The sequence below is a fragment of the Vipera berus genome (genome assembly GCF_964194415.1).
Source record: "Vipera berus genome assembly, chromosome: 7".
Classification (NCBI taxonomy): Eukaryota; Metazoa; Chordata; class Lepidosauria; order Squamata; family Viperidae; genus Vipera; species Vipera berus.
In genome coordinates this window covers 69,666,855-69,955,212 of record NC_138209.1, presented here as the reverse complement: position 1 = coordinate 69,955,212, position 288,358 = coordinate 69,666,855, and the positions used below count along the sequence as shown (strand labels likewise).

The window sequence follows — 288,358 nt, the reverse complement described above, 5'->3', positions numbered from 1 at the left end:
GACAGTTGTAAGTCATAAGTCATTCATGGTGCAAAATAATAATTTTGAAGTGCTCACAGTCTGATTCAGAAAACAATCTATACTGGGAAATGTCCACCGTAGGAAGATAGTGCCACTTTATTTATTAAGCAGGTTAAGAAATCAGCAAATAAAATGAAAGGAGTTTTCTTTCTCTAGCAGATTTTATTTTTGAAAACTATTTCCCCCCCCCCCCCAAGAAGATTCCTGTTCATAAAGGAACAGCAAGCATGATAACTTAATTCTGTACAGGTTGTCCTCGACTTACAACAGTTCATTTAGTGACTGTTCAAAGTTACAACAGCCCTGGGAAAAGTGACTTCTAGCCATTTTTCACAGTTTCGGCCTTTGCAGCATCCCCACAGTCAGGGGATCAAAATTCAGATGCTTGGCAACTGGTTCATGCTTATGACCATTGCTGAGTCCCAAGGTCATGTGGTCGACCTTTTGCAACCTTTTGATGAGGAAAGTCAATGGGGAAGCCAGATTCACTTAACAACCGGGTTAGTAATTAACTGCAGTGCTTCACTTAATGACTGGGGCAAGATTGGTCATAAAACAGGGCCAAAACTCACTTACCAACAGAAAGTTTGAGCTCAGTTGTGCTCATGACTACCTGTAATTTCTGGAATAACACATTCTAATTCTCTGTGTACCGTATTTTCCCACCAGCAACGGCAAGATCCAGCGAAAAGCAGGCTCTTATGTCTGAATTAAAGATAATGACCCATCTTGGCCCCCACTTGAACATAGTCAACCTCTTAGGTGCCTGCACAAAATCAGGTAAATTTCTCTAGCAGTCCTCTTTGTCCCTTTCTGTTGAAAAAAAAAGAAAGAGATCAGCAGGGCTGGCTGCTCTCATTGAGCTAGTATTTAGAAGAGTAGGTTGTAATTTAAGAAATCAAACACTGGCCATTTTATTCGATCATTGTTGCGGTTTGCTACACAAGTCTTCCCAGCATAATGTTCTTCAGATGTGTTGGTACTACAACTCCAGATCTGCTCAAATGACAACTCCTATGAATTACCAGCCAGCATGGCAAGCACATCGGGAAGGCGCCCAGTTCAGGAGGTAGCATAATTATTCTATAATTATTGTCAATCCTGTATTATCAGGACTGCATAATTTAAGTCCTCACCAAGCCAAGCGCAGCCTCTTTAGCCATAGAAAGAAGCGACAAGAGACTTCCAAGCAGTGGCGGGATTCAAATAGGTGAACAACTGGTTCTCTGTGTGGATGCCGCTTCCAGAAGTCCATTCTGGGCCTTGGCAACAAACAAAATTAGCTACTGGTTCTGCCGAACTGGTACGAACTGGTTGAATGCCACCACTGCTTCCAAGTACAGAAAGGTTGCTACGAACATGGTAGGTTATCATTCGTAGTTCTTGACATTCGGATTTCAGAACTTTTCCGACAGCCTTTAAGGACATGGTGTTTATGTGTATAGTTCAGTCTAGAAAAGTCTCTGATGACCACTAAATATGTCTCAAAAGGCAGGTTTGGGGAGACCGCCTAGGATTCTCAGCGGTTTGATTTTGGGACAAGAATGGGAGATGAATTCAAAGACTTTCTTCATGCTTCTTGGAGTTCGTACACCGAGAAAGAATCATTGCTATTGGGACATAATCCCTATCATTGGGACAGTGTTCTCCGATTAGTTTCCAAACATGACTTCCAGGAGGCATTTAGTATTCTGCTTTATTCCTCCTCGTTAGGTCCAATATACATCATAACAGAGTACTGTTTTTACGGAGACTTGGTGAACTACCTCCATAAAAATAGGGATAATTTTCTGAGTCGGCACCCCGAAAAGGCAAAGAAGGATCTGGACATTTTTGGCATGAATTCTGCAGATGAAAGCACGAGAAGGTAAGCATGAGCTCTAAAGTAATCAAAGAGACAATATTAATCTGTCCCCTCTGCATTTAGCGTATAGCCATGCTGGCCAATGACCACAGGAATTGTCTTTGGACAATTCAAATGTGTTAAGATCATCGCAATGTTTCTTCCTAGCATCAGCCAACCCCACAATGTAAAAAAAGATGTTGAGACTCTGGAAAGAGTGCAGAGAAGAGCAACAAAGAGGATCATGGGACTAGAGGCTAAAACTTACAAGAAACGGTTGCTGGAGTTGGGTATCTCTAGTCTAAGGAAGAGAAGACAAGTTTGCCCTATCCAACAAAATGAGTTTCAATGTGGAGAAAAGCAAAGTTTTACATTTAGGCAGAAAAAAAAAATAATCAAAGGTGCAAGTACAGATTGGGCGAGACCTGGCTTCAAAACAGTAACTGCGAGATGGACCTTGGAGTCCTAGTGGACGATCACTTAACCATGAACCAGCAGTGTGCAGCAGTAGCCAAAAAAGCTAATACAATCCTGGGTTGTATAAACAGAGGCATAGAATCAAGATCACGCGAGGTATTAGTACCGCTGTATAAAACCCTAGTAAGACCACACCTGGAATACTGCAGCCAATTCTGGTCATCGTATCACAAAAAAGATGTTGAAAATTTGGAAAAAAATTCAGAGAAGAGCAACTAAGATGATCCAAGGCCTGTAGACTAAAACATACAGAGAACGGCTGTGGGACTTGGGTTTGGCTAGTCCAGGGGTCAGCAACCTGAAACAGTGAAAGAGCCACTCGGAACCAGTTCCCTCACAAAAGGAAAAACTGGGAGCCGCAAAAAATGCGTGCACATGTGCGTACATGCGCAGAACAGGGTTTGACTGAAGAGTGGAGCCAAGGTGAGATATGCACCTACCCTGCATATTTAAATTGATTGGTTGAACTTTTTTAGTCCCACTTTTTTTTTTTTGACTGCGCATGGCAGAGGACTGGGAGCCGCAGGAGCCGGCTGAAAGAACCGCATGCGGCTCCGGAGCCGCGGGTTGCAGACCTGTGGGCTAGTCTAAACAAAAGAAGAAATAGGGAAGACATGATAGCAATATTCCGGTATTTGAGGGGCTGCCACAGAGAAGAGGGAGTCATGTTATTCTTCAAAGCACCAGGGGGCAGGACAAGAAAACAATGGCTGGAAACTGATCAAAGAGAGAAGCAACCTGGAATTAAGGATAAACTTAACAGTGAGGACAATTAACCAGTGGAACAGCTTTGCCATCAGAAATCATGGGCGCTCCATCACTGCAGACAGTCAAGCGACTGTCTAATCTCTTCTTAAAAATCTCCAGTGATGCTCTGAGATGGTATAGGTCCTCCTGCTTGAGTGGGGGGCTGGACTAGAAGACCTCCAAGGTCCCTTCCAGCTCTATTCTGTTCTAAATATTCTAAATAATCAACACATAACAGATCAGTATAATAAATACACTAAATATTCAAACTCCAATGTCTTTATATTGCTACTGTGCTTTTAATTCTAGCTATGTCATCCTGTCCTTTGAAAATAATGGGGAATATATGGATATGAAACAAGCAGAGACAACTCAGTATGTGCCCATGTTAGAAAGAAAAGACAAGTCGAGATACTCTGACATCCAAAGATCTTTGTATGATCGCCCAGCTTCATATAAGAAAAAATCTATATTGGGTAAGTCCACTTATATGTCTTAGCATACAGTACATAGCTAAGTAACTTTATTCTGCAAAGAATCAGACTGGATTAAGGTTAAGTGTTCTCCTTGAACTGTTTTTTCTTTCTTTCCCCTGAACAAAGTAATTTGAAGTTGTTGCTAATCTTGCAGGAGCAAAAGTTAGAAGGTTTTGTGGATGGCTTTTGTCATTTCACCTCATTGGCTGTAGTGTGCAACATTTGGTTTTGTATTGTCCCTAACAGCTGCACCATTTAGTTCTTTTATGCTGGCGCTCATGGCAGAAATGATTGCCATTAGATTTTATTTTACTTTTTGTCTTTCAGGCTTGATTGCAATGATCTCTTTCTGTGTTCATCTCTCTGTATGTGCACAAGGGTAGCTAAGGGTCAGGTCTTATGGCCATTTCAGCATTCAATTTTCCTAAAAATTGAATTATTTCAGCTTGGTTTTAGAGGTCGTATAAAGTCTGAAAGATTACAGCAGCCTCTCATTGATTATAATCTGAATTATAACTGTTTCACGGAAAACGTAATGTATTTATTCTTCCTGTAGAACAGGGGTCTTCAAACTTGGCCCTTTTATGACTTGTGGACTTCAACTCCCAGAATTCCTCAGCCAGGCATGCATGCCTGGCTGAGGAATTCTGGGAGTTGAAGTCCACAAGTCATAAAAGGGCCAAGTTTGAAGATCCCTGCTGTAGAATCATCTGTGTTGCTGTGTTTACTGTAAGCAACTTAAAACGAGTCTCCAAAAATAAGCAGGGCTGGATATGTTTAGTTGTCGGATGGGAGACCATCAGAAATTGCAGAGTATAGATTAGTCTGGGAAGTCAAAAAGACATCATGGAAGAAAGCAATTGCAAATTAATTTCCATACTGCCACCAGAAAAGCAGCAGAGATGCCTCCATAGAGTCACCCATAATGAAGCTCAATTCAAGGGTGCCTTTACTTAAAGCCACATTTTGGCCTAATAAGAAATTCAAATAACATTAACATACTTGAAACAAATGTCACAGTATTATTGCACACTAGTAGATATTGTGTGCACTAGGAAAAATTGAAAGTGAAGTATTAAGGCAATTGGAATGCCTTATGCACATAGCGATTGGTTCGTAAGATTCCCAAATATTGAGTCTCGGAAAGTTCCTGTATCTTGAAGACTGCTACAAAAGGCAGAGTCACATTAGGTGTTAACATTTCCTACTTCGGGGGACAGGGAAGGCAAAAATATACTTAGCTTTAGCTCTTTTTTTTCTGCAAATGACAATTATATTGTTTCTTACAATTCGGTTGGTTATTTAAGTTTGTTGTGAGCAGCATCAGTTGTTATTTATAATTCAAAATGAGATAGGTGTTCAGGAAGACCTGTGGAGTCAAAGATTTCCCATCTTTTCTTTATCCTCTTACCCAGCGCATAACGCTAACATGTGCCTCTATCCATAAAACTGATCAATGATGTTTCTTAGGCTTAATGAGAGCCGGTGTCATTGGTGGCACAAATGATTTCCTTTTTTGGGGGGGTATTTGGCTGATTTTGAGCCACTGCTTTTGTGCTTTGCCTTAGATTAGGATTCATTCCTAAGAGTTAACCGACTTGAAAGAGAAGTAATTTGTAGAATGCCAAATTGATGGTTAGTCAAGGGCCGTATGACCAACTCATCCCTTTTACTGTCCTATTACACTGAAATCTGATCCATGGCTTACAAAACAGATTTGCTCTCTCTCCTGATTCTCGAACTGGATTCTCTTCCCATCCCAGCTCCACTGGCAGAGGCTGGTCCACTAGAGCCTTACTGAGTCCACAAGTAACCAAATGATTATAATTCAGGCCTGTTGCAGCTGTCATTTTCCCGAGCATAATAAGAGCGATGCTGTAGAGTCATTGATCCTTTGAGAGCCTTGGGTGACCTCAATTACCAAAAAGCACGAGCCAGCCTAGCAAAACTAAACAGGACGAAAATGGATATGTGTAGAAAACAAGTGGACGACTCCAGGCCATTTCTAAATGATGCCTTTGGATTTAAACCACAAGGGAATAAAGTAACAACAAGCTCTGTAATGTGTAGGTGGTACTCCTTTAATCCTGCAATTTCTAGGAAAAATGTCTATAATTAAATAAAACTATATTTAGTATTTGGATATTTTTTTTTAAAAGAAATACTCTTCTCTATTACCGATGGATAAAAATGTAGCTTGTTATGTTGAAATGTTTTGGAGATAGTACCGATGTGATGGAACGACAGAGGAAAAGTTGCTGGATTTGGTAAAGGGAAATGACAATCTAAGGAAATAGCAATAATAAGTACTTAATCCTTGGAATTTTATGCAGGAAAACCGGGGGGGGGCGGGTTGTGGTTAAATCAGTCTGCTGGAGACACCGTGATGTCTGTCAATGCTGCAAACATTGACATATTTGCACTGACAATATGAGAGACAGCCTGTTACTTTAATTGCTTCGCTTTGGGGGGAAACCATCGGCTGGATGTTTTGAGAAGATAAGAAAAGCCTGCGTACAGAATGGGAAGTGAAACTTCATATGTAAAACTAATTGGATAATGTGATTTACGATGTGTAGATAAGGGCGGGGATATTATGTGTGTTACAATGGGTTTGGGGGGAGGAGATTTCAGATTCTGGCATCCCCTCCATGAGTGCTGATGTTTCGTTTCATTATTAAGACTTTTTAGATAAACAATGCCTGCATTTTGTTTGAACGGTCTCATTTATCGGAACCATGACATTGTCTCCTTCACGTCTCAGAAAGACGCAACCTGTTCAAAAGCCTTTCACTATGAGGCTGCCTGAAAGAGATTGAAGGATTGTTGGATTCCTCTGGAGTCGAAATTTAACAAAAGAATTTTCTTCTCATTTTTTCCTCCTCTCCATGAAACCAGATGGGAAGAATCTGCTTTCTGATGATAGTTCAGAAGGCCTCAGTTTGTTGGATCTTCTGAGCTTCACCTACCAAGTAGCTCGGGGAATGGAGTTCCTGGCTTCAAAAAATGTAAGTGGAAGAGCTTCACAGGGTGACTTCATGTAAACAAAGTTTGCATCCAAGCTTTGCAAAGAGCTCTTATAAAAGGAACAGTCAACGGAACATGTGTGAGAAAATGATTATTTTACATTGTATAAATAATTTGAGACAATTGACATTTTCCCCACACAGTTGTCCAATCCAAGGCAAAAAACTCAAACAGCCAATTTTGTCATAAATCCAGTATAACGTATTTAGAGCTAAAGTTTCCTATTAAATTCTGGAAAACAAAACAAAACAAAATACACTAATGCCATTCCCTAGCAAGATTAATAAGAGGGAAGTTATCTAAATCAGGCAATGAGGAAGAAACACAATTCAAACACAACTGATAGGCTCCACACATATCATTACCGAACATAGGCTCTGGGTTATTGACAGGATGAATGCAGAAACACCAAATCTGGAAGGAGTCCATTTGTACATTTACTGTACATCAGGGGTCTTCAAACCTGGCCCTTTCATGACTTGTGGACTTCAGCTCCCAGAATTCCTCAGCCAGGAATTCTGGGAGTTGAAGTCCACAAGTCATAAAAGGGCCAAGTTTGAAGACCCCCGATTTACATATTATTTTCTGAAAAATGAATATTATTGTGAGGGGGAGATAAGAAGAAACCACTTCACTCCTAGCTTCAAACACCAATTTTTCACCTCTTTTAATCAGTCACTTCAGCTATTTTAAGAATGGGGATGGGAAAGGGACCCTGTCTGAATTTAACAACCAACCAGAATTTTTAAACGTTGTACCCCAAGAAGGACACTTTTACCAGAGGGATCTTCCTGAATGTACAATGGTTGGGTCAGAGTTAGGAGTTTATCCTTGTCAGCAATTTTTACCCCAACTTATTCCATAGATCTGCTGTCCATTACATATCTTATGTGTAAGTCACAGTTTCTATGTTAGGATCTAGGCAGCTTGAAATGCTCATGTGGTCAAGAGGGAGACAGTGCCAAACAAATTCAGAAACAAATTCAGCCTGGTTTGCTTAGTCTTCTAGATGTGGTTTTTTCTGCACTCATCCTTCCTCTTACTTTCGCTTAAGTAAGCTACACTGCAATGATCTTAATGCCAACATTTAACATTTGAAATGTTAAAGATGGAAAAGAGAGGGTTCGCCTTTAAAGAACCCACCTTTAACATTTCAAATGTGTTAAGATCATCGCAATGTTTCTTCCTAGCATCAGCCAACCCCACAATGTAAAAAAAAAGATGTTGAGACTCTGGAAAGAGTGCAGAGAAGAGCCACAAAGAGGATCATGGGACTGGAGGCTAAAACTTACAAGAAACGGTTGCTGGAATTGGGCATGTCTAGTTTAATGAAGAGAAGGACGAGGGGTGACCTGATAGCTGTGGTCCAATATCTCAGGGCTGCTCCAAAGAAGAGGGAGTCAAGCTATTCTCCAAAGCACCCGAAGGCAAGACAAGAAGCAATGGATGGAAACTAACCAAAGAGAGAAGCAACCTGGAACTAAGGAGAAATTTCCTGACAGTTAGAACAATTAATCAGTGGAACAACCTGCCTCCAGAAGTTGTGGATGCTCCAACACTGGAAGTCTTTAAGAAGAGACTGGACAGCTATTTGTCTGTAGTAGTATAGGGTTTCCTGCCTGAGCAGGGAGTTGGACTAGATGACCTCTAAGGTCCCTTCCAACATCATCATCATCATCATCATCATCGTCATTATTATTATTGTTGTTGTTGTTGTTGTTGTCATGTACTCTATACAGTGGTACCTTGATACTCATTGTTAACTTAATTAACTCATTGTTAATTAAGAGCCTTGGTGGAGCAGTGGGCTAATGCCTCCTTAAGTAACACCAGCTGCCTGCAATTAGTGCAGGTTCGAGTCCCACCAGGCTCAAGGTTGACTCAGCCTTCCATCCTTCCGAGGTAGGTAAAATGAGGACCCAGATTGTTGGGGGCAATTAAGCTGACTTTGTAATAATGCCGCTTGGCGGGGGCCGAAAGCCCTAATAAGCAGGCATATACATAGAATGAAGGCTATTGCTAAGCACATTGGTTTGTGCTTAAATTGTAAGCCGCCCTGAGTCTTCGGAGAAGGGCGGGATATAAATGGGATTAAAATAAAAAAATAAAATACAAATAATTGATATCGGGAGGCACGATGAGTATCAAAAATGATGAACACCAAACACTTTTTTCTCATAAGGAATAATGTAGTGAGTCACAAGGCAGCTGATAGCGACAAGTTCTAGCTTGTGCATTGAGTACCAAATGGTTAGGATGCTGAGCTTGTCGATCAGATGGTTGGCAGTTTGGCGGGTCGAATCCCGAGTGCCGCGTAACAGAGTGAGCGCCTGTTACTCGTCCCAGCTTCTGCCAGCCTAGCAGTTCGAAAGCACGTAAAAATGCAAGTAGAAAAATAGGGACCACTACGGTGGGAAGGTAACAGCGTTCCGTGCGCCTTTGGCATCTAGTCATGCCGGCCACATGACCACAGAGACGTCCTCGGACAAGCGCTGGCTCTTTGGCTTTGAAATGGAGATGAGCACCGGCCCCTAGAGTTGGAAACGACTAGCACGCATGTGCGGGGGAACCTTTACCTTTACCTTTACCTTTAAACAATGAGTACCAGGACAAAAATTTTGCAGTACCAAATTTGATGAGTTTCAAAGCAATTGAGTACCAAGGTACCACTGAATACCAAAGGCAGGTTATTATTCTAAAGATGACTAATGTATCTTTTTTATTTATTTTTATTTTTTACAGTGCGTGCACCGTGATCTGGCAGCACGAAATGTCCTCTTGGCTGAAGGAAAAATTGTGAAGATCTGTGACTTTGGGCTAGCAAGAGATATCATGCACGATTCAAACTATGTCTCCAAAGGCAGTGTACGTATTGCTGTCGTTTTTATGTGGGGTGGCTGCCCTAGCGACCATTTTAAGTATATAAAAGAACGATATACCGAAAGGTGGTTTATTATTTCATGCATTTAATGCTTAAATAAGAACAACAAAAGAGGTACACAAAACTAGCTTGTGTTGCAAGAAAGAGTTTTAAAATGTTAACAAAAAATATATTAAATAACACCTGACCAAAAAACAATAAAACTCTTAGGATATTTCCATATTGCTTCTTGATCGGCGTCCTCACTTCAACGTTCTTTGCCTTTGTCCGAGCGTTGTGTATAGCTAGACAAGAAAACGTCTAAAAACCACAACCCCAGCTACTTGAATAAAAACCTGTTCTGTACCAGCCTGCTACCGGCCCTGCAGAAAAGGCAACCCCTTTACAAACGGCAAGAGGCTGGAATACCTCTGCCAAATTTATTACTACAAAAAACAAACAAGACACGAACCAAGATACAGGAGCTTTGAAACACTATCTGAGCGGTTGCTTTCAGCAAACCAGCCCTCCCCACACATTCCCTTTATAAAGAGTTCAGGGCGTAGCCTCTCTCTGCCTCCTTCCGAGAAGCCCCACAGCCTTCCTCTGTTTACTCCTACCTGACTGCCTCCTGCGTCGGGCGTCCTTGAACAGGGCCAGCTGTGGGTCATCTTCATCCACACTGTCAGGCTCACACAGCTGGGTCTCCATGGTGACCAAGTGGGAGGGGCCTGCCTGAGGGCTATCATCAGCAAGATCTTCAACCCCCTCAGCAAGGTCTTCAACACCCCCCTCCTCCTCTGAGTTGTCCGACCCAACTGCCGAACCCACAGGCTGACCCTGAATCACAACAAAACCAGACAAGTTCTGGAAAACACAGATTTATCATAATTGGCAACAAAAAAAATAGGTATTGGTTCTGCCGAACCAGTGTGAACCGGCTGAATCCCAGCACTGGGTGGGTGAAGAGCAAGCTACAGCATTTAAAAAATGGCCAACTTTAAGTGTCTTTGCTACCGACATACCCACATACGTATGGCTACAAATCAACTTTAAAGACAGCCTGATAGTGAATATTTCATTTACAGCAACTCTTGCATGTTTTCTAATTAACGTTTGCCTTTTTCAGACCTTCCTTCCAGTCAAATGGATGGCACCTGAAAGCATTTTTGACAACCTGTATACCACATTAAGTGATGTCTGGTCCTATGGCATTCTGTTATGGGAAATATTTTCTCTTGGTAGGCAAATTAATTGCTTTGGTGTACGAAAGAATTGAACCTGATAAATAAATAGCCTTCTGCAATATATTATGGTTGCAACTTTAGTTTAGAGGCATGTTAACCAAAATGGTATCAGTATTACTTTTTTTTTTTAAAATTTGCTATGAACCTCCGGTACTAACCGACAACAATAAAAATAACAACATAATATCAGCAAGTATACATTGATGAAAGCGTGGCATCCTGTAATTTTTCATTTGCAAATTTTATAGCAAATTATGTGAATTAGAATTTAGAATTCTAAGAAGTTAATTTTGTAAACGATATTAATTTCAAAGTTCTCCAATGTTTTTGATATATGTTGGCAATCTGTAATAGTCTGTTTGTTATGGTTAAATTAAAATAAATTGTGCACCCACATATTCTTTTAAATAATACATAAACACAGTTTCAGGATGTCAGTCAGACACCAGCAGAATATCTTTTGCACATGGTTTGATGTACATATTTGATCAGAAAATATGAAGAGATTCTGTTGTAGGGGCTGCTTTTTTTTGCAACTCAGACTATAATTTTGATCTTTATTATGACATATTAACCCAATATCTAAGATGTCAAAGATAGATTTTCTACTGGTTTTTTTTGTTCTTTCTTTTCTTTAATTAAAGCTAAACAATTCATTTTCAAAATGCTTTTCCCGAAACATAGTCCCGCCTGCAAGATTGTGCCTCCACCAACATTATTGCTCTTAGTCTTCCACCCTATCACCCCTGCCTCAATGCTGAGTCCAGTGATGGCCACAAAAATATGGCCCACCCATAAAATAAGTAGATGGCTTCATATGTCATGCTAAACCAATAACTCCAATTTTGCTTCATGCCATAGAATTAAGCGGGTTTATTGTTGGGTTGCAAGACATTAAAAAATAATGTATGTTCCTATCTATTTGGATATCTGTAAAACATCCTCCATTTTTTGCAATTGTCTATCCTTGACCAGTGATTTATATATACTATTATAGATTGCAAAATATTTAAGAGTCTACTGAATCTCAACCTAGACTGATTAGGTGGCGCAGTAGTTAGAATCCAGTACTTCAGGCTAACTCACTGCCAGGAGTTCGATCCTGACCATCTCAAGGTTGACTCAGCCTTCCATCCTTCCCAGGTTGATAAAATGAGGACCCAGATTGTTGGGGGCAATAGGCTGATTCTGCAAACCACTTAGAGAGGGTTTTAAAGCCCTATGAAGCGGCATATAAGTCTAAGTGCTATTGCTTTTGCTCTCCCAACCACTGAACGCACATATTTATGAAGGAGATGTTGCTTGTTTAGAAGTTTTGCGGCTGTTGAAATTATGCCTGAAGGATGTGACCAGATTATTATTTTATCTTGATTTACCTGCTTTCTAAAAAAAAATGTGTGGGTGTTAATTCTTGGACTCTTATCCTTGACGTATGTTGAACCAGTCAAATTTTATACAGCCTTTTAAGATTTAAAAGATGGATTGTTTGGATTTGCTTCTTGAGTCAAAAAAAAAAGTGATGTCAACTTCCTGCTTTTGTTTTTCAGGTGGGACCCCATACCCTGGCATGTTGGTTGACTCCACCTTCTATAATAAAATTAAAAGTGGCTATCGTATGACAAAACCAGATCATGCTACCTCTGAGGTGTATGTATTCACTTGCATCTTCTTTCCCTGCTTGCACATAATAGGATTAAACTTTTTCAGCTTGGTGTCCTTGCAGCATTTAGTCCCAAAATGCTTCCAGGCTGAACTTCGAAATTTACACTAGAGCTTTAGCTATGGATGGGCTTGCCTCCTGCAATATTGCTTCTCCTAAACAAAACAAAACAAAACAGTGTTGTGCTTTAAGAAAAAGATGCTGTTTGATAAAACAATTAGGTAACTAATTAACAGATAGTCGTGAATTCCCTGAGATACTTAAGGGTATAAAAGGGTATATAATGGAGCGGAGAATGAAAGTTGATAGCTGATTCAATGTTGGTTTCATTGCGGTGCACATTTGTCATTTGTCATCCCCCTATTTTTCATCAGCCTTATATCTTGTCAACAATTTACTTATGAGGCATTTTCTTCTGTCTGGTTCCCAGGTATGACATCATGGTGAAATGTTGGAATAATGAACCTGAAAAGAGACCATCTTTTTACCACTTAAGTGAAATAGTTGAGAGTCTGTTGCCTGGTGAATACAAGAAGGTTAGTCTTTTTCAGAAAATGGATGTTGCTTTCAGGATTTTAAAAATATGTTTCCTTATGATTGTGGGGCTGAATCATGGGTTTTAAAATTATATTTCAGGGAATGATGGCAATGTGGAGATAAATGGTTGGGATGCCTGGGATAAACCTGGCAAATGTTACGGTTGGATGGGCAACATACATGCTTTTTAGGCCCCTTTCCATAGAGGATTGACTTATCTTGTGCCATTTCTAAAAAGACAGATGATCCGTCGCGTAGCAGATCCTGGAAAAGCTGTTGAAAGTTAACAGGTTGTTTGGTTTCTTATTGTAATTATGGACTATAATTTTAGTTTTAATACTTCATGCTTCCAAATCTGTTGAGCCATCTTTTATCTCTAAAAGACGTTCTCGACAATGTCAGAAAAAGTTGTTGCTGCTACCCTGTAATTTGTGCAGGGCCACCACAGCCGTTTGCGCTGCAGGGCTTGAGTTACTACAACCAGTGTTCTCATTAAAAAAAAAGTTCCACTTATGGAATAATTATTTTTCTTTAAAAACACTTTACATGTGAAGCATGATCCTTGCACGGCAAAAGGAAACCTTATTGCAGCTTACGTTAGATTTTACAGAGAAGAAAGGTTGATAAAGCTGTAAGAGAATAAACATGAATGTCTAAGCAATTTTTTTCCATTTTTTTTCTAGATTTATGATGGAATCCACTTGGACTTCTTAAAGAGTGATCATCCTGCTGTCACACGCATGAGAGTGGACTGTGACAATCCATATATTGGTGTCACTTACAAAAATGAGGACAAGCTGAAAGACAGAGAGAGTGGATTTGATGAACAAAGACTCAGCGCAGACAGTGGCTATATAATCCCACTGCCTGATATTGACCCAGTATCAGAAGATGAAATGGGGAAAAGGAACAGACACAGGTAAGGACAGAAGGGACTTCATCATGCCATCAGTTTTGGTCATGTGAGGTAGTATATTCAGCTTACCTACGCAGTTCCTGTTAACTAACTCATTTTTATTGGCGTTTTCAGTCTAGAAATACCACTTTAACTTATATACCGCTTCATAGTGCTTTACAGCACCCTCTTAAGTGGATTACAACAATCTGGGTCCTCATTTTACTGACCTTAGAAAGATGGAAGGCTGAGTCAACCTTGAGCCGGTTGGGATCGAACTGCTGGCAGTGAGCAGAGTCAGTCTGCAACACCTTATTCAAAATCGCTGTGTCACCACAGCTCTTGTTTGGCATTATCAAATGTAACGATGTTGCCTAGATTTCTGAGCAGTTGCAGAATGGAGCTAGAATTCCCTTATTTGTGTAGAAGGAAATGTTGCAAACCCACTGCACCTTTTGGTAATGGAGCTATTGGGTACATTGTTGGATTAGTGAGTGGCAGTCTTGAAAATCTGTGAATGCACTTACAAATAAAAGATCCAGAATCTTAGATTTCTCCTCTATGTTATAGTCCAGTGATGGCAAACCTTTTAGAGACTGAGTGCCCAAACTGCAACCCAAAACCTGCTTATGAATCGTTGGGTGCCGGGTAGGCATGGCCCATTGGGTGGGCATGGCCCATTGGGTGGGCGTGGCTGTGGTGGTAACAGCAGACTGGGTGGGACTAAAAAGTTCAATCAATCAATTCCAACTTTGCGAGATCTTTTTTTTTCCTGTGAGAAGTTGAAATTGATTGATTGATTGAACCTTTTTTTTTCACATGGAGGCGGAGGCCTAAATAGAAAAGGTTTTTATAAAACACAGCTGAAGGCCTAGGACTGGGGTGACAGCACACATGCCCACAGAGAGGGCTCTGCGTGCCACCTGTGGCATGCGTGCTATCGGTTCGCCACCACTGTTATAGTCTTTCTGCAGCCACTGTATATAACAAGTGATTTAAGGGTGGTACGCTGCCCGGAGTCAATTTCTTGTGAGGTGGGTGGCCATATACATATGACAAACGAACAAATAAGTCAAGTATTTTCTGTGGGGCTTTGTAATCTTTCCTAACTTTTTTTTTCTTCCGCGTTCTTACCCAGTTCTCAGACATCTGAGGAAAGTGCCATTGAAACCGGATCCAGCAGTTCCACGTTCGTGAAGCGAGAAGACGAAACCGTTGATGATATTGACATTATCGACGATATTGGAATGGATTCCTCGGAACTAGTTGAGGACAGCTTCCTGTAACTCTGGAAAGGAGAGCGGGCAACGTTTGAGCAGTGCAAAATGAAAAAAAAGAAAAGAGGAAGATCAAGATATGACTCGTGAACTTTCCGTTTTGTAAGGAAAAGCACTCCAAAACAGACGGTAAAGACCTGCCAATGCTCATGCCTCTCAACAAGTGGTCTCAAAATCTCCCTTGGTTGGCGAAAGACTTTGAGGAGCCAGTTTTCAAGGATCCTTCTTCCTTGAAGTACTCCCGTAGCATCTCAGCATGTGTTGGCTATTTCAGTAGATGGATGAATCAAGAAAAAGGCCACGGATACTTCAATTTGTGTTTCAAGGGCATTCATAACTCGGACGGATAAATTTTCTACTACGGTGAATCATTGTCAGTGTGATTGTGTAAATACCTGTTCCTACCAGGATATATATATATTTTTTTTAAAAAAAGAAGACCACTTAAGACTTTGGCATATTAACTTCCTTAAGTTTATATAAGCTGCTGGTGGATTAGCACCTGAAATGAATTACATATCAAAAAGAAACCACTTTTGAAAAGCATGAAATGGATTAACACTAAGTAATGTTTTATTTTTACAGATAATGCAAACAAAAGGGAACGATAGGTATTTCCAAAATATATTCAATAGCTTATTAAATCAAATGAGATTTTTTTTTCATAACCATAGAGGAATAGTTCTTTATCTACTGTTCTCAGTATTACTAAGTATAGTTTATAACTACTTCTTGTCCTTTGTTAAAACACAGTATTAAAGTCACTACTAACAAACTAAATCATTTTAGGATTTAAATATTTACAAAAAAAGCTCTTCTATTTGACTGTTTTGGTAAATTAAACCTTGTTTAAGAAATAGGAATAGAAAGTTTTTTCTAAGGAATCTAGATATTAATTTTCCATCCTTAGCAGAAGAGCTTTCTTAATACAGCAGGCTGATATGCTAGTGAATCTTCACTAACAGAAATTGATTTTGCAGAATATAGAAATCTAAAATGTATTTTTTAACAAATTTAATACATTTACAATCAAATTATCGTACAATAGAAATAGGTGACCAATTAATAAGGCTGCTTGGAGCATCGAAGAAAGATGCTACAGATTTGAAAGGGTTTTTTTTTGGAGGGTGTTATTATGTATGACTAGTTAGAATGGATACACCAACTGCTCTTTCTGAAAAAGCTTTTTTCTGAGCCTGAAATTTTCAATTGCGTAGCTACTTTGTGCAAAAATGTTTTTGTTCTAAACAAATTTTCCTACAAAAATTAGCAAGGTTTTTTTTTTTTTGGTTTTTCCCAATTACTCCAATGGGCATTGAATCAAACGTAAAGCCTTCCCATTCATACAGCATACTTAAAACACAGGTCTGCCTTATTTCTGTAGATTTAGCGGGGAAAGTATGCCATTGCATTTCTCAAATGTCAATCGGGTAGCATTAATTCTTCTTTTATATATTCTGAAATAGGTTTAATATTACTCTTTTCTTAACCTGCCTTTTTTAAATATGTGTGATAGAGTGTCAAATTATTTTATGAGTTATAGTGGAATCCAGATCAGTGCATATAGGATTGTAGCTTTTAGGCTGTGATTTTTGTCGGAGGGACTGTGGAAATAATAAACTGGAATCAGTCTGTACAAATAAAAGGACTGGGAGCGTATGGTGCACAAGATGAAATCCCATAATTATTACTGAAAATCCAGTCTGGAGTTTTGTAAACAGGAAAATAAGAAAGCAAACTTGCTTAGAAAAAAAAATCTGCCCTTGGTTCTAAAAGCCAAGTTGCGTGCAGATCTAGATGTGCAATTTTCTGAAGTCGCTTCAACGCTGGAAGCAAAAAAAAAACACCTCGGCCTCTTGGGAGAGGCATTTGGCATATAATTAGGCTCACTGCAAGGCTCCAAGTCAATAGATGGAGCAGAGACTTGGCATTAAGAAAATGTTGCCCGTGAGCCAATGGGAGGGCCTGATGGATCTCCCGTGGAATCTGTGTTCCCTAGCTATCCTTAAAGACACTGCAAAGGTCCCAGAGAGATGGCTACTTGGAGCAATATGTGGCTAGAATGTATGACAGTAAAGAGCAGCATATAAAGGAAGGCACTGAGTTGGCGAGGCTGTTTTAGAGACAGTACTGGGTTTACACGGAGCTCTATGCTTGATCGTTGGGCTGAAAAACACCCAATCAGAACTTATCTACACTGTGAATCAGTTCTTTGGGTCATCCCAGCGATGATTCAGCATCGCGGCCGCTCACTTGATCCTGGAGATTACATAAAATGCTGGGTGATGCTTTAGTTGGTGCAGGGGTGTTAAACAGCCCGGCCTGTGGGCTGGTTGCATTATACAGAGGCCACACCCACCCCAGCTCTGGCAATGCAAAAAAAGTTGTGATACGTCGTGACACATCACGTGATGTGGGCGGGTTTGACACCCGTACTTTAGTGGAATAAATGGTCTCTCCAAACAGACAGCACGATTCGGCCAATATTAAGTTCTTGAAAGATGTTGACTTCAACAGATGATAGTTGCATGCATGCTCAATAACAACCTAAGAGATTCCAATGTGCTTTTCTAAGGGCTGATGCAATGATAAATATTTCATTGTATACTGTTCTGGATATGCCCAACATCACCGCACCAAATAAGTAGACCCGAATTTTCTAGTGATCTACTACTACCAGTCTAATTAATTACAAGTGGGCTGAGGTCAGATGCAGACTCCCAATATTTTATTAGCATGTACCTTCAGAAAAGTGAGATAGGAATTTTATAAATAGCAAAAATATATACTTTGCTTTATGTCCCCCAAGCATTCATGTTTCACCGAACATTAAATGGACTTTTGGGCACCAGGGACCGGTTCCGTGGAGAGAGGTTTTTCCACGGACCGGAGAATGCGTGGTTTTGTGTGCTGCCTGCATCCCACAGATGAGGCTTTGCTTGTTTGTGCGGCCCAGTTGCTGGCATGCCGCAGCCCGGTACTGGTCCACGCACCAGGGGTTGGGGACCCCTGGACTACAATATTCTTGTCTTGTTGACAGTAATCGTCTCACCTTTCTTTTGTTATCTCCCAAAGCTTGCCCTACTCCACAAGATGCATAGTTTGCTATTTTTGTGGACAAATCACCTTGCCCTCGCACCATGAAGTAGCATCTGGCCGTCATAGACTCAGAAGCTTCACAGGATCAGATCTGGTTCATACGCAGATAGGGGACTGCTATAAAATGCTGGGGTTGTAGGTTAGACTGACAAGTAGCAAAAAATAATAATAATTGCCTGGTAGAAGCCAACAGTGAACTAGTTAGAAAGCTACATAAATGTGTCCGTGTTGACCTTAATTCCTTTTTGCATTATAGTGCAAATTGGTACATAACTATTATGCTGTTCTCTGCTCTCGCTTGCTCGCCATGCTTCATGCCTTTGGGCAATACTTATGGGACCAAGATTTAGATATGGACCAAAATCTTCCTTATTGTCATAATCTTCTGAAAATTATAGCTCCAGATACAGCAATGGACTGCACATTCAAAAAAAAACAACAACCTTAAGTCAACCTCAATCCCAGAGCTACTTTTTGCAGTTAGATTGCAATCCTATGTGACAGTCAGCTCCACAGAATTAAATGGAGCTATTTTTTTTTGGTGATGTATTTAGGGTTGCACTGGATTTTAGTAATATAGTGGCTGATGAAAATTATGGCTACTAATTTCTACATTATGGCTCAGATTCAGAAAAAAGGAATGCCCAGTTTCTATCTGTTCCATATATACATGACAATCAAATCTGCCTGTGAAACATGACTTTCTTGGTTAGAATGGCTGACCTATGCCTTAAAATGTCTGCAATTACACAAAACAGTCCTATGATATAATGAAGGACATAAGATAAGGTGATGTTATACATCAATATGTATATAGGTATTTTTATATCAATTTTGAGGAGTACTGCCAAAACATTTATGACAAGCTGTATCACTGCCTTTGTTAATATTTTTTTTTACTGTGATATATTCCACAGGCACGCTAACTATTGCACTTTTAAATCTCCAAATTTTATATTTTAGATAAGGAATGATAAGGAAAAGCGCATAAGAGCGTTCCGGGTGGTAGTTTGGGGAAATGTTTGGGAACAAGAAGATGGAAGAGTGACTAAAGGTACAAAATGTAATTACAATTGCCCCTTTTCTTATTTTTTTTTGTCTTTAAGAACATGTAAATTAAGATCTTTATATTTCAATAAATGATATATATAATTTAAAAACGCTTTAGAAGTTTCTGTTCTTACTCAAAGCAATCTGCTGTTTCCTCCAGTTTGGTGCTAGACATGATTCAATTTCACCTTATTTATTCTAAGTAGCAATCATTGATAGGGCGCGCAACTTAGGCATCCTCCTGAATGCACGACTCAGTTTAGAAGATCGCGTTGGAGTTGTGGCCAGGGGGGCATTTGCACAGGTTCGCCTGGTGCGCCAGTCACGACTCTATCTGGACCGAGAGTCTTTACGTACGGTCACTCATGCGCGCGTCATCTCCCGGGTAGATTACTGCAATGCTCTCTACATGGGGCTGCCCTTGAAGACCACCCGGAGGCTTCAGCTGGTGCAGAATGCAGCCGTGCGGGTTGTGATGGGAGCATCCCGATACTCCCATATTACACCCCTCCTGCGTGAGCTGCATTGGCTACCGGTTGCCTTCCGGGTGAGATTCAAGGTGCTGGTTCTTACCTATAAAGCCCTACATGGCTTAGGCCCGGGGTATTTGCAGGACCGTCTGTTGCCAGGAACGTTTTCCCATCGCCCTGTGCGCTCACACAGAGAGGGTCTCCTCAGGGTGCCGTCGGCCAGACAATGTTGGCTGGCGACCCCCAGGGGGAGGGCCTTCTCTGTGGGAGCGCCAGCCCTGTGGAACCAACTCCCCCAGGAGCTCCGGATGGCCCCAGACCTTCCGGTCCTTTCGCCGTGACCTTAAGACATATCTTTTCCAACAGGCCGACCTGGACGGATGATAATGGGGTTTTTAATTATGATTTTAAATGTTTTTATTGGTTTTAGTGGGACTTTGACACAATTTAATTCTTTTTTAATATTTGTATTCATTTGTATTTTATTGTTGTTAGCTGCCCTGAGTCCTTCGGGAGATAGGGCGGCATACAAGTCTCATTATAAATAAATAAATAAATAATACAGCTAGTCCTTGAATTACAACAGTTCATTTAGTGACTATTCAAAGTTACAAGGGCACTGAAAAAAAGGACTTATGACCGTTTTTTCATACTTACGACATTGCAACATCCCCATGGTCACGTGATCAAAATTGCAGATGCTTGGCGACTGGTTCATACAGGTATTTATGACGGCTGCAGTGTCCCAGGTCACGTGATTTCCCCTCGGGAAGCCAGACTCACTTAACCACCATGCTACTAACTTAGCAACAGCAGTGATCCACTTAACAACTGTGGCAAGAAAGGTGGTAAAATGGTGGCAAAGTTCACTTAACGAATGTCTCACTTAGCAACAGAAAGTTTGGAGTCAATTGTGGTCGTAAGTGTGCCGGTAGATCAAATTGCTCCATTCTGAACAACATGTGCACTCAAAGGCAAACCCTTTTGATTGATTTGGCATTCCTCAAGACTGTATAGCAGGGGTGTCAAACTGCCGGCCCGTGGGCCGGAGCGTCACGGAGAAACTGCGCCCATCCCATTTTCGGCAATGGGAAAAAGTTCCGATACGTCACGTGATGTCACGTGACATCACGAGTTTGACATGCCTGTTGTATAGGGTTGATAAGTTTCAAGTTAGGACATACCTAAATTGGGGCTACTTATGACCCAGATTAAAAGTTCCCATGGTCATCTACCCCCACCCCACCCATAGTCACATGACTGAACTCTGGTTGTTCATTATGGCTACTTCTGAAGCCTAAAAACAGTATGAGCTGCATCAGAGCCCAGACAGAGTTTTACAATGTCTGGTAAAATGCAAAAGTCTCATCTCTCCTCATTTTTCAACTATACGAAGCTGCTGGGGTAGTTCATCAATGTACTGTAGGTAGGATTCATTATCAGTAGAATGCTGTGATACAAAGAACCACCAGGGATATACATCAATAAAAAAATATCTTTTTGATGGCATGGGATTCAAGAAAGAAGGGTGTTTTTATTTTTTGTTGGATGCATATATTGAAAGAAATAAATGCTTTTTCTTCTTTTAGACAAAGTTGTCGATTATAAGCTGTTTCTCGATCCTTACCTCTCATTAAATCTTTTGAATAATTTGCAACTCGATAGGTAGCTTTTTTTCCATTACCCACAAGGTGGAGCTATTGTATAAGACTTAATTATTGTATTGTATAAGACTTAATTTATCTTAAAAACACTTTCCCCCCCTACACTCCCCTTCTCTCTCCTCCCCCCCCCATTTCTGGTAGTAATCTGGAAAATAAAAAGTTCACAAGCAAGAAATTAAATCCTGGTTTGCTTGGTCTTCCGAAATTCCTTTTCCCCAGCTTCTAGATAATTGTTCAAGAACTAAAGATACCCATAAAGACATGGGGAAAATGATTTATTCCAACATGTATCCAATTCCCCACTTTCAAATATAAACATGAAGTTGAAAAGGAAAATTATAAATAACTCAAGGCAGTGAACATACCTACTACTCTTTCCTCCTCTTTTACTCATAACAACCTCCTTGGGAGGCGGGCTGGACTGAGAGAGTGGCTGGCCTGCAGTCACCCAGCTGACTTTCCTGGATTAGAACTCTCACTCTCCTAGTCCACATTGTTTTCCATACAGTGATGATTCTACCTCAACTGATCTTAAAGAAGCAGTGCCACACCTGGTTAGTACTGAGATGGGAAGCTATCAAAAAAACCCCAGGCCAAATTAGGAAATTAACATAAATCCTGATTGTGATTTGCAACATTTTGGCCAGCAATCAGCCTTTATTTCCAGTTTCTGGGGGGGGGGGGGGAAACAACCACCACTCCATAGTGAACAATGGGTTCCCTTAATGACCACGGCTTTTGCTTAACAACCACATTGGTCGTACAGTGAACACTGCATTTGCTTAAGTATTGCCACAAAAAAAGATAACAAAATTGGGTCCAGTCAGCTGATGACCATTACAACTTACCATCAGCTGTTGTAGAAATGTCTATTAAAAAATTAGGGGACATTTCTGTGATAGAAATATCCCCGAGATACTTTCCTTTTAATACAAGCGCAGTTTTATGATGCCATGATCCATATCTTGGTTAGGACATGAGCTCGTATAAGCCACCGTTATACGATCAGAGAAACTTTCAAATATTCTTCTTGCACAAAACCCTTTGATCTGGACAGAATAGACTGGACAGGAAGAAGCAGACCACTGAAATTACTTCAAACTGGGTTATCTCCAAACTACGTCTATAGTTTCTGCAAAGGTGAACAAGAAGCAACAACAATTCCAGTTCATCCCGATGCTGGTATTTTCTTCTTTTACCCATTAAATGAAATTGAATGAGTATGTATGAGGTCTGTAGCTTCACAAAATATAAAAAAAGGTAAAGATTCCCTCACACATGCATGCTAGTCGTTTCTGACTCTAGGGGCCGGTGCTCATCTCCGTTTGAAAGCCGAAGAGCCAGCACTTGTCCGAGGACGTCTCCGTGGTCATGTGGCCGGCATGACTAGACGCCAAAGCCGCACGGAACGCTGTTACCTTCCCACCGTAGTGGTCCCTATTATTCTACTTGCATTTTTACGTGCTTTCGAACTGCTAGGTTGGCAGAAGCTGGGACAGGGGCTCACTCTGTTACGCAGCACTCGGGATTCGACCCGCCAAACCGCCGACCTTCTGATCGAGAAGCTCAGCATCCTAACCCACTGAGCCACTGCGTCCCTTCACAAAATATGGAGAAGGGCAAAAAGCGGTCTGCGTTGTTTTTTTTTGCAGTTCTGAGCTGCCCACTCTCCTGCCTGTGGTTAAGAACCCCACCTCCCAAAATAAGTGAAGATTTGCTGTATATTAAGGAGAATTATCCTACTGTAAAACTTTAAAGGATAAGATCTCTTCATATGTTCATATTCCCCTTCTTTGTCCACTGACTAATCTCATATAGCATTCATTCATATGCCCCTTTACTGGAAACAGTGTGATGGGCATTGTAAGCCTACTCATAGGTAATCCGAAACAATTGCCAATAATTAATGGCCCAAATATAAATCAGCTATCCCTTAAAAGAAAGCAAAGTGGTCACTCCGATTTTCAGTCTGAAGGAAAATTAATAATTAGAGGCCGCAAGCCTTTAAAATCACAGAGAGCTTGCCAAAACAGGCATTTTACTACATGCAGATTGTTTCCTACATATTTGGTCAAAGAAATGTTGAATTAAATCCTGTTGCGGAGTCCTTGGCGCTCTCTGAGCTTGGTTGCTTTCTTGTAGACCTTTCATTACTCAAGTAGGTAACATCTTCAGTGCTAGGATTGAAGATGTTATCTAGCTGGGTAATGAGACATCTGCAAGAAAACAAACAAGCTCAGAGAGCGCCAAGCCGCCATGGTTCAACCCTGAGCTACAAATATTCTCTTCTGTTGCTAAATCTTACTTTCTGGTACACCAATGACAAAGAATGTACAACCTTCTGTTTAAGGCTGTATCCAATGGTAGGATTGAAATACCGGTTCTCTTATTGGATGAAGGCCTGGGCCTCCGAGGCCTAGAACGGACTTCCGGAAGTGGCATCCATGAACTTCTGGTGGGCTGTTCTAGTCCTGGAAGGCCTAGACTGGACTTCTGGAAGCAGTGTGCATTCAGCTGGTTCTCTGCTGAACCGGTGTGAACCAGCTGTATCCCACCACTGGCTATATCCCATTTATGGTTCTTTGGAATTAAACTGAGCTGCTCTGGATCACTTCTCTGAAGTTAATGTCTCCAAAGTTGATTAAGTAGCAAAAAGGTATTGCGCTGAGATTTACCGTATTGGGACATAGTATCTGTATGGTCACTGGTCAATTCTTGAACTGTGATTGTCTTTTGGCAACCAACTATTCTTGGCGACCATTTCTTTTAAGTCTTGTTTACAGTAATCTACATAGCTGACTGTTGTGATTCAGGGTCAGCCTGTGGGTTCGGCATTTGGGTCGGACGACTCAGAGGAGGAGGAGGGGGGTGTTGGAGAGGTTGCTGAGGGGGTTGGAGAGCTTGCTGATGAGAGCCCTCAGCCAGGCCCCTCCCACCTGGTCACGACGCAGACCCAGCTGTGTGAGCCTGACAGCGTGGATGAAGATGACCCACAGCTGGCCCTGTTCAAGGATGCCCGACGCAGGAGGCAGTCAATCAGGAGTAAACAGAGGAAGGCAATGGGGCACCTTGGAAGGAGGCAGAGAGAAGCCACGCCCTGAACTGTATAAAAGGGGAATGCGTGGGAGGGCTGGTTTGCTGAAGGCAACCGCTTGAATAGCTCCTGTTTCATGGTTCGTGTCTTGTTCTGTTTGCTTTTGTATCCATAAATTTGGCAGGCTAGTTCCAGCCTCTTGCCTTCTTGTAAAAGGGGTTGTCCCTGCCTTTTCTGCAGGGCCGGTAGCAGGCTGGTACAGAACAGCTGACTTCCTTTCTAGTTAAACAAGAAGATAGCCTGGATGAATCTAGCTTGATATCTGGAAGAAACCAAAGCTAAGCCAGCAATCTTGGGAAATGCATCTAGGTGGAACAAGTTTCCTTTCTATGATTCATTTCACTGCATATCCTAAGAAGTTCCGTAAATATGTGGATAGTTCATTGATCTTAAACAAAATGCTTAAAATCATATCTAAGTAGCAGAGCCTTGAACTCCAGTTCTGAAGCTACGACTTAGAACAAAGAGCTTGTCATATTTAGATGGTGTTCTAAGGACTGCTAAGCAGAGATGCGGCAAAACACCAACTAAAGTCTCAATTTGTCTCATGATTCCTTCTACAGGAGCTAAAAGAAAGGTAAAACTGTCAGTCATTGTATAAGATACCACTTCCAAATCATGCCTTACCTATAAAGGTTTGAAGACTTTATTTCTACCCAAATGTGACCTCTTCAAGAAGGCCAGTGCCCATCGCTTGCCAACATATTACTGTACTTATTCGCACTGTGCTATGGCAATATCAGAACAAAGCTTCAAGTTCTGCGCTTAGGACTGTCTTCCCACCTAGCACGAGTCTCTTTTCTGGATTCACAGGGAAGTTACATTGTTGAAAGAGGCATTAAGTCATTTCTGCCCATAGGTAGTTATGAGGAATGGTCTAACCCAGGGGTAGGCAACCTTGGCTCTTTTATGATTCGCGGACTTCACCTCCCAGAATTCCTGAGCCAGCCATGCTGAGGGGAAAGGGAGAGGTTTCTATGCTTAGCCATGCTGGCTCAGGAATTCTGGGAGTTGAAGTCCACAAGTCATGAAGGGGCCATAGTTCTCTCATGCTGGCTCAGGAATTCTGGGAGTTGAAGTCCACAAGTCATAAAAGAGCTAAGGTTGCCTACCCCTGGTCTAACAATTTAATTTCTGCTCTCGTCACCATGTATACTGCATATCCAAGGGAAAATCTCAAAGACGAAATGTGTACTCTACAAAATTCCATTATTTGTCTCCTGGGTAGTGTTGAAGGAGACCTCTGATCAAATGTCTATAGTACAAGCAGTCCTTGACTTACAATGGTTGAAAGTTACAACGGCACTGGAAAAAGTGACTTATGACCATTTTTCACACTTATGACCGTTGCAGCCTCCCCATAATCATGTGATTTACATTGGGATGCTTGACAACTGATTCATGTTTATGATGGTTGCAGTGTCTCGGAGTCATACGTGTTCCCCTTTTGCAACCTTCTGACAAACAAAGTGAATGGGGGGAAACCAGACTGCCTTAACAGCCATGTAACTAATTTAAGAACTGCAGTGATTTGCTTAACAAACGTGGTGAGAAAAATTGTCAAATGGGGCAAAACCCACTTAGCAACATAAAATTTGGGCTCAGTTGTGGTCGTATGTAGAGGACTACCTACCTACCTGTACTTCACAAGTTTTCTTCATGTGATTCTTTGTAAAGTGTGTGTGTGGGGGGGGAGGGAAGTCTAGTTTTGTTCCCTTTTTCTATTTGGCAGAAACTAATGAGCCCTAGGGACACGGTGGCTCAATGGGTGAGGACGCTGAACTTGTCGAGCAGAAGGTCGGCAGTTTGGCGGGTCAAATCCCGAGTGCCGCGTAACAGAGTGAGCGCCTGTTACTCGTCCCAGCTTCTGCCAACCTAGCAGTTTGAAAGCATGTAAAAAATGCAAGTAGAAAAATAGGGACCACTACGGTGGGAAGGTAACAACGTTCTGTGCGCCTTTGGTGTCTAGTCATGCTGGCCACATGACCACGGAGACATCCTCGGACAAGCGCTGGCTCTTCGGCCTTGAAACAGAGATGAGCACCGGCCCCTAGAGTCGGAAACGACTAGCACGCATGTGCGGGGGAACCTTTACCTTTACCTAATGAGCCCTATTGATGTTTTAGACCTCAAAATCTTGAAATACCCCCCCTCCCCTTGTTCTTAAAACATTACCCAAGAACAAGCCCTGGGCCCACCCACTTTTGTAGTGTAACCCCCTTGGTGTGACACGCAAAGCCTGAAGCTCAAAGAAATTGCACACTTCTATTGGCCCAGGCTCTTCAGCCAGCATCAGTAATAGCTGGAGATAATGGGAGGGCATGACAGGATATGACTTTTTCACGAAAGACAAACCACATCTCTCTGTACCATAAAGGGTGATGAGAAATCCCTCTATCCTTTTGGGCTGGTTTTTTTTTACAAGCCCTTGCATTGTCCTTTGTTCTCCCCTGCTTTTCCCCGTGATGCTCATGAGGCTCTAGGAACCCGTCCTTTCTACTCAGCTAATATATGTCATGGTGGCTCCCTCGCATCTCTAAACAGAAAAGAGGGATAATTTTGCTTAAATGCGGCAGAGGAAACGGAGCCATAATAAGAGAGTGGATGGCATATCAGCTGTGCTGAACCAAACCAGTTTGCCAACACAAATAACAGCCATGAAATGGACATTCAACCATCTGTCAGCTGTTCAGCATATGGAGAATGAGTCATTTGTCTATTTCAGATATTTTTAGAGTCTTCACCACCATAGTTAGTGCGGGCATGAAGAAGTTTCCTTCTGAGAATCCTTTTATTTCTTGAAAGATGATGGCTTGTCTCTTTGGATCCTACTCCACCCCTTTCCCCACATCACTAGATATCCATAAGTTGTCATGGGTCACGGGTTAACTCATAAAAACCTCATGCAGAAGTTTATAGCGAAAGCCAGTTTATTTTGTCTAACTTCCTAGCTAAGATTAGCTATGAGGAAAAATGTTTTTGAATTTTCTCTAGGCAGTTTGCCAACTGAAAGTCTCAATAAATCCATGATCAGCTCTCTTTAATGAGTCTGCCTCTTATATTCAGTAATATTTACCAATGTTGTAGAATCCAAAAGAGGGAATCAAATAATCCAGATATCACATATACTTATGGGAGGAAAGAGCCACTAAATAAAATGGTAGTTATTCTCAAATACATTTAAAAAACAGAACCATGATCTTGGACTTTTAATTTTTTTTTAATCCCAACGACCCGATCAATAATTTAAATTAAACAAAAAAATAAAAGAAAAACAAGGAAGAAAAAGAAAAAGGATACCTTTTTATTATTTTCCCCAATTCATGCTTTTAGAAGCTTTGCATAAAATGACTGTAATAGAAGCCAAATGAGGATATTTGTTCGAAAGCCTCCAGTTTTCAGTGATCTGGAAGCTTAAATAGGAATATTTTCCTGGATCTGCAAAATAGCTGAGATCAGTGGGGATTGAAGGCTGCTTGTATTTTTAAGGCTCCTAGCTTTTCTCCAGAGATGGGGGTGGGGGTGGGGGGTGGGGGGTCAGACAGCTATTAGGATAGCCAAGGACCTCTATATGCCAAACCATTTTCTTTTGATGTAGCCAGTCACACGAAACAGTTGCCCAAGAATACAGATGGTCCTCAACTTACAAGAATTCATTTAGTAACCGTTCAAAGTTACACTGAAAAAGTTGGCGTTTTTCCACACTCGCGCCTGGGGCAGCATTCCCCCGTGGTCACGTGATCAAAATTCAGAGGCTTGGCAACTGATTCCTATTTATGATGGCTGCAGGGTCCTGAGGTCACGTGATCCCCTTTTGCTGACCTTCAGACCAGCAAAATCAACGGGGAAGCCAGATTTACTTAACCACCGTGTTACCAACTTAACAAATGCAGGCATTCACTTAACAACTGTGACAAGAAAGGTCACAAAGTGGGGCAAAACTCGCTGAACGTGTTTTTCACTGAGCAACCTAGATTGCAGGTTTCACCGTGGTCGTAACCCGAGGACTACCTGTACTTGTTCAGGAAATGAAGGTAAAAGTGATGACCTATAAAGCCCTAAATGGCATGGGTCCGGATTATCTTAGGGAACACCTGCTGCCAGCATCCACTTCCCATCGTCCTGTGCGCTCCCACAGGGAGGGCCTCCTCAGGGTCCCATCAGTCAGGGAGTGCCGGCGGGCGATCCCCAGGGGGAGAGCGTTCTCGGTGGGCGCACCTGCCCTATGGAATCAGCTGCCTGTGGAACTCCGGATGGCTCCCGACCTTCGCTCGTTTCGCCGGGACCTAAAAACTTGGCTATTTGACTTAGCCGGCCTGGACTGAGGGGTTTTAAGGTTTTAAATTTTAAATTTTAAACTGTTTTGGGGCTATTAATTTTATTTTATTTTAATTTGTACATTGCACTGTTTTAATTTGCCCTGTAAACCGCCCTGAGTCCTTCGGGAAAAGGGCGGTATATAAATCGAAACAAACAAACAAATAAATAAATAAATAAAGTGATTGCTGCTCTCCTGGGCCAATCAGAAGAACGAACAACACGATTACAAGCACAAGCAGGCAGGCTTACCCCTTGTCAAAAATATCATCAAATTAGAGTAAAATTCAGTCCCTAAAACTAAAGGCAGGGCACAATTGCTCCCAGCTGACGCGTCCCTGGCCTCCCTACATGATGTCAAGATGTCCATCCAGGCAGGAAACAGGTCGAATCATCCACCAGAGATGCTTAATTCTTTGGGCAGGTGTGGGGGGGGAAATGGATGTATTAGTCAGGATTGTGAACATGAATGGAACGTGTGGGTTGTGTTTTTTTTTGTATAAACAGAGGCACAGAATCAAGATCACGCGAAGGAATATTAACGCTTTATGAAGCCCTAGTAAGACCACACCTGGAATACTGCAACCACTTTTGGTCACCATATCACAAAAAAGATGTTGAGAGGTTGGAAAAAAAATCAGAGAAGAGCAACTAAGATGATCAAAGGCCTGGAGACTAAAACATATGAAGAATGGCTGAGGGACTTGGGTTTAGCTAGTCTAAAGAAAAGAAGAAATAGGGGAGACATGATAGCAGTGTTCCAGTATATGAGGGGCTGCACAAGGCAGAGGGGGCCAGCTTGTTCACCAAAGCACCAGAGGGCAGGACAAGAAACAATGGTTGGAAACTGATCAAAGAGAGAAGCAACCTGGAATTGAGGAGAAACTTCCTGACAGCAAGGACAATTAACCAGTGGAACAGCGTGCCTCCAGAAATCGTGGGCGCTCCATCACTGGATATTTTTAAGAAGAGACTGGACATTCACCTGTCTGAGATGGTATAGGTTCTCCTGCTTGAGCAGGGGGCTGGACTAGAAGACCTCCAAGGTCCCTTCCAGCTTCTATTCTATTCTATTCTATTCTATTCTATTCTATTCTATTCTATTCTATTCTATTCTATTCTATTCTATTCTATTCTATTCTATTCTATTCTATTCTATTCTATTCTATTCTATTCTATTCTATTCTATTCACCATTAAAGCAATTCCATCAACAGACACGTTGGCCTACAGTCAGCCTATGAACCCCTCAGAATCCAACTCAACCGCACAGCCAACCAGAGACAGCACCGACCCTCAATCAACCCACGCAAGCCCCCCCACCAGCAGTTCACCTCCCAATGCCCTTGACCTGATGTAACCTCCCAATCACAAGACCCATCACACCCTCTCATTGATGACTCATATCTGACCCATCACAAGACCCTCACTTGACACACCCACACCTGCAGCCCCTAAAAACAGAACGCCGACACTGACATCCCCTAAACCAGGGGTGTCAAACTCAATTTCATTGAGGGCCGCATCAGCATTGCGGTTGCCCTCAAGGGGCCGGGTGGGTATGGCCAGGTTGGGCGTGGCCTACTGGGTGGGCGTGGCTAGAGTGTTTATGGCCTACTGGGTGAGCATGGCCAGCTCTACATTGTTCACATCAAGGGTGCCTATGGGGGCCTGGGCAGGAGTGGGACAGATCTGAGGGTCTCTGGCAGAAGGAGGGTCTCTGGGCCAGGGCCAAGGCAGTGGGGGCCGTTCCCTCACTGTTTCCAGGATGGCTTCGCGGGCCACATGAAACCACTTTGCGGGCCAGATCTGCCCTAAACTCTGTCTGCCCTAAACTCTGCCGAAAATGTTACCTAGTGTTGGAAGAAAGGTCTTTCATTTGTGATTCATCCAAGCTGGGAATAAACATGGCAACAGCTTTGGGAAGAAGGTTGTAGTTTATTGAAGAGGAGAAACAGACAGGAAGATGGTCTGGCAGAAAAGAAGGGCTGAACACATGTAGGGAGTGGGTTTTTATACCCTCTTGAGCCTTTTGTTTGGAGTGATTTCCTGTTCCTGTTTGAGGCTATTTCCTGCGTCATGTATTCTGAGCTGAGTCTGGGTTTGCCCTTCTGGTATTGTGATAGTGATGGGTTATTCCTATTATGCCCAAAGGTCATATCCTGCTTCCCTGGGGCTGGGGTATGTAGATTTTAGGTGTCTTTGTCTTCTTAATCTCCCAGCTGGGGGCCTGCAACCTTCCTGGATTATTTACATCTGCATTTCTACAGAGCTGGTTTCTGCTTGGGGAAGGGAGACCTGGGGCTATTAAGAAAAACGGGGCATGCTTTCCTGCCTCTTTAAGATCCTTTGAAGAAATATATTTTTCTGCCCTTTTAATATTTCCTTCTCTGGGGAGCTGACTTCCCACAGTTGCCTGGTAATGAAACATTCGGAAACCAACCCACAAGCTTGGAGAAGGAACCTCCACTTTCACCCTACAGACATTTGCCACAATTGCAAACTATTAAATCACTTTTGGACACATAGGCGCAGAATCATAGCTAAAGATACCAACCTCACATTCTCTCCTTTTTTTTCTGCAAAAGGGGCCAGAAAGCACCGTGCTCAACCATGCTTTGGGGAGGCCGCCTGCTTGTGTGCATGTTTGTTTATTTCGTTTATTTTTATGGCATGCTGTGGTTAACTGATCAAATGTTTGTTCAGCTTGTAATTTTAATTTTGCAGGCGTTTGCACACTCCTACGGAGGACTGAAACATGCTCCAAGGGAAGAAAGTTGAGAATGTGACTGACGTACGGGCCAACCAATTAGCAAACGGCAGAGCCAGAGAAATGGACTCCGGAGGCATCTGGTTGGCTGAGCAGAGCAGGTTTTGCTGAAAAGGAGGAAAGGAATTCTCTCTGGCAAAAGCGAAAAGGACCGAGTGCCCTGAACAGTATACAGGTAGTCCTCGACTTACAACAGTTTGTTTACTGACCGTTCGAAGTTACAACGGCACGGATAAAAGTATCTGATAACCATTTTTCACACTTGCGGCTGTGGAGGCACGCTCGCCTGATCAAAATTCAGACGCTTGGCAACTGACTCATATTTATGACGGTTGCAGTGTCCCGGGAGGGGGGGGGACGTGATCCCCTTTTGTGACCTTCTGACAAGCAAAGTCAATGGGGAAGCCAGATTCACTTAGCACTAAATTCATCTCTGCAGTGATTCACTGAACAACTGTGGTAAGAAAGGTTGTTCAGCGGGGCAAAACTCACTTAACAAACGTCTCATTTAGCAACAGATATTTGGGGCTCCCTTGTGGTGGTAAGCCGAGGACTGCCTGCAGGCTGGGCCCATTTTCTGACTCCAGGCTTAATAAATCTAAAGCAGGGGCCTTCAAACCTGGCCCTTTTATGACTTGTGGACTTCAACTCCCACAATTCCTCAGCCAGCGTGCCTGGCTGAGGAATTCTGGGAGTTGAAGTCCACAAGCAGGGGCCTTCAAACCTGGCCCTTTTATGACTTGTGGACTTCAACTCCCACAATTCCTCAGCCAGCGTGCCTGGCTGAGGAATTCTGGGAGTTGAAGTCCACAAGCAGGGGCCTTCAAACCTGGCCCTTTTATGACTTGTGGACTTCAACTCCCAGAATTCCTCAGCCAGTGTGCCTGGCTGAGGAATTCTGGAAGTTGTAGTCCACAAGTCATAAAAGGGCCAAGTTTGAAGACCCCTGATCTAAAACATCAGAAGGTGCTATGAACATCCATTTAACGAAACGCCTGCCTTCACGGCTATCAGGAATTTGGGAAAGACATGAAAGCTTTGGCCTCTTCTTTGTCTCCTCTTTCCTTGTGAAAGCCCAGAGTGAAGGCTTCAGGAATTGGCAACCCAGCCTTTCAACAAACGGCTTTGTTTGTTTTCCTTGGGCTCAGCTGCTTCAACGTGGCATTGAGACTTGGCTCTGGATCAGCCCAGTATAGGGAGATGACTTTCAGAAGGGACTTTAGTAAATAATCAGCAGAAACATCACAAGCACGTGCCGGGTGGGCGGCGCTGATGACTCCAGAGATCTGCAAAACAATTTCTCCGCTTGTATGCCAAAAATCTATGAACTGGCCCCATCTATTTTTCAAAAAACACTTAAAGACAGCTTTCTATTTTTATTATTATTAAATAAAACAAAGCATCTCTCTCTCTCTCTCTCTCTCTCTCTCTCTCTCTCTCTCTCACACACACACACACACACACACACACACCAGATTGTTGTGCAGACAAACACAATAAAAAAAGCCCCAACTCTATCAGCAGTTATGATCTTTGGGAAATTTCCATCAGACTCAGAGGAAATATATTAACTTTTGGACTCTGCAAAAACAAAAACATGCAAGCGTACCCCAGGTGAAAAAAAATGATTCACTCCAAAAAGGAAAGTTTCATATTATTCAAAGTCCCACCTGCTAGCTATGCCCATCTGCAGCAGACTCCATTCCCAGTGGTCTGTTTTCTTTTTCCAGTTTATTCAGCCTTCTGTAACTTTTGAAAATGCTCCACCCTTACTAAACAGACCCGTTTTGGAGAGAGACCACTTCCTTTTGTATGCACATACAAGCATATATGTTTATACACCCATACATGAACACCTGCAAATATTAGGCCATAATAAGATTCTCCCCCCTCCCTTTTCTTAGAAGCTTCATTGTATTCCTTATTGTGAGTATTTACTGAATTTCCTCAGCCTGATAAAACCAGGTGACGAGGCCTGAAAAGCAACTTGGTGACTTTGGGCCTAGGACAAAGTTGTTGCAGCAAAAATATGAGACAGCAGCAGTATGTGACTTGTTCAGAATACAGCCCTACTTCTCCTTCTTCCAACCCAACTGTCATCTTATGCCTTTAAACAATATTTGTTGGCTGGAAACGGTGTTGCCAGACTCCTGTTTTGTTTTGTTTTTTTGTTGTTTTTTTTGCTACCATAGACTAACATGGTTTTTCTCTTATACCAGGGGTAGGCAACCTCGGCTCTTTTACGACTCATGGACTTCAACTCCCAGAATTCCTGAGCCAGGAATTCTGGGAGTTGGTGCATGAGCCATAAAAGAGCCGAGGTTGCCTACCCCTGTCTTATACTGTATTATCTGTAAATCAGGGGTGTCCAAAAAAAAACTTGGCAACTTTACAACCTGTGGACATGGCTAGCTGGTGAATTCTGGGAGTTGAAGTCCACGGTTGGACTTCAGTTGCCCAGGTAAGACACCTCTGTTGGTGGGGGGTGTGGGGTGGGGTTGGTTTAATTACTTTCTGATCTCAAACTTTGAAACTGCTGTGCAAGAAAAATGGGTTAGGACCACAACTGAACTCAAAATTGATGATGTTAAGTGAAACATGTGTTAAGTGAGTTTTGCCCCTTTGTACGACTTTCCTTGCCACATTTGTTAAGTGAATCATTGGAGTTACTAAGTTAGTAACACGGTTGTTAAGGGAATGGGGCTTCACTGTGGACTTTGCTTGTCAGAAGTTTGAGAAGGGGGAATCACAGGATCCCGGGACATGGCAAGTGTCATAAATAGGAACCAGTGGCCAAGAATCTGAATTTTGATCACATGACCATGGGGAGGCTGCAACAGTCGCAAGTGTGAAAAACGGTCATAAGTCACATTTTTTCAGCGCTGTTGTAACTTTGAATGGGCGCTAAATGAACTGTTGGAAGTCTAGGACACAGGTCTGCAACCCGTGGCTCTGGAGCCGCATGCGGCTCTTTCAGCCGTCTCCTGCGGCTCCCAGTCCTCTGCCATGTGCAGTCCCAAAAAAAAAGTGGGACTAAAAAAGTTCAACCAATCAATTCAAAATATGCAGGGTACAAACTGATATAGCTATCCTTAGTAAGGTGGGTAACTTGAAATGGCTGAGTAAATACAAATGTACTTTTCAAGTGGACAGTTATTTGAAGTTACAACTCCCAAAACATCTTAGGGAGATATTTATGAGAGCGAGATTCGAACAGCTTGATACAATGGTCAGATATGGGAGATTTCATGCTATACCGTACAATGAGCGTCTCTGCATTTGCGGAGCGGCAGAGGTAGAGGACCTGGCTCACATCCTATTTGACTGTTGTCTGTATAAGAGGGTGAGAGACAGGTATCTTGGTCTGTATACCAAACGAATGACCCATTGGGATCCCCATATCAAAATAACTTTCCTTATGTCTGGCCAGAACTTGAAAATAACATTCAACGTAGCACAGTATTTGAACAAAATGATCCGGTTAAGATCTGCATATGTGGGACTGATTGGGGTAGATTGTAAGGGCGACTCCGAAATATAATGTTACCATATTTTATCTATATCTTAAATTTGTATTTTATTACTATTCTAACTTAAATTGTATTTTAATTCCATTTTAAATTGTATTTTATCAAATTCCATTTCGGATTGCTTTTATCTAGTTTTGGTGACAGTTTGTTGCTGGAACTTTGTACTTTGATATGGCTCAAGGGCTAATCAATAAAGTTGTTGTTATTTATTTCAAATATGCAGGGTAGGTGCATATCTCGCCTTGGCTCCACTCTTCAGTCATACCCTGTTCTGCGCATGCGCGCATGTATGCGCATACGCACACATTTTTTGTGGCTCCCAGTTTTTCCTTTTGTGAGGGAACCGGTTCCGAGTGGCTCTTTCACTGTTTCAGGTTGCTGACCCCTGGTCTAGGACTACCTGTAGAATAGTTTGAATGTTTGGAAAAAAGAGCACGAAGACTAGTGCAAAAAAAGGTGGGGTGAGGGTTAAATTTTGTCTGGCTGGGTTTCTCTGAACGTTTAAGCTAATTTCTCAAGGTTAGATCTATTTCAAGGACTTTGGCTGCATCCAACAAACCAATTGGCTTGTATCCATGTGCTTCCTGGGATGCAACTCCAGAAGCTTCAACGTTTCACATGCCCACACTGGCCAGCACTGCAAAGTATGCTTTTAAATTGTCATAGTTAATGGAAAGATAGAAAAATGTTAAATCCAGGTGGACAATCCCATGAACTATTTTAGTTATTGGACAGAAATTGGCACTCAATTTATTTTTTTATTCTAGCCCAACGCATTTTATGAGCAAGAAAGACTGAATATCTTCTGCTAAAGAGAGTCTAGTAAAGGTAAAGGTTCCCCCGCACATGCGTGCTAGTCGTTTCCGACTCTAGGGGCTGGTGCTCATCTCCGTTTCAAAGCCGAAGAGCCAGTGCTTGTCCGAGGACGTCTCCGTGGTCATGTGGCCGGCATGACGAGACGCCAAAGGCGCACGGAACGCTGTTACCTTCCCACCGTAGTGGTCCCTATTTTTCTACTTGCATTTTTACATGCTTTCAAACTGCTAGGTTGGCAGAAGCTGGGACGAGTAACAGGCGCTCACTCTATTATGCGGCACTCGGGATTCGACCCGCCAAACTGCCGACCTTCTGATTGACAAGCTCAGCATCCTAACCCACTGAGCCACCACGTCCCAAAGAGAGTCTAACCACATTAAATACCACTGATTGGGCCAATCTGGTAAGCGACTGATGGAAATGTAAGAAGACTCACTACATGGTAAGGGGAAAGCACTTTTAAAAATGTTTGGAAGTATATTCCTTTGCATCTCTATTCAGAAACCAGCTACACTAAATTTAATGGAAGTTTCCCCCAAAGATGGCATCAACCCACAGGTACTTATCAGCTCCCTTAGCAACAAACCAACCTTGTAACTCTCCAGATTCAGTGGATTTATATGAACTTTTTATTAAAGGATTCTTTGCCTTCATCTTTGGCTACAATAGTGGAAAATGGTATATTAGTTTTACGTTCCCTAATGCATTCACTCTTTTATTTGAAATGGACTTATTGCCAACGTGCAGACAATGCCGGATAAATCTGCTTTGACTCAACTTTCTAAACCAGTTGATAACTTAACGTTATTCCTCAACCATCCTGTGGTTTCATATCATCTGAGAGGCAGTACCGTCATTTTTTCAAACATAACACTGGCCTTCCTCTATTACCATAGGGGTGCCTGTATTCTGCGTTAATTAAAGTCTCTTTTCAGAAGGAAAGGAGAATGGCTTAGTGAGTTCACTTTCATTGTGAGGTAGTGAGTTTTGGTGCAGAATAGAATAGAATAGAATAGAATAGAATAGAATAGAATAGAATAGAATAGAATAGAATAGAATAGAATAGAATAGAATAGAATAGAATAGAATAGAATAGAATAGAATAAGAGCAGAATGAATAGAATAGAATAGAATAGAATAAGAGCAGAATGAATAGAATAGAATAGAATAGAATAGAATAGAATAGAATAGAATAGAATAGAATAGAATAGAATAGAATAGAATAGAATAGAATAGAATAGAATAGAATATGGAGCGGAGCGGAGTGGAACGGAATGGAAACAACAACAGAACAGAACAGAACAGAATAGAATAGAATAGAATAAGAGCAGAATGAATAGAATAGAATAGAATAGAATAGAATAGAATAGAATAGAATAGAATAGAATAGAATAGAATAGAATAGAATAGAATAGAATAGAATAGAATGGAATGGAATGGAATGGAATGGAATGGAATGGAATGGAATGGAATAATGGAATGAAGAATAGAATAGAAGAATAAAATAGAATAGAATAGAATAGAATAGAATAGAATAGAATAGAATAGAATAGAATAACAGAGTTGGAAGGGACCTTGGAGGTCATCTAGTCCAACCCCTTGCTCAGGCAGGAAACCCTATACCATTTCAGACAAATGGTTGTGCAGTCTCTTCTTAAAAAGCTTCTGGAGGCAGGTTGTTCCACTGGTTAATTGTTCTCATTGTCAGGAAATTTCTCCTTAGTTGTAGCTTGCTTCTCACCTTCGTTAGTTTCTATCTGTTGCTTCTTGTCCTGCCCTCAGGTGCTTTGGAGAATAGCTTGATTCCCTCTTCTTTGGGGCAGCCCCTGAGATACTGGAACACTACTATCATGTCCCCCCTCATCCTTCTCTTCATTAAACTAGACATACCCAATTCCAGCAACTACTTCCAACCAATTCCAGGAGGAATTGTTACATTCCAATGACTCTCCACCTGTCCAAATTGCTCAGATTGAGGATGAGCAGAGAAACAACTCAAATTAACCAAAAGAAGTCCAGTTGGCACAATTCAATTTTCAGACAACTCTATCTGGAATGACTGAGAACCTTCACAAAAGGGGAAAAATGCAGATACAGTTTGCATTTGTACTATTAAGTAGGGCTTATAAAGCAATTAGATAGCAATACGTTTAGTCTGACATCAGCACATCACCTCTCGCTAATGACAATTAACGCAGTATGAAATTATTCTATGGGAGCATGGAAATTAGAGCTGCTTTAAAGAGCCCATTAATGTAACAGTTAAAGCAGCTCCACCTTTTTTTTCTGCACAAGGCTCACACTGAAAAATGACAGGTCACTTCAATCAATGAATATCAGAAATGTTTTGTGCGAATTATTTTTAAGGTATTTATATGTATGAATGTAGCGGTCCAGAGGAAATTATAAAAGAATTAGACAGAGAAATATAATCCCAGTTCAAATAAAAAAATTGGGGCAGTGCAAATAACAACGTTTCCTCCCCGTTTTTATTCTTTTTAAGAATAATCCTACTTTTTTCTAATATATTACAAATTATTATTCTTATAATGGCATTCTTGTAGAACTACTAAGACCGTGGAACATATATCAACCACTGATTTGCTTTTTTTTTTTTTGTAGCTCAGAGAATCGTATGAGCACAAAGCATTATGGCTCACAGACTATGGTTTATGACAAGATATTATATAAAGGTCGCCAATTCTGGCTGATTTAGTCATGGCTAAACCAGCCACGGTTATATAAATAAGATTGGGGTGTTTAAATATTTCATATATTGTAACATCCTCGCTATAATCCTTACAGCGAGGGAGGCAGAATCAGATTTATCTGATCTTCACGGAATGCTACATTCGTGATAGATAACTTGTGAATTAAATGGAGAGGTGGTGTAGTCAGATGCGTTTGACATAACCGCAAAATTGTTAAGGGCTGCTCAACTTCAAAATGAAAATGCTTTAAGTTTTCATACCTTTTTCAAATCTCATAGTACCACTAGTCTGTGGTTTTCTTCACCTAACCCACAGAGGCCTTTACAATGTGCCAAATTGGTTCGAACGAATAGAATAGAATAGAATAGAATAGAATAGAATAGAATAGAATAGAATAGAATAGAATGGAATGGAATGGAATGGAATGGAATGGAATGGAATGGAATGGAATGGAATGGAATGGAATAGAATAGAATAGAATAGAATAGAATAGAATAGAATAGAATAGAATAGAGCTGGAAGGGACCTTGGAGGTCTTCTAGTCCAGCCCCCTGCTCAAGCAGGAGAACCTATACCATCTCAGACAGGTGAATGTCCAGCCTCTTCTTAAAAATATCCAGTGATGGAGTAGAATGCCCAGAACAGAGTTCCAGCATCTTTTTTTGGATGGAACCTTGTAGGGTAGGCAAGGCAGGTTTTATGACTTGTGTGAATTCCGGCACCATTTTTTTTTTCTACAAAAAAGCACTGGGAGAACCTATACCATCTCAGACAAGTGACTGTCTAGTCTCTTCTTAAAAACCTCCAGTTTCTGGAGGCCAGCTGGTTAATTGTCCTCACTGTTAGGAAGTTTCTCCTTAATTCCAAGTTGCTTCTCTCTTTGGACAATTTCCAACCATTGTTTCTTGTCCTGCCCTCTGGTGCTTTGGAGAATAATCTGACCCCCTCTTCTTTGTGGTAGCCCCTCAAATACTGCTATCATGTCACCCCTATCTCTTCTTTTCTTTAGACTAGCCAAACCCAAGCCCTGCAGCCGTTCTTTGTATGTTTTAGTCTCCAGGCCTTTGATCATCTTAGTTGCTCTTCTCTGAATTTTTTCCAAAGTCTCAACATCTTTTTTGCTGTATGGTGACCAAAATTGGCTGCAGTATTCCAGGTGTGGTCTCACTAGGGTTTTATAAAACGGTACTAATACTTCGCGTGATCTTGATTCTATGCCTGTTTATACAACCCAGGATTGTGTTAGCTTTTTTGGCTGCTGCTGCACACTGCTGGCTCATAGTCAAGTGACTGTCCTCTAGGACTCCAAGTTCCCTCTCCCAGTTACTGTTTTTAAGCCAGGTCTTGCCCAATCTATACTTATTATTAGGGCTTTCGCCCCCCCCCCCAAGCGGCATTATTACAAAGTCAGCTTATTGCCCCCAACAATCTGGGTCCTCATTTTACCTACCTCGGAAGGATGGAAGGCTGAGTCAACCTTGAGCCTGGTGGGATGCGAACCTGCACTAATTGCAGGCAGCTGGTGTTACTTAAGGAGGCATTAGCCCACTGCTCCACCAAGGCTTTTAAGCCATAGTGCCTCTACATAGATATGGTTTCCTCTCCTTGATGAAACCTGTAACGGTCTGAGATAGCCCCTCCCCTTTCTCTATCAAAAATCAATGTATTGAACGAAAAAGAACGAGAGAGCACGGCTATCAAAAAAGATTTAATTTCTCTCCCGTCAATCTACGCTTTAAGAATTTCAGTAGATAAAAGAAGTTTAAAGTTAATTATGCCTCTGCCCTCTAACCAATTATATAGTCAAAGAACTAGTAATTTTTTATTTTACCAAATCCTCAGCTGAGCTGTTGAGAGAAGTCTGTGCAAAATAATTGAACAACTCAGTTTTAAAAAGTTAGGAATCTTTGCTTAAAAGGGATATATGTTTTTAACAAAAAAAAATATTGTGTTATGTTGGCTGCCTATAGTTGCTGTCGTTGTTCTTAAATTGGCACCTTGAGCTGCCAGGTCGCCAACCATATTACATGCTAGCAAGCTGTGCAAATTATGCCAAGGGTATCAGTTTTACTGAGCTGTGTGGTCTGTGCAACTAGAAAATTAAGTGAATTATATAATGCATGATTTAAATAATTTAATAAATAAACGGGGGGTGGGGGGTGTTTGAGATTTTTATTGCACAAGTCCAGTGGAATGTGCATGATTTAAATAACCATGTTCCGTTAATCTTTGCAATTTGGGCTTTTTCATGCTTATCAAGCCATAAATCATTTAATAGATTTTAAACCCAAACTACCCAGTCCTGGAAAAATCTCATTTATGTATTTTTTTTTACTTTGTAGGCTTTTTTTTAAATGTAAGAATAGAAAACGTCTCCAAATGACTAGGAAGCACAAATCCCACATTTCCTGTAAATGTGGCTTACAGACTAAAATTGTGACTGGCTTCATACCACACATTGTAAACCATAACAGTTCCAGCATGAGTCCAAAAGCTTGGAAGAGTAAACCTCTGGTCCTGGTGACCCGATCCAAATTCAATTTTGCATCATTATCCTGGGACACGTACATTTGCCTTCCTACAACAGCTCTGTTCTCCTGACATGCCAAAAGTAAAAGCAAGCAAAGCATATTGTGGTTTAGCAAGTTATATGAGAGTATCCAGTAAATATCTCCATCTTAAGAAGGAGCGTGCTGCAGATCCCATTGGTCGAGGCGTTTTTAGCTCAGGGGTCTTCAAACCTGGCCCTTTTACGACTTGTGGACTTCAACTCCCAGAATTCCTCAGCCAGCATGCCTGGCTGAGGGATTCTGGGAGTTGAAGTCCACAAGTCATAAAAGGGCCAGGTTTGAAGACCCCTGTTTTAGCTGGTGGGGTCTAGGCTCCTGCCCCTTGGAACATCTTGTCCCCAGAGGTGAGTTCTCCAGCATTTTAACACCCAGACTTATCCTGTAGTAAGATGGGCGGCCATTAAAATTTATAAATAAATAATTTAAAAAAAACCTTCCAGAAGGGCATTAAAACCTATCTCTGCCTGTTGGCTTGTGGTCTTGGTGGGGGTATTCTGTGCTGGAAGGTGGCTCATGGACAAATGGAGAAAGGTTCGCACCATACCCGTTCTTGGTTTTCTATTTTGTTACCCAAACCTGTTCATTTTAATGTCTTTATATTTATGATTTTATTGTAAGCTGCCCCAGAGTAGCTTTGGAAATAGGTAGAGAAGATGAGATGGTGAAATTTAATAAACAAATGAACAATTTCAGTCTCTATGCTTCAGAGTATATGGCCCCACACATATTCTCAACCTAGAGAATTTTCAAAAAAAACCCACCTACAGTTAGGCTTAAATCATTTTTTTCAGCGAAGGTGTGATTTCTGCAGAGGTCTTAATACTTTTTGAACCAACGCTCCTGCGAAATGCGAAATACTTCCAGAGTGGAAGAAAGACTTGGGAAGTAGGATTAAGGATGAAGCATCTATTTAGGAGAGGGCTAGAAGTCCTTCAGGGGGACGCGGTGGCTCAGTGGGTTAGGATGCTGAGCTTGTCGATCAGAAGGTCGGCAGTTTGGCGGGTCGAATCCCGAGTGCCGCGTAGCTGAGTGAGCGCCTGTTACTCGTCCCAGCTTCTGCCAACCTAGCAGTTCGAAAGCATGTAAAAATGCAAGTAGAAAAATAGGGACCACTACGGTGGGAAGGTAACGGCGTTCCGTGCGCCTTTGGCGTCTAGTCATGCCGGCCACATGACCACGGAGACGTCCTCGGACAAGTGCTGGCTCTTCGGCTTTGAAACAGAGATGAGCACCGGCCCCTAGAGTCGGAAACGACTAGCACACATGTGCGGTGGAATCTTTACCTTTTTTTTTAGAAGTCCTTCAGATGTTGCTGTTATTTCTTGCTGTGAGAGACTTCCCACTTTCTCAGCTCTACAGATTGGAATCCCATCCGAAGTCCCTGATCTTTGCTACCTATTTCTGCATCTGGAAGGAACAGTTTGCAGCTGATGATACATCAGTGGGTCAAATTATGTTTAATTAACAGCAGTGCAATTGGTGTTTTTTCTCTCTCTCCCTTTTTTGCAGAGTTAATGCATGATTAATCCTGTTTGGGATAGAGGAGCCAGACCGTATATTTCATACAATTGATTTTCAACTAGCAAAAAATATAAACAAATCAGGAATATTTCCCTTCATTAAAAAAATATATATCAATCTCTAATTCTTCCTAACTGGAACCTTTCCATATCTGGCCTACATCCCCTACATTTATAGACTTTGGACGTGTATTTTACTTGTATAAAGCAAGATACAGAAAAGCCGAGGAATATATTTTAAACACTAGCCTCTCTGTTTACTTCCCACTTGCTGCTGTGAACTAGGAGTAAATGAAACACACGATTCAGCACGCCGACTTCCTCTCCAGTCCCAAACCCTGTGGTTGGTACAAAAGCTCTTTTCCAGGAGATTAAACAATGAGTAGACCCCAACTGATGTTGTTTTTATTACCTCATGCAACGCAAAGGGCTAATATCCCAACATTTTGGAGCCCTTGGGTTCTAGGACTACATAACCTTGTGTGCTGGGTGGGGCTTTGCCTGCCCCAAATGGACCCTGTGTGCAGTCTGGAAGTCCTGCTTGAGGGGTGGGTGGCAGATACGGCTGAGGGGAGGTGGAAACTTGCCCAATTTTGCATTGTGTGCTAGCTGTGCCCATTCCTGGATCAAGGCACCTTCCTCATGATCACTCATACGCGGGTCACTTCCCAAAGAGCCAACCCCCCCAAAAAAAACAACCCCCTCCCCCAAAATCTGTCTGTTCATCTGGAACAGACATCTGAAATTGGGAACAAAACTCAAATATCCCAGTCCCTTTAAAGGTCAACATCAGCATGTTGAATTGGTCCTGGAAACAAACCGTTAACCAAGGCAGGAGCACAGGTGTGATAGCTCATGCCGCTATACAGGTAGTCCTCGACTTACAACGGTTCATTTAGTGACCATTCAAAGTTGCAACGGCACTGGAAAAAAAGTGACTTACGGCCATTTTCCATACGGCCGTTGCAGCCTCCCCATGGTCATGGGATCCCTTGGCAAGTGACTCGTATTTATGACAGTTGCAGTGTCCCGGGATCACGTGATCCCCTTTTGCGACCTTCTGACTAGCCAAGTCAATGGGGAAACCAGAATCACTTAACAACCGTGTTCCTAACTTAACAACTGCCAGGGATCCACTTAACCACTGTGGCAAAAATGTCGTAAAATGGGGCAACGCTCATGTAAAGTAGCGGGTTCTTTGGCGCAGGAATGAAGACAAGGTAACTGAGTACAGGGTAACTCATAATTTATTTTGTGCAGAAACTGTACTGGGGAAGTGGCTGCAACCAGCCGCAATATATAGTCTAGCCCTTAGGCGGCAGCCAATAGGTTTGAAGCAACCATTGCCACCTGGAGACAGCCAATTGCAGCACAGGAGACTTGTAGTCTGGGTTGCTGGAGAGCCGTTAGCTGCTCCAGCAACCCATGTGGTATTACTAATGAACCCAGTACATCAGGTCTGGCCTGATGGGGTATGGGTTGGGTTTTTATGGTCATTTTTAATATCTGTATTTACTGTTTTTAGTCGGGCATATGTTTAATTTTCTTTTAACTTTTGTATTTTTGTATTTTTTATATATCTGCCCTGTTCACCGCCCTGAGTCCTTCGGGAGAAGGGCGGAATATAAATAAAATTATTATTATTATTAAATTATTATTATAACAGCTCGCTTCCCAAATGTCTCCCTTAGCCACAGAAATTTGGGACTCAATATTGGTCGTAAGTTGAGGACTACCTGTACTGCAATGCACTCTACGTGGAGCTATCCCCAAAGTATATCCAGAAACTTCAACTAGTGCAAAATACAGGAAGTTCTTGACCTGTGACCCAGCCCAAAACTTACGTTGCTAAACGAGACATTTGTTCGGTGAATTTTGCCCCGTTTGATGGTTTTTTTCCTTGCCACCGCCGTTAAGCGAATCACTGCAAGTCGTTAAATTAATAACATGGTTGTTAAGTGAATCTGGCTATCCCATTCACTTGGCTTATCGGAAGGGGATTGTGTGACACCCCCCCCAGGACATGGCAACGGTCACAACGAGGAGTCGGTTGCCAAGCGTCTGAATTTTGATCATGTGAACCTGGGGATGCTACCACGGTTTTAAGTGTGAGAAATTTATTTTATTTTTTTTTATTTATTTTAATTCCATTTATATCCCGCCCTTCTCCGAAGACTCAGGGCGGCTTACAAGCTTAGCAGTAGCCTTCATTCTATGTATATGCCTGCTTGTTAGGGCTTTCACACACACCCCAAGCGGCATTATTACAAAGTCAGCTTATTGCCCCCGACAATCTGGGTCCTCATTTTACCTACCTCGGAAGGATGGAAGGCTGAGTCAACCTTGAGCCTGGTGGGATGCGAACCTGCACTAATTGCAGGCAGCTGGTGTTACTTAAGGAGGCATTAGCCCACTGCTCCACCAAGGCTCTAGCCATAAGTCACTTTTTTCAGTGCCGTTGCAACTTTGAATGGTCACTATTGTAAGTCGAGGACTACCCGTATAGACGCATGAGGCATTAGGCATGGCAAAACACATGTCACACCTGTGCTTCTGCCTTGGTTACCGCTATGTTTCTGGGTCCGATTCAACGTGCTGATGTTGACCTTTAAAGGGATCAGGATATTTGAGTGTTGTTCCCAATTTCCTCTGTCTGTTTCACCATATCCAATGGATTTTTTTCTGGGTTTTTTTTTTTGTTTTTTTGGGGTTTGGCTCTTTGGGAGGTGACCCGCGTATGAGTGATCATGAGGAAAGCACCTTGATCCAGGAATGGGCACAACTAGCACCACAATACTAAATTGGGCAAGAGTTTCCACCTTGCCCCCCAGCCGTATCTGCCACCCACCCCTCAAGCAGGAGCCAGGAATCCACCCGGACCTCCAGACTGCACACAGGGTCCATTTGGGGCAGGCGAAGCCCATCCTGCACGCAAGGTTATGTAGTCCTAGAACCCAAGGGCTCCAAAATGTTGGGATATTAGCCCTTTGCGTTGCATGAGGTAATAAAAACAACATCAGTCCAATTCAACGTGATGATGATGACCTTTAAAGGGACTGGGATATTTGAGATTTGTTCCCAGTTTCAGCTCTTTGTTCCACCAGATCCAGTAGAATTTTTTTGGGTGTTGGATTGTTGTTTGTCACCCGGAGTCACCTCCTGAGGGGTGGGCCCTATTAAATTTGATCATAAACGAACAAATACACGGATGGATTTAGAACTCTTATTTGTACCTGCAGGCGTGAACAGATTGGAAGGGTGCACAGCTGAATGTGTGTCCCAGTTTAGTCAGTGTGAAGCATTCCTGGTCCAGCATGGATCTTCATGTGCAGATGGCTGCTTTGGAGTGCCAGTTCTTTCATTGCCTTTTATTTTTCATCTGCTCTTGCTACGTTCTGCCTGCGTGTAGATCAAACAGCCATTTTCTTCACTACAGCAAAGGAAGAGACGGTGCTTCTCTCTTCATTCTACCTGAAGAGGCTTTCAAGATTATCCACTGTGCCATTACATTTCCCGTGGTTGTGTAGTTTTGGGAGCTCAAGTCAAACTATGTGGTGTGATTGCTACCGTGTTTCTCTGGAAATAAGACTTGGTGTTATATATTATGTATATTTGGCCACCGGGTCTTATTTTCAGGTGATGTCTTACCTGTTTTACCTTAGGACCGCTGCAGCCAGGTCCCCCAGGCCCCGACATCAGTCATGATCAGCTTTTGCGACTGTCCGACCAGCAAAGTCAATGGGGAATCCAGATCCACTTAACAACCGTGATGCTAACGTAACAACTGCAGTGATTCACTTAACAATTGTGGCGAGAAAGGTTGTAAAATGGGGAAAAATTCACTTAACAAATGTTTCATTTAGCAACAGAAATTTTGGGCTCCGTTGCAACACCTGTATTGCAGTTTATCATATGGACAAATATGCTCCACCAATAGGTGAAATTTGGGTGGAAGCTGTGGCCAGGTTCTGTCCTCATGGAAGTAAACGATCAATCAAAGTCTCCTGTCAAGTTTCGAAGCACGGTTTGGCTGGTGCGACAAATATTGCTTCTCAGCTTGCCAACGAACTTGTGGGGAGGAGAGAGACTCAAGGACGTTATGCCAGGTGTTTGGCCAGACCTAGAGATGCTTTCTCATAACGATAGTTTTCTATTTAATTGGGCAACCCAGAGGGAGGAAGGAGAACTCAATGCTTTTACTATATGGGTTTGGGAGGTGCCTTGCCAGAGCTGATTTTCTTTTCATTAGTGCCGAAGTGATGTACTCAATAACGTTTTACATTAAGAGATCGGAATGTCTCAGAGATGTTTGCTTGGTTGGGTTCATCAGTTGGAACCTTGACACCTCTATCTACAGTACGGCAACGCAAACCATTCGAGGGCCACAAAACTCCTAAAGCCCCATTTTAGAATCATTCTGCCAAATGTGCAAGAGCATTTTACTAGGCAGATGTTGGAATTGTTATCAATATTTAAAAGAGGAGCCTGTTTGTAGCAACAAAGGGAGACAAATATTTTGTTTTACTTTCCATTCAGACTCAAGTGCGTGAGTTCAGGGCCAATCATTACAGCTACTAAACAGTCAAGCATGAAATTCTAATGATGGCCGCGGGCTATTTCTACTGCATTGAAGGTTTCCCCCCCCCCCTTGCTTTCATGAATGTGTTGCTGGTGTCTTTTAAAAGAAGAATCTCTCTCAAGAGAAAATAGGCCACTTTTGATTTGTGTCACAAGTTCCAACTGAAAGCCTCTATCTCTTTAAAGGACCTTTCCTGGGGTGTTGCTATCAGTTGTGGCGAAGTCTGCAGAGCATAAATCAACCCAAAGATTAAAGAAGAAAATAAACGCTGTGATGTGACAAATTCAGTGTCTGCAAGGCATACAATTCTCCTCAGACTTCCTGTAAGATTGTTAATAATCAAAATATGATTATTAACTATAATAACCAGTATCAGCAAAGACTGTGCTCAAACGTCTGGCTGTTCCTCTGTTCTTAGAAATATCTGTGAGCAAATGTATGTCAACAGTTCAAGATTACAGAACATGAACAGTAAGGAACCAAAGACCAGAATGTGGACTTGAAGACGTTTTGGAAAAACACACAACATTCCTAGTTGGGAAGGCAAAAAAATAAGGGAAGAAACTTGATTCTCCCTTTAAACTTAGCTCAGCTCTAAGAGCCATAGGATCACCCTTAAAATACAGCAATTAGGTTTTAAATATGTTCACTGAGGAAATATATCTGCTGCTTGTTCCTTTAATTATTAGGTAAAGGTAAAGGTTCCCCTGCACATGCGTGCTAGTCATTTCCAACTCTAGGAGCCAGTGCTCATCTCCGTTTCAAAGCCGAAGAGCCAGCGCTTGTCCAAAGACATCTCCGTGGTCATGTGGCCGGCATGACTAGATGCCAAAGGTGCACGGAACGCTGTTACCTTCCCACCATAGTCGTCCCTATTTTTCTACTTGCATTTTTATGTGCTTTTGAACTGCTAGGTTGGCAGAAGCTGGGACGAGTAACAGGCGCTTACTCTGTTATGCGGCACTCGGGATTTGACCCGCCAAACTGCTGACCTTCTGATCGACAAGCTCAGTGTCTTGAGCCACCACGTCCCTCCCTTTAATTATTACAGCAGGCCAAAATGAAACCTAAATTATTGCTGCCAATTTTATGAAAATATGTGTCCTCTTGTTTTTTTTTCTATCTTATTATTCATTCATTCATTCATTCATTTCCAGCTTTTATTATTTTTATAAATAACTCAAGGCAGCAAACATAGCCAGCTCCTATTTTCCTCACTACAACAGCTCTGTGAGGTAAGCTGGGTGGAGAGAGAATGTGTCCTATATGTATTTTTATTAGAGATATTACAGTATGCTATATTATAGTCCTTATAAATGTTTATCAGCGGTCTATCTTCCATTACCTGTTTGCCAGCTTTACCATCAGCTATAAATTAGCCCTGATAGGTGTGTTGTATCTCAAACATGAAGCTCAGTTATTCAACTCATCTGTCTGATAAATTATAGGAAGTATTGGTTCTGGGTTGCAAAAACCCTATATTAAATCTGTTGCTTTTTTTTAAGGGGTATGTGTGCAGGAAAAAGATTTTAGATCCATTGATTCAAACTGTGTATCTCCCATGATTCCTGGAGACTCTGTCTCCAGGCTGATACGATGCCATTGCTGTGTTCTGCCGTGACCTTTAAGAGCCAGGAAAAGCAGGAGAGATTTGAAACATTTGAAACATGGTTAGCTGTGCCTTTTAGGGACGCAGTGGCTCAGTGGGTTAGGACGCTGAGCTTGTCGATCAGAAGGTCGGCAGTTTGGCGGGTCGAATCCCGAGTGACGCGTAGCAGAGTGAGCACCTGTTACTCGTCCCAGCTTTTGCCAACCTAGCAGTTCGAAAGCACATAAAAAAAATGCAAGTAGAAAAATAGGGACCACTACGGTGGGAAGGTAACAGTGTTCCGTGTGCCTTTGGCGTCTAGTCATGCCGGCCACATGACCACAGAGACGTCCTTGGACAAGCGCAGGCTCTTCGGCTTTGAAACGGAGATGACCACCGGCCCCTAGAGTTGGAAATGACTAGCACGCATGTGTGGGGGAACCTTTACCTTTACCTAGCTGTGCCTTTACTGGCCCCGTATGTAGCTTGCTGAAAAACAAGATGTAACCATGGCTCGAGCTTTCTTTAAACGATCCGTGTATTTCAGGACCTCCTGCCATGAACGGTAATTGTTTCGTTTTTAATATCTGACAATGTTTGAACTAGAAAAAGTAGAAAAATAAAGAGCGGGGGGGAATATATGTAATGAAACAAGGACCATTTCCTCAGCAGTGATTTAAAGAATCTCACGCCATCCTTTATAATAGAAGATTCCTGCATTAGAATAAACTCTGCAATCTGTGATTCAGATTTATTGATTGTGCCCCCGTGCCACTTTTTGACCCTTGGTGACGGCATGGGCAAGGCAGTTTTCTTGGCAAGATTTTGGAACTGGTGTGCCATGGCTTGAGAGGAAGTGACTGAGCCAAGGTCACCAAGCTGGTTTCCCACCTAAGGGAGGACTAGAATTCACAGGCGCCCAGTTTGTAGCCTTAACCACTATACAAAATTGGTTCTCTTGCAAGTCAGATTGAAGTACCTGCAATATTTTTTCCAACCCTTTTGGTTGTACAGTACAATTCCATGGATAGTCCTCACTTAATGATGATAATTGGGATCAGTAACTCCAGCAATTCCAGCAGTCCCCAGTTACCGTTAAAATGAATCGTCATGGGTTGTTAAGCGAGGACATCATGTGGCCACAATTTTTGACTTCCTGTAATTCCCTCCCCCCCCCATTGACTTTGTTTGTGGGAAGCTGGCTGTCATTTGACTGCAACATGCTGGAACATTTGGGTGAAGCCAAAATTTTGAGGATCAGTCAAATACCTGTTCAGTGCCATCATACGTTTGCTAAATGGGCAGTCATCCAGCAAAGATCATCTGTACATTGATGAATGTTCCCTGAACTTATTTATTCATTTGTACAGTATCCCACCTATGTTATTTTTACAAGTAATTCAAGACAGCAAACACACCTTCTTCCTTCTATTCCCCCCCCCGACAACAAATTCATACACAAAGAGAGTCTTGAGCACCTTACAGCTGCACAGGCTTTTGTTATGATATAAATATTATGACTCCAAGGGATTGGGAATTAACCAAACTAGCTCATTACTTGGAGACTTACAACCCCGTTCAGCTAAATGTGGTTACACTTTAGACCAAAAGAAGGCAACATTTTGGGGCTGATACCCAAATGTTGCTCTTTTCAAGCAAATCAGGGGCACTCTTGCACAATGCATTTTGCAAGAAGGCAATTGTGTTGCCAGAATGCTTTTCTGCAGATCATCTAGACCAGGGGTCTTCAAACTTGACAGCTTTAGGACTTGTGGACTTCAACTCCCAGAATTCCTCAGCCAGCCATGCTGTCCTCAAGTCCACAAGTCTTAAAGCTGCCCAGTTTGAAGATCCCTGATCTAGACTTCCATAGTGTGCTTATCTTTATCTATTTGGGGTTTTTTTTCCTACCACCAAATGATGAATAAATGGGCTCTAGGCATTTTTCGGGGCAAATGCTGGGCACAGCTCCAAAGGAGGCATTGAGCAAATCTATACTTTTTGTCCCCTATTGATAAGCATCTAGATTCTAGATTAATCCCAGAAGAGATTTTGGAAATAAGAATAATCCTGGAAATTGGAACTTTGTTTAACGGTATGCCGATTTTTCTCCTTCCCATCTTGCTTAAAACAAATTAAAGTTGGACGGGAGGGATGCCAAAGGGTGTCATGTCGGGGTCATAGATGCTGCCTTTTCCCCTTCAAATATTGCCCCTGATCGGGGGGGGAGGGGGGAGAGCGTGGTGAAAAATAAAATAGTGGAGGTCCAAACATATAACACACACATCAACAGGCTGTGAATTGGGTAAAGGACAACTCAACTTTGGTTTATTTGTCCTTCTGCATGTGTGCGAAAAACCTGGAGACGTGTGATAGCAATAGCAATAGCACTAAGACTTACATACTGCTTCATAGTGCTTTACAGCCCTCTTTAAGCAGTTTACAAAGTCAGCCTATTGCCCCCAACAATCTGGGTCCTCATTTTAGCAACCTCAAAAGGTTGGAAGGCTGAGTCAACCTTGAGCCAGTGAGGATTGAACTCCTGGCAGTGGACAGAGTTAGCCTGAAGTACTGCATTCTAACCAATGCACCACCATGTTTCATAAAAAGGTAAAAGGTAAAGGTTCCCCCGCACATGCGTGCTAGTCGTTTCCGACTCTAGGGGCCGGTGCTCATCTCCGTTTCAAAGCCGAAGAGCCAGCGCTTGTCCGAGGACGTCTCCGTGGTCATGTGGCCGGCATGACTAGACGCCAAAGGCGCACAGAACGCTATTACCTTCCCACCGTAGTGGTCCCTATTTTTCTACTTGCATTTTTACGTGCTTTCGAACTGCTAGGTTGGCAGAAGCTGGGACGAGTAACAGGCGCTCACTCTGTTACACGGCACTCGGGATTCGACCCGCCAAACTGCCGACCTTCTGATCGACAAGCTCAGCATCCTAATCCTGTTCTAACTCGTGACTTAGCCTTAAATGCAAATCTCTGCCTTGCAAGTTAGCTAGAGAACGTATGATGCTTTTTCACGACGTTAGTTAAATATCAGTCATATTTTTGATTGAGCGCATACTAGCACTAACATCTAAAAATACATCAGATACAAACCAGACTGCAAGATCTAAAATACACATCCTTTCCTGTTCCTTCTATAACCTTATGTCATGTAATATAGACAAAAGTCCTCGACTTCTTTCACGAAGCTTAAAAAAAAAATCTAAACCATATTAGTAGAAAAATTAACTCCCCAAAAGATCCCTAAAAAATTGAATGAAACAAGCTGATGCATTGCGTCACAAACCTGAATGAAATACCATGTTTTACTGATACAGTGCAGGTGTCATTTTCCTATAAATATTTAAATTTAGATCCTTGTGTGTTGAATCTTTTTGTGTTAAGACATTGTTTCAAGTGGATTTCTCCTATGAAAGACCACTCTTTTTTAATCCATAGAAAATTAATAGCAAGAGGGACTTCATAAATCTCTTAACACTGAACGGGGATGGCGTCTTTAAAGATGGGATATGTTTGTTAATGATCTTTAAATTTAAACTTCTGTGTGCAAAACAAAGCAGAAAGTATGCAAATGTACATGAATCTGTCCCATTCTGTTCTCCTCCGTTGGATCTCGCATCTAACTTTTTAAGTTTAATTTAATTTAATTTAATTTAATTTTAACTGGGGTTTTATTTTCAGGGATAATTTAATCTTTTAATTCTCTTTTAACTTTGTATTTTATATTGATGTGATTTTAAAATGCCCTGTAAACCGCCCTGAGTCCTTCGGGAAAGGGCGGTATATAAATCTACCGGTAATAAAATCTAAAAAAAAAAAAATCTAACTTGTCTTAACAAAAAGTGGAAGAGGCCAAAATTACTGCCATGCTGACAAACCTGGACATCTGTCTCTTGCACATTTTCTGTCAGGCTATAGTTTGTTGGGGCTCCTGTAGCAAAAATTGAAAGACTGCTACTCTCATGGAACAAATATGGTAACTTCTTTCCTTCTACCTCAGGTGACTGAAAAAAAACAAGGAAGCAGAGCATGGTAAGAGGGAAGGAAGGAAGGAAGGAAGGAAGCAAGCAATAGCAATAACAATAGCACGTAGACTTATATACCGCTTCATAGTGCTTTACAGCCAGTGGTGGGATTCAGCTGGTTCGCACCACTTCAGCAGAACCGGTAGCAAATTTATTGTCGCCCAGGCCCAGAATGGAGTTCCGGAAGAGGCATCCACACAAAGAACCGGTTGTTCATGTATTTGAATCCCACCACTGTTTACAGCCCTCTCTAAGCGGTTTACAAAGTCAGCTTATTGCCCCCAACAATCTGGGTCCTCATTTTACCGACCTCGGAAGGATGGAAGGCTGAGTCAACCTTGAGCCAGTTGAGACTCGAACTGCCAAACTGCTGGCAACTGGGAGTCAGCCGAAATAGCCTGCAGTACTGCATTCTAATCACTACTTCACCAGGAAGGAAGGAAGGAAGGAAGGAAGGAAGGAAGGAAGGAAGGAAGGAAGGAAGGAAGGAAGGAAGGAAGGAAGGAAGGAAGGAAGGAAGGAAGGAAGGAAGGGAAAAAATAGTAACTAAAAAAAATCTGCCAGATTTTTACCCTCTCATGCTTTGCATGTCTGGCAAATGTCTGGCAAAGTGCTAGGCTGCATTAACAGAGGGATAGAATCAAGATCAAGTGAAGTACTAATACCACTTTACAATGCCTTGGTAAGGCCACACCTGGAATACTGCATCCAGTTTTGGTCACAAGAATGTAAAAAAGATGTTGAGACACTAGAAAGAGTACAGAGAAGAGCAACAAAGATGATTGGGGGACTGGAGGCTAAAACATATAGGGAACTGTTGCTGGAATTGGGTATGTGTAGTTTAATGAAGAGAAGGGTGAGGGGTGACATGATAGTAGTGTTCCAATATCCCAGGGGCTGCCACAGATTTGCCATGGCTTTCCTCTCGAGGAGCAAGTGTCTTTTAATTTCTTGGCTACAGTCCCCATCTGCAGTGATCTTGGAGCCCAGGAAAATAAAATCTGTCACTACCTCCATTTCTTCCCCATCTATTTGCCAGGAATTGAGGGGGCCGGATGCCATGATCTTGGTTTTTTTAATGTTAAATTTCAACCCAAGTTTTGCACTCTCCTTCACCCGCAACAAGAGGCTCTTTAGTTCCTCTTCACTTTCTGTTTGTACCACTAGCCCTAATAAAAATTCAAAATTGCACCCTTTTGCAGCATTGGTTTTGTATGGCTCAATTTGGATTTTTACGTTCTTTTTCGTGTAGCGAGAACTCCTGCCCACCTAGCCGTTTGAAAGTAGGCAAATGCGAGGAGATAAATAGGTACCACTTCTGTAGGCAGGCAACAGCAGTCCATATGCTGCCACCGGTCAGAGAATGTCATCTGGTGGCCCCCAGGGGGAGGTCCTTCTCTGTGGGTGCGCCGGATTTGTGGAACCGTTTACCGGTTGAGCTCCGGATGGCGCCTGACCTTCGCTCCTTCCGATGTGATCTAAAGACCTACTTGTTTGAACAAGCCAGCCTGGCCTGATGGGTTTGGGTTTTATTACTGCTTTTAATGTAATTTATTGTTGTATGGCATTGGGCATTATGTTTAATCTTTTCTTAACTTTTGTATCTTTGTATTTTAGTATTTATTGCCCTGTTCACCGCCCTGAGTCCTTCGGAAGAAGGGCGGGATACAAATAAAATTATTATTATTATTATTATTATTATTATTATTATTATTATTATTATTATTATTATTATTATTATTATTATTATTATTATTATTATTATTATATGCCTTTAGTGACTTTTCTTACAACAAATGTGAGGAGATATACAAGAACAAAACAATATGCAATAAAACACAAAAACAAAAATTGAAAAACAAATGCGTTGTTCACGAAAGCACCTTTATACTATTGTAAAAGTTGTAGTGATGTAGTGATGCGGTGGCTCAGTGGGTTAGGACGCTGAGCTTGTCGATCGGAAGGTCGGCAGTTTGGCGGGTCGAACAGAGTGAGCGCCTGTTACTCGTCCCAGCTTCTGCCAACCTAGCAGTTCGAAAGCACGTAAAAATGCAAGTAGAAAAATAGGGACCACTACGGTGGGAAGGTAACAGCGTTCCGTGCGCCTTTGGCGTCTAGTCATGCCGGCCACATGACCACGGAGACGTCCTCGGACAAGCGCTGGCTCTTCGGCTTTGAAACGGAGATGAGCACCGGCCCCTAGAGTCGGAAACGACTAGCACACATGTGCGGGGGAAACTTTACCTTTTTAAAAGTTGTAGAAGGCAGAAATCTTTGTTCTTAGATTTTAGGGCCCATCAATAGAAATGCACTAGAGGAGCAAAGAGAATATTTTTGAACGTGCATCAAAAGTACAGTACTTGACCCTTGGAATTAAAAAATATATATATTAAATAACCAGAGTTTAAGCAAGCAAGCTCTTCTTGTTTCACCCAGGCTTTGCATCTCTTTAATTGGCTTTTCTCCCTAACACGGTTTGAATGTGTATTCGTTTATTTGCTTTTCAACTTGTAAATTTGGTGGTTTAGGAATTTTAAGACCATTGCCCTTTCAAGAAAGGGGAAAGATAAAGTAAAATATAAGTTTAATATAAATAATGCTAAGTCCAATAATTTAATCTGTAGATTAAAAAAAGACAATACGAATCCAGCAACTTCAAAATAATATGATATAATCAATTTCAATAGCATTTCCCCTCTCCTCTTCCGAAGCAGATGCTAGCTATATACAATTGATATAGATTTATGTTCCTCATTATTCTGTTTTTTTTACTTCCTCCTATGAGCAGTGATCTCCAAAAATTATATTTCCAGTGCAATTTACACATGTTCCAATCAAGCAACAGAGGTTTCTTCACCTGTCTGTCCAATGAACTGGATACACAGCTGCAAGAAAGAATCGGATAGAATTAGCGACTGTTAGCAAATAAAATAAATATTTACATTCCCTCTACCTCCAGTTTCTTTTGCAGTTGGCCAGGATGATGGAAATTTCTTCTGAAAGTAGACAATTTGCCAGCAGGATGAACTGGTTGAGGAAAAAGCACATCTAAATATGCCGGACACCACTTCAGCATATCCGTTCTCACCGTCTGGGCTCACAAATGGTTGAGAGGACACCTATCTTCTCCATGTTGTGAATCAGCTAATTTTACAGGCCCTGAAACTGTGACATCTGCCTGTGAAACCAAAGGGAGGAATCTTGGCTGGAGAGAAGATATTCAGTTCTCTTAGGATTAAAATAGAACAATAGAGTTGGGAGGGACCTTCGAGGTCTTCTAGCTCAACCCCCTGCTCAACAAGGAGACCCTATATCATTTCAGACAACTGGTTGTCCAGTCTCTTCTTGAATGCCTTCAGTGATGGAGAACCCACAACATCTGGAGGCAAGCTATTCCATTGCTTGATTGCTCTCTAATTGTTAGTAAATTTCTGCTTAGTTCTAGGTTGCTTCTCTCCTTGGTTAGTTTCTAACCATTGTTTCTTGTCTTGCCTTTTGGTATTTTGGAAAATAGTTTGATCGCCTTGTCTTTATAGGAGCCCCTCAAATATTGGAACAGTGCTACCATGTCCCCCCCCCAGTCCTTCTTTTTATCAGACTAGACATACCCAATTCTTGTAACTGTTCTTCATATATTTTAGCCTCCATCCGCCTAATCATTTTTGTTGCAACTTCTTCTCTGCAACTCTCTAGAATCTCAGCATCATTTTTGTATTGTGGTGTCCAGAACTGGATGCAGTATTCTAAGTGTGGTCTTACCAAGGCATTATAAAGTGATATTAACACTTATGTGATCTTGATTCCATCCCTCTGTTAATGGAGCCTAGGATTGCATTGGCTTTTTTGGCTGCTGCTGGACACTGCAGGCTAGTATTTAAGTGATTGTCCACTAGGACTCCAAGATCCCTCTCACAGTTGCTGGCATTAAGCCAGATTTCACCTAACCTGTACCTATACTGTTGGTTTTTCTTACCTAAGTGTTGTTAGGTAGACGACTATGGCCTAACTGGTTGGGTTGGCAATATATATAAACTATGATTGTGGTGTTGTAATAGAAACTGTATTGTATCACTTTAAAATGTGTGATGATTGGTCAACGCTGTTTTCCCAATGGCCATAAGAGGGAGCTAGAGACATAGCTTCTTTCTCTCTGTGATTCTCTCTGTAACATTTGTTGTTACTTGCTGATTATTGTGGTTTGTGGGTTTGCTACTGTTTCCTGAACCTGAAGAACTGTGTTTTGACTTACGGACTGGTAAGAAGACTGTGTATTGGATACTCCTTGGACTATTGTTATTTGCTATCATCTCTTTACTCGTGTATGACCTGGACTGTTTTTATATTGGACTGTGCTATTGTATTATTCCACAAGTAAAGTTTTTAACACACCTCGTGTATCTGTGTGGTTGCCGCGTAAACCTGACTACTCTCAGTATCCCCTTTTTCTGTGCACGCTCTTGTTAGCTCAAGAGGTACTCTGCACATCCTTATCATTGGTTATGGGCCCAGTGACATACTGAGAGGTAGTGTACGCAGTACCCTATTAAGACAGCTGAGTTTGTATTATCTGTTCAACTGAAAAATGGCACAAGAACAGTCAACAAGTATCTCCTGGATAACCCGGTTAGATGGAACAAACTACGCTTCCTGGTCCACGAAATGTTGCTTTCTCCTGCGCAAGGAAGGACTATGGGCTGTAGTTAATGATCCACCGAATGTGACTGCTTGGGATCCAGCAGATGAGGAAGATGCAAAGAAGATAGCTAAATTTAACCAAGATAACGAAAGAGCTCTTTGGATAATTGGACTAACACTGAATGATCAGCAGCTTGTCCATATTTGTGGTGAGGAGTCTGCTGCTAGGTGTTGGGACACTTTACGACGAATTTATGTTCGTGATAGCGTGGGTGCACACATACACCTTACACGTAAACTGTTTAGGGCTCGTCTTCTGAAAGATGGAGATATGTTAGCTCACTTGGCATTTATGAAGAAAACGCTGCAAGAGCTACATGAAAAGGAGCTGATTTTCTCAGAGTTGCATCAGGTGTACATTATTCTTTCTTCTTTGGATGAAAGCTATGATGCTTATGTTTCTTCTTTGGAAGTCCTGACCAGAGATGAACTAACATTGACAGATATAACTGGGAGATTGCTGGAAGAGTTCAGAAGAAGGCAAGACAGAGACCAACTGAGAGAGACACAACCACAAGAGGAAAAACAGTCTACTACTGCTTATACTGTTAAAAATGTTATTCTTGTGGGGCTAAAGGGCATATTGCTAAATTCTGTAAAAAGGGTAAGAAACAGAATTCAGATAGCAATAGGAGAGTAAGAAAAGATGTCGGTTTAGCTGTTTCTGGTTCACCAACATCCGTAAACCATGATTTGTGGGTGGTTGATAGTGGGGCGTCTCAGTGTATAACCAAGACTAAAGAGAGGTTTGTCCATATGACTAAGAGCAAACAGCATGTGTCGTTAGCCAATGGATGGAGAATGAAAGCCTCTGGAGAAGGTAATGCATACTGTTTGTGTATTAATGAGCATTTACCCATGTTATATGTGCCTAAACAATTGTTTTTTTTGTTGGCTATGAGTCGAACCATAGGTCTTTTAGGTTTTGGGAACAAGGTACCACTAACGTGTACTGTAGTGCTAGTGCTAAGTTTCTAGAACACGTTGGTTGGAGTAAACTAGAGCAGGAAAGTGTTGGTGTTGATCCACTCATTTTTAGTGACACCCCTGATATTGAAAACAGACATGATGATGAACCTTCTGTAAATGTTAAAGAGGAGGACTCGATAGAGGAGGTATTGTATTATTCCACAAGTAAAGTTTTTAACACACCTCAGTGTATCTGTGTGGTTGCTGCGTAAACCTGACTACTCTCAATATCCCCTTTTTCTGTGCACGCTCTTGTTAGCTCAAGAGGTACTCTGCACATCCTTATCAAGTGTAAAACCTTACTTTTATCTATGTTGAATTTCATTTTGTTAGATAACGCCCAGTGTTCAAGCCTCCTATCTTTCTATCTATCCTATCTATGTATCTCCTCTCTATATATCTATCCTCTGTGTGTGTGTGTGTGTGTCATCTATGTCTGCCTGCCTGCCTGCCTGCCTATCATCTATCTATCTATCTATCTATCTATCTATCTATCTATCTATCTATCTATCTATCTATCTATCTATCTATCTATCTATCTATCTATCTATCTAACCATCTATCTATCATGTATCTATCTATCACCTATCATCTATCCATCTATCCACTATCTATCTATCTATCTATCATCTATCTATCTATCTATCTATCTATCTATCTATCTATCTATCTATCTATCTATCTATCTATCTATCTATCTATCTTGTATCTATATACTATCTATCTATCTGTCTATCTATCTATCTATCATCTATCTATCTATCTATCTATCTATCTATCTATCTATCTATCTATCTATCTATCTATCTCCTATCTTGTTTCCTATCTTTCTGATTGCATGTCAAACTGTAAAAGCTGACTGCAGGATGTCAGAGATTAATACAGTGGTTACTTTAATAGCATGTAGAAGGAACAGCATTTATTTACTTATTCACATCTTTTTAAAAAAGATTCAAGACAGTGAACATATGCAACCTATCTTCCTATTCCAATGTTATTCTTAGGTCCACTTTGTAGCATTTTGTAAGCTTAACTGCTACACTAAAGTGGCTCATCATATGTTTTTACTGTCTTAAAATAATAATATACCGATGAAATCCTACATAAGCCCATAATGAATTCTGTTAATAAAATTCTGTTGACATCTAGCAGCCTGAACCACATTTGGCCTTGCAAATGAAGATGTGATCATTGTGCCCACCTGCAGAGCAATCCCGATTTTCATAAAGGTTTCCGTAGGATATTAGTTTAAATAATTAGATTTGACATTTTACTTGATCAACAAAACTGAGGTTTACTTTTTTCCCCTAAAGAAAACTACACGCATCAACCTATCTTTATACTACAGGGTGTATTGACAGCAAAACGATCTAATTTGGGTATTCTGTTTCCATATATTTGCAATATTGTTTGGCTATGAAGTTTCTTTTTTCTTTTTCTTTTTGCTTTTAGCAAAAGCAACCTCAGAATTTGCTTCACCTTTAACCTTTCTTAATGCAAATAATATCAACCTGCTTTTATAGAAAAAATATTGTGTTTTAATATCAGAAATATAGTACCTAAAATACCTTGTCTTGTCTTGTATTTTTTTTTTAGTCCATGGCTTAAATTAAAGCCTAAGAGGCAAAGATTTTTCCTTCTATTTTCCTTCTAATTTGTAGTATTAGCCTGAAACATTTGAAGACTGGGGTGAAGACTGATGATTTGTAGCAGACCACCATTTTTTGGTCCCCCAGTGGCAATTCATTTTCATCTATATCTGTATCTATATCTGTATCTATGTCTATGTCTATGTCAATGTCTCTGTCTATATTGTTGTTATTAGTTTGTGAAGTCGTGTCCGACCCATCGCGACCCCATGGACAATGTTCCTCCAGGCCTTCCTGTCCTCTACCATCTTCTGGAGTCCCTTTAGGCTCACGCCTACTGCTTCAGTGACTCCATCCAGCCACCTCATTCTCTGTCGTCCCCTTCTTCTCTTGCCCTCAACCTTTCCCAGCATTAGGCTCTTCTCCAGTGAGTCCTTCCTTCTCATTAGGTGGCCAAAGTATTTGAGTTTTGACTTCAGGATCTGGCCTTCTAAAGAGCAGTCAGGGTTGATCTCCTCTAGGACTGACCGGTTTGATCGCCTTGCAGTCCAAGGGACTCGCAGGAGTCTTCTCCAGCACCATAGTTCAAAGGCCTCAATTCTTTGGCGATCAGCATTTCTTATGGTCCAGCTTTCACAGCCATACATTGCAACTGGGAAAACCATAGCCTTGACGTTTATGACTATATATTTAACTATTTAAAAGAAAATAAGATCCAGTGAGTAGAAGCTTTTCTATCTGTCTGTCTGTCTATCTATCTATCATCTATCTATCTATCTATCTATCTATCTATCTATCTATCTATCTATCTATCTATCTATCTATCTATCATCTATCTATCTATCATCTCTCTCTCTCTCCCTACCGCTACCTACCTACCTACCTATCTATCTGACCCAAGATTTCTTTGCCTCAAGTTTACTTTCTCTTTGTTTCACATTTTTAATAGGGAGAAGGAAGGGCTGTATCACATGCCTCCATGCTAAACAGTTAGAGGTTTGCACTATTGAAATTATTATGGTTGGTCACACAATCATTCCAGGTTCAGATTGGATTTGGCATTTTTATCCCCCTATGAAGGAAAAGAAAGAATGAAAGAAAGAAAAAAATATATAACACAAATGCATCATTAGATCATTATCCCATGCTGGTCTATGAAAAATAAACAATCATTCAGCAATTCTTCAACATATTAAATCTGGACCACAGAGCAATAATATAGTGTTTGCATTTTAGAATACTTATAAAATGGATTGTTAGTTTCACTTTGAACATAGTGTCTCTTAAAACTCCTAATATTCCAGGTATCTCGGAAGTTCCTAAGACATCCGGCCTAAATTGTTTTGTCAAGATAGATTTTAATTGTGTATATTGCCAAGGGCTTACCGTATTTCATAAGCATAGTTTTCTGGACAATAGTACATAAGTGTCTGGTTTTGGACTTTTAATTTCCAAATCTAACCTAACAGTTAATCAGAACCCAGGCCCAGCCTATCTAGGGCTTGTAATAACACAAGACTGTTTAGCATCTAAACCAGGTCGAATCAGTCAAGAACTGTCACTTTTTAAGGCCACATTTAGTGTATCTTAAACAACAAAATCCTGCCACCACAATTGCCCAAACTCCACAATCCTGAGTTAAATATCAGCTCTGTCTTGTCGGAATAAACAAAGGAAACAGAGACTGTATTTTATCACTCAACAAAATAGGTGGTCTCTAAAATGGAATTTATGACTGGATTAATGTAATATAATAAATCATGCTAAGTCTTCATTTACAAACCAGAAACTAAGTCCACGCTAAATATTAAACCAAACCAAACCATCCCCATTATAATTTAATCTACCAGACAGATATATATATCTGCTTGTTTCCTAGCAAGGTAACCTAGCAAGGTTAGGCTGACACAGGAAATAAAGATTTGTCCCATGTTTGGGGCCTAGCAAGGTAATCTAAAAATAGTTAACAAGCATTTGACACATATCTCCCCTTGCTTCTCAGCTAACAAAGCAAGAGAGAGCCTGTGGCCTAGAGGTGAAAACAACTGCCTAATGTGCAATCAGCCCAGGTTTGAATCTCAGAAGGGTATGGCTGACTGATGAAAACTAATAAGTTTGAAATGCATATCAGTCTCCCTTAATTCTTTGTTAGCAATTTAAAATTTACATATATATGTATGTATATATATATATATATATATATATATATATATATATATATATATATATATATATATATATATATATATATATATATATATATATATATATATATATATATATATATATATATATATATATATTACTTAAATACTACACAAAGTTATCATGAATCTTGAGATTCTGTTTTATTTTGTTTTTGCAGCTAATATGTACTGCAAATTCAGCCTACTGGATTAGTTTTCAGTTCTATAGATTCCCCAGAACCCAGAAAAAAGTTTAATTCATTCACTAGATTAAGCATATTGGATGAATGTGTGAATGCAGCACATTTAATCAATGCTTCTATTTCATGTTGCAAGAGAAACTGCTGAAAATGGAATTAGACATTTTTAAAGCCTTTTGTATAAGTATGCTGAAGGTGCCTTTTTCCCTTTATCAGTAGTTTAGTGTTCTATTTCAATCTTATCTATGCAAAGTTCTACAATAGCCTATTATTAGCAATAATACTAGTATTAGTATCATCATTATCCTTTTCTTAAATTTATTAATAATATACCAGTGCCAAGCAGCTATTAACAAACCAGTCATTAAAACAAAACCAGCATGCGTACTGTTTCTGCCTCATTAAATCTCAGATGAAAATCTTAAACAGATTTGATGGATCTTTGATAGTTTGACATGTTTATATTTTCCAAAGTTTGCATACATATTCTGAGAGCAGAGATCTCTGATATAGCTGGGAGACAGCACAATCAGCAGTTAAGAAAAGCTGTTCTTCCCAGATGCAAAAACTTGTAAATTACCCTTTTCAAAGCCCCATAATCTTATTTACAAGCTCTAATTAGACGACCTTGTTTGTCAAAAGCACCAAAGCCATATTTGGGGAGGGCGTCTGGTTCATCAGCTTCAGAGGGATTAAACGTACTGTTTTATTTATATTAGCTATCAAACCAAATTCAAAAGGACTTTATTAAGTTTGTTTAAATGTCAAAACGAGCATGAAGTCAAAGTGAAACTGTCTCTGTCTCTTTTGGTAAAAAAATTATCACGACAGATTAAACATAGTTAAAAGCACATGTACACACCCAACAGACAAGTGAATAGGCAGGCACAAGAAAGTCCTGTTTATTTCAATGGTTGGGAAATTTAAAAACAGACTGCCAACTATTGTTAGTGTTTGCTTCATAAGTTATTCCCCACGACAGGGAAGTTGGTAGGGTAAGCCAAGCACATTACAAAACAAAACAAAACAGGGACGTGGTGGCTCATTGGGTTAGGACACTGAGCTTGGCGATCAGAAGGTCGGCAGTTTGGCGGGTCGAATCCCGAGTGCCGCGTAGCAGAGTGAGCGCCTGTTACTCGTCCCAGCTTCTGCCAACCTAGCAGTTCGAAAGCATGTAAAAATGCAAGTAGAAAAATAAGGACCACTACGGTGGGAAGGTAACAGCGTTCCGTGCGCCTTTGGAGTCTAGTCATGCCGGCCACATGACCACGGAGACATCCTCAGACAAGCGCTGGCTCTTCGGCTTTGAAACGGAGATGAGCACCGGCCCCTAGAGTCGGAAACGACTAGCACGCATGTGCGGGGGAACCTTTACCTTTACCTTTATTTCTCCTGAACAGAAATAGGCTGGTCATTATTAGCTGTTATTGTGTGAAACCCTAGAAGTGAACATTGAATGAAAATGATCTGACACTAGTGTCCACTGAACTACATTATACAAGTGGCATAGTTTTTAAGATATTAAGAGCTTTCACTTCTATCTAGCTTCCTTTCTTTGCTAGCTGAGAGTCATATGTATAGCACATATATTATCTATGTTGTATAGTAAGCGCAGGGTACTTCATTGTTTCACCCACAATTTGAAATAGTATTTTTTTTTAAAAAAAATGCCTTCAATTAACTAGTGAAATCTAAACCTGGCTTTTTGAGTTAGCTGGCCTGGACTGAGGGGTTTTAAGGTTTTTAAATTCTAATTTTAAATTTTGGGGCTATTGATTTAATTTTATTTTAATTTTTATATTGTATTGTTTTAATTTTGCCCTGTAAACCGCCGTGAGTCCTTCGGGAAAAGGGCGGTATATAAATTGAATTAAATAAATAAATAAATAAATAATGAACTGTATTTTTTAATAGCTTTTAAGTTCAAGAAATCATACTCTTAGTTTTTATGGAAGTTTTTTTAAAAAAAATTAAGTTATGCTCTACTATGTCTCTAAATCTAAGGAGATATATTTTTTAAGTTTTAGTCACCCCAGAATCTTGGTTTATAAAATCTTCCCAGTCTGATATAATACAGGTAGTCCTTGACTTACAACAGTTCATTTAAGTGAGGTAAAGAAAAGGAAAGAATGTCTATCTATCTATCTATCTATCTATCTATCTATCTATCTATCTATCTATCTATCTATCTATCTATCTATCTATCTATCTATCTATCTATCTATCTATCTATCTATCTATCTAATCTATCCTTTTACGAACCCTTTATTCCCTTATTTGGGGTGGAGTCAGGGCAACTGAATGGAGCTGAGCATTTACTGACCGGATGCCCTTCCTGATGCCTATGCAGAGTTCACAGCAGATATTTTCTCTTTGCACCCTGATGGAAAAACATTTGCTGCTTCCTAGGATTGAACTCTCAACTTATACAACTCAAGGCAACAAACATACCTAATACTTCTTCTTTTTCTCAATTTCCCTTCTTATCTTAAGTTGGTCTGAGAGAGTGACTGGCCCAAATTTGCACTGTTTTCCATGCATAATGTGGGATTAGCACTCACGGTCTCCTTGATTTTAGGTAATCACCTTAACCAGAACCCCAAACTGATTCCTGAATTTTTAACCAGTGCTATCTGGCATTGTCGATTATCAGTCAATTGTGCTATTATAGCATTAAACATAAAGAGAAGACCTAGAGTTCATTAGAGTTTTTTAAGAGTTAATTAACACAGAGGGAACTGTTTTCGTTGTGGTTCAAACCGGGCTCTATACTGAATGTTCTGATCATCCCGGAACATTGAGATTTCACCGCATGAAATGGATGAGGACATGTGAATGGGTCTTGTGAGAAAAAAGAGTTAGAGTGCTATAATAGTCACTATTTTCTCCTCCTGTTTCATCTTCACCCTTTAATACAGGGGTGTCAAACTGCTGGCCCGCAGGCCGGATGTGTCACGCTAAAAGCGCGCCCACCCGAATGTTCAGAAGCGAAAATTTTTTGGCAGCAGATTAAAAATTGGTTGGAAGAAATATTACGACAAAAAATTGATTTAAAACCAGAAATTTTTTTATTAGGGATTATTAATGATAATCTCAGTAAAGCATCTCTCTACGTATTAGTACATATCTTAACCGCAGCAAGACTGGCATATGCCCAAAAATGGAAAAGCAAGGAAACACCCACTGAAGAAGAAATAATAGATAAAATGTTATCCTGGGTTGAAATGGACAAGTTAACCCTAGAGATCAAAAATAAGAACGAAACGGAGTATTATGAAATTGGGCAAAATTTGTACAATTGGTTAGAGTTAAGGAGGATCGCTGAGATGAACATTGTTTGATTGGTTGATAATGTAAGGATTTTTTATTAGCATCTATATAATGGACATAACTGAAAGATATGTAAATATAACGCTGAGGACTGAATGACAGTTTACTAAAAAAAAACCCGACAGATCTTATATGTACATTTTTTGATACTCTGTCCTCTTATAGATTGTATTTTAGGTTTTTGTTATTTCTTTCTGTAACATAAGATAATACTAATAGTAGTGTTGTAGCTAGGGAAGTTGAATCATGTCCACTTTTGTTTTTAAATGTATATTTAATAAAATTTTCAAAAATAAAAAAAATAAAAGCGTGCCCACCCCATTGCCAGCAATTTTTTTTAATTTTTTTTATTTTAATCCCATTTATATCCCGCCCTTCTCCAAAGACTCAGGGCGGCTTACAATCTAAGCACAAATCAATGTGCTTAGCAATAGCCTTCATTGTATGTATATGCCTGCTTATTAGGGCTTTCGGGACCCCCCCAAGCGGCATTATTACAAAGTCAGCTTATTGCCCCCAACAATCTGGGTCCTCATTTTACCTACCTCGGAAGGATGGAAGGCTGAGTCAACCTTGAGCCTGGTGGGACTCGAACCTGCACTAATTGCAGGCAGCTGGTGTTACTTAAGGAGGCATTAGCCCACTGCTCCACCAAGGCAATGGGGGAAAAGTCGCAATATGTCACGACATGTCATGTGACGTCACGGGTTTGACCCCCGTGCTTCAATATGTGACATAGCATTGCTAAATTTACATCTGATGGATTTTGTTCTTACTAAGTATCTTTATATTGATTAACTCTCATTAAAGCTGTAATTATTAGCATCAAACCATCAGATGCCTTAGCTAGCATCATTAGGTTGATATCAGATATCTTTTATGTCCTTGCTAGCCTAACTTGGTTCTCAGTATTTGTATTTTCACAAAATAACCATTAACACATCATGTAACTTTTTGCTACTGTTGGCCTCTCTCAGTCACACAATGAGAACATGAATGATTGCTTTTCATGGATTATATTCTCTCTGGAAATTCATTATCCCACCAGTGTCTCATTAATTAATATAATTATTCAGTTCTGGACTGACTCACTTCCCTGTGCAGTTGAGCTCTTTTTTTAAAAAAATTCTTCCTGTGTCTTGGAACAACAGAGAATGCAGTCCCAAGGAAATGCTACAAATACTCTGGCTGATCTTCTGCCTGTTCCACTGATGGGAGGAAACATAAAGGAGAAAGCAAGCACCATCTTTGTTCACTGGCAAGTTCAAGGATGTCGAAAAGAATACGTTAGTGGGGAGTTTCAACTCAGGGCTGTGCTTTGGAACATGCTAGATAGCATGGTTAGTAATTTACCATCAAATTGCTAACTAATAAGAATTGATTGTCCAAGATCACCACAGATTGGGACTGCAGCCAAGAAATTAAAAGTTGCTCCTGGGGAGGAAAGCCATGGAAAATCTAGACACCACGCTAAAAAGCAGAGACGTCACCCTGCCAACAAAAGTGCGTATAGTCAAGGCTATGGTCTTCCCAGTTGCAATGTATGGCAGTGAAAGCTGGACCATAAAAAAGGCTGAGCGCCAAAGAATTGAAGCCTTTGAACTCTGGTGCTGGAGAAGACTCCTGCGAGTCCCTTGGACTGCAAGGCAATCAAACCGGTCAGTCCTAGAGGAGATCAACCCTGACTGCTCTTTAGAAGGCAAGATCCTGAAGCTAAAACTCAAATCCTTTGGCCACCTAATGAGAAGGAAGGACTCACTGGAGAAGAACCTCATGCTGGGAAAGGTTGAGGGCAAGAGAAGAAGGAGATGACAGAGAATGAGGTGGCTGGATGGAGTCACTGCAGCACTAGGTGTGAGCTTAAAGGGACTCCAGAAGATGGTAGAGGACAGGAAGGCCTGGAGGAACATTGTCCATGGGGCCGCGATGGGTCGGACACGACTTCGCAACTAACAACAACAAAAGAAGTGATTGATTATATGCCATCAAGCCGGTGTCAGTTCTTGATTATCACATATTCCCCATAATCACCTGTCTCTAATTTGGTCCTTCAAGTTTTCCAATGGGGCATCCATCACCGCTGAAATTGACTCCACTCAATATGCTGCTCTTTTTTTCCTCCTTTCCTATAGCATTAGGGATTTCTCCAAAGAGTTAGGTCTTCACATAACAGAATAACAGAAAAACAGAATTGGAAGGGACCTTGGAGGTCTTCTAGTCCAACCCCCTCCTCAAGAGGAGACCCTCTATCCTTCCTGACAAGTGGCTGTCAAATCTCTTCTTAAGAACCTCCAGTGATGGAGCACCCACAACCTCTGAAGGCAAGTTAATTGGTTAATTGTTCTAACTGTCAGGAAATTTCTCCTTAATTATAGCATGCTTCTCTCCTTGATTAATTTCCATCCATTTCTTATTGTCCTGCCTTCTGGTGTTTTGGAAAATAGGTTCTTTGTAGCAGCCCCTCAAATATTGGAGCAATGCTATCACCCCCTAGTCTCAATTTCATTTTTGATGAGTGCCGTTGTGCCCACAGTAAAAAAAAAAGACAGTAAAGGTTATCTTATCTTATCTAGTCCTTCCTTTCACTAGACTAGACATTCCTAATTGCTGCAACTGTACTTCATATGTTTTAGCCCCCAGCCTTCTAACAATCTTTGTTGCTCTTTTCTGCACTCTTTCCAGAGTCCCTACATCATTTTTATAATATGGTGACCAAAAATGGCTGCAGTATCCTAAGTGTGGTCTTACTAAGGCTTTATAAAGTGGTACTAATACTTCACCTGATCTTGATTCTATCTCTCTGTTAATGAAGCCTAGGATTGCATTGGCTGTTTTGGCTGCCGCCGCATACTGCTCACCCATATTTCTGTGACTGTCCACTAGGACTCCAAGATCTCCACTCACAATTACGGCTACTGAGCCAGGTTTCACCTAATCTGTACCAGTACATTTGGTTTATCCTACCTAATATAATGTGTCTGAATAATTTCTTGCATAACATGTGCTTGAAGCAGGATTACTTGAGTCTGGCCATTTATGCCTCCAGCGTGAACTCTGGGCTACACGAAATACGAAATAGAGAGAGCAAACAGAAAAAGCTATGGGAGGCATATATTTGATGCACTCAGCAGTTTAATTAATCTCCTGATGAAAATAACAGAGTCTTTTCTTGGAAACAACACAGAAATGTTTTGCCATTGTCTTTTTCTAGATCGTTTGTTGACTTCCCTGTCTGAACAGTTAGGGTGGCTGGTAGTGTCCCATCCAAGATTTTACAACATCTGACACTGCTTAGTTTTTTTAGTTGAACAGCCAAGGTTAGCCAGGTGCTATTGAATCATTAATCACCATTCAGTTTAGTATTGTTGGGCACTGGCTAGAGATTCCTAAAGTGAGTGGCTGGCTGTTGGGTTTTTTTTTTACCTTAAGGGTAATGTTTGGATAGCAGTAGCAATAGCACTTATAGGGACGTGGTGGCTCAGTGGGCTAGGACGCTGAGCTTGTCGATCAGAAGGTCGGCAGTTTGGCGGGTCGAATCCTGAGTGCCGCGTAACAGAGTGAGCGCCTGTTACTCGTCCCAGCTTCTGCCAACCTAGCAGTTCGAAAGCACGTAAAAATGCAAGTAGAAAAATAGGGACCACTATGGTGGGAAGGTAACAGCGTTCCGTGCGCCTTTGGCGTCTAGTCATGCCGGCCACATGACCACGGAGACGTCCTCGGACAAGCGCTGGCTCTTCGGCTTTCAAACGGAGATGAGCACCGGCCCCTAGAGTCGGAAACGACTAGCACACATGTGTGGGGGAACCTTTACCTTTACCTTTAGCAATAGCACTTAGACTTATATAGCACTTCACAGTGTTTTACAGTCCTCTCTAAGCGGTTTACAGAGTCAGCATATTACTACTAGTAGTAATGACCATTGGTTCAACCACTTTTTGAAATTACAGCAGCACTGAAAAAGGAGACTTGACATTCTGGCCATCACAGGCACCTCTGTGGTCACGTGATTGTGACTGAGCCCTCGGAAACCTACTTGTAGCAATAGCAATAGCACTTAGACTTATATAGCGCTTCACAGTGTTTTACAGCCCTCTCTAAGCGGTTTACAGAGTCAGCCTATTGTCCCCAAGAGTCTGGGTCCTCATTTTGATGACTTTGGAAGGGTGGAAGGCTGAATCAACCCTTGAGCTGGTCAGGATCAAACTCCTGGCAGTGAGCAGAGTTGGCCTGCAATACTGCATTCTAACCACTGCGCCACCACAGCTCTGGATGAATGAAGAGTGTTATCACTTGCCAGGATGATTATTCACCAATTCCAAATCCTCTCCAGTGGTGGTGTGCAAAGGCAACAAATAAGGCTTTTTTCTGAGTTGTAATTCAAGAATGGCTGAGGTGTGCTGTAGCTGAGAAATCATGACGTTAGGTTGATCTGTGAACCCTTGTCATCTCCGGACTCTTTTTGAGTTGACTCTATGAGCACATAGGGGCTTCATACCGAAGGGGAGAAGAAGGCAGCAAAGCCAAACTCCTTGGCAACAAAACATTTGGCAACCACAGTAACATAAACAAGCTTATTTGCTCAGGGAACAAGAAGGAAGCTTGGACTGGAGTTAAGACTTGCAATGATGTCATCTCTTCAAACTCAAGGTTAAGAGTGAGGTTTGAGTGCTTTCCTGGAATGCAATTAGGCTGAAGTGCCTTGAAACTGGCTCTTAGCCTCTGTGTGATTTGCCTGATCTCTTGATCTCCTTGAGGGACTTGGAAAGGACCATCCTTTTCCTCCTGCTAGTTCTAGGGTTTCTGAGGTTCAGGAAAAGCCAGCCAATTTTGCAATTCTCTGTTGCAACTGCTTCCTGAAGGAGAGCTCACAGCTTATCCTTTTCATCTGTTCCGCTGTTTTCCTTTTTTGGTATCATCATTATTGTGATCATTATTACTTTGTGGTTTTGCATGTACGCTGAGAACTTATACACCGGAGACAAATTACTTGTGTGTCTATCACACTTGGCCAATAAAGCCTATTCTATTCTATTCTATTCTATTCTATTCTATTCTATTCTATTCTATTCTATTCTGTTCTGTTCTGTTCTGTTCTGTTCTGTTCTGTTCTGTTCCGTTCCGTTCCGTTCCGTTCCGTTCTATTATCCATTCCGTTCCGTTCCGTTCTGTTCCGTTCCGTTCCGTTCTATTCTATTATCCATTCCATTCCATTCCATTCCATTCCATTCCATTCCATTCCATTCCATTCCATTCCATTCTATTCTATTCTATTCTATTCTACTCTACTCTATTCTACTCTACTCTACTCTACTCTACTCTACTCTACTCTACTCTACTCTACTCTACTCTACTCTACTCTACTCTACTCTACTCTACTCTACTCTACCCAACCCTATCCTATCCTATCCTACCCTACCCTACCCTACCCCACCCTATCCTTTATATTTATTGCCTTGGGACCAGCAGAGAACCCCTTGGATGATTGTCAAGGTGTCCACTTAGACAATGGAAGGCAAGCACCTAAGCAGAAAGGGTGGCTCTAAGTGGGCTCTGTGGTGATTGGAAATGTCATTTGAACAGCAGATCAAACTGAATAATAAGTAGTAGCTTAACCTTACAATTTTTTTCTTACATAGAGAAGATTGAAAAAGCGAATTTGAGGACTTGGAAATGGTGGGAGTACAACTTCTGTGCCTGTTGATAGAACTACAAAAGTGTTCCACGCTGGCACGGAGATCTCTCTCTCTCTCTCTCTCTCTCTCTCTCTCTCTCTCTCTCTCTCTCTCTCTCTCTCTCTCTCTCTCTCTCTCTCTCTCTCTCTCTCTCTCTCTCTCTCTTTCATTCTCGATTCATATGACGCATTCTTCAACCTGTCGTTCTGGCACTATTTCTCTGGAGATAACATGTGTTTCTTTGCCTGCTTTTTTATGATGATTCTCTGAAGCATTTTCAGCTTCCATTCGCTGCTGGAGAAGGTTTTTCCAGTCTGTGGAATTTTAACTGTCTGGTAAGAACTGTTTCTGTAATGAACACAACTGGAGGGTCAGAATCTCCTTGACAAAGTTGCCTCCGTTCTGAGTGCCACAGAGGAGCTGAGCGCTAAGAAGGGACTAACAAAATGAAGATATGTGTCTAATATAATTAGAGGACAAGAAGGGAAGAAGAGAGTAATGGGGGGGGGGTAAAGCGCTTAAAATATGAAGAAGCTGAATTCAAATATATTCAAGCACGTAGATTATTTACCTTAAATGTTTTAATTGCACAGAAACTATTGGATTGAAAGCAAATACGGCTGCCAAATACAATACAGCATATCGTAATACAAATACAAGACAAGAATACAAACACAGCATCCAAAACAAATACAGGAGAGGGGGAAAAATGCAATCGCTTTGCAAAAGATCTAAATTCCTGCAATTTTTCTAGCGTTTTCTGCTTCTTCCACAGTTAGGATACTTCCATGGTGTCTGCCTAGAACTCATTTATTAAATACCAAAGTTGCAGCAGCTTCTTCTGTCTCATGTAGGAAGTTGCTGCCAAATACCAGTAGCAGTTCTCTTTCTGGAACTCAGAACATACACGGATGTTCAAGTACTCAACCTAAGTAGAAAATTTATTTATTTGTTTAGCGTATGGTCCATATATAGGGCATTGCACATCAGAACGACTAGACATAAGGACAATTTTTCCCCCCATGCCGTCACTCTGGTTAACAACTAATTCTTACAACTCTTGTCAAAATACTAGTAAAGCTATATTACTATGATACTCCTCATCTTTCCTATTCCCTATCCTTATCTTCTTATGACTATAACTTGCTGCTTGTATCTTACAATTTATATTGGGGTTCGTTTTTTATGCTAGTATGATTTATGTTGTCTGCTTAGCTAGTACTCTATAACTATCACTAAGTGTTGCATCTTACGATTTATAATGAAGTGTTGTATTTCACGATTTATGATGAATGTATTTTCATGTTGTATACTGTATGATCATGATTACCACTATTACTTGTATGTACACTGAGAGCTTCTGCACCGGAGACAAGTTCCTTGCATGTCCAACCACACTTGGCCAATAAAGAATTCTCTTCTCTTCTCTTCTCTTCTCTTCTCTTCTCTTCTCTTCTCTTCTCTTCTCTTCTCTTCTCTTCTCTTCTCTTCTCTTCTCTTCTATTCTATTCTATTCTATTCTATTCTATTCTATTCTATTCTATTCTATTCTATTCTATTCTATTCTATTCTATTATTCTATTCTATTCTATTCTATTCTATTCTATTCTATTGTTCTATTCTATTGTTCTATTCTATTCTATTCTATTCTATTCTATTCTATTCTATTCTATTCTATTCTATTCTATTCTATTCTATTCTATTCTATCATACATGGACTAGCAATATATATTAACTTTTCATTAAGTAGAAAAGATGGAGTATTGTACATACAAGCAAGCTTGGTAAGATGAACAGCATTTTATGAATCTGATTCTTTATAGGTATAATATCCCAAGATTTAAATCCTAAGATTCCTTTTCCTGTCCTTTCCTGGCCTGATTGTAATCCAGTTCTCCTGCTGCCTTTCTGTTGGCATCTGGTTTGTATCTATATGCTGTCCTGCCTGACCGAATGGGACAACTCACCACAGCCCACTCATCATGGATAATTCAACAATTCAATTATTTAAAATAATTAAAAACTTGTTTTACTTTTTGTCATTCACATTTCATGTTCTCCCTTCTCTTTCATTCTTTCCTTAATGATTCTATTCCACCTTTCTTTGATATTAGTATAACTCTTGTCCTGTGGTAAGTTGTCCTGTGGTAAGATGGCTCTGGCGAGTTGTCCCGTGGTAAGTTGGCCATGGCAAGTTGGCAACAAGTTGGCAACAACCTGTTGGCAACAACAAGTTGGCCATGGTGAGTTGTCCTAGATATCTTGCATGATGCATGATCAGTTTCCACCTTGCCAGCTCCTGCGTCCCCAGAACGGAAGATCTGTTCTCTTATGTTATTGGGCCTTAAAAGAAAAAACAAAAGCTGCAACCAGACATAAATGATGCAGTTCTAAGGAACAAGCATGCAGTTCCAGGTGTTTTGATATAGTATAAAATGTGAGTCTTGCAAATTTTCGGATTGACCAAAAGCAGTGGTATTGCCCCCAAACACCCAATACTGTAGATCAGGGGTGTCAAACTCAATTTCATTGAGGGCCGCATCAGCATTGCAGTTGCCCTCAGGGGGCCGGGTGGGTGTGGCCTGGGTGGGCATGGCCTACTGGGTGGGCGTGGCTAGAGTGCATATGGCCTACTGGGTGGGCATGTCCAGCTCTACATCGTTCGCATCAAGGGTGCCTATGGGGGCCTGGGCAGGAGTGGGACAGATCTGAGGGTCTCTGGCAGGAGGAGGGTCTCTGGGCCAGGGCCAAGGCAGTGGGGGCCATTCCCTCACTGTTTCCAGGATGGCTTCATGGGCCGCATGAAACCACTTCGTGGGCCAGATCCGGCCCCCGGGCCTTGTGTTTGACACGTCTGCTGTAGATGCATATAAGAAACCTCATTGAAGATTTACTCTTTCCTGGGGGAAAAAAAATCTACGAAAATGACTCTCTGGGAACTAACATGATACGAACAAAGGGTCTGATTCAGTACAAGCAGTTTCTCATGTTCATGTTGTAGGGGGGGGGAAAAGCCTGTTCTGCAAATAAGTCACATGAAGTTTCTATATGGAAGAATAAGGAGTGGTATTATCTAAAAATGGCCAGTAGCACGCATACAGGAAATGTGGTTTGTGGATGTGTTTGTATCTGTTGTATTGGCACACACTATGATCTCAACCTTATTGCGGATTTCCCTGGAAGCGTTCTTGGTGGTCCCAATGCAATGGTGGGATTCAGCCGGTTCGCACCACTTTGGCAGAACCGGTAGCTACTTGTTTGTGGCCCAGAACGGACTTTCCAGAAGCGGCATCCACACAGAGAACCGGTTGTTCACCTATTTGAATCCCACCACTGTCCCAATGTGGGACAGAGTTTACAGTGGGGAAAAGAAGAATTAACTTCTTCCTCCAAATGTAATTCATTCTTCCTTCTCTCTAACTCCTTCCTGAGACATTAAAAAGGTATTCTTTATAACAAGAGCAGGACATTTTGAGAAGAGTTCTGTTCCCCCCCACCTCTGCTATAAAGGTAAAGGTAAAAGGTAAAGGTTCCCCCGCACATGTGTGCTAGTCGTTTCCGACTCTAGGGGCCGGTGCTCATCTCCGTTTCAAAGCCGAAGAGCCAGCGCTTGTCCGAGGACGTCTCCGTGGTCATGTGGCCGGCATGACTAGACGCCAAAGGCGCACGGAATAATGCTATAATGCTGTGAAAAGGTAGAAGCCACAGAATAACAGGACTGGAGGGGACCTTGGAGGTCTTCTAGTCCAACCCATTGCTCAAACAGGAGGCCTTGTTCCATTTCAGACAAAAGGTTGTCCAACCTCTTCTTAAAAACCTCCAGGGTTGGAGCACCCACAACCTCTGGAGGCAAGTTGTTCCACTATTAATTTCCCCTTAGCTCTAGGATGGTTCCCTTCCTTGATTAGTTTCCATCCATTGCTTCTTGTCCTGCCTTCTTTGTGCTTTGGAGAATAGGTTGACCCCCTCTTCTTTAGAATAGAATAGAGCTGGAAGGAATCTTGGAAGTCTTCTAGTCCAGCCCCCTGCTCACACAGGAGAACCTATACCATTTCAGATAAGTGACTCTCTTCTTAAAAATCTCCAGTGATGAAGCTGTTGTGATTCAGGGTCAGCCTGTGGGTTCGGCAGTTGGGTTGGACGACTCAGAGGAGGAGGGGGGTGTTGAAGAGCTTGCTGAGGGGGTTGGAGAGCTTGCTGATGAGAGCCCTCAGCCAGGCCCCTCCCACCTGGTCACGACGGAGACCCAGCTGTGTGAGCCTGACAGCGTGGATGAAGATGACCCGCAGCTGGCCCTGTTCAAGGATGCCCGACGCAGGAGGCAGTCAATCAGGAGTAAACAGAGGAAGGCAATGGGGCACCTCAGAAGGAGGCAGAGAGAAGCCACGCCCTGAACTGTATAAAAGGGGAATGCGTGGGAGGGCTGGTTTGCTGAAGGCAACCGCTTGAATAGCTCCTGTTTCATGGTTCGTGTCTTGTTTGCTTTTGTATCCATAAATTTGGCAGGCTTAGTTCCAGCCTCTTGCCTTCTTGTAAAAGGGGTTGTCCCTGCCTTTTCTGCAGGGCCGGTAGCAGGCTGGTACAGAACAGAAGCACCCACGACTTCTGAGGCAAGCTGTTCCACTGATTAATTGTCCTAACTGTTAGGATGTTTCTCCTTAATTCCAGGTTGTTTCTCTCCTTGATGAGTTCCCATCCATTGCTTCTTGTCCTGCTCTCAGGTGCTTTGGAGAATAGCTTGACCCCCCTTCTTTGTGCCAGCTCCTTAGATATTGGGACACTGCTAGCATGTCACCCCTAGTCCTTCTTTTCATTAAACTAGAGATACCCGATTCCTGTAACCATTCTTCATATGTTTTAGCCTTTAACCTCCTAATCATCTTTGTTGCTCTTCTCTGCACTCTTCCTAGAGCCTCAGCGTCTCATGGTGGCCAAATGTGGATGCAGTATTCCGAGTTTGACCCTACCAAGGCATCATAAAGTAGTATTAACACTTCATGTGGTCTTGATTCTATCCATCTATTCATGCAGCCTAGGACTGGGTTGGCTTTTTTGGCAGCTGCAGCAAATTGCTGCCTTATATATATATAAGTGATTGTCCACTAGGAGTCCAGAGCCCGGGCAGATAATCCCTATTATCTGAATCCAGCTGCCAGCTCTATTATTGCCCCTTCCTGTAATGTAGGTTCAAAATTGTTGAGTTTAAGTTGCTGCCATGTTTTCTTTTTAAATTTTTAATGAACTATTCTACCTGCAAACGTGAATCATGTTCCCTGCCTGTTTGAAGTAGGCTGCATGAAAGAAATCCATTCCTTCCTGCTTACCAGTCAGTGAACAAAAGAAGCCTCTTTGTTCTAGTATCCCCTTGGTCCTTTACCTGTCCTATAGTCCATTATTACCACATTCCAGTGTTGTTTGCCAATATTAGTAGTCCTTGGCTTATGACTATAAATGAGGCTGGAATTGCAGTTGTCAAACCAGTTGTTAAGTGGGTCATCACGTAACTCTGTCCAATTTTGTGACCTTTTCTGCAGCAACTGTTAAATGAACACCGTGGGCAACTGTTTTTTTTGCTGGAAACAAAAGGTTTCGGCCAAAAATACACATTGTAAACCACAGTTATGTGAATGTGGGACGCTGCAAACAGCTTAAACGGGGACCTGTTGCTGAGGGCTCTAAATGTGGGTTTGGGTTTGGGGGCAGCTGTTGGGACTTTAAATCTGGATTGTAAGGTAGTCCCGGGGAGGTCCATCATAACTTAAAACAGTTGCTAAGCAACTGGTTATAAGTTGAGGGCTAGCCGAATAAACTCACTAGCACGATTGTACCAGATTTTGCACGCCCTCTCCCACGGCAGACTCCCATATGTAAATTCTGCAGCACACAAAAGCTGTGAATTTGTAAATGTCTCAAGTCAGAAAAAAAAACCCGGGAAAAATACCCGTTGTTTTTTTTTAAAAAAAGAGGTTAGCTAGCTTGCATGCGGTCCTGCATGGCTGAGGCAACTGTCATTCTGACTTGATGTAATCCACACAATCATGGCTCAGAACCATGTAGCTAGGCTTAAGGGAGCAATGGGGATGCAGGAAAAGAGTCGTTTTAGACACGGAATGATTCCAAGCTTGGCTCTACATGAAATTATGAACGATTATAGAATCGTAATTCATACTGAAAACAAGCATTATGGATTGCTGAGATTCATATTCCTGTCTGGAATGAGAACTTTATTGACATCCCTAGCCAATATTAATAAAAAAGAAAGATCCAAAATGAATATTAACACCCCATTGAAGGTACATCCTGAAAATACAATTGAACAGCAAATAAATTATGGCTGCAATCCTTTATGTATTTACCTGGAATTAGGTTTAGTTAAATGTATTTGTTGTCTATTTTCAGCTAGATTTACTCCTGAGAGGACTATGCAGGATTGTGCTGAATGTTTTGTAACTGAAAAAAAAAATTAATTGTGAAGTAGACAGTGATAACCTTTTTGTCTTTTTTTTAAAAAAAAGAAAAAAAATCCACCTTTTGGCTAGGAAAAAAATTGATTCCCCCTAGACAGCTTCTTATTTTTCACGATGCTGGCCAAGAAATAAACCAGAATAAGGCACGTCTGTTAATGACAGGTTAACCTCCATTTTTTCCACATAGTGTAAAAACCTAAACATATCTATGTATTCAAATATCTGGGAAACAAAATAATCAAAGATGGGAGATCCAAAAGAGTCTAGATGAGAAACAGCTACTGACCTGAGGGGGGAAAAAAATTGAGCAATGAAAAATAAATCCATGCTAATGTATTTGCAACGGATATGCTTGTTTAGCATGAATAGGCAGGGTAAAAAGGTGCAGATGCAAATGTCACAGCTAGGGAAAACATGCATGGGTTCCTGGACATAAAAGAAAGCCAATAATGAAAGTCAAGGCTGAAGAGAGAAGAGAACATATAAAGCACTTTCCACTTCCCTGTGGACTAATTCAAGCCATGATGCACAGTGATAATGGATAACTACATAGAGTATTCTTCATTGGCCGAGCTTGATTGGTTGTTTGGACACAGAAGGAATTTGTCTCCAATGAATAAGGCCTCGATGTACATGCAAACAACAAAGTAATATAATCATAAAATACCAATAGGAGAAGTTAGAAGGAAAGAGGAGAAGGGTAATAGTGATACTGCCCTACTACATGGGTAAATATCCTTCGACATGCTGTGGGAATTAGGTGTTCGGCAGAGTGATGACATGAAGGAAAAACTTGTCTTTGTGTTTAATTGTTCTGGTGTGCAATGCCCTATAGCGTCGTCTTGAGGGAAGAAGTTTAAACAATTTACGTCCAGGATGTGAGGGGATTGTAGATATTTTTCACAGCCCTCTTTCTGGCTGGTACAGTACACATGTCCTCAGTGGAAGGCAGGCTAGTTGCAATGTTTTTTTTCTGCAGTCTTAACTAGTGGTGGGATTCAGCTGGTTTGCACCGGTTCGGTAGAACCGGTAGCTAATTTTTTGTTGCCCAGGCCCAGAACGGACTTCCGGAAGCGGCATCCACACAGAGAACCAGTTGTTCACCTATTTGAATCCCACCACTGGTCTTAACTATCCATTTGTCTCTGTACCTGTCCTTCACGTCTATCTATTCCTCCTACAGGAGGATAGTGCAAGTTTTAAGTAGAGTCATGTATTTATGTTAATGTATTCAAATCATAGAAACAGCATAAAGTGTTACCATTGGAAAATTCAGATTCTGGACCTACAAAAACTTGGATCATTTCCCTTTATGTGAATTCTTCTTCAGTTCTGACCTTACAGTACTGTATGTGTGATTTCATTTTGTTATGGGTGCAAGGATAGATAACTGAAGTTCTGCTGTTCACAGACTCTTTTACTTAACAATATTAAAAATATTGTTGAATTGAGGCCTTTGAACTCTGGTGCTGGAGAAGACTCCTGCGAGTCCCTTGGACTGCAAGGCAATCAAACCGGTCAGTCCTAGAGGAGATCAACCCTGACTGCTCTTTAGAAGGCCAGATCCTGAAGCTAAAACTCAAATACTTTGGCCACCTAATGAGAAGGAAGGACTCACTGGAGAAGAGCCTCATGCTGGGAAAGATTGAGGGCAAGAGAAGAAGGGGATGACAGAGAATGAGGTGGCTGGATGGAGTCACTGAAGCAGTAGGCGTGAGCCTAAATGGACTCCTTAAGATGGTAGAGGACAGGAAGGCCTGGAGGAACGTTGTCCATAGGGTCGTGATGGGTCGGACATGACTTCGCAACTAACAACAACAACAAACTAGGTAACATCATCAGTGCCAGTCACTGGCAAACTACTTCTGTAAAAAAACATGCCAAGAAAACTTCAGGGACCATATCCTGGAGTCAACAGTCACTTGGTTTAAAAAAAATGACACACACACCCCCAAAAAAAGATGACAGATGAGGAAAAGGTCCTCTCTCCTGCGGTGAGCAAATGTGGATATTTAACTGCCACAGAGCCCTAGTGCAATAAAAGGTAATCAACAAATGAAGTCCAACTAATGCTAATACACATCCAGTTGTGTAGCTTTCCAAAACCACAGCAGATTGTGTAGCCATAGCACAGAGTGATAATGTTTTACCTTAACTAAATAGTTAAAATATTATCTTTATTTATTTTAAAAGATGTGATGGGATTGTTTTGAATGGCAGAGAGATTGTGACTTTTCAACATAAAACAACATGGCCAACCCCTTTTCATTGCACTGCTGAATAAGTTAAGCTCCATGTCATCCCCATCACTTAAAGTTACAACAGTCTGTCTGCATTAATTGGCAATTGGCTAGCCACATAATTCCATAAACAATGATAGACAAGAAAAAACATATTATGCTAAGTTGAGTGTTACATCAGCATTAATTCTTCTGCCAATATTTGGCCCAATGTCTCCTCTGAAAGATAAACAAATCATTATCCTGCTTTATACCTTAGCTTTATGTAGTATATAAAACTGTCACATTTGTTCCTTTTTTTTTAGCTCAGATGTCCCAGGTATTCAGATGAGAGTACAGGTGATGGAGTACGTATTAGAGAGAGAGGACCATAAAAAAAAGGTCTATATTCATTCCCAATGTCTGAAGCAGTCAAAACTCCCAAAATGACGGAAGTTAGCTGGTCTCTGAGAAAGTTAGACTCTATGCCATAATGGGCTTTATAGATGACAACCAGTTGCTTGAATTGTATCTGGAAGTTCACCAATAAAACTTACATTGCAGGAATGTTTCATGATCCTTACTGAGGTATGCCTGAAACTGCTTCTGCCAAAGCTCCTGGAGTACCTGTAGCTTCTGATGGCAGCTCCATACAAAGACACATTGCAAGCATCCACCTGTGAGGTGAGAATAGAGAACAGAATAGTTCTGGAAGGGACCTTGGAGGTCTTCTAGTCCAGGCCCCTGCTCAAGCAGGAGAACCTATACCATCACAGACAAGTGACTGTCCAGTCTCTTCTTGAAAGCCTCCAGTGATGGAGCACCCATGATTTCTGGGGGCAAGCTGTTCCCCTGGTTAACTGTCCTCACTGTTAGGAAGTCTCTCCTTAATTCCAGGTTGCTTCTCTCTTTGATCAGTTTCCAATCATTGTTTCTTGTTTTGCCCTCCTGTGCTTTGAAGAATAGTTTGACCCCCCTCTTCTCTGTGGCAGCCCCTCAAATACTGGAATGCTGCTATCATGTCACCCTTATTTCTTCTTTTCTTTAGACTAGCCAAACCAAACTCCTGCAGCCATTCTTCATATGTTTTAGTCTCCAGGCCTTTGATCATCTTAGTTGCTCTTCTCTGATTTTCTTTTTCCAAACTCCCAACATCTTTTTTGTGATACGGTGACCAGAATTGGCTGCAGTATTCCAGGTGTGGTCTTACTAGGGTTTTATAAAGTGGTACTAATACTTTGCGTGATCTTGATTCTATGCCTCGGTTTATACAACCCAGGATTGTCTTAGCTTTTTTTGGCTGCTGCCCCACACTGCTGGCTCATGGTCAAGTGATTGTCCACTAGGAGTCCAAGGTCCATCTCACAGTTGCTGTTTTTGAACCAGGTCTCGCCTAATCTCTACTTAAACCTTTGGTTTTTCCTGCCTAAATGTAAAACTTTGCTTTTCTCCACATTAAAACTCATTTTGTTGCATAGGGCCCATTGTTCAAGTTTGTCGAGATCTTTTTGGATCCTGAGCTTGTCTTCTGGGGTGTTGGCGATTGGTTGAGAGAACTAAATATGTCTAGCCTATTGAAGAGAAGGATTGGGGAGGGACAGGATGACTATCTTCCAGCTCTTGAGGGGCTGTCAGAAAGAAGAGGGGATTGACTTATTCTCTTAAGGCCCCTAGAGGGAGAAGAAGAAGTAATGGGTGGAAGTTATTAACGAGAGAGTCAGAAGTAAGGAGAAATTTTCTAACAGTGAGAACAGTTAATCAACGGAATAGCTTGCCTCCTGGAGTTGTGGTGCTCCATCACTGGAGGTTTTCAAAAATAGACTGGACAGCCATTTGACTGGGATGGTATAGTGTTGGACTAGAAGACCTCAAAGTCCCTCCCTGCCCTAAGATTCTATGTTCTAAGTTTAAATGACAGCAGAATAAAAATAGCAACCTGATTACTGATAGTTGGGAGCACATCTGCAAGAAGATAATTCCATTTTTCGAGGTCCAAGCCCTCGAGTCCCCCTAATATCAATAATATGGCCCTAATCTGATTGTAAAAGGGGCGGTGAAGGATACAATGGATAACAGCAATATCAATAGCACTTAGACTTATAGACTATTTCACAGTGCTTAACCGCACTAAGACAGTGGTGGCGAACCTATGGCACGCGTGCCAGAGGGGGGCACTTGGTGCCCTCTCTGTGGGCACGTGCACCTTGCTCTTTGGCTAAGTTTTTGCAGGAAAAAACCATTACTCAAGCCCCTTCCTAGCCAAAACAAGCCTCCGGAGCAAGCCCGCTGTTTTCAGCTTTGAATTATATCAAGTCTGACACCAGAAACAGACTAACAGATGACCTGGAGTGCTGCATGTGTTGCTCTCAAACTTACAAAGTATGAGCCAAGGTTAGACAAATGATCAGCATGCATACAACAGCCAAAACCACATTAATTGTTCAAAAGCATACCAAATGCAAACTTTAACCTTTCAGTACAAAGTTGTTTGCATCTTTGAAAGCTTTGTTGTTGCGTTTTTTTTCTTTTAAGACAAAAGATGTTAATGTATGAGTTGTGTTTTTTTTTCTAAACTAAAACCTCAGTATTCAGGTTCAATTGCCGTGTTGGCACTTTGCGATAAATAAGTGAATTTTGGGTTGCAGTTTGGGCACCCGGTCTCTAAAAGGTTCGCCATCACTGCTCTAAGAGATTTACAGAGTCAGCCTCTTGCCCCCAACAATCTGGGTCCTCATTTTACCAACCTTGGAAGGACGGAAGGCTGAGTCAACCTCGAGCTCATCAGGATGAAACTCGAGACTGTCGGCAGAGTTAGCCTGCAATATTATACTCTAATCAGGGTGCCACCATAAGGTCCTCCACTTAACCGACATCCCAAGGACAGTGTTCTGAACCAGCCAACTACCGGCCTTGTGATAAGGCAAACCCCTGTTCAAGCAGTAGAGACTGGAGAGCGTCTGAGGCTGCAAAGCGTCTGCCAAGTTTAATTCACAAGCAAAACAACAGAACAAGAAACCAAAAGCACAGGAACTTGAATCCTCAAGCGGAAGGGTTGCTTTCAGCAACCAGCCCCTCCCCAAACACTCCTTTTATTTAGAGTTCAGGGCGTGGTCTCCCTGTGCCTCCTCCCGAGGAGTCCCACAGCCTTTCTTTGTTTGTTCCTGCTCGACTGCCTCCTGCGTCGGGCGTCCTTGAACAGGGCCAGCTGTGGGTCATCATCCTCCGAACTATCGGGCTCACGCAGCTGAGAAGAGGGCCCCGGCTGAGGGCTCTGCGAAGCCTCCAAGCCATCATCAGCCGGTTCGTCTTCCACACCCTCCTCCTCCCCCTCATCTGAGTCATCCGATACATCTGAACCGGCTGCCGGACCCACCGGCTGGCCCTGAGTCATAACAGACAGAGATGTTGTTCATCAGGGTGCTTGCAGACCTTGCCATCAAGATACGCTGAATGCATGATTTGCTGGCTTAGGGATATGAAAGTCCTTCTCACTACGGCCCTGATAAAATTAAGCAGATACTTCTGGGAGAGGCTTTTATGTTTGTTTTTTAAAGCTAATGATGTGGGAACTAGTGGTGCTCAGGCTAGGCAGAACTGTTGTGTAAACAAGGAGTAGGTGCATTCCAACCTCAGGCTGGGAAAAGAACAGCCAAGAATTAATTGGCTTGAAAGGGCAGAAGCGAAGGTGCTAGCATTTAAACCAGGTTTGCCTAACCTTGGCAACAATTCATCAGTGGAACGACTTGCCTCCAGAAGTTATGAATGCTCCAACACTGGACGTTTTTAAGAAGAGATTGGACAATCATTTGTCTGAAATGGTAGAGGGTTTCCTGCCTAACCAGGGGGTTGGACTAGAAGACCTCCAAGGTCCCTTCCAACTCTGTTATTCTATTCTATTCTATTCTATTCTATTCTATTCTATTCTATTCTATTCTATTCTATTCTATTCTATTCTATTCTATTCTATTCTATTCTATTCTATTCTATTCTATTCTAGTGAACTTTAACTTCCAGAATTAAAGGAGTTCTGGGAGGAATTCTGAGGAATTCTGGGAGTTGAAGTCCATAAGTCTTAGACTTGCCAAGGTTGAATACTCCTGATTTTGAACCCTGGCACTCATACATACATCTTAATTCCTTTGTGCTATGGGAGACAGACGTTCAGCATTTACACAGCTTATTTCTTGTCTGCAGTAAAGAACTTATTTTGTAGTTATCAGGTACTTAATGTTTCAGAAGGTGGTTTGACTTTCTAGAAAACTAAAGATTTAAAATCTGAAGTCTGGCCTGTAATGGGTCAATAGAAGATATCCTTAATTTTGCCACAAAAGGCAGCAAAACCCAGAGAAACATTAAAACATCAAACAAGTTAAATAAAACCATGTATTTTTCCAGGTGATATAATGGACTGCAGACTGCAGCTTCCAAATCTTGACACTTTTTAATTATAAGCAACGTCACATGGAGAATGGATAAATGCAAGCTAGTATATGTGTATATGAAGGAGGCCAGGGAAATGAATGCCCAGTATTAAAATTAGGAACGGGAACATATTTCTTTTTCTTGTAAAATGAGCTCCTCATTTACAGGAGACAATGGATGCTTTCAAGTGAAGTGCCCTGAGCGTATCAATAAAATGGTATTGGAGGATTGTTTCTCTTATTTGCATTTGTGTGTGTGCATAGGTGCGTAGAATGACAAAAGCCAAAAGAAACTATCAAAATGAATTGGAAACAGAAGTTAACGACCCCTGCCTAAAATTTTGCCCTCTGTAAAATTTTGTGAAAAGCATCACCAGGAGAATCACAAAAATTAAAGTGTCATCTAAAAGCCCTTCCTGAATCTCCACTGGCAGAAAAATTCCATTGGGAAAGTCTGAGATAATGTGATCGTTAAAACATATCCACGTTTACAAAGCAAAATCTCAAGTTACAGGGGGAAAATGCTTTTGAAGATACAGCTGCATTACTCTGCTCCCTGCTTTGAATCCACCTTTTACAGCTGTGAAGAAAGCCACAGAACCTTGGAATCTGCTGGAGGATATAAAAAAATACAATAATTCATTTCCCTCAATTCAAGAGGCATCCTTTTTTTTTTCAGCTGGGTCATCCATCCCGCTAAACAAAAAGCAAGAATCATATGGAAGATAGGATAAGATAAGCTTTATTGACATTTTTTTATTTTACTATGAGCACACTGGCCCACATTAAAACTGAAATTCTCTCAAAAGAAAATATATATCTACCCATACACATACATAGCACACATATACATATCCTATATACATACCGTACATATATGTATATATACCTACACCCAGTGGTGGGATTCAGCCGGTTCGAACCAGTTCGGCAGAACCAGTAGCTAATTTTTTTGTTGCCCAGGCCCAGAATGGACTTCCGGAAGCGGCATCCACGCGGAGAACCGGTTGTTCACCTATTTGAATCCCACCACTGCTTACACCCATATATATTAACAATCCCAAACTATCAAGCTATCTTTCCTTTATTTTATTCAGAAGTGTGTTAATTCAACAAACTTCTATGCAGAGGAAGTCCTCAACTTATAACAGTTTGTTTAAGGACCGTTCAAAGTTACAACAGCACTGAAAAAAGTGACTTATGAACAGTGGTGGGGTTCAAATATGGGAACAACTGGTTCTTTGTGTGGAGGCTACTTCTGGGAGTCCATTCTGGGCCTGGGCAGCAAAAAATTAGCTACCGGTTCTGCCGAACTGGTGCGAACTGGCTGAATCCCACCAGTGCTCATGACTGTTTTTCACACTTACGACCTTTGTAGCATCCCCAACGGTCTTGTGATCAAAATTCAGATGCTTGGCAACTGGTTCATGCTTATGACCGTTGCAGTGTCCCAAGGTCATGTGGTCAACCTTTGCAAACTTCTGACCCGCAAAGTCCATGGGGACTTAACAGCTGGGTTACTAACTTATCAACTGCAGCGATTCATTTAACAACTGCAGCAAGAGAGGATGTAAAATGGGGCAAAATTCACTTCACAAATGTCTCACTTAGCGACAGAAAAGCTGGGCTCCACTGTATTTAACACAGGGGTCTTCAAAAACTTGGCCAAATTTGAAGACCCCCCTGGCCTAGATTCATAATTCTTTTGGTGGCTGCATGATTCTTTATTTGTCTGCCTTTTCTCTAATAATTTACCTCTGCTGCCAATCCTAGCAGTCTAGGCAGGGGTAGTAGGCAACCTTGCCTGTTTTTTGACTTGTGGACTTCAACTCCCAGAATTCCTGAGCTAGCATGGCTCAGCTTGGAAACCTCTCCCTTTCCCCTCACAATGGCTGGCTCAGGAATTCTGGGAGTTGAAGTCCACAAGTCATAAAAGGGCCAAATTTGAAGACCCCTGACTTAACAGTTCCACGTGAGGCAAAAAAAAAAATACCAAGCAAGAAATACAATGAGAGGTGTTATCATTACAAAATTAGAACATTTTTTTTCAGCAGTTAAAGAAACTTTGTGCTTTCAGTAGAAAAGGACAATATAGCCTCTGTTTTAAATCAGTCAGAGTTAATTAATTTGTAACTTATTTGGGTGGTCTAATAACCATGCCCCTCCCCCCCCCAGGAAGTACAGACACACTGCTTTTAAGACAGCATTTAAAGTGCATTTAAATCATAGGAGGAAAAAAAAATAATATGGAAAAGAAAGTGAGAACTTTGCCTCTCTCTCTTCTTTGTACTCTCACGAAGCACTAGGGCAAAGATTTAGTTTTGGGGAAAACAAGGAAGATCACAAGTGGTGGCTTTTGCCACACTTATTTACATAATCGGAATTTTCAGGGGGTTGCTGAATGGGTAAGCTTTCTCCATTGTTTTAAGTTGTAGTAGCTTGTTTTTAAAAGGGTAGCATTAAGATTCCCACATGTTCCACTTGATTACTGATAACTTTGTGATCACCACTTATGTTGCAGTTGGTGACTGTCATGGGGTTTGTTTGTTTTTTAAAACCATATCCAGTTAGACTCAGGGGAGCCACAAAATCATAGGACCCTGGCCAAGTAGGTTTTTTTTTTTAAAAAATATCTCTGTGTAAGGTATGGGGGTAGGGGGAGGATTTATTTGGGGGGAAAAACAAGATACAGATGTGAAATGTGAAACCTCTATAATAATAATAATAATAATAATAATAATAATAATAATAATAATAATAATAATAATAATAATAATAATAATAATAATAATAATAATAATAATAATAATAATAATAATAATAATAGAGTTGGAAAGGACCGTGGAGGTCATCTAGTCCAACCCCCTGCTCGGGCAGGAAACCCTATACCATTTCAGAGAAATGGCTGTCCAGTCTCTTCTTGAAAACTTCCAGTGTTGGAGCATTCACAGCTTCTGGAGGCAGATTGTTCCACTGGCTAATTGTTCTAACTGTCAGGAAATTTCTCCTTAGTTCTAGGTTGTTTCTCTCCTTGATTAGTTTCCATCCGTTGCTTCTTGTCCTGCCTTCAGGTGCTTTGGAGAATAGCTTGACTCCCTCTTCTTTGGGGCAGCCCCTGAGATATTGGAACACTGCTATCATGTCCCCCCTCACCCTTCTCTTCATTAAACTAGACGTACCCAATTCCAGCAACCCTTCCCTATATGTTTTAGCCTCCAGTCCCCCGATCATCTTTGTTGCTCTTCTCTGTACTCTTTCTAGAGTCTCAACATCTTTTTTTACATCGTTGTGGTCTAGTTTGTCAAATGCCTTACTGAAGTCTAAGTATACTATGTCCACAGTATTTCACTGGTCTATTAATTTAGTCACTTTATCGAAGAATGAAATAAGGTTGGTTTGGCATGATCTGTTTTTAACAAACCCGTGCTGGCTACTAGTTATAACTTTCTTTGCTTCTAGTTGTTCACAGATCTGTTTTTTTATTATCTTTTCCAGGATATTCCCAGGTATTTATTTATTTATTTATTTATTTATTTATTTATTTATTTATTTATTTATTTATTTATTTATGGGATTTATATCCCGCCCTATCTCCCGAAGGACTCAGGGCGGCTAACAACAAAACATATAATAAGTACAGAAATTAAGATAAAAATAAATTAAAATTGATATTAGACTTATTGGTCTGTAGTTTCCTGCGTCTTTCCCCCCCCCCATTTCTTGAAGATGGGAACCACATCAGCCCTTTTCCAATCCTCAGGTACTTCCCCGGTGCTCCAGGATTTTTGAAAGATGTGGTGTAATGGTTCTGAAATAATATCTGCCAGCTCCTTCAGAACTCTGGGATGTAATCTGTTGGGTCCCAGTGGTTTATATTCATCAAGATCGGATAGGAGTTCTCTTACCATTTTCTTGCTTATTTTAATTTTTGTTTCTAGTTTGTCTTTTGCAATGTTTTTTTTTGTATGTTGAGGTACAGTTTCTTTTTGTGTGAAGACTGATGCAAAGTATGACTTAAGCAGCTCTGCTTTCTCCATTGCCTGCTATTTCCTTGCCATCTTCTCTCTTTAGTGGACCTACAGTTTCCTTGACTTTTTTTCTTGTTGTTAATATGTTGGAAGAAACTTTTTTTTAATTATCCTTGATTTCTGTTGCAAGTCTTTGTTCGTTCTGAGCCTTTGCTTTCCTGACTTCATCTTTGATGTTCTGGTTGTCTGCTGCTAATCGGCCTTAGTTATGTGCCCCTCTTTCCATTTTTTTGTATTTGTCCTTTTTGTCTTGCAGTTTGTCAGAGAGATCTTTGTGCAACCATGCTGGTTTCTTCCTGAATTTCTTGTTTTTCTTTTTTCAGTGGTATTGTGCTGGTCTGGGCTTTTATGATCGCATTTTTCAGAGTTTCCCACGCTTCTTGGGTTGTTTTCCCCTGTAGGATTTTCATCCATGGGATCTTTCCTAGGTTGTCTCTGAGTTTGTTAAAGTCAGCTCTTTTGAAGTTTAAAACACTGGTTGGATTGTTTTCTATTGCTAGTGTTTGCATTATATTAAATTCCAGTACGACGTGGTCACTTTCCCCCAAGGTTCTGTCAATTTCAATTCCCTCTATCACTTCTTCTTTATTAATAAGCATTAAGTCCAGTATAGCTTGATGTCTAGTTCTTCTTCTGTGTCTAGCTCAGTGTTTCCTATCTTTGGCAACTTTGAGATGTATGAACTTCAGCCCCCAGAATTCTCCAGCCAACATATAGGTCTAACTATAGCTCTCGTTTCCTGATGCTCTCCCCTCCGAGTTTGATCCTGCTTAGCTTCCAAGTCTGGAGGTGAGCCAGGTGCTAACATTTATAGAGACATGCACACCTACATAAAAACAACATCTATTTCCCCAAAGTGTCCCAAGGGTTGGAGCGTGGATTTTGGGCTTGGCTTTCCATTTATACTTTCTTTGGTGTTATGTGTCTTGGTCACAAGATATCAATGTGTTGCCTACCCTTCATATTCTAAACTGACTAATGAATTTTTTCTCTTATCCTGAGCGTTTTTGCATCACTTTCCTTCCTTCCTTCCTTCTGCAACAATCGATGTGTCCAAATTCTGCACCGAAGCCATAAAACGTAAAGATCGTGAAAGGATCATTGGACAGCAAGTGTTTCACTTTCATCCTCCCAGGATTTCTGGCAAAGAATTATATCACAAGAACAAGCGGAGAAGAAATGCTTTTTCTTCTTCATTTCCTCCTCCAATTGCTTTAGTGAAGCAAAATCTACAAGAAACAACTGTATATCCAGCTCAGCAAAAATAATCTGTAAACAGATTCCTTCCAAAAAAAAGAGAACTGCATTTCCATGGTCCAGTTTGTGATAACAGTGCAGAATTTCCAGAGCTTTTTCAACTAGGTAGGGCAGGGGTGTCAAACTCAATTTCATTGAGGGCCGCAGCAGCATTGCGGTTGCCCTCAAGGGGCTGGGTGGGTATGGCCAGGGTGGGCATGGCCTACTGGGTGGGCATGGCTAGAGTGTGTATGGCCTACTGGGTGAGCGTGGCCAGCTCTACATCGTTCGCATCAAGGGTGCCTATGGGGGCCTGGGCAGGAGTGGGACAGATCTGAGGGTCTCTGGCAGGAGGAGGGTCTCTGGGCCAGGGCCAAGGCAGTGGGGGCCGTTCCCTCACTGTTTCCAGGATGGCTTCGCGGGCCACATGAAACCACTTCACGGGCCAGATTCGGCCCCTGGGCCTTGTGTTTGACATGTCTGAGGTAGGGCATCTTCACCTGGCAAAGTCCTGGGTTACCAGCTTTTAGGCTCAAGTTGTGAAGAAACAACAGCAAGGAGGATGAGTCATACCTAGGTTTTGGTGTGGGAGACCGTTTAGATGCAATGAAAAGGAAGATAACTCAGTCAAGAGAAAAGACTAACGCTTGAAGTCTTCGGAATGAGAGGGGTGGGTCTTTTGACTTTCCTGGCTAATAGGGCTGATTTTTTTTCTCCACGTTTCAGTAACTGACAAGCCTAGCTTGGCACACATTTCCACAAGCCACGGTATAGTGTTTACACTGCATTTAGAATCCTATAGTGCAGACATGTCAAACACAAGGCCCGGGGGCCGGATCTGGCCCGGGAAGTGGTTTCATGCGGTCCGCGAAGCCATCCTGGAAACAGTGAGGGAACGGCCCCCACTGCCTTGGCCCTGGCCCAGAGACCCTCCTCCTGCCAGAGACCCTCAGATCTGTCCCACTCCTGCCCAGGCCCCCATAGGCACCCTTGATGTAGAGCTGGCCACGCCCACCCAGTAGGCCATACGCACTCTAGCCACGCCCATCCAGCAGGCCACACCCACCCTGGCCATACCCACCCGGTCTCCTGAGGGCAACCGCAATGCTGATGCGGCCCTCAGTGAAATTGAGTTTGACACCCCTGCTCTAGTGAAATGAAAAGCAAACAGGCACTTCTGTAAAGCTGTTCTCTGGCTGCTGGATAAAGACACAAATAATCATTTAAGAGGGGCGCAACATATACGTTTTCTGTGGCTCTGGATATTATATTGAATAAAATAACAGCCTTCGTAGTACATGTTCAGACAGATTAAGCCGCAGCTAAACCCAGTGTCTTCTACAGCCATAACCCTTGTTTGCAGTAGACTCCATGTTGCTTGTTTTCCTTTTTTAGGTTTATTTTTTAAACCCTGGCACTAAAAACTAGTATAGGATCATAGAATCTTAGGTTTAAAAGTGACCTGGGAGGTCTTCTAGTCCCAGGGCTTTTCAACCTTTTCACCCATTGTACCACTTTTAGGATATGGCAATATCCGAGTACCACCCGTCGCCTAGCAAGGTGTCAAAAACTTGATGACCAAAAAAAAAGAGGAAAAAAGTGATGAAGTACAGGTAGTCCTCAACTTACAACAGTTCGCTTAGTGACTGTTCGAAGTTACAATGGCACTGAAAAAAGTGCCCCCCAAGCCACAGCCGAGCAAGACACCTGCCTGCCCGCCCGGTGGCGCTCTTTCTCCTGTCTGAGGTTTTCATTGTTGTGAGCATTTCTGTTGAGGATTGGCAGTGGGGGTGGGGTGGGGGGTGTTCGGTTTTTATTTCCCCCCCCCCTCTGCTGGGTGGTTGCAGCAGGTTTTGGTCACTTCACATGACCCTGGGACACTGTGACCATCATAAATATGAATCAGTTGCCAAGCATCTGAATGTAAATCACAAGACCCTGGAGATGCTGCAACATTCCAGCTGATCGGCGCTTCTTCTGGGGTCAGCAGAAGCGCCGGGATCAGCGCCGAGCTCCAGCTGGAGTCTGGTGCTGATCCTGGCGCTTCCGCTGAGCCCTGACAGCCCTGCAGCTCCAGCCATCTCTTGCTCAGGCTTGTGCGGTGCTGCCACCGGTTCAGCTCATTCCCCTCCCCCGCTACTACCTTTCTAGGATGGTCGCGTACCACCTGCCAGGTGCCAATGTACCACAGGTAGTACCCGTACCACTGGTTGAAAAGCCCTGATCTAGTCCAACCCCCTGCCCAAGGCAGGAGAACGTATTCCATCCTAGACAAATCACTGTCCAATCTTTTCTTGAAAACCTCCACAAATATTCCCAAAGCTGGGGTTTTTAATCCTTTGGATCCAAGCTTGTTCCTATTCCACCCTTAGCCCTTTGGTTTACTCCGGGAGTAGAGAGGGAGGGCAGAATTTCTTGTGCCTCCCAATAATGGAAGCTGAGAGGGGTAAGGCCATGTACCAACAGACTTTCCTTCTAATTCTGACTTTGATTTGGGGAGGGAAACTTAACGGATTTCCAGGGAATGTGGAACAATTGTGATTTTACTAGTTCAGCTTGAATGTATTATATATCAAAGAGGTGTGCTCTGAATGTTGACCTGAAATCTTTTTCATGCACACGCTTTGAACTCTGCCATGACGGGTTCTCGGATAGTGAGATTTCACAGGGTGTAATATTTGGAAAGTAGTCAAATTGGCTGTTCATGGTGTATACCACAGCGAGATGGACAGCAAGCAAATTTAATAAATAATAATAATAATATTGTCTTCATGTGTAAAAAAAGTAGCGTTTGGACGTTTAGATAGTATAGATTAATAGTGAGATTTTTCTTCCTTATGATGCATACACAAACACATCCCAAAGGGTGGTGAGGCCAGAGACTAAATCCTTTGCTCTTCACAAATATCTAAATTTTCATTTAATTTTCATTTAAATAGTCAGCACATAAAAAAAACCGTTTGAACTTGTCCAAGTCAATTTGAAGCAACCTGTAAAATTCCATATCATATAAATCTGTATCAGTAGCACTAGTGACCAACTCGTGTGAATTTTGGTAGCTCCAAAGGCTGAAACAGTCTGGCCAATTCAACTATTGCCATTGGCTGTGGCAGCCATTTTCCATCCTTGAATAATTGAATTTGAGCTCATGCTGAGCCTTGATCAAAGTGGCCGGTTGCTTGAAAACCATCAGTTGGGAATGCCTTGGTCTTGTCAGTGATGGTAATTAAGCCATAGGAATAAGCAGGAATTCTTATATCAAATAGGATGCCACAGGCATTCACTGCCTGCAAAAATCACGTCAAAAGGTTTTGCACTCTGATGAATTCAGCGTGTTCAAATTTAACACTACTTGATAAGATAGAAAAATGTGGGTTAGATAGCATTACCACCAGATGGATTCGTAGCTGGCTGACAGGCCGTACTCAGCGTGTGGTCCTCAATGGAACCGCATCTACATGGAGGGAAGTGTGTAGTGGGGTGCCCCAGGGCTCTGTTCTGGGCCCAGTGCTCTTCAATATCTTCATTAATGATTTGGATGAGGGGATAGATGGGGAACTCATCAAATTTGCAGACAACACCAAGCTGGCAGGAATAGCCAATACTCCAGAAGATAGGCTTAAGATACAGAAGGATCTGGACAGACTCGAACACTGGGCACTATCTAACAAAATGAAATTCGATGGTGAAAAAAGTAAGGTTCTACATTTAGGCAGGAAAAATCAAATGCACAGGTATAGTTTAGGAGGTACCTTGCTCGATAGTAGTAACTGTGAGAGGGATCTCGGAGTCTTAGTAGACAATCACTTCAATATGAGCCAGCAGTGTGCTGCAGCTGCCAAAAAAGCCAACACAGTGCTAGGCTGCATTAACAGAGGGATAGAATCAAGATCACGTGAAGTACTAATACCACTTTACAATGCCTTGGTAAGGCCACACCTGGAATACTGCATCCAGTTTTGGTCACCACGATGTAAAAAAGATGTCGAGAATCTAGAAAGGGTACAGAGAAGAGCAACCAAGATGATTAGGGGGCTGGAGGCTAAAACATATAGGGAACGGTTGCTGGAATTGGGTATGTGTAGTTTAACGAAGAGAAGAGTGAGTGTTGGATTGGGATAAGGATTACGCGAGACAGCAGGTTCAGCTTCTTGGTTTATTGAGATACACCAAGGCAAAAACAGTGGGGTCACAGCTCCCTTATATAGTCCACCGAATGTTGGTTCTGCCAATCCCTGGACCCGCTGCGTTCCCGCTCGATGGCTGGGCCAATCGTCTGCGTTGGTTTCTGACAGCTCGGGTCTGCGTGTGGAGCTGTCAACCTTGCGCCTGCGTGTTGGCTGCCGGCAATTTGACAGCTGTCAAATTGCTGCGTGCTGAACTGTCAAGGGAGATTTACCTCACGAACCTTTTTCCAACTTGCTGTAACATAACTAATTAATATGTTATTAACATGTGAACACTTATAACAATAAACTGATGAATACATATCACCCCTTACCCCTCCCCTGAACTGGTGCCGTTCCTTTCCCTCTGTTGTCGTGTCTTGCCCCCCCATTCGAAGTCTCGTAAATATGCTGGCGGTTGCCTTCTTCTGTTGGAGCGTCTTGGGGTTCCGACGTTCTCTTGTTCCCCTTCCCCTGGTGCTGGTTGGTAGAATGTGGGGATTTGTCGGTTTTCAGTTTGCATTTGTGGTGATGTGCGGGGCGGGGTGGGCGGTGGAATGTTTTGGGGTTGTCGCTTCCGTAATTGATCTAAATGTCTGCGGATGTTTTCGTTGAATTGGGTTTGTATAATGTAAGAAAGTGGCCCTGTTTGGTCGATTATGGTGCCTTGCAGCCATTTTGGACCTGATGCATAGTTACGGGCCCATACGGTTTGTCCAATGGGAAAAGTTCTTGATGGAAGGGGATGTTCGTTTTCAATGTTGCTTCTGTCTGGGTGCATTCTATCTAAGCGGGTGATCAGTCTTCGTCCCCATCGTAGTTCTGCTGGTGTTTTTCCGGTGGTGGTGCAAGGTGTGGAATGCTGGGCGAGAAGGTATTGGGAGAGTCTGCGATGCCAGTTGCCTTGAACAATTTTTCTGAGGGCGTCCTTGGTGGTTCTTACCATGACTTCAGCCATCCCGTTGGAGGAGGGGTGGAAGGGAGCTGAAGTTACGTGTTTAATAGAGTTGCCCCTCGTGAATATCTGGAATTCGCGGGATGTAAATTGGGGTCCATTGTCAGTGACAAGGGTGTCAGGGAGGCCATGTGTAGCAAAAAAACCCCGTAAAGCCTGAATTGTGTTAGTAGAGGTGGTGCTATGGATTGGGGCAATTTCAAGCCATTTTGAGAAGCTATCTACAGCTATAAGGAATATTTGCCCCTGGAACGGTCCAGCAAAGTCCAGATGGACCCTGGACCATGGGTTCCTTGTTGCCTCCCATCTGTGTGGTGTGTTTTGCGGTGGGGCTGATCTAGTTAGCTGGCAAGGGTAACAGCCTGCGACATAATTTTCTATGTTGGCATCTATTTCCGGCCACCAAACATAGCTTCTAGCTAGGGCTTTCATTTTTACGATCCCAGGGTGTCCCTCGTGCAGTGTTATTAATGTCCTTTGTCTGTGCTTTTGGGGAACTACCACCCTGTTTCCCCATAGAAGGCACCCTAAGTGTGCTGAAAGTTCGTGTCGTCTAACATAGTACGGTTTAAAATCCTCCCCTGGGCATGAGGTCGGCCATCCTGCGGAGACCCATTGGTATATTCTGCTGCATATTCTGTCGGTGGCTGTGGCTGTGGAAATGTCCTTAGCTGTTAGGGGGGTGTCTGGCAGTTCTGAGATCGCCAGGATCCGCCCTGCCGGAGCTGGGTCTGGGTCAGATTCCGGCAGGGGAAGTCTGCTGAGCCCGTCAGCGTGCCCTAGTTCTCTCCCTGGTTTATGGACTAATTGGAATGAATAAGCTGACAAGAATGTTGACCAACGTAATGTTCTGGGTGAAAGTATTTGCGGGGTTAGTTTGTTCCACGTGAATATGCCCAGAAGGGGTTTGTGATCGGTGAATATGGTAAATGTTCTACCGTATAGGTAGTCGTGGAACTTTTTGACCCCCGCAACGATGGCTAGCGCTTCCCTATCAATTTGGGCGTAATTTCTTTCCGCTTTTGTTAGGGTTCTCGAATAGAATGCTATGGGTTTTTGTTCTCCTGAGTCCGAAAGGTGACTTAATACTGACCCGATACCGTATGGAGATGCATCGCAGGTGATGCAGAGGGGAAGGTCCTCCCTGAATAGAGTAACTGTAGAACTATGGCACAGGGCGGTTTTGAGTTTGTTGAAGCTGGCATCGTGGTCCGCTGTCCAGAGCCAGGGCCGACCCTTATCTAAGAGGCGGTGCAATGGTTCGGCTAGGGTAGCTTTATGTGGTAGAAATGCATGATAAAAGTTCAAGAGTCCTAAGAACGCTTGTAACTCTTGTTTGTTTTTTGGTGTTGGGGCTGCCTTGATAGCTTTGATTTTGGCATCCGTGGGGTGTACTCCTTGGGCGTCAATTTTATAACCTAAAAATTCTGTTGAGGGGACTCCTATCTGGCATTTTTGTTTGTGAAGTTTGAGACCTGCTGTTCTGAACCTTGGCAGAACAGCTGACAGGCGCTGCGCTAAATTTTCTTCGTTTTCGCCTGCGATTAGGACATCGTCAAAATAGGGGCATACCCCAGGAATCCCTTTTAAGTTTTTTCCATTATTTCTTGGAAGATTCCTGGGGCTGCCGAAATGCCAAATTGTAAGCGTTTGACTTTAAAAGCCCCACGGTGAGTTACAATCGTTTGCGCATCTGCGGTTTCAGGAGTTACTGGAAGCTGCAAATACGCTTGCACCAAATCAAGTTTGGCAAAGATGGCGCCGGACCTGATCGAAGAGAGGACGTCTTTCACCGCGGGGACCGGGTAAGCATGTGCGTTCAGTGCCCGGTTTAGAGTAGCTTTATAATCCGCACATAAACGAATTTGGCCGTTAGGTTTTATCGGTGTAACTATAGGGGTTTCCCAGGTCCCTCCGTCGGTGGGTTCTAGGACTCCTATTTTGACGAGGCGGTCCAGCTCGTCCTCAATTTTTTGTTTGAGGGCGAACGGGACCCTACGGGCTCGTATTCTGATGGGAGGTACGTCAGGCCTTAACTTAAGGTTGATGGGGGGCCCTGTGTAAGTTCCTAGGGAACCGTCAAAGACGTCTGCGAATTGTTTGCAGACGTCTTCGAGGTTTGCGGCCTGTACCCTGTTGATGCCCGTTAATTGTATGCCTAGTGGCCTGAACCAGTCTAGGCCGATTAGGTTTGCCCTGTTCTCTTGTGTCACTAGGACTTTGAGGGGGCCTCGGAATTTTTTAAATTCCACTAGAAGTTCTGTTTGGCCTTGCAGGGGTATTGGGGACTTCTGGTAATCTGCTAGGTTCACCTGGGGAGGTTTTAAAGGAATTTGCCTCCTGTTTTTCCGGCAAATTTCCTTGAAGGTCTGCCCTGAAATGAGGGTGACGGCTGAGCCGGAGTCAACCTCTAGTTCACAAGGTACCCCTTGTAGTTTGGCTTTAATTTTTAATTTAGGGGTTAACTTGTGGCTGCCCCCCCCTCCTTCCATTTTGTTAATAGCCTGTACTAGGTGGCTGGGGGGCCTGATTTTTTCCCAGTTTCGGGGTGTCATACCTGGGGATGTTGTTTCAACTTCGTGTAGCTCCCCTCGGTTGCGGCTTCTGCATGCAGTTTTGATGTGCCCCAATTTCCCGCAGTTGTGGCACCGGGCGTTTCTAAATCTGCAGGAGGACCTGATGTGGTTCCCTCCGCAGCTGGCGCAAGTGACTCGGGGCTCCCGGTTGATGTTCTTGGGTCTTGCCCCTTCCTTGTTGTCGGTTTTTCGGTTTTGGAGCTTTTCGAATCGACGGTGGATGGCGTCCACGTCGGTGAGATCTTCTATTTCGCCTTGGTCTCTGGGGACTGTTTCCCCTTGAACCACGGCCCTGGTTTGGTTTTGTTGAGCCTTGGCGAAGTCTTCGGAGTGGGTGTCTTCGTACGCCTGGATCTCTCTAGTGACTTCAGCTAGGTTCAGGGCCGGTTTTGCCATTATTTTCCTTTGGAGGTGCTCGTCTCGGAGGCCGATGACCAGTTGGTCCCTTATCCGGTCCTCCAGGTCCGGAAAGTGACACCATCTGGCGGCCTGCCTCACTCCCGATACGAAGTCTGCTGCCGTTTCCCCGGGTCTTTGGCGACGCCTCACGAACTGGACCCTCCAGTAGATTTCAGAATGGGTCAGCATGTAGTGCTTGCTGAGCTTTTCTGTTAGCTCCGCGTAGGTCACCTGTGCGACTGGCTCCGGGCTGCATAGACCGACGGCCACGTCGTATACCGCGGTTCCGCTGAGGTACAAGAGTGCGGCCGCCTTAGCCCGGTCGTCGGTTATCTTGCTGACTAGCAGGTAGCCTTCAATTTGGCCGAGGTGCGATTCCCAGCGCTCGGGAAATCGAGTATCAAACTCGCGTATCTGGCCGAAAGCTGCCATGCTGTCTCGGCTCTCCTTCGGCTTGCTTGAGGTGGAAGTTATAACTTCCCGTGACTTCGCTCAGAGCCTCCAGAAGGAACCCTTCCAAAGCTCAGTGACTTCAGCTTAGCAAGCGAATCCCACCTTCGTCGCCAGTGTTGGATTGGGATAAGGATTACGCGAGACAGCAGGTTCAGCTTCTTGGTTTATTGAGATACACCAAGGCAAAAACAGTGGGGTCACAGCTCCCTTATATAGTCCACCGAATGTTGGTTCTGCCAATCCCTGGACCCGCTGCGTTCCCGCTCGATGGCTGGGCCAATAGTCTGCGTTGGTTTCTGACAGCTCGGGTCCGCGTGTGGAGCTGTCAACCTTGCGCCTGCGTGTTGGCTGCCGGCAATTTGACAGCTGTCAAATTGCTGCGTGCTGAACTGTCAAGGGAGATTTACCTCACGAACCTTTTTCCAACTTGCTGTAACATAACTAATTAATATGTTATTAACATGTGAACACTTATAACAATAAACTGATGAATACATATCAGTGAGGGGTGACATGATAGCAGTGTTCCAATATCTCAGGGGCTGCCCCAAAGAAGAGGGAGTCAAGCTATTCTCCAAAGCACCTGAAAGCAGGACAAGAAGCAACGGATGGAAACTAGTCAAGGAGAGAAGCAACCTAGAACTAAGGAGAAACTTCCTGACAGTTAGAACAATTAACCAGTGGAACAACCTGCCTCCAGAGGTGGTGAATGCTCCAACACTGGAAGTTTTTAAGAAGAGACATTTGCTATTTGCCTGAAATGGTATAAGGTTTCCTGCCTGAGCAGGGGGTTGGACTAGATGACCTCCAAGGTCCCTTCCAACTTTTTTATTATTATTATTATTATTATTATTATTATTATTATTATTATTATTATTATTATTATTATTATTATTATTAACACCATGTTGACTGGCAAAGTCCTTCTACGTGAGTGCATCAAATACAATGATGGAGAGCAAGGGAGAGAAGCAGTTTAATCTTGACTCACGCTAGTATACGTTGTAGGGAAATCTTTGAGCATTTTATCTTTAACACAAACAACACTTCACGATCCCCTCATGCCCCTGCTACAGGAGGCATACTGTATTTTTTTTTAAGCAGGCATACCTTCGTGCTACTGCAAAGTCAATGAACAAAGTGAGGAGTTGTTTCCAGCACCTGATTAGTTCCTTGAGCAATTGTCATAGTACAATTGTATGTGTAGTTACATAGTACATAGTATATAGTATGTGTAGTTTAATGAAGAGAAGGGTGAGGGGTGACATGATAGCAGTGTTCCAATATCTCGGGGGCTGTCCCAAAGAAGAGGGAGCCAAGCTATTCTCCAAAGCACCTGAAGGCAGGACAAGAAGCAACGGATGGAAACTAATCAAAGAGAGAAGAAATCTAGAACTAAGGAGAAACTTCCTGACAGTTAGAACAATTAACCAGTGGAACAACCTGCCTCCAGAAGTTGTGAATGCTCCAACCCTGGAAGTTTTTAAGAAGAGACTGGCCAGCCATTTGTCTGAAATGGTATAGGGTTTCCTGCCTGAGCAGGGGGTTGGACTAGATGACCTCCAAGGTCCCTTCCAACTTCGTCTTCTTCTTCTTCTTCTTCTTCTTCTTCTTCTTCTTCTTATTATTATTATTATTATTATTATTATTATTATTATTATTATTAAATATTTGGTCATAGCATCCAGCTGTTGTCTTAGTTGGGTTACTTTCTTAAATATCTCGTTCGGGCTTAATAACAGCTTAATCGTACTATAAATTTTGCATTTCTGATTTATCTCCTTCCTTGAAAATCAGCACTATTGTTGCCTTTTTGCACGAATTTAGTATTTCTTTAAACTTTCAAATCATTTGAAGGAGTGAGTTGAGCTGATAACTTAGTGAATCATTAACAGCCTTTAGGACTTCTGCTATGATTTCCTATGTTCCAGCAGCTTTTTATTTGTTAGTGGCAGTCTTATTTGAGAGTTTCTGGGTTCATGTTCTCATTCTCCAGTGGTTCCCTTTGGGCTATTGTAAGTTGTTGGTTCTACCGGAGTCTCTTTCAGGATTGTAACGGAGTTGGAAGTACTTGCACCAATGATTCAGTTGTTCAAGTGCCATCTACCAGTAACATAAGTCTCTGTTTCTTTTCATGACTAGTTCATTTAAAAATGAAAAATTTCAAAAGTTTTCAAAATGTTCAAAGATGTAAATGACCGTTCCCCCAAATTTAAAAATAAAAATAAAAAATAAAAATAAAAAAATAAAAAAAATAAAATTTTAAAATCATTTCAAAATTTTTAAAAACTTAATTTTTAAAAAGAATTTAAAAATAAACATTAAAGATAAAATGTATTGAAAACTTTTCAATAAAAAAAATAAACATTTTCAAACACTTTCCAAAAGTTCCCCAAAAATTTAGATTTTTTTTTTAAATTTAAACTAAACATTTCTATTCTTAAATGTTAAGCCTCTTAGAATGATTTTCACCCATGGGATCTTTTTTTAGGTTCTTCTTAAGTTTGTTAAAGTCAGCTCTTTTGAAGTTTAAGACACTGGTTGGATTGTTTTCTATTGCTAGTGTTTGCATTATATTAAATTCCAGTACGACGTGGTCACTTTCCCCCAAGGTTCTGGCAATTTCAATTCCCTCTATCACTTCTTCTCTATTAGTAAGGATGAAGTCCATTTAAAAATAAACGTTTTCAAACCTTTTCAAAAATTCCCCAATATGTAGAAGAATTTTTTTAAAAAAAAATTAAACGAAACATTTCTATTCTTAAATGTTAACCTTTTAGAGAATGACAGGTTGACAGAGTTGGAAGGGTCCTTGGAGGTCTTCTAGTCCAATCCCCTGCTCAAACAGGAGACTTTAGATCAGGGAGTCAAACTCAATTTCATTGAGGGCTGCATCAGCATTATGGTTGCCCTCAAAGGGCCAGGTGGGCGTGGCCAAGTGGGCGTGGCCAGCTCAATGCTGCTCACTCAGCGCAGGTGACTCGAGATACCTGGGTCAGGAGAGAAGAAGTTGCACCGGCTAATTTGATGTGGGGACATCTCATTGCCCCACAAGGTCTTCACCTCCCCAAACTTCTGCAGCCAAGCATGTGCACATGCACACGCCCTGTATTCCACATTTAGGGGCTTTTATCCACAGACGATGGAAAGGGCCTTCTTCCCAAGCCCAGGCATGATTGGTGGTTTGTTAGCTCAGATGTAGATAGCCTTCTAGTCTCCAAGCTTGTAGTGTGTATGTGTGTGTGTGTGTGGTTTCCTTCTTCTGCCTTGACAGATCTCTGGAGAGCAAGAGGAGGCAGGGGAGCAGCACTTCCGAGTCCTGCATGAGGGAGCCTGGCCCTTCTTGAAAGGGAATCCCCATTTCTAATTATGCATGGTAAGGATGCTGGCTTGTTAGAGCAGCCTTCCCTCATGCAGCTTCCCTGCCACCTTCTGCTCCTCTCCAGAGATCTTTCAAGGCAGAAGAAGTTGGAGGAAACCAGCTTCCTGGAAACTTTCACCACATCAGCATCATGGTTGCCTTCAAAGGGCCAGTTGCATGTAGGACTATTGCATCATATTAGTTCAGAAGTGTATTATGTCTAAGAGAGGGGCAAAAAGGAGTAAAATTTCAAATATGAACAAATAAATTATTTATTTCAAATAAATCTGCAAGAACACATTTAAAACAAAGAAAAACACAAGCTTTTTCGTTCTCATGCCATTTTGTCCGAACTGGATGTTTGGCATCTTTTCTTGGCTACAAGTTCATCCATGTTTGGGGATAGGTTTTGAGATCATTGGGGACAAACGTCTGTCCAAGCTCTTCTTTAAAAACCTGCAGTGATGAAGCAGTGATTGGGTAACGAGGAAGCTTTGGTGTTCCTTATTACCCCTTCTCTGCACGGGTCTAATGTTCGTCAGAATAATGGCTGGGTAACATTTCAAAGTGGTAGGGGACAAGATTCCATTGCCTAAGATTCCAGGCAGCATCTTGGATCTCGGAAAGATGACGTTAGTAATCATGGTTGCTGCTTCTTGCTTGGAGTATCTCAAAGGCTGACAGTACCACTTTGATGCCATCTAGTAAGCTGTTCAGAGCTTTTCAGCCTAGATCTGAAATCCTAGTCTTAGGGGCTGGCATGGTGCTTCAGCCCAGTACCTACCAGAGGGCCCATTGAATGGTAAAGCCCCCATAGAATCCTGTCAGAATCCTAGTCAAGACAACAACATTCATTTGGCCTCCCCGAACTTCTTTTCATTGAAAACATCATGTTCTTCCAGTTCTACCAATGGCTCTTGAGATGCACAATGCATCACGGGCTGAGAGTAAACGAGACGCTGCTGTATTCTTTAATATGTTCCTGTAATTAATAACTGCCAGCCTTTATCTTATATTGCAGTTGAGAAAAACACTTTGATTACTAGCAACAGAAAACTGAAAAATTGGTTGTTTTGCAACAGGAGAGTTTGCATCTTAAAATACCCATAACGGACAATATAGCAGGAGACAAATGGCCTGCTTTTATATATATACATACATACATACATACATACACACACACACACACACACACACACACACACACATATATATATATATATATATATATATATATATATATATATATATATATATATATGTATATGTATATGTATATATATATGTATATGTATATGTGTGTGTGTATGTGTATATATATATATATATATATATATATATATATATATATATATATATATATATATATATATATATATGTCATATGTTAACTCTTAGATTACCTTGCTAGGCCCCAAGCATGGGGCAAATCTTTATTTCCTGTTTTCAGCCTTATCTCAAAGGCCATCGAACAGGCTGTAGTCACACCGGACAGTTCATATATTTTAGGGAGGCTGAAATGCATTTCAAACTTATTAGTTTTCATCAGTCAGCCATACCCTTCTGAGATTCGAACCTGGGCTGATTGCACATTAGGCAGTTGTTTTTACCTCTTGAGCCACAGGATCTCTCTCGCTTTTGTTAGCTTCTGCAAGGGGAGATATGTGTCAAATACTTTAACTATTTAGATTACCTTGCTAATAAGTTTGAAATGCATTTCAGTCTCCCTTAATTCTTTGTTAGTAATTTACACAAATATATGAGCTGTCCAGTGTGACTACGGCCTGTTCGATGGCCTTCAAGATAGGCTGAAAACAGGAAATAAAGATTTGTCCCATGTTTGGGGCCTAGCAAGGTAACCTAAATAGTTAACAAGCATTTAACACACACACACACACACACACACACACACACACACACACACACACACCCCTATATATATATATCTTATATATATATAAATGGGATGTGGTGGATCAGTGGGTTAGGATGCTGAGCTTGTCGATCAGAAGGTCTGCAGTTTGGCGGGTCGAATCCTGACTGCCGCGTAACAGAGTGAGCGCCTGTTACTCGTCCCAGCTTCTGCCAACCTAGCAGTTTGAAAGCACGTAAAAATGCAAGTAGAAAAATAGGGACCACTACGGTGGGAAGGTAACAGCATTCTGTGCACCTTTGGCGTCTAGTCATGCCAGCCACATAACCACAGAGACGTCCTCAGAGAAACGCTGGCTCTTTGGCTTTGAAACGGAGATGAGCACCGGCCCCTAAAGTCGGAAATGACTAGTGGAAAAATTATGTGTAGTTTAATGAAAACACTTTTTTTAAAAAAAATGTAGAACATAAAATGTAGCTAATCAGCAGTTGCAAGTAGACAATGATCAGTATCATAGCCTGTAGGAAAGGGATTGTTAACCTCACTGCAATTTCTCTTCCCCCCCCACCCCTCCACAGGCCTTTTGGGTAGGGGAAATCTCCTAGGACTGCATTATAATTACTAATGTTACACTGTTATACAGGTATAACAATATACAGGTAGTCCTCGACTTATGACCACAATTGAGCCCAAAATGTCTGTTCCAAAGTGAGACATTTGTTAAGTGAATTTTGCTCCGTTTTTACGACCTTTCTTGCCATAGTTGTTAAGTTAGTAACACGGTTGTTAATTGAATCTGGCTTCCCATGGACTTTGCTTGTCAGAAGGTCGCAAAAGGGGAACCACGTGACCCCGGGATACTGCAACCGTCATAAATATGAGTCAGTTGCCAAACGTCTCAATTTTGATCACGTGAGCATGAGGATGCCGCAACGGTCATAAGTGTGAAAAATGGTCATAGGTTCACTTCTTTCAGTGCCGTTGTAACTTTGAACGATCACTAAACGAGCTGTTGTAAGTTGAGGACTGCCTGTATTAAATTATTACTTATTTTTTAAAAAATAGAAGCTCTCCCTGCTGAAGTCAACCTAGAGATTCAGTTCTTCAGTCGGAACGCATCAGAAGTTTGAAACCAATTTTGTAGACCACGGAAGAGCATTGAGACATGCAAAATCCTATTTGCAAGGAAATACGGAAATTGTTTAGAATGTATGGGTTTTATTTTGTCAGTCCTGAGGCGAAATAGAGGATGGACAGTTTCTTTCCATAGGAAAGAAAATGAAGCAAGGCAGAATATAGAAGCAGTATAGCAGGGGTCCCTAATACCGGGCCATAGGCTATTTTCAATTGGGCCACACGAGTGGTGGGCCTGTGCACACATACACCTGTGCACCGGCCCACCACTCGGGAGCCGGTTCTTTTGTCTCCCCTTCCCCCCACCCCCCCACCAGGCCACCAAGCCACAAAGGTTGGGGACCGCTGCAGTACAGTACATTAAAAAAAAATACAAGTTAAATAAATAAAATGTGTTTCCTTGCCTCAGCAGGGGGCAGCAGTGAAGCAATCTTGGTTGATCTTGCAAACTAAGAATGGTTAGTTACTTGGGTAACCATTGCTCTGGATTCAGCAGGAAGGAAGGAAGACAGACAGACAGACAGACAGAGTCAATAACACTGCCAGTCCACCTATTAGAATATTCTCAAGCTTCCTCTGAAACAGACTTTATCGCTGTTATCCCCCCCCCTCATCAAGTGGTGTGGAGATCGTTAAGCATAACAGGGGGGAAAAAAGCATGCAAATGAAGTGCTATTTGTTGTGGTGATTTCTCTGGAACTTTAGACAGCAAGAGTAGAATTTAGGGACAAAGAAGGAGTGGCTTTTGGTTCAACCCGGGAGCAAATTTTCCATCTGAGGAGCCTTCCTTTTTAAAAGGAAATTTTGATTTCTGGCGTACTTCTATTTATTTTATTCATCTAGCTTATGGCTTGACCTACAGAGGTCAAGCACTCATATGCAACTCTAATAAAACACATGATACACACAAACGCACAAACATACTGTACATATATAAAAATATATATCTCTATCTATCTATCTATCTATCTATCTATCTATCATCTATCTATCTATCTGTCATCTATCTATCTATCTATCTATCTATCTATCTATCTATCTATCTATCTATCTATCTATCTATCTATCTCTTTGAACAAGATGGCCTGGCCTGATGGGATGGGGTTGGGTTTTTATTACTTTTAAATGTGTTTTAACCTATTGTAAGAGTTGTGGGCATTTTGTTTAATCTTTTTTAAATTTTTGTATTTTGTCTTTTTAACATGTATTGCCCTGTTCACCGCCCTGAGTCCTTCGGGAGAAGGGCGGTATACAAATAAAATTAATAATAATAATAATAATAATAATAATAATAATAATAATAATAATAATAATAATAATAATAATAATAATAATATCTATATACTAGATAGATAGATAGATAGATAGATAGATAGATAGATAGATAGATAGATAGATAGATAGATAGATAGATAGATAGATAGATAGATACCGGTAGATAGATAGATAGATAGATAGATAGATAGATAGATAGATAGATAGATAGATAGATAGATAGATAGATTGATTCTTCATTTTTGGAGATTAATTAATCCCAGAATAGGTAGTAAGAAAGACAATCTTTTTTATTTTCCCACCTGGAAGGTAAAGCATGGGTCATAATTTTACTGCGTATGCTTCAAGAAGCTGAAACGTATCACAGAAATGCAACAGATGAACAGAGTCTATTTGTTCTGGCGCACAATGCCACAGGTGACATCTCAACAGAAACTATATGAGAAAGGAAAAGTTAAACAAAGACTACCCGTTATTGGCCTTTGTTCAACTATTGACAGGACCTAACTCTATTTGCATAGCTGGTTTTGCAAACCGCCCGATACCCAACAGTATCCTGCTACCTTTAATCCTTACCTGACTTATGCAAATATTATCCAGCACGAACTGATCTCAAGACAACATTATCCACCGTGCTATTGTGATTTCTCTCCTGCCTCAAAAACCAGAGCTTCTTAAAAGGAGGACAAACAATGGCAGGCAAGGGATGACTGAAAACAAACGCCAGGAGGGTCACGATTCGGGGGTGGGGGAGTGGGGGACACGTGAAACTGGATGATCACAAAGTCATTAGGCCAACTTAAACCAGGTCGAGGGAAGCTGCGTTTTCACGCAGTTGCAGCTTTCTCTGCACAACCTGTTGGCTGAGAAAGTTAGCACACCTGTGTGATTTCCCTCCCCCCTTCCTCCCCCCCGCCCCCGAACTGGTTCAACACACAGGGGTTGTAAGGCTGAACAACTCTTCTGTGGGAGAGAGGCCAGGGGACCAGTAGGAGTGGGAAGAGTGGGAAGAGAAGTGTTGTGATTCAGGGTCAGCCTGTGGGTTCGGCAGTTGGGTCGGAAGACTCAGAGGAGGAGGAGGAGGGGGGTGTTGAAGAACTTGCTGATGATGGCTTTGAGGCTCCGCAGAGCCCCCAGCCAGGCCCCTCCCACCTGGTGGAGACCCAGCTGTGTGAGCCTGACAGCGTGGATGAAGATGACCCACAGCTGGCCCTGTTCAAGGACGCCCGACGCAGGAGGCAGTCAATCAGGAGTAAACAGAGGAAGGCAATGGGGCTCCTCGGAAGGAGGCACAGAGAAGCCACGCCCTGAACTCTATATAAGGGGAATGTGTGGGAGGGCTGGTTTGCTGAAGGCAACCGCTCGGATGGTTCATGTTTCTTAAAGCTCCGGTTTCTTGGTTCGTGTCTTGTTTGTTTTTGTAGCTATAAATTTGGCAGGCGTAGTTCCAGCCTCTTGCCGTTTGTGGAGGGGTTGTCCCTGCCTTTTCTGCAGGGCCGGTAGCAGGCTGGTACAGAACAAGAAGGGTTAGTCTGTTGTGACATTGGCATAACAAACGAATATATGAATTAGACCTCCAAAGAGGTTTCCAGCTTAGTTCAGTAGCCATACAAAACCTACAGCTGCATAGGTGGTGTAGAAGTGAAAGAGCAAAGGGTTCTAAGAAGCAACTGAATTAACAGAACAGGACAGAAACACAGAGTTGGAAGGGATCTTGGAGGTCTTCTAGTCCAACCCCCTGCTCAGACAGACCTGTACCATTTCAGAGAAATTTGTTGTGCAATCTCTTCTTAAAAACCTCCAGTGTTGGAGCACTCACAACTTCTGGAGGCAAGTTGTTCCACCAATTAATTGTTCTCACTGTTAGGAAATTTAACCTTAGTTCTAGGTTGCTTCTCGCTTCGATTAGTTTCCATCCGTTATTTCTTTTTCTTGCCTTCAGGTGCTTTGGAGAATAGGTTGACACCCGCCCCCCCTTCTTGGTGGTAGCCTATATCAGGAAAACAGATCCTACAATACAAGGCAGCTGTGGAGCGGAGCATCCTTGTTGTTGTTGGTTGCAAAGTCATGTCCGACCCATCGCGACCCCATGGACAACATTCCTCCAGGCCTTCCTGTCCTCTGCCATCTTCTGGAGTCCATTTAAGCTCACGCCTACTGCTTCAGTGACTCCATCCAGCCACCTCATATTCTGTCGTCCCCTTCTTCTCTTGCCCTCAACCTTTCCCAGCATTAGGCTCTTCTCCAGTGAGTCCTTCCTTCTCATTAGGTGGCCAAAGTATTTGAGTTTCAACTTCAGGAACTGGCCTTCTAAAGAGCAGTCAGGGTTGATCTCCTCTAGGACTGACCAGTTTGATCGCCTTGCACTCCAAGGGACTCGCAGGAATCACCATAGGTTTTGGCTGAACTCTTTCTGGATATTGATGTTGATATAGAACAATCTATCCTCTGAGCTGAACTCCTCAAGCCTGCTCCATGTCCACCTAATATAGAAATAGTTTTTGCTGTTTTCTTCAAAAACATTTTATCCTAGCGTAGTCCTGGAACTTCTCAAAAGTGTCCAGTCAAACCATAGTCAGATCCAACTCTTCACCTTCACAGCCCAAAGTAAACAGGTCCTGCCATGTGCAGAGATAGCATCGGGGTGAGTCCTACTTCACTTCATCCCAGTTGTGAGGCAGAAGCAGAACTATACAATATGATGCAGATATGGCTCCTACTTCAGAAGTCCATTGTATCAGCCCTGAACAGCCAAAAACTGATATATATATATTTTAGAGAGCCATCACAACTTCAGGATTCGTGTTTGTTGCTATGAAGTATCTTGCCTCAAAGGAGATTAAATGCTATGTACTAGAAATCCTTGTACATAGAGCAAGGCGAGTGGTTAACCCTGTTTAGTGCTTTCTCGGCCATGCTGAATAGCGTGTTGTAATATAGACTGAGGATTATAGAAGCCAATTGGGAATATCTGCTCTAACATTACAGGGAAAGATTCATTTTAGCTACAAGCTTCCCTTGTTTTGCAGACTATATAAATACAACATTGCAGGCAGTCTGCAATTTGTATAGTTACAGTAGAAATAAGATGCAGTTACAGACCATGGAGAATACATTTGACAAGGAAGGGGAAAAAAACAATGGGAAAAATATGCTTTTCTCATATGGGTTACATTTGAATTTGGCTTCAACTGATTATGCCATGGAGATGTGGCTGGCAGACATCTGTTTCTTCAGAAGGTTGGATGATCTTTTGGTTCTTATGCAAATGGACATAATTCCTCAATAATCATAATTTTATATAAGCAGACCTGTAGGCATGTGTAAATTGGTCAGTACTTGAGATAATGTGTATTCAATATGGTTTTGTAATCATACAGTATTAAAGCAGCTTGCCTAGAGGAGAAAAAATAATGACATTTCCTTCTATGTTGAGGCTGGCTTTAAACTGATGAGAGTTTCTCTATTAGCTTGTTTTTCCTTCTGTCTGCGTGGTTTGCTTTCTTTGAAAAAAAAATATTTGGAGATTAAAACTACAGTATGGAATGAAAAACAGGTAATCATTCTTTGTTTTCCTACATATTACGAATTATCAAATCTTTCTTGACATATCCAGGTTTAAGGCAGGCCATGCTAATAAACCTTATATTATGAAGGTTTGCTGAAAAATTAATTTAGTTAACACATAATAACTCTGAATAAAGCAGCTTACTTAATATGTGCAGAAAACAAGGTAATAAGTCGAATAACGTAAAGGAACTGTCACAACCAGCAGTAAAACATTCTACTTGTGTTTTTTTTAGGATTTTTTTCTTTTTTTATAGCAACCTTTTTGCTGTCAGGACCATCATTTGGCACTATCTGAATTTTATATATATTTATATATTTACTGTATATAATATATACAGTAAATAAAACACACACACACACACACATATACTGTATATATACATATATACACACACATACACACACACACACACACACAGAGTAAATATATAGTGTATGTGTATATGTGTGTGTGTGTGTGTGTGACCAATCTCCCAAAGTTTCAAAGGAAAAATTGAGGGTGGCAGCAGGTTTCTGATATTTAGCTGAATACAATTGCTAAGAGCCCCATGCAGGACCCTTCAATTGAAGTTTGCAATGCCTTGGTAAGGCCACACCTGGAATACTGCATCCAGTTTTGGCCACCACGATGTAAAAAAGATGTTGAGACTCTAGAAAGAGTACAATGAAGAGCAACAAAGATGATCAGGGGACTGGAGGCTAAAACATATAAGGAACGGTTGCTGGAATTGGGTATGTGTAGTTTAATGAAGAGAAGGGCGAGGGGTGACATGATAGCAGTGTTCCAATATCTCAGGGGCTGCCCCAAAGAAGAGGGAGTCAAGCTATTTTCCAAAGCACCTGAAAGCAGGACAAGAAGCAACGGATGGAAACTAGTCAAGGAGAGAAGCAACCTAGAACTAAGAAGTAATTTCCCGACAGGTAGAACAATTAATAAGTGGAACGGCTTGCCTCTAGAAGTTGTGGATGCTCCAACACTGGAAGTTTTTAAGAAGAGACTGGACAGCCATTTGTCTGAAATGGTATGGGGTTTCCTGCCTGAGCAGGGGGTTGGACTAGATGACCTCCAAGGTCCCTTCCAACTACTACTACTACTACTACTACTTATTATTATTATTATTATTATTATTATTATTATTATTATTATTATTATTATTATTATTATTATGTTTGAGAACTTTTCTGGATGACTATTTTATGAAGTCATCCTTTGAGTATTTCCCTACTTGTTTTTTCCTCATAAATCTACTCTTTCCCTGCCTCATTGAAACAAATGTTTCTGGATACCAAACAGGACATATGGAGAAGCTAGAGTGGGTGTACCAGGATGCTAAGAGACCTAGAAACCAGCCTTATGAAGAATAGTTAAAAGGATAGTAGCTAATAACAGTTAAAATAGTTTAAGCTACAAAAGAGAAGGTTGATCAAGTAGAGGTCTACAGATATCAAAAAGGCTGTCATGTGTAAGACTCATTGACTTGTTCTCTGTTCAAACCAAAGATAATGCATTGGGATGAAACAAAAGATGATTGAGGTTGAATATTAAGCATGCTTAGAACCATAGAATCATAGGGCTGGAAGGCAGGTCTTCTACTCCAACCCCCTGTACAAAGCAGGAGTCCTTATACCAACCCAGACAAATGGTTGTCCAATCTTTTCTTAAAAACTCCAGTGGTGGAGCACCCACAACTCCAGGAGGCAACCTTAAGTTTCACTGATTAATTGCTCTCACTGTTAGGAAATTTCTCCTTAGTTCCAGGTTGGATCTACCTTGACAAGCTTCCACCCATTGCTTCTTGTCCTGTCCGCTGGTGCTATGGAGAATAAAGCAACCTCCTCTTCTTCCAAGTCTTGGAAGACAGCTATCATGTTACCCCTAATCCTTCGCTTTGTTAGGTTAAACATACCTAAGTCCCTTAGCCATTCATCCTATGAGTTAGCTTCCAAACCAATTATCATCTTTGTTGCTCTTTTCAGCACTCTTTCTAGGATCTCAACATCTTTTTTGCATTGTGGTGACCAGAACTGGATTCAGTATTCCAAGTGTGGCCTTACTAGTGCAGTATAGAGTGGCACCACCAACTTCCCATGATCATAATGCAGCCTAGAGCATCATTGGCTTTTTTTGGCAGCTGCAGCACACCGCTGACTCATACTGAAATGATGGTCCATAGGACACCAAGATCTCACTAAGTCCTCTAAAGGTAAAGGTAAAGGTTCCCCCGCACATGCGTGCTAGTCGTTTCCGACTCTAGGGGCCGGTGCTCATCTCCATTTCAAAGCCGAAGAGCCAGCGCTTGTCTGAGGACGTCTCCTTGGTCATGTGGCCGGCATGACTAGATGCCAAAGGTGCACAGAACGCTGTTACTTTCCCACCGTAGTGGTCCCTATTTTTCTACTCGCATTTTTACGTGCTTTCGAACTGCTAGGTTGGCCGAAGCTGGGACGAGTAACAGGTGCTCACTCTGTTACGCGGCACTCGGGATTCGACCCGCCAAACTGCCGACCTTCTGATCGACAAGCTCAGCGTCCTAACCCACTGATCCACCGTGTCCTTGCCTTCTCCTCAACACAAATTTATCAATGAAGTAGTTCAGATAAGATTCCATGATTTCAAGTTGCTTACCTGGATAGTTTCCAAAGAGCTCATTCTGAATTAACAAGACAAAGAGATGTCTCTGTGGATTGGTAGACTCCTCTTCCTCCTGCTGCTCCTGAAACAGCCTGCCATTCCTGTGGATACAAGAGAGCTTTATGAATTCAAAATAGCAAGAGGGGGCCTCTAAAAACTAATTGTTTTTCCCTTCCAAACCTTGGAAATAGAATGAGCTGGATATGTGGAAATTTCCTGGATCTTAGGAAATGGGACCAGAAACTATAAGAACATTGGGATTCTAACTGAGATGGATGTCCTTCTCACTTCTCCATATATTTCTACCATTTTCAAAATATTTTCTATGTTTATTCAAAGTGAACTGTATAGATTGAATAAAACATGTTCTAGGGTAAATGAAGCAAGCATGAGCAAGATTTATTCATAGGATCCACTGAGCATCCAAAGATAATGGAAGTCAGGTTATGCCTCCTTAGTTAATTAGTTTTTAGAACCAAATAGATTTTTGGAAAATGCAACTTAGTTGGATAATTAGAATACAAATGAGAATACAACATGGTTGGGTAATGAAACATCTGCAAGCAAACAACCAAGCTCAGAGAGCACCAAGGACTCTACAATACAACATTATGTTATGAATCATTATCTTTAACATGCTTTATGTGTGGTACATTTGTGCTATATTTCTTCCAGGGATAAGCAGGAAACCACCTTGGCGAATTGAGTCATGGAGATATGCACTGCAATTCCACAGCACATGGAGATATTGTGGCAAACAAAGCAATCTTGCATCAAGTTATATGACATCATGCCTGATAAAGAAAAAGACTATTAATGGCTAATAATGCCTCCATTTGGATTTTAGAGCAATTTCCTTTATATGACTTCCGGATATCTTATTAAAAACATCTGTCGACAACTAAAGCTTTAATTTTGAAGGCACTTATTATAATGTAGTTTAATAAGAGACCAGAAGATACTGTAGTTCCAGAACTGTTAGGTAATTTGCAGAACCACCCATGGATTTCGGCTTCCTAAGTGTCAAACAAGAACAGCAACAAAAGTAGCTGTTAACAATGAACATTTGGGGAGCAATTAATGATGGATATTTTGTGAAGGAAATAAAGTGTTGTACTAGTTACACGTTCTGGAGTGAGTCATAAAGTGGCCTAGGCCTAGGCCAGGGGTAGGCAACCTTGGCTCTTTTATGACTCGTGGATTTCAACTCCCAGAATTCCTGAGCCAGCATGGCTCAGCTTGGAAACCTCTCCATTTCCCCTCAGCATGGCTGGCTCAGGAATTCTGGGAGTTGAAGTCCACCAGTCATAAAAGAGCCAAGGTTGCCTACCCCCAGTCTAAGAATATCCTAAAATCCACTACAATCTCCAATATTCTTTGTTTGTCTGGTTTTTTAAAGCTTGTTTGTGTTTGTTTGTCTGGGGCCAAACCTAATTCAGTGAAACGATCAACGCTGTTTTGAAGTGTACACAATCTGAAACAACTTTAATAGTTGCAGTGTCGCTTATAAATGACACTGGAACAAATGAATATTTCTGTACAATATTTGCCACAGCTATTATGAAACAGAACACTTTCGTATATAAGAAATGGGCAGAAATAATGAAAAAGGGCAGCCAAAATATTAAATTGAAAAGACTGAAGCATTATTCACCTAAATCTTTTTCGGGATCTTTTTTTGGGATACTTGCTATGCACATTTCACTAGAACATTCTGATCTCCACACCATTTTCAAATAAGAAAAATGTGGTCCTTAAATTAATATCTATTCTGAAAAAAAACCCCACATTTTTCTAATCTGTGTCAGTTGAAGAATTTGCTTAATATAATTTTCTTCTCTGGAACATTTTTTTCTCTCCACTGGTCTATGGGTAGATGGGCCAGACAGAAAGATATGAGGTCGTGGAGATATCACAAAGTAGGTCTCACCTAAAAGCCTGTCCATGGAAACTTGTGACCTCAAAGTCCCATCTATGGCAAGAAGAGTGATTGGTGCTTGCTTTTTTGACAGGTAACAAGTAGAAGAATTCACAAATCAAAGGCCTGTGGTAAGTGCCATCTGGACAGAACTCCTGGTCAGCACTGCTGCCAGAGTTGAAGAAGATATTTCAAAGAGGACAGCAATCTCTTAAGCCAGCTTCATTTCCAACCAATGTCAGTGCTACAGACCAGGAACTTAAGGCTGCTATTTGGAAAAGTCCAAATAGTCTAGGTTTTTTTTTAATGCTAATAGGTTCAAAATGTCTTCCAAGAAAGTGTTTGCATTTATATTCTTATCTTAATCTCCCCCACTCTGCAACATATTAGAGAAAAATGTTGTTGTTGTTAGTTGCAAAGTCGTGTCCGACCCATCGCAACCCTATGGACAATGTTCCTCCAGGCCTTCCTGTCCTCTACCATCTTCTGGAGTCCATCTAAGCTCACGCCTACTGCTTCAGTGACTCCATCCAGCCACCTCATTCTCTGTCGTCCCCTTCTTCTTCTCTTGCCTTCAACCTTTCCCCGCATTAGGCTCTTCTCCAGTGAGTCCTTCCTTCTCATTAGGTGACCAAAGTATTTGAGTTTTAGCTTCAGGATCTGACCTTCTAAAGAGCAGTCAGGGTTGATCTCCTCTAGGACTGACCGGTTTGATCGCCTTGCAGTCCAAGGAACTCGCAGGAGTCTTCTCCAGCACCATAGTTCAAAGGCTTCAATTCTTTGGCGCTCAGCCTTTCTTATGGTCCAGCTTTCACTGCCATACATTGCAACTGGGAAGACCATAGCCTTGACTATACGCACTTTTGTTGACAGGGTGATGTCTCTGCTTTTTAGTGTGCTGTCTAGAGAAAAATAGCACCTCCAATAATACTCAACAAATGCAATCTTTATAACAATCCTGCCAGTGTTATTTTTTCACCCTCCTACAGATGGAGAAATTGAGAATAAGAGACTGTATTTTATTTAACAGGCGCCTAGTCAACTCGTGACCAAAGCAAGGTTCCTAATGGACTTGCTATTCAGAAGTGAGTTTATTTTTATTTATTATAATAAATAAAATTCTCAGCAGTTTCGCTGCACCCTGCTAGTTTTCCAGCCTTTAGCATTCTAACTGTAGACCTGTGTTTTCTGTCTCAAGTCGGAGAATATAGGATATGCTTCGTAAATATGAATGCAGATGGATCTTTCTACACAGATCTAAAGGCGTGAAAACTGCAGTTTGGGTTTGGCTTTAAGAAGATGAGTAATATGACCAAAATTTTCATAAAGTAATCTCATTTGTCCTCAGGCTGAGGGAGAAAGATGGCATTGACCCAAACAATACAATTAACATTATAGTTAACTAGGCCTCCAGTCCAACCCTTTAATTAATACAATTAATGTAGAAGATTCAGGTTTATCAAGAAATGCCAAACATGTCATCTGCAAATAAGACTACATTTTATATCAATCCATGAACCGGACTACTTTTTCTAATGCTGGGGCTAAAGATTCAAACACAAATGAAAAAGACACTCCAACAGGATGTACAGCAAACCTCAGTGACAGCAAAATGATGGCACATATGCAGTGACATCATGACCTAAATGCTGCAACTAGATCCCAATCATTCTGGCAATAAATATACTGTAGTTTCCGTAAAAAAAAGAGGCTTTGGATAAAGTCTTTTTTTTTGTCTTTTAGGAGAAGAATAAAATTGTAATTATTTGAAACATAAATAAAGAATAAATCATAGACCTGCCAATAGATTTGGTCAAAGGCCTTCTCTGTATCCAGTGAAATGATATTAGCATGATTTACCTTAATATTATTTAAGCTGCAAGATGTATTAATAATCTCCCATTCTCACCTGCTTTCCTATGGTGAAAAAATCCTGCACGATCATAGTAATTAGTGAATTTTTTTTACTGCTTCTGGAATAGGTTAGCAAGAATCCCAGATGTTATTTTAACATTTGACATTCATTAGTGAAATAAGTATAATGAGCACAGCATGTATAAACTTTTATCTGCTTTAGAAATGACCGCAAGAGAAGCTTAGAGAAGCTGGAAGAATACCAGACCCAAACACCTTCGGATAAAAGCTGACGAATAACAATATACTTAAAATTCTTTTACCGTCATGTAGAACATCACCTGATCATATTATAATTCCTCATATTATACCTATCAACAAAGATGATTAGGGGCCTGAAGGCTAAAACATATGAAGAACGATTGCAGGAATTGGATTTCTCTAGTGGGGACTGTCCATGGGCTTTTTGTTATGTCATGGGCTCTGGTGAGCAGGAACGAAGACACATGGTTGAACAGAGAGTAACTCATACTTTATTAGTTATAATACTGAGCTTAAGCCGGGCCGTGCCCAGCCACTATATGTATATAGCCAAACCCTATAGCAGCAGCCAATAGAATGGAACCCATGCTTCCCGCCAAGGCTGACCAATTGCAAGGCCGGAGACAAGTCTGTCTAGGTTTCAGGAGAGCCGTTGGCTCACGTGGTGTTGTACCACAAGCTCAATACATAACAGTTTTCATGGCAAAGATACTGGAGTGGGTTGCCATTTCCTTCTCCAGTGTCACTGGAAAAGAGCCTAATGCTGGGAAAGATTGAGGACAAGAGAAGAAGGGGACGACAGAGAATGAGGTGGCTGGATGGAGTCACTGAAGCAGTAGGCGTGAGCTTAAATGGACTCCAGAAGATGGTAGAGGACAGGAAGGCCTGGAGGAACGTTGTCCATGGGGTCGCGATGGGTCGGACACGACTTCGCAGCTAACAACAACAAGGGGGGACTAGGGAGGACATGGTGGCAGTGCTCCAATATTTGAAGGGCTGCCACAAAGAAAAGGGGGTCAACTTATTGTCCAAAGCACCAGAATGTAAGACAAGAAACAATGGATGGAAACTAATAACACATTTAACTTTTTTCATCTCCAGCAAATATACACATAACAAATTTATTTTAGAAACAATGTGATGGGATTGAAAAAAAACGTTAACAATAAACCCCAGTAAATTTGTTGATCTCAATGAAATCACTCTACACCAGGGGTCCCCAACCCCCAGTCCATGGACTGGTACCAGGCCGGAGCATGCCAGCAACTGGGCTGCACAAACAAGCAAAGCCCCATCCGCGGGATGCAGGCAGCACACAAAATTACGCACCCTCCAGTTTGCAGAAAAACTTCTCTCCGCTGAACTGGTCCCTGGTGCCCAGAAGGTTGGGGACCTCTGATCCACACAACATTTGAATTACTTCTTATTTATTTGCTGAATTTTTATCCTGCCTCTCCTCAGACTGTCACAGATAGCCATCCTCCATATTTTTTCTCCCTACCAATTATGATGAGGTAAATGGGTTGAGAAATAATGGCTGGTCCAAAATCACCCAGTGAGCTTCCAAGGTGAAGAGATTCATTTGGGTCTAGAGTTTACCTAGTCCTAAATCAACACTTTAACAACTTTAGTTTCCACTGAAACTTTACGAAGTTCCATAAAAAAGGAAAGCCTTGGTCTGCTAAAAATCTTCTTGACCTCAGAAGTAAGAAGATCTACCCTTACTTAGTATACAGTATGTGTAAGGATCTTTTCATTCCTTACATCATTCAAAGTAAATTAGGATCAAATAAACCTGCTTGTCCTTTCCAATAGGTTTCTTTTAAGAAACTGTATTTTTCCCCAGGTAAGTCAAAAAGAAAAAAAAAAAGACCATTTATTTTCCCCGAAGCCTCTGGGTACTGAAACTGGATACAAGTTTCAAAACCAAAACAAAAGACACAATTGGAAGAACAGGATGGTCCCTTTCTGTTTACCATAAGTATCAATTGTCAACAACACCTTGGGGTAGATGCTATCAAGGAAAAGTAGCTGACAGGTCTGAAGACATGACACCATTTTACCTTACCCTAAGGATCAAAGCCAAAATAATGTCCATCAGACTTTATTTAACATGCGTACTTTGACCTCTGTCTCTAAATTAGCACAGTGCAGCTGCCTTTAAAACAAATTGTATAAGAGTATTCTCTGGCTTTGGATAAAATGAACTCATCAAATTTGCAGACGACACCAAGCTGGCAGGAATAGCCAATACTCCAGAAGATAGGCTTAAGGTACAGGAGGATCTGGACAGACTCGAACACTGGGCACTATCTAACAAAATGAAATTCAATGGTGAAAAAAGTAAGGGTCTACATTTAGGCAGGAAAAATCAAATGCACAGGTATAGTATAGGTGGTACCTTGCTCGATAGTAATAACTGTGAGAGAGATCTTGGAGTCCTAGTGGACAGTCACTTAAATATGAGCCAGCCATGTGCTGCAGGTGCCAAAAAAGCCAACACAGTGCTAGGCTGCATTAACAGAGGGATAGAATCAAGATCACGTGAAGTACTAATACCACTTTACAATGCCTTGGTAAGGCCACACCTGGAATACTGCATCCAGTTTTGGTCACCACGATGTAAAAAAGATGTCGGGACTCTAGAAAGAGTACAGAGAAGAGCAACAAAGATGATTGGGGGACTGGAGGCTAAAACATATCGGGAACGGTTGCTGGAATTGGGTATGTGTAGTTTAATGAAGAGAAGGACGAGGGGGGACATGATAGCAGTGTTCCAATATCTCAGGGGCTGCCCCAAAGAAGAGGGAGTCAAGCTATTCTCCAAAGCACCCAAAGGCAAGACAAGAAGCAACGGATGGAAACTAGTCAAGGAGAGAAGCAACCTAGAACTAAGGAGAAACTTCCTGACAGTTAGAACAACTAACCAGTGGAACAACCTGCCTCCAGAAGTGGTGAATGCTCCAACACTGGAAGTTTTTAAGAAGAGACTGGACAACCATTGGTCTGGAATGGTATAGGGTTTCCTCCCTGAGCAGGGGGTTGGACTAGATGACCTCCAAGGTCCCTTCCAACTTATTATTATTATTATTATTATTATTATTATTATTATTATTATTATTATTATTATTATTATTATTATTATTTTATTATTATTATTATTATTATTATTATTATTATTATTATTATTATTATTATTATTATTATTATTATTATTTGTCTTGCTCTGCTTCGAATTTATTCAAAATCCACAGCAGGTAGAAAATCTGATAGCAGAAAATGTCTCGGTGTCATTCAAAACATGCTTTCTGTGAAGTTGTTCTTCGGGTTCATTGCTGCATCTGCATCCCTGTAGCTGGACAGACAGACACAATAACCATTTTTGCAGATCTAATATTTGTTCATGGGTGGAAAACACAAAGAAATGTAGACTGGAAGAAGGAGGAGTAAAAGAAATGAAGTAGTATTTTACATCAAGCCAAAGTCTTGCTTTTTCTTTGATGAATGTATATCCTTACTTTTCCAGTTACTCAGACATGACTAAATAAATTCACTGGCCCACCCTTTACACAAATACGAAGATGTCTGATATACCATTTTGCAGGCTGCTTTTAAATTCCAAATTACTGCAAGAGAACATGGTGCATCTGAAATAGAGAAGTTGGGCATGTAATATCACCAAAGTCAGGAAATTAAAAAAGTGATGTTTTTCAATGTTGATCCATTCCCTCTGCCTAACAAGTAAGCACATCTAATATTTACAGGAACATAAAATATAAAAATGGACCTAGCAGTTGTTGAAAGAACCATACTGCTGAATTTCCTGAATTGTGTGTTTGTGTCTCACTCATCATTTTGCAGTAATCTCTATTTTTTCCAGAGCCCTATCTTAAAAGTCTGTGTTGTTTTCATGTGCTTGATCACACAGAGTGTTCTTTTACTTTAAAGGTATAAAATCTCCAGTGCTGTCTGGTTTGATTGGACACAGGAATTAGACACATCAGGATTTCTTAAAATGTTTTTAAACTGCTTCTTGGGATAATTAAAAAAGTCATTCAGTGTGGATGTCACACCACAAAAATACTTATCTCCTTTGAACCTTTTAAGTCTTAGCCATGCACTGCAAATTATTTCTGCTACTTAGCCAAACCAAGCAGTATGAAAATATGCAAGCCATATTAGCGATAAGCATTTTTATCACAAATATATTTTGGTTTCCTCTCCTTAGATGTTAATGAAATCTCCATTCAATATAGGGGTAAGCATTTTACGGTATATTTTGTTTTTTATGAGATCCCAGCAAATCATACAATTCAAATCATACCTTAAATTATTACAGTAGACTAGCAAGCGGCATAAACCAAATTTGTTGTACAATTCAGTGAAAAGTGAAGACCCAGTAGCATTAAATTGACTGAATTTGACCAAAAAAAGTTAATAAAACACATGATTGCCTAATGAATCAATGAGTTACAGATTCTGACCAATAGATTTTGCCATGTCTCATTCCTTAAAATAACTTACATGGAATTGACAATAACTTTGACCCATATGATTCTTTTATATTTAATGTAGTTTTTAGTTATATTTGATTTCACATAAATTTAGTTAATGAAATCATGTATGACTCATCTATGTGATGGCCCTATCATGTCAGCCTTATAAGAGACACATTTTCCATGCTGACTAACCTGGTAATATTATTTCTCTTATCCACATAGTTCTGAGATGGGACAAAATACTGAAGGAGCAGGGAAGAAGTCCCACAGAAGTGATTTTCATGCCAAGAAGGAGGATGAAACAAAGCACCAATTTGCCTTAGCAAATTGCAAAGCCCATCTATCAAAAACTCTTTCTGAGTAACACCAAGAACAAGCACTCTTTGGACAAAAAACTTGTTGGGAGTCTTCTCTGTTCTGGCTAGTACAAACTTGAACCAAGTGTATGGATCACAAGGCATCCTACAAGTAACCCTTAGGATTGCCTCGTTTCTCCTGGGTTTTAGAGAAAAAGATCCACTGGTTTGTTTGCTGTATTGTGGGCAACTTTACTGTACCATTTTCACGGTTTCCCATCTCAAAGTGCATGCCCATTGTTTTCAGGAATCACAGCTCTAATATAGGTGTGGTTGTGTGTAAAAACTGCTGTTTGGGAACTGCAGGTATTGCCTCGTTTTGGTCTGACCAGATCTGGTACCAACTACTCACTACAGCTTCATTGTGACTACCAGTATTATAAAGGCCAGTGTAATTAAGAATAGACTATTGAGCAGGCTTCCTCAAGATAATTCATTTGCATGACCTAGCTGTATTAGGCTGTTCTGGAGTGATCATTCTGCCAACATTTAGCAATTGAAAAATGAAATAGAAGCTCAAGGTTAAATGATTACCTATTCCAACCAAAAGGGACGCGGTGGCTCAGTGGGTTAGGACGCTGAGCTTGTCGATCAGAAGGTCGGCAGTTTGGCGGGTCAAATCCCGAGTGCCGCGTAACAGAGTAAGCGCCTGTTACGTGTCCCAGCTTCTGCCAACCTAGCAGTTCGAAAGCGCGTAAAAATGCAAGTAGAAAAATAGGGACCACTACGGTGGGAAGGTAACAGCGTTCCGTGTGCCTTTGGCGTCTAGTCATGCCGGCCACATGACCACGGAGACGTCCTCGGACAAGTGCTGGCTCTTCAGCTTTGAAATGGAGATGAGCACCGGCCCCTAGAGTTGGAAACGACTAGCACGCATGTGAGGGGGAACCTTTACCTTTACCTTATTCCAACCAAAGGGGTACTAGTAACTCAGAGAGAGAGAGAGAGAATTGATCCAACTCAGTAATCAATTTAACTGTATACACCAAAATCTTTAACACACTCAAATGGCAGCATTGAAAAGCATTGCATAATGCCATATTATGCATTATCATATCATTTGATTTTATTTAATTTTTGCTCCGTCTGCAAGTTCCAGTGGTCCTGGCATTTTTGGCTTCCTGGAATCTTAGTTTTGTTTAGATTACAGGACAGCTTGCAAACAACAAGCACCCAGTTTGTGTATTTGTGAAAGCTACTCTGATGCATCTTTGCGGCTGAATAACATTAGTTTTTTTTTTTAAATAGCATTTAGCAATAGCTATAATACTTAGACTCATATACCGCTCCATAACGCTTTATAGCACTCTCTGTGCTTTATAGCAAGGGTCCCCAACCTCTGGTCCATGGACCAACACTGATCAACAGCATGCCACCAACTGGTCCGCACAAACAAGCAAAGCCTCATCCACAGGATGCAGGCAGCACATGAAACCACGACCCCTCAAGTCTGTGGAAAAAACTCTCTCCATGGAACTGGTCCCTGGTGCCCAAAACGTTGGGGGCCGCACTCTCTGAACGGTTTTTAAATCAATTGTTTTGTGATTGTTCCTTCTATTTGCTTTAATTGATATTACAACTGTGATGTTACTTCCTCGCAGTTTCAGTTACTAGGTTCCAGTGTGATTTAGCTAAGCAAGTAAGCAATCAAAAAATTATTTTTCATTCTTTTTCTTTTTGCTTACGAGGAAGCCCTGTTTACCGTGAGCAAAAGTTGCAAGTAAGTTACATGCATATGTGGATCAGTTTATAAGAATCCTTTCTCCAGTTCTTATAAATTTACTTTTGTCTGCAAATTCCAAGAGGGCCATCATGCTGAATTGACACTTTACATGAAGCAAAAATAAGGGCAGAACAATGGATTTGAGAATATATTTTCCATTAGTGTAAAAAAAAAACTTTGCTGAAACTCATTGCAGTTTTTCTGCTTGCAGGGGAGATATCTTACATTTTTCCTTTGAGGATAGGATAATCTGTTTTAAAGTTTGCTGAATATATGCCCAGGTTTTTGCCTGCTAGTGAGAGAGCCCAGTTAGGTAGCAGCATTTTGTCTACTTTGATTGTTCTCAAAACCCTAACCGGTTGAATACATGGAAGAGAGATCACCAGAAAAAACACACACATAAACAGAATTCTAGACTGTGTTGGGGAAAAACAAGTTCAGAAAAAAAAGGCAAACTTCTGTTTTCTCACCAAGAAAACTACATCAAAATGCCCAGGAAGTCACCAGAAGTCCAATCTGTTTGGAAATTTCCTGTTTAGAGAAGAACTAGTAATTAGCTTCATGCACTCATTTACATGTGAATGCTTTAAAACTGAATAGACAGTGATGCTAAACTTAACTCCAATCAAATATTTATTATGGTTATAAACCAGGATAAGAATAGGATACAAACAATTAATAACTTTTAAAAAGCTAAAAGATATAAAAGCAAAAGTTCCACATGGTTTTAAAGCATAAAAATACATTTTATAATACACACACACACACACACACACACACGTTAGGAAATTGAACGGCGTGTTAAATGTGGTTGGCAGGCATTCGGCAAGCTAAGCATAATTTTCAAAAACAACCTCCCCTTGTGCCTAAAGAGAAAGGTTTTCAATCAGTGTGTGCCACCTGCTCTAGCATATGCTGGCAAAACACGGACACTAACCTCACAATCGATACAGAAGCTACGAGTGGTGCGAAGAGCCATGGAAAGATACCTGCTCGGCATCAACAAGACACGTTAGAAAGACCCGCACATGGATTAGAGAACAAACGAAAGCATACGATGCCATGAAGAGAGTAAAAGAATGGAAATGGAAATGGAAACGGTCACAGAGCAAGAAGAAATCAGGACAGGTGGACCAAGGTAGTCACAGAATGGATCCCATTTGATAAAAAGCATCCATGAAAGAGACCTAAAACAAGATGGATCCACGACATCAGCCAAGTATGGCAGGCCCAACTGGCAAAAGAAAGCTCAGGACCGTATTCGTTGGAAATACACGGAAGAGGCCTTCATCTTGCAGTATGTAGACCAAGGATAGGCAACCTTGGCTCTTTTATGACTCGTGGACTTCAAATCCCAGAATTCCTGAGTCAGCATGGCTCAGCTTGGAAACCTCTCCCTTTCCCCTCAGCATGGCTGGCTCAGGAATTCTGGGAGTTGAAGTCCATGAGTCATAAAAGAGCCAAGGTTGCCTACCCGTGATGTAGACAATGGCTAAAATGATGGTAATATATAAATGGTGTGTGTGTGTGTGTGTGTGTGTGTGTGTGTGTGTGTGTGTGTGTGTTTGTGTCTTTTTTATTTTTATTTCTATTTGGTCTTTTTTTTTCACTTACTTTTTAAGATAGGAAACTAGACTTAAATATTTAAATGTAATTACCGGTAACCTTGAGAAATTTTTAACCAGTAAGAATGTTTTGAACCTTGTAGGGAAAATAAATTTAAATAAGAATTGTAAACAGGATTCGTGACGAGGCAACCAAGATGACTGGATAGAAAAGAAGCATGATATTGATGTGATTATTGTTGGTAGAAATTTCAGGAAAAAAATTATATTTAAATTGTTACCTATCAAATTAAGAATTGTATTAATTCAAGGCTGGCAAAGAGATTATTATTGGAAGAAGAAGAAATCAAGCAAAACTATTATATGGGCTTTGGAATATAAAAACTGTTAGTGACTACTTTGTAAATATAAGCCCAGACAACACACTGTTTACCAAATATTAAAGTGTTTAATGTTAAAAAATTATTAAAATATATTTTAAACAAATAAATGCAGGAGAACATAAAAGTTAATACATATGGCTAACTAAATCTATCGCTAAATGAAACACTCTTAACTAAAATTAAATACTCATTAAAGCTGGTTTGAGGTACAGTTTCTGGATTGTAGTAGCAGGATTAGCATCTGCAAGCAACATAAAGTCATGGAGTTATGATCCTTTGCACCCTGGGTCTTTATATATACTTTATCAGTTTCAGATTAAGATGCTTCAGGGGGGTTGTGCAGTGTAGTGAGCTTTGTGGGGTTTTTTGTGTTTTTTTTAATCCCACTTATATCCCGCCCTTCTCTGAAGACTCAGGGCGGCTTACAATCTAAGAAGCACAAATCAATGTGCTTAGAAATAGCCTTCATTCTATGTATATGCCTGCTTATTAGGGCTTTCGCCCCCCCCAAGCAGCATTATTAGAAAGTCAGCTTATTGCCCCCAACAATCTGGGTCCTCATTTAAACCTACCTCCGAAGGATGGAAGGCTGAGTCAACCTTGAGCCTGGTGGGACTCGAACCTGCACTAATTGCAGGCAGCTGGTGTTACTTAAGGAGGCATTAGCCCACTGCTCCACCAAGGCTCCACCAAGGTTTTGCTATTGTAATGGTGATGGGGAAATCCTATTATGTCCTAAAGGTCCTGTCCTGTCCTTAGAATTTGGGTGGGGGGTGTAAATTCTTACTCCCATCAACTCCAGCCTTCTGTGGCTGTAGGCATTTTGTTTGTGAATAGATTGGCCAAGCCTTCCTGAATGGATTAGAAAAATCTGCATTCTTAACGGTCAGTCCTCTTCAGGTTTCTTACTTTGAAGCTGTTTTCCTGGGGCTGCTTTCTGCCTTTGTTAAGATTTTTTTTCTCCATTTCTCCTTTGGGGAAATATAATATTCTGCCTCTTTTTTAATATTAAGAATAAAGAATATTTTAATCTGGGGATGGTGGGGTGGGGGGCTTCCTACAGTGTCAATGGTGAGGAAGCCAGCAGAGAAGATGACAAATTGTTTGGGTAAGTCTCCTCCACCCACATATCCTCCCCAGTCTCTCTGTGCTGGTGCCACACCAGCCACTTGAGCATCCCCACACACCCTCTTATGTCTGTGCAGCATCTCCTGGATCACCCCCACAGCTCCTCTTGGGCAACTCTGCATACTACTCTTGACCTGCATAGCACCTCCGTGCACCCTGCCTCACCCACCTGTGGCCTCTCATGCACCCCACTCCTCCTTCCAGCCCACTCTTGCATCCCTCTTGCACCCTCCCCATCAGACGGGACATGCAGGAGTGCATCGGGGTACACAAGAGGTAAGGAGACGTGCAAGAGGAGCAGTGCGAGTTGGGGAGGGAGCATGGGGGTGCCACATAGGCTGGGAATGATAGGAAGAGTTGTTCAGGGGGTAAGCAGGGATGCGAGGAAGCCACAGCAAGCGTTAGGGAGGGTGTGCGATAGTGTGCAAATATTAGGTAAGGAAATATACGAAGACCCAGTGGATCACAGGTTATCTAATTATATCTGAAGTTACTATACAGGTGGTCCCCAATGTACGACCATGATTGGGCCTGAAATTTATGTTGCTAAGTGAGAAATTTGCTAAGTGAGTTTTGCCCCATTTTTTCCTTGCCCCATTTGTTAAATGAATCGCTTCAGTTGTTAAGGTAGTAACTGCAGCCCGTCATAAATATGAGTCAGTTGTCAAGCATCTGAGTGTCAGTGGGGACGCTGCAATGGTCCCAAGCGTGAAAAAAATGGTCATACGTCCCTTTTTTTAATGCCGTTGTAACTTCAAATGGTCACTAAACGAACAGTTGTAAGTCAAGGACCACCTGTACTCACCAGGCCTTGTATGTGGGAATGTCTGTCCGTCTTCTGAGACCCCAATAAAGCAGGAGAACAGACATTCTGAGCGCCTGGTGAAGTTTAAAGAAATTGGAAAGAGAAAGGGCAGCAGAGCATATAGCAGTGATGGCGAACCTTTTAGAGACCGAGTGCCCAAACTGCAACCCAAAACCCATTGATGTATCGTCGGGTGCCGGGTGGGTGTGGCCATTGGGTGGGTGTGACCCATTGGGTGGGCGTGGCTGCGGTGGTAACGGCAGACTGGGCGGGACTAAAAAGTTCAATCAATCAATTCCAACTTTGCGAGATCTTTTCTTTCCCCCCGCGAGAAGTTGAAATTGATTGATTGATTGAACCTTGATTAACATTTTGGGGGGTTTTTTTGCACACGCTGTTGGAGGCCTAAAGTGAAAATGTTTTATAAAACCCAGCTGAAAGTCTAGGACTGGGGGGAATAGCGTGCGTGCCCACCTGTGGCACCCGTGGCCATAGGCTTGCCACCACAGGCATATACACTCCATCCTTACCCGGATGTCAGCTTTTCATATGTTTAGAGATGAATAAATGAAGCAGGTTAATTAGGACTGCTCACAACTAGAAATTCCAGAAACAAAGTATTAACTGGGATTCTCCAAGTCCTAGCCTGGAGGAATTATGGATTTATTTGTTTACTAAAGTTACATGGCAGCTCACTCCAACAAGATGCCAAGTGGCTCTGCGATGAATATGATTAAGTTATTATAAGTCCGCTTCAGCCAATGAGAAGGTGCCTTGGCATATCCTGCTTCTTCCTAACCATTCCCAGCGGAGTTAGCTGTTGGCTATCAGTCTATATACTCTAGGAAATAAGGGGAAAAATGTGCATGAAATTAAGAAGAAATATTGAGGAAAAGGAAATCAAATTTTAGAAAGTCAAGTCTTGTCTTTGGGGAAATCTAATGCCTGTGCTGTAACAAAACAAGTTGGATGATCCTCAGTCTATCCAGCTCTTCGTTTTTCTCTGGACAAAGGAAGTCCAGTTGCCTTTTGAAAAAGCACATTTGGGAGAAAATAAATTGGGTTTGTGTGAGGCTTCTCCTTCCCCCAACTCTTCCAGCCGTATTTACTTAATTTGAGATTCTCTCTATATACAATATATTGAAGAATGGGAAGAAAATTCTAAGGTGAGAGATCTTCCAGTCTAATGAATGAATGAATGAATGAATGAACGAACGAACGAATGAGCAATATTTGTGTAAGCTTACAGTTTCTATTAAATAGCCTACTTGGAATTTAGATTGGTGTGATTTAGGTTGCTCTTCGTGGCCTTAAGCGACCCTACTCACTTAACTAGTATTCACTACTTAACTCAATTACTTAATTCACTACTACTCTACTCAGAGCGTGACCTGTCAAGTTGAATGCACGGCATTACCAAATATAGTGTCAGGTGACAAGCCCACTCAATTCTTTTTTTTCCCAGAAACACCCTGGCAGCAGTACATATTTTGCATTCCAGGTGTTTATCCATGCCCTACCGAGACCCCATAGAACGGCTGTTGCATTTTGACTGAGGGAGTCACAGCTGCCTTCCCAATGCTTCCAACTCTCCATGTTTGGAGTTAGCAAGGTTACTTTGGAATAATGTGGATTAACCGATATTACTCCATCCTTCAGCCTTGAGTTCTGATTCCTAACATTACAAACGTGAACCCTCATTCCCTAAAAAAAAACAAAAACAAAACTGGAATGGCACCAAAATCTTGGCACATCTCACAGTTTGTGGGGGGGGGAAAAAGAATATACGGCCCCCATGAGACGTTCTCAAGTTGACTTCACGCGGGCCTCCTTGATACAGTTTTGAAAGCCCTTTCAGGAAGTCAAATCTCTCTGAAAAGAGGATGTTAGAAAGAGGAAAAGGCATATGTCAGACAGATAATAAATTTCTCATCAACTTTGTGGATCCGGTTTCAGGTTTGTCTGTTATGTGACCCGCCCCCTCCAAAAAAAAAAAAGAGAAGATTATGCCTGAAGAGTTGCACTTATCCACACAACAAAGGTGGCCCATCCCTCATACGAGACGTGCTCTTCCACCTCTCTCTGTATTGGGCCATCTGCTTTCTCATTCCTTCTTCTTCCTTTCTTCCAGAGGGAGTGACAGATTGTTCTTGTTAGAAAAATGAACCATTCACACGCCGACGACAGCGTATAAAATTAGGCCCAGGGGCTTAGAATGCCCACCCTAGTCTGCAATCACGTGGTACATCAATTTGATGTGGTGGTGGGCCTCTTTTTACTGAAAGTGAAAATCAGCGTGAGTACCCTGAACTGCATGTTACGAGGAAGACCCACAATCATGTCGGATAACGTGTCATGTTCCCTCTAGTGTTCCTAGACCTACAGTGTGAAAACTACATTATAATTGATCATGGCTGCAACCCTCTAAGGCTTAAGTCAGCTGGACCGACTTCTTTCTGTATAGAGCAGTTAGGAAGGGGGGAAAAACAACAACAACAACCAAGGATAAAATCATAGATAGAATCAAAGGGCTGGTCCCTGTAAAAGTGTGCTTCTTATTTACCTAACAAATCTCTAATGTTTAAAACTCAGTTAACAATAAAAAGGTTTAACCTTGGCTGCTTCTGTCACACTCTCTCCAACCTACTTCTAACTATTTATCTTGGGACATATAGCTGCTACTAGTTCTGGAACTCGAGGATGATGAAAGTGTAGTAGTCTAAATGTCTACACTGAAATGATGATGGGTATTATGAAATTACATCAGGATACGATTAAGTAAACCATATTTAGGTACACAATAAGCCTTAATGGCCTAGACTCAGATTTCTATTAGTAAGCACTTCAGGTTATTTATAAGTAAAGTTTTCATACAGTCTGAAGCTAGATTTCCACACTCAGGGCATCAAGCCACAAACTAGTCAGTGCAATTCATGTTGGGTGAATCTTACCAATACAGGCTAATTCCATAAACAAGGTCTAACCTGATCACTGGCAAAGATCCTGCAAACAGAGCTATGGATTCTCTTGTTTTGCCTTGATGTTTCCTTGCTCAAATGGCCTGGAGGAGAAGGTGAGGTCAAATTTTGGTCTTGCTTGCGTTTCTTTGGCAAACTTGATGTGTATGGTCTTACACACTGGTCGTTTTTCAGTAAAAGGCTGTTATACGGTACCAGTAGCCCTCGGCTTACGACAACTGAGCCCCAAATTTCTGTTGCTAAGTGAGACATTTAAATGAGTTTTTGTCCCGTCTTACCACCTTTCTTGCCAAAGTTGTTAAGCGAATCACTGCAGTTGTTAAACAAGGAACACAGTGCTTAAGTCAACCTGGTTTGCCCATTGTCATTGCTTGTCAGAGAATGGCAAATGGGGATCATGTGACATCCCCCAGGGGGGGCACTGCAACCATCATTAAATGTGAGTCAGTTGTCACAGATCCAAACGTAAATCACACGATTGCGTGTGTGTGTGTGGAGGGGGGACCCTGCCAGGGTCGTAAGTGTGAAATAAACGGCCACAAGTCACATTTCTCAGGGCGGTTGTGAGGTCGAACGGTCACCCCGGGAAGCTTTGCAAGTTGAGGACCACCGGCAGAAGCACTGGGACGTGATCGCTCTTTCAGCCTCCCCATTTAAAAACAACAACAACAACAACTAGTCATTAAACTTTTATTTCTAGGGCACTACTCACGCAGGAGAGGGACGCAGTGGCTCAGCGGGTTAGGACGCTGAGCTTGTCGATCAGAAGGTCGGCAGTTTGGCGAGTCGAATCCCAAGTGCCGCATAACAGAGTGAGCGCCTGTTACGCGTCCCAGCTTCCGCCAACCTAGCAGTTCGAAAGCACGTAAAAAATGCTAGTAGAAAAATAGGGACCACTACGGTGGGAAGGTAACAGCGTTCCGTGCGCCTTTGGCGTCTAGTCATGCCAGCCACATGACCACGCAGACGTCCTCGGACAAGCGCTGGCTCTTCGGCTTTGAAACGGAGATGAGCACCAGCCCCTAGAGTCAGAAACGACTAGCACACATTTCCCTTTTTTTCTTCATCAAAATTTCCTGATTTATCTTCCTGTATTATGGTGACTAGGGACGTGGTGGCTCAGCGGGTTAGGATGCTGAGCTCGTCGATCAGAAGGTCGGCAGTTTGGCGGGTCGAATCCCGAGTGCCGCGTAACAAGAGCGAGTGCCTGTTACGCGTCCCAGCTTCCGCCAACCTAGCAGTTCGAAAGCAAAATGCAAGTAGAAAAATAGGAACCACCACGGTGGGAAAGTAACAGCGTTCCGTGCGCCTTTGGTGTCTAGTCATGCCACATGACCACGGAGACGTCCTCGGACAAGCGCTTGGCTCTTCGGCTTTGAAACGGACCCTAGAGTTGGAAACGACTAGCAGGCAGGTGCAGGGGGAACCTTTACCTTTTTACTCTCGCTTGGGGGGAAAAACAAAGCCCTGGCAGTTGGCTAAAGCACTTCAGACAATCGCAGCTCCCAGCGGCACCTCCAGGTTACCGGTAAGCCCGCCCCCCACCCCGCGCGCACACACAGACACACACACACAGACACAGAGACACACAGACACACACACAAAGACAACCCCCTCCCCTCTGCCGGTGTTTGGAAGCGTGAATATTGGGTGCCGGAGCCAGCGGGCTGCAGGAGAAGGAGGGGCAGAGGCGTGGCCGGAGGTGGCGGCGGGAGTGGAAAGTCTTCGCGCGCGGGGCGAGAAGCGCGCGTGTGCGGCTGGCTCTTTTACTGCGAGCCGGGAGGCTTCGTCTGAAAGGGTGCATCCTGGAGGGAACTGGCCGCTCGGACAGCCCGCTATGGGAGGCCGTTGGGCTCTTAGCCTGGCACTGCTGGCGCTCCTGGGCGCATCAACAGGTAGGCATCGGGCGGCGGCGGCGGCTGCGGCTTCTTCTTCTCCGGCGGGCTGAAGAAAGGCAGGAACTCGCTCGCGGCGCGCTACCTGCAAACTGCCGGGCAGGCGAGCGGAGAGCCGCGCAGGAGGCGGGCGGGCGGGCGGATCCTCCGGCTTTTGCGCTTCTCCCTCGGCAGGAAGGTGGCCCCGGGGAAGAGTAAGCCTTGAGGAGCGGTGGAAACGCGACAAGCCTTTCCACCCACATACACACACGCAAACACACACCCTCACCTCCCGCCTCGGATTAAAGGCAGGGAAGCGGCGGAGGTGGATGCGAAGGGCAGGCGAGGCTTGCGCGGCGAATTGCCGCGCAAGTTTGGGTGGAAATCGGTCAGCTCTCCCGTGTTTGGGGGCTTCGCAGTGGGGGTAGCTGATTGGATTCGTTCTCTCTCTCTCCTCTCTCTCTCTCTCTTTGTCTTTCTCCCTCTTTCCCTCTCTCCTTCTCCCTCCCTCCCTCTCTTTCTCCTTCTCCCCCTCTTTCCCTCTCCCCCTCTCTCTTTCCTTCTCCCCTCCTTCCTTCCTTCCTTCCTTCCTTCCTTCCTCCCCTCCATTCAGAAACGCTGTATTTTTAAAGCTAGGTCTTAAACCGGGCGTGAAGTTCCCAGATCGATCTCGAGATGCGTGTTTCTTTTACGCTCCTTTCCTCCAAATCCCTTAAGCGATTTCGAGGCCGGAGGTGGAAGTTTGCGTTCTTCCAAGCTCCGGCTGTAACTTTTTTTTTAAGTTATATTCCATTGACTCCGAGGGAGATCGAGGAGTGAAGTGTTTGAGGAGTCAAATCGGCGCCTCCTTGAATCGCACCTGGTAGGGCTGTTTTAACATCCCAGGGATCTGAAAACCAGGAGGGCTTGGTTAAGGAACACACCCACACCTTTCCACGGAAAATGGAAGGAAACCGTGGGGACTGCGTAGCTCCCTCCTGCCCCTTCAACCCGTCCGTGTCTACTAAGCGCACGCCGAGATAAATGTGCAGCTTAGATACGGCTGAATTGCGTGATATTTTCAAATAGAAAGTGCGTAGAGCTTTGTTGCTCCGGTAAAAACCTCTTTTTTAAAAAAATAAAATAAAATACATAGCCAACGTATATTCAAACGTACATCTTTACAGTCCTATACACCCTTATTGAGGAGTATGATCCGTGTAATTCTCAGACTTGCATAGGATTGCGCTGCGCAGTTAAAAAAAAACCCAAGTGGAGGTGATTGGAAATGAGCATCGATTATTTTCGAAGTCTGTGAGTTGGGTAGTCCCAGTTGGAAAATCGAGGTGGGATTTATTTATTTTTATTTTTATTTTAATTCCATTTATATCCCGCCCTTCTCCGAAGACTCAGGGCGGCTTACAAGCTTAGCAGTAGCCTTCATTCTATGAATATGCCTGCTTATTAGGGCTTTTGCACCCCCCCAAGCGGCATTATTACAAAGTCAGCTTATTGCCCCCAACAATCTGGGTCCTCATTTTACCTACCTCGGAAGGATGGAAGGCTGAGTCAACCTTGAGCCTGGTGGGACTCGAACCTGCACTAATTGCAGGCAGCTGGGATGGCATTATTTAAGAGAGAACAGGGTGCTTTAAAGACTCCAGAGAGACCTGCCATGAAAAAATTGAGGTAGGCTACCACATCTCTCTCTCTCCCTCTTGATTTTTGCAAGATTTTGTGTGTGTGTGTGCTAACCCTTTGCAAAGTGATCAGTTACACCAACACTAGCTAGTTGAGCTAGTAATTTGAGTGGATTTGCGCTACCGTTCTGGCTGCTGCTTAAAAATCTTGTTTGCACCGATACTCAGCCTTATGCAAAATTAATCTTGCACATTAACCCTTTCACGAGACAGCCAGCTTTGGGCATGTCATCTCAAACTGATTTCCAGTGTAGGCTGAAAGGGAACCCATAGGTAGGACAATAGTTGTCTACTATGCACTGCTGGGGGCCAAAGCGCAGTATGTTTAGTTTGTTCTTGTTGATTCCTGACTTGATAGATTATTAGACCAATCTTCTTCTCGGTTATTTTTTTAAACCAACTTTGATAGATTGGATACGGTTAAAGAGCAACATAGATAACCAATCTAACTTTAAAAAAAAAAAGACTGCTGTGTGTTGACACAGGTCTGAAGCCCTACAAAGCACAATTAGTTGCAGTGCATTGAAATTACTGATGTTTCCCCAATAATTACCTTCCTTAAGAAATCACTGCAAACAAAATTCATGTGCTAGAAATAAAAAGTAATCATAATTGGAACGACTTTGGACATATATGCAGCATTGCAAGACCTCCTAGGAGCAGTCAAGTGTGGTCTGTGCTCCAAACACAATTGTGTGTGCTTGCGTCTCGCTTCTACTTTCTAGGGTAATCTACCCAAAAGACAATTCTGCAATCACTTTGCAGACCTTAGCTGGCTTTATTTCCCAAATATTAATATTGGAATGCTCTGATGGGCTCCTTGAAATAGTAAACACATTCCTAACACTTTTGCTAAAGGTATAGTATTTGACAAATGGTGAGGGGGGGGGGTTGTAGGATATGTAACTGCAGTTTCAGAATTTGCCACAGAGAGGAGATGTTAATCGTTATTATTCTCATTTACCACTCTTATTCAGTTGTAAAGTTGCTTGTGCTAATAAGCCTTTGCAAGTTCTACTCTCTCTCCTTTTCTGCTTGGCGAGCTGATTTATGCTTCTTGCGAAGGCAGGAGTACCAATCTCTATGCCCAGGACTGCTTGAGGCCCACATATCACTACATCAAGTTTTTGTGGTCTAAGAGAGTGCCAAAACAATTTTAACTGCCCTGAAAATGCACATAATGGAGGCTACAGAATTTGCAACTGATTTTCTTCATTCTGCACTTCCAATGTTAAAAGGTACATTAAGGGTTCTGTGGGTTTACCTGGCCTCAGGTTGCTCTCCGTTCACAAAGACCTTTCTGCTCAGTTCATTCGGAGCACTGCATTGAGTGCCCGCTTTTGGCCACCTTCAGGAAGCTAATTTGCGGGGCCCTTTCTTTATGCAAGTTGGGAAGAGACACCAAAACTGCTGTTTATTATGAGTCACCGCAATATAAAAAAGATTTTGAGAGTCTGGAAAGAGTGCAGAGAAGAGCAACAAAGATGATCAGGGGACTGGAGGCTAAAACATGTAAGGAACGGTTGCTGGAATTGGGTATGTGTAGTTTAATGAAGAGAAGGACGATGGGTGACATGATAGCAGTGTTCCAATATCTCAGGGGCTGCCACAAAGAAGAGGGAGTCAAGCTATTTTCCAAACCACCTGAAAGCAGGACAAGAAGCAACGGATGGAAACTAGTCAAGGAGGGAAGCAACCTAGAACTAAGGAGAAACTTCCTGACAGTTAGAACAATTAGCCAGTGGAACAACCTGCCTCCAGAGGTGGTGAATGCTCCAACACTGGAGGTTTTTAAGAAGAGACTGGACAGCCATTTCTCTGAAATGGTGTAGGGTTTCCTGCCTGAGCAGGGGGTTGGACTAGATGACCTCCATGGTCCATTCTAACTCTATTATTGTTCTATATTTATGAGTATACATAATTTAAGAACAACTTTGAATCAAAAATCAAGCCTGTCTTTATGGAGAGATCATTTGTTTTCCTACTAGCTAAATGTTATTTTTATTACTTAGATTAGAACTGATTCTTAGCACAAAAATGCTTTGGCCAATACATTTTAGAGCAGGCATGTCCATCCCATTGACTGCATGTAGCCCTGGATAGCTAGTAATTATCACCCCATAAGGTAATAAATATTTTTAAAAAATCAAGGAAGTTTTTTTTTATATACATTAACTATATTATACATTATATCTTTGTAAGGTGCCCGGAGTCACTGAGAGTGAGTTGGGCGGCCATGTAAATTTTCTTCAATAAATAAAATAAATATGTAGCTGAAGACAATTCTTCATTCTGTGTGGCCCAGCAAGCCAAAACTTCTAGAACCATGTTCTAGAGCAGAGGTCCCCAACCTTTTGGGCACCAAGGACCAGTTCCATGGAGAAAGGTTTTTCCACGGAGTGGAGATTGCCTGGTTTTGTGTGTTGCCTGCATCCCGCAGATGGGGCTTTGCTTGTTTGTGTGGACCGGTTGCTGGCATGCTGTAGCCCGGTGCCGGTTCATGGACCAGGGGTTGGGGACCCCTGTTCTAGAGTTCAGTCAGAATTATGGGACATTAGTTGGAAAGTAATTTGTGATAGCTCTGGGTGGACAGGCAGCTGCCCTAGTACAACACCACGGTTTGCATAATTGCACCATTAGTGCAAGCAGTTTCAGATATCAGTTGTACTAAATTAGCAGTAATGATCATTATTCTTCCAGATTTAAGCTTGCTTCCATTCCATTATAACAGGGCTTACAAATGGGAGTTGGGATTACGTAGGCCACAACTTTTTAAAACTGGCTGGCGCAGAGAAAACAAGAACACTGCCCAAAACCTGACCAAGGCTTTTTGCACCTCATTTTGCTTGGGCAGAGAAGTGTTGAGTAGTTGCCGTAATGCAAATGTTTGAGGATTAAATAAGATGAAAATGTAATTATTCAATGGAAGCGGTACACTGTACTTATTGCCTAACCTTTACAGCACCAACATCGTTAGTTTAATTCGCGGAGCGGGGGAATCGCACCAATTCGTTTCTCATTTGGGGAAAAGTTTGAGCTGCAGAAGCATCAAGATACTTTGAAGGAAGGCAGTGAATGTATTGACTTGCATTCGGGCTGTACAGTGGATTGCGGTCAAAAGTTTTGGAGGGGTAGGATGTGGATATGGCAAATGTCTCCAAATCTTTCAGCCAAATGCATCCTTTCCCAGGACAGGAATTGCTGCAGCTGCTTGAAGGCACTGAAGACAGGTGCTTCCTGAGAACCCACATATGCTCTAAAATGCATTTTTCTTCAAATCTGAAACATCAGGACTGCCCAGTGCTTCAGATTTGAAGAAAAAAGTATGACTTGGGCCCTCAGTTGATCCAAGATTGGGTCAGAGGACCCTCCGTAGGTATAAATTATATGCCCATTGGGCCTACAGCGGAGGAGGAATCTTTGGCTCTTGTGCCCTGAGTGGAAACCGCTCCTATTCATGTGAGGATATCTTGAGATTGATGCTCATTGCAGGCAAATGCGTATTGAGTAGTGCTAGCCCAGGGGTCTTCAAACTTGGCCCTTTTATATACTTGTGGACTTCAACTCCCAGAATTCCTCATCCAGCGTCGGGGAACTATGGCCCCTTCATGACTGGCGGACTTCAACTCCCAGAATTCCTCATCCAGCGTGGGAGAACGATGGCCCCTTCATGACTGGCGGACTTTAACTCCCAGAATTCCTCAGCCAGCGTGGGAGAACGATGACCCCTTCATGACTGGCGGACTTCAACTCCCAGAATTCCTCAGCCAGCGTGGGAGAACGATGGCCCCTTCATGACTGGCGGACTTCAACTCCCAGAATTCCTCAGCCAGCATGGGGGAACTATGGCCACTTCATGACTTGCAGACTTCAACTCCCAGAATTCCTCAGCCAGCATGGGGGAACTACGGCCACTTCATGACTTGTGGACTTCAACTCCCAGAATTCCTCAGCCAGGCACGCGTGCCTGGCTGAGGAATTCTAGGAGTTATTATTATTATTATTAATAATTTTATTTGTATACTGCCCTCCTCCCGAAGGACTCAGGGTGGTGAACAGGGCAATACATGTTAAAAGAAAAAATACAAAAATTAAAAGAGATTAAACAAAGTACCCACAACTATAACAATAGGTTAAAACACATTAAACAGTAATAAAACCCAACCCCATCCCATCAGGCCAGGCCAGCTTGTTCGAACAGATAAGTCTTTAGATTGCGCCGGAAGGAGCGGAGGTCAGGCGCCATCCGGAGCTCAACTGGAAGATGGTTCCATAAATCCAGCGCGCCCACAGAGAACGCCCTCCCGCTGGGGGCCACCAGTCGACATTCTTTGACCGGTGGCACCCTGAGGAGGCCCTCTCTGTGGGAGCGAACTGGGCGGAGGGAAGTTGATGCTGGCCGCAGGTGCTCCCTAAGGTATTCCGGACCCATGCCATGTAGGGCTTTGTAGGTCATCCAGCACCTTGAATCTCACCCGGAAGACAACTGGAAGCCAATGCAGCTCGCGGAGCAGAGGTGTAACATGGGAGTATCGGGAAACTCCCAACACAACTCTCGCGGCTGCATTCTGTACCAGTTGGAGCCTCTGAGTGGTCCTCAAGGGCAGCCCCATGTAGAGAGCGTTGAAGTCCACAAGTCATAAAAGGGCCAAGTCTGAAGACCCCTGGGCTAGCCATTGTTTAGAATCAGTGGGATCCGAATGACTTTATGAGCCATTCTGTCTCTGTAGGGCAAAAGGCAGTCTCAGCCATGCTTTGCTTATTATTTTCCAATGGCAACTAAAGACAAATGTTATGCTCCTTTTGGAAAAAAAACAGCAATGAATAAAGTGTGCAACCCAAAGGTAGCCAGAGAAATATGGGGTTAGTGATAGTGGAGTCCACTGAAAAGGAGACATCCCTATGTTTGCATCTTGAAAGTCTTTAGGTTTTTTTTTCCCCAGTTAGGGGAGCCCCGAGAATCTGGTATACTATATAGCAAGCTGCTGTTACTAGACTGACATCTGGTCTTTCAAAACAGGGTGCTATAGCAACTACAGTGGAAGTCAAATTAAAAATAAGAACCTGGAGATGTTAAACCTACGTTAAGTCCAGCTGAAGTCAGCCATTCATGAAAACATTATCATCTAGATATTTTTGAAGACATTTGCACTTTCCCATGCAATGTTTTCCTTGCTTTGAATAATAGAAGCTGTGAAAGTCTTCCTACTGTACGTAACGAAGGAGTTGCTCTGTATATATGTGCCTCTCTCTAGGTCCTTTTACGTGTGCAGGTTCTCGAGTGCAACACGTTGTACCACACACTGTGATTCAGTTTGTGTACTTCCGTTTGCAGCATTCATGAAGAAGACGTAGGCACTTGCTAGCTGAGTTCACACGGTACTAGTTCAAAATACATTTGTTTAACAAGCCACAGTAGTGGGGTTCATGTATTTGCGTTAAGACAACATGCCATATTATGGTTTAGGATTATCTGAAATCACAGATATTGTTTGAGAGGCATATGTAAAATTATACCAATTAGGACGTAGATTCCACTTCCCCAACTTAAGCCTTTCAGGGTGTATTGGAGCTAAAATTTCTGGAATTCTTACATTGTCTAAAAATCCTGGTGTTAACAGAATAACAGAAGAAAATAATTTAGTTGGAAGGGAGGTCTTCTAGTCCAACCCCTTGCAGAAGCAGGAGATCCTATACCATTCTGGACAAATGTCTGTCCAATCTCTTCTTAAAAAGACCTCAGTGATGGATCACCCACAATGTCTGGAGGCAGGTTGTCCCACTGGTTAATCGTTCACACCGTCAAGAAATTTCTCCTTAGTTCTAGGTTGCTTCTCTCCTTGATGAGTTTCCATCCATTGCTTCTTGTCCTGCCTTCAGGTGCTTTGGAGAAGAGCTTGACCCCCTCATCTTTGTAGCAGCCCCTCAAATATGGAGACACTACTGTCTTGTCTCCCCTAGTCCCTTTCATTAGACTAGACATACCCAATTCCTGCAACCATTCCTCATGTTTTAGCCTCCAGGCCCCTAATCTTTTGTGTTGCTCTTTTCTGCACTCTTTCCAGAGTCTCGACATCTTATTTATATTGTGGCGACCAAAACTGGAATGCATTGTTCCACGTTTGGTCTTACCAAGGCATTCTGAAGTGGTATTAATACTACATGTGATCTTGATTCTATCCTTCTGTTGATGCTGCCTAGAATTGCACTGGCTGTTCTGGCAGCAATAGGATGTGCTCATTAAGTGATTGTCCACTAAGACACCAACTGATACTGAGGCAGGTTCCCCCTACTGTGTTTTCCTGAAAATAAGACCGAGTCTTATATATATGTATATATATTTGCCTCAAAAACAGACACTAGGTCTTATTTTCAGGGGATGTCTTACCTTAGGACCGCTGCAGCCAGGCCTCCTATGCCACAACACCTGTTGCACCGCTGCTTGACTTCAGTGGCCACTTGCGGCCAGAGGCCATGTGGTGCATTGCGCCAGTGCCGCCGGTTGTGGCAGGACACCGCATGGTGCTTCACACCAGTGCTGCTGGTTGCGGCAAGACACCGCGCAGCGCTTTGGGCCATTTGCAGGAGGCCGCACGGTGCTTCGGGCCATTGCCGCCTATCGCGGCAAAGCACTGCGTGGCACTTCAGGCCGTTTGCAGGAGGCTGCACGATGCTTCAGGCTGTTGCCTCTGGACACGGCAGGATGCTGCACAGCGCTTTGGGCCGTTTGCAGGAGGCCACATGGTGCTTCGGGCCGTTGCCACCCATTGCAGCAAGGTGCTACACGGCACTTTGGGCCATTTGCAGGAGGCCACATGGTGCTTCAGGCTGTTGCCACCGATCGTGGCAAAGCACTGTGTGGCTCTTTGGGCCATTTGCAGGAGGCCACATGATGCTTCAAGCCATTGCCACTGTTTCCAGCAGGACGCCACATAGTGCTTCAGGCTGCATGGTGCTTTGGTGGCAGTGGCCCGAAGCACCGTGCAGCCTCCTGAAAATGGCGTGAAGCACCACACAGCCTCCTGTTGCGACTGGCAGCAGCGGCCTGAAGCACCATGTGGCCTCCTGCCATGAGGAGCGGCAATGGCCTGAAGCGACATGTGGTGTTCTGCTGTGACCGGCGGCAGTGTGAAGCACCATGCAGCCTCCTGCAAATGGTCCGAAGCACTGCACAACCTCCTGCTATGACCAGCGGCAGCAGCCTGAATCATCATGTGGTTTGCCACAAAGAGCAGCAATGGCCCGAAGCACCATGTGGCCTCCTGCCGCGAGGAGTGGCAATGGTGCGACGAGCCACGCAGTGCGACAAGGGTCGGGGCGTAGGAGGCCTGCTTGCGGCAGTCCTACTAGTAAAGTAAGTGGGTGCATAGGGCAGCTCCATCCCCTATCCTGCACTAGCTTGATTTTTAGTCATGCACCTCAGACCAAAATTAGGGCTTATTTTTGGAGTAGGGCTTATATTAGGCCCACCCCCCAAAATCAATCTAGGGCTTATTTTTGGGGTAGGCCTCACTTTCGGGGAAACACGAATATACCTATACATTAGGTTTCTCTTGCCTAAGTGTAAAACCTTGCTTTTGAATTGAATTTCATGTTAGATAGGGCACATTGTTCAAGTCTGTCGAGATCCTTCTGCATCTTGAGCCTGTCTTCTGGGCTGTTGGCTATTCTTGCCAGCTTGTCACAACATTTCTTGGGGGCACCCAGTTTGGATAAGGCTCAAAAGAATACATCTCACAAAGCCCTCAAATGAGAAAGATGCTTGTTTCTGTCTCTTCCGTGCCAAGTTGTGGCCTTGTGAACTGTGTTTATCTTACCTTCATACATCTGCTATCTAAGAGGATATTCAGGTAGAATGCAGGAAAAATGGATTCCCTTGGGCAGTCATGGGGAAGATGTGGGATTACCTGAGAAAGAAGGGGGAGTCCAAGAAGCAAATGGGACTTTGCCTATACTTGCAACGTTTTGTGCCTATTCATGGAATAGGAATCACGGACAATCCTTTCTTCCGAAACCTCTCTTTAATACATTTCAGAATATTTTCTCTAAGAACACGATTACCACTGGGTCCACTGAATAATAGACTATATTATTTTATTTTATTTTTTTATTTTAATCCCATTTATATCCCGCCCTTCTCTGAAGACTCAGGGCGGCTTACAAGCTTAGCAGTAGCCTTCATTCTATGTATATGCCTGCTTATTAGGGCTTTCACACACACCCCAAGCGGCATTATTACAAAGTCAGCTTAATTGCCCCCAACATCAAGTCTTTGAGTTTAGACCAGACATGTCAAACACAAGGCCCGGGGGCCGGATCCGGCCCGCGAAGTGGTTTCATGCGGCCCGCGAAGCCACCCTGGAAACAGTGAGGGAACGGCCCCCACTGCCTTGGCCCTGGCCCAGAGACCCTCCTCCTTCCAGAGACCCTCAGATCTGTCCCACTCCTGCCCAAGCCCCCATAGGCACCCTTGATGTGAACGATGTAGAGCTGGCCACGCCCACCCAGTAGGCCATACGCACTTTAGCCACGCCCACCCAGTAGGACACGCCCACCCAGGCCACACCCACCCGGCCCCCTGAGGGCAACCGCAATGCTGATGCGGCCCTCAGTGAAATTGAGTTTGACACCCCTGGTTTAGACGCACTAGAGCAGGGGTCAGCAACCCGAAACAGCAAAAGAGCCACTCGGAACCGGTTCCGTCATACACACAAAAAAGTGGGAGCCACAAAATGTGCGTGCGCATGTGGGCGCGCACGCGCATGCGCAGAACAAGCAAAAAAATACACCACCCCCTACGCCCGCACCGCATCCTGAGCTGCACGCACCTGTCGCTGCCCAGTGCCGCCAGCTTACGCGGGGGGGGGGAGAGACGGACTCGCAGGTGACGGGCACTGGGTTGCGGCGGCGCCTTCAGCCCAGGCACCACCGGAGCCACCCGAGCGCCCTCCCTCTCTCCCGAGACCTCCAAACCTCTGCGTTTGATGAATGTAGCAGCTCTTCAAATGTGGAGGCGGAGGTTTGGGGAGCTGCACAGCTCTCCAAACCGCCGCCGCCCCGTTTGCAGAGCTGCTGCATTCCTCCGCATTTGAAAGAAACACAGACGAACGTAGCAGCTGTGCAAAGAGGACGGTAGCAGTTTGGAGAGTGCGTGCGCACCTCTCCAAACCGCCGCCGTCCCATTTGGAGACCTGCCACGTTCGTCCATGTTTGATGAGCGCGGCAGACCTCCGAACGGGACGGCGGCAGTTTGGAGAGGTGCACGCGTACTCTCCAAACCGCCGCCGCCCATTGGGAGACCTGCCGCGCTCATCAAACATGGACGAATGCGGCAGCTGTGCAAACGGGCCGCGGCAGCTTTCCCAACGAGCGACGCCACTGCCCGTTCGGGCAGAGGTGTGCGCGCACCGGGCGACTGGGAGCCGCAGGAGACAGCTCAAAGAGCCGCATGCAGCTCCGGAACCGCGGGTTGCCGACCCGTGGTCCAGCTATACAAGATTCTTATAACTGGAAACAGAAGAAGCTAAGATTAACACATATGTCTATATTCTAGAATACTCCATTATATTTCTCAAGACTCAAGACACTTCCTAAACTCTTTGGAAAATATCCTATTCCTAGAAAGTTAACTTGTTATAAAGATTACTTCATTCATTCATTCATTTTATTTCATCAAGCCTTTGGGATGGTTTGAATTTTCTTTCAAGATGTTTATCTGTCTGAATTTTGCCCAGTAGCTGACAATTTTGAAAGTCCATGCCCAAAACCTTTATTAAACTTTTCTTGTCAACAGAATTTGATTTAGTAAAGCTCATGATGTTTGCCTAAGCATAGAGCTCCAAATCTTTGTAATTTGAAAGAATGAGTGCTAAATACAGTAAACATGAGCTCTGAAATGAAAGAATAAAGATTAGGAAATAAGGATTAGGATTATAATTGAGATACAAGCACAGCAAAATAAAGACATAAATAATTCCAGCATGTGAAAATCCAGTAATGTTTAGATTTCACTTTGCTAATCTGCAAGCAAAGAAAAAGGTGTATACTCTAGTTCATTTCTCAAGCTGCATTGATTATTTAAAAGATAAATTTATTTGAGTTGGGGGAGCGACCTTAATTAAACAATTTATTCCCATTTTACTTGAAAATGTACATAAATCAATTCTGATAGGCCAGGGGTCAGCAACCTGAAACAGTGAAAGAGCCACTCGGAACCGGTTCCCTCAGAAAAGGAAAAACTGGGAGCCGCAAAAAATGGGTGCTCATCCGCGTACATGCGTGCATGCGCAGAACAGGGTTTGACTGAAGAGTGGAGCCATGGCAAGATATGCACCTACCCTACCCTGCATATTTGAATTGATTGGTTGAACTTTTTTAGTCCCCCTTTTTTTTTGGACTACACATAGCAGAGGACTGGGAGCCGCAGGAGATGGCTGAAAGAGCCGCATGCGGCTCCGGAGCCACGGGTTGCAGACCTTTGCACTAGAGATATCTGGTTTATTTCCTAGAGAAAGATTAGCCACCTTATAATTTCTTGAGAACGTTGTTTAAGGAAAACTTGGGAAAACATGTCCGAATTTAATAGCTTCTTTAGAAGATCAAAACTCATTAGTGTACTCATTATTGCACGCAAAACTAGAGTTTATTGGAGAAATTCTTCCTGCCTTCTATTCTTTGTTTACTTGCACACTGACACTGGGTAACTTCTTGAGAATGTCTGTTTGTTTTTGCTGAGAGAGACACATGGGATTAATTTATTAATACTGGGAAGCACGGATGTGAGAGAGACGCACGGCTCTAACAGATCTCTACCTAAGCAAATGTAAGATAGACCTCTACATAAAGGTGAGGTTCTTGGCTTAATGTTTGGCTTCGCTCTTTCTAACGGAGGAGAATTGGCATCTGACAGAACGTCAGATGGAGCCTTCCTGTGAAATGCAGGTAGTCCTCGACTTACATCAGTTCACTTTGTGACCATTCAAAGTTACAACGGCACTGGAAAAAAAGTGACTTATGACCATTTTTCACACTTACAACCGTTGCAGCATCTCCGTGATCACGGGATCCAAATTCAAGTGCTTGGCAACTGATTCGTATTTATGACCATTGCTGTGTCCTGGGATCGTGTGATCCCCTTTTTGCAACCTTCTTACAGGCAAAGTCAATGGGGAAGCCAGATTCACTTTGACAACCGGGTTACTGATTTAACAGCTGCAATAATTCAGTTAACAACCGTGGCAGGAAAGGTCATAAAATGGAGCAAAATTCACTTAACAACTGTCTGGTTTAGCAACGTAAATTTTGGGCTCAGTTGTGGTCGTAAGTCGAGGATTACCTGTAGAGTTGTTCAAATAAAAACTCTTGTATTTTTTTACTTTACATTTTGTGCCTTTTTAAATAGGTTCACACGGCATGCTGGCTAGACATCCGGTCTTCCAGTACAGTTCCTTCCACTTCATGACCCTTCCTTTCATCCTTTTCTAGCTTCTGATTGCCTTCCAGTTTGTGTTGTATCTCACGGGGCAATCTTGAGTGAGCAGTATTTACCTTTCTGGCAATGTACCATAGTTGTGTTGATGAACCTGGAAAACTCCACGAATGCTCTTATCATGAGTCGGTTGCCACTTGTCCTCGTTAACTAATGTTTATTTCGCCTTACCTGCTGTGTTGTATGATTGCAGGCAAGGATGTTCGTTTTGTGGGGAATGTAAAAATAAAAAAGGTAAAGACTTGACTCCTGATGATGCTTGCCTGCAGTTTTCTTGGAGTGTTTACAAAAGTGGCTTTATTGCCACCACCTGGTACCCCCCCCCCCCCAATTTTCCAGTCTGGCTGACGGCCGTGGAATTCTCCCAACATCATACAGTTGTTAGGAGTCAACAAGTCCAACTCAAGGGAGACTTTTATTTTGTCGGTTAATATGTTTTTTTTTTAATTTCCTATGTGTCTTTTGTTTGCCTTGTTGGTTTCCTGATACATGCACATCTTTCTGCTTCAGTCCTGGCCACTTTTTACAGAGGCACGATTGAGAGCATTTTAACAAACTGCATCACTGTCTGGTTTGGTGGCAGCCGTGCCTCAGATAAAAAAGTCCATACAGAGAGTGGTAAGGACAGCCAAGAAGATTATAGGAAGCTCGCTTCCCGGTATTCATGATGCTGCTTATAAGCGCTCATATGTGCTTAAGCTTTGTTAGTGACCCCATACACCCACTTTACAGTCTGTTTCTGTTGCTCCCCTCTGGGAGGAGGTTTTGAAGTATTTATAACAGGACTACTGATTCTGCAATAGCTTTCTTCCTTAATGCCATCCATCTGGTAAACTTTTAAGATTCATTTTTCTCGCCATGCACATGTGTACATAACCCGAACTAGACTGTGTTGCTTCTCTGTGTCATATAATATATGTGTGTGTGTGCATAATTCTGTATTTATTTTTGTCGTGTTTATGGGAGGTGGTGACTCAGAGTTGTATGCCACAAAATTTCATTTTAATGTATGCCGATTAGTGTACATTCAAAGTGACAATAAAGTTATTCTATTCTGTTCCGTTCCATTCCATTCCATTCATATACAGTCTAGGCAGGAAGCAGGGGAATAGATATTTCAAGGATGCAGGCAATTAAGGCAGCCCAGTGACCATCCAACACAGAATTCCCCAACTTTTCTGACTTTGTGGCCCAGCAGGGGATGGGAGAGGGGGTGGTTCCACATGAGCGGCCGGCAAACATGCATCTGTGTGAGTGGTGGGGTTGTCTGGTGCTCACGCAAGTGGGGATGTGCGTGTGCGGCCCAGTTCCAAACAGCTCAAGGCCCGGGACCCCTGATCTAACACCATCACTGGCTTTCTTCCCCCTGTACATTTGTAGATGTTTACCTGCATATATATCCCACAGTTCCTAGGTAATCCTTGACTTAACAACCACTTGTTTAGCGACTGTTTGAAGTTATCACAACACTGAAAGAAGTAACTGTGGTCGTGTGGTCAAAATTTAGACGCTTGGTAACCAGCTCTTATTTATGACAGTTGCTGTATCTCCGAGTCATGTGTTCCCCTTTTGTGACCTTCTGACAAAGTCAGCGGGGAAGCCAGATACCCCTGTGTTACTAACTTAACAACTGCAGCGATTCTCTTTAACAACTGTGGCCAGAAAGGTTGTGAGTTGGAGTAAAGCTAACTTAACAACTGCCTTGCTTAGCAACAGAAATTTTAAGCTCAATTGTGATTGTAAGTTGAAGACTACCTGCATTAGTTTTCCCCCCACTTTTTCTGAATTCTAAGAAGTTGGAACATGGTGGAAATTTTCCCAAACATTCTCAAAGACTGGTGCTTGTAGGAGAGAAATCTGCCGCCACGTCAGAAGTTCAAAGATGCTTTGATGATTGCAATTGTAGATGCCTTTGATGTATTCCCACCTTGGGTCTTTGTTTTATTTTCTCTGGATTTTTTTTAATGTATTTTGTCATTAGCAAGCCCAAACAGGTAAGGCCATTCCTGTTGCATCATTGGAAACCTCTCGCCAAATTTTAAAGTTGTGAAGGAGGAAGACATATAAATGGGACTTATTCAACAAAAGGCTTATTTAGTCACCATAATTGTAAAGGTAAAGGTAAAGATTCCCCCGCACATGCGTGCTAGTCATTTCCGACTCTAGGGGCCGGTGCTCATCTCCGTTTCAAAGCCGAAGAGCTTGTCCGAGGACGTCTCCGTGGTCATGTGGCCGGCATGACTAGACGCCAAAGGCGCACGGAACGCTGTTACCTTCCCACCGGAGTGGTCCCTATTTTTCTACTTGCATTTTTACGTGCTTTGGAACTGCTAGGTTGGCAGAAGCTGGGACGAGTAACAGGCACTCACTGCTACGCGGCACTCGGGATTCGACCTGCCAAACTGCCGACCTTCTGATCGACAAGCTTACCGTCCTAACCCACTGAGCCACCGCATCCCTAGTCACCATAATACAGAAAGATAAATCAGGAAATTTTGATGAAGTAAAAAAGGGAAAGAGTAGTGCAGAGGGAAAAAGGCAAATCCACTGTCTAGGTTTCTCTGCCACAAGCACCCTGTCTTTGAGAATGTTTGGGAAAATGGCAACATTTCCCACCATGTTCCAACTTCTTAGAATTCAGAAAAAGTGGAAAAAACTAATACAGGTAATCCTTGACTTAAACCACAATTGAGTCTTAAAATTTCTGTTGCTAAGCAAGACCGTTGTTAGGTGAGTTTTGCCCCATTTCACAACCTGACATGTTTTTGACTCCCAGAATTCCCCAGCCAACGTGGGGAATTCAATTCTGGGCGTTGAAGTCCACACTTCTTAAAGTTCCCAAGACTGGACAGCGTTTGTCTAAATCGGAGCTTTTCAACCAGTGGCACGGGTACCACCTGTGGTACATTGGCACCTGGCAGGTGGTATGCGACCATCCTGGAAAAGTGGTAGCGGGGGAGGGGAATGAGCTGAACCGGTGGCAGCAGTGCACAAGCCTGAGTGAGAGACGGCTGGAGCTGCAGGGCTGTCAGGGCTCAGCGGAAGCGCCAGGATCAGCACCAGACTCCAGCTGGAGCTCGGCACTGATCCTGGCACTTCTGCTGAGCCCAGAAGAAGCGCCGATCAGTTGGAATGTTGCAGCATCTCCAGGGTCTTGTGGTTTACATTCAGATGCTTGGCAACTGATTCATATTTATGATGGTCACAGTGTCCCAGGGTCATGTGAAGTGACCAAAACCTGCTGCAACCACCCAGCAGACGGGGGGGGGGAATAAAACCCAAACACCCCCCCACCCCCGCTGCCAATCCTCAACAGAAATGCGCACAACAATGAAAACCTCTGACAGGAGAAAGAGCACCGCCGGGCGGGCAGGCAGGTGTCTTGCTCGGCTGTGGCTTGGGGGGCACTTTTTTCAGTGCCATTGTAACTTCAAACAGTCACTAGGCGAACTGTTGTAAGTTGAGGACTACCTGTACTTCATCACTTTTTTCCTTTTTTTTTTGGTCATCAAGTTTTTGACACCTTCCTAGGCGACTGGTGGTCCTCGGATGTTGCCATATATCCTAAAAGTGGTACGATGGGTGAAACGGTTGAAAAGCCCTGGTCTAAATAATCTAATACTCCCTTCCGTGACTTTAAAATTCACCTATAATCAAAGGCTGAATAGACATTGCTCCTTTTGTAATTGACCCATTTTGTGTGGTTAGATCACTTCTACCATAATGGGTAAGAAGGAATTCTGAAGGGAAAAATTTAAGACTCTCGGCCACAGCTGCTTCTTCTTCAGAGAAGAAAAAAGTTCAGCTCTTCTGCAAATAAGCACTTCACTCTTTCCACTTACCTGAGTTCCTCGCTTTCTCTGTCTTTGTTTTGAGCTGCTCTGTTTTATAACTTCCTCCTTTTCAGACAATTTTCCTTATGTTGTATTTTAAAACTTTGGTTAGGAATGCAGAGCAGGCGCAAAATCCATAAGGCACACAATAATTCCTAATAGGTAAAGGTAAAGGTAAAGGTTCCCCTGCACATGCGTGCTAGTCGTTTCCAACTCTAGGGGCCGGTGCTCATCTCCGTTTCAAAGCCGAAGAGCCAGCGCTTGTCTGAGGACGTATCCGTGGTCATGTGGCCGGCATGACTAGACGCCAAAGGCGCACAGAGCGCTGTTACCTTCCCACCGTAGTGGTCCCTATTTTTCTACTTGCACTTTTTACGTGCTTTCGAACTGCTAGGTTGGCCGAAGCTGGGACGAGTAACAGGCGCTCACTCTGTTACGCGGCACTCGGGATTCGACCCGCCAAACTGCCGACCTTCTGATCGACAGGCTCAGCGTCCTAACCCACTGAGCCACCGCGTAATTCCTAATAATTACAACTATTTCTTTAGCCACTGTTTGAAGTTAGGATGCTGCTGAGAAAACGTACTTATGACTAGTCCCTACTACACCTACAGTATGACCACGGTGGTATCCTCCTGGCAAAGTGATAAAAAATGGGGATCTTGGAAACCAGAATGTGTTCACAGTGGTTACAAGCTCTGTGGCCACCAGTACATGCAGTTTTCCCAGGGTACTTCTGAAAGTAAAGTCAGTGGGGAAGCAGGTTTCGCTTAGGGACTGTGTGTTGCTTAATAACTATGGAAAAATGTATTAAAATCAGGCGTAGCTGACTTAATGACCACATCACGTAGCAGTGGAAGCTCCAGTTCAAATTGTGGCCATAAGTTGAGGACTACCTATATTTATATAGAGCAGGGGGTCTTCAAACTTGGCAACTTTAAGACTTGTGAACTTCAGCTCCCAGAATTCCTCAGCCAGCATGGCTGAGGAATTCTGAGAGTTGAAGTCCACAAGTCCTAAAGTTGCCAAGTTTGAAGACCCCCTGATACAGAGTTTGAGCCAGTAAGTAAGTGCGTGGCATTTTATAGAACCCGAGAGAACAGTCTTGGTCAAGGGGCTAATAATCTAAAATTCAGAACTGGGAGAAGGTAAGATCTTCTTGCGGAGAAATGATGATATAATTGTTTCAATTCGGTGTTTTTAAATTTGGTTACACATATAGAGTAAGGCAGGGCTGTCAAACTGCCAGCCCGCGGACCGGACGTGTCATCCGGAAGCCGCACCCACCCCATTGCCAGCAATGGCAAAACATTGCACGACGTCACATGACGTCGTGAGTTTGACATGTCTGGAGTAAGGGGACCTTTGCTTTCCTTGATCACCCCTTCAGTTTCAGCTCTGCAAAATAAAGGGCTACTGACTTTCAGATGCATCTTAAACTCGCTAGGAAAGTTGCCGCTTCATTGATCTTCAACAAGATGCTGCGGTGATGCCGTGCAGAGCGATGCCCTTCTTTGCATCTATTGCCTCAAGGTGACTTCTTTGTTGGCTTCCCTACTTACGAACCAAAGTAATTTCTGCTGATACGAACTGGCTGGATAGAACATATGAACCTTCCCCTGTGTTTCCACTGCTGGGCCTGAGGCAGGGGACCTCGCATTTCTGCGTTCTGACATTGCTTCCGTTTAGCGATCAGAGTCAAGACACCTGTAGAAGCAAAGCAATGCGGTTTCACACAGTCATAATGTATTTTTATAAGATCAGTATGTAGGACAGCATTTGTAGGAATTTCCTATCATAGACATAGACATTGGATAGAACGTTCAGCACAGTTGACAAAAAATGGTTGGTGTTGCTGATCTGTAGAATCTGCTTTCCTTATGAGTCCTATATAAATCAGGGGTCCCCAACCCCCAGTCTGTGGTCTGGCACCGGGCCGTAGCATGCCAGCAACCGGTCCGCACAAACAAGCAAAGCCCCATCTGCAGGGTGCAGGCAGCCCGCAAAACCACGCAGAAAAACCTTTCTCCACGGAACCGGTCCCTGGTGCCCAAAAGATTTTGGACGTCTGCTTATAAAAGCATGCACATACACACACACACACACACTCATTTCCCCCCCTCCATTTGTGTATGTGTGTTTGTGTATGTGCATATGAAGAACTATTTTCATTACTTTACACAGTTCAAAAGTCAGTGCTACTGAATTCAGTGGGATTTATTCAGGTATGCGCAGATGTGGACTCAGAAATCACAGCACAAATACACTCAGAAATACTAAAAACCTTAACAGTACTGAAATACTTGGAATGATTTAAATCAAATCTGGCATTTTTCATCCTTTTTATTCAAAAATGACTGTATTTAATACAAGTTTACATTCTTCTGTTTTGGTTTCCATCTCTGTATACTGTAAATAATATAGGAGTACTAATTTACGGATCATTGGACTATTCACAGAGAACATTTTACAAACGCAAATGTTCATATCTCAGAGTTAAGAATGTGTCTACAAGTTTAGAGCTCCTCTGAAATTTTATTCCAGAAAACTGTGATTAATAGTGCACAGCAAGCTAGTTAAAGTAGATCTTTTCCTTCTACTTCCGTAATTTTCAATTCTCCATCCCTCGCAGCCTTATTCTTTATATTTGCATACCATTTTACAGATGTTGTTTTTCTTTATAATATAGTACAAACATCTTCCAGGACTTTGACTCACTTCCTCAAGTCCCTTTTAGCAATTCTAAAAGGACAAGAGGAAATTATTTCCAATATCCGGAAAGGAACCGTTGTTGTTTAAAAAAAATAATCCACAAACACATAAAATATGCAGTTCATGGTTTATTGAAACGGAGTTATTTTCACATCATATTTAGGGTTTTCTTTTTTCCCAAAATAATGTTCCCCACTTCTTAGTCTTCTGAATTCTATTCAGAGTTTACATTTCTGGCTTTGAAGGGTCCTTGGTGCTCTGTGACCTTGCCTGTTTTCTTGAAGTCATTTCATTACCCTAACTTAACTACTTTTGAGTGGGAATGATGATGTTACCTAGTTTGGATAATGATACGTCTGCAAGAAAACAAGCAAGCTCAGAGAGCACCAAGGACCCCACAGTCGTTGTCATCCTCCTCCTCCTCCTCTTCCTCCTCCTCCATCATTCCGCAATCCCTACTCTCTTCCGGCACTGATGATGTTGCCTAGTTTGGATAATGAAACATCTGCAAGAAAACAAGCAAGCTCAGAGAGCACCAAGGACCCCACCCACCTCCTCCTCCTCCTCCTCCTCCTCCTCCATCATTCCGCAATCCCTACTCTCTTCCGGCACTGATGATGTTACCTAGTTTGGGTAATGAAACATCTGCAAGAAAACAAGCAACCAGAGAGAGCACCAAGGACCCCACAGTCGTCATCCTCTTCCTCCTCCTCCTCTTCTTCCTCCTCCTCTTCCTCCATCATTCCGCAGTCCCTATTCCCTTCTGGCATTGATGATGTTACCTAGTTTGGGTAATGAAACATCTGCAAGAAAACAAGCTCAGAGAGCACCAAGGACCCCACAGCCCTCCTCCTCCTCCTCCTCCTCCTCCTCAATCCCTACACTCTTCCGGCACTGATGATGTTACCTAGTTTGGGTAATGAAACATCTGCAAGAAAACAAGCAAGCACAGAGAGCACCAAGGACGCCTCATGTCAACCCTGAGCTACAAATATTCTCTTCATTTCTGACTCTGCTGAGAATTGGAACAAACGTCCGGTGCATTTGAAGAGGAACAACATGCAATCAGTTTTGATTCTAGGGACCATATTAACACTTGGGTCCTGCGTATATGCAGTAACTCTTAACAAAGTGAATCAGAGAAACCATACATTTGATTCACTTTATATTGCATTGAATTTTAATTACATTTTTTTAAAAAAAAATGTTAACAAAATTGCTCCCTTCGTTTTTGTTCTGCTATCTTAACAGTGGTAATTGTAAGTGCTCTGGGGATGGTTGCAGAACTGCGGTAATGGTAGAATTGCTACTGAAGAGTGTAATCGTTCACAACTTTCTAAATAGTTCATTGTCATAAAATGATAGCCTAAGACAGGGTTAGGCAACCTTGGTTCTTTTATGACTCGTGGACTTCAACTCTCAGAATTCCTGAGCCAGCATGGCTCAGCTTGGAAACCTCTCCCTTTCTCCTCAGCGTGGCTGGCTCAGGAATTCTGGGAGTTGAAGTCCACAAGTCATAAAGCGGCCTAGGACTAGGCCAGGGGTAGGCAACCTTGGCTCTTTTATGACTCGTGGACTTCAACTCCCAGAATTCCTGAGCCAGCCACGCTGAGGGGAAAGGGAGAGGTTTCCAAGCTGAGCCATGCTGGCTCAGGAATTCTGGGAGTTGAAGTCCACAAGTCATAAAAGAGCCACGGCTGCCTACCCCCGGCCTAAGAGCTATGCAAAATTCATGTTAGTGTTTGTATGTTTTATTGTTATTTTCTTCTGGACTGGGAAATGACACAAAATGGATACAACGTGGTAAAGAGCCTTGGTGGAGCAGTGGGCTAATGCCTCCTTAAGTAACACCAGCTGCCTGCAATTAGTGCAGGTTCGAGTCCCACCAGGCTCAAGGTTGACTCAGCCTTCCATCCTTCCGAGGTAGGTAAAATGAGGACCCAGATTGTTGGGGGCAATTAAGCTGACTTTGTAATAATGCCGCTTGGGGGTGTGTGTGTGTGAAAGCCCCAATAAGCAGGCATATACATAGAATGAAGGCTACTGCTAAGCTTGTAAGCCGCCCTGAGTCTTCGGAGAAGGGCGGGATATAAATGGAATTAAAATAAATAAATAAATAAATAAATAAATAAATAAATAAATAAATAAATAAATAAATAAATAAATAAATAAAATCTTTGTACTCAGATTGATACATAGGTGTGACCTCAAAGCACTTCTCTTGACTCTTTCCTCAAGTGAAATCTATGGACAACCCAGTTTTGGGAGTCTAAAAAAGTTTTATTCCTCTTATTTTTTGTTTTTCTGAAATGGGAGTCCTTGATATGAATCACATAGATTCTTAAGATCCTGCCTGCACCACAGTGCATGTGAAAAACATTGATCTGTCTACATCAGGCTTGCTTATATGGGTAATTGGATGTTCTGCAGATGTTTTATCCTAGAACTTCACAATCTTTAGGCTTACTGATATGAGAGGAAATGCAAAACAAGGACACCAGATCATCTGTCTCTGCTCTGCATGGGCTGTCAGTTTTTCAGAATTTCAGACAGGAATTGAACCCGGAGCAGAGCATGTGCTTCTCCGATGTGTTGTAGGTCTTCTCTATTTAATACTGCTCCTTGCCATGCCAGGATGGTTTTGTTCTATTCCAGAACATACCGTAATAGGCCTGGAATGAAAAAGATTTTTTTTCCAGGGTTGCAGAATTAAAGCACTGAATCTAAGATACAGATGTCGTGATCCTGTACCATATCTTCTGGCAAATTCTATGTTGAAAACTCTGCGGTTGTGTCACTGATACAGAGTTATCTGTATTATGGTTTCTTTTAACATAATCTGCCAGTAATATTTTATCTTTTGTGTACTCTTTCTCAGAAGTACCCAACTCACTTGACTATTGAGAATAGGTGAGTGGGAATGGTTCTTTTGAAAGACTTTGGCATGTCTGTAGAAAATACATAAGGAGGATTATTACAGGCTGACACTGTAAAAGAAAGATACTCATATTTAATAGGTAGCAGCACCTGTCTGTATTTGGAAATGAGATGATTTGAGCAAAGAGTCCTAGGGTTATATGATAGACTGAGAGTAAAACAAGGAAATATCCTGAAGGAAGGGAATGAGAAACCAAGAAAATGACATGAAATTGCCAAGATTTGAGTTAACGTGAGGAAGTTGCAGATGACACAAAGCTGGGAGGTTTGGGCAAAACTTTAGATTCAGAAAAAAAAGATCACTAAGCTTAAATGAATAGAACGGAATTTAGTAAGTAAAATGTAAAGTTCTTCATCTGAAAGACACGAGAGAAAGACTTGGTTTAGCAGCAGTGCAGATGAAAGGGATCTGGGTATTTTTGTTGACCGCAAACGAAACCTGGTGAATTGACACATGACCCTCAAAGCAAAAGCTTTGGTGTGTATGAACAGGAGTATACAGTGCAGATCAGAGGAATTAACTGTTTCATGCCAGTTTATCCTTGCCAATTTAGAATATGGTGTCCATTTCTGGGCACTACAGTTCCAAAAAAAAAGTGACAAAAATAGGGCTACCAAACTGGTGAAGGGTCTGGAAACCAATCCCTCTGAGGAATGGTTAACTTATCTGGGTATGTTTAGCCTACATAAACCTACATAAAGAACTTGAGGGAATGGTCACAGTCTTCAAATATCTGGAGACTTGTCACTTAGAAGAAGGAATGGACAGTTGTCCCAGAGACAGGAGCAGAATCATTTGCCTTAAAACTACAATGTAGTTTGAGGATTAGGCTGGATCTCATAAGGAATCTCCTGACGATATGAACTGTCAGCCAGTTGAACAGGCTACCACACCTAGGCATCAGTTTTCTTTCGCTATAAGTTTTTAAACAAAGCCTGGATGGTCATTTGTCAGGGATGCTGTCTTAAATTTTATACTGAACAGGAATTAACTAAAGCCTCCTAAAGTTATCCTGTGGCAAGATGGGCAGCCAATAAATTTAGATAGATAGATAGATAGATAGATAGATAGATAGATAGATAGATAGATAGATAGATGCCTTTTAAGACACTTGGCGTGTTCTAGTGTTCTGTGTTTCTTGAGGTTTAACTTGAAAAAGAGCTTTTCTGAAATCAGGACTATTTTATAAATGTGGTTAGGATTCGAATCCAAGTCTTAAGAAAGATTGTGGGTTTATCCTTCCTTGGTTACCCAAAATATGGTTGCGCAATAAACACCAAGGAATTATTCCTCTTTTTCTAAAGCGATACGGTGAACCTTTGTAAATGATAGGAGAGATTAAAAATATTTTTAGGGAACTTTCATTTAGACGTAAATACAGCAATCAATATGGCGATTTTTTATTGAATTATTTTAGTAACAGAAGCGGGACTGTGAACATAACTGATTACATTTATTTCGTTAAAAACAAGGTTGGTGTGTTCATCTCTGAATTGTAACAAGTCAGTGTGATTGTTTAGAGTGCAACAGGAACTTGGTCTGATGAGACTGGACAGACGTTGATCTATTTCTTCACTTGAGCTGTTGTTTGACTTACTTGACAGTAGGAAAGCCTCTTTCCGTTGATCTCATAGATACATCTGAAGTTTACTTTTGAAGAAAGAAGCTGTATGAACACAGTATTAACGGATCATTTCTTTGCTGTACTTAGATTTACAAATTATGTCAGGCATTTAGAGTTCTCTGATAAAAGAATTTAACTTTGCGTCTTAATAACGTCAAGAGTTGGGTTTTTTTTCTTCCTTTCTGTTAAACGTTTCTTTTTGGAAACATGACAGATGATTTGCGCTGTTTGGGAGGAGAGATAACAAAGGTATTCGGATGTGCTGGGCTTTTTCTTTCCTGCGGGGCCGTAACTGCAACTTGGCACTTCAACTTGTGACTGAGAACGGATGTTCCTCATAGCTTGCTTGATATTATTACAAACAAAGACTTGATGGAAACATAGAGCTGGAGGAATAAAACCAAGTTTGACTGTCATATCAAAAAAGCACTTCGTTGTTTTTTTTTGTTGTACTAGCCAGTTTGGTCTAGTACAGGGGTAGGCAACCTTGGCTCTTTTATGACTCGTGGACTTCAACTCCCAGAATTCCTGAGCCAGCATGGGTCAGCATGGAAACCTCTCCCTTTCCCCTCAGCATGGCTGGCTCAGGAATTCTGGGAGTTGAAGTCCACAAGTCATAAAGTGGCCTAGGCCTAGGCCAGGGGTAGGCAACCTTGGCTCTTTTATGACTCGTGGACTTCAACTCCCAGAATTCCTGAGCCAGCATGGCTCATCTTGAAAACCTCTCCCTTTCCCCTCAGCATGGCTGGCTCAGGAATTCTGGGAGTTGAAGTCCACAAGTCATAAAAGAGCCGAGGTTGCCTACCCCTGGTAAGGCACCAAGCTAGAAAGCAGGAGACCATGAGTTCAAATCCCACCTTAGCCATGAAAATCAGCTTGAGTGGCTTTGGGCCAATCGCTTTCTCTTAGTCCAACACACCTCACAGTTGTTGTGGGAGAAAACTAAGAGGAAGTTGTGTTGGATGTCTTTGCCACCTTGAGTTATCTGTAGATAAGACGGGATACAAATAAATTATTAAAATAACAGCCCAAAGCTGAATAAATAGTTGTTTCCGGCCCATACAGTGAAAATAGAAACTGCAAAAAGAATATGGGTGAAAAAAATGGCTAGAGTTTAAATTTTTTATAGAATAGGTTGTTGCCAAATTTCATTTGCTGACGTGAAATTTTCTGTCTTGTGGTATTATTACATGTGTCAAAAGTCAAGTGCTTTTTTTTGTAATAGCTGTCTCAGTCTCTTAGGATTTCTGATTTTGAAACTTTTGCATATTATTATGCAGGTGGAGTAAAAAAAAAACACCTTGCTTTTAATGTAACAGACTGATTGTAGGTTCCAAGGCTTTCCATCTGTTTGGGCAGCATTTATGAATCAAAGAACATTTCCTCATGAAAACTGCTGCCTACTAGCCACCTGCCTCTTTAAGTATGGTTATTTCAGAATAAAACTATGAAAGAGGGCTCATGAGGAGCCCATAGGCGTGTAAATATCTATCCTGAACGGTGCCAGTCACAACATGATTTGACTTTTTTTTTAAAAAAAAAGCTAAAGGAAAATTAAATAAGGCAATCATTTCCAAATGATGAATCAGATTGATTGATTAGTCAGAGCAGTTCTGTAAATGGATATGTCAGATTACAGGTTGTGTATAGCTGTCAAAAGATATTGCTCACAAATTTGAGAAGGGATGGCTTTTCAGATCAAGGGAATAGGATCAGCTAATTACTGTCACATCATGTTTTTCACTAAGATAGAGAAGATCTTAGAATAGAATAGAGCTGGAAGGGACCTTGGAGGTCTTCTAGTCCAGCCGCCTGATCAAGCAGGAGGACCTACACCATGTCAGACAAGTGACTGTCTAGAGCCTCTACTTGAAAGTCTCCAGTGATGGAGCTCCCACAATTTCCGGAGGCAAGCTGTTCCACTGGTTAATTGTCCTCACTGTCAGGAAGTTTCTCCTTAATTCCAGGTTGCTTCTCTCTCTGATCAGTTTCCAACCATTGTTTCTCGTCCTGCCCTCTGGTGCCTTGATGAATAATGTGACCCCCTCTTCTTGGTGGCAGAATATCTAGATCTGGATATCTAGATCTAGAATATCAGTGTTTCTCAACCTTGGCAACTTTAAGAAATGTGGACTTCAACTCCCAGAATTCTTCAGCCAGGCTTGGTTATTTTATTTGTAGGCAGTTTGGTGTAATGTTGCAGCATCCAGCTAGAAAGTGGGAGACTGTGAGTTCTAGTTGCACCTTAGCGCGAAACCAGCCTTGATGACTTTGGCTAATTGCTCTTTTTCATCCCAACTCACATCATAGGGCTGTTGTTGTGGGGAAAGGAGAGAGGAGTATTAGATATGTTCATTATCTTAAGTTATAATAAATAAATAAGTCCACACATCCTATACTCTGGTGTAGACGATATTGTACATCTACCACATGCAGCATTCCTTACTGGTAAACCCTACGTTACTGGGTAAGGTCAGGAAGCACAAACTGTATAATTTTCATTATCTTTACTATTAGTTTGGGGTGAATGTAAAATTTTGGAAAATGCAGTGGGAATTTCCCAACCTCATTTATTATAATGGATTAATTAGGGCAGAATCTCTCAGAATGCTTTGAAAGGCTGCTGCTTCACCTGTACTAAGTTGCCGTTTGTGAGATAACCTGTTAACTGACACAACCCATTATCTCTTGACAGCTTGTGATTGTGTACTGCAGAGGTCCCCAACCTTTTGGGCACCAGGGACTGGTTCCGTGGAGAGAGGTTTTTCCGCGGACTGGAGGGTGTGTGGTTTTGTGTGCTGCCTGCATCTCGCGGATGGGACTTGGCTTGTTTGTGGAGACCAGTTGCTGGCATGCCGCGCCCCGGTACCGGTCCATGGACCGGGGGTTGGGGACCCCTGGTATATGGTTTATTTCCACACAATCTCTTGCAACTGCTTACAATGAGAACAGATTGGGCACATTTGCCATATATACAACTAGAGCCCAGTTTTACTTGAAGCATGTTGGCACTACTCTGCACAAGTTAGGCTCTATAATCTTAAGAAGTAATCTGAAAACTAATGTACCCATGCCTGCATTTCACCAACTAGGAGGTAGGTACAGTGTACTGACAAACAGGATCCATCTACTGGTGTTCTTGATGAAGCCCTTATCTGGAGTCCAGAAAAACCATTACTGGTTAGTTTGGGCAGCACCGAACTAGATGGACCAGTGGTCAAATTGGGATTGGGTAGGTAGTCTAAAGAAAAGAAGAAATAGGGGAGACATGATACTCCCGATACTCCCATGTAACACCTCTACTCTGCGAGCTGCATTGGCTTCCGGTTGCCCTCCGGGTGAGATTCAAGGTGCTGGTGATGACCTATAAAGCCCTAAATGGCATGGGTCTGGGATATCTGAGGGAACACCTGCTGCCGGCATCAAACTCCCTTCGTCCAGTGCGCTCCCACAGGGAGGGTCTTCTCAGGGTGCCGCCGGTAAGAGATTGCCGGCGGACGACACCCAGGGATAGGGCCTTCTCAGTGGGGGCGCCTGCCCTTTGGAACCAGCTGCCAGTGGAGCTGAGGACTGCCCCCGACCTCCGTTCATTCCGCCGGGACCTGAAGACCTGGCTCTTCGAGCTCTCTGGCCCAGGCTGAGAATTAATCTTATTTTAATTGGGGTTTTATTTATACAGGGACAAATATATTTTTTTAAAAAAATTGTTTTTAACTTTTGTATCTTGGTTTTTAATTACCCTGTAAACCGCCCTGAGTCCTTCGGGAAAGGACGGTATATAAATGTAATAAAATAAATAAATAAATAAATAAATAAATAAATAATGATAGCAATATTCCAGTATTTGAGGGGCTGCCACCAAGAAGAGGGAGTCACCTTATTCACCAAAGCACCAGACGGTAGGACAAGAAATAATGGTTGGAAACTGATCAAAGAGAGAAGCAACCTGGATTTAAGGAGAAACTTCCTGACAGCGAGGACAATCCACCAGTGGAACAGCTTGCCACCAGAAATCTTGGACTCTCCATCACTGGAGATATTTAAGAAGAGGCTCTAGACAGTCACTTGTCTGAGATGGTATAGGCCCTCCTGCTTGAGCAGGGGGCTGGACTAGACGACCTCCAAGGTCCCTTCCAGCTCCATTCTATTCTAAATTAAAATGTGATGCTCTTCCTTGTAAGTGACCTATGTGCATGGTGGCCCAGTGGTTAGAATGCAGTACTGCAGGCTTAACTCTGCTCATTGCCAAGCGTTCGATCCTGACCTGCTCAAAGGTTGACTCAGCCTTCCATTCTTCTGAGGTCAGTAAAATGAGGAGCCATATTGTTGGGGGTAATATGCTGACTCTGTAACCCACTTAGTGAGTGTTGTAAAGCAGAGGTCCCCAACCTTTTGGGCACAAGGTTCTGGTTCCATGGAGAGAGGATTTTCCGCGGACCGGAGGGGGCGTTGTGTCATGTATTGCCTGCATCCCGCAGATGGGGCTTCTTTGCGCGGACTGGTTTCTGGCATGCTGCGGCCCAGTACTGGTCCATGGACCAGGGGTTGGGGACCCCTGCTGTAAAGCACTATGAAGTGGCATATAAGTCTAGTCAGTGTTCTGTACCAGCCTGCTACCGGCCCTGCGGAAAAAGCAGGGACAACCCCTTTACAAACGGCAAGAGGCTGGAAGTAAGCCTGCCAAATTTATTAACATAAAACAGAGCAAAACAAGACACCAACCATGAAACAGGAGCTATGAAACAGGAACTATTCAAGCGGTTGCCTTCAGCAAACCAGCCCTCCCACACATTCCCCTTTTATACAGTTCAGGGTGTGGCTTCTCTCTGCCTCCTTCCGAGGTGCCCCATTGCCTTCCTCTGTTTACTCCTGCTTGACTGACTCCTGCGTCGGGCGTCCTTGAACAGGGCCAGCTGTGGGTCATCTTCATCCACGCTGTCAGGCTCACACAGCTGGGTCTCCGTCGTGACCAGGTGGGAGGGGGCTGGCTGAGGGCTCTCATCAGCAAGCTCTTCAACACCCCCCTCCTCCTCTGAGTCGTCCGACCCAACTGCCTAACCCACAGGTTGACCCTGAATCACAACAGTCAGGGGTAGGCAACCTTGGCTCTTTTATGACTCCGTTGAAGTCTACGAGTCATAAAAGAGCCAAGGTTGCCTACCCCTGGTCTAGGTGCTATTGATATATTATGTTGATAGCTTTGCATTTATGCTAATTTTTGTCTTCCCTACCTTCTTTCTGAATTAGTTTGTAAACTGGGCTTTTCTCATAAATGGCACCAAAGGTGAGGAAGTACCTTGAGTCAGCACTATGCCTTTCCAATGCTGATTCTCCACCTTGTCGGTTGAGCTGCGATGTTATGGCAATGACAAATTCTGCTAATCCCGGACATGTGAGTTGCAACTGTCCAATCAAAACAGGAAGTACTTCGTTAAGCTTTTACCTTACAAAGCAACCTCTACAAAAAAGAATTCTGCAGATTCCAGAATTCATGGCAGATTCTGTGCAAAATGGAACAGAACGATTCTGTTTCTGGCCGAGGTTTTTGAGGGGAAGAGAGAGTGCTATTTTATTCTTAATTGAGGCTGTTACATTAATGTGGGTGTTTATCTTCGCCGGAAGACAGAGAAGATATAATTTGGGATTTCCATAAAAATACAAGCTTGGAAATTGCTTTTTGTCGCTGCCATTCTCTGCCAAAGCCCACTTGATCCTGGTGCTTCAAGTAAGCTACTCGTCTCTGGAGATCTCCAGATTTATTCTAGTTTGTGTCTAGGAAACGGCCCACAATATATATATTATATGAAGTAGTTTTGCAACTTGGAGATGTGCAATGAAGTTGGGAATGACCCATGAACTACCTTTTCATGGTTTCCCAACATAAGAGTAGATAGAGCCTTTGACTATGTGACAAAGGCAGATCAGATGAGGAGACACCTCACGGAGAAATGTGCTCAAAGGGTTGGCTGAAATACTATTTCAATTAATTATGTTTCCTTTGGTTGCTCTTCACAGACACAGAAAGTTTCTGGCTGTTGCCATTCCAAGGAAAATGGGGGTGGGAAAAAAGTGGCTCCTGAACCATGGGCAAGTGCTTTATAGATTGGCGCAATATCTACTCCTTCGTTAATTGTGTCAGTGAGAAGACCAGTGAAAAGCAGGTTATCTTCATTCTGCAACTTAAACTATGAACTCAAACTATTTTTTACACTTTGATAGATTAGCTTGCAACAGCCTATTTTTAATGTTATGAATTAGTCTTAAACTGTTTATAGATGCTTTCATATCGAAGGACGTGAAATTCATCTTTGGTGTGCTTATTTCTCAGTAAATAGGCTTTCAAAACTTGAAACCAGCCACACCAGGTTCCATGTTTCAGTTTGGGTTGTAAATATTACAATTTTTTTTTAAAAAAAAGGCTAGTTTCAAAATCTGCTGAAATAGATTGCATAATAGCAGAATAAAAAAGCATTATGCATTTTTAAATGTACCTCCCGCTTGAATATATGTCTTTGAAAAAATAATGTTTTCTTAAGTTAAATAATAACCATGAAACCATGTTAAACCATGCATATAGTTCAGCTGCATGCATAACACTAAAGCATCCCTACTTAGATTGTATGTTTTGGTGAACCTCTAATGAAATTGAAGCCAGCACTGTACCTTTGCCTACTATAAATAAAAGTACCACTTCGGTGAAGAAAGCATTGAGGTGGTTTGATATTTCAGCAAGACAATTGGAAACATCTAACTCAACCATGAAATACATACAGTAAAGAAAAACAAAGATTTTGAAAAGGCTCTTTAAGTCCTCTGATTTAAACACTATTGAACATCTATTGTTGTTGTTGTGAGTTGCAAAGTCGTGTCCGACCCATCGCGACCCCATGGACCACGTTCCTCCAGGCCTTCCTGTCCTCTACCATCTTCTGGAGTCCATTTAGGCTCACGCCTCCTGCTTCAGTGACTCCATCCAGCCACCTCATTCTCTGCCATCCCCTTCTTCTCTTGCCCTCAATCTTTCCCAGCATTAGGCTCTTCTCCAGTGAGTCCTTCCTTCTCATTAGGTGGCCAAAGTAGTTTCAACTTCAGGATCTGGCCTTCGAAGAAGCAGGAGAGTTCTTAATACATGTGAGGAAACCTAAAATATTTGTGAGTTAGGAGAGGCTTAAGTCAGGTGTGCGGAACCTTGGCTCTTTTATGAGTTGACAAAGTCACTTTTTTCCAGTGTCGTGGTAACTTCGAATGGTCACTTAAGGAATGGTTGTAACTCAAAGGACTATCCCCATTAGTGGTCCCTCACTGATGGTTCACATTAAGAAAGGATTCTTGGGTATCTCAAGATTTGAAAACTACAGCTCTGGAAAGACTCCTGGGTCCATGAAGTGCCTTGGAAGAATTTCCAATGCAATGCTTCCAGGTGTATGGCAGTACCACCGTAGCACTTGTTTACAGCTGTTTTGAGCAGCTGTATCTTTTTCCCCAGGATCGTATTTGCTCAATTCTAAGGTGCTACTGATGGGTCTTATGTTCACGGCCCCTTGCACTGTCAGGAATTGAATCTGAAGCACCGTTCAGCCCTAATAGTTCTGCCACTTCTGAATTTTTACTGAGTGATATAGTTGCCTCTTCTGAGGCCACCCATTGTCAATTTTACTTAAGATACAATATTAGTATTCTTTTGTCCCCAATTTAGCTGTGTAGATTATTGTAATCTGCATGTATTATTCATTGTCGTGTTTTTCTCAAAATGAGATACTGCCACGGGACGAGAAAAAAAATGAAGAGATAGCGAAATAGCAACAGTAGAATAATTATGTGGTTATTGCTGTTTTTCCTTCTTATAAAGGCTTTATCTAGGACACTATCGGAATATCTTTAATGAAACTTCAATATCTTGATTAAATTGCTGCCAGCCCTTGAAATAATTAGCATTCATATTACTAAAAAAGCTGCAGTTCATTTTGCTTCCATGTTTTTTTTAAGTGACTGGGATTGAAACGGCAGCATTGCTGGCAAAATGCGGTATGGATTCCAGGTTTCTTGTTGGTGCTTTCATTGAAATAAATAAAAGCCAAATTGAAAAAAAGGACTTTGAAAAGCGCTTCCTAAAAAAAAAAGGTAGGGAATAAAGAAATGTTAATCAGAATGTCCAGTAAAGATTATAATAAATAGAAAAAAAAGCAAAAGCCCCAATATATTTGCTTACTGAACTTTGCATTCTGTTCTGTAGCATTTTTGGCTATCTAGCCTTTTACCTCTCTTCATGCTGTTTGTTCCTGCCTGCCTCCTGTTCCTCCTGTATCTCTACTGGAAAGTCTCTTATGCCAGGGCTTTTCAAGCGGTGGTACGGGTACCACCTGCGGTACATTGGCACCTGGCAGGTGGTACGTGACCATCCTAGAAAAGTGGTAGCGGGGGAGGGGAATGAGCTTGAACCAGTGGCAGCACCACACAAGTCTGAGCGAGAGACGGCTGGAGCTGCAGGGCTGTCACGGCTCAGCGGAAGCACCAGGATCAGCGCCAGGCTCCAGCTGGAGTTCGGCACTGATCCCGGCACTTCTGCTGAGCCCAGAAGAAGCGCCGATCAGCTGGAATGTTGCAGCATCTCCAGGGTCTTGTGATTTACATTCAGATGCTTGGCAACTGATTCATATTGATGACGGTCACAGTGTCCCAGGGTCATGTGAAGTGACCAAAACCTGCTGCAAGCACCCAGGAGGGGGGGGGAAATAAAAACCAAACACCCCCCACCCCATCCCCGCTGCCAATCCTCAACAGAAATGCTCACAACAATGAAAACCTTGGACAGGAGGATGAGCGCCGCCGGGCGGGCAGGCAGGTGTCTTGCTCGGCTGTGGCTTGGGGGGGCACTTTTTTCAGTGCCATTGTAACTTCGAACACTCACTAAGCGAACTGTTGTAAGTCAAGGACTACCTGTACTTCATCACTTTTTTCCTTTTTTTTTGTGGTCATCCAGTTTTTGACACCTTGCTAGGCAACTGGTGGTCCTCGGATGTTGCCATATCCTAAAAGTGGTACAATGGGTGAAAAGGTTGAAAAGCCCTGACTTATGGCACCATCTAAACAGCATACCAAAGGCACACCGGACAGGCATTTTGGTCTAGACTTTTAGGATGATGAGAACTCAATCCAATACATTAGGAGGGCTGAAAAAAGCAGATCTCAAAAAGATGATTTCACTTTAGGTTCTCTTCATTTTCATTTAGCTTGGTTGGCAGAATCTAAAAGATGGCGATTTTCCAATTCTCTCTTCAGCTCTTTGTAGTTGGTATATCGTGGTTTCTGCTTCAGGGTTTTAAAGATAAAGGGATTCATTAAAAGAACAGGGTGGGCGGAAGTTATGATCACTGTTAACTTCACAAATGGTGTAAACATCCCCATTTGGTAAACAAGGGAGCTTTTGTTGATCCTGTCTCTTTATCTTCTTCCTGCTTAAGAGTTGCCCAAGAAAGAAAGCAGTATTGATTTGCAAATGTTAGGATAGTTTGGAGCAGCAGTTGTGAGGGCTAATTTACCTGATTTATTTACTATAGCAACAGAGCGCTTTGTTCTCAGGGAAGACTTTGTAGAGTGTATGTCCCAATAAGCATTGAAGAGGTATTGTGGTCTTTCCTGTCCCCCTTCATCAGGACTGAGAATGTATGAAGGACTATCAAAGCCCAGATCTTCAGAGTGCCCTACATTGGCCCAAGAGAAAAATAGGGGTGATAATCACTGTCTGATAACATTGTGTTTGGTTAGTCATCTGCAAAATGCACCTGTAGCCCAGGTGCAAGACAACTGCAGAGGAAAGGAGAACCACGCCAAGAGGTGGCATTCAGGAGCAACTGAAAATGCTAGTTTAGTGGAAGTCCTGGTGTTATTTGATCCATAGATTATGTTTTCTCACTCACAACAAACTCCAAGTCTTATCTTTCCAGTCAGCAAGAAGAAAGGGAGGATCACCAGAACTTGCAAGCGTGTAGTAAGGCGGGGAATGAATTATGAACAGTCTTGACCGTTTCTGAAAATAATGTCGAAAATTTACACTCAACACTAAAATGAATTAAGTGGAGCCCAGCATTTGTTCTCATACAACCAAGGACTTGGACATGACCAAAAATTAAGCCATCAACACTCTGGCTCTTCTTAAAAGAAAAATAAAATAAAAACTTCTGAGCTCACAGTACACAGTTAAGTTGCCTATAGCACATAACTCAACTAGACAGAGGCTCAAGTTTAGAAATCTACAAATCTACAATATATGCAAAATCACTGTAACATTTGTTGCACCTTTGGTTGATACATTATAGAGCAACAAAGAGGAACAGGGGAGTAGAGGATAAAACATATGAAGAACGATTGCTGGAATTGGGTATGTCTCTTGTTTAATGAAGAGAAGGGTGAGGGGGGACATGATAGCAGTGTTCCAGTATCTCAGGGCTGCCCCAAAGAAGAGGGAGTCAATCTATTCTCCAAAGCACCTGAAAGCAGGACAAGAAGCAACGGATGGAAACTAATCAAGGAGAGAAGCAACCTGGAACTAAGGAGAAACTTCCTGACAGTTAGAACAATTAACCAGTGGAACAACCTGCCTCCAGAAGCTGTGAATGCTCTAACAGTGGTAGTTTTTAAGAAGAGACTGGACAGCCATTTGTCTGAAATGGTATAAGGTTTCCTGCCTGAGTAGTTGGACTAGATGACCTCCAAGGTCCCTTCCAAATAATAATAATAATAATAATAATAATAATAATAATAATAATAATAATAATAATAATACCATTATCAATAGAAATGTATATTATTATTATTATTATTATTATTATTATTATTATTATTATTATTATTATTATTATTATTTAATTCCATTTATATCCCGCCCTTCTCTGAAGACTCAGGGCGGCTTACAAACTTAGCAGTAGCCTTCATTCTATGTATATGCCTGCTTATTAGGGCATATTATACTGTGTCATAGAAATATAATGAAATATAATGAAAAATAAAGGCAATCTGTGATGGGGCTAACGTAGTAAGTTATAGACGCATGCGGTCTCACGGCAGGTAAACACAGTCTTCTAAATTTAGATATCATTGAATTAGTTGTAAGTCCACTCCTTCTAGTAGCATTGTTGCGTAAATGAATATATCTCTGGTATGTCTCTTGCTCCATCACAATTGAACAAACTAGTTCTCTCTCTCTCACACACACACACACACACACACACACACACACACAGAGAGAGAGAGAGAGAGAGAGAGAGAGAGAGAGAGAGAGAGAGAGAGAGAGAGAGAGAGAGAGAGAGAGAGAGAGAGAGAGAAGTTTAAAACTAGACAGTAGTCATTGGGATGCACAGAATAACACAGCTGGAAGGGACCTTGGAGGTCTTCTAGTCCAACCCCCTGCTCAGGCAGGAGAACCTATACTGTTTCAGACAAATGGTTCCAGTCTCTTCCAGTGTTGGAGCATTCACCACTTCTGGGGGCAGGTTTTTCCACTGGTTAATTGTTCTCACTGTCAGGAAATTTCTCCTTAGTTCTAGGTTGCTTCTCTCCTTGATTAGTTTCCATCCATTGCTTCTTCTCCTGCCTTCAGGTGCTTTGGAGGATAGCTTGACTCCCTCTTCTTTGGGGCAGCCCCTGAGATATTGGAAGGCTGCTATCATATCACCCTTAGTCCTTCTCTTCATTAAACTAGACATACCCAATTCCATCAACTGTTCCCTATATGTTTTAGCCTCCAGTCCCCTGATCATCTTTGTTGCTCTTCTCTGTACTCTTTCTAGAGTCTCAACATCTTTTTTACATCGTGGTGACCGAAACTGGATGCAGTATTCAACGTGCGGCCTTACCAAGGCATTGTAACATGGTATTAACAATCCACGTGATCTTGATTCTATTCCTCTGTTGATACAGCCTAGGACTGTGTTGGCTTTGGCAACTGCAGCACTTTGTTGGCTCATATTTAAGTGATTGTCCACTAGGACTCCCAAGTTCCCTCTCACAATTACTATTATTGAGCCAGTTACCAGTTATACTATACCTGTGCATTTGTTTTTTCTTGCCTAAATGTAGAAGTTTACTTTTTTTCACCATTGATTACATTGGGCCCAATTCAAATTGATTTGGATTTGCAAATCAGTTCAGTTTAGATTTTGTTTCGGATAATTACAGTGATTAAATTCAGATACGAGAAAAAAACGTTGTGCAAATGCACATAAGGCCATCTAATGATTGGATATTTTAGACGTGATTTGATCCAAATTAAAAATTCAGAAAATCAATTTGATTCAGAGACTATCAAATCATCTTTAAATTGTATCCAGTGAGCCAAAATTTAATTGTCATCATGCTACATCAAGCATGATGTAGTTTTTAAATCAATGGAAGTTGTTCATCCCTGCAAATCTAGCCACCCTGGTGCTGTGCAGCCCTTAGCAGAAAGTTGAAAAATGCTTAAAGCGGGGGGGGGAGAGGGAAGTCTATATTTTGTGGTCCACTTCCACAAATATCAGGTGAAATCTGGATATCAACACTAGTTCAGGTAGTCCTCAACTTATGACCACAATTGAGCCCCAGATTTTGTTATGTCAAGGTATTGATTTAACAGCTAACCAGCTTATATAATGTAAGATGTAATGTAATGATGAGAATGACTCAGCAGGGTTTGTGTCTCTTTAAGAGCCTTTGTATAAAGGGAAGGCTCTGCTGATGTGTTCTCTCTCTTCCGTTTCCTACTGTAATTGTGGTTTGTTGGATCCTGTTGTGTTAGCACATGTATGTATATTGTTCCTGGTGTATGATATTGTAGATAGTGTAAGATAAACCACCATTTAATACAAACCACTGTTTACTGTGTTTACTCCTGTGTTATCTCAGCGCAATAAGACTGTGCATGCTCTGACACATGACATGGGACATTTTTTGAGGGAATTTTGCCCCATTTTGTGACCTCTCGTCACAGTTGTTAAGTGAATCACTGTAGTTGTTAAGTAACACGATTGTTAAATGAATCTGGCTTTCCCATTGATTTTGCTCGCCAAAAAGTTGCAAAAGGCGATCACATGACCTCGGGATCCAGCAACAGTCATATGTACAAGCCAGTTGCCAAGCCTCTGAATTTTATTCACTTGATCATGGGGATGCTACAAAGGTCGGAAGTGTCACTTTTTTCAGTGCCATTGTAACTTTGAACGGTGACTGCATTTCTGCCGAGGGCTGATTCTGCTAATTCAGGACAGAGTAAAAACAGGAATTAATTCCTTTCTGATTTTCTTTTTTTTTTTTTGGAGTTGCTTAAAGTAGCATGTTGCATATATAGCATATAGTTTTCCTGTTAAATCACACATCGCAGGAATCTGTTTCAACTGGGCAATTTTCATAGTATTTAAGTTGTTTAAAAGTATTTCTTTTAAAGCGGTTTAAGTTGTTTAAAAGTATTTCTTTTGGTTCCCCCACCCCCCAGGCAGTATAAATGTATTTGTGATTAGTAGCAGACACAAAGCCCAGTCTTGCCATTCACGATTGCTAGGAGAAAGTGTTTATATCGAGCACCTTGTTAGAAATACACTTTAACTTGAAGGAGAGGATTTGTTGTCAACAAAACAATAGCCTCTGAATGTGTGATTTAAAAGTCAGACAGTAAAAGGAGACTCTGGTTCCACGTGACTTTTTAAAGTATCAGGTATAATAATATGCAGAAATAGGAGAAAATAGTGTGGTACTTCACCCATTTATTTCTTTTATTGCAGCCTCTGCATACACCAAGGTCAAAGCATAGTAGCAGGGCTTTTTTTGTCATAGAACGCTCAGAACGGAGTTCCGGCACCTTTTTCTTTTACAAAAAAAGCACTGCATAGTAGTATAACTCTTCCCAAGAAAAGCAAAACAAAATGGACTCTATGCCAAAGGTCCTCAACCTTTTGGGCACCAGGAACCGGTTCTGTGGAGAAAGATTTGTCCATGGACTGGAGGATGCATGGTTTTGTGTGCTGCCTGCATCCCAAGGATGGGGCTTAGCTTGTTTGTGCGGACCGGTTGCTGACCTGCCACGGCCCAGTACTGGTCCAGTACTGGTTGGGGACCCCTGCTTTATACGATAACATCCGAGAGGGGCATTAAAATAGTGGCAGCACAAAGGGTATGAAAAATCCAGTGGAACTGAATAGTTTGTACAGGTAGTCCTCAACTTAACGATCACAATTGAGCCCAAAATTTATGTTGCTAAGTGAGAGATTTGCTAAGTGAGTTTCGCCCCATTTTATGACTTTTCCTGCCTCATTTGCTAAGTGAATCGCTGCAGTGGTGCAGTTAGTAATACTAACAGTTAAATGAATCTGCCCTGACTTTGCTTGTCAGAAGGTTGCAAAAGGGGAATCAAATGACCCCTGCAACCGTCATCAATGCACAGATGTAAACAGCAACAGCACTTAGACTTATATACCGCTTCACAGTCCTTACAGCCCTCGCTAAGCAGTTTACAGAGTCAGCACATTACTTCCAATAATCTGGGTCCTCTTTTTACCCACCACGGAAGGACGGAAGGACGAGTCAACCTTGAGCCAGTCAGGATCGAACTGCCAAACTGCTGGCAGCCGGCAGTCAGCAGAATTAGCCTGCAATACTGCATGCAAACCACTAGCGCCACCATGGCTTTGGGTGGCGCTGCGACGGTCATAAGTGTGAAAAGTCACGTCACTTTTTTCAGTGCCGTTGTAACTTCAAATAGTCACTAAGTGAACTGTTGTAAGTTGAGGACAACCTGCATAGCTTCATCGAGAAGCGAATGGGACATTTTCAGGCAAACTATTCTCAGTTCTTTAGAAGAAGTTTGATGTGTTTTTAATGTGTTTTTAACCTATTGTAAGAGCTGTGGGCATTTGTTTAATCTCTTTTAATTTTTGTATTTTGTCTTTTAACATGTATTGCCCTGTTCACCGCCCTGAGTCCTTCGGGAGAAGGGCGGTATATAAATAAAATAAATAAATAAATATTAATAGAGAAGTCGCAAGAGAGAGAGATGCTTGAGTGACACCAACTTGAAACTATAAAACCTTGTAGTAATTTTTGTTTCAATGTATTTCAGTGGGGCATTTATGTCAGTTACAGCAGCTGGAAGTACCTGGGCGGTTGAGGAAAGTTGGATCTCACTTGGTGCAGACCTCAAGATAGTAAAATAATTGTAGGTTAAATTGGAAAGTTGAAAAAAAAATTCATGAAAGAATGCAGTGGCAAGTCACTTCCATATTGTTATTGAGAAGGTGGCATTTCAAGCAAGATCCAAGAGTGTCTTTACTTTTTTAGACACACTAAGGTTGATGATAAAAATTAGAATAATTATATGATCTGTCATTGCTTTCCTTCAGGATTCTTGTATTTTTCTACTTCTCTGTCTAGCTTACAAACCTAAATAGCTATATTTCTATCTTTTTTCTTATTGTATTATCTAATACTGCTTTGGTAAGGCCACACTTGGAATACTGCATACAGTTTTGGTCACCACGATGTAAAACAGATGTTGAGACACTAGAAAGACTGCAGAAAAGAGCAACAAAGATAATTGGGAGACTGGAGGCTAAAAGATATGAAGAACGGTTGCAGGAATTGGGAATGTCTAGTTTAATGAAGAGAAGGACTAGGGCACAGGTCTGCAACCCGCGGCTCCGGAGCCGCATGCGGCTCTTTCAGCCGTCTCCTGCGGCTCCCAGTCCTCTGCCATGTGCAGTCCAAAAAAAAAAAAAGTGGGACTAAAAAAGTTCAACCAATCACTTCAAATATGCAGGGTAGGTGCATATCTCACCTTGGCTCCACTCTTCAGTCAAACCCTGTTCTGCGCATGTGCGCATGTATGCACATGCGCACACATTTTTTGCGGCTCCCAGTTTTTCCTTTTGTGAGGGAACCGGTTCCGAGTGGCTCTTTCACTGTTTCAGGTTGCTGACCCCTGGACTAGGGGGTGACATTGGGAGTTCTAGTGGACAATCACTTAAATACGAGCCAGCAAAGTGCTGCAGTTGCCAAAGCCAACACAGTCCTAGGCTGTATCAACAGAGGGATAGAATCAAGATCACGTGAAGTACTAATACCACTTTACAATGCCTTGGTAAGGCCACACCTGGAATACTGCATCCAGTTTTGGTCACCACGATGTAAAAAAGATGTCGAGACTCTAGAAAGGGTACAGAGAAGAGCAACAAAGATGATCGGGGGACTGGAGGCTAAAACATATAGGGAACGGTTGATGGAATTGGGTATGTCTAGTTTAATGAAGAGAAGGACTAAGGGTGACATGATAGCAGTGTTCCAATATCTCAGGGGCTGCCCCAAAGAAGAGGGAGTCAAGCTATTCTCCAAAGCACCTGAAGGCAGGACAATCAGCAATGGATGGAAACTAATCAAGGAGAGAAGCAACCTGCAACTAAGGAGAAATTTCCTGACTGTTAGAACAATTAATCAGTGGAACAACCTGCCTCCAGAAGTTATGGGTGATCCAACACTAAAAGTTTTAAAGAATCGATTGGACAAACATTTGTCTGAAATGGTATAGGGTTTCCTGCCTTAGCAGGGGGTTGGACTAGATGACCTCCAAGGTCCCTTCCAACTCTCTTATTATGTTATACTGCATGGATTAAATAATAGCACACTGCATTTCCTGAATGATTCTTGCCCAAGTACTCACCAGTACATTGCTTTTGCCTACTGAAGTGGTGCTACTTGTGATCTGTTGTCATCTTTTTCTGCCAGTGGGAATGTTTCCATTTGGACCTGGTACATTATGGGTCTTCTCGCATTTCATGTCTCTGCTGAAATTTAAATTCTGACCTTCCAAACTCAACATATTATACTGCCATACTTGATTGTTAAGTTGAAAAGCCCTTTATTGACTTAAGTTGATTAGATTCTTTTAAGAATCTGATCCTCCCTCTGAGTCCTACTGTAATTTACTTTTATTGGATTTCCCACCATCCAAAATATTTACCTGGCATCCTTTTAATACTTCTGTATATTTAAGAGCTGCTAAGATGGTAAGCTAATGCATCCGAGACCGGGTTATTGTCTCTCCAATTCCATTTGTAGACTTTGTCTCCAATAGTGAGAAGAAAAAAAATCAGCTTTGGAAAGGAATAATTAATTGATGTGCTCTATCTGTGTTGGACAAATAAATTACTGGACTTGAGTGAAGATCCATTTATAAAGCTACTTGATCCCCCAGTTGGCATTCTCTTAGGGACTTTCATTGAGGCTTGGGCCAACCTTTCTCTTCCTGCTGTTGTGAGCATTTGAATATTGTTGCAGAAGCCAAAATGAATCACTACAGCAGGGTTGTCAAACTCGCTACATCATGTGACATGTCAGGACGTATCGCGACTTTTGCCCCCATTGCTGGAGTTGGGATGGGTGTGGTTTGATGCATGATGCATCTGGCCCGTGGGCTGGCAGTTTGACACCCCTGCTCTACAGTGTTCCCTTCAAGGTGGTCTTCTCAATGAATAGAGAGGTTGCTTGGCCTGGCCCCCACCCATGTTATTTTATCCTGCTAAATGAAGACATAATGTCATATGTGCCATTATGACAGCTTGTCTTCGTAGGGAAATAAAAGGCCAACAGAGTGTTTCCTTTAATGTTGGGTTTGTTTACTTGAACTAGATTGGTTTGTCAATGTGAATCATACACTAGCTAGCAGTTAAGCCATTATTCATTGAGAAATACCTGTTTTCACTGGATGGCAGTAACTGGTTAGCAGTTACTGGATGCTGCTGTTCCTCTGTTGCAGTGATGGCAAACCTTTTAGAGACCGAGTGCCCAAACCGCAACCCAAAACCCACTTATGTATCATCGGGTGCTGGGTCAGCGTGGCCCTTTGGGTGGGCGTGGCTGCAGTGGTAAAGGCAGACTGGGTGAGACTAAAAAATTCAATCAATCAATTCCAACTTTGCGAGAAATTTTTTTCCCCCGCGAGAAGTTAAAATTGATTGATTGATTGAACCTTTTTTCTTTGTACACACGGCGGAGGCCTAAAGCAAAAAGGTTTTATAAAACCCAGCTGAAGGCCTAGGACTGGGGCGACGGCACGTGTGCCCGCAGAGAGGGCTCTGCGTGCCACCTGTGGCACTCATGCCATAGGTTCACCACCACAGCTCTATTGTCTTCATTGTAACCAAATAGGAATATGGTATAACTAGACTTCGAAAAATATTTGTCGCAGACAGTTGGAACCAAGAAAGCTGGGATTTACATAATAATTGAGTTTATGCTGATAGGGGTTTGGTGTTTGTAGAAAGTACAACGAACACATAATACATAAGCAGGTTAAATGATGTTTGCAGATATAAAACCAGTTTGCACTTTGGGTCAAACGTTGCTAGCTGCTTTGCTATTTGCATGGAAGTGAAGGTGTTAACTCTGAACGAAAAAGCTAACGTGTACATTAGTCAGTATGAATTGGCATCATTTTGGTTCTTGGGGGAACCTATAGAAATAAGAATTCATAGATTAGCAATAATTATATATTGTGCTCTAGTGAATGAAATAATGGAAGAACAAAAATTGAGTTTGGGAATAATTGTATGACATTCTAAATGAATGGGATCTTGGGGGGGGAGTTATTCTGCTAGGTGTCTGCCATGCATGAATGAGAGTGTGTACCATACATGAATGAATAAATGAATTGATGGATGGATGGATGGAAATCAGAGAACAGGATAGAGAAAAAGTGATTCAGCTATTCAGAGATCTAATGTCAAGGTTCCAACTGATGAACCCAACCAAGCAAACACTTTTGAGAGTTTCCAATGTAAAACTTTATTGAATACATCATTTTGCCACGTATGAAAGTAAAACCAGCTCTGGCTAAACCCCACCCAAACCCTGTATAGTGAAAGCATAGGATTCTCTCTCTTCCCCCTGGATCAGGTCACATTGTCCAATTAGAAGGAAAAGTATTGTTATGAGAAAAATGTTTCTGGATCTGGCCAGACACCTGATGAGCGTCCTTGGGTCCCATGGTCTTCTCACTTAACCTTTGAAGTCTGGATTCCATTCTTTCCCCCCGCCCCCCTCCGGTTCGTTGGCAAGCTGATATAAGCAAATAATTGCTGCAGCAATAAAATCGTGCTTGGAAACTTGACACCTAACCATGAAAGAGAACGGGGACTGTTTGGTGATGCATGGTACTTTTTCAAGTCGGCTAGACTTGGATCAGCTTGGGCTGAAATAAATAGCGAGTAGGATGAAAATGGGAGGGACGCGGTGGCTCAGTGGGTTAGGACGCTGAGCCTGTTGATCAGATGGTTTGGCAGGTTGAATCCCGAGTGCCGCGTAACAGAGTGAGCGCCTGTTACTCGTCCCAGCTTCTGCCAACCTAGCAGTTTGAAAGCATGTAAAAATGCAAGTAAAAAAATAGGGACCACTACGGTGGGAAGGTAATAGCGTTCTGTGCGCCTTTGGCATCTAGTCATGCCGGCCACATGACCATGGAGACGTCCTCGGACAAGCGCTGGCTCTTCGGCTTTGAATCAGAGATGAGCACCGGCCCCTAGAGTCGGAAACGACTTGCACACATGTGCGGGGGAACCTTTACCTTTACCTTTAGGATGAAAATACAGATAGTCCTTGACTTACAATAGTTTGTTTAGTGGACATTCAGAGTTACAACAGCACTGAAAAAAGTGTTTCACCCTTACAATTGTTGTAAGGGTGGTCACATGATCACAATTCAGACCCTTGGCAACTGACTCATATTTATGACGGTTGTAATGTCCCAGGGTCATAGGATCCCCTTTTGAGACCTTTGCACAAGCAAAGTCAATGGGGAAGCCAGATTCGCTTAATAACCCTGTTACTAACTTGTTGTTGTTAGTTGCGAAGTCGTGTCCGACCCATCGCGACCCTATGGACAACGTTCCTCCAGGCCTTCCTGTCCTCTACCATCTTCTGGAGTCCATTTAAGCTCACGCCTACTGCTTCAGTGAGTCAGTGACTCCATCCAGCCACCTCATTCTATGTCGTCCCCTTCTTCTATTGCCCTCCATCTTTCCCACCATTAGGCTCTTCTCCAGTGAGTCCTTCCTTCTCATTAGGTGGCCAAAGTATTTGAGTTTCAACTTCAGGATCTGGCCTTCTAAAGAGCAGTCAGGGTTGATCTCCTCTAGGACTGACCGGTTTGATCGCCTTGCAGTCCAAGGGACTCGCAGGAGTCTTTTCCAGCACCATAGTTCAAAGGCTTCAATTCTTTGGCGCTCAGCCTTTCTTATGGTCCAAGTTACTAACTTAGCAACTGCAATGATTCACTTAACAATTGCGGCAAGAAAGGTCATAAAATGGGGCAAAACTCAATATAATGTCTCAGTAAAATAAATATTGGGATCGATTGTGGTCGTAAGTCAAGGACTACATGTATTGGAGCCATCAAGAAAATACAGCAGGCACAAACTCCTTACTCCTTGCTCATCTTTAAAGATGTTTAACCAATTAAATGTACATAAATCTGCAATCTTTTTTTAAAAAAATCACTGGGGAATAACAAAACATTGATCATGTCATCTATTTTTGTCAGGTGGTGCACCATCCATTTTCCCATCAGGATCTCCTTTGGTTGTGAATAGTGGAGAAGAATTTAAGCTGACCTGTACTGATGTTGGCCCAGTGACGTGGCGGTTTCACAGTGCTGACCCATCAGTGACGTTGAAGAATTTCAAAACTAAAGAAGTGCTTGTGCCTCGAGCAAGACCAGCAGACACAGGAACCTATATATGCAAGAACAAAAAAAACTTGAACAGCTCCGTTTATGTTTTTGTTAAAGGTAATTTCCGTTTTTATTTCTTCCATTTTCCCTTTCTTCATCACGAATAGGCCTTTTCTAAAAAGCACTAGGTGTTCTGTCCCAGCCTAGCTGAGCTCCTTGTTAAGTTCACAAGGTGAAAAAAACCCCTCTTCAAATCAAGCAGGCAGAAATCGCAGGAGAAACCTAAACCCCTTTTATTACTCACAGACCTGAGGAAAACAAACACAGTTCATCGCAACTTGATTCTTATCCCGAATGGTTGCCTTTGTCAACCAGCACCTCCCACATGTCCCCTTTTATTATGCAGCTAAGGCGTGGCTTTCCTAATGCCTGCTCCTTTGCCTCTGGAGCCACCCCGTTGCATTCCTCTGTCCTGCACTCTTTGCCTGCCGGCATTTACGAGCATCCCGGATATCACCCAGCTGTGAGTCATCACTGTCCAACTCAGACTCCCAGCACAGCTGTGTCTCAGCCTGAGCCTGAGTAGAGGGGCCAGGCTCCTCATCAGACTGTAAGTCTTGGAGCTCCTCAGAGCCTCCCTCTGACTGATGACACTCCAGGCCCCTCCTCCTCCTCTGAGTCCTCAGTCTCAGCTGCTGGATGCACGGGCTGGCGAGGAATCACAACACTAGGTGTGAAGGCTGGATTCGGTTTACATTTATAGTCATCCTGTTTATACTTATAGGCAGCGCAGTGGCTCAGTAGTTAAGACACTGGACTTGTTGGCTGGGAAACCGGCAGCCCGGGTTTGAGACCCGAGCACCACGTAACCGCGTGAGCTCCTGTCCTTGCTCCAGCTCCTGCCAACCCAGCAGTTTGAAAGCATGTAAATGCGAGTAGATAAATAGGTACCACTTTGGTGGGAAGGTAACAGCACTCTGTGATGTCATGCTGGCCATGTGACAGTTGAAATGTCTCTGGACAGCACTGGCTCAAAGGTCTTGAAATGGAAATGAGCACCACCCCCTAGAGTTGGCAACCACTAGTAGAGTCAAATCTGCAGGGCCCTTTACATGTATGTATGTATGTAATCGTAGGAAAGCAGCATGTCAATGAAAACACTTTTGAGCTACAGTGTGTAACTCTTCCTCATAACTTAAACAGAATGTCTGAATAAGTATTTAGCTGTCCAACCAGGGGGTCCACAAAGTATGCTTAAAAAATTCAAGTCGTGGTCATGACAACGTGACTGAAATTCCACCTGTTTCTTATGAATGACACATGGACATAAAAACTAGGCAAAGTTTGATTGCCCAGTTGTCCCAGCTAGTACAGTCGTAGTAATCCAATTCATTTGGGCAGCACTGACTTGGGAAAGATAGCTATTACTTCTGGTGGATGCTCCACCTTCTAAAAACATGATACATGCCTTCTTGCACAGCTGCAAGACAGTGGCAAGATGTTGATCTAAAATGGTATCAGTTTCAAGGTACTGTTTGGGGAAAAGTATTTTTGGATGTGAGTGTCTATGGCATAATCAACACATATCTTTCTGGCTATTAAAAGACAGATAACATGGGAAATTATAGATTGACACTAAATATTCATTTTAAATATTCTACTAGCCAAGAGTTCTCCTGGATCCGTTCAGGAGAAGAGTGGATTAATTCTTTTTCCTCTACACCAGGGGTTTCAAACTGCTTGCCCATGGGCCCGATGCATCATAGCGAAACTGCGCCCACCCCATTGCCGGCAATGGCAAAAAAGTCATGATACATCATGACGCGTCATGTGACATTGCGAGTTTGACACCCTTGCTCTACACCAAGCCCTAAATGAAAATATCTTCTCTTTTTGAAACTGCCACTTGACGTTAGAGATGGTCCAGAGATGTACACAAGAGGCAGAGGTGAATCAGTTTGCAAATCTGAATCTGCCACCTCAGATAAGACTTTCAGTCTGAAATGAAATGAACCTTTATTGTCAAAGTACAACTATGTGTACGTTGAGATTAGCTGAGCCTCCTTTTGTGCTCCCACCCCCCAACACACAGTGACAACAAACCCTCCATCTTACTACACCATGTGAACCAACTACACCACACACCGGCCTCCCAAGTCAATTCTGCATAAAGTTCACAAAAGTTATTTCTCATTCAAAAGCCTAACAGCCCACGGATAAAAGCTGTTTTTTCAGCCTGTTGGTATGGCTGGCTATACTCCTGTATCTCCTACCTGATGGTAGGAGAGTAAAGAGATACCATCCAGGGTGTGAGTCATCCCTGAGAATTTTCCTCACTCTTCCAAGGCAACGAGCCCTGGCGATGTCGTCCCGTGGTGTCAGGGGACAGCCCACAATGTCTTGTGCTGTACTCACCACCCTCTGTAATACTTTCCTATCCGCGGCTGTCAGACCAGCATACCAAACCACAATACCATACAAGAGGACGCTTTCTATAGTAGACCGTTAAAAGAGGGCCATAAGCCGTTGTTCTACCCTGTTCTTCCGCAAGACCCTGACAAAGTGAAGCCTCTGTTGGGCCTTTCTAGCCACCTGGGCTGTATTAACTTTCCAGGTCAGATCTTCACAGAGGTAGACTCCCAGAAATTTAAAGGAGGAAACTCTCTCCACACAGTCCTCCCCGATGTAAAGTGGGGCAGGTTCCTCCTTTTTCCTCCGGAAGTCTAGCACCATCTCTTTCGTCTTGCCGATGTTCAGGTGCAAGTTGTTACTACACCATATGGATAGTTTTTGTACCTCCGCCCTGTATGCTGTCTCATCCCCACCTGTAATGAGACCCACCACAGTTGTATCATCTGCGAACTTAATTATCGCAGTGGATGGGTCAGATGATACACAGTCATAAGTGTACAAAGAGTACAGGTAGGGGCTAAGCACACAGCCCTGTGGCGAGCTGGTGCAAAGCTTCAGGGGGGTGGACAAAACAGAACCGACCCTCACTGTTTGTAACCGGTCCCTGCCTCTCAAGTCAGCCTGGTTTTTAAGTTTCAGAAATTCTTAGAGAAAGATTACTGTCCTTCAGGCAAGTTCATACCATGGATCACGGGTCCCCAACCTGTGGGCTGTGGCCCACTACTGGGCCGTGGCCTGCTGGCCAGCGAGCCATGGAACAGGCTGACCAGGGCATGCACCCCCACTGGTGCTAGCACCACTATTGTGGCGAAAATGGAGCACCATGCAGCAAAAACAGGGCACGACACGGTGAAAATGGGGTGGTGCTAGCACTTGTGTGACACTCGCTAGCACTGCCCTGTTCGCGTCGCGCTTGCTCGCGGCCCCATTTGTGTGTGGACACACACGTGTGTAAAATGCTTCTCCCCTCCTTCTCCCTCCGGTCCTTGTTGGAGACCTCTGCCGTAGATGAAAATAAGGAGTCTTTTTTTTCCACAGCACACATCCCTGCAAGGGAAGCTAGTGACAGGAAATCATATGAAGTCTTTATAACAGGCCTTGTTTATTACTTTGACTTCAAAAACCATAATCAAAGGGCACTTCTAGAGGGTGAGCCTAAACGCATTTACCAAGGTGTAAGCCTGATTGAATCCAGTTTGACTTCAGAATAAACTAGCAGCAGAGTTTGTCATGCACCCAGGTTCATTGTATCCTACTTCTTCTTCTTCAACCCAACGTAGCCATGGTTCCAGATTCTAGGTTCTACCCAAAGTGGCAAGATTGATTGTCTTACAACTTCAGACATGCCCGCCAGATGATAAATAAATAAGGTGTTGTGATTCATTGTCAGCCTGTGCTCCCAGCAGCTGAGTCTGAGGAATCTGAGGAGGAGGAGGAGGGGTTTGGAGAGCCTTCGGTATTGAAGAGAGGCTCTGATGCACTGCAGGACTCTCAGCCTGGCCCCTCCAGTCGTGTTCCTCATGATGCTCAGCTGTGTGAGGAGGAGGTGTCAGACTCAGTGGAGTCACAACTGAATTTGTTCAGAGATGCTAGAAGCAGAAGGCAATCCAGCAGAGCAAAGCAGAGCAAATCTATGAGGCAACTCAGTGAAAAGAGGAGAAGGCATTGAGAAGCCACACCTTGGGACAGATAATAAAAGGGGAAGGTGTGGGCGGGGCTGGTTGCTGAAAGCAACCGTTCGGAGATATTCAAAGAGAATCCTGGTCTGTTCTTGCTAATCTGACTCTTGTTTGTTGGATGTTTTGAATCATGTATTTTTGGTTGAAGAAAATACTCTGTTGCTTTCTTGTTTGAAAGACTTTATTATTTGGAACTGTAAATAAATTTACAGTTTACAGGATCTCTGTCTTGTGTTTTGAGATCAGAGAACTGTGCTGTGGCATTGATTCATCACAAAAGGTACGTGATTAGGGCAAATAATTTTTTTTATTGAAAAGTTTTAAAGTACATTTTGTCTTTAACAATCCCCCCTTCCCCCCACCCCCCACCCCTACCAATCCCTCCCTACCCCTCCCCACCATTCCCCCCTCCCCCCCCCCGACTTCCCAGAGCTAAGTACAAGGTATAAAAAACAAAGAACAATCATAAACCTCCATATGCTAACAACAATAATCTCTTAAATCTATCACTCTCTAGCTCATATAGGATAACTACAAACAATATTAATATTACTTATATATAAAAAAAAGAAAAAAGAAAGGAAGACTTATTCAAATGCTAAATGAAACTTTTTAGTCCCATATTTGTTCTGGATATAATCAATCCATTTTTTCCACTCCATAATATAACGTTCTTGCGAATGATCTTTCAAGTAAGCCGAGATCTTTGCCATTTCCGCCAGGTCAGAAACCTTTAGAGTCCATTCTTCTATAGTCGGCAGATCCTCCTTCTTCCAATGTTGACCTATTAAAAGTCTTGCTGCTGTAATTAAGTTCAACATTAACTTAGTGTCCACAACAGTAGCATCTGTAATTATGCCCAACAAAAACAATTGCGGGCAAAACTTTATCCTTTGCTTGAAGATCTTCTGCATATTCCACCAAATTTTTATCCAAAAAGCCTTAACCTTTTTGCAGGTCCACCATATGTGAAAATATGTTGCATCTTCGCCACCACACCTCCAACATTTTGGCTGATAGTTCGGATACATACTTGCAAGCTTTTTAGGATCTAAATGCCATCTATAAAACATTTTATAAAAGTTCTCTCTTAGGTTTTGAGCTTGTGTAAATTTAACGTTCCTCACCCAGATCTTTTCCCACGTGTCCATTATAATAACTTCTTGGATATTCTGGGCCCATTTTATCATACAATCCTTAACAAGTTCTGTTTCTGAATCAATTTCTATCAATGCAAGATATATCCGTTTGATATGTGCTGGACCCTGATTTCTAATTTGCTTTATCAAATTTTCATCAGTCATTGCAAAACCAATTTTCTGATCTTCTTTCCACCTGGCCCGTAACTGAGTATATTGAAACCAAGTTTGAACAATCTTCTCATCTCGCAAGAGGTTGTATGGCTTTAAACACCAGACATTTCTTTCCAAGCTTAAAATCTCCTTATACGTAGTCACATCATGTTTGAAACCAACATTTATGTTTTCTATTGCGTGTTTTGGAATTGCCCACAACGGTATCTTGTAATCTAACTTATGTCTATACTTCTTCCAAACTCTCAACAATGCCTGTCTTAAAATATGCACTTTAAACACATTATCTACCTTCTTATCATACAACAAATATGCATGCCAGCCAAATAACAAGTCATGGCCCTCAAGATTTAATAATCTCTCTTGTGTCAAATTAATCCAGTCACTTATTCCTGATAACGCAGCAGCTTCATAATATAATTTAAGATTAGGCATTTTAAGACCACCTCTTTCACGAGTATCCTGCATAACCTTAAGTTTAACTCGTGGCCTTTTCCCTGCCCAAACAAATTTATTGATACCCCGTTGCCATTCTTCCAAATTAGAATCTTTTTTAAGAACCGGTATCATTTGAAATAAAAATAAAAATTTAGGCAGGACATTCATTTTCACTGCTGCAATTCTTCCCAACAAGGACAGTTGCAATTTTTCCCAGCTCTCCATTTCTTTTTGAATTTTCCCCCATAGCTTTTCATAGTTATTTTTATATAACTTTGTATTAGAGGGTGACAAAATCACCCCCAAATATTTGACCCTTTTAACAATCTCAAATCCAGTTAATCCTTCTAAAAGGGCCTTTTGCGATACTGTCATATTTTTGGCCAGAATTTTAGTTTTTTGTGCATTAACTTTAAATCCAGAAACCTTCCCATATTGCATTATTATCTCCATCAGGTCCACAACAGAGTTTTCTGGCTGGGTCACCGTAACAACCAGATCATCTGCGAACGCTCTCAGTCTATAATCCTGATCTCTAATTTGTATACCCTTAATTCTTTCCGAATTCCGTATTTTTACCAATAATAACTCCAATGTTAAAACAAATAATAAAGGTGATAACGGACACCCTTGTCTTGTGCCCTTCTCAATATTACATACTTCAGTCAAACTATTGTTAACTATTATTCGGGCAGTTTGTTTTTGATATAATGCCCTAATTGGTTGCAAAAATTTATCCCCAAAATTCATTTTATCTAAAACTTTCATCAAAAATTGCCAATTCAATTGATCAAAAGCTTTTTCAGCATCTAGAAAAATTAGCGCCGCAGGGATCTGGTTGTTCCTTTCCAAAAACTCCATCACATCAACTATATGCCTCACATTATTTTTCATTTGCCTACCACTAATAAACCCAGTTTGATCCCCATGAATCACCTGTTGGAGAACCCTCATCAATCTGTTAGCTAGCACCTTGGCAAATATCTTATGATCTGTATTTAAAAGTGATATCGGTCTATAGTTTTTTACTTGAGTAACATCTTGGGCAAATAATTTTTGATCTGGTAGCTGTATAAGTTAAGGCTGGATATGCTGTGCCATCTGGGATTGCCAGGCGCAGTTGTTTTTCCCCCCTCATAGTATTAGTGAAGAAATATCTATTGTTTATGTTTATTATTATTATTATTATTATTATTATTATTATTATTATTATTATTATTATTATTATTATTATTATTATTATTATTATTATTATTATTATTATATATTTAGATACTGGATTAGTACTTGGTTTCTCTATCCCTTTCATCTGGCAACTAGATTTTGGAGAGCATCTTGGCATTTGAAGCCAAGAGGATGCTGAATATAATTATGAGTTTATATTGTAGATCTTTAAGGACTGACTCATATGTACCAACCCTCCAGTGAGGCTGCACTAATTCAGTGAAGAATAAGCTGAAAATGTCTCCACAGTTTCCCCCGTCCCTTTTCTGACACCAGCGTTGAAAGATGTTATTTGACCCAAGTGAAGTTTTAGCATCGAATCCTGGGATCTGTGGTTTATTTTTCTTTCTTTAAGATATTTGCATGGGCTGCCTGTTTTAAAACCCAAGTCTGGGCAGCCCATAGTAATAAAGTCCCGTACTATAAAAACCACAAACCATAAATCTATAAAACACACAACCAAAACCTGCTGCCTCAGTCACCCCTTGGGAGCCCCAACAACCAAGCCCAAACTTCCTCACTCTATTCCAGTTCCTGGGTAGAAAAACAGCCTTTGACGGACTTCTGGCAGGCTGAAAAGGGTGGGGGCTGGCTGAATCACCGGGGCAAGGAGAGTGTACCACAAGGTAAGGGCAGCCATAGAAAAATACCATAGATGCCCTCTGTAACACACCTTCCCTTTGCTACTCCAGAGCTTCCATAAAGGATGAAGTCCGTAGGATTTTATTCTAAATTTGCCTTGAGCAATGTGGCTCCAAAAGGATCCTGTTGAGATTTATTCTCCTTGTTGATATTCAGACTGTGCCTGTCTGCATATGCAGATTGGAACGATGCCCCAGTGAAGCCAAAGGTTTTTGAGACTAGAATGAAATAAAAGATGAGAAGACTTGGATTATACGCTTCTGATGAGTCCTCTGGGGCAGTGGGCAGCTGTTCCATGGGCTTTTATAGTTCTAAAGGGATTTTTGGAAGCATCCACAAAAGTAAGTTCTGTGTTTTGCCAGAACATCCATATTCTTCTGCTGGCATATTTTAAGGACTGGTCCACACATGTGCGTGCAGTTTTACATTTCTTCAACCACCAGTAATTGGCATTTGATTGAATGAATGGATTGCACTGAAAACAGTTGTTTTGCTGATTTGAAATAATCTGGGAACAATTATTAGGAGACTTCAATCTGTGACTTTTTTTTTTCATAAGTAAAGACAACATTTAGCAATGTCTACGTATGGGAACCTGATGGTATTTTGCTTGAAAATCCGTATTTTCTGATGCTGCTTTTTACCTTTTTACAAACAAACAAACAAATAAAAAACCATTATTGGAAACTGCCCTTTAGCAATACTTGGGTTTAGCATTCAGCTTACTGAATAATTTAAAACCTAAGAAAATCCCTTTTCTATGGTGCTGAGTGTATAGACTTTACCATCAAACAAATGTAGGAGTGTAAGAATTTTGTTACCATTCTAGATTGCATTTTTAATTTATTAACAATAATTTCTATACTGCTTTTCCACAAATCCCATCAAGATAATGTGGAAATTAGATGGGAAATATAAAGGAGCAGCAAACACAGATATATTGTTGGAAATAAACAAGCAAATAAGAAAGATTTTAGCACTTTATCGAAAGGCTGAGCATAAGGGTTGGGAAGAGATTGGTTTGGCAAATAGAATACAACTATGTTATCAATTAAGTTCTATTAATGTTCTGCTCAATTAAGAAGGGATTAAACATCTGTGAAATGGAAATATCTGTTCAGAGGAATCTACTGAAATATGACTTTTATTGTTTAAGGTACATTTCTAACCGATGTCTAAAAAAAAACAGAAGGAAATTGAACCTTGTTGGAAATGTTTACCTTCTTTTCCATCACCACCAGACAGAGTAGGACGATATGAAAAATGGGAGCAAAATAATTGTTGTGATTGTGAGTGTGTATCAGAACTACACCATTTCATCTGTGACACTGTCCCCGCAGTAGTTAAAAAACAGCTCATTGATTTCCAGTAGAGGAAAGATAACAGTTGTAATATTTCTTCTGGACTTTGAGTTTGCATAGCATGAGCAACAGCCTAAGTCACGGGTAGGCAACCTTGGCTCTTTTATGACTCGTGGACTTCAACTCCCAGAATTCCTGAGCCAGCCATGCTGAAGGGAAAGGGAGAGGTTTCCAAGCTGAGCCATGCTGGCTCAGGAATTCTGGGAGTTGAAGTCCACGAGTCATAAAGCGGCCTAGGCCAGGGGTAGGCAACCTTGGCTCTTTTATGACTCGTGGACTTCAACTCCCAGAATTCTTGAGCCAACCGTGCTGAGGGGAAAGGGAGAGGTTTCCAAGCTGAGCCATGCTGGCTCAGGAATTGTGGGAGTTGAAGTCCATGAGTCATAAAAGAGCCAAGGGTTGCCTACCCCTGGCCTAGGCCGCTTTATGACTTGTGGACTTCAACTCCCAGAATTCCTGAGCCAGCCATGCTGAGGGGAAAGGGAGAGGTTTCCAAGCTGAGCCATGCTGGCTCAGGAATTCTGGGAGTTGAAGTCCACAAGTCATAAAAGAGCCAAGGTTGCCTACACGTGGCCTAAATCATTCCCTACTTAAAACCTTTATTTCTGTTGAAATCCAGAAGCTAAAATCATAATTGTCAATAGATTTGCTTTTTAACTTAGTAGGAATTCTTCTCAGAACCTGGACAAGCCATCATTCAATTCTTCCCATTTTGCTAAAACAGACAGATTTCTGGTTTGAGAAAGGAGCCCTCCTCGCCAGACCACAAAGTAAAACACTGCTCAGGCATTCGATAGAGTTAATGCCATGGTTTGGATAGCAGTGATAAGCCTAAAGCTTTGAAAGTCACGCAGATGAGGTCTCACCTTCTAATCTAAGCCATCTTTCCTTTCAACGTCAGGAAGCCTTTGTGTTTAAAACTGTGCATGCAAAGGAATCCAAGGTTGGGGCGTCTTGTGTGTGAGCTCTCCTTGTGTGACAGACATCACTGCTGAAAGTAAGGATGCCTTTGATGATCAAAGATCACCAGCTCAACTTAGTCGGACAGGCTTCATCTTCACGAGTCCCAGGTGACTTGTAATCCTTTGTCTAATGCCTGAATGGAGTTTAAAATTGATGGATTTGCATGGGACCTTTCTGTCATTACACTTTCAGACTTAAGAATAGGGAGCTGACTTATTTATAAGACAGTGCATTGTAGTATTCTACTGGGTCTTTCTGATTTATTAGAACAGCACCCTTTGGAGACCGGTGTGACATTGGGGGGTATGTAGAAAAGAGGTGAGGTTTGCATCACAACATTTCAGTGCTGTTTGCAGCATTCTCCCCTCGATGCTGGCATACAGTATATGCGAAGCATATGTGTGTATGGCATACACACACAAGTCCTCTGTAACAAAAATTACCAATCAATAACATTAGGATAAGATAGAAAATAGAACAGAACAGAATAGAATAGAGCTTGAAGGGAACTTGGAGGTCTTCTAGTCCAGCCCCCTGCAAGAGAACCTATATTGTCTCAGGTGAATGTTCAGTCTCCTCTTAAAAATCTCCAGTGATGGAGCGTCCACAACTTCTGAAGGCAAGCTGTTCCACTGGTTAATTGTCCTCACTGTTAGGAAGTTTCTCCTTAATTCCAGGTTGCTTCTCTCCTTGGTCAGTTTCCAACTATTGTTTCTTGTCCTTCCATCTAGTGCTTTGGAGAATAGTTTGATGTCCTCTTCTTTGTGGCAGCCCTTCAAATACTGGAATACTGCTATCATGTTGCCCCGTTCCTTCTTTTTTTCATTAGGGTTAGGTTAGGTTAGGTTAGCCAAACCCAAGTCCTGCAGCCGTTCTTTACGTTTTAGGCTCTAGGCCTTTGATCATCTTAGTTGCTCTTCTCTGAATTAAGAGAATCAAATATTTTAGGCCATAACGTTTTTTTTAATTCTGAGCAGAATATGAATCCGCAACTACAGTCTATCACTGAAGTCAGAGAACTATGACGTTGTAGAGGTAGAATTGGGAGTGTCCTCACCTACAATTCCCATAATTCCCAGCCAGCATGCTCATTGGTATTTGTGTTGTAATTACCTATACTGGGAGGCATTGGGTTAGAGAAGATGTTCAGAGCCTTCTTCTTAAATATTTTATCAACCTCTTGATCTTTTCCATCTTAATGCCTCCAGGTCTGCTCAGCTACAATGCAACTACCAATGAGTAAGCAATTATGGGAATTAGGGAAGAATGCCTTAAATATTTTGTAGATTTTCCCCCTGCACTACATTCTTACATTATATGGTTCTGTGTTGGTGACAGAATAAAAAAAAGCATGTTATTTTTCTTTCTTACTAATTTTCCAAGTAGAAAAGGAAGGATTTTAACTGGGATTAAAAACTAGTTAAGGATTGTGCAACTGGTTAAGTGTGTGTGTGCAAAGATTTGAATTGCCTCCATATTCTTTATGTAAAAAAGATATTTTGCACCCCTGCTGTAATAGACTTAACAAGCACATGTCCCATTAACACGGCTGTAACAAGTGGGGTTCACAATTGCACAGTGTATAAAAACATGGCATTTCAAAGTGCCAAAAGAGAATCGGATCTAAGCTCAAAGCAGCACCTGACAGACTCTTACTTCTTCGAAATTGAAGAATGGTTGAAATGGTGCTTTGTGATCTCAGTATAAATCAGAATATTCTATGCGTCACTCTCCAGTGAAGATGTTGTACAAGAAAGACAGTGCCAGATGGTTCAAACTGAGCAGTACTGTTGGTAAGATAGTAATTATCATTAAATGATGATCTAGTTCACTTAAGCTATTTTTCCTTGTTTTATAGCCTTTCTCTCCATGAACACTTCAACTAGAATATTCCATTTTGGCCTCATTGTGGTAGCCTCTCATTTTTTTTTTCATACAAATGTCCTTTTTCCCCCCCCCAATATGATCACCAACCCAAGTTCCTGCCTCTTTTCTCCTTTGGTTTGTCCAGAACAGAAATGTCTTACAGAACGGAAAAAAGGCATGTTCAACATCAAAAAGAAAAAAGGAAAAAAACCCTCATCTCTTGTTGAGTACAATGGAAAGTGGGGAGGACACATCAAATCTCAAGTATTTCATTATCAATTATCTACTTCCTGTCCTCAAAATTCTTTTCTGTGTAGGAAATCCTAAATAGGTTTCACCTTAAGTTGTTCTCCTTGACTCCATGTTAATATCATAGAATACTTGGGCTGGAAGGGACCTTGGAGGTCTCCTAGTCCAATCCTCTGCCTAAAGCAGGAGACCTTATACCAGGGGTAGGCAACCTTGGGTCTTTTATGACTCGCGGACTTCAGCTCCCAGAATTCCTGAGCCAGCATGGCTCAGCTTGGAAACCTCTCCCTTTCCCCCTCAGCATGGCTGGCTCAGGAATTCTGGGAGTTGAAGTCCACGAGTCATAAAAGACCCAAGGTTGCTTACCCCTGCCTTATACCATTACCAATGTCCAATGTTTTGGATCTATTTTTAACAAGCTTCTGTCCATTGTTTCTTGTCCTTTCCTCAGGTTCTTTGGAGAATAAATCGGTCTCTTCTTCTCTGTGACAGCCCCTCAAGTACCATAAGCCAGCTATCATATCACCCCTAATCCTTCTCATGTTAGGCTTGGCATATTGTACCTAGTTCCTGTTGTGATTCAGGGTGAGCCTGTGGGTTCGGCAGTTGGGTCGGACGATTCAGAGGAGGAGGAGGGGGGTGTTGGAGAGCTTGCTGAGGGGGTTGGAGAGCTTGCTGATGAGAGCCCACAGCCAGGCCCCTCTCATCTGGTCACGACGCAGACCCAGCTGTGTGAGCCTGACAGCGTGGATGAAGATGACCCACAGCTGGCCCTGTTCAAGGACGCCCGATGCAGGAGGCAGTCAATCAGGAGTAAACAGAGGAAGGCAATGGGGCACCTCGGAAGGAGGCAGAGAGAAGCCACGCCCTGAACTGTATAAAAGGGGAATGCGTGGGAGGGCTGGTTTGCTGAAGGCAACCGTTTGAATAGCTCCTGTTTCATGGTTCGTGTTTGCTCTCTTTGCTCTGTTTATGTTTTTATGTTAATAGATTTGGCAGGCTTAGTTCCAGCCTCTTGCCTTCTTGTAAAAGGGGTTGTCCCTGCCTTTTCTGCAGGGCCGGTAGCAGGCTGGTACAGAACAGTTCCCTTAACTGTTCCTCATACAGTTTAGCCTCCAGATCCCTTATCATTGTTGCTCACTGCATGCTTTCTAGGGTCTCAGCATCTTTTTTGTATTCTGGCAACTAGAATTGGACACAACATTCCAAGTGTGGCCTCACTAGTGCAGTATAGATTGATACTATCACTGCTTGTGATCTTGATGTTATCCCTTCGTTGAGGTAGCCTAGGACTGCAGTGGCATTTTTGGCAGCTGCAGCACCCTGCTTATAAAAACAAATCAGTCAGTCAGAATAGAGCTGGAAGGGACCTTGGAGGTCTTGTAACCCAACCCCCTACTCAAGCGGGCAATCCTATGCCATTTCAGACAAGTGGCTGCCCAGTGTCTTCTTAAAACCCTCCAGTGATGAAGCTCCCACAATCTCTGAAGGCAACCTGTTCCACTGGTTAATTGTCCTCATGGTTAGGAAGTTTCTCCTTAATTCCAGTTTGCTTCTTTCCTTGGTTAGTTTCCATCCATTGTTTCTTGTCTTGCGTTTTGGTGCTTTGGATAATAAGTTGATCCCCTCAAATACTGGAATACTGTTATCATGTCACCCTTAGTACTTCTTCTCTCTAGACTAGCCATACCCAACCATTCTTTTTGACATTTCATTGATGCTCCACATTAAGGAAACATTAAATGGGTTCCCCCGCACATGCGTGCTAGTCGTTTGCGACTCTAGGGGCCGGTGCTCATCTCCGTTTCAAAGCCAAAGAGCCAGCGCTTGTCCGAGGACGTCTCCGTGGTCATGTGGCCAAAGGCGCACGGAACACTGTTACCTTCCCACCGTAGTGTTCCCTATTTTTCTACTTGCATTTTTACGTGCTTTTGAACTGCTAGGTTGGCAGAAGCTGGGACGAGTAACAGGTGTTCACTCCGTTACGCGGCATTCGGGATTCGACCCGCCAAACTGCCAACCTTCTGATCGACAAGCTCAGCGTCCTAACCCACTGAGCCACCGCGTCCCAAACATTAAATATATGCATATAAAAAGTTGCTTCTAATGCAAGCAATAAAAAACATGAAAGTGTACAACAACTTTGGATCCAAGTTAGACATTATTCAAGATATCACATGAATTTAAGAGTGGCTCATTATACCTTTGCAGGAATTACTCTTGTTTTAATGTCTAATTTTTTAAATTTTTTTATTACAGATCCAACGTTTCTGTTCTTTCACAAGCCCACAATACTTGAAATGGAAGACAGTGACGCTCTTATTGTGTGCCCAGTGACAGATCCAAATGTTTCCAATTTCACTTTGAAAAGATGTCATTACAAACCTCTGCCTGAGCATATGACATTAGTTCCTGATCCCCAGAAGGGAATCATCATAAAAAATGTACAGAGATCATTTCTAGGTTGTTACTGGTGTGTGGCACAACAAGATGGAGTTGAAAAAAGATCGAAAGATATAACACTTGTGGTGATACCAGGTAAAAATACATTCAGTTGAACTCAAGTATTTTTTATCGTCGTACCATTGTGTATAATCCCTTTTCTTGTACAGCTTTGCAAACAGTGTATCTAGTTTACAGGCAGACCATTTTTCACACAACCTGTTGCAGCATCCCCAGGGTCACATGATCAGAATTCAGATGCTTGGCAACTGACTCGTATTTATGACGATTGCAGTGACAAGGAGTCATATGATCCCCTTTTGCAACAAGCAAAGTCAATGGGGAAGTCAGAGTCACTTAACAACCGTGTTGCTAATTAACAGCTGTGGTGATTTCCCTTAACAGCTGTGGCAAGAAAGGTCATAAATTGAGGGGGGGAGAATCAGTTAACAAATGTCTACAGAAATTCTGGACTCCATTATGGTCGTAAGTCAAGGACTGCCTGTATTTTAAAGGTAAGATAATTAGGAAAATATTTCACGCTAATAGGTATTCTCAGATTCCCATCAGTGGATTCAAGGCTGTGAATAGTAGCCATATAAGATGGTATTAGAAGAGTTTCCTAATTCACCATCAGTCATTTTGCAAGATTAAATACAGGGCAGGCTTATTATCTGTGTTTGTTAGGTAGTGCCTATAAATGTTTTTATATTTTTATTTGGATTAAAGTAAAACTGTGATATGTCCTGATATTTAAAATATCTTTAGCAAATCTGATACTTTATTGGAAGATTAAGAACTGTCGATTCCAACTCCCTTTTTATGAAGGTTTTGCATATAATGACAACAATGTGCATCTGGATTGTTTTTTAGTTCACAAATCCTTACCATCCATCACCCTATCCAAAACAAACCAGCTTCTCAAAGAAGGTGAAGAATTTGAAGTTACATGTACAATCAGGGATATAGATAGTTCTTTGCAAGCTAATTGGATTTTTCAAGGCAATCCGGTGAGTTTATTATACCTAATAAGTACCAATGTACTTGAAAGAATAGTCTTTCTAAAAAATAACTTAAAAACATGTCTGAGGTGTATATATCAGCTTTGATAAAGTAGTATTCACGGAAGGCATCGTTGTTGGAATAATAGCATTGACAGATCTTGAATAGAAGTGAAAGTAGAACAGCTGCATGAAGATAAGATAATGGGAAGTAAGAAATTGAAAAATGTTTTGGTACAATGAGGAAATGAAAGAGGATATGGATGAGAAAAAGATGCGTATAGGAAAACAATTGCTGCAATAAACGATGAGCAGAGAATATGTGTATAAGATCCCAAAGGTAATCACAAAGAATGTAATTCAAAAAAGCAAGGAATAGTCAAAACTAAAAGAGACAGAGAAAATGCAAAAAAAAAAAAAAGCTTTGATGGAAATTAATAACTGTTTTGGAAGCAGGAATCCATGGCATAATAAGTGGAATGAAATATATAAGTTTATTTTTAAATGCTCAAAATGATTTTGAATTAAACAAATGAATTGCTGGGAAAAATAGGTTTGAACTTTTTATGTAACATCAGTGATATTGAATGTCAGTCAAAGAATAGAACTGTAACAAGCATTCAAGAAAAAAACAATAAAAATCCTGTCCTGAATACTGCGAGAATGTTGAAAAATAGTAAGAGTACAGGTAGAGTTGATACAATTGGAGAAGTGTTGAAACTGGTTGTAGTTTATGTGGAGTTATTATCAACATGTTTAATGCATGTGAAGATTGTAGCTGTGCCTGGTGATTGGAAGAATGTTTTTGTTTCCCTGTGTTAAAAGATAACAAGAATGGATTCAAAAACTGAGGCAGCACTTTTTTATTATTATTATTATTATTATTATTATTATTATTATTATTATTATTATTATTATTATTATTATTATTATTATTATTATTATTATTATTATTATTATTATTATTATTAAAGTTCTACTCCGAGAGTGGTGTGGTGGCCTAGAGGTGGAGCTCTCGCCTCACAATCAGGAGGTTGTGAGTTCGATCCTAAGAGAAAATATCTGCTGTGAGCTCCGCATAGGTGTCAGGAAGGGCATCCGGCCAGTAAACACTCAGCTCCCTTCCATTGCCCCAACTCATCCCTATGCAGGGGATTACAAGATCATAAAAAGAGAGAAAAAAATGGGCTGGGCTGCCTGTGCCACCCATGTCACTGGACTGGGCTGCCTAAGAAAGAATAACTGTTCCTGGGATAGCATTTGAGAGAATTGTGATTGAAAGTGTACAAGAAATGAAAATGAGCACAATTTGAGCATAATATAGAATACTATTCTCAAATTATGTGGTATAGAAAACAAAATTTTGCTCATCACCAGTTCATTGGGAAGTGCATGAATATGAGAAAGGAAGTTTACTGCGCGTGTGTTACAGAAAGTATACAATATAGGATGTGGTTAGTTTCAAGGGATTAATGTCAAATCAAATGAAAATAATAGGCGGCATTCTGTCCAGTTGTTGTATGGAAGTGAGAGTTGAGAAACAGGAGAAACAAACACAAGCTGTTCTGGATTGTTGGATATGTGAAACAACCTTATGGTGGGCAACTGAAACACAGTGTGTCTATATACCTATGTTTCTAGTTCTTAATGAAAGGTTTTGGTGTTCTAAGCCAAGCTCAAATCAAACGTGGGGCAAGTTGGAGTTGCCTCAAAAGGGAATAAGGCTGCTTGGCCTTTTGGCTAAGATTAATTATATATATATAAGGAGTTCAGTTCCAATATGGCACTCATAAAAGGCACACCTCTAAATAAATGCTTTTAATAGCAGCCATTCTTGCTATTAAATTTTAACCACAACTTCCTGCTGTGGCCTCCACCTTCTGGAATGGAATATTCTCCCATCAGAGGTTGCGATGTGCCCCCGTATTCCTGGCTTCTGGAAAAATCTAAAAACCAGATTCTCTTTCTTGGCTTGGGGCCCTGAGATGGCCCTGGTACATTGGTGGTCACTGACAGGGTAGAGAAAGCTCTCACACCCAGGCTGCCCATCAACTTGGTTGTTAACCTTCCATTTTTTTCATCTAATTTTAACTTTTTTAAACACCTTTAAGCTTTTCATTATGTTGTAAGTTGCCCAGAGTTGCCCTATATAGTTTAAAAATAGGTAGATAGTTAAATTTCACTGTATAGGAAAAGTTCTCCAAAGAGTCCAGCTAACCTTGCTAAGTACAGCCATTTCAGTCTTAATTGACAACTGTTAATGGCAGTGATTAAACTATATTATCAGCAGCTCATGTACATAGGAAGACTGGTGCGGTGTGGCAATGGTGGAGATGCAGTCTCAAGAAAATACAATTTGGATAATACGTCCCAAGAGTGCTACCGGCCATTCTCTACTAATCCACTTGGTGCTGGCATAATTCCTGTCTTTTAAGTGCTTATTTACTGACTTGATCCTAATTCATCCATTCTGAAGTAAAGCAGACATATAACGTATGTCAGGGGTCTTCAAACTAGGCCCTTTTATGACTTGTGGACTTCAATTCCCAGAATTCCTCAGCCAGCGTGCCTGACTGAGGAATTCTGGGAGTTGAAGTCCACAAGTCATAAAAGGGCCAGGTTTGAAGACCCCTTGACGTATGTGGTCCACACAGGGCCTACATCTTAAGAGTTCTGAAACAGTTCCAATATCATTTTAAAATATTACATTCGAAAGCCAATTTTCAGTAGTTTAAAACTAGGTTTGCTTTAACACATGTGAATGAAAAGCTGTCATAATATTTGGGTAGAGTTGAAATTTGCATTGTGTAAAAAAAAAGCATTACGTTCAGTACTGTGTTGATAACACTCAGGTTCCATGTTAAATGCAGTTAGGAAGTCAAATGCTTAGTTTGTAAATAGATATTCCAACTGAATAGGATCTTTCCTTCCTTGAATAGAACATTCTTCTTTTGTTACCCCCACAGCAGGGGTACATTGGTCCTTGCTAACTTTACAAACCAAACAAAAAATAATAATATCACAGTTGTTTGACAGCTGTGTTTTCTTGATCAGGAAACCCTTGAGTTTGAAATTCCTTCGATGTTACCACAGGAACACTGTAGAAGCTACTGAACTTCCTCTGTTCTTCTCTCATACCACTTATTACCAATTATAAGAAGCTCACATACCAGTTTTAAAACACACACACAGACACACACACACATACACACATTCAGCTTATGAGGACTGCCATGTTGCAAACATAATTTTGGAAAGCACTTCGCGATAGTGAACGTTTTTAGGACAAATTTCCTTCTGAGTTTATTACCTCAAGAGACCATCGCATACCAAAAACACAAAATATAGAGCAAAGCAAGCCGAGTAAGAACAATGCTAAGAAGGCTTCTTCTTTTTTTTTTCTCCCCTCCCCCCCTCCCAAAAAAGAGAGCTTTAAGACTATAGATGTTTTCTATGGAGAGGTTCCAGTGACAGGTTTGTCACGATGTCTTATTATTCAAGTTTTAAGTTATGAATATTAATATGTCGAAGTTATAATTACATCTATTTTTAATTTATTTGAGAATGATGCTATGTACACTGTATCTTAGATGGTAATTTTTCCTCTCCCTTGCCGACAGACTCTTTCCAGCAAAAGCAAGAATGTGCGTGATTATGAATATGAACAAAAATTAACGCTGAGCATCCGTTCAGTGGGAGTCAATGATTCTGGAGCCTTCACATGCCAAGCAACCAATGCTTTTGGAACATCTAATGTCACACTAACCTTGAATGTAATAGGTAAATATTAATATCACAGATATGTGTGCGTGTGTGTGTGTGTGTAATGAGAGGGTTAAAGCAAACGGTACACATTTTATATTGTTGGAATATATGTTGAAATGTAAGTTTCAATATGTTTTTAACTAACCCTCCCACTTCCTCTTTTGCAATATATATATATTTCTTTGTAAAAAACCAAGTCCATGTAAAAAAGAACATTTCCTTGAGTTTCTACATGTATGTAGTCATGGGTAGTAATAGTCATATTTCCATGGTGCCATAACTATAAGTGGATCAAAACTCTTGTGATGGTGCCATACATCACACACACACATATATACACATATATATATACATATATATACATACATACATACATACACACACACACACACATACACACACACACTTGGGAAATGGAGAATAATTTGATCATATTAACCAGGATTAAAATTTCCAAATAGTTTCGGCTGCCATCGTCATAAACCTTTGCTGGGGATTGGTGGAAGTTCGCATCCCCAGATTTCTAAATGCAGGTGATCTTACTTACCTTCTGATAGAATCAGTGCCAAATACCAGTATTTCATTGATAAATTGTCCTAAAAGAGTTTTCAAGTTGAAAAATGGGATATAAATAATTCTAAACGAATAAATGTGTCGGTGCTAAGTATTAGCTGTGTGGTTCTACTTAAACAATTATGTGAGTTACATGTAACTCTGTGCATCATAATTAAGAATGGCATTGCCTAGTTTGCATGTATGTAAAAAATGTCCTGTTTAAATCATCAGGCTGATTCTTCAATATTTGGAATGCGATGATTTGTGGATCATACAGTTGCAAAGGAAGCTTGGGTTAGCAGTTTTAGTTTGTATTTTGAGAGTGGGATCCTGGCATAATGTAAATTTTTCAGATGAAGTATGTAATGTATCAATTGGGATTAAAGACGTAATTGAAGGCAAACGATGCCTGTATTCTTTTATGATAATGCTTCTATAGTCAGTGAAGAAGCCATATATGAGTTGTGTTATAGTCATATTGGTGCCATATTGAAGTGAACTAGGCCCAGTCATCATTGGATAACTACCAGGGGATTGGGAAAGAGCTGATGTGATTCCATCTTCAAAAAAGGGGGGAAAAACATGGATCCAGGAAACTACATATCAGTCAGCCTGACATCAATATCTAGGAAGATCCTGGAAAAGATAATCAAACAATGGATCTGCGAATACACTAAAACAAGCAAAGCTGTTACGGGTTTGTCAAAAACTGATCATGCTAGACAAACCTTACTGCATTCTTTGACCAAAGTGACTAAATTAGTAGACCAGCAAAATGTGGTGGACGTAGTATACTTAGACTTCAGTAAGGCACTTGACAAAAATAGACCACAGCCTACTTCTTGATAAGATAGAAAAATGTGGGCTAGACATCATCACCACCAGATGGATTCGTAACTGTCTGACCAACTGCATTAATGTGTAGTCCTCAATGGAACTTTAATTGCCTGGAGGGAAGTAAGCAGTGAGATACCCCAAGGTTCTGTTTAAGGTCCAGTATCCTCAACATCTTCATAAATGATATAGATGAAGGGATAGAAGGGGAACTCATCAAATTTGCAGACAACAGCAAGCTGGGGAGAATAGCTAGCATTTTGGAAGATAGGCTCAAGATTCAGAAGATCATGATAGACTTGAACGCTGTATGATGACTTCCCCTGGACGGTTCCCTAGATATCTCTCCAGATGTCAGCTCACAGGAGGATGAACCAGTTCCAGGCACGTCAGGAGGAGAGTTGGCTCAGTGGCTCTGAGTAGCCATTTGAGAATGATTTGGTTGAAGCAGAGCTGCAGCTGGTCAGGAAGAGGAACTGCCTTCTGCACCAGATCCAAGAACATGTAGGGCAGAGAAAAGGCAGGAACAGTAAAGGTCAGCTCAATTACTAGTGAGGAGGTATCCTCGCCCCTCTTGATGGGCTGCACCAGAAGCTGGCTATTTAGCACAGCAGACAGATGGAGACAATGCTGTGTTTTCTTGCCTTGAACTTTGGGTAGTTTCTCTTCAGCTGTGGACTTGCCTTTGTCTTGGAACTTGCCTTTGCCTGGTGGACCAGACCTGCTTGTCAAGTTTCAAAGCCCAGTCTTGCTGGTGCAACAGATATTGCTTCTCAGCTTGCCAACAAACTCGGGGAGGGCAGAGGTTTGGAATGCAGACTTCCAAGATTAAGAAAGCAGACTGTGGAAACCAAGGACAATGGCCAGGTGTTTGGCTAGACCCTAAGATGCTCTCACAACAATATTTTCAATGATGATGATGATGGACGTGGCAGTGCCTGGAGACAGCAGAATAGACGAGAAAGAACTGGAGAAGATAACAGAATACAAAGACCTACAAATAGAAATAGAAAGACTGTGGCAAAGGCAAGCCAGGGTAGTACCAATAGTAATAGGCACCTTGGGTGCAATCCCAAAACAACTGAGCATCACTTGAACACCATCGGCATTGACAAATTTGCCATTAGTCAATTGCAAAAGGCGACCTTACTAGGAACTGCTTCCATCCTGCGACGATATCTATAATACCATCAAACATCCACATCTGCCTATCCCAGGTCCTTGGTAAAGGACTCGATAGGTAGACAAAAATGCCAAATCCAGTCTGAACATCTGGCTGACTGTGCGATGATCAATAATAATAAGGAGGAGGTGGAAGGGACCTTGGAGGTCATCTAGTCCAACCCCCTGCTCAGGCAGGAAACCCTATACCATTTCAGAGAAATGGCTGTCCAATCTCTTCTTAAAGACTTCCAGTGTTGAAGCATTCACAGCTTCTGGAGGCAAGTTGTTCCACTGATTAATTGTTCTCACTGTCAGGAAGTTTCTCCTTAGTTCTAGATTGCTTCTCTCTTTGATTAGTTTCCATCCATTGCTTCTTGTCCTGCCTTCAGGCGCTTTGGAGAATAGCTTGACTCCCTCTTCTTTGTGGCAACCCCTGAGATATTGGAACACCGCTATCATGTCCCAACATACCCAATTCCAGCAACCGTTTCTTGTAAATTTTAGCTTCCAGTCCCCCGATCATCTTTGTTGCTCTTCTCTGTACTCTTTCTAGAGTCTCAACATCTTTTTTACATTGTGGTGACCAAAACTGGATGCAGTATTCCAAGTGTGGCCTTACCAAGTCATTGTAAACTGGTGTTAACACTTCACGTGATCTTGATTCTATCCCTCTATTAATGCAGCCATTGATTGGGCATCATGATCTGATCCAGAGAGAAGAGAAAGAAATTAATGCTTAGGGGTTTGGGAGGGGTCCTGCCAGAGCTGGTTTTACTTTCATATGTGCCGAAACGTTGTACCCAATAAAGCTTTGCATTAAAAGCCTGAAGAGTCTTGAAGGTGTTTGATTGGTTGGGTTCATCAGTCGGAAGCTTGACACTGCCTTTGCCTTGAGGAACAGTGTTGACTTCATTTGAATAGCCTGTGGAAATTAGTGTGATTGAACTAGTGCCTGCACAGGGAATCGCTGGGGAATACCCATTCAGGCTTGGAAGCCTTAATAAAGATTCCTTACACCCATGTTATGCGTATGTGTGTATGCATGAGCGGGACAGCACACATTGGGTTCTATCTCACACTATGCAATGCAGTGTTGAGAAAAGTAAGGTTTTATATTAGGCAAGAAAACTCTAATGCACAGCTAGAGAATAGGTGGTACCTGGTTCAACAGCAGCAACTGAGAGGGATGAAGGGAGTCCTAATGGACAGAGAGATCTTGGTCTCCTATGGACCATCACTTAATTATGAGCCAGCAGTGTGCTGCAGATACCAAAAAAAGCCAATGCAATCCTCGGCTGCATCAACAGAGGGATAGTCTAAAGATCACGTGGAGTGTTAGTTCCAAAATCACGCTTGAAATATTACATCCAGTTTTAATTTAAAAAAATGTTGAGATTCCAGAAAGAGTGCAGAGAACCACAACAAAGATGCTAAGGGCTCTGGAGGCTAAACCATATGACAAATGGTTGTGGGAACTAGGTATGTCTAGTCCACGAAGAGAAGGTCTGTGGTTTACATCAGGGGTCTCCAACCACCAGTCTGTGGACCAGTATCGGTCCGTGGCATACCAGCAACTGGTCCGCACAAACAAGCAAAGCCCCATCCATGGGATGCAGGCAGCACACAAAACCACCCACTTTCCAGTCTGCAGAAAAACCTTTCACCACGGAACTGGTCTCTGGTACCCAAAAGGTTGGGGACCTCTGGATTACATGGTAGCAGTTTTCCAGTGCTTGAGGGGATGTTACAGAGAAGAAGGGTTTGACCTATTCTCCCAGGCACCTGACAGCAGGACAAGAACTAATGAATGGAAACTTATCAAGGAGAGATCCAACCTAGAACTAAGGAGAAGTTTCCTGAAAGTGAAAACAATTGACAGTGGAACAGCTTGCCTCCAGAAGTTGTGGGTGCTCCATCGCTGGGGATGTTAAAGAAGCGACTGGGCAGCCATTTGTATAGGGACTCCTACTTGAGCAGGGGTTGGACTAGAAGACCTCCAAGGTCCCTTTCAACTCTTAATTCTATTATTATGGAAAAGGGAGAAGTAGGAACAACATGCCCCCATTCGTTGCAGATCTTCTGAGAGGTGCTCCTAAAGGTAAAGGTAAAGGTTCCCCCGCACATGCGTGCTAGTCGTTTCCAACTCTAGGGGCCGGTGCTCATCTCCGTTTCAAAGCCGAAGAGCCAGCGCTTGTCCGAGGACGTCTCCGTGGTCATGTGGCCGGCATGACTAGACGCCAAAGGCGCACGGAGCGCTGTTACCTTCCCACTGTAGTGGTCCCTATTTTTCTACTTGCATTTTTACGTGCTTTCGAACTGCTAGGTTGGCAGAAGCTGGGACGAGTAACAGGCACTCACTCTGTTACGCGGCACTCGGGATTCGACCCGCCAAACTGCCGATCTTCTGATCGACAAGCTCAGCGTCCTAACCCACTGAGCCACCGCGTCCCTTTTGAGAGGTGCTCCTAGCTCTACCTAATTGAAGAATTTGAAGTCTATAAAGAAGTCCCAAAGGTGCTTTTTTTCACGAGGCAACTGGACTTTCTTGTTTTTTCTTTGAAGACATTTCGCTTCTCATCCCAGAAGCTTCTTCAGCTCTGAATATAAAGCCTTTCCTTCCTCACCATCCAGTCAGAGCTGAAGAAGCTTCTGGGATGAGAAGCGAAACATCCTCGAAGAAAAACAAGAAAGTCCAGTTGCCTCGTGAAAAAAGCATCTTTGGAATAACCGGGACCTGGATGACTGAGAATCTCCATAGACCTCTATAAAAAGAGTATTCCTTTAGCTAAAGTCCCTTTGAAGGCCTAATCAATACTTCTAGAATGATGTGACTTTTTGGCAATTGCCTTTACCTTCATGCACTGTGGAAATCCATCACGTTATTGCTAGCCTCGTGGATATGCCCAAAAAAACAGACTTGGCAGATCAAACATAAAGAGCCTGATTGTAACCCATAAAAGCATGCCATTAATATGCTGGCAAAATAAGGCTCTGGAGCAGGGGTGTCAAACTCAATTTCATTGAGGGCTGCATCAGCATTGCGGTTGCCCTCAGGGGGCCGGGTGGGTATGGCCAGGGTGGGCGTGGCCTACTGGGTGGGCGTGGCTAGACTGTGTATGGCCTACTGGGTGGGCATGGCCAGCTCTACATCATTTGCATCAAGGGTGCCTATGGGGGCCTGGGCAGGAGTGGGACAGATCTGAGGGTCTCTGGCAGAAGGAGGGTCTCTGGACCAGGGCCAAGGCAGTGGGGGCCATTCCCTCACTGTTTCCAGGATGACTTCGCGGGCCACATGAAACCACTTCGCGGGCCGGATCCGGCCCCCGGGCTTGTGTTTGACATGTCTGCTCTGGAGGGTGGGTCCCCAATGTTCTCCAAAGTTTCTCCGGTGTTGTATGAGACTTGGTAAGCATGAAGATTCAAAGCCTACTTTCCTTTTACAAAAAAAAAAAAGAATCAGTCTTGGTTGGAACACTGTAAACATACAATAAAATGTCGGTATAGACACAGAGATATCATGAGGCTTATTTACGGTTTGGCATCCAATTGATATTGTGTAAAGGAGCACCTGTAATTATCTTAGAAACAAACTGTGTCTTCTGTGAAATTACAAAAGTTTCCTGTTACCTATTTGGTCATGGGGTACAGTCAGGAATATTTTCATTTCAAACTCACCTTAAGACGAATGTGAGCTGTGTCAGAACAACAGGTTGCGTGAAGAAATTTCTCCCAGGTGTTTGTTTATGTATCTCTTAATGTCTATATCATTGTGTTTCCACAACAAAAGAAGGTTTTGCTGTGTGACATAAGAAGTAGGTTTAAAACTGAGATAGAATTATTTTTTTAAAAAAAATCAGACAACCCCTGCCTTAGTGTCAAAAATAGCTCTGAGTTCCTTTAAAAGTTGTCATTACATTTTTAGTGTGTTTAGAAGGGAAAATATATAAAGTACCTGAAAAGAAATCTTGCTAGTAATGTTTAAATTAGAATGGAATGGAATAGGACAGGACAGAACAATAGCAGAACAGAATAGAATAAAAGAGAAGAGAACAAAACAGAACAACAAGAGAACAATAGAATAGAATAGAATAGAATAGAATAGAATAGAATAGAATAGAATAGAATAGAATAGAATAGAATAGAACAGAACAAGAGCAGAATAGGAACAAGAGAAAAGACGTTTGATCTGAGAATTCTCAACAGATCATGGAGAACTAATGATATTTTGCCCTTCAAATCCAGACCTTGGCAGGCCCTTAGTAGCTTTTGCCCAGGTTCTGCCTTGTCTTTAAAGCATGAAATCACTCAAAAAAAGAAAAGAAAAAGAAAAATCACGTAAATCTTGAATTGAAAAAAGGGAAGAGGGAAAAAAAAAGATGGCGCTGACTAAAGGACAAGGCTTTGGGCCTTGCTGGCCGAGGAATTCTGGGAAGTTGAAGTCTACACGGTTTGCGGTTGCCAAAGTTGGGAAACACTGCAGTCATGTGAGTGCAAATGTTTTTGGTCTCAAATGTTGCGGAGCAATTTTTTAAGAAGACGAGAGAGAAGGGACTATAAAATTACAGTGTGAAAAAGTACTGTTCTTATATACTTTCATCATGGCAAGCCTATGGAATAAATTGGGTGTGTGTAGTTTAACGAAGAAAAGGGCGAGGGGTGACGTGATAGCAGTGTTCCAATATTTCAGGGGCTGCCCCAAAGAGGAGGGAGTCAAGCTATTCTCCAAGGCACCTGAAAGCAGGACAAGAAGCAACGGATGGAAACTAATCAAGGAGAGAAGCAACCTAGAACTAAGGAGAAACTTCCTGACAGTTAGAACAACTAACCAGTGGAACAACCTGCCTCCAGAAGTGGTGAATGCTCCAACACTGGAAGTTTTTAAGAAGAGACTGGACAGCCATTTGTCTGAAATGGTATAGGGTTTCCTGCCTTAGCAGGGGGTTGGACTAGATGACCTCCAAGGTCCCTTCCAACTTATTATTATTATTATTATTATTATAAAGCCTCATCTGGCAGTTGAGCAGAGAGAGAACTAACTGTAGGAGAAACTGCTCCCTGAATTATACTGGATTATGCCCAGAGAATCCATTTTAGTGTGAAAGGTTTGATTTCCAGAGCTTGCTAAAAAGTCTGGGTCCGTTGTGTCTTGCATACCCTTTTCCAGAAGCCATCAAAGATGTTTACACTTTGCTGTTTATTAACATGGCTTTCCTGAAAAGCCACCCCAGAGTGCTAGATTGCTGTGACACGTAATACTTTTTAAATATTAAAATTACCATAAGTGCTAAACTGATTAGGAGCATATTCATGTAGTGTAATTAGCAGAAGTATTCTGAACATGTCTTTATCTGTAATTGGCAAAAAGGTTTTCCCCCCCTCTACTTCCTCTGCTGCTTAGATGCTACGTATTATTTTACATAGGAAGTAAATAAAATCTAGATGTCTCTACATGGGGCTGCCCTTGAGGACCACTCGGAGGCTTCAACTGGTGCAGAATGCAGCCGCGCGAGTTGTTATGGGAGTGTTGTGATTCAGGGTCAGCCTGTGGGTTCGGCAGTTGGGTCGGATGACTCAGAGGAGGAGGAGGGGGGTGTTGAAGAGCTTGCTGAGGGGATTGGACAGCTTGATGAGAGCCCCCAGCAAGGCCCCTCTCATCTGGTCACAATGCAGACCCAGCTGTGTGAGCCTGACAGCGTGGATGAAGATGACCCACAGCTGGCCCTGTTCAAGGACGCCCGACACAGGAGGCAGTCAATCAGGAGTAAACAGAGGAAGGCAATGGGGCACCTCGGAAGGAGGCAGAGAGAAGCCACGCCCTGAACTGTATTTAAGGGGAATGTGTGGGAGGGCTGGTTTGCTGAAGGCAACCACTTGGATAGTTCCTGTTTCTTAAAGCTCCTGTTTCTTGGTTCGTGTCTTGTTTGTTTTTGTAGCAATAAATTTGGCAGGCGTAATTCCAGCCTCTTGCCTTCTTGTAAAAGGGGTTGTCCCTGCCTTTTCTGCAGGGCCGGTAGCAGGCTGGTACAGAACAGGGAGTTTCCCAATACTCCCATGTAACACCTCTTCTCCGTGAGCTGCATTGGCTTCCGGTTGCCCTCCGGGTGAGATTCAAGGTGCTGGTAATGACCTATAAAGCTCTAAATGGCTTGGGTCCGGATTATCTAAGGGAACACCTGCTGCCGGCATCAACTTCCCATCATCCTGTGTGCTCCCACAGGGAGGGCCTTCTCAGGGTACCTCCGGTTAAGGAATACCGGCGGGTTATTCCCAGGGGAAGGGCGTTCTCTGTGGGCGTGCCAGCCCTATGGAACCAACTTCCCACGGAACTCAGGACAGCCCCCGACCTTCGCTCATTTCGCCGGGACTTGAAAACCTGGTTCTTCAAGCTGTTTGGCCCAGACTGAGGGGTTTTAACTAATTTAATTTAATTGGGTTTTAGTTTAACTTCAGGGACTGTAATTTAATCATAGTTTTAACTGATTTTAATTTGTATGTTATGTATTTTAATTTTCCCTGTAAACCGCCCTAAGTCCTACGGGAATAGGGCGGTATATAAATTTAAATAATAAATAAAATAATAAATAAATATTGCAGAATTTTTTGATGATGAAGATACAGTATTTGCCATTAACTGGCAAATATGATGGACACATTTCTAGAAATAGGAAGAGATGCATCGTTGTTAAAAAAAATCCTTAAAGATAGGCTGGTAGCTAAAACGAGATACTCTCAGAGTGATTGTTCCAATTGTTATGGTTTTCTTGAGAAGATTAATCGTAGTCATTTGTTTAAAGTATCTATTGTAGACATGCGTTATTTAAGAAACGGTGGGAAAATTTCTGCTGTTCTGGAGCTAATATGATTGTTCTGTGATATTAATATGAAGTTACCTTTATAATTGATAATTAGTTATTGCTGGTTTTGTTTTATGTTTATTGGTCTTTTTGTCATGGCAACCTTGTTGGGAACCCATCTAGGAAAATAGTAGGCTGTATTAATGGGATAAAGTAAAAATAAATACTCATTGATTTGAATGGCCTCTGGAAATCAGTAGTGATCCGATAGGTGTAGATGGTATATAAAGGTATGGTCTGTGTGCAAAGCATGAGACATTATTTTTCCCCCTTCATTCAGTAAAATGTCATTAGCACTCATTAACTAATAAGGCTTGCTTTTCTGCAAGTTGCAATTTATTTGGACTTTTGTATTCATTGACCTTGGCTTCAACATTTTGTGAATGTTAATATACAAAGATTCTCAAGAGAGGTTTTAAAAATTTTCCACCAGGTAAAGGATATGTCAATTTATCAACTTCAACAAATACAACACTCTATGTCAACCACGGAGAAAATCTAGGCTTGATAGTAACGTATGAAGCGTATCCTAAACCAGAAGAAGAAACGTGGCTATACAGGAATGTAACACTGCAGAATTCATCTGATCATTATGTGAGAGTCACAAACATAGACAGAAACAGGTAATACAAGATGTGGAACCAAAATATCAATGTATGGAGATCGTTCTGTTAATTTTCTGTAGGAATACGTTATACAGACTTGGCTTGGAAAAGATCTTCCTGCTTTTCTTGGAATCTAATGGTTGCCAACTTCCCCTTCCCTAATTGAACCTCTCTTCCCTACGATATAGTGGCCACTCTTCCTCTATACCTGAAAACTACGAGACATCAGATGTTTAAAAAAAAGGCTTAGCCAGGATGTTATCTTGCTATTTTATTTTCTCCATTTTTTAAAAAAAAACTCCTGCATTTTGTGGGCCAGAAGCAGTTTGGAGGCAGAATGAGACAATTTACCACAGCCAACCTGCTGTGGTACAACTGGTCATGCCCAACTCACTGCGAGAACATCTTAAGGTAAAGGTAAAGGTAAAGGTTCCCCCGCACATGCGTGCTAGTCGTTTCCGACTCTAGGGGCCGGTGCTCATCTCCGTTTCAAAGCTGAAGAGCCAGCGCTTGTCCGAGGACATCTCCGTGGTCATGTGGCCGGCATGACTAGACGCCAAAGGCGCACGGAACGCTGTTACCTTCCCACCGTAGTGGTCCCTATTTTTCTACTTGCATTTTTACGTGCTTTCGAACTGTTAGGTTGGCAGAAGCTGGGACGAGTAACAGGCGCTCCCTCTGTTACGCGGCACTCGGGATTCGACCCGCCAAACTGCCGACCTTCTGATCGACAAGCTCAGTGTCCTAACCCACTGAGCCACCGCGTCCCTGAGAACATCTTACTGCAGGACAATTCGACAAATACAAAAGTTAAATTAATTTCAAGGGAACCATAACCCAATAATAATAAAGTAAAGAAAGTCAATCCGGAAATAGCAATAGCACTTAGCACTGCTTCACAGTGCTTTACAACCTGTTTACAGAGTCAGCCTCTTGCCCCCAACAATCTGGGTCCTCATTTTACCCATCTCGGAAGGATGGAAGGCTGAGTCAACCTTGAGCTGGTGAGACTCGAACTGCAGGCAGCCGGGAGTCAGGAGAAGTAGCCGGCATTCTGTTTTTAAGGCCTCCGCCAGTAAATTAATAATCACTTCTGCTATATCTTCTTGTTTATCTTCAGGTATATTTTGGAATCTTAGATAGTGTACAGCTTTCTCCATTTCCAAAGCTGCAACTACTCCTTCTAAAGCTTTGATTTGCTAGTTCTAATTTTTCATTTTCTTGCATTAATAATGCCTCCATTAAAAAGTTTACTGAATGAAATGATTAATACATCATTGAATTATCCCGCCACAAGTTGTTCCATGGCAAGTTGGGTGTGGTGAGTTGTCCAGACACTTTGGAGGAAATTAAAACAGTGGGCAATAGCTAAGTATCTAGCTCTAGGTTATTTTCACTTTGTCCTGTATTTACAAGGAGTATTGGATCTAAATGGTTTTTTGGGTGCCACAGATAAATCATTTTGGTAAAATTGGTGCTCAGCCACTGTTACAAGTCCCTTATGTGAGACGTGACTAAAATTAACTGTGATATTGCCACCGTTGCCTGTAGATTGGGTGCTTTTTCCAAATAGCAAATAATGGTACTTAGTTTTGCTAAGTAATACGAAATAGCTTCAAAATTTGTTTCCATGTTATCCTTCATTCAAGGATATTCAGTGTCCAGAGAAGCTTTTTGCCAGTCAAGTAAAGCCTATTCTGCATGTGGAGGGAGCAGCAACCAGAGATTGAGTGACATACACAGATATGAGCCTGCGGTGTTGTGTGTTCAGAAAAATGTTGCACATCACCTCAACCTTTGTTCCAGAGGAAACAGTCCGAGGTCAATTCTGCAACATTTATTTTGAATCAGTGGGGCAAACTCGTTTTCATTGGTGGCAACTTGTCTGGCTTTAGCTCTGGGAATTTGTAAAACAAATTGAGAAATACAGTGGTACAATTTGGTACTTAACGCATTTTGACACAAAAATTTTGTCCCAGTACTCATCGTTTGTTTAGTACTCAATGCACAAGCTAGATCTTGTTGCTGTTGGCTGCCTTGTGACTCACTACATCAGGGGTCTTCAAGCTGGCTGGCTGAGGAATTCTGGGAGTTGAAGTCCACAAGTCTTAAAGTTGCCAAGTTTGAAGACCCCTGCACTACATTATTCCTTATGTGAAAAATTTGTTTGGTACTCATTGTTTTTGGTACTCATTGCACCTGCCAGAACTAATTCATGCTGAGTACTCTGAATACAACTTGAACTCATATAGTTTCTTAAATCTTAATTTTCTCTAAAATGTGTACATGAACTGTGCAAATTGTAAAAGCACATTGACTTGTAATATATAAGGTAAAGGTAAAGGTTTCCCCGCACATGTGTGCTAGTCGTTTCCAACTCTAGGGGCCGGTGCTCATCTCAGTTTCAAAGCTGAAGAGCCAGCGCTTGTCCGAGGACGTCTCCGTGGTCATGTGGCCGGCATGACTAGACGCCAGAGGTGCACAGAACGCTGTTACATTCCCACCATAGTGGTCCCTATTTTTTTACTTGCATTTTTACGTGCTTTTGAACTGCTAGGTTAGCAGAAGCTGGGACGCGTAACAGGTGCTCACTCTGTTACGCGGCACTCGGGATTCGACCCGCCAAACTGCCGACCTTCTGATCGACAAGCTCAGCGTCCTAACCCACTGAGCCACTGCGTCCCTTTTATGTAATATCTATATCTATAACTATCTATCTATAAATTAGGAGCTTTCAGACAGCTTCCCATGCAGCAAACTGAAATTATTCAAAGGTACTAAATAGAAAAAAAATCACACTTCTCACTGCATCTGACTGTATAAACCCATGCATAAGCTGTCTGTTTAATTTTAGCAGTATATTATAAAATGCACCTAGACTGCCTGCCACGAGGTGAATAATGAAGGTTGCTGTTTTTTTCCTCCTGTAGCTATTCCAGTGAGCTTCACCTTACACGGCTAAAGGAAATAGAAGGAGGACATTATACATTTTTTGTCTCCAACTCAGACGCCAATTCCTCTATAACATTTAATGTCTATGTAAACAGTAAGTAACAGCAATCTATGACATTTCTTTGCCCCCAAGCTTTGCCTTTAACTAAAGCAAATTGCACATGGATATTTTATTTATTTCTTTATTTATTTTAATTCCATTTATATCCCGCCCTTCTCCGAAGACTCAGGGCGGCTTACAAGCTTAGCAGTAGCCTTCATTCTATGTATATGCCTGCTTATTAGGGCTTTCACACACACCCCAACCGGCATCATTACAAAGTCAGCTTAATTGCCCCCAACAATCTGGGTCCTCATTTTACCTACCTCGGAAGGATGGAAGGCTGAGTCAACCTTGAGCCTGGTGGGACTCAAACCTGCACTAATTGCAGGCAGCTGGTGTTACTTAAGGAGGCATTAGCTCACTGCTCCACCAAGGCATATTCTATTGCAGGCTGGATCCGGCCCGCAAAGTAGTTTCATGTGGCCCCCAAAGCCATCCTGGAAACAGTGAGGGAACAGCCCCCGCTGCCTTGGCCCTGGCCCAGAGACCCTCCTTCTGCCAGAGACCCCCAGATCTGCCCCACTCCTGCCCAGGCCCCCATAGGCACCCTTGATGCCAATGATGTAGAGCTGGCCATGCCCACCCAGTAGGCCATACATACTCCAGCCACGTCCGCTCAGTAGGCCGCGCCCACCCTGGCCATACCCACCCAGCACCCCGAGGGCAACCACAATGCTGATGTGGCCTTCAATGAAATTGAGTTTGACACCCCTGTTCTATTGATTTAATGGCTGAAATGAAGGGTGTTCTATAAAGTAAGATTTGCAAATTAGGAGATAGCGCCTTGTGTCTGAATAGTAATATCAATAGCGCTTAGACTTTATATACTGCTTCACAGTGCTTCACAGCTCTCTCTCTAAGCGGTTTACAGAGTCAGCCTCTTGCCCCCAACAATCTCGGTCCTCAGTTTACTGACCTTGGAAGGATGGAAGTTTGAGTCAACCTTTGAGCCGGTGAGAATTGAACTGCTGGCAGTCGGCAGAATTAACTTGCAATACTGCATTGCGCCTCCACGGCTCCTTTAACTACAGATGTCTTCAATATCATTCAAATGGATATGACTCTTAGTTCCTTTCTTACAGCTGCTGAAATATCCCCATATTATGCCACTGAAACGTTACAGCAAATCGGTGATTCTTGGTGGTACAACTTTGTGTCCCTGTTCCTAATGAAGCACTAAAATAGCTGCCCACTTTTAATGCTACGTATTGAATTTCATCAAACAATTGGTTTTCAGATCATGTTTTACTTCCTTAGCATGAACCACATCTTAATGTTATGTGCTAGTAGATCACATTACATGTTAATTGTATTATTTCCAAATGAACTTTGCCAAAATCTCTCTCCTCTTTTGCCATTGTTTGTTCTTTTAAGTTGTGACAATCTTTTGTTTCAACAAGGTGACTTGCACTTTAAATTATTATTTCAAAAGTACCCCCCGCCAAAAAAATCAGGAGTAAACAACAAAGCATATATATACCTTAGTTTGCAAATACTAAAGTCAGTCTTAAATCTGCATTTGCCAGGTTGAATTAAAAGTTTGAACTGAATTTGAACTAAATGTTCAAATTTGACATACAAAAACATTTTTCTATGTAAGATGTGTTGTACTGTTTGTAAGGTATACTGCATGTCCCCCACTTTGTAAGACAAGATTGTAAGAGGTTAAGCCATTAAGCTACTATTGAGTAGCTATATTACTTGTTTAGAATTTCAATAACAAAAAAAATCCTACATGTACGGAACTACTATTCAGAATTAACCAGAATACAGTCTGATGGTTTTAACATAACAGTATCTTGGTTTTATTTTCTGTGCTTTATCCTCTACATAATTTTAAAATGTATTTTAATTTTAATATTTCTTCAACTTCTCTCCCCTACTGCTATTTTTAGCTGACTGTGTTAGGTTGGATATTTTGGCCTTCAGCTGTAAACTTTAACTAACATGTCAGTCGTATTATTTAGTTTCTGAAAAGATACAGCATACTCAGTTCCGGTGTGTCTGACATAAAATACGTGATAAGTTGGAATTACTGTATAATTACAGTGTTTACAGAATACTTTCTCTGATTGACAATTACAAGCGTTGTTTTTTTTTCAATTAAGGAAAAATTGCTTGGTATATTTAAACATGGAAGAATTGCATACCCTCATATTTCTTTAAAATTTAAAATATGTCCAGCTTCAAATACGTATCATTCATTACTGCCTTTATATTTCCAGTTTCTTGCAAGAGTTAGGTTTATCTGTTTATTTCATATGGCACACATTTGTCAGAGAGATCTACACTTTACAGCAGGGGTCCCCAACCCCCCGGTCCATGGATCAGTACCGGGCCGCAGCATGCCAGCAAACAGTCCACACAAAGAAGGAAAACCACATCTGCAGGATGCAGGCAGCACACAAAAACACACCCCCTTCGGTGCACGGAAAAACCTCTCTCCACATAACCAGTCCCTGGTGCCCAAAAAGTTGGGGACATCTGCTTTACAGAGTAGTCCTGACAGCCTAAGGGCTAGTTCGTTCGTTTTCGCAGCTCTTTTCGTAGCTAGCCTTTCTCCCAGAGTGGTACCCATTTATCTACTCTCAATAATGCTTTTGAACTGCTGGCTCTGCAGGGTAGGAACTAGAGACAGGGGACGGGAACTCAGCCCATCCTGCAGTGTTACGTACTCGAACCACCAGAGTGTCCACCATTTAGGCCATTTCTACTCAGCAGCATCCTTAAGCTGCTCCAGCCACTGCACTTCCTTCCAAAACTAGGTTGTTTTGTTTTAAGACACAGCATCCCTGAGAGGCAGGCTTAACTAAGGAGACAGTGAGTGTCTTGTATGAGCAATGGAAATGCTTGTAACCTGCTGTTTCCTGGAATTCTTTGTTTCTCTGTTGACCTTTTCATCTGTATTGTAGCCAAAGGAATGTGATACAACCTGATCCAGACTGTATAAACAGAAGCCCCAAACCCTCATCCTGGGAGCTACTTTGCAAGGATGGGTTTGATACACTCCATTGTCTTTGATTGTCCCTATTATGTAGAGAGAGAGAAAGAAACGCTAATAGCTATATATTGCTCATTGCTTCAACTACAGCAGATTAATTATTGAACGTTTCATTAAGCTGTTTTGCATACTCCCATCCTCTTATCAATAATTTGCCATTAAATGCTTTCAATTTCTAATTTCATTAGTTTTATTAAATGCTGCTGAGACAGGTCCCAAGCATGGTGAAATGGAGGTTTAAAAAAAATTGCTCTAGCATTTCTCTGTCTTAGGAGAGTCGCAAGTTTAGTGTCATTGAGTTGATTTGCATTTAGTTTATTATCGAATTCTCTCTCTTTTTTTTTCCTTGCTAATTAGTAGAACAAATAAAGATGGAGGCAGTATGTATTTTATCATCATTGCCTACCGGAGGGAATTTGTTCCCAGTGTAAGCTATGAATAGAGAGCCAACTATATATTACACCAGTTTGACCGTGAATAGTGTCACTCCACCCCAACAAGAACCATCAAAATAACTCCAGTCTGGGTTAGAGGAAAAAAAAGTTCTAAACTTCTAGCCTTTGATTATGGAATTCCCCTCTTCACTTATCTATTTTCAAAGATAAACGATGCCCATTAATGTTTGATGAAAAGGCTAATGGTTGCAACGTGATTTCAGTTTGCAATATTGATTCAGAGGAATGAAATGATATTGAACATGGCGTTAAACAAAATTCCCATCCACCTTATTTTGAAATGTTTAGGCAGCTGGGCTATTGCATACAGAGGCAATCTCTTTCCAGCATATGATGGCTTGGCCCACAGTTACAGAAACATCCAACAAGCTCTCTTTGGTCTGTTCTTGATGCCCACTATTTTATGTTGCAATGTAGGAATGGTCGATCATGATCAAGTAGCTGTCAGTTAAAAAATGGGCTTTTAAAACCTGTTCTGTGTCTGAGGCAGAGTTTTCAAAGTTTGTGCCATTTTCTAGACTTATTTCTCAATGTTTGGAACTGCGGTGAAATAATAACGAGGTGTAGGAATGAGACTGCGGGATCTAGACTGGCTGAGGATTTAACAGCGAATCGTATATTTACTACTGAAAAAGGTTTGATCCAATATTTAAGAGGTAGACAGAGCTAAGGAAGGGATTCAGCTTGCCCTGAATTTAGGCAGAAATGCTTGCAATATTTCCATTGTTATAGTCCAGAATTATTATACTGTAAAATTTGAATGCTGCATGTTGTCAGTTCCATGGCAGTTTGGTTTAGGTAATAACAAAGAGTGTGTTTCTATGAAACAGGCCTGGAGGCCAGAACAGGACTTGCCTGAAATGCTTAAAATGCAAGAAAAGATTGAACAGAATATCCCAAAGGTGCTTTTTCAAAAGGCTACTGGACTTTCTTGCGGGGGGGGGTCCTTGAAAACATTTAGCTTCTTGGATGAAAGCGAAATATTTTTCCAGGAAAAAAAAATCAAGGAAGTCCAGTTGCCTTTTGGAAAAGCACTTTTGGGACAACCTTGATCTTGGATGATTGAGACTCTCCACAGACATTGATCATCCCATCATAACAGCAATAGAATCAGTTATGGCGGACAGCTTATTTTTGCAATGATTGTGGTCATGTTCACATCAAATAATTTTGAAGAATTTTGGCTTATCAACAGGCATACAGCCCATCACTCCAACTTTTAACATCCTACACATTATAGAATTCTGTCTTATAATGTCATGATTAGCATGGTCTATATAAATCTTACTCTCAAAATAGCATCAGCATTTCAGCTGCAAGAGTCAAAGTGCAACTTTGGAAATGTGGAGTGGGAGAGAGACTTGTTTTGGACTGTGATTGTTTGAGAGTGAACTAAAAAGATGTCAAACTTGCCCAGGGCAGTTTCACCTGACACTCCCTTGTCCGGGATTTGTGTGACCTTTTCACTCAGTGGAGTCATGTTGCAAATCAGCCTTGGCAATTTTGCAAAAGGAGGGTTGTTTAGTTAGATGCTTCGACAGAAGTAATAGATACAGAAAGAAAAGAATTTTTTTTTTCTTTCACTTCCTACTAGACTAACTAGTTATATCTGGTAAAGGAACAGAGAAGAGACACAGGACCTAGTTGCTTTGCTTCAGGAAACTCAAATATTAATTATTTGAGTACAATACTTGGATGTTTTCTGCTTAGAAATTTTAGTCTCCTCCCTTATCCTCAATGAGAGAAAACCTTCCACTTGCAATAGGGGTTTCCTAAAGTTTTTGCCATCCCACCAGCCTTCAGTCTAATGTTAAAGTACGTCCCTGAAAAAAAACCACGCGCCAAAATGAACACAAACAAACATGGGGGGGAAAAGCAATAAAACTTTACAATTGTGGTCCCTAACTTATAACCACAATTGAGCCCAACATTTCTATTGCTAAGTGAGAAATCTGTTAAGTGTGTTTTGCCCCATTTTCTTTCCACATAGGTTAAGTAAGTAAGTAAGTAAGTAAGTAAGTAAGTAAGTAAATAAATAAATAAATAAATAAATAAATAAATAAATAAATAAATAAATAAATAAATAAATAAATAAATAAATAAATAGTGAATCACTGCAGTTGTTAATTTAGTAACGTGGTTGTTAAGTGAATGTGGCTTTCCCCCATTGACTTGGATTGTCAGAAGGCTGCAAAATATGTTCACATGACCCTGGGGCACTGCGGCCATCATATATGTGATTCAGCTGTCAAACATCCGAATGTAAATCATGTCACCACGGGGATACTGCAAACATCATAAGTGTGAAAAATGATCATAAGTCACTTTTTCAGTGCTGTTGTGGACTTTGAATGATCACTAAATGAACTGTTGTAAGTCGGATTACCTATAAAAGGTCCTTCGTAACTCCCCTGGACGCTTCTTAAGGCAGGTACCCCTCACAGTTTGGGGAAACCTTCCACTAGAGACTGTGGCCCTATTTATATCTTGATTTCCTGAGAGGCCAGCATTTTTGGCTTGTTACCGTGGGATAGCCACAATAAGCTGAAGCCTTTTCAGGCAAATAACAGAACATTCATCTGTACCTCTGTACAGGAATTACAGTGAAAAGCTTGTTTTTTCTGCATCTGAGGAGATTTGGCAATGAATATCAAGACATAGCCCTAGGTACTTATAAATTATATTGGCCCTGATTCCTGTTACAGCTGTCCAATTGCTCCATTAAATAAATCCTTACAGGATGTTATGGAAAAGTTTGTCAAAAGCCTTCCTTGCTGTGTACCTGTTTCTTCTGAAGACTGTTTCAAAGACAGGTAATCTAAACGTCTGCAAATCCTGTTTATTGCCCCTGTCTTCCCACGGGCTCAGATAATAATCTTTTAAGTGCAACAGTGTTGGGATTTCTCAAATGTAATACAAGAAAGTATAATGTCTTTGGGGCGGAAATATCACAAACTTTAATAAATCTGGTTATATGTCTTAGGTATGTACCAGCATATTAAGTCATCAGTCTTGCTATTATTTAATGGAAAACATCCTTTTAAATAAACCAGCACAATGAATGATGATCTTGGAATCTTTTAAATAACCTTAACTCCGCTTAAGCTAAAGCGTAAGCAGAGGTAGCAGGCTTGATCCCAGATCCCTTTAGTGAGAGAAAAAACAGCCAGGACAATGCCATAGTTGGGGGAGAACCAAATGTCAATTGAACCTTAAGACAGAAGTCAACAAGTTGGTAGCTGAGCGTGTCACAATATTTGTTCCTGTCCCGGCGGCAACTGCATTAAATTACCGTAGGTTCAGATATAGAAAGCAAATTTATTATTCTAAGGCCCGAAAAATCGTGGGGTCATTAAATCTTTCAAGTTTTTAGGAGCCTTGAACCTTTATTATTTTCATGCAAGATTTACTGCAGTAATTGCAAATCTTGGGTTGAGTAAAGTTGGAGAAGGTTCTGGAAAGGGGTCTTGAAAATATTGCCAACCTACCTTAGGGAAATTGTTGCTTTTCAGCCACACCACTCTAAAATGGGGGATGTAAAATTAGCCTGTTTTAGCCCTGGACTATATGTTTCATAAACAACTTGTGTTCAGAAGCCCAGCAGCTTCTGCATTGGAAAGTAGTATTAAGAAGAGATGTTTTGCAAGAAAAAGGCAATGGGGAACACTTAATTCTGCTGTCCATCCTGTAATTCCCTTTTGAAAGCCACAGTTCCCTGGGTGCTAAACACCCAGAAAACTTGTATCTGGTGCCCAACTGAGGTGCTGAGCAGAGAAGGGGGATTCAGCAGTTCTACGGAAGCTTTGCTGCAGCATAGACAGCAGTGTGCAAAATTTCAATACACAAGGTGACTTTGCATAGAATTAAGTTACCGTGTCTTTCAAGTGCTACTAACAAGGCTTTTGAGGGGAAAGGTATCAAAACACATTGAGTCCCTAGGAAAAATGTGAAGCTGATAAGCAGAAGATTAGGTCACAGCTTGCATGATTATGCATGCTTAGGCTAACATCAGTTCCTTAATTCTTTAATTATAATGTCATTATATTTTTAAGTACATGTAATAACAAGAACAAAGGTTATAGATTTAAATTTTACAGGAAAAGCTATATGGTTAGCTAAATCATACAAGTAAAGAAGAAGAAATGGGAATGCAAGAAAAAAAATCTTATAATACCCTATAATTGCAATACGATTGAATATATCAGGGGTCTTCAAACTTGGCCCTTTTATGACTTGTGGACGTCAGCTCCCAGAAGTCCAGACTTCAACTCCCAGGCACTGCCTGGCTGAGGAATTCTGGGAGTTGAAGTCCACAAGTCATAAAAGGGCCAAGTTTGAAGACCCCTGGAATATATATTTGAATATATATTACATGCTGAATAATTGTTATTTTGTTGTTTTCTACCATATCAAAATAACGTATTTAGACAAATCACAATTCAATGTTTCAACAATTTATGTATAATCTGTATAGAATCATATTATTTGATCTTTCTGTTCATACAACGCCAGATCAAAAGCCAGGATCTCGTGAGTTTAACTCCAAAATCCAGTAGGAACACTTCTTCCTGGAATCTTTCAAGAAGTTATTCATGGGGATCAATTTGGGTTTTTATCTAAGAGATAGTTAAAGAATAAAGTTAGAACTGTGTTGATATTTTGGAATGTTTGGAACAACATAATGAAGAACAAGCTGCATTGATGTTTTTTTTAAAGATGCAATTTGACAATTTGAACTGGACTTTCCTGTTTACCGTTTTGGATGACGTGAATTTTGGAGAATTTTAAAATGGGTAAAATTGATTTACATTTCACAGAAATATAATGTAATAAATAACTGTTAGTGGAGATCTAACAAAATCATGTGAAAAATAAAAAAAGGCACAAGACAAGCCTGCCCATTATCCCTTCTGTTTATTTTGCTTCTTGAAATGCTGAATGGAGACATAAAATGGGACGAAAGGATTGGGAGAGTAAAGATTTAAAAACAGATTTATACCATATTTTCTGGCGTATAAGACGACTGGGCGTATAAGACGACCCCCTACATTTCCTGTTAAATTATAGGGTTTGGGCTATACTTGCCGTATAAGACTACCCCTCTTCCAACGCACACCAAATAAAAATTAAACAACATCAGATTTGATTTTAATATGGTAACTTTAATTCAAATGCTTATGACATGCAGGTACTTGGTAGGAAAACTGTCACTTATAAACATAAGGCTGTTTGTCATCAAACATGTAAACATAAAACAGTGCAAGTGGATTAAACTTTTCCTAATTCACTCTAAAGCTTTCCCTGCGCAGACCAAATGGGAGATCGCTCCAGGTTTTCCAGCCAGCCGGCCCAATTCCTGAGTCAAATGTGTCCTTAGAGCTAAGCTGCTGTTCTGGCTGCTGCATTCCCCACCTGGCTTTCAAGTTGGGATAGACTGCAGCTGCTCTTCAACTTTAGAAGGAAAGACGCCCAGACCCCAGCCTGTAAAAAAATCACAGACTGCAGCTTCTTCTCCAATTGGTCCCGCTTTCCCTGCGCAGACCAAATGGGAGATCCGCTCCAGGTTTTCCAGCCAGCCCTGTCCCTAAAGTTTCAGCACCCGGCGTATAAGACGACCCCTGACTTTTGAGAAGATTTTCTTTAGTTAAAAAGTCGTCTTATATGCCAGAAAATATGGTAAATGGAGAGCTTTTGCAGGTACAGAGAACGGTGTAGTTTTAATAGAATTGTGCTGAAATGTGAGCAAAGTAGAAGGGAGGTCTCATAAACTGTCCTCTTTTCTTTCTTTTTTAATTATTGCATTATTCATCCTCTAGCCAAACCGGAGATTGTCACTTCGGAAAGACTTAGCAATGGCATGCTACTCTGTGTGGCAACTGGATATCCTGCTCCTACTATAAACTGGTATGTTTGCCCAGCCACTGAGCAAAGGTAAGAGATCCTACACATTTATTTATTTATTTATTTATTTATTTATTTATTTATTTATTCATTCATTCATTCATTCATTCATTCATTCATTCATTCAATTTAGGACTCAGGGTGGTTAACAAGGTTTTTAAAACAATACAACAAATTACAAAACTTAAAATCAATTAAAAAGATTATATTGACCTTGAAATAAAACCCCAGTTAAAATACAATTAAATCCCAATTAATATTCTCAGTCCAGGCCAGAGAGCTCAAAGAGCCAGGTCTTCAGGTCCCGGCAGAATGAGCGAAGGTCAGGGGCAGTCCTAAGCTCCACAGGCAGCTGATTCCAAAGGGCAGGCGCACCCACAGAGAAGGCCCTCCCCCTGGGTATTGTCCGCCGGCAATCTTTTACCAGCGGTACCCTGAGAAGACCCTCCCTGTGGGAGCGCACAGGACGAAGGGAGCTTGATGCCGGCATGGATTCAATGTAAAGAATAAAAAATCAATACAATACAATCAATTCAATGTACAGAATAAAAAATCAATACAATCAACTCTCAAATGTGTGTGTGGGGGGGTTTCATGACTTGAACCTCACGAGAAAGTAAATTTCTTGGGGGCTTCCATTGGAAGTGAGTTGTGGGGATGGAGAAGGAAGGGTCTTGACCTACCCTTCCCCACAGCACATTCCATTCCCGTAGAAATAATTTCCCCCCATATGGGATGAAAGAAACATGTTTAGCAGATAGGAAAAGGGACTGAACTTCTGTTCACTAATCTTGTTCGATAACTATACCTACTTGGAAAGAAGAATCTTATAGGACCTTTTTAATGTGCCTTGCATTCATGGGAATTGGAGACACATGACCACGATCAATAAAAACAATTTAATGCAGTAGTAACCATAGCAACAGCACTTAGACTTACATACCGCTTCACAGTGCTTTACAGCCCTCTCTGAGCAGTTTACAGAGTCAGCCTCTTGCCCCCAACAATCTGGGTCTTCATTTTACCGACCTCGGAAGGATGGAAGGCTGAGTCAACCTTGAGCCGGTCAGGATCGAACTTCTGACAGTGAGCAGTGAGTTAGCCTGCACTACTGCATTCTAACCACTGCGCCAGTAGGGCTCTTGTGGTGGAGGGGTTCTGTTTGTGTTTACACCTTCATTAGATGTGTGTATAGTGCAGGTAGTCCTCGACCTTGAGACTATTTTTTAATGATAGTTCAGAGTTACGGCAGCACTCTGAAAAATGTGATTTACGAGCTATCCTCAAAACGGGAACCGTCGTACCATGGGGTCACATGATTGCAGTTTGAGCACTTGGCACTAGTCCTTATTTACAACGATTGCAGCATCCTATTCATACATTGTGGCCACGAGGTGATTTTCTATCTTCTCAGCAGTCTTAGGACAAGCAAAGTCAATGGGGGAAGCCAGCTTTGCTTAACAATTGCAGTGATTGCTTAACAATTGTGGCCAAAAAAATGTCATAAAATGAAGCTCAACTCACCTAACAACAAAATTTTGGGCTTAATTGTGGTCATAGGTGAAAGACCACCTGTACAGATTCTAATTTCTTTTGCCTTTAAGCAGACAAATAGGAGATCACTTAGTTTCAGTCAGGGGCGTATTAGAATTCTAACGGCTGAGATACGCTCTTGATGTAACACCAATATTCGGCAGTGTTTCTGTGGTTTGCTTCTTTTTTTTTGATTTGCTTCTTGTTTCTTGAAGGTGTCATTTTAATTTATCACTAAACAGTAAGGGCCAAAGGAGATATCACACAGTTTATAACCATTTACAGTTGGGATGTTCTTGGCCCTAATTATTTAACTCTGTAAAATGACAATTACGAAATAGCTTTTCTCTGGCTGTTATCTCTCAGCTTTGTTTATAGCAATAGTACTTAGACTTACGTACCGCTTCGTAGTGCTTTAAAGCAGGGGTCCCCAATCCCCAAGCTACGGCTCGTGCCAGGCCACAGCCCATTCACAACCAGGCTAAGGAAGTGGTGGGCAAGCCTGGGCCCACATAGCTGCATTTATGAAAGTGGCACATGCACACAGGCACAAAACCACCCCCTCTCACCTCTCTTGCCATCGCCATCTCCACCAGTCTGTCGAGCGAGAAAGGTTGGGAAATGCTGCTTTACAAGCGGTTTACAGAGTCGGCATATTGCCCCCAACAGTCTGGGACTGGGTCCTCATTTTATCAACCTCAGAAAGATGGAAGGCTGAGTCAACCTTGAGCCACTCAGGATTGAGCTTCTGGCAGTCAGCAGAGTTAGCCTGCAATACTGCATTCTAACCACTGCGCCACCAAGGCTTAGTTTTTGTTTATTCCCTACCTTTATTACTTTTGTAAATAACTCCAGGTACCAAACATACTCCTATTTTCTCTACAACAAGAACCCTATGAGGTAGATTGGGCTGAGACAGAATGGCCCAAAGTCACCAGCCGGCTTTAGAACTAGAACTCACAGTCTCCTGGTTTCTAAGCTGGTGCCTCAACCACTAGATCAAACTGCAAGAATCATGTAACATCTAATGTACCACAATTTTAGACAATACAGGGAAATTAGATTTCCATCTACACACAGTAGATTATATAGCAAATGTGACTTGTAAGGTTGGAAGAAAAAAAAGAGTTAACTACAAAGTAATTGTCCATGTTTCTAACAAGATTGCACGTATTTTGATTGCAGGTAATTCATTTGCAAGTGGGAATACAAATACTTGCTATTTTGATGATGTTTTGAACACTATTGCTAATTTATAGTGTTTTTCCTATCCAAAACATTTTTCAGAAGTTATTTTAATGAAGGAAGGCCTTTTTTATTAATAGCGGCAATCATGACATCTCAAGTTAATCATAAAACATCTCTGGTTGTGATATTGGCAGTATATAATGAGAGTACCTTAAAGACTCTTCTGTGCCTGCATCACTGTTTGGTTTGGTGATAGCAGAGCCTCAGATAGAAGGTCCATGCAGAGAGTGGTAGGGACAGCTGAGAAGATTATAGAAAGCCCGCTTCCCCTTATTCAGGATACTGCCTACAAGCGCTTATATGTGCTTAGAGCTCGGAGCCTTGTTACAGACCCCACACACCCACTTCGCGGTCTGTTTTTGTTGCTCCCCTCTGGGAGAAGGTTTCGAAGTATTTATAGCAGAACTACTAGATTCTGTAACAGCTTTGTCCTTATGCCATTCGTCTTGTAAACTCACAAGATTCATTTATCTCGTCATGCAAATGTATACATCCAAACGAGACTGTGTTATTTCTCTGGATCATATATGTGTGTGTATGTGGGTATGTTTATTATTGTTGTTGTTGTTGTTGTTGTCATTATGCAGTGTATATTGGAGGTGGTTACCCTTTGAGAGCTGTATGCAAAAAAATCTCATTTTAATGTATTAATGTAGATTAATAAAGTTTATTCTGTTCTATTCTATTCTATTCTGTTCTGTTCTGTTCTATTCTATTCTATTCTATTCTATTCTATTCTATTCTATTCTATTCTATTCTATTCTATTCTATTCTATTCTATTCTATTCTATTCTATATTCCACTATTCTATTCTATTCTATTCTATTCTATTCTATTCTATTCTATTCTATTCTATTCTATTCTATTCTATTCTATTCTATTCTATTCTATTCTATTCTATTCTATTCTTCATTCCATTATTCTATTCTATTCTATTCCATTCCATTCCATTCCACTCCACTCCACTCCACTGCACTTTGACCAAAATTCTATTTATATCAGAAAAAATCAGTTTTTAAGAACCTAATTCTTTTCTTAATAATTGTAACAGTTATACAACTGTGATCTCTTGTCAGATTGTTGCCTAATGCTAGGTCTTCTGCCTTTTAGCCCCACAATAGATTTTGCTGATGCACACTGATGTTTGCAGTTCAGAACACAGAGGTTGTGTTCTGAACTCCCACCAACGTGCCATAAGTAATTAGTGAGAAGTATTGGACTTTTTCTTTATATTTTGAAAATTAATGAAAAGAAATTAGGTTCACCAGAAATAAATGAAAAATTAGCAGCTTTGTTCCCTTTCAAAGTATACCGAGTTGGATCCAGATTTAATTATACTTAGTGCAAACTCTGTGAAATTAATCAGATTTAAGATTGCCACGATTAACATAAGACTGTTTCAGTGAATCTGAATTAAAAGTAGCCAAATCTCCAGTGGCTGCATTAGGATAAGCATTAAATTAGAATCCCCAAGAATTTCCAAGCAAGAATATTGATGTATCCTAACCATGTCACTTTCCTTCTCTTGTCAGCAAGAATGCCTGCATAACTGGGATGAGAAAAGGCTTGATATAAATGCCAAATTATAACCCTTGGGGTACCTGTCCATTAGTTTTTCTTTTCTTGTTTTTCATCCAGATGATTTGTTTCGCACACACACCCCCCCAGGTGTCCAGATTCACCAAATCTTTCTCCAGCGAACGTAGAAACCAAATATAAAGATTTAACATTTTCTTCCTTTTGGAAAGATAATTGCAGAAAGTACTATTCAAATTCAAATCAGTTGTATTACAGCCATATGGCCAGAAAGAGTAAAATATCCAATTATAGGCTTCTTGCATACGTACCTGTATAAAAATGCCCTGAGCATGATCCAATGACAAATAAGAACCCATATAATTAATTTTAAAACAAAAAATATTAGAAAGATCTAAAAATAACATTTATGTTTCCGACCAACCCCCAATGCTGCTGCGCAGAATCTAGCCACCTGCGCCGTAATTACAGCCTGTTCGTCCTTAAAGCAGGCACTGGAGATAAGCCGTGTCGGAACGGCCAGGATACCTATCAATTATTGGAAGGATTTTTTTTTTCCAAATATCTCTCTAGAAAAAGAGCATCGAAGGAGTTTTTGTCCAACTGTCTCTACCTTTCCTGAGCCCCAGCAGCAGAGTCTTTCAGCCAATGGCATCTTTTTATACTTGCCATACAGAACGGCCAATGGAAGCAGATGGCACCATGTGAGCAAAAATGTTTGCTGACTCCAACTGGCTTAAGATAAATATCAACACATCTAATAGAATCTGGAGCCAGAAACAGCAGAGCTATCCCCAAGTCTGCTTGCCTGCCTCTCGAGGTACACTAGTTTTTCTTTCCTTGTTTTTCATCCAGATGGTTGGTTGTTGTTTTTTCCAGGTGTCCGGATTCACCAAACATCTCTGCAGGGAATGTGAAAACCAAATATAAAGAAGATCCAACGTTTTCTTCCTTTGGAAAGATAATTGTGGAGAGTACGATTGATATCAGCATGTTCAAGAACAACAGCACAGTCACCTGTGAGGCTTCCAATACCATTGATAGACGTTCAGCTTTCTTTAACTTTGCCATTAAAGGTAATTTTGCGAGTTGTTTCTGAAACCGGATACAGTATTTATTCTTGCAAGCTTTGGGAAACAAGGAAGAGTAGCCTGAACTTAAATCACCAAGTTCCTTCATGACGCTGATAACCAAATGCACGTATTTTGGTCACAACTTATTCCATAATACTTGTGGTTTTTTTGGCATTTTATATTGAGTATTCTAAGAAACGTAAATATATTTTTACCTTTTTCTACCGAATGAGATGAAAAGCAGTATTTCAATGCTTAAATCAAAACATCCCCCCAAAATTCTTTTTTTTTAATTTATAGGAATATTATTTTGATGATGAGATAGTGGTCAAAAGTAGGTATGTCTGCATTCACGGCTAATTCTCAACTTATGACTGTTGGGACTTCAGGTTACTTGTGACCTGTCATCAAAGTTAGGTTGTGTAATTGCATTTTGGGTGCTTGGCAACCTTTTCCAATGCTCTGCGGTCACGTAATCATGTTTTGCAAATATTTTTCGCTGTTTTCTGGCAAAACAAAAATGCCCTTTGGATAAGCTGGTTTCAGGGACCACATGATTTGATTAACAGCCACGTGATTTACTTAATGACCATCATAAAGTAGTTGTAACTTCGAGTCTGGTCACATAGTAACTTGACCTATGACCAGAATAACTTACAACTAAAATTTCAGGCTCTGATGTGGTCACCTGAATAGATCACACTGAAAGCTTATTGCTTTAAGATTGAATTGAAGTGGAAGTCACATGGTCTGGGGACAAAAATTAAAATAAAAACTGGCAAAGGCAGGATGAAGCCGGAGGCTTACATCTCTGGCGGCAGTCTAACCAAAGAATTTAAGGTGACAATGTTAGGAGATTGTCAACTTAAAATACCTCCTCTTCAATGCCAGGTTGTTTCCTAGTAAAACTTTGGTTAAAGGTAAAGGTTCCCCTGCACATGCGTGCTAGTCATTTCCGACTCTAGGGGCCGGTGCTCATCTCCGTTTCAAAGCCGAAGAGCCAGCACTTGTCCGAGGACGTCTCCGTGGTCATGTGGCTGGCTTGACTAGACGCCAAAGGCGCACGGAACGCTGTTACTTTCCCACCGTAGTGGTCCCTATTTTTCTACTTGCATTTTTTACGTGCTTTCGAACTGCTAGGTTGGCAGAAGCTGGGACGAGTAACAGGCGCTCACTCTGTTATGCGGCACTCGGGATTCGACCCGCCAAACTGCCGACCTTCTGATTGACAAGCTCAGCATCCTAACCCACTGAGCTACCACGTCCCTTAAAACTTTAGTTACTAAGGATTTAATTCTGAAACAAAGCATTGACCTGGTGTATATAACAGACACCTGGCTGCCCAAAGGAAAAAAGAACATCTCTGCCAGCTCTGGGCCATTCTTTAAAGCAGCCACCTAAGCTATGGTCTAGGGCAGTGCTTCTCAACTTCAGCAACTTTTAAGTGGTGTGGATTTTAACTCCCAGAATTCCTCAGCCAGCATTACAGGAGTTGAAGTCTACACATCTTAAAAAGTTTTCAAAACTGCAATCCGTAAGTTCTGAGCCAGTGTAGAAACATTGCTACTATAGCATTCATACCACTGCCTGACACCCTCTCTTCTGTAATTAGCCAGATGATCTTAGGCGTGGAATTGGATTACCTTAAGCCTTTTGCCCTAGAGGTTTTACAAGCAGGGCTAACTAAAGAGAACATATCCATTGTGCCAAGCAAAGTCCTGTCCTAACTAGTATCTGGCTTCACAGATACATCAGGGCACAGCATTTTGTTCGAGTGGAACTTGTGGTCTGAAGTTGGAGGAACTCCATTCCAGTCATGAAAACTTCTGATCAGTTTTTTGATCTCCTGGAAAGATGGAGTAAATGGTTAAAATGGATTGACGCCGGATCTGAGTGCTTTCTTAATTACGTTTAAGGATTTTCCCACTTTGGCAGTACTGTCAATGCCTTGGAGGATTTTGGAATAGAGAACCTGATATTATCATCGTAACACTTAAGTACCTTCCTGCCTGAGGTCAAGCAGCCCCTTGGTTTACTTGGTAGCTGAGAGTAAAGCAAATTGGATGCCAGTTGAAACTCTTAAGGATGGATCAGTTCACACAGGACTTGGACTCATCTGAAATCCTGCTCTATAGCAGTGGAGGCAGTGAAGAGTGGGTTCACTGTGCCTCCATTGTGTCTGCACAAAACAGGGAAGCCTTGGTTTTGCACACTGCGGAATTAGTAGGACGTTGTGTGGAGAGGAGGCAGAAGAGTGAGCGATTTCCATCATTCATTGTGGACAGTGTCAGTTGGATCTTTTCTCAATTTAGATTTTGTCAGAAGGGCAGGAAGATGAAAATTTTGGCACATCTGCTCATCCTGTTATTTTTGAATCTTTTTTATCAGTCAATCTCAAAGTTACGAACAGGGATGTAGACAGATGAAGAGTAGCAGATGCTTATTCGACTTTTGCTTCTTCTGGCTAATTAAATAAACCTTCAGGGCATGCAGCTATGATTAAGAGGAGTGACTAATGTGTCTGTGTTGTAGAAGAGGAGTTACAAGATTATTGGAAAACAAAAGCCCTTCCTGGAGAAATTTTGTACAGCTGTAGGCAATCTCAAATACTGTACTCCATTTCTAGAAGATGTAATGGCTGCTCCAGATGCATTCTAATATTGATTAATAATAATGGAGCCGTATTAGAGTTCTCTTGAATCTCTACTGTTGATACTATCAACCATGGTAGTCTGTCGACCACTTGATAGGATTGGGTCTTGGGGACATTATTTCATCTTGATTCCAGTTGTTCCTGTTGGACCATATCTACATGATTCTGAGGAGACTACGGTCCAGTACCTGGCCTGTTGCCATATAGTAATCGATAAAGTTCAGTCTTGAATCTTATACTAGTCAACATGTAATTAAAGCCATTGGTGAATTCTTCCCAAAATGAGATTAGAAGGCCTATTGAGGGAATTGTTTTTGGCAAATAAGAAACTCAAGAGGATTGGAGTTCAGTTTCTTTTCAAAAACAAACTGACTCACAGTGTAGAAGGGCTCCATTTTCAGTTATCCAAACATTGACAGGTAGCAGTTGTGACAAGGAGCTTTTTCTGACAGTTATGGGTAGTCATATTCCAACCCTTCCTGAGCTGGTTGGATTTGGCAGTGAATATTCACACCTCCGTTACTTCTAGAATACAATCTGATTTAGATGGAGCTTGAAAGTATCTGGTGCAATTAATGCAAAGTATGGCAGTTAAATTGCAAATTAATGTACAACACAAGGGTCATATAGTGCATATATTAAAACTGCACTGGCTTCCCTGGAATCATGTAAGATGCTGGTATTGACCATTAAAGCCTTAAATGCTTTGAAATCTGATGATTTAAGACAGTGGTTCCCAATCGGGAGTGCGAGACGATATTCCAGGGGGTGCGAAAACTTGGGTGTAGAAGTTTCAAAATGATGGTGTATATGCATAATTTGTTATTTTGAACTTTTGTAAGGGGTGCGAGTATATCAAAAGCGTTCTAGGGATGCGGGTGTAGAAAAGGTTGGGCAGCGCTGATTTAAGAGATGGCTTCACCTAGTAATAGGGGACATGGTGGCACAGAGGCTTAATGACACTGGATGTGCTAAGCAATTACCAGCGCTCTGGTGGTTTGAGTCCAGCTCTGCAGGACAGGGTGAGCTCCTGTCTCTTGTCCCTAGCTCCTGCCCACTTAGCAGTTCAAAAGCATTTTTTGCGAGTAGATGGATAGATACCGCCATTTCGGTGGTGGGAAACTGCTGGCTGCATTCTGTGTGGGAACTGGATCCCGTGCTGGATCTTTCCAGATGCGATTGGTGGAGGAGCGGTAGGGGAAAGTCCCGGATGAGCTGACACTACAAGCCAGCTGGTGTGAAGCTAGTTTACCATCTTGTGGTGCACCGGTGCAACAAATGGCCTAGAGACTGTCGGCTGCCAGCATTTCTAATGTGTGCATAACATTGGAACTTCCTGGCCTTGTATGCCATACGCTAAATAAATAAAATAAATAATAACCTAATAATTATTCTATCCAAATGTTAAAACCTGAAGGAGAGTCCTCTTTGAAGATACCCTTCAAAAGGCTCTTCTTTCTGGATAGTGGAGATAACCTTTCCTGTCTTACCTCCAGACTATAGAATAGTGTTTGTCAACCTCAGCAGTGTTAAGATGCATTGACTTCAACTTCCAGAATTTATATACTGGCTGGGGAGTTGAAGTCAATGGATATTAAAAATGCTGAAGTTGAGAAACCCTGCTACGGAATCCTTCAATACGTGTGTTTGACATCTGCTGCTGCAATAGTAATAGGACTTAGACTTGTATACCACTTCACAGTGCTTTTCAGACCGCCCTAAATGGTTTACAGAATCAGCATATTGCCCCCAACAATCTGGATCCTCATTTTACCCAACTCGGAAGGATTGAAGGCTGAGTCAGCCTTGAGCCAGTGAGAATCAAACTCCTGGCAGTCGGCAGAATTAGCCTGAATTACTGCAACTCTAACCACTGCGCCCACACAAATCTTCAACATTTGTAAATCTTAAAGGCCATCTTTCTCACCAGTCTCTTAAAGCATTTGAATATCAATTTTAGTGTAGAATTAATTAATATCACTAATTTTCATGTTCCGCTTTTGTTTTTTTTAAAGTTTGCCAGCTGCCTTGTAGGCTTGCCAGCATGAAAGCAATTTATAAACAACTGTATAAAAATCAAAAATCAAATTGCTAACAAGTTTTCATATTTTTACATGTGTCTCTCCAGAACAAGAAAATAGTCGCAGCCTTTTCACTCCATTGTTAATTGGCTTTGGTGTAGCAGCAGGACTGATGTGTGTTATAGTCATAATCCTTGTTTATAAATATCTCCAGGTAAGAATTGTTTGTAATTTTGTCTTGTCAGAATGCCAATTTTTTGCTGCCACTGCATTACCAGTTTTAGTATTTAAAAAATTTATGTCTGTATTCCAGAAACCTAAATATGAGGTACAGTGGAAAGTGGTTGATGAAATTAATGGAAACAACTATATCTACATAGATCCAACACAGCTTCCATATGACGAGAAATGGGAATTTCCAAGAAACTGCCTCTGTTTGGGTTAGTTTGCAGATATTTAATCTTCCTGGCAATCGAGCAATGCTTTTAGTACCCTTACATCAGTGATGACATAGTTTAAAAATATTTTCTTTTCCTAGTCTTTATTTTTTATTGTTTTGATTTACGAGTTCATTCCAGAGAAGGGATCCATCCTATGGTATCTCAGTATAAAGGCAGGATCAAGGGGCTAGTGTCAGGGAAATAAAGTAATACTTCCCTATCAGAGGGCGATGAACCGTGGTTCATACGACACATGGTAAACATCAGATAAAAAGAAAATCGAGGCATATTCTACTGTATATAAAACTTTAATTGGAAAACAAAAGAAAACTCCTAGCTGACTACATCCTCCCATCAGACAGAATACAAAGAGAAGAAAAAAAAGTAAAGTGAGAAAACTTTTGTAGACATGCGCACTGAACAGCTGTGCTAGGCATGAAACCATAACATGGCTGGACATGTGACAATCACCTTGGTTACATTGATAAGATTACTATGCAGCTGGCAGAGAAACAAAGGGAGACGTGCGGAGCTGACAAATACTTTAAAAAAACACGCAGTGACATCCCCTTCTTTGTCAGTAACGCAGATCTCAGTTAAGACACATCTTCTTGCACACATACTCGTGCTGAGCTGTAGGAAGTGGTTTGTTCAGCATATCAGCAATCTGATCCTGTGTAAGCACATACTGTAATTTAACAAAACCTTGTTTAACCACTTGTCTTATATTTTGATAACGGATGTCAATGTGTCTAGACCTAGAACCTGTAAAGTGATTCTCAAATATATAAACCACGGATTCGTTGTCTTCCATCACAGTGATCAGTCGAATCGGGTGTGTCCAGATATCTGTGACTAAAGCATCAAACCACGTTAGAGAATTACATACATCTGAAACAAGCATATGCAGCTTCAGTATAAGAACAAGAAACAAAATTCTGTTTACACACATGCCAGTAAACAGGACATCCATTTAAAAACAGCATATAACCTGAAGTACTTTTACGTGATTTCTTATCACTCGCCCAATCAGAATCTGCATAACAACATAACTCTGCATAGTCAGTATGTGTCGGTTCTAATAATAACTTCATGTTTTTAGCTCCAGTGAAACTGACCTTGACTCAGAGGCTGGATTCTCTTCTCCAAGATGTGTAGCAGATGCGAGGGGAGTCTGTAAACTTGAAGGGAGATATCTCTGTGAAGTAACTGACTCCTCCGCAACGGGATGATAACGGGCCGCCTTCTTCCTTTTCTTTGGCATATTGCAGCAATTAATGACAGTGTTCCTCAGTCGCCGGACTAATTAGCTGGCTTAATTGCCTATACGTTTATTGGGCAATAAATCTTGAAAATAAAAACAAACCATCCTCTGCTACCAATGTCAGGGAAATAAAGTAATACTTCCCTATCAGAGGGCGATGAACCGTGGTTCACACGACACATGGTAAACATCAGATAAAAAGAAACAAAACCGAGGCATATTCTACTGTATATAAAACTTTAATTGGAAAGCAAAGGAAAACTCCTAGCTGACTACATCCTCCCATCAGACAGAATACAAAGAGAAGAAAAAAAAGTAAAGTGAGAAAACTTTTGTAGACATGTGCACTGAACAGCAGTGCTAGGCATGAAACCATAACACGGCTGGACATGTGACAATCACCTTGGTTACATTGATAAGATTACTATGCAGCTGACAAAGAAACAAAGTGAGACGTGTGGAGCTGACAGACACTTAAAAAAAATGCAGTGACAGCTAGGACCATGGTGGTGAACCTATGACACGCGTGGCACGCAGAGCCCTCTCTGTGGGCACGCGCGCCATTGCCCCAGTCCTAGCCCTTCAGCTGGGTTTTATAAAGCCTTTTCGCTTTAGGCCTCTGCTGCCGTGTGCAAAACAAACAAACAAAAGGTTAATCAATCAAGTTCAACTTCTCGCTGGAAAAAAAATCTTGCAAAGTTGGAATTGATTGATTGAACTTTTTAGTCCCACCCAGTCTGCCATTACCACCGCAGTCATGCCCACTCAATGGGCCACACCCACCCAATGGGCCACATCCACCCAATTGGCCACACCCACCCGGCACCCGATGATACATCAGTGGGTTTTGGGTTGCAGTTTGGGCACTCAGTCTCTAAAAGGTTTGCCATCACTGGGCTAGGATCAAGGGCATCATTGGGCCAATACCATGCCAGCACCTTTCTGTGGGTGCACCTTGGATGTTGTATGCTTATTGTATGAAATCAACAGAGGTGATATAGCGACGCTGTCATTCTGATGGAAGCAGTGGAGTCTGGTACTATTGCCCCTATCACAGTAGCTTGCAAGAGACAATTCTATTACAATAAGGAGTCATGTTTTTCCCCAGAGTCATGTGGCTATTGTATCGAGGCCTCCAGTGTAGCTCTATGATCCTGGAAAAAGACCCAGCTTAATTCACAGGTCCAGGATTCAAGAGATGAAACCTTCAGTGAAAAATAAAGGACTTAGAGGAAGATTGCTCTAAACTGGCTACCCTTCTTCCACACCCTTATGGAATAATTTAAATAAAAGGTAAAGGTTCCCCCGCACATGCGTGCTAGTCGTTTCCGACTCTAGGGGCCGGTGCTCATCTCCATTTCAAAGCTGAAGAGCCAGCGTTTGTCCGAGGACGTCTCCGTAGTCATGTGGCCTGCATGACTAGACGCCAAAGGTTCATGGAATGCTGTTACCTTCCCACAGTAGTGGTCCCTATTTTTCTACTTGCATTTTTATGTGCTTTCGAACTGCTAGGTTGGCAGAAGCTGGGACGAGTAACAGGCGCTCACTCTGTTACGCGGCACTCGGGATTTGACCCACCAAACTGCTGACCTGATCAACAGGCTCAGTGTCCTAACCCACTGAGCCACTGCGTCTCTTTTAAATATTTAAATATGGCCCTATAAATATTCTGGACACTGTCTATATATCCATAGCTAGCTGGAGAATTCTGGGTGTTGAAGTCCACAAGTTTTAAAAGTTGCCAAGGTTGGACACCCTGGCTTTAGATAGTAACTATCAAAGTAGGGCAGATGAATGTATAAATATAGGGAAAGCAGCACAAACACCTGGCTGATTTCTGGATGCCTCTGTCATGGTTCCGACTAATGAGACAGATCAAAGAACGTTCAGGCATTGTTTATTCTAAAAAGGCTATAATAATGAAAACGAAGCATCGGCACTCATGAATGGATGCCAGAATCTGAATTCTCCTGCCCTGAACACATCGTATCAAAACACAATTCCCTCCCTTAATTTACACGTCATAAATCACATTCTCCAATTAGTTTAACATGCAAAACTTCACTTCCTTTCTAACAGCCGGGTTAGCATTCTCCTCTCCCCCTCCACCCCCAGCTTCATTTGATTCAAAGCAAAACAGTTTAAAGGAAAAGGCTGCCTCTTATATTGTCAGGGCAAAAACATCCCATGTTTGCAGCATTGACAGCCTACTCTTTGCGGTAGGGTCACTAACCGGTCACGGTAGGGCTGTATATCTGAGTTGGGAATATCAGTATGACCCTCAATAGCAACAAAGAGGAGAGATTTTGTGTCTTGTATTTGGAGGCTTTCTGCTTCCCGATCATCGTCATAACAGTAATCATAATATTAATAGATGTTATGCATGGTAAACTAATAGAAATAGTAGCAGAAAGGAAGGGGAGGCATTGCTACTCCTCCTGTTTTCTCCTTTTCTATGACTGCTTGCAAGCCAGTTGTAACTTCAGCAGCAGTACCATGCACCCAAACAAGAACTCTTAGAACCCTGGGGTGGAGGTTGTCCCGAGGGATCACTACCGGCCACTGTGGTCCTGCTAATGAAAGAATGAGGAGAGTGGATAAACCAGGGGTAGGCAACCCTTGGCTCTTTTATGACTGGTGGACTTCAACTCCCAGAATTCTTGGCTCAGCTTGGAAACCTCTCCCTTTCCCCTCACCATGGCTGGCTCAGGAATTCTGGGAGTTGAAATCCATGAGTCATAAAAGAGCCAAGGTTGCCTACCCCTGGGATACTCCAACTGCTTCTGAGCTGCCAAAAACAATTCCATTGATTTCTGGCTCTTTTCTAGTACAGATATGGTGGGGACCCCATTTGGGTGATTTGCTTTGGAATCCAGAGAGCTCTCCGATTGCTTTTGGATCACCCCATATTATAGGTGGTTAATTTTATTTTATTTTTTCCCCGTTTTATCCTTTTTTACTAGCTCATAATATAAAATGCTAGAATACAAAAGCAAATTATAGGAAAAATAGGGGAGGGAGAAAGGAGGAGAAAAGTGTAGAAAGGAAGGGGGAAAGAAATTAAAAAGCATGGACTTCCGACTTCCTTTTTTTAGTGCAGTAGAATAAGATAATGACCTCAAACCTCAACTTTTTACTTTTATTTATATAATCTTTTTTATTCATTTTTGCCATACAATAATAATTTTTCAACCAACGTGCTGAGTTTACACGCTAATACATATTTAATTCCTAATCCTTTCTTCTTTCCTCCGGCCAATGGGAAAATAAATCCCAAATTTGATAATAGTCCGTTTCTTCTTTTTTCTTTCCATCTCATAGTCAATCTGCCCATCTCTGCGCATTCTAGTATTTTTATTATTATTTCTTCATCTGATGGTATTCCTTCGTTTTTCCAGTGTTGTGCAAATATAATTCTTGCTACTGTTGTGACATGCATGGTCAAGTATAAGCTTTGTTTATTAGTCTTTTTTGGCATTATACCTAATAATAAAAAAGTTCAGGTTTAAAATCAACATATTCTCCTAAACATCTTTTCTAGCCAAGTATGTATCTTTTTTCAATAATTCTTTATCACATGTCCACCAAACATGGTAATACGTGCCTGACTTTTGTTTACATTTCCAACATCTATCTGACATATTTTTAAACATTTTTGCTAATCTTGCTGGTGGCAAGTGCCATCTATAAAACATTTTATATAAGTTTTCTTTATAGGAAATTGACATTGTCAATTTATAGTTTCTTTCCCATAAATTTTGCCATTTTTCTAATTCTATATTATAACCAATTTTTTTGCCCATCTTATCATTGTTTCTTTGACTTGTTCACTTTCCATTTCTAAAGAATAAACAATTATACATTTTCTTAATTAATTTTTCATCTGAAGTCAACAATATCTTATCAAACACAGTTTGTTCCTTATAAAATCCATACATGTTAACATCTCTATCATATCTAGTTTGCATTTGTAAATGTGTCCACCATGTTAGGTTGATACCCTGATTTTCCATTTCTTGTTTAGATTTTAAATTTCCTTCAGAGTTTAGAATATATGTCCAGATTTTTTCCAAAGTCCACTAAATTTGGGTGTACAAATACTTCCATTGTTGACAACCACCCTGGAATTTTTAAATATATTTTACTTTTTATTTTCCCCCATGTTGTTAACAATGCATTTCTTATATAATGATTTTGGAAATATTTATGAACTCTATTTTTCCCATACCATAAGAAAGTGTGCCATCCCAATTGTAAATCATGCCCCTCCAGATATAACAACCTTTTGTTTTTAAGAATTATCCATTCCTTTTACCCAGTGCTTTTTTTGTAAAACAAAAAGGTGCCGGAACTCACACATTTCATACAACCCGCCTTGCCTATCCTACAAGGTTCCATCCAAAAAAGGTGCCGGAACTCCGTTCTGAGCGTTCTATGAGAAAAAAAGCCCTGCCTTTACCCATGTTAATACAGATTCTTGATAATATAGAACCCACTCCGGTAGGCCAAATCCTCCATTTTCCTTGGTATCATGTAGCAATTTCTACTTAATTCTATCTTTCTTTCCTTGCCAAATAAATTTCAAAATTAATGAATTCAAATCTTCAAAAAGATTTCTCCAATTTTATAGGTATTATTTGAAATAGAAATAAAATTTTTGGTAGTAAATTCATTTTTATGGTGGCAATTCTTCCTAATATTGACAATTGTAATTTTTTCCATTTTTCCAAATCCAGTTTTATTTGAGTCAATAATTTTGTGTAGTTATCTTCTTTTATCGTTGAACATCTTGCCGTTAACTGTATCCCCAGATATTTAACCTTTTTAATTATCTGCAATTCTGTCTTTTCTGATATTTGGGGTTTTTTGCTTATCTGCAAGGTTTTTAACTATTAGTTTTTTCTCTATTTATTTTCAGTCCTGCCATTTCTCCATACTGTTCTATTTTTCCCAATAGTTTAGGAATCATCTCCAAAGGTTCTTCTAAAATCATCACCAAATCATCAGCAAATGCTTGTAATTTATATGTTTCACCTTTTATTTCTAATCCTTTAATTTCTATGTCTTGTTTAATGTTTCTATTTAAAACTTCCAAAGTGAAAATAAATAACAATGGAGATAGTCGGCATCCTTGCCTTGTGCCTTTCCCTATCAAAGTTCTCCGTATAGTCTCCATTCACAATCACGTTCATTGTTTGTTTATTGTATATAGTTTTTATCATATTTATAAAATTCTGTCCAAAGTCCATTATTTGTAATTGTTGAATCATAAATTGCCAGGAAACATTATCGAATGCCTTTTGGGCATTCCGAAATACTAGCGCCATTTGTTTTCCTAGATGCAATTCATAGTATTCTAATACATCCATTATCACTCTTAAATTGTTTTTAATTTGTCTCTGGTTAAAAAAAAACACCATTCTGATCTGAATGTAAGTATCATTTAAGTATCGTTTCAGTCTCTCTGCCATTATTGAAGTAAAGATTTTATAATCCACATTCAGTAACGATATCGGTCTGTAATTCTTTATCTGTGTCAAATCTGCATCTTCTTTTGGTATAAAGTGATATTTGCTTCTATCCACGTGTTTGGAAGTTTAGCCTCCAACAAGAGTTCATTACAAACATCTTTCAACAGTTCACTTAGTCTATCTTTAGGGTTTTATATAACTCCGCCGGTAGTCCATCCAGCCCCGGTGTTCTTTCATTTTTTTGTCTTCTTATGGCCTCTGTTATTTCCATATTTGTTGTTTTTTCCTCTAACATAATCTTATAAGTTTCTGGAATTTTTGGAAGGTTATTTCTTTCAAAATATTGAATCATCATTCTCTCTCTTGGGATCTCTCTTCTATATCATAAAGTTTCTTGTAGTATTCTTTAATTATCTTTTTTATTTCTTCATTTTTAAATTGTTGTTGTTGTTAGTTGTGAAGTCGTGTCCGACCCATCGCGACCCTATGGACAATGTTCCTCCAGGCTTTCCTGTCCTCTACCATCTTCTGGAGTCCATTTAGGCTCACGCCTACTGCTTCAGTGACTCCATCCAGCCACCTCATTCTCTGTCGTCCCCTTCTTCTATTGCCCTCAATCTTTCCCAGCATTAGACTCTTCTCCAGCGAGTCCTTCCTTCTCATTAGGTGGCCAAAGTATTTGAGTTTTAGCTTCAGGATCTGGCCTTCTAAAGAGCAGTCAGGGTTGATCTCTTCTAGGACTGACCGGTTTGATCGCCTTGCAGTCCAAGGGACTCGCAGGAGTCTTCTCCAACACCAGAGTTCAAAGGCCTCAATTCTTTTGCGCTCAGCCTTTCTTACGGTCCAACTTTCACTGCCATACATTGCAACTAGGAAGACCATAGCCTTGACTATACGCACTTTTGTTGACAGGGTGATGTCTCTGCTTTTTAGTGTGCTGTCTAGATTTGCCATGGCTTTCCTCCCGAGGAGCAAGCGTCTTTTAATTTCTTGACTACAGTCCCCATCTGCAGTGATCTTGGAGCCCAGGAAAATAAAATCTGTCACTACCTCCATTTCTTCCCCATCTATTTGCCAGGAATTGAGAGGGCCGGATGCCATGATCTTGGTTTTCTTAATGTTTAGTTTCAACCCAACTTTTGCACTCTCCTTCTTCACTCGCAACAAGAGACTCTTCAGTTCCTCTTCACTTTCTGCCATTAGAGTGGTATCATCTGCATATCTTAGGTTGTTGATATTTCTTCCAGCAATCTTAATTCCAACTTTTGACTCCTCTAGCCCTGCCTTTCTCATGATGTGCTCTGCATATAAGTTAAATAGGCAGGGCGACAGTATACAGCCTTGCCGGACACCTTTCCCAATTTGGAACCAATCAGTGGTTCCGTCCAGTTCTCACTGTTGCTTCTTGGCCCGCATATAGGTTTCTCAAGAGACAAATAAGATGTTCTGGTACTCCCATCTCTTTAAGAACTTGCCACAGTTTGTTGTGATCCACACAATCAAAGGCTTTAGCATAGTCAATGAAGCAGAAGTAGATGTTTTTCTGGAACTCTCTAGCTTTCTCCATGATCCAGCGTATGTTGGCTATTTGATCTCTAGTTCCTCTGCCTCTTCGAAATCCTGCCTGTACTTCTGGTAGTTCTCGATCCACATACTGCTGGAGTCTAGCTTGTAGGATTTTAAGCATAACTTTACTAGCATGAGAAATGAGTGCAATGGTGTGATAGTTTGAACATTCTTTGGCACTGCCTTTCTTTGGAATTGGAATGTAAACTGATCTTTTCCAATCCTGTGGCCACTGTTGAGTTTTCCAAATTTGCTGTCAAATTGAGTGTAGCACTTTTACTGCATTGTCTTTTAAGATTTTGAATAGCTCAGCTGGAATACTGTCACCTCCACTAGCTTTGTTGTTGCTCAGCTTTTCTAAAGCCCACTTCACTTCACATTCTAGGATGTCTGGCTCGAGGTCAGTGACCACCTCATTGTGATTATCAGGGACGTTAAGCTCATTCTTGTATAGTTCTTCTGTTTAATTTTGCCATCTCTTCTTAATCTCTTCTGCCTCTGTTAGGTCCCTGCCATTTTGGTCCTTTATCATGCCCATTTTTGCATTGAACGTTCCCTTCATCTCTCCAATTTTCTTGAAAAGATCTCTGGTCCTCCCTATTCTATTGTTTTCTTCTATTTCTTTGCACTGTTCATTTAAGAAGGCATTCTTATCTCTTCTAGCTATTCTCTGGAATTCTGCATTCAATTGGGCGTATCTTTCTTTTTCTCCCTTGCCTTTCGCTTCCCTCCTTTCCTCAGCTATTTGCAAAGCTTCCCCAGACAGCCATTTTGCTTTCTTCCATTTCTTTTTCTTTGGGATGGTTTTGGTTGCTACCTCTTGTACAATGTTGCGAACCTCTGTCCATAGTTCTTCAGGCACCCTGTCTATCAGATCTAATTCCTTAAATCTATTTGTCACCTCTACTGTATATTCAACGGGGATATGATTTAATTCATACCTGACTGGCCTGGTGCTTTTCCCTACTTTCTTCAGTTTAAGCCTAAACTTTGCAACAAGAAGCTCATGGTCTGAGCCACAGTCAGCTCCTGGTCTTGTTTTTACTGACTGTATAGAGCTTCTCCATCTTTGGCTGCAGAGCATATAGTCAATCTGATTTCTGTGTTGACCGTCTGGTGATGTCCATGTGTAGAGCCGTCTCTTGGGTTGTTGGAAAAGAGTGTTTGCTATGACCATCGTATTCTCTTGACAAAATTCTATCAGCCTGTGCCCTGCTTCATTTTGTACTCCAAGGCCAAACTTGCCTGTTATTCCGGTTACCTTTTGGCTTCCTACTTTAGCATTCCAATCCCCCATGATGATAAGGACATCATTTTTTGGTGTTAGTTCTATAAGGTGCTGTAGGGCTTCATAGAACCGGTCAATTTCATCCTCTTCAGCACCGGTGGTTGGGGCATAGACTTGGACTACTGTGATATTGAATGGTTTGCCTTGGATTCGAACTGAGATCATTCTGTCATTTTGAGGATTGTATCCCAGTATTGCTTTTCCTACTCTTTTATTGACTATGAAGGCTACTCCATTTCTTCTGAGGGATTCTTGCCCACAGTAGTATACCTGATGGTCATCTGAATTAAATTCACCCATTCCTGTCCATTTTAGTTCGCTGATACCTAAGATGTCGATGTTCAGTCTTGTCATCTCTTGTTTGACCACGTCCAGCTTGCCTTGATTCATGGATCTTACATTCCAGGTTCCTATGGAGAAAAAATCTTTACAGCATCGGACTTTCCTTTCACCACCAGACATATCCACAGCTGAGCGTCCTTTCGGCTTTGGCCCAGTCGCTTCATTCTTTCTGGCGCTACTAGTACTAGCCCTCTGCTCTTCCCCAGTAGCATATTGGACGCCTTCCGACCTGAGGGGCTCATCTTCCAGCGTCATATCGTTTTGCCTTTTGGTACTGTCCATAGGGTTTTCATGGCAAAGATACTGGAGTGGGTTGCCATTTCCTTCTCCAGTGGATCACGTTTTGTCAGAACTCTCTGCTATGACCTGTCCGTCTTGGGTGGCCCTGCACGGCATAGCTCATAGCTTCATTGAATTACGCAAGCCCCTTCGCCACGACAAGGCAGTAATCCATGAAGGGGTTTTAAATTGTAGACCACCTTTTTCATCTAGTAATTTGTTTATCATTTTCTTCTCCTCCTGTTTTTTTAAGTTTATAAGCTAACCATCTTCCTGGTTTATTTGCATTTTCAGAAAAGTTTTGTTTTGCTCTTTTTATTTGCTGTGCCAGTTTTTCTGAGTCCAACAAATTTAATTTATGTTTTATTATTTCCTTTTCAAGGTCTTCTTTTGCAGATTCATTTGCAATTCTAATTCTAATTTCCAAATTTCTCTTTTAAAAGTACATACTGCTGTCTTTTCTGTTTATTTTTCTTTGCCATGTAAGTTATAGCTATACCTCTAAAATATGCTTTAGCTGTGTCCCATACATTTTGTAGTGTTGTATCATCTTTTTTATTTTCTTTAAAGAAAAACTCCATTTCTTTTGTTGCTAGTTCTATAAATTCTCTTTCTTTTAATATAGATTGGTTCAAAGTCCATCTTAATTTTTTTATTGTTTGGTTCTATCTCAATTTCTTGTATATTCATCCTCAATTCAGGTGTCATTCAAATCATATAGATTCTAGACTAGGACTTTTGACTATTTAAATAAAATGTATATTGTAATTTTCTAGGATTAATTTCCCTCCAAACATCTTGTACTCTAAACTCTTCTATCATATTAAAAAAAAGTCTTAGATAGTTTTTTCCCCCTGTTTTACTGCTTTTATAGTCTTATTGTCCCATCCACCATCGCATTAAAGTCTCCTCCTAAACAAATGTTTTGGTACACCAATTCTGTTATTTTTCTATGAAGATTTTGATAGAATTATTCCTGGTTGTTATTTGGTGCATATACAGTATTACTCTAACAATATTTGTTTTTGATGTAAATATATTTCTACCATCACAATTCTTCCTTCTTCATCTGAATAAATCATTTTAGAATCTATTGTCTCTTTAATATATACCGCAATGCCTCTTTTCTTTTGTTGCGCTGATGCATGATAAAGTTTCCCAATTTTGGGGTATTCCAACAGCTTATAATATTGTTTTTTTTTACATGTGTCTCTTGCAAGCAAATTATATTTATATTTAATTTCTGTAGTTTGCTAAAGATTTTGCTTCTTTTTGATGGGGAGTTTAATCCGTTTATGTTCATTCCAAAAATTCCATTTTCTGTAAATTAAATAGTCTTTCTTTGAATCAATCTGAGTTCAGTTTTAAAAGATCTTTTGTATTCCTTAAAAAGCCTTCCCCCTTGTAGTTGCTCGCCGCCTTTGACTTTCTCCTCTAGTCATCGGGGGGGGGGGGGGTTCAATGTTTTTAATTGTAATTCCAAAAGGAAAAAGAAAAAAGAACTGGCTCACCCAGTTTCAGCAGGCTGTTGACAGTCAGCTGTTTGGCGGAGCGCCACGGCTCCTCGCTTTTCTTCCGGCTGGTGACGACGTGGGCTGCCTGGGCGAACCTGGCAACCTTTCCTCCGTCCTTTCAGAGGGTTTCTTCATTCCACTCGGACCGATTGCCATCTGGTCCGGACTCCTGAAACATCCCTCTTACTTCGTTGCCCCTCCAAGGCAACTTTCCGACCCCTTAGGGACACTGGGCAGAACAAAATCAGGCTGGGAAGCTGGAGCCCTGGCTTCCTCCACCCGTCTTGTCGCGCACCAAACCGGAAGTTCAAACCTCAACTTTTTACTTTTATATAACAGTATAAACTAGGCCAGGGCTTTTCAACCTTTTCACCCATTGTACCACTTTTAGGATATGGCAACATCCAAGTACCACCAGTTGCTTAGCAAGGTGTCAAAAACTTGATGACCAAAACAAAAAAAAGGAAAAAAGTGTTGAAGTACAGGTAGTCCTCGACTTTCAACAGTTCGCTTAGTGACTGTTCGAAGTTACAATGGCACTGAAAAAAGTGCCCCCCAAGCCATTGGCAGCGGGGGTGGGCTGTGTGTGTTTTGTTTTCTATTCCCCCCCCTGTCTGCTGGGTGGTTGCATCAGGTTTTGGTCACTTCACATGACCCTGGGACACTGTGACCGTCATAAATATGAATCAGTTGCTAAGCATCTGAATGTAAATCACAAGACCCTGGAGATGCTGCAACATTCCAGCTGATCGGTGCTTCTTCTGGGCTCAGCAGAAGCACCAGGATCAGCGCTGAGCTCCAGCTGGAGCCTGGTGCTGATCCTGGCGTTTCCACTGAGCCCTCACAGCCCTGCAGCTCCAGCCATCTCTCAGGCTTGTGCAGTGCTGCCACCGGTTCAGCTCATTCCCCTCCCCCGCTACCACTTCTCTAGGATGGTTGCGTACCACCTGCCAGGTGCCAACATACCACAGGTGGTACTCGTACCACTGGTTGAAAAGCCCTGAACTAGGCATTTCTATAACAACAGATCTATCTAATCAGTTAAACCAAAAATCAAAGTTTCATTTTTTTTTCCACCTCAAGCACAAAGTCCAGAAGCGGTTTCTAAGTAGAAACAAAAGTAATTGGTTTTTTTCCTTTAATCAAAGCAGTCAATTTAGCCATCTCTGCTAATTCCATCAGCTTTTGCAACCATTCCTCCATTGTGGGGATTGAAGGGGCCTTCCATTTTTGTGCATAAAGTAATCTTGGCTGCCATCAACATGCATAACATCGAAGTTCCAAATTCTTTCTCCAAGTCTTTTTCCATTAAACCCAACAGGAAAGTTTATATGAGGTCAATTTTGTTGATAATCTGTTTGGAGGAAGCTTTGTGCTTATCTTTCACATTTTTTGGGACACTTTTAGGCAAGATTCTAGGAGCTGGAGCTTTTGGGAAAGTCGTTGAAGCTACTGCCTATGGTCTATTCAAACCTGATGGGGCAACAAGAGTGGCAGTGAAAATGCTCAAACGTAAGTTCCTTGTATTTCCTTTAATTTATTTTTAAAATCTGTTCCCTTGGGCTTCCAAAGGTTCATATCACCCTGTATTCTTAGAGGGATTTGCCACCTGAACAAAAGCAGACATTAAGCACGTATTATCAGCAGCCGAGTCAGATATCTATGGAGATTCTCAGTTATCCAGGTCATGGTTGTCCCATAGGTACCTTTTTCAAGGGGCAACTGGACTTCCTTTGTTTTTCCTTGAAGATGTTTCACTTCTCATCCAAGAGGTTTCTTCATCTCTGACTGCAGTCAAAGCCGAAGAAGCTTCTTGGATGAAAAGTGAAATGTTTTCGAGGAAAACGTTACTCTCCAAAGCATCTGAAGGCAGGACAAGAAGCAATGGATGGAAACTAATCAAGGAGAGAAGCAACCTAGAAATGAGGAGAAACTTCCTGACAGTTAGAACAATTAACCAGTGGAAGAACCTGCCTCCAGAAGTGGTGAATGCTCCAACGCTGGAAGTTTTTAAGAAGAGATTGGACAGCCATTTGTCTGAAATGGGGGTTTCCTGCCTGAGCAGGGGGTTGGACTAGAAGATCTCCAAGGTCCCTTCCAACTTATTATAATTATTATTATTCATTGCACAGTCATTTTTGTCCTTACCAAGGACCTGGGATAGGCAGATGTGGATGTTTGATGGTATTACAAATATCGTCGCAGGATGGAAGCTGTTCCTACTAAGGCCAGCTTTTGCAATTGACTGATGGCGAATTTGTCAAGTCCAATGGTGTTCAAGTGGCGCTCCAGTTGTTTGGGATTGCACCCAAGGCAATTATTATCATCAACAACACCATTATCATTATTATTAAAAAAATAATGGAAGTCCAGATGCCCCTTGAAAAGGCATTTTGGGACAATATGAAAGGTAGGTACCAGGTTGCCGGCCGTAATACAGAAACCTTCATTCTAGAGGCTGAAGATGAGTTTACCAATCCTATGAAGAGAGATGTCTGGCTCTAGCTTGGATGGCAAGGAGAAGAATAGAGGAAAATAGGAAATCATGAAAGCAGACTGAAAGTAGGCCACAGATTGGCCACACTGGAAGAAGGTTGTTTGTTTCTCTAAACTTCCTCATCCTGGTCAGGAGGAGTTCAGAAATAAAATGCCTTGGGGAAATAGCTAGTTCTGTTCTTGGATGGAAAATTCCTTTCTTGTCAGGTAAAGCTCTGACAGTTCCCAATTAATAGAAGAAGTCTGAAAACTAAAATAAAGCCTGTTTCAGGCTTTATTTAATGCAGCCGCACGAGTTGTGATGGGAGTCTCCCGATACTCACATGTAACACGTCTACTCCGCGAGCTGCATTGGCTTCCAGTTGCCCTCCAGGTGAGATTCAAGGTGCTGGTGATGACCTATAAAGCCCTAAATGGCATGGGCCCGGATTATCTGAGGGAGCACCTACTGCCAGCATCAACTTCCCATCGTCCTGTGCGCTCCCATAGGGAGGGCCTCCTTAGGGTGCCGCTGGTCAGGGAGTGCCGCCTGGTGATCCCCAGAGGGAGGGCGTTCTCTGTGGGCGCGCCTGCCCTTTGGAACGATCTGCCTGTGGAACTCCGGACCACCCCCGACCTTCGTTCGTTTCGCCGGGACCTGAAAACCTGGCTCTTCGATCTATCTGGCCTGGACTGAGGGGTTTTAATGTTTTTAAACTTTGTTTTAACTGGTTGGGCTATTAATTAATTTAATTCATTTTAATTCTATTTCTTTTAACCTTTATATTATCTTTTAAATGTTGCCCTGTAAACCGCCCTGAGTCCTTCCGGGAATAGGGCGGTATAGAAAACTAATTAAATAAATAAAATAAATTCCCTAAACTGTGAAGTGCTCTGAAACGTGGCCACATCTGGAGACAGGTAACCAAGCTGAAAGCACGAGCGAGCCAAAACTGGGTGGTCTGAGTGTAGAGTGTTTAAGCTTCCATGAAGAAGCCAAGAGAACAAAGAAGCTTCATTAAAACCTCTTAGCGTTCTTTTTGTTTTTGTGAGGAGGAAAGAGGTAACCAGAATTTTTTCCGTGTTCCATTTCCTGTGGAAAGGAAAACAGTAAAGTCGCCACCATCCCTCAACATTTACTGTAAAATACCAACCGTTCTCGAAACCATTTGAAACTCGGATTCCTTTTTTAAAAAAAAAAAACAACAAATGGGTTTTGTTTTAATTATTGTTTTAATGTAATTTATTTTCTGCATTTGGGCACTAGGGTTTAATTTGTTTTAATTTCTGTATTTTGGGTATTTTGATATTTATGTCCCTGTTCACCGCCCTGAGTCCTTCGGGAGAAGGGCGGTATACAAATCAAATAAATAAATAAACAACAACAACCTCTGAAGCTTACCGTGAGCATCAGATGGTCTTGATTAATTCTCTGTAAAATTACAAAGTAGATCAGGAGGCCTTCTTTGGAGAAGAATTTGCACAACCAAGTTGTTTCCTCAGAAAGGTCAATATCCTAAATAACATTGCCTTATTCTGGGGGGGGGGACAATTGGAGTGAATTGGGTTTGTCCCTTAAGAGCAGGGGTGTCAAGCTCGCGACGTGTCGCGACGTATCCCGACTTTTTTTCCATTGCCGGTAAGGCAGTGGTGAGATTCAGCCGGTTCGCACCGCTTCAGCAGAACCGGTAGCTATTTTTTTGTGACCCGGGTCCAGAATGGACTTCCGGAAGCGGCATCCACGCAGAGAACCGGTTGTTCACCTATTTGAATCCCGCCACCGCGGCAAGGGGTGGGTGCGGTTTCGGCACGACGCATCCAGCCCGCAGGCTGGCAGTTTGACACCCCTGTTTTAAGAGCTTCAAAATCAAAACAATATAGTAAGACATTTTCAAAAGCAGTAAATACACACGTTCATATATCAAAAGGAGGTCGCTTTTTGAAGTTGCGATGCCTCTCGAGGCCTATAAATAAAGGGTCAGTCTGCGGTGTTGCTGAGCCTCTACAAAAGGAGACCGCCAGATTCTGTTACTCTAGCATTACAATGAAGGTAGTGTTACTATCCATGACTTTGAATTCTTGTCTGAACTGACTTGAAAGGCGGGCATCAATCTTGCAAGCCTCAAAGGACCTCTCCCTCCCCCTTGCCTTTACTTTCCAGAGAAGGAAAGTTTCCTTCTGGGGTGTTTGCATGTCCCTATTGCCTTTGCGGCCTAAGATGTCTCTTACCTAACCAGCTGCCCTGGCTGCAATTCTCCCTCTCCCCCCCCCACCCCCCTCTCTCTTTCAAGAATATTCCCACACACCATTGTATCATGGAAGGAAAGAATCTGATATAATGCCCCAGGAGCATTATACACCTACCGCCACTTATGGCGCTTTAAGAGCTTGGCATACGTATGTATTATATTAGATAGCCATCCAACTTGTAATTGCAACAGAGATCGTAGGATTCAAATCAACAGGACAAAAAATTAATAACAAGAAACCACACTGATGCATTAATAATGCATGGTGGCACACAATGGCACTCAGGTGTAATAAAAACCTGAACCCGTCACCATCATGTCATCCAGCCTACAAGCTAGGCCTATGTCCTTCAAAGACATAGGAATCAGCTGCGGGGGCCAGGGCCAAACAAATCTGCAGGGGTTTGTTGTTCCAAAGGGCAGGTACAACAGCAGCCTCAGAGCCGTTCACAAAATACTCACTCTGGTGGCTGTAGCTGGTTGCTTTCCCTCCCCCCACCCCGCCCCTTTCATACCAGAAGATACATGAAATACAGCTAGACCAAGGGAAGGCAACCTTGGCTCTTTTATGACTCGTGGACTTCAACTCCCAGAATTCCTGAGACAGCATGGCTGGCTGAGGAATTCTGGGAGTTGAAGTCCACGAGTCATAAAAGAGCCAAGGCTGTCTACCCCTGTGTTAGACCCTCCATCGTTTTATTCCCTAAGAATGTTCCTGGCCTCTATTTGCTCAGAAGAATTGGTGTATATTAGCTTAGCTTCCCAAACATCTGTTTAAATTATTTTTTTTTTAAAAAAGCTAACATTACGTAGGTAGGGCTTTTGGCAGCTATCCAGCAATAATGGGATCAGATTCATTCTTCACTGTCATTGGACATTGGAATACTAAAGGGGGTCTTCAAACGTGGCAACTTTTAAGACTTGTGGACTTCAACTCCCAGAATTCCTCAGCCAGGCTGGCTGCGGAATTCTGGGAGTTGAAGTCCACAAGTCTTAAAAGTTGCCACATTTGAAGACCCCTGGAATACTACATAATAGGGTTGTTTGTTGGTTTTTATCCCACCTTTACTGGTTTTTGTGTGTGCTGTAAACTCAAAACGGGAAACATATCTTAACATCTCTTCCTCCTTCCTTCCTTCTTTATTCACGTCCATTTGCTGAGTTCCATCTTTTCTTTTTTTTTTAGCCAGTGCTCATTTCACCGAAAAAGAAGCCTTGATGTCAGAACTGAAGGTGTTGAGTTATCTTGGCAATCACATTAATATTGTCAACCTGCTCGGAGCCTGTACTATTGGAGGTAGGATTTTGATGGTGTTTGAGTACCTTCAGAAGAAAAGGAGTGTGAAGTCCATTCACACTTCAGAGTTTTTAAGAATAAGGGCCTGACTGAGTATCTGAGGCCAAGCAGAGAGGGGAAAAGCTGGTTTTCATTTCTTCTGGGACTCATTACTCTGGCACCCCCAAGGAATTCATAATGTCTGTGTATCTCAACATAAATAATTAATCCTTTCATTTTGAAGCCAGTCGGCATACTGTACTGACGGGTCACCTTACTTCAAGATTGGGAAGTGTCATAAAGGCAGAATGGGCATAATCTAAATATAAAAGAGCCATCAGCAGCGTGTTCAGGTAACACGAAAGTTTGCAAAGCTTCAAATACTAATTAGAGCAAACTCTGTGGAACAGCACTCCAAAGGCTCTCAATAGACATATTATGCAGGCTTATCTTTTGTGGGTGGACAAAAAAAAATGGAGTATTCTCAGAGTGAATCCATTTGACTTAACAAGAATACCGATCAGGAGGCTTCAAACTGTGTCCTTCGTTTGATTATGTACTGTATTGTATAGTAAATAAGGCTATCTGTATCTTTATCTGTGTCTTTCTGCCCCAACCAGTGGTTAAAGTTCTTTTTATGATATCCATCTGAGCGTAAAAAGTAGTAATTTTACTTTGACAAACCCCCAAGAAGGTTAGTTACCAAAATGTCCTTTAGGATAGTTAAGAGAATTGTTATGATCTACTTGCATCAGCCCAGAATTCAATCATTGAAATTCCAGATAACATTATTATATATTTCATTTTTTTTATTAGCCGCCAGGCTAATAAATATTTTGTACTATAGACAAAATGATTCTGTCTTTTTTTTAATCTTTAATATTTTCTAAAAGTCACAAGCATCTGGCTTTCTGTCTTAATAGGCTGTTCTGTCCAAATGTGTGTTTTTTCCCCTATTACACTAAGAACTATAATATTTAATGTTTCTAACATTACTATATGAATAATAAATGGGCTAAATCAAAAGAATAAGTGTTAAAAGCTTGTATTTGGAACGGAGATGTTGCTTCAGGAAGGAGACTTTAAAATGAAGCAGTTTGTGCCATTATCACACAATTTACTCTGTGTGTGTGTGTGTGTGTGTGTGTGTTTCTGCACTGCAGTACTATTGATGTGCAGGAATAATTAATTGGAAATGACCGCATTTTAATTGGGATGAAAACCCAGCTTCTGAATAAAGATGCTGCTGATGTAATTTTGCTCTTGACTTTTCAAGGCCAAAACACAAATCTGTAGTGTGGTTTGAAAAGGCCCATTTTTGTACATGTGGACAAATAATCTTTTTTTAATTGAAAAAAAGAGTCTCAGACAGAATGCAGAATTCAGCCACTCTTCAACTTCCTTTCCATCTGCAGGTCCTACTCTGGTCATCACTGAATATTGCTGTTATGGTGACCTTTTGAATTTCCTAAGGAGGAAACGGGATTCCTTTATTTGCCAGAGGCCTGAAGAAACTGCTGTTTACAAGAACATCCTCAATCAAAAAGAGCACATGCAGTAAGGCTGTGTTGCCAAAATTGGCAGTTATTCCCAGGAAATCACAGTGTATTTTTTTGTTTGCTTTTGGCTTTCACAAATTTGTGCCTCTTTTACAAGAGGTATGCAGGCAGGGAACGGTTTGATTTTTATATATACATACATTATATATAAGGGACGCGGTGGCTCAGTGGGTTAGGACGCTGAGCTTGTCGATCGGAAGGTCGGCAGTTTGGCGGGTCGAATCCCGAGTGCCGCGTAGCAGAGTGAGCGCCTGTTACTCGTCCCAGCTTCTGCCAACCTAGCAGTTCGAAAGCACGTAAAAATGCAAGTAGAAAAATAGGGACCCCTACGGTGGGAAGGTAACAGCGTTCCGTGCGCCTTTGGCATCTAGTCATGCCGGCCACATGACCACGGAGACGTCCTCGGACAAGCGCTGGCTCTTCGGCTTTGAAACGGAGATGAGCACCGGCCCCTAGAGTCAGAAACGACTAGCACCCATGTGCGGGGGAACCTTTACCTTTACCTTACATTATATATATATATATATATATATATATATATATATATATATATATATATATATATATATATATATATATATATATATATATATATATATATATATATATATATATATATATATATATATATATATATATATATATATATATATATATATACACATATATACACATATACATATATATATATACACATACATATACATATACAAATACAAATACATATACATATACATACAAGGCAAGGAGCCTTGGTGGAGCAGTGGGCTAATGCCTCCTTAAGTAACACCAGCTGCCTGCAATTAGTGCAGGTTCGAGTCCCACCAGGCTCAAGGTTGACTCAGCCTTCCATCCTTCCGAGGTAGGTAAAATGAGGACCCAGATTGTTGGGGGCAATAAGCTGACTTTGTAATAATGCCGCTTGGGGGGGGATGAAAGCCCTAATAAGCAGGCATATACATAGAATGAAGGCTATTGCTAAGCACATTGATTTGTGCTTAGATTGTAAGCCGCCCTGAGTCTTCGGAGAAGGGCGGGATATAAATGGGAGTAAAATAAATAAATAAACAAACCACACACACACACACACACACACACTGTATATCAAACCGTTCCCTGCCTGCACACCTCTTGTGCAGCTTTTAACACTTATATATATATATATATTCACTAATTCTTCATTGTGTCCAGTACAGTACATACTCTATGCATCTTTCATGTAATCTTATTAATTCTGGGTCAAAATCCACCAAATAAGTTGATATCTATACAGAGATGCTGATTCTGCATTAATGGTGCCGGTCTAGCACTTAGTCTTCTATTTAAGAGGGAGTTTCAATTATTCTTTTGATGTTATCATTACGTTTTATATACATTCATCTGGGGCTGAGCAACAGTTCATTGTCCAAATGCTATATATTTCAAAAAGAGAGGTAGAATGGTAGAGAGCCTAGGTCAGGGGTAGGCAACCCTTGGCTCTTTTATGACTGGTGGACTTCAGCTCCCAGATTTCCTGAGCCAGCCTGGCTCAGCTTGGAAACCTCTCCCTTTTCCCTCAGCGTGGCTGGCTGAGGAATTCTGGGAGTTGAAGTCCACGAGTCATAAAAGAGCCAAGGTTGCCTACTCCTGGCCTAGATTATGACAGTAGGTCAAGATACTTGTATAATGGTTTCACCTCAATAGGTGGATTGAGTAGTTCACACTAGGGGAATGTATTTTTGAGTCACTTTGATGTGTTAAACTTGAATGGAAACCAAGTTTTTGTCTTTATTTTGTCATGAAAAAGTTGTAAGGCACAGCTTTGGAAACTAGAGCATTGTGATTTGAGAGCAGAAAAAAAGTTGGGGGTTTATAATTTAGCACTTTGCCAAACCATAGAGAGCCACAGAGATGGCCGTGAAGGGAATATTCAGAATCTTGTAGAAGCAACATATGCAAGAGCGTTCCTTAAGTTGCGAGAAAATAAGTAGAATTAAGGGCAATGACTCCTCCTTGACTCAGTGGGGTGGGGTATAAGAGGGAGGGTGGGTAAAATACAGGCAGACTTGTAATAGTGTATTACTGTAACCCAGGGATGCTAGTTCAGGAATTCTGGGAGTTGAAGTCCACAGGTTATATAATGGCCATAGTTACCCACTCCTGCTGTAACCTATAGAGTCCTGTGGAGTTGGTTTCCCGATATGTTTCCATTATAAGGCAAACAGAAGCTCTAGAATACAAAATAGCTTCGTAGGAAGGCATCAGTTTTAATACAAACTACTGATTTAAGATATTTGCAATCCAGACAGTGGAGCCTTCCTCTCCTCCACCATCTTCTGGAGTCCATTTAAGCTCATGCCTCCTGCTTCAGTGACTCCACCCAGCCACCTCATTCTGTCGTCCCCTTCTTCTCTTGCCCTCAACCTTTCCCAGCATTAGGCTCTTCTCCAGTGAGTCCTTCCTTCTCATTAGGTGGCCAAAGGGTTTGAGTTTCAACTTCAGGATCTTCTAAAGAGCAGTCAGGGTTGATCTCCTCTAGGACTGACCGGTTTGATCACCTTGCAGTCCAAGGGACTCACAGGAATCTTCTCCATCACCATAGTTCAAAGGCCCCAATTCTTTGACGCTCAGCCTTTCTTATGGTCAAACTTTCACTTCCATACATTGCAAACTGCCATACATTGCAACCCTTGGGCCTGGTCATCTCCTACAGATCCCTCCTAAGTGGAAAAGAAGCCGCAGTGCTTTACTTCAGAACAAGGATTTCGGCGCCCGCCTGTATAGAGCCCCAGTTGGCAAAATGAAATGGTCATTCAAGGAAGATCAGCCTTGAACATTTTGAGGGTGGCAAGGTGCCTTGTGTTAAAACAAAGCAACTTGTATGGGTAAAGCAAAACAGCTGGTTGAAGCGGATTGTTGGGACACATCTGCTTAGTTTGAGACTTACACATTTATTTAGGAATTATAGTCCAGTTTATTTCCTTTGGGCATCTTTTTCCAAATGACCCATTGGGTCACAAATATTGTTCTATTTAATCATCCAAATCATTCAGGCCCACAACAACTGTACTTACTATTACGTGGTCTCCTATCAATGTGCTAAAGAAATCCATTTCTTAGTCTTTGAACTAGCCAGAGTTGGCTTGGATCTGTCAGCTAGTTAGATAAGATGCAGAAAGCTGTGGTCAGGTGCTCCAAGCTAAAAAAAAAAAGAGATCAAAACATTATCTGCACACAAAAAGACCTCTAACATTACGATCTGCTACTTTCTTATTTAATTTGTGTTATTCAAACAAAGTCAGTGATAAATCATTTCTCAGGAGGTCAATCAATTAATAAAGGGAATTTCCTACAACAAAATAGCTTTTGGAAGAGGGGAAAACTTTTTGGTTCCATAAAGAAAATTAACCTTCTTCAGCCCAAATAACCTATCATTTAAACTGTCTTTTCATGATTGATTCTAAGATCCTTTCCCATAAAATGTCAGAATTCAAATCTAGCACTCACAGTGCTGTATAGCACTTTTCAGTCCCATAGACAGGTATCTTCACCTTTCATCAGGTTAATAATAGATTTCCATTTCTTTTCAAGAAATGTGGTTATTTAGCAGTTGAAGATTTTGCCTGCTTCCTTTTGTTCTTGTAAAAGATGTTCTTTATTTGAGATGCAAAGAACTCCATGTATGGATTAGTCTCATATTTCTTCTGCTTTCCACACAGTGATGCCACCAACGAGTACATGGACATGAAACCAGGAGTTTCTCAAGTCGTCCACGCCAAAACCACTAAAAGACTAGGTAATTTGGGGGAAAAATGGGTGGGAACTTTTATTCTGAAATGGTTGATATTTGTTTACACATAACCACTTAAAATAAAATTTAGGTTAAAAGAAGTGAAAACAATTTTACAGTGTTATGTTGGCTGGGTGAATTTACATTCTTTTTTTAAAAAAAGAAGAAGCTAAATAACAGTGTATTTGAATAGCATTTCTATAAGGCCCTTTGGTGCCATGCTCTGTTGATAAAATGTCTGCTCTGTTTCCAAGTGGCATAATTCCTCCATTTACTGTTCCCACATGTTCTGCTTAGGGTCATCGGCTAATCAGGATGTCACTGTTGCCATTTTAGAAGATGATGAACTGGCTCTGGATACTGAAGATCTGTTAAGTTTTTCTTACCAGGTAGCAAAGGGGATGAGCTTTCTTTCGTCCAAAAATGTAAGTAGAAACTCATTTTTATATATGTATGTGTATATATGTATATATATATATATGTGTGTGTGTGTGTGTGTGTGTGCACACAAATGTATGTATATATAGATGTGTATATATATGTGTGTGTGTGTATATGTGTGTGTAGGTAGGTAGGTAGATAGATAGATATAGACATAGACATAGATATAGATATAGATATAAAATTTGGATTGCTAACAAAGAATTAAAGGGAGACTGATATAGCTATTTCAATGCAGCTGACAAAGTGAGAAAGAGCCTGTGGCCTAGAGGTTAAAACAACTGCCTAACGTGCAAGCAGCCCAGGTTCGAATCTCAGAAGCGTGTGGCTGACTGATGAGAACAAAAAAGCTTGAAATAGCTATATCAGTCTCCCTTTAATTCTTTGTTAGCAATCCAAATTTAATATAAAAAATGATTGTCGCAGTTGCGACTGCCACCTGTCGATGGCCCTAGTTTGGCCTGATACAGGCAAAAGATTTCGCAAAAGATATTTGGGTCGACAGGGTGCTCAAAACACTCAAGACATATAGATAGATAGATAGATAGATAGATAGATAGATAGATAGATAGATAGATAGATAGATAGATATAGAAAAATGGACAATCACTTAAATATGAGCCAGCAGTGTGCTGCAGCTGCCAAAAAAGCCAACACAGTGCTAGGCTGCATTAACAGAAGGATAGAATCAAGATCACGTGAAGTATTAATACCACTTTACAATGCCTTGGTAAGGCCACACTTGGAATACTGCATCCAGTTTTGGTCACCACGATGTAAAAAAGATGTTGAGACTCTAGAAAGAGTACAGAGAAGAGCAACAAAGATGATTAAGGGACTGGAGACTAAAACATATAAGGAACGGCTGCTGGAATTGGGTATGTCTATGGTGGAATTGGGTATATCTATGGTGCATCAGTGGGTTAGGATGCTGAGCTTGTTGATCAGAAGGTCAGCAGTTTGGCGGGTCGAATCCCGAGTGCCGCGTAACAGAGTGAGCGCCTGTTACTCGTCCCAGCTTCTGCCAACCTAGCAGTTCGAAAGCACGTAAAAATGCAAGTAGAAAAATAGGGACCACTACAGTGGGAAGGTAACAGCGTTCTGTGTGCCTTTGGCATCTAGTCATGCCGGCCACTTGACCACGGAGACGTCCTCGGACAAGCGCTGGCTCTTCGGCTTTGAAACGGAGATGAGCACCGGCCCCTAGAGTTGGAAACGACTAGCACCCATGTGTGGGGGAACTTTTACCTTTTAGTTTAATGAAGAGAAGGATGAGGGGGGACATGATATCTCAGGGGCTGTCACAAAGAGGAGGGACTCAAGCTATTCTCCAAAGCGCCCAAAGGCAGGACAAGAAGCAACGGATGGAAACTAATCAAGGAGAGAAGCAACCTAGAACTAAGGAGAAACTACCTGACAGTTAGAACAATTAATCAGTGGAACAACCTGCCTCCAGAAGCTGTGAATGGATATTAAATTATCATACTTCTTCCCTGGGAAGCCTTTTGTATAAGAGTCGTGATGTTCTCTGTATTTTCGTTGTTAGTAAATAGAGAAGTAAAATCCCTGTATTATCCTGTAAAATCATTAGGTCCCAGTTTTTTTAGTCTTTGCCTGTATATCAGATAGGCAGTGTGTAAGCCCCAATTTTTGGCAAGGCATCTCCAGTGTCAGATAGGTAGGAAATCTGCAAGTTCTTCAGTGCCCGGTTACATAACTTCTAAAAACGTTACATTGCATGTTTGGCCACAAATATGCAACATCTTGCTGTGAGAAGCCTTATGTTACTTGAAATAAATAAGCAAAAACTGTCGATATCCAGAGTCTTTGGTATTGGCACCTGGAGCAGGGATCTTTCTATTCCTCCTCCTCCGACATCTGTGATTTCTGTCCGTTTCTGCGATAAGAATTTCCAAATCTAAACAAGATCCAACCTTGTGGGGTGGTGTACACAGAAGGAGGAAATTAAATGTAACTCCTCCAAGACTCCTCAGAAAGAAGAAACCAAATGATACCGTGGCCCACAGACTCTTCTCCCGGAAGACATAAGATTGTACTTTAATTTAGAAATAGTGAATAAACCCATTCCTAACCTGAAGTTTACATAGAAGCATATGCCATTGGTTTCTACAGAATGTTCCGATGGTTGAGATGGTTGAGAAAGGAAAAAAACCAACCGCCATCTTAATGATATGACTTGTGAACAGAAATGTGTACAAGATTGAAATGCATATTTTTTTGTGTCAGTGTAGGATCATCTCGTATATATAGTGACAACATGTACCTGTTTTCTGTTTTCTTGCATTCTTATACTCTTTTATCTTCAAAAAAACCCTGAGTTTTGCTATGAATCACCGAATCTTCCATCATGTGCTGTATATAGTAATCTGCAGTGCTGATGATTATTTTGGTTTATTTGCCTAACATGTACATTCTGCAAATGTATTCCTTCAGTGCATTCACAGAGACCTGGCAGCAAGGAATATATTACTTACTCATGGACGGATAACAAAAATATGTGACTTTGGCCTTGCAAGAGACATCAGGAATGACTCAAATTACGTGGTCAAAGGAAATGTAAGTATGTTCGATCCAACCTACTCTTGCTACCTCTTGGTGGTGGCATCCAACTCTAGTTTATGGACCACAAATCACACCAACTAGCTCTGTAGTAGGTGATTCTTCTCTCTAAAGATGGAAGGTTTGGAGAGGGAAGCCCCTGATTTGGCTGGTTTTCCAAACAGAAGCTAGGATTCTTCCTGACTTTCATTAGCTTGGCTGCAGATGGTTTCCCTGATATAAGCTTCTTCTCTTCTTTGAACTTATAATCTCTTCTTGTATATTGGTGATGCAACTGAAGCAGTCTTCCCTGATAATAAAGATTCAATTAATTATAAGGCTGGAACACAAAAAACTGGTGTTTCTTCCTTTTAGCAGATTATTATTATTATTTTTCCGCCACTGCTTTTCCTGTTAAATTCAAAGTGAGATGCAGGCATTTCATGGAGCTAACAAATATTATTACACGAGCAAGCAAACTCATGTTTGAAAGCCCCTTAATTAACAACAGTGTGTGCTGACCAAACCAACGGTGAGATCAGATATGATTTCTAGCCTCTTGACTTAATTACCCACAACTTGGTTGCAGGATAACAGCTTGCAGGTGGACAGTGGGTAAATTGCGTTCCATTTGCTTGGATTAGGAGCTTTCGCTATCTTGAATTGCCCGTTCTGTGGTCGGAATGATTTAGAAAGATGGGTATTTGTAACTGGACCCAAGAAGGCAGAAGATGTTCCTTGTCTGTGTCTGATCTAACCTAAAGCACATGTTAAGGAAATACCAATCCCTCTTAGAAATGAAAGGAGTCAGCATTTCATCTGGCTTTTAGCATGAAAGTTTACATTCATTCTTGCTATAGAGTTTACCACTCTTAATTTTTTAAAGGCTTTGCTTCATAGAATTCATAGAAACAGGAATGCAGAAGTTTACTTTCCTTAAACTTCAACATAAATTTGTGGTTCTTGTATCATGCAGTGGTTATCATTGGATGAAATGTATAATAAGATGTATAGTCCTGTGGAACCAACTACCCAGGGAACTTAGGACTGCCCTCGACCTTCGCTCATTTCGCCGGGACCTGAAAACTTGGCTCTTTGATCTGTTTGATCCAGACTGTGGGGTTGTTAATTTAACTGGGTTTTAGATTTACTCTTGGGGCTTCAATTTAATTTAATTGTTTTAATTGATTTTAATTTTTGTATTTCATGGTTTTAACTGCCCTGTAAACCGCCCTGAGTCCTACGGGAATAGGGCGGTATACAAATTCAATAAAATAAATAAATAAAATAAATAAATAGTCTGGTTTAACTGTTAACTTCAGTAACAAAGCCAACAATAATAATCAGTGCTTTGCTATAGAAATTGTAACAAAGAAGATGAATTGCATAGTAGCGATTAAAAAACATAAACCCAAATTCCAGAGGTTGTGGTTTTTTTTTAATGTAGTCCAAGTTCTATCCAAGATCCAACTTTTGCTTGATTACTTAAAACGGGTTATATGGTTCTTTGGGTAATAATTTAAAGCTGTGTTTACAAGATTTTGACTTGAAAGGAATTGCAACTGGATGAAGACATGAATTTTAAATTCATAAAAGCACAGAATATATGGGATTCGTGAAAACAATAACCATAGGATAAGGAAAATGGTTTTCCTCAAGTTAAAGTCTTTCGTCAGTTTAACTGGAAGATTGTGGCAAATTAAATCTAATGTATACCAGGCCACACAACTGACAACTTGCAGCTCAGATACAACTGCAATAAAACTGAATCAGGGTCAAATAATATGGTATCCCAATGGATCAGCCAGGAAAGAAATTCACTCACTCATTCATTCATTCATGAAAAGCAGATTATCAATCACTTCTATTTGACAGATTGAAGTGTCATAAATCATTTGAAATAACATTTCTTTCAGTATCTTGGTGGGATCGTTTAGTATTATATGGACAATCACTGCCCATTTCTATTGCACGTTTCCTCTCTGATAGGAATCAATTTGTTGCATAATTATTAAATAACTTTTATTATTCATCAACAGAAGCTTTAGCTAACAAGCCCGGAAACTAAATTTTAATTCACGGGGGTTGAAGTGAACAGCATGTTTAAGAGTATTTATAAAGTTTGGACACTACCCTTAATTTATTAATTTACTGACCATTCTATACAGGATCAAATGTGTTCATTCTGAAAGGGACAGTAGAAGAAAGACAATAATTCCCATTTCTTGTTTGGCAACAGATGGTTTCAATCTGCTCATTCCATTGCTGATATCCTTCCCCAAAGGTGAAAAAAAAGTACAGGTTCTCAGGGGCATTTGGTCCCTTAATTGTTGAATGGGAATAACAACAAAAAAACATATTAATTTTTGATCTTCATTCTTCCAGCAATGACAGACTGTTTTTATGATATATTTGACAATGTGCAAATTTATAACAATAGGATTAATTAACAGTGAATGTACTGAAAGCTAACTGAGGCATCAGATTAAATGTTTTAATTCGTTGGAAGCGCTGTCAAATAATTGTTGGTTTTCACCTTGGGTAGAATAAGATCTTTCGTCCATTATTTTTGTAACACTTTCTTCCTTTTGTCTACCCAGGCACGGCTTCCTGTCAAATGGATGGCACCAGAGAGTATCTTTGAATGTGTATATACCTTTGAGAGCGATGTTTGGTCTTACGGAATTCTGCTTTGGGAGCTCTTTTCTTTAGGTAAAATGCACCTGGTGATCAAACATGTCCTATTATACAGGTAGTCCTCCACTTACAACAGTTCACTGAGTGACCATTCATAGCTACCACGCCATAGAAAAAAGTGACCCGTGACTATTTTTCACACTTAATGACTGTTGCTGCATCCCCAGGGTCACATGATCCCCTTTTGCCAGATTCATTTAACAACCACGTTACTAACTCAACACTCGCAGCGATTCACACTTGTGACAAGAAAGGTAAAATGGGCAAAACTCTTGTTAAATCATTTGAAATAACATTAGCACTTAGCAACACAAATTTTGGGCTTAATTGTGATTGAAAGTTGAGGGCTACCTGTATTTGTTTCCTTGGATGTATGTTTTATCACTCTCCATTTTTAAAACATAAATCCATTTAAAATGGAGTCCCTTGGACTGGGTGGTTAATAAATGCAAATAAATATGTAATTAAAATTATATACTAATAGATAGCATCTTGTTGAATAGGAAGCAGTCCCTATCCCGGAATGCCTGTGGATTCCAAGTTCTATAAAAATATTAAGGAAGGATACAGAATGTTCAGTCCAGAATATGCCCCTCCAGAAATGTGAGTCTGAATTTATTTAACATTTCAAAACGCCGATTATCGGATTTCCATGAAAATACTTGTTTTTATTTTATGCCTTTTTAAAAAAAAAAGTTTCAGTGATAGACTAAATCATAGGTACCTTCTCGCATTTTCATATGTTTGCCAATTTTGTAGAATTCTGTTTGAATTGATACTGGGGAAAAAGAAACGGAGGTACAATTTGCCATGGTGTTTTTCGTCCCATTGTGACCGCACATCCTGCTCAGTCAATATCCCACATTTATTCATGCTTGCAGGCATCGTCTGAGGGAAGGGGACAACTTGCCAGGGCAAAGTCACCACGTCCAACTCGCCATGTCCAATTCACCTTGGGACAACTCACTGGGGGGACAATTTAACAATTCTGTTTAATTATTTAAAATAAATTAAAATTTATTTTAACTTTTTCTTAATTTCTTCTATAATTGTGTAATTTTTCTCCTGCAAAAAAAATTGTCCTGTGGACAGTTGGCCGTGGAGAGCTATCCCACAGCAAGTTGGCCGTGGTCAGTTGGCCATGTCAAATTGTCATAGACCTTGTCCAATGCTTCCAAATGTTTTCAAATTAACCCATTGTGGTGTGACCTCATATTTGATTCCTTATGCAAATAGCAGTGATCTGAATAACACCAACCATCATCATCACAGTTAAGCCAGATTTATGTCCATTTCACTATGACATAAAAAAGCAACTGGCTTTCACTGGTGTACAGCCAATTCATCCATTTAATAATTGATCTTGATCATTGGTTTTCCAGTTATAAGATATTGTCATCTTATAGGTTGGGGACAAAATGCTTTTTTGCACTGAATAGTACATTGGTATTTTGCCCTGTGTCAATACCGTGTTTCTCCGAAAATAAGACCAGGTCTTATAGTAATTTTTGCTCCAAAAGACGCATTAGGGCTTATTTTCATGTTAGGGCTTATATTCGGAGAAATATGATATTAAATGCATTTTGTCTGGCTGACAATCTTAACTGGGACTTATTTTGGGGGTGGGGTTTATATTAAAAGCATCCTGGAAAATCATGCTAGGGCTTATTTTTCGGTTGGGTAGCTATTCTCCTAAAAATCACGAGAAATGTATTTTCCTGCCTAAGCAGGGGGTTGGACTAGAAGATCTCCCAGGTCCCTTCCAAGTCTGTTACTCAGTTACTCTGTTAATTGAAAAGTAAATAAAACATCATTGTTGCATCTATTTCCAGTATATCTATAAGAGTATCTTTGTGTATGTATGTATGTGTACTTTAGCATGTAAATAAAATTAGTAAGTTTGTCAACCAGTTTAATTTTTTTTTTCCTGGAATGCCTATGTGACTGTGCAACATTGGATGATCACGTGAGCATTCCAGAAAAAAAGTTATGCCAATCTCAGTACTTAATAAAATAAGTTCAACTCTTCCTAGAGTTCCTTGACGATATACTTCAAGGAGATATGAATCCTTGCAGACTGTGATACTAGCATTCATTCGCATTGGGAATTAAAAAAAATGCATATGCAATTCCAGCACGCTCCATAGCAGAATTATTTTTGTGTCCAAGGAGTATTATATAAAAGCACAATGATTATCCTGGATCTAGTACTGTATGACAAATGGGAGGCTGGGTCTTTAGACACACATCGCATTTTTCAGAATTCTTTTGAGAAGGCATTTTCATGCTTTCGGTGATTAAACTAATGGTTGGTTTTGGGGGGGAAAATGAACCAAATTGCACGCCTACGAATTTTTCTAAAAGCTCTAAAAAAAAAATGACCTAAAAGTTACGACCAATGTTTTCATTCGGTTCAATCTAACTGTTTCTGCAGCTTCAACATCATGAAGAGTTGCTGGGATGCTGATCCTGTGAAGAGGCCAACCTTTAAGCAAATTGTGCAACTGATTGAACAACAGATTTCCGACACCACAAGTCATGTGAGCGTTGAGTATTTCAGCGAAGCTCCCAAAGGGAGACTACGGGGGTCAAGGTTGGGTGTTGCCCCATTTTGCAGTTTTTCTGGCCACGGGTTGTTAAGTGAATTGTTGATAGATCTTTTTTAATGTGGCATTCCATTCATCTCATCAAAAAGATAATCACATAACTTTCAGATTAAGCAGGGACCTGACGTTGCCCCTCAGCTTTATTCAGCACGCCTTGTGGGCCGCTGAATTTTTTGGGGGGGCAGAGGTTGAGTTTGGAGTATGGCTTCATCAAAGCTTTAAAAAAGTACTAAACGGTGAGTTGGGGAGAATTGGAAAAGGGACCCATTCTCTCTCTCTCTCTCTCTCTCTCTCTCTCTCTCTCTCTCTCTCTCTCTCTCTCTCTCTTCAGCTATACCAAACATAGTAAAACAGAAGGATACAACACAAACAGTCCTTGACTTACGGCTACAATTGAGCCCCCAAATTTCTGTTGTTAAGTGAGACATTTGTTAGGTGGGTTTTGCCCCATTTTGCAGTTTTTCTGGCCACGGGTTGTTAAGTGAATCACCGCAGTTGATAAATTAGTAACCTGACTAGTAAGCGAATGGCTTCCCAATTGACTTTGCTCATCAGAAGGTTGCAAAAGGGGATCCCATGACCTTTGGGATGCAACCGCGGTCATTAAGTGTGAACCGGTTGCCAAGCGTCTGAATTTTGACCTCATGATCAAGGGAATGCTTCAAAGGTCAGAACTGTGAAAAATGATCGTAGGTCACACTTTTCAGTGCCGGTGTAACTTTGAAAAGTTACTAAATGAACGGTTGTAAGTCCAGGACTACCTAATAGAAGTGTCAAAACACACAACCTCTCCCCCAGCCTTGTTAAAAGAGCTATTCAGCAGAAGTTGGTGAGCTTCAGCAAAAGCGTTCTCCTTCTGTCTCCTTTGTTGACTTATGCAATAAAATGCAACAATGGTCTAACTGCCTCTCAGAACCAAAACTCACACCTGTCCTAACCTCAGCACATTGTCATCACTGTCTTTTTTTTTCCTTTTTTTTGGGGGGGGGTTAGTTTCCTGCCAATTGTGACCTTCAGAAGGGATGAAGTATGTGAATCCAGAGGCTTTAATCTATTTCTTTGCTGTTTGTTCAGTCTGCCCACTCCAAATGAGGATTTGTTGTGGTTAGCTGCGAAGTCGTGTCCGACCCATCGCGACCCCATGGACAACGTTCCTCCAGGCCTTCCTGTCCTCTACCATCTTCTGGAGTCCATTTAGGCTCACGCCTACTGCTTCAGTGACTCCATCCAGCCACCTCATTCTCTGTCGTCCCCTTCTTCTCTTGCCCTCCACCTTTCCCAGCATTAGGCTCTTCTCCAGTGAGTCCTTCCTTCTCATTAGGTGGCCAAAGGATTTGAGTTTTAGCTTCAGGATCTGGCCTTCTAAAGAGCAGTCAGGGTTGATCTCCTCTAGGACTGACCGGTTTGATCGCCTTGCAGTCCAAGGGACTCGCAGGAGTCTTCTCCAGCACCAGAGTTCAAAGGCCTCAATTCTTTGACGCTCAGCCTTTCTTATGGTCCAACTTTCACTGCCATACATTGCAGCTGGGAAGACCATAGGATTAAACCAAACCAAAAAGGACGAGGATAAGAATTGGCAATGGGAAAAGCAAATGTTAGTCTAATATACTGTGGCTTCTGGCCAACTTAACACTTTAACTGAACTCCATTAAAAAGCACTTAACACTTTTCCTTGAACTCATTGAAAGAAGGCTGCTGCATCTTTAGTGAAAGGTAATGCAGGGAGTCCTCAACTTACGACCACAATTGAGCCCCAAACCTATGTCGCTGCGTGAGGAATTTGGTTTGAGTGAGTTTTGCCCCATTTTGCGACTTTTCTTGCCAAATTTGTGAAGTGAACCACTGTGATGGTTAAATTAATAACACCGTTGTTAAATGAATTGGGTTTCTCCATTGCAAAGGGGGATCACGTGACCCCAGGACCCTGCAACCGTCATAAATGTGAGTCAGTTGCCAAGCGTCTGAATTTTGAGCACCTGGCCATGGATGGTAAGTGTGCAAAAACGGTCTTGTCCCTTTTTTAAAGTGCCATTTTAGACTGTTTCATTTAGCCACTGGATTACCAGTCCCAATTGTGGTTGTTAAATGAGGACTGCCTGTAAGCCAATACCAATCTACTAGCAAAGACTTGGAAAAACCAACAAAACCAGAGAACGCTTTGCAGTCAAAGAGTGCTTCTCCCAAGTATAGGTTTATTTATATTTTTGCATTATAATACAAATGGCACACAACTAATCAACTGCAGAGTTCAAACCTTAGTTTGCAGCCTTGGTGTGCTGTGTGTCGTTGTTCTGTCAAAAATATGTATCTTAGGAAATTGGAGACAGTGAGTGTAGTCTTTCAACTGTCACCAGTCAAGGAAGGAAAATGAGAGAAACCATCATAGTTGCTTAACACAAACTAGCAGTTGCTATTCCAAAGCCACACTGTAATCCGAGTGGCATACCGCATTCCCAGTATGACTATGTGGTAATGAGTGATGCTAAGGATAGTGGAATTAATTTTCAGTCAAATTTCAATAAGCCACATAGGACTTTACAAATTAAAAGGTGGAATTAAAACTGAATAGTTTATGCAAAGTTCCAGCAAAACAACTATGCACCTACAATTCTAGGCATTAGACAAGCAGCTTTTATCGCCTAGAATTGTTTCAGGGCAGTGTGGGTCACATAATAATGAAATACTTGGTTGCTCTGTATGAACTTCCCTCATTGCCATCTGCAATCAACAACAAAAAATATCAATTGTTTTAATGCACAACACAAATAATAGTATATAACAATGCATCATTTCTGCAATAAACTAATTGCCATCAAGCAGGTTAAAAGTAATGGTTAATTTCCCATTGGACAGATCCTATCATTAATCCCGCTGATTGTTTTTTTATTGTCCAAGGAATTCTGTATTCCAAACCTTTTCAGGATCGTTGTTTCCATTAAAATTGTGTTCTGGATATTTCTTTCGTGTTTATTGTCTTCAAAGGCTAGGAATGTCATGTTTTTTCCCCCAGTGCAGTAGCACTTTATGCAGTGTTCAACCTCTCTACTTTTCCCCCCCAATAATCAATCAGAGTAGAGCTGGAAGGGACCTTGGAGGTCTTCTAGTCCAACCTCCTGTTCAAACAGGAGACCCTATACCAGGGGTAGGCAACCTTGGCTCTTTTATGACTCGTGGACTTCAACTCCCAGAATTCCGGAGCCAGCGTGGCTCAGTTTGGAAACCTCTCCATTTCTCCTCAGCACAGCTGGCTCAGGAATTCTGGGAGTTGAAGTCCATGAGTCATAAAAGACCCGTATCTTTCTCGATCAATGTGTTTTGCTAGATCCAAAAGTTTTTCCATATATTTTTTCCCCAACCAATTGTACAATTTATTCCAGATTTCATAATAATCTGTTTCACTCTTATCCTTGAATTCCAACGTCAGACTATCCATTTCTTATTGACTTTTCCAAATAATTTTGTTTATGAGCAACTTTACTTCTTCCTCTGTCTTGCTGACCTCGCTATGTGATCCGGCCTAGGGGATCGGTGATATTTAGAGGTGATTCCCTTGCATATTTTTTTTTTGTTAACCTTTTAATATGACTATTTCTGACCTGTTATTGTTTTATATTTTTTCGTCGTATGCCACCCAGAGTCACTTCTTGTGAAATGGGTGGCCGTACAAATTTAATAAATGCACAGATCTTATACTAGGTTGTCCATTTTGGCACCGCACTCTGATTTACCAATTCTTATTTTTTTTTCTCTTCTTTTGTCTGATGCTGGTATGGCTAATATTCTCATTTGAAGGCACAGATGGAAGCTTTGATTCAGCTGTTTTTGTCTTCTCTTGATGCTTCCTTGCTTTTTCACACCTGAGGCCTCCTCTTCCTTCATCAGTGAGGAAGTGTGAAGCTAGGTGTTAAAACAAGTAGGATCATTTTGAAAGTATGCTGGTGTAGTTATTTTGCTTCCATCGTGACTATTTTGTTTGGATTCAGTGTGGACAGTTTCTTTTGGTGTGAATGTGTCACGTGGCTTTTTTAATGTGACTGAAAATGGCCAGTGAAGTAGATTCCAATCAATATAGGCCACGGGTCCCCAACCACCGATCCGTGGCAGGCCAGAAACCGGGCCACGCAAACAAGCTAAGCCCCATCCATGGGATGTGGGCAGTACATGAAACCACGCCCACTCTGGTCCACAGAAAAACCTCTCTCCACAGAACCGGTCCCTGGTGTCCAAAAGGTTGAGGGCTGCTGGTATAGGCCACATTTAGACCTATAAAGGTAAAGGTTCCCCCGCACATGTGTGCTAGTCGTTTCCAACTCTAGGGACCTGTGCTCATCTCCGTTTCAAAGCCGAAGAGCCAGCGCTTGTCCGAGGACGTCTCCGTGGTCATGTGGCTGGCATGACTAGACGCCAAAGGCGCACGGAACGCTGTTACCTTCCCACTGTAGGAGTCCCTATTTTTCTACTTGCATTTTTACATGCTTTCGAACTGCTAGGTTGGCAGAAGCTGGGACGAGTAACAGGCGCTCACTCTGTTACGCGGCACTCAGGATTCGACCCGCCAAACTGCCAACCTTCTGATCGACACGCTCAGCATCCTAACCCACTGAGCCACTGCATCCCTTTAGACCTATAGCATTTGTATAATTGCCTAGTTGGGAATGGGAAAGACTATTGCAAGTTACTAAGATTTGCTTCGATAGGTCATCCTCGATTTACAACAGTTCATTTAGTGACTGTTCAAACCTACAACGCCACTGAAAAAATGACCATTGCAGCATCCCCTATGATCACACGATCAAAATTCACCTGCCGTGGCAGCTAATTCGTATTTATGACGGTAGCAGCGTCCTGGGGTCATGCGATTCTCTTTTGAGACTTTCTGACAAGCAAAGTCAATGGGAAATCCAGATTCCCTTAACAACCGTGTCCTTAACAAAGGCAAGGATTCCCTTAACAACCGTGACAAGAAAGGTCATAAAATGGGGCAGACTCGCTTAAATGTTTTCACTTAGCTCAGATTTTGGGCTCCACTGTGGTCGTAACTCAAGGACCACCTGAATTCCCTGCTGTCTGTAACATTGCTGGTACTTTTTTTAGGAATTTGACACAGCCCACTTAGGGGAATTCCCAATTTGCCCACTTTCTCACTGTCCTGGTCGTATCAGCTTCTCTTCCCATGTGTGCTTCCTTTCCATTTATTTATTTACTTACGAATCCGTCAAATCAAATTCGCGCACCGCTTCATCTCAGCTATGTGTTTTTTTCAGACAAGGTAATAACCTAGCATAAAAAGCACGACTTCAAAGTGCCGTTAAAAACAAGGTTAAAATTTACCAGTTTAAAAAAAATCAAAATTAAACAAGCGCTCAGCTGCTTTTCTTTCTTCTTAAAGTCATTTTCAGGTTCCGCAGCCTACGTTACCTTCAATATTCAGGGTTTTTTGTTTTTTTCCCTTTTCTGCAAACAACTTTTAGCTGCAGGTGGTCATTACTTAAATCACTTCTTCAGCAACCATTTAGGCTTAAAACTGTGCTGAGCAAGTGGTGCTTATGACCAATCTTCAAAGTTCAGGCCACCACAGCATCTCTCTGGTCACATGATCACAGTCCGGGGTGCTTGGCAGACAAGTGTATTTAAATACAAGTGTATTTAAAGGTGAATACAAAACTGTTCTTGCAGCCCTGAGCATCTCTCTCTCTCTCTTCCTCTCTCTCTCCCTCCCTCTCTCTCTCCTTCCCTCCCTCTCCCCCCCCGTCTCTCTCTCTCTCTATATATATATATATAAAATGATGTTTGAATTGAACACTATTAATTTATAGATGGAAACTATACCTTTCGCAAAACTAAGAGGACAGATTCTTAAAGTAAAATTATCTTTAAAAAAAAACAATGCTGAGGTTATTATTAGCATTGCATCAAAGTAAAATTATCTTTTTTTTAAAAAAAGAACAACGTTGAGGTTATTAATAGCATTGCATTACGTACATTGGCCACCTAATGAGAAGGAAGGACTCACTGGAGAAGAGCCTAATGCTGGGAAAGATTGAGGGCAAGAGAAGAAGGGGACGACAGAGGATGAGGTGGCTGGATGGAGTTACTGAAGCAGCAGGCGTGAGCCTAAATGGACTCCAGAAGATGGTAGAGGACAGGAAGGCCTGGAGGAACGTTCTCCATAGGGTCGCGATGGGTCGGACACGACTTCGCAACTAACAACAACATACGTACATTGAAATAACTATAAAGAGATGTTTGTCGATTGCCTCCCATGATATGGTAATTGAAATCTCTATAAAATGTAGATGTGAAGCAAAAGAAATCATAAACAGAATTAATATTCTGAGCGAGCAAAAAGCAGTCACTAAAATTATGGTGGCTTGAGCTTTTACAATACACTTTTATCAGATTGTTGAAGGCAAGACAGCATTCGCTTTCACAGATCAGATGCAAAAAATGTATAGGTTGTTTGGTGTTGTGTCCAATAGACTGATTCTAATTCATATCTTTTCCAGGTTTACTCAAATGTTTCAAATGGCATTTGTAGTCAAGGAAATGCTACAGATCACTCCATCAGAATTAACTCAGTGGGTAGCAGCGCTTCATCTACTCAACCCTTACTCACGCACGCGGACGTTTGAAAATAGACTCAGCGAATCTTGCTGGACAATGTACTGTTTCAAAACGACAATCTGTTGCTCTAATGCAGGGGTCTTCAAACTTGGCCCTTTTATGGCTTGTGGACTTCAACTCCCAGAATTCTTCAGCCAGGCACGCTGGCTGAGGAATTCTGGGAGTTGAAGTCCACAAGTCATAAAAGGGCCACGCTTGAAGACCCCTGCTCTAATGGTTAGTAGGAGTACTGCAGTACTTGCTGTGTGTTGTTTTCTTTTTAATCACATACAAAATTAGACTGCCCATACCATTGTTAACACTGCTTGCTAGAATTTGTATAATTGCTATGTTATAGGCAATTGTAATGTAGAATCAGATTTGGGAGTGGGAGATAGTTTCAAAAATAAGTATGGGTTGTTGTTTTTGTGTTTAAAAAAAAGAGCGTTACACGAAAGGCATCAGAAGTCCAAAAAGTTGACGTATTGAGTGTGGAAGAGCAAATATTTGAGCAATTTCCATTATTTCCCAAATCTAACGGGGTTAGAATTGAAAGCGAAAAACCCACATTCCAAATCCAAGGAGGTAACGCTTGGTTGAGAAATAAATCTTGAATGAGCATCAAACAGAACTTATTCCAAGTATGAAGTTGAGGAACTTGTGGCTGTGAAGGAAGCTTGTAGTCATGGATGTTAAAATTGCAACTTTTTGGGAGAATCACAGATTGCCTAGCTTTGAGTTAGGGGACTAAAAACTGCCAGTTCCACCTTGCTTATGCCTTAGTTCAGTATTTCCAAATTTTTCACTCTAGGCCAGTGTTTCTCATCTTTGGCAACCAGGCTGGCTAGCTGAGGAAATCTGAAAGTTAAAATCCCCAAGTTGCCACGGTTGAAGAAACACTGCTCTAAGCAGAATATATAGAACATGAGAGGGACAAAAAACAATTTACCAGCCTCATTTTTTCTTTACAGGGTTCATGTTCTTACACAGGGGTCTTCAAACTTGGCCCATAGCTGGCTGAGGAATTCTGGGAATTGAAGTCCACAAGCCATAAAAGGGCCAAGTTTGAAGACCCCTGTTCTAACAGATATATTTTCTGTACCTGGTAGTGCTTTCTCATTGCTTTTTTTTGTCTTATGTTCAGGGCTGCTGTATTTGGCCTGCAACTATCAGCTGAACCACTAGGTGTGAGCAGAGAGTTTTAAGAGTTTTCCATGACTCTTTGCTGCCATTTAGTGGTTGTTCAGAATTTGTTGCTCAGATGCGGTAGTCCAGATTGTTTTCCGTAGGATACACTGGGAAGGAAAAAAAAATGGACTCTCATATGGTGGCTTCCATATTAACAAAGGATCTTCATCTGCAAGAGGGTGTAAAAAAAATGTAACGTCAAATATGGTGGATTTCCTAGTCTGGTGAAGACGGCGTCTCCTTGTGTTTCAAAAGCGATAGTGATCTATTCTTTTGTGTAGCTCCTGTAGTTTGAACTGATGAGTGAAAAGATGGCTCACTTGTTGAATTTGTGCATATGTGTGACAGCGTGTATTTAAATCAGTCAAATATATTGGATAAATTCCACCAATTTGATCAGGAGTGCATTTTCCTATACTCTGAAAAAACATTAGAGGTAAACCATTTCTTAAGTTACATCTGGGAACGTCTTATTTACCTGTGTTGCTTAGTATTTGGGTATGTCAGCATTGAGAACATGTTAAAATCAGAGTATTAGCTGGTAAACGTCAGTGATCTATGCCCATTGGTTTGGTTTTTTTTCTTTTTCCGGAAAGTGCATCTTTCTCTTAAACGCAAAACATCCAGAAAAGACTTCTAAATAAATCTCCTAACAAATTCTAAAATATTTATTTATTTAGAATGCACTAGGCTTCTCACATCCTGTTATTTAACTTGTACTGTACTGTTACATCTACATATATTTCTGATAAAAGCAATCATTTGCCCTATTGCAATGTTTTTCAAACCCTTCTCCAGATGCAAGATAATTAAAACCCACTCCTGATGTCCTTCTCGGCTTAAATACCATTAGCCTCTGCTCTGTAATCTGATTTTATAATTCGTTATTCTTCTATGTTGTTTAAGGTTATAACCACAGAAGTAGGTCAGCCAGTTTTATAGACACTTCCACTGGGGATATTATACTGTTGCACCTTTCCAAATTTGCCCAGGGTCTCGGGGGAATGGTTTAGTCCAGGGGTAGGCAACCTCAGCTCTTTTATGACTCATGGACTTCAACTCCCAAAATTCCTGAGTCAGCATAGTTGACTGAGGAATTCTGGGAGTTGAAGTCCATGAAAGAGCTGAGGTTGCTTACCCCTGGCTTAGTCCAAGCTCCAGGCGTCCCATTCTCTTCTGTGAAGGGAATCGACTTCGTATGAGTAACTAGGTTCTCCTTGCAACATGCAGCAGATCTTCGTCTTCTGATAAAGGGGAAGATTCTGCAAAATTTTTGTGGGTACCTCAAAACCTTACCTGCTCAACGGAGTCATTGGACTGACCATTCCAGCTAGAGGTCTGTCTACCTTACCTAAATGGCCCCACTGGAGAAGGCTGTCCTTAGCCCTGTCTCACATTCAGTACACATACAAGGCACCTGTGGTGGTCAACCGCTGACATTTTCCAACCTGTACAAGAATGCACGAAAGGGATTCTCCTCCTTGTGTAACTCAACACTGGTAGGCTTGGAAAAGTAGGCTTGGAAACCTTGCAGAATAGATTCCCAGTTGCATGGAAGAATCTGCCTGTTCCCTGGGTGAACGACGGCACAGGTTTTCCCCATCCGTGCTGCTCACTGCGTAAGGGTAGAGAATGGGACCGCAGAAGGAATCCAGCTGTCTTTATTTCTCTTGACTTTCGGCCGTTCGGCCAGTTGTATGCAATGGGAATGGGATGTAGTCCCGTATGCCTTCTTGAGATTCCCCAATTAAAAATTAGACAGCAAAGTTCATGTTTATTCAAGATGTGAATGCATCTTTCCTACAGGCCACCCCGAAGTCAGAAAGACTAGGAGAAGAACCATCTTTCACCCAGATATCATCATCACACGTGAAAACGAGGTAGCATTTTTGTTGAGTGTGCAGGAGGCGGAGAGGTGATAGGAGATTTTCCCAAGTTCAGTGTATATTTCTGTACAGAAGGTTGAAAACAGGGCTTGTGTCACACCTTCCCTTGCCATACCTTTAAAGCTACAAGAAAAATGCTCTTTGGCTTTTATAGCAGTTATTTACAAAATTGTAATAATTATAGGCACAGCGGTACTTCATTGGCACTTGGATGATTTATTTTTTCTTTCTTTTTAAGAGTCTCAGAAGCTATATTTTTATAATTTTGTTTTTGTTCAGATGTAGTTTATTCAGCCGCTTGAGATTTTCAAATTTGTTTTGTTCGGTTGTGTTCTCATGTAAATGCTAAAATGTAGCAATAAAATCTTCTCAACTCTTAGGTTCCTGAGTTAAAAATATTTTTATATAAATATATATAAATATAAATATATGCACAGTGCCTGTATGTATAAATACATGGATGTTTGAAAGTTGTATTGTTTAAAAGTTTTAATAAAGATGTAAATAAGATATATATCCATTGACAAGTTCTGTGAGATATTTTAATATACATCGAATCCAAGCTACTGATTCTGCACCAATAAATGAATAAATAGGGGAACCTCATCAGCAGCCACTTACTGGCATGGATTGTGTTAACTTACAAGCTTTAGTTCTGTCCGTGTCTGTGGGGAAGGGCTGAGGTCAAGGGCTGCCTTGAATTGTGAATACAGATACCATAACATACATATAATTCACAAATGACATGGCTTATGCAATTTGTGTGATGTGTGACAATACCAGATGATGACTTAATTTTTCTATCAAACACTTGTAATTACAATTATATCAGAAGGAACTATATGCTTGAGAGACACCTCTCACCTTAGATGACTTAAAAGATGTCTTTAAAAGGTAAAGGTTCCCCCGCACATGCATGCTAGTCGTTTCCAACTCTAGGGGCCGGTGCTCATCTTCGTTTCAAAGCCGAAGAGCCAGCGCTTGTCCGAGGACGTCTCCGTGGTCATGTGGCCGGCATGACTAGATGCCAAAGGCGCACGGAACACTGTTACCTTCCCACCATAGTGGTCCCTATTTTTCTACTTGCATTTTTACGTGCTTTCGAACTGCTAGGTTGGCAGAAGCTGGGATGAGTAACAGGCGCTCACTCTGTTACGTGACACTCGGGATTCGACCCGCCAATCTGCCGATCTTCTGATTGACAAGCTCAGCATCCTAACCCACTGAGCCACCGCGTCCCCCCCAAAATGTCTTTACTAAATATCAATAATAATCAAAGGAACATTAAAGGTAATGGTAAAGGTTCCCCCGCACATGCGTGCTAGTCGTTTCCGACTCTAGGGGCCGGTGCTCATCTTCGTTTCAAAGCCGAAGAGCCAGTGCTTGTCTGAGGACATCTCCGCGGTCATGTGGCCGGCATGACTAGACGCCAAAGGCACACGGAACGCTGTTACCTTCCCACCGTAGTGGTCCCTATTTTTCTACTTGCATTTTTACGTGCTTTCGAACTGCTAGGTTGGCAGAAGCTGGGATGAGTAACAGGCGCTCACTCTGCTACACGGCACTCGGGATTCGACCCACTAAACTGCCGATCTTCTGATCGACAAGCTCAGCGTCCTAACCCACTGAGCCACCACGTCCCTCAAAGGAACATTAGGTTTCAGTAAAATGTACCTGCAAGAACATAGGAAAGTGTGGAATAATGTATGCTTATATATACTAACGACACTGCCAACTGATAGCACAGCCAAACTTGACAATAAAATTTTTTTTTTTACATAGTGCATTACCTACCAGAAGTTTGCGCATACATAATAAACCTTGGTTTTCACTAAGTTCAAGTCTGCCAAAGAAAGGTTCTACAGAAAAGGATGTTGTGCAATCAGGCTAGAAATGTATTAGCCAGGGAGATCAGAGTAGCAAAGAGAAAAGTAATTTGAAAAGCTGCGGAATCGGTTCTCGGCTAATGAACCAGCAAATGTGTGGAGAAGCCTGAAGAATATCATTGGCTACAGCAGATCTCCCTCCCTTACTGAAGGGAATCGTCAACTGGCAGATGACCTCAATATGTTCTACTGTAGGTTGGAGAGAAGATCATTGTCATCTGCCGCTACCTTCCCCATCTCAGATGCACCAATAGTAGCCAAATTTCCTACATCTACCTCCATCCCGCTGCGCCCCCCCACCTCTGGTGATCTTAGAAAAAGGTGTGAGAGGCCTGTTCCATAGACCAAGGGGCCTTCAAACGTGGCCCTTTTATGACTTGTGGACTTCAACTCCCAGAATTCCTCAGCCGGGCACGCCGGCTGAGGAATTCTGGAAGTCCACACGTCATAAAAGGGCCATGTTTGAAGACCCCCGCCCTAGACAAATATTGGAAAAGCACTAGGCCCAGATTGAGTAATTCCTTGCTTGAAAGTCTGTGCTGTGTCCCTTCTTGCTTCAAATATTCTACCCTCCTTCCCATTCCCAAGAAACTCCGTCAGGGAGCCTGTAGCATATTGCGTGACTGTCTTCTTTCGCATCTACCTTCCTGACAGTATTTCGTGTCGTCTGACACATCTGTAGGAAACATCTATGCCAGAGAAGGCTCCTCCCCACATTCCTACCTAGATGGAAGGGTCTGGGTGCCTTGGCCAAGACTAGAGAGGGACAGGCTAGGAAAAAGTCCCTTCTCAGAAGTCATAGGAGAATACGTCTTCATAAAAAGTCACTTGGTGCCCTTTGAAATGTTTTTTTCATGACTAGGGTGATGCAAGTGACACAGATTAGCGTGATGATTAAGGCACTAGGCCAGGGGTAGGCAACCTTGGCTCTTTTATGACTGGTGGACTTCAACTCCCAGAATTCCTGAGCCAGCCATGCTGAGGGGAAAGGGAGAGGTTTCCAAGCTGAGCCATGCTGGCTCAGGAATTCTGGGAGTTGAAGTCCACCAGTCATAAAAGAGCCAAGGTTGCCTACCCCTGCACTAGGCTATGAAATTAGATATCTGTGACTACTAGTCCTGCCCTTAGGTAGGAAGCCACATGATTGACGTGGGGCCAGTCATTCTCAGCCCTAGGATAATGGTAAACTAGGGGTCCTTGGTGCTCTCTGAGCTTGCTTGTTTTTTTGCATACATTTCATTACCCTAACTAGGTAACTGGCAAATCTAGACAGCACACCAAAAAGCAGAGACATCACCCTGCCTACAAAAGTGTGTATAGTCAAGGTTATGGTCTTCCCAGTTGCAATGTATGGCTGTGAAAGTTGGACCATAAGAAAGGCTGAGTGCCAAAGAATTGAGGCCTTTGAACTATGGTGCTGGAGAAGACTCCTGCAAGTCCCTTGGACTGCAAGGCGATCAAACCGGTCAGTCCTAGAGGAGGTCACCCCTGACTGCTCTTTAGAAGGTGAGATCCTGAAGCTAAAACTCAAATACTTTGGCCACCTAATGAGAAGGAAGGACTCACTGGAGAAGAGCCTCATGCTGGGAAAGGTTGAGGGCAAGAGAAGAGCCTTGGTGGAGCAGTGGGCTAATGCCTCCTTAAGTAACACCAGCTGCCTGCAATTATTGCAGGTTCGCATCCCACCAGGCTCAAGGTTGACTCAGCCTTCCATCCTTCTGAGGTAGGTAAAATGAGGACCCAGATTGTTGGGGGCAATAAGCTGACTTTGTAATAATGCCGCTTGGGGGGGCGAAAGCCCTAATAAGCAGGCATATACATAGAATGAAGGCTATTGCTAAGCACATTTGATTTGTGCTTAGATTGTAAGCCGCCCTGAGTCTTCGGAGAAGGGCGGGATATAAATGGGATTAAAATAAATAAAAAAATAAAAGAAGGGGACGACAGAGAATGAGGTGGCTGGATGGAGTCACTGAAGCAGTAGGCGTGAGCTTAAATGAACTCCACTTTACATCGGAGAGAACTGTGTAGAGAGAGTTTCCTCCTTTAAATTTCTGGGAGTCTACCTCTGTGATGATCTGACCTGGAAAGTTAACACAACTCAGGTGGCTAGAAGGGCCCAACAGAGGCTTCACTTTCTTAGGGTCTTGCGGAAGAACAGGGTAGAACAACAGCTAATGACCCTCTTTTACTGGTCTACTATAGAGAGCGTCCTCTCATATGGTATTGTGGTTTGGTATGCTGGTCTGACAGCCGCGGATAGGAAAGTATTACAGAGGGTAGTGAGCACAGCACAAGACATTGTGGGCTGTTCCCTGACACCACTGGATGACATCGCCAGGGCTCGTTGCCTTGGAAGAGTGAGGAAGATTCTCAGGGATGACTCACACTCTGGATGGTATCTCTTTACTCTCCTACCATCCGGTAGGAGATATAGGAATATAGGCAGCCGTACCAACAGGCTGAAAAATAGCTTTTATCCGTGGGCTGTTAGGCTTTTAAATGGGACATAATCTTATGCAGAATTGACTTGGGAGGCCCGTGTGTGGTGTAGTTGGTTCACATAGTGTGGTGGGATGGAGGGTTTGTTGTCACTGTGTGTTGGGGAGAGAGAGCATGGGGGGAGGCTCAGCTAATCTCAATGTACACATGTTGTACTTTGACAATAAAAGGTTTATTATTATTATTATTATTAAGATGGTAGAGGACAGGAAGGCCTGGAGGAACGTTGTCCATGGGGTCGCAATGGGTCGGACATGACTTCACAACTAACAACAACAACAAACTAGGTAACATCATCAGTGCTAGTCACTGGCAAACTACTACTGAAAAAAAATATGCCAAGAAAACTTCAGGGACCATCTCCTGGAGTCAACAGTCACTTGGTTAAAAAAAAATGACACCCCTTCTCCCCCCAAAAGATGACAAATGAGAAAAAGTTCCTCTCTCCTGCGGTGAGCAAATGTGGATATTTAACTGCCACAGAGCCCTAGTGCAATAAAAGGTAAAAAAACAAATGAAGTCCAACTAATGCTAATACACATCCAGTTGTGTTGCTTTCCAAAACCACAGCAGATTGTGTAGCCATAGCAGGAAGAACTGCACATTGGCCAAAGTTCAGGCAGCTCCAACACTGAAATTTCATCCCGTGATTTTATGAACAGCAAGTCTTCGTCGCAGATGTTACGCATTGCATGTAGATAAGCTCTGAAAACAAAACGTAATAAACCTCATTGCAGATGATGCACGAAGTTAGAGTTGCTATTGTCTGCTGCAAATTGCATTTTGCATCCTCTAACCAACATGCTAGATTTCCATGATGGTTCACATATCTAGTTCCTAACAAGCTTTTTTGAACATATATTCTTTTAAAAGGGGGAGGGAGGGTTTAAAGATGAGAAGCGTAATGACATAAAAAAGTTATTTCGTAAACTTCACTGAGATGAAGAAACAGATCTGCAAACACCTAGAAGCAAACATAATGCATAGGAAGAATGGTTGCAGGGACTGGGGTATGTCTAGTCTAATGAAGAGAAGGACAAGGGGGGACATGATAGCAGTGTTCAAATATCTCAGGGGCTGCCCCAAAAAAGAAGGAGTCAAGCTTTTCTCCAAAGCACCTGAAGGCAGGACAAGAAGCAATGGATGGAAAATAACCAAAGAGAGAAGCAACCTAGAACTAAGGAGAAATTTCCTGACAGAACAATTAACCAGTGGGATGAATTGACTTCACAAGCTGGAGGTTTTTAAGAAGCGATCGGACAGCTTATATTTACACACACATTTTTTTTTTCACATCTTTGTGCATACAACGCTGCAAAGGTTTTGGGGCACTCGGTCTCTAAAAGGTTCGCCATCACTGCCCTATACCACTTCAGACAAATGTTTGTCTGGTCTCTTTCTGAAAGCCTCCAGTGATGGAGCACCCAACAACTTCTGAAGGCAACCTGTTCCACTGTTTGATTGCTCTCACAGTTAGGAAATTTCTCCTTAGTTCAAGGTTGTTTCGCTCCTTGGTTAGTTTCCAACCATTGTCTCTTGTCTTGCCTTTTGGTGCTTTGGAAAATAGTTTGACGCCCTTGTCTTTGTAGAAGACCCTCAAATATTGGAACGGTGATAGCAAGAAAAACAAGAAGCAGGCATGGGATCTTTCACTGCAAAACATGTTCATGCTTCTCCATTCCTCCCCTCATAAACTACTTCTCCTGTTGCTTCTGGAATGCATCTTGCTAATGGGCGATTTTGAAAGTGTTGGTTAATGAGAAGACCATCGGTCACGCGATCAGTCCTCAGATCTCCGACTGCTTCAAGGGAAAGTCATGGGTACCAGGAAGGGACAGAAAATAGCTTCGGGAGATCAAAGTGCCACAGTTATAATCATGCACATGACCGTCATATGAGGAGACGAGCTGTATTGCTGCCGCAAAGACTTGAGAAACTGACATGAAATAAATGATTGCAAATAATGAAATACTGGTCTTCAGGGCTTGGCTTAACCATCAAACACAGACACAGGTTTAAATTTCCCAGTGAAAAGTTCTTGGAGCTTTTTCTTTTTCTTTTTTTTGGGGGGGGACTGATGCCTACTTGTATGAACCCTTCTTTCAGCTCATTCGTCTATTTCAACTTCCCCAAGAAATGTCCTTTCTTAATCACAAGCACCCCAAATCTGTGCTCCGAGGCACATGTCCTGCATCTGTTCACACAGAATGTTCTGGAAACCAATGCTGGTGACACAGAGCAATCCCAAAGGAGAGGACGCAAAAGAAAATGGCCACAGTGCTTGGATCAGCACATATGCTACACTGACATATTATGACATTCTAGAGTCTAGGGCAGGGGTAGGCAACCTTGGCTCTTTTATGACTCGTGGACTTCAACTCCCAGAATTCCTGAGCCAGCCATGCTGAGGGGAAAGGGAGAAGTTTCCAAGCTGAGCCATGCTGGCTCAGGAATTCTGGGAGTTGAATCCACGAGTCATAAAAGAGCCAAGGTTGCCTACCTCTGGTCTAGGGATGGTGTGAAAAAGATGCTGAGGCACTAGAAAGAGTGCAGAGAAGAGCAAGAAAGATGAGAGGCTAAATTGTACAGTGAATGGCTAAGGGAAATAGCTGTGTTTAACCTAATAAAGACAAGCTTAGGGGTGACATGATAGCCATCTTTCAACACTTGAAGGGCTGACATGGGGAAACAGGGCATCCACTTATTCTCCACAGCACTTGAAGGCAGGACCAGAAGATACGGGTTTAAGCTCATCGGAGGGAATCCAGCCTGCAATTCCCTGACAGTGAGTACAATTCATCGATGGAATAGCTTGCTTGCCGAGGTTGTGGATGCTCCATTGTTGGAGGTTTTCCAGGATAGTATAAGGACTCTTGCTTTGGGCAGGGGGTTGGACTAGAAGACCTCCAAGTTCCTTTCCAGCCTATGAGTCTATGATTCTATGAACCTGATGCATATGAAGGCCTACACCAGCTAAAGACCTGGCAGCTGTGATTTCACATTTTTCTATCTATAATAATACTTCTTAGTTCATTGGTTAGTACTTGGATTATTCAGTTTCCTCCAGTCTTTGACTGTCAATCTAATTATAGATTAATTATAGATTAACCATATCTTCTTCTTCTTCTTCTTCTTCTTCTTCTTCTTCTTCTTCTTCTTCTTCTTCTTCTTCTTCTTCTTCTTCTTCTTCTTCTTCTTCTTCTTCTTCTTCTTCTTCTTCTTCTTCTTCTTCTTCTTCTTCTTCTTCTTCTTCTTCTTCTTCTTCATTAGAACCTCATCAGCTCTTTTCCAGTCCTCTGGCAGTTCCCCTGGGCAATAAAAGATTTCATTCTGTGGTTCTGAGATCATATCTGTCAGCTCCTTCAGAACACAGGGACGTAAACCATCTTGTCCTGGAGATTGAACTCGTCCAATGCAGATAGGTATTCTCGTACTAATTCCTTGTCTCTCTTGACCTGCATTCCTGTTCTGTCTCCTATGGTACTGTGTTTTTCTTTTGTCCACTGAATGGTCTCCAAAATGCTCAGATTTCCTGATCAGCATATCCACAGCCTTTTACCAGTTCAAGCTCTTGGTCAATCTGTTTTGGAAAGAACTTTTGCCTATTTCATTTGGGCTTTTGCATTTATTTGGGGGTGCAAGGACACCATGATCCTGCAGCAGGAAAGAAAAGCCAAGATTTTAAACAGGGTCAGAGTCTTAGTTCTCAGATTTGCAGATACCGGCAAGTTCATTAAACGTTTCAGACATTGGGATATCCTGATTGTTTTGATCGTTATCTGTTTCTGAAAAAAAACTCCTCCAAGTCCATAATAGGTGTCAGTAAAATGCTATGAGCCTAAGACAGGGGTAAGCAACCTCGGCTCTTTTATGACTCATGGTCTTCAACTCCCAGAAATCCTGAGCCAGCACACCTGGCTCAGGAATTCTGGGAGTTGAAGTCCATGAATCATAAAAGAGCCGAGGTTGCCTACCCCTGGCCTAAGACAAAAGAATCAAATTTCTGATTATGGAGATCCTTAGAAGAAGATCCTTCTCCACCACCACCATCACCACCTCCTCCTCCTCCTCCTCCTCCTCCTCCTCCTCTCTCTCCTCCTCCTTCTCTTTCTTCAGCATTACTTGAAACAACTGACATTGCCAAAATCACCATCAATTGCAAAAGGAATCTGTCCTTGTAACAGCTTACATCCTGTGACAATGCCTTTAACACCATCCAACAACATCTGCCTATCCCAGGCCCATGGAAAAGATTTGGTAGGTGGATAATAATACTAGATCCAATCTAAACATCTGGCTGCGTGACCAACCATCATTATCATCATCGTCCTCGTCCTCATCATCATCATCTACAAAGGAGGTACATGAATACGCTTACAAATTTCCCACATTTGGGTGTACTTTAAATGATCCACTGCTATCAGCAATAATATCTGACCATGTGCGTGGGCCCTTTCTTTTTCAGTTCACACCAAATTATGCTCATTAATAATAAAAATCCTTGGTGCCCTGCTGCACAAAATCTCTGCGGAGTTCATGATTGATTGTTGCCATCATGTTCCTTTTATTTGCCGTCCAACACGTGCCTTTGAGCCAATATTTTGTTCCCCTCTGTGGGTTTATTGATATTTTTCTCCTTCTTTTAATATTTGATCTGTGATTGTATTTGGTAGTGAAGTCAATTTTAACAGGTGACTGGAAAATAATTATCTGGTGATTATTTTCTGCCTCTCTTCTATAGGGCCCATTCTAATTGCTTTATTTTTTTTATTTTTTTATTTTTTTTTCTGCTGCTGTTGCTGTAATAATGGGAGTTCTCCCATGCTTCTCATCAGCCTTGTTCAATCAATTAATTCCATTAGCTGGCGGCTCAATTCTATGAACTGTCGCACTAGCAAACAGGAAAAGCGCAAGAAGTAACTGCAGCTTGGCAACTTCAAAGCTCGGGGCGTTGTGTTAGAATCATAAGCCTGTATGTTGTTGCTTTTTGTGGCAACCAGTGGAAATAGATGATGGCATCAAAATAGCCCTCCTATGCCAGCTGGACATACATTTTGTTTCAAGTTTAAAAAGCAATCCAGGACATCAGTATGGTGAAGCTATCAGGATTAGCTGTCCCATCATGTACATATTCTGTGAAGAATAAATTGACCCCCTCTTCCCTGTGACACCCCTTTAAGTATTGGAAGGCTGTTATCAGGTCTCCCCTAAGCTTCCTGTTTCTAAGACTAAACCAGGGGGCACACTGGCTGAGGAATTCTGGGAGTTGAAGTCCACAAGTCATAAGAATCCTGGACTAAACATACAGTACCTAGATCCCTTAGCTCAGGGGTGTCAAACTCACAATGTTACGTGAGATATCATGACGTATCGTGACTTTGTTACCATTGCCGGCAATGGGGTGGGCACGGTTTTGCTATGATGCATCCGGCCCGTGGGCCAGCAGTTTGACACCCCGCCTTTGATTAATTGTTCTAACTGTCAGGAAATGTCTCCTTAATTCTAGGTTGGTTTTTTTCCTTGATTAGTTTCCATCCATCATGGATGTTCATCGTGTACCATTTAGCCTCCAGATCCCTTATCATCTTTGCTGCTCTTCTCTGCACTCTTTCTAGGCTCTCAGCATCTTTTTTCTATTGTAGTGATCAGAACTGGACACGGTATACCCAGTGGGGTCCCGCTAGTGCTCTAAAGGGCAATAACATCACTTCCCATGATTTTTATGCAGCCTGGGACTGTGTTAGCTGTTTGGTAGCTGCAAGACAGTGCTGACTCATACTTAAGTTAGAACAATTAATCAGTGGAACAGCCTGCATCCACTGGAAGTTTGTAAGAAGAGACTGGACAGCCATTTGTCTGAAATGGTATAGGATTTCCTGCCTGAGCAGGGGGTTGGACTAGTGGACCACCAAGGTACCTTCCAAATCGATGATGATGATGATGATCATGATCATGATCATGATCATGATCATGATGTGATGGTGGTGGTGGTGGTGGTCTACCAGGATACCTAGATCCCTCTCCCAGGTGGTACGGTTGAGCCAAATACTGGCTATCCTGTACCTGTGCATCTGGTTTTTCCTGCCTAAGTTCAAGACCTTACTTCTCTCACCATTGAACTGCATCTTGTTAAAAAGGACTTAATCTATAGCAGGGGTGTCAAATTCGCAATATCACGTATCATGTATCGCAACTTTTTTTCCCATTGTCGGCAATGGGGTGGGCGCGGTTTCGGCATGACGCATCCGGCCCGCGGGCCGGCAGTTTGACGCCCCTGATCTGTAGGGTATATACAGTATGCTCAAGTCTGTCATTAGCCTTCTGAATATTGAGTCTCCTTCCAAATTTTTACCAATTCCTCCCAGCTTTGTGTCACCCCACAAATTTGACAAAGGCCCGTCAAACTCCTCATCTCAATTATTGATGAAGATGTTGAGGAGCGCCAAGCCGAAATATCTTGCAAGAATCTTGCAAGTCTGAAGTACACGCAGTACAAAGTAAAAATCTAACACTGTCTCTTTTAACAGCCCAATCAACTAGGGTGGATCCTCCTTCCTAAGTTTCTTTCTCTGACTGGTAAGTGCCGGGAATTCCTCCATCTCTTGCCTGATCATTCCCTAGGCAGAATCTCTTCTCACCCTTCAAAGTCACTCCTGCACACCATTACATTTTCCCCACTAGGGGTTATCGCCATGACGGGGTAAGAGTGCTCAGAAGCTTCAGGGACCCTGAGAGAGATGCCCATGGAGGATGAGGTCCTGGTGGGGGTCACCTTTGTTAATAAGATCAAAGGTAGAGAGTGAATTCTACACATGATTGTGTATTGTCTGACCCATCCACTGTGATCATGAAGTTCGCAGATGATACCACCATAGTGGGTCTTATTACAGGTGGAGATGAAACAGTGTACAGGGGGGAGGTACAAAAACTATCCCTATGGGGTTTAGAGAACAACTTGCACCTGAACATCAGCAAGACGAAAGAGATGATGCTAGACTTCCGGAGGAAAAGAGAGGAACCTGCCCCACTTTACATCAGTGGGAACTGTGTGGAGAGAGTTTCCTCCTTTAAATTCCTGGGAGTCTACCTCTGTGAAGATCTTACCTGGAAAGTCAGTACAACCCAGGTGGCCGGAAAGGCCCAACAGAGACTCCACTTCCTCAGGCTGTTGCGGAAGAACAGGGTAGAACAACGGCTAATGAACTTCTTTTACCGGTCTACTATAGAGAGCGTCCTCTTGTGTTGTATTGTGGTTTGGTATGCTGGCCTGACAGCCATGGATAGGAAAGTATTACAGAGGGTAGTGAGCACAGCACAAGACATCGTGGGCTGTCCCCTGAAACCACTGGATGACATTGGCATGGCTCGCTGCCTTGGAAGAGTGAGGAAAATTCTCAGGGACGACTCACACCCTGGTCGGTACCTCTTTACTCTCCTACCATCGGGTAGGAGATACAGGAGTATAGCCAGCCATACCAACAGGCTGAAGAACAGCTTCTATCCATGGGCTGTCAGGCTCTTAAACAGGAAATAACTTTAGGTATGATTGACTTGTGAGGCCTGTGTGTTGTGTGCAATTAATTCACATGGTGTAATAAGATGGTGGATTTGTTGCCACTGTGCGTTGCGGGGGGCGGGCACGAAGGGAGGCTCAGCCAATTTCAATGTATACATGTTGTACTTTTATAATAAAGGTTCATTCCTTCATTCAACTGAGGGTAAACATCTAGACCCGTGGTGGCGAACCTATGGCACTGGTGCCAGAGGGGGCACAAAGAGCCCTCTCTGTGGGAACACGCACTGTCGCCCCAGTCCTAGGCCTTCGGCTGGGTTTTATAAAAAACCTTTTTGCTTTAGGCCTCCGCCACCATGTGCAAAAAAACAAAAAAGGTTCAATCAATCAATTTCAACTTCTCGCGGGGAAAAAAAAGATCTCAGAGTTGGAATTGATTGATTGAACCTTTTAGTCCCACCCAGTCTGCCGTTACCACCACAGCCATGCCCACCCAATGGGCCATGCCCCCCCAATTGGCCACACACCCCCAATTGGCCGCACCTACCCAATGGGCCATACCCACCCAGCACGTGACAATACGTAAGTGGGTTTTGGGTTGCAGTTTGGGCACTCGGTCTCTAAAATGTTTGCCATCGCTGATCTAGACCCTTGAAGGCAGGTGGACTGTTGCAGAAATGAGAGTCCCTGAAGAACTTCACACTCCAGGTTGGAAGGAAGGAATGGCTTTCTGTGTTGTGATCAGATGAACTCTATGGATATGACTGTAAATTTAGATGCGTTGGGGGAACCAGGCAATGAGATTCCCAAGTTAGAAAAACCTGCTTTACTTATTGAGAAGACTGAATTTTCATGGGTGGTGACATAGACAGAAATCTCAAGGATGTCTGGGAACTGGGTTGAAAGAGGAACGCTCACTATGGCTGTATTTTAAAAAGGGTTGATACAACAGAATGTGACAAGCAAGGATAAAAAAAAACCTTGAAATTGTTTAAGCACACTGAATTGGATGTTTAAGGAATATGAACTTAGGTCTCTTGCAATGGACCATTTCAGATCATTTGATGAAATGGGATACAGTTCAGGCCACAAGATAATGTTAATGATTTCCAAAAGCCGTTGCTTTATACTCAGCTAACAAACAACAGGATTATGTAAATCAGAACGAGTGGCTGTCCCATAGATGCTATGCAAGCATGTGCACTTACGACATAAGTCATTGAGAATTTCTAGGGCAAAGACCAATAAATCCTAAATGAGACATCCAGAAAAGATATAAAAGTTGAAGAAGCAGAGGAACTTGAAGTTGCAGAAAGATTGGAACATAAATAATGCTACAGAAGATTTATTAATAGAGTTTTGCCAAGATAATTCTGTGCACATTGACGACATGAGCATTATTGGAGGAATAACACAGGAATGACATTTACTATATAATTAGAGAAATAGAGAAAGCAAGCAGGAAGCTTAACTAGTTACTAATACTCTTCATTAATTAATTCATTCATTAATTAATTCATTCATTCATTCATTCATTCATTCATTCATTCGTGCATTTAATAGATTTCCCTGCTCAAGTACATGACTCTGAGCAGCTAACAACACTTACAAACAGAGTAAAAACAATATAGCAAGACTATAAATAACTTAAATAGCAGCTGGGAAAAGCAACCAACAGCAACAATTAATGATCATTCATAATTAATATAACCAAGAAATGGGCTTATCCACATCATCTGGGCCTCTGGCTCAATGACAAAAGCAGGTTTTCGTAGCCTTGTGAAAGGTCAAAGGGTCATTTAGAATCATAGAAGGCAGGAAGATGGGTGTCATGACAGAAAAGGCTCTCTTCCTGCATCGTACAACACTCCCAATGGCAGGAACTAGCCCATGTCTGCTGGACTGTGAAATATGGATTAAATGTAAAAAGTAAACAGACTAGATATAACAAAATAACAGAGTTGGAAGGGACCTTGGAGGTCTTCTAGTCCAACCAACTGCTCAAGCAGGAGACCCCATAGCATTTACCGGTTGAGCTCCGGATGGCTCCCGACCTTCGCTCCTTCTGACGTGACCTAAAAACATATTTATTTGAACAAGCCGGCCTGGTCTGATGGGTTTAGGGGTAGTTTAATATTATTGTATTAACTTATTGAATTGGGCTGTACAGTAGTATTTAATACTTTTTTAACTTTTGTATATTGTATTTTATTGTATTGCCCTGTACATCGCCCTGAGTCCTTCGGGAGAAGGGCGGTATAGAAATTAAATTATTATTATTATTATTATTATTATTATTATTATTATTATTATTATTATTATTATTATTATTATTATTATTATTATTATTATTATTATTATTATTATTATTATTATTATTATTATTATTATTATTAATTTCAGACAAGTGGCTGTCCAGTCTCTTGTTAAAAGCCTCCAGTGATGGAGCACCCACAACTTCTGAAGGCAAGGTGTTCCACTGGTTCATTCTTCTCACTGTTAGGAAGTTTCTCCTTAGTTCTAGTTTGATTCTCTCCTTGGTTAGTTTCCATCCATTGCTTCTTGTCCTGCCTTCAGGTGTTTGGATGAATAGGTGGCCCCCTCTTCTCTGTGGGCAGCCCCTTAGATATTGGAATACTGCTATCATGTCACCTCTAGTCCTTCTTTTCATTAAAGTAAACATACCCAATTCCCACAACCGTTCTTTCTACGTTTTAGCTATGTCAACAGGATTTGACTTGGAGAACCCAGATGATGGGACACTAAAGCCAATCACACAAGCTAAGTGTGTTCCTTAGCCCTATGTCTTCAAAAAAAGTCTGAACCCATCAGTAGCTCTTTCACGGCTCCAAACTTTGGCTAGAGTTGATGGGGCTGAAAATGCAACTTATCTCTTTGGGGTGCTTAAAGATGCCAAACGGGTGCTTAAAATTTGGCTTTCTGTCATAGATAATTTCCTCTCCAAATGGCTCTCAGCGCCATTTTCTTTTGGAGTGCAGCTCTCTGGCAGAGCCTGGGGTGGCTCTCAATTCTGCAGAAGTGTGAGCAGAAAATAATCAGCAAAGAAAATGATTTCTGCCCTCTGGGATATGGGGGTGTGCGGGCGTATTTCCAAAGGGAATTGTAGTATAAGAACGTGGACCACCCCAGAAAATGTCAAGAGTCCCTCCCTCTAACCATCTCTTCCTGAAACGCTTCAGTGTTTCAAAACAACATTTCGGTTGTGATACATCAATTCTCCTTTTTTTTTTGACACATGTTATCTTTAGCCTGCAAAGTTCAGCAATAACTCACAGCCTGTTTCTCTATCTACCTTCTCCTTTCCAGCACAAGTCCCTTTTTAGCAACGGACTTGAAGCTATCCTTCGTGAAATTCAATTGGCCACTTCCTGTAACTAACTTTTCCTTTACCTCACCACCCCCACCACCCCCCATTTCTGAATTTCATTACTTAAAGAGCTTTTATGCATCCTTAATTATGCTTTTAATCTCCTATCCCACACATTCTTCATTTTCTCAGCAGTCAAAAAGCAGTCAAATGATTACAAGGCTGGGCAGCAAAATTGATACCCACTCCTCTGTTCTTTTGTTAGTAATCAGAAGTGACAATAAGGGAGGCAAACGTTCATGGTCCAGGAGGTGGGGAAAAAGAAAGGAAAACATAGACTTGGCCCCGGGCCAGTCCAACCACACCAGGCAGCTGATTTTAGAAGCCTTAAACAGGTGAATATGCCACTGTTTATTAATTACTTATTGCCTAGCATTGGGGGAATTTTGGAAGTTGAAGCCCATATATTTTAAAAACTGCTAAGTTTGAAAAACACTGCGTTAGATTCTACGAATTTGAGAGGTTAAATGTCATGAGAACGTCCGCCAAAAGCTTTACTGATCCAGATCCAGGAATAATAATAATAATAATAATAATAATAATAATAATAATAATAATAATAATAATAATAATAATGATGATGATGATGATGATGATGATGATGATGATGATGATGATGATAATGATAATGATAATGATAAAGATAAGTTGGAAGGGACCTTGGAGGTCATCTAGTCCAACCCCCTGCTCAGGCAGGAAACCCTATACCATTTCAGGCAAATGGCTGTCCAGTCTCTTCTTAAAAACTTCCAGTGTTGGAGCATTCACCACTTCTGGAGGCAGGTTGTTCCACTGGTTAATTGTTCGAACTGTCAGGAAGTTTCTCCTTAGTTCTAAGTTGTTTCTCTCCTTGATTAGTTTCCATCCGTTGCTTCTTGTCCTGCCTTCAGGTGCTTTGGAGAATAGCTTGACTCCCTCTTCTTTATGGCAGCCCATGAGATACTGGAACACTGCTATCATGTCCCCCCTAGTCCTTCCCTTCGTTAAACTACACATACCCAATTGCAGCAACCGTTTCTTGTAAGTTTTAGCCTCCAGTCCCCCCATCATCTTTGTTGCTCTTCTTTGTACCCTTTCTAGAGTCTCGACATCTTTTTTACATCGTGGATGCAGTATTCCAGGTGTGGCCTTACCAAAGCATTGTAAAGTGGTATTAGTACTTCACTTGATCTTGATTCTATCCCTCTGTTAATGCAGCCTAGCACTGTGTTGGCTTTTTTGGCAGCTGCAGCACACAGCTGGCTCATATTGAAGTGATTGTCTACTAGGACTCCGAGATCCCTCTCACAGTTAGTACTATTCTACAGAAAACATTTCACTGGTGGGTTAGAAGAAGACACGTTCGGTAAACTCGTTATCTAATGGACTGCAAGGACTAAAGACAACACGAAGCTCTTTCTTCAACTTTGATGCTGCTGCCAAGAGAAAAGGGGAGAATAGAAACCAAGGCCATCAAGTAGAGCAACATGTCATTGGACCACTTCACACACAGCCTACTGAATCCCTCTCATGGGACTCCTCCTTCTGTGAATCAAACCAGGATGCAAAATTACTCAGCCAAACATCGAGTGACATTGTGTTCTAATGGTAGAATTATTTGGACGCCGCTTTCAGGGTGTGAGGTGATGGTGTAATGGAGGGGAAGGTAGTAAAAGTTGTGTTCTCTATTTAACCTGCCTACAACTCCAATCCTGGGTACATTCCTTTCAGGAGTAAACTACATTAGCTAAAGTGACACTACTTTTGATTTACACAAGACCAACTGGCAATAAATTGCTCTAAAGATAACTATGCTTTACATTTCTGTCCTGGCACCTTCAACAATAAAATAAAATAAAAAGTTTCTATCGATGACAAAACCAGATCATGCTACCTCTGAGGTGTATGTATTCATTCACTGGGTACAGAAATTAGACAGGCATTTAATCTTCCTTTGTTGAAACGAATGAACTTTAAAACCCAGTATGCAAAATACTGGCCCAGAGTAAGCTTAAAAAGGTAAAGGTTCCCCCGCACATGCATGCTAGTCATTTCCGACTCTAGGGGCCGGTGCTCATCTCCGTTTCAAAGCCGAAGAGCCAGCGCTTGTCCCAGGACATCTCCGTGGTCATGTGGCCAGCATGACTAGACACCAAAGGCACACGGAAGGCTGTTACCTTCCCACCGTATCGGTCCCTATTTTTCTACTTGCATTTTTACGTGCTTTCCAACTGCTAGGTTGGCAGAAGCTGGGACGAGTAACAGGCGCTCACTCTGTTACGCGGCACTCGGGATTTGACCTGCCAAACTGCCAACCTTCTGATCGACAAGCTCAGCGTCCTAACCCACTGAGCCACTGCGTCCCTTTAGAGTAAGCTTAGTGTATTTAATAATATGAGGTCCTTCCACTTAAGTATCCAGTGTTGCATGTCCAGTTGAAAATGGAGCCCAACATTTCTGTTGCTTAATGAGACATGTGTTAAGTGAATTTTGCCCCACTTTATGACCTTTCTTGCCTCCGTTGTTCAGGGAATCACTGTAATTGTTGAGTTAGTAACACAGTTGTTAAGTGAATTTGGCTTCCCCATTGACTTTGCTGGTCAGAACGTCGCAAAAGGGGATCATGTGACCCCAGGATACAGCAAATGTGATAAATATGAACCAGGTGTTTTTGTATGTGTGTGTGTGTGTGTGTGTGTGTGTGTGTGTAAAAGGAGGTCTTAGGTCAGTTCCCAAATACAAATAATACAAATACAAATAATGCAAACACAAATACACACATCTGATAGGCCATCCAGAGCTGCTGATTAGGGATTAATCTGGTTTAATGGATTGCTTGATTATTGGATTAATCTGGATCCCTCTGGACACTGGATTAAGTTAGGAAATACAGCTCCTGCATAGGATATTCCTTCAAGGCGTGTTTTTTTTTAACTAAAAATGGTTAGGGGAAAAGCCAGATTATACCTCTGGGCTACCGGTTTCCTCTTCCTTCTATACTAAATGCAAACTTAACATGATCCCAAAAGGACTGCTTGAAGGGATGAAATTGGTTACTTTAGAAATTTCTCCCCTTTTTGATTCACATTATTCTTTGGTGATAAATAGAGGAAATTGTTCTGTTCATCCATGAATGTTACATTAGATAGATTTTCATCAAGTCACCTAAGATTATTTACACTGCTTATTTTTAAAAGTAAAATTAGGTGCTTGGAAAGATTTAAAGTGATTCTGATTCAATTTAGTGCTGCTTTCTGGACCATTACAAGTATATGAGCATCTGCTTTTATTTCTCCAAGTCTTTACCCTTTAGATACGCCAAATTATATAAAGTGCAGTCACTGTGTAGAAATCAAACATCAGAGAAATGATTCTTTTGGCTACACAATCATGCAGGCAATTATTACATT

At 41.7% G+C, this 288,358-nt stretch overlaps 2 protein-coding genes across 2 annotated transcripts in view; both read left to right on the top strand.

Moving 5' to 3' along the window:
- Window positions 1–15,619, top strand: part of PDGFRA (platelet derived growth factor receptor alpha) — a 51,323-nt gene extending 35,704 nt beyond the window's left edge. Inside the window, exons 14-23 of the mRNA XM_081332975.1 lie at window positions 691–801; window positions 1,735–1,888; window positions 3,398–3,564; window positions 6,463–6,572; window positions 9,334–9,456; window positions 10,581–10,692; window positions 12,246–12,345; window positions 12,789–12,894; window positions 13,579–13,814; window positions 14,929–15,619. Of these exons, the coding sequence (XP_081189101.1) occupies window positions 691–801; window positions 1,735–1,888; window positions 3,398–3,564; window positions 6,463–6,572; window positions 9,334–9,456; window positions 10,581–10,692; window positions 12,246–12,345; window positions 12,789–12,894; window positions 13,579–13,814; window positions 14,929–15,076 (1,367 nt within the window). The 3' untranslated portion in view covers window positions 15,077–15,619. The remainder of the gene's footprint in view (window positions 1–690; window positions 802–1,734; window positions 1,889–3,397; window positions 3,565–6,462; window positions 6,573–9,333; window positions 9,457–10,580; window positions 10,693–12,245; window positions 12,346–12,788; window positions 12,895–13,578; window positions 13,815–14,928) is intronic.
- A 115,617-nt stretch (window positions 15,620–131,236) lies between these two features.
- On the top strand, window positions 131,237–266,720 carry KIT (KIT proto-oncogene, receptor tyrosine kinase). The gene is made up of 21 exons (XM_081332976.1): window positions 131,237–131,429; window positions 176,237–176,482; window positions 190,772–191,050; window positions 191,828–191,964; window positions 195,576–195,735; window positions 205,561–205,750; window positions 208,663–208,778; window positions 218,060–218,174; window positions 223,341–223,537; window positions 228,316–228,422; window positions 228,522–228,648; window positions 241,780–241,884; window positions 246,283–246,393; window positions 247,788–247,929; window positions 251,630–251,706; window positions 251,998–252,125; window positions 254,596–254,718; window positions 257,301–257,412; window positions 257,901–258,000; window positions 259,832–259,937; window positions 266,510–266,720. The coding sequence occupies exons 1-21, from the start codon at window positions 131,372–131,374 to the stop codon at window positions 266,633–266,635; spliced, it is 2,862 nt and encodes a 953-aa protein (XP_081189102.1). The 5' UTR covers window positions 131,237–131,371; the 3' UTR covers window positions 266,636–266,720.
- The last annotated feature ends 21,638 nt before the right edge of the window (window positions 266,721–288,358 follow it).

Bases quoted from the DNA above. Each gene is read 5' to 3' on its own strand.
- KIT (XM_081332976.1), top strand. From the start codon at position 131,372: ATGGGAGGCCGTTGGGCTCTTAGCCTGGCACTGCTGGCGCTCCTGGGC. The intron at 131,430-176,236 runs GTAGGCATCGGG...TATTTTTGTCAG, and splicing joins GCTCCTGGGCGCATCAACAG to GTGGTGCACCATCCATTTTC. The intron at 241,885-246,282 runs GTAAGTTCCTTG...TTTTTTTTTTAG, and splicing joins GGCAGTGAAAATGCTCAAAC to CCAGTGCTCATTTCACCGAA.